This window comes from Excalfactoria chinensis, chromosome Z, assembly GCF_039878825.1.
Source record: "Excalfactoria chinensis isolate bCotChi1 chromosome Z, bCotChi1.hap2, whole genome shotgun sequence".
NCBI lineage: Eukaryota > Metazoa > Chordata > Aves > Galliformes > Phasianidae > Excalfactoria > Excalfactoria chinensis.
The window spans coordinates 18,236,242-18,524,529 of record NC_092857.1 but is presented as its reverse complement, the minus strand read 5'-3'; the positions used below and the strand labels follow the sequence as shown (position 1 = coordinate 18,524,529).

Sequence of the window (288,288 nt, the reverse complement as noted above, 5' to 3'; positions counted from 1 at the left end):
TCATTCCAATTCCTTGTTGTAGCACATGCAGGGCCTGAACAAGCTACTAGTTGCACTAATTTGAAAGAAGGATCACATGCTGTTGTCTTTGTATGAAGAAAACAATGGTCTGTATGTAGAAAATGACCGGTGCCGGTCAACATGAGTCACCATGGTGGAAAGATGAGAACAAGAAAAACCAAGATGGCATTTAAGCTGAACAAGTCTCTGTATTCATGCATGTCATAAAATATCTCTAAACACCATGAGGGTAGGAGGTCAGAGATGAAAAGGGGAAAATGAGGAAAGGCTGAGTAACCTGGGTCTCTTCAGCCTGGGGAAAAGAAAACTGAAGGGAAATGTGATTAATGTTAATAAATATCTAATTGGAGGTGGAAAGCAAATGTGTGAGGCCAGGTTCTTCTCAGTGCTGCATAGCAACAGGACAAGGAGTAATGACCTAAAACTTGAACTCAGGAAGTTAAATACAAATGTGCAGAAGAACTTCTGTACTGTAAGCATGACAGAGTACTGGAATGAGTTGCCCAGAGTGGTTGTGGAGTTGTCTTCTATGGAGATACTAAAGATCCATCTGGATGCCTGCCTGTGTGACCTACTGCAGGGTACCTGCTTTAGCAGAGGGTTTAGACTTGATCTCTTGAAGTCCCTTCCAGCTCCTGCAGTTCTGTGATTTTGTGTGATTCTATAAAACCTAGCAAAGGAAGCTAGAAGGTTCTTAAAGCCAGAGCTCCTTGAATAAGTACAAGAAAAATTACTAGGCATTAAAGTGTTGGTCAAGAGATGACAGCATTAATATAATCAGACACAAGAAAGACTTAGATGTGTACTGAAACAGTTAGAATTATGATATTAAAACAATATATATATATATATTTTAACTTTCTCCTGCAAGGAATTCTGTTTAACAAGGCAGTTTAAAGACAGTTTGTAAGAAAGCTGGAGACTTTATGGATTCCAAATATGTTTCAATATTTATCATTCAAAAACTTGAAAAACACCGCTGTAGATAAAAATAGTGAATACTGCTACACTTTGCAGTGCAATTACTCTGGAAATTCAATACTGGAATACACAGAAAAAGCAGACAGCTATGATGAATGTTGATGAAGATTGGACAATGAAGAAAATAGCACACCTGATCTAGATCTTTGGCTTAAAGTGTTTTCTTAAATTGTTAAATTTGATGTGTTCAGAAACTCATTTCCAGAAGTTAAAAATAGAAATCTTGCCTGTTAGTAGCTTTTTAATTCAAATTGGGTACTTCAGAATAAATATTGCCAGCTCATTTAGGACTCATTTAGGAGTCATTCTGTTAAAGTGTAAATAAACCAGCAGCAGTGAAAGAGCCCTTTCAAAGGACAGCTTTTTATTCTAATTAAATTCCATGATGATTCTAAAATTAGAGTCAGATTCTAGAATCCAAAAACAGTTAGGAAAATGTACTTAAAATACTAGGCATGCTCCACCAGCATTGTAAAATAACGTAAAGAGACAAACATCTTAATTTGAGCCAAATCCTCTTGACATTCACTTCTGTGTCCTCTTCCTTTCTGTGACTTGATACTTGACGTATGAAGTCATTCTGAGATGGACTGAAGGGAATGGCATTGTGTGTGCCAGAGTCCCAGAGCTCTTTGAATTAATGCTGCTCTGTATTTCCACAAGGAACAAGCACATTCACTTTACATTTATTGAGAATAGACTCTGGGAAGAAATTATTTCTTCCTTATAAGGAGCATTGTGTTAGAATATCTGCTGGGACAGTTTAGCTTACTACTAACTTCCTTGGGATAAGAGCATCACTGTTACAAGTAAAATGATAACGTGCAAGTGACTTCTTAAAATGAAACATGTTGAACTGATTTACAAGGTTCAGAGTTTCAAAGTCTCTGAACAGAGAAATAAGAATGTCTCATCTTTCTTTCACAGTTTTAACTTGCTCGCATCTGCTCACAAGTCAAAAGCACTCTGGGTCTGTTGTTTCAGAATTCACGGACACTCTGAGTAAAACCAATGTTACTCCTCACAGCTTTTGAAAACTATATTTCTAATGGATTATGTTTTTCTAATACGTAGTAAAAGTGAATTTATTTGGGGAAAACAAACAAACAAACAAAAAAACCCACAATCTTTAAAATAACTTCCTTCTAGGTATTCTTTCTCCTTGTTGCAAATACATATTCTTAATTGCAGTAAAGTATCTCTGTAAAGAAGATAATAATAATAATAATAATAATAATAATAATAATAACAATAACAATAATAATAATAATAATAAAATACATTCCTCAAAGCTTTAAACTCTCCTGGTCAGACATTCTCCTTCAAAAATATGATAGGCCAATTCAGAAGTTAATCAGTTGCAGAATGCCACCAGTCAGTCTACTGTCATATATAGGAACACTTCCACACATACAGTGTATGACAGTGAAGTACTGCTTTGTTATGCTGGTGGTCCAAATGGGAGCATCTTTGCAGTGCTTCTTGTGAATAAGATCCTTCACAAACAAACTTTTTATTTTTTTATCCAGCTTCCTCTCTTTAAATTTCACTTGAAGCTTGTGTGCGTTAAGACAAAATAGCTACCGTGCTGTGGCAGGAAATTTATTAATTATTCGGTAAAGATTCTTCCTGAAGAAAGGCATGCAAGCCTCAATCCACTAATGTTGGAAGAAAAGGTTTTGCTTACCCAGATGTTTACCTGTGGCAAAGGAAGAGAAATAACGCATACTAAAGATTCTCATAAGTGCACTTTCCAAGCTGCTTAGTGCTGTTAGGATGGCTCCAAAGTAGAAAAAAAATTAGAAGTCTCTGCCTCCCATCTCAAGAATTCTGAGTCTGTGTTCATTTGTGATGCTGATGGAGCTGAATGCAGAAGTATTTAGCTTAAATGTGCCAAAAACTAGAAATGGAATGTTCCTACAGGAGCTGCAGTTCCTGCCTCTGTGCAGGTGTGGTGCTTGTTCTCAGCACCCTGGCTGTGTTGCCGCCTGCTTGTCTCCACCAACATAGACAAGAAGTGTGGCAAGAAGACAGTGTAGTTACCTGTTCAGCTGTTACTTCTGATATTTGCCAGTCCCCTGTGACGTTCTATGCCTTTGTGGACTGTTACTGTGCACCCACATAAAGCATGGAGGCAGGGACAGTCAGAGATAACCAAGCAACACTTAACTGGTTCCTGTTTAAACAACTGGCATTCTTTTAAAAAGCTTGGTTACGATGTCTGCTTCCTCTGACTCTGTCACCAGTGATTGCATTTAGCGAGCTGGAGAAACTTTTTGCTAACAGTCCATTTAAACTTTGCTTACTGACTGTTAACCTCTGAATCTACTAATGTTTAAAAAACACTACAGACTTTCCTCTGCCTCTGAGTAGGACTGAAACTTCCTGTTGGGATTTACAGACTATTTTATTTTTCTTGATTTGTATTAGAGGCAAACTTTTAAGGGAGCACTCTAAATATGAGGACATTTATATGACTGAGACACCCTCCACAATCAGAGACTGAGACTTTTAATGTGGCAGAAAATTTATGCTGTCCCATGCAGTATAAAAATTCAGTGTGAGAGTATAACAATCTTCAGAGTTGCTTTTTTTGTTTGTTTGATTTTCAGATATTATATTCTACATATATCTATATAGTAGTATTTGGCGTCAATTCCACTCTTAAGCAAAGTGACATCTAAAGGTGATGGTACTTCTGAAGGTTCAGTTGATCTAAGAAAAAATTTATAGTTGGGCCAGGGCTTTAAAAAGCATTTGAAGTTTTGTAGCCCAAGTGCTCACTAGCCTTATGTGTGTTTGTTTTATTGCACTTTCCTGCAAAGACGAGTTACTGAGCTGTGGAATGTTCCATCCATTTAAAGCAATCCATTTGCTGAGTTAAACACAGCTTACCAATGTGTTTTTAGAGTGATTCTGATATGATTTCACTTTTCCTTTATACAAACTATACGTACTTTCTAGCATATTTGCCTGTTTTTAAACCTCTTCAATACTTCATAGCTACCCATGACTGCACTTTGGTATTGACAGTTCTCATATCTTGAAGTTCTCTTTTCTGATAAACACCCCATAAACATTCCATCCACTTACCTTCCTTATTCTTAGGCTTCCTGCTCAGCAGTCTTGGAAATTGTACCAGAGCTTAATATCTCAAGCTAAGTTTTGTAGTCAAATTCAGAAGATAGAGATTAAGATGAGCTGCAAGATGTGTCTCCACTTGGAATGACAGTGATACAGTGTACCCATTTATTTCCAGAAAATCAGTGCTTTGAGCTTCTTCCATACAGATTGTTAGGAGTGGCAAGAATTTGCCTGTTTTAACTACTGAGAAGGAAGGAACCCCTTGATACTTAGTATGTGTCTGTTCAGCTTTACTTCAGGAAGTCAGGATGAACTCACAGAATAATTCTCTTATTGCTAGACACTGTCCTCTGCTGGGCTGTATGTGGAGTCCTTCAGAAGGATTAGATACAGCATAGTCAGTAGCGTGGTTCAGATCCTATAGGAGACACATTGTCGGGCTGACTGCAGGCTTAGGCAGATGTCTCCACCAGTCATCCTGCGGATGTTGTGATCCTTGAACAGAGTGGTAAAAATCTGCTGCCTATGTAAAACACACTTTTTGTGTGTGTTTCCCAAAAATAAACAAATTAATTAATTAATTAAAAGGGTCTTTTGGGCAGGGACAGGAGCCACTGAGTTTATCCACTGTGGTGAAGCTCTGACTCTATTTTTGGTGCTCCTGTGAGGAGCAAGGAGTTGGACTGTATGAACCTTTTACTCCCTCCTGACTCAGGATATTCTGTGATTCTCCATACCTGCTTACCCAAACTGAGAAGAAAGAAGACCCACTCCAGTACCCTGAGTCAGAACTGCTTCCCAGTTAGTAATTTTAATGTGTGTTTTGTCAGAGCTTTATTTGCAGACAACACAAAAATCAGCTTCTATTTCTGTAGTCCCATAGTTCTCAACAAGCAGAAAAGATTGACAGATTCTGTTCAGTTTTCATTTTGCTCAGGACAGCAGCACAGGAAACAAAGCTCTCCATGCTCACACTTGGATAACCAGTCCTGAGCTGGTTTGCAGCCTACTCTGGAGCTTTCAATTTATCTTCATAAGCACAAGAAATTTGATTTTCATTGTTTTTGTTTTTGTTTTTGTTTTTTTTTTTAACCAAAAGTTTACTTTTACAGTTGAATGGCTAGATAACTTTTCTTTTTAAAGAATATATGAACATGAGGATGGAGTGGAAGAACCGAGGAAGAGAAGGGCAGAACTAGTGCGAGTAAGTGCTGAAGGGTGATCCAGTTTATGTAAACCCTGTCTGCTGCCAGCTCCACCCTCTAAATGGCACTCACTGCCAGGGAAATTGAATCCACCCTGAACTGATTCTAACATCAGGAAAATCCTCCTAAAATAGCTCTGGGCCTTACAAAAGTTGCAGTTTCCTCTCCCAGTAATTGATGCTGTGGTGACAACCTCCATCTGGTACTCATGAGTTGCAGTCACCACATCTGTTAAAGGGTAGAAGGCAACTTTTTCCCTTTGCTCAGTCTCCTGCCTTGTCTGCAGAGATGGTCCAAGGAGTGAAAAATCATTTGCTAAGTCTGAGTATTTGTTGAAAGGGGTAGTGTGATGGTGTCCTCTATAGTGGCAACTTGGAAGTGAATCTGCAACCCACTTTGACTTGGATTTTTAAGAAGTGTAAATGAAGAACAACTTCAAGAGTAACTGGCGATTTGTCTCAGTTGCATTATTGCCACCGAATGTGAGTTTATTTCATCCTGTTTACTAAATGGGAAGTATAACCATGGCAACATTCATGACATGCTCTATATGAATCTGCCAACACAGGAGTGAAATTAGAAGACAATCATTTGAAAGTGGACAAGAACTCAAAAAGCAGAAATAAAAAACAACCTGAGGTGAATGGAAATGTGGAGGGGAATATGGAAGGAACTTTCTAGGTCAGTGTTAGTGCTCTGCAGTCCCAGGTATAAACTGCTGATAAACACAGACTAATAACTAATTCCTGTAGGTGTTTCCTGATGTAATACTTTTGCAGATGTCTTTTAAATGGAAAATTCTTGGACTTAGTAACAAAGTGCTTCTTCACATCTCTCCACTTGTTTTGTAAGGAACAGGGTCAGCGTAACAACACATTTCTGGATGAGAGTGATACAAACTATTGCAATAACCCTGTGCAAAGGTATTTCCCTGCTTTTGCCTGTGCTTTTACTTGAGGCTACCTTCCTCATTTTTGGTTAAGTTAGTCCCCCCCCACCCCCTTTTTTTTTTTTTTTTTTTTTTTTGTGCATCTACCACATAGCAGGAAAATCATGTTTCTGTAAATAAGCCTTGCAAGCCATTCAGAAGGTGTGTAGGAGAACGTAGAAATTCTTGAGCTGATTTTTTGAAAGATGGTTAGATTTTAATCTGACTCTGCCCTTTCAATAGATGCTCGGAACAGTGACTGCTTTTTATTGCCTCAGCACACCATCTTGGGATAACACATCAGCCAGCCTGATGGAACATTTTATGTAGAGTTACTACTTTCCATGAGTCAGTGCTGTAAAAGGCAATTACGTCTGCAAAGAACACTGCATCATTCAAGTCCCTTGCTGCCCTCATGACTAGAAGCAGTACATTCAGGGTGGGTTATGTTAGTCCTAAGAATTATACCAATCTACAGAAATGATGGAACTGTTGCTATTAAAAGACGAGAGACCAAAGAATTAAACATTTCTTCACACATGGGTAAAAACTGTTACTTTACCACTTTGAAGTTAAGAAAAAACACATCCTATTCCAGTAGTAGTAGCCATCAGAGCTAGCTTTAAAGTATCGCATTCAGCTAACTTGAATTCATTATCTGTATTAAAACTGACTGAGCAACAATCTGGATTGTTGTTTAGTATAACTGAAACTGGGAAAGATGATCTAGAGGGCTTGACAAAGTGAAGGGTACAGGTAGTAAATGTGAAAAATAGGACAACCCAGATCAGTCATCAGCCTAGGACATATTTAATCAAAAAATACTTAACTCAGTATGATCAGTATTATCAGTTTGATCAATAAATAATTAAAAGAAATCAGTAGAACTAATGGGTAATATGTGTACTGTAAATATGTACAAAAATAGATCTGACAATAGTTTTATTATAAAACACAATAAGAAATACAGCATTTGGGTAACAGTACTGCTTACTTAGATTTTAGACTTCTAGACATTTTAACTCACTACTGCATAATAACTTCTATATGTTTAGTTAACTTATTCATTATGACCCATTTAGTAATAGAACATTGGTAAAGTAACAACTGAAAATAAGTGGGGGATTCTGAGTGAGCATATTAGGGTTATTTTAGAATTTGGTTTGGATCTTGTGTTATTTATATTTGTGTTTGTTTTAAATGGCATCAGAGTCTATACAGAATTAATAACCATAGCTTATAGATGATCCAAAAAGTTTGCAGATGTAATGTGCAACAAAAAATAAGTCTATTATGTGGTCCAGATGACTTTTCTTAATAAGTTGGGTGTGAGCAGACAAGTGTTTCATGGGTAACTATTAAGTAATGCATTTGTGAACAGTGAAAGCACACTATCCTTTTTACCTATCTTTCTGTTTAGTCTACTAATCACATGCCAGAGCTCAGGAAGGTACAGAGCAGAACTCAGATTTGGGACTATTGCAGATGACACCAAATTGGCTGGGAGTGTGGATCTGCTTGGTGGTAGCGAGGCCCTACAGAGGGATCTGGACAGGCTGGAGAGCTGAGCTGAAGCCAATGGGATGAGGTTCAACAAGACCAAATGCCGGGTGCTGCACTTTGGCTACAACAACCCCGGGCAACGCTATAGGCTTGGGGTGGAGTGGCTGGAAGACTGCGTAGAGGAAATAGACCTGGGGGTGTTGGTCAGTGCTTAGCTGAACATGAGCCGACAGTGTGCCCAGGTGGCCAAGAAGGCCAATGGCATCCTGGCCTGCATCAGAAACAGTGCTGCCAGCAGAAGCCAAGAGGTGATTGTTCTCCTGTACTCAGCACTGGTGAGACCGCACCTCGAGTACTGTGTCCAGTTTTGGGCCCCTCACTGCAAGAAAGACATTCAGACCCTGGAATGTGTTCAGAGGAAGGCAAAAAAGCTGGTGAGGGGTCTGGAGCACAGGCCACATGAGGAGAGGCTGAGGGAGCTGGGAATGTTCAGCCTGGAGAAGAGTAGGCTCAGGGGAGACCTTATTGCTGTCTATAACTTCCTGAAGGGAGGTTGTAGTGAGCTGGGGGTCGGCCTCTCCTCTCGTGTCATTAGTGATAGGACCAGAGGGAATGGTTTCAAGCTACGGCAGGGGAGATTCAGGCTGGATGTTAGGAAGTATTACTTCTCAGAAAGGGTGGTCAGGCACTGGAATGGACTGCCCAGGGAGGTGGTGGAGTCACCAACCCTTGGGGTGTTCAAGGAAAGACTGGGTGTTGTGTTGAGGGACACAGTTTAGTGGGAGCTATTAGTAATAGGTGAATGGTTGGACTGGATGATCTTTTAGGTCTTTTTCAACCTTGGTGATTCTATGATTCTAAGGCTAGCTGAGCAAGGGGTTTTCAAAATACAGTTTCCTAGAAAACACAGCATTTTGCTTTATGGAAGTATAAGGTTTCACATTCTTTGAGCCTCATGGCAATGATCATCTCTAAAACATGGCTGTGTTGCACACCTGAACAACTTTAATATGTCATGTTAGAAGGATGCCCCAGTGTTCCCTTATTATAGGCTAAATATACTTTAGAATTTTGAGACAGTCTTTTAAAATATATGTTTACACTATAGATGTTTCTATTACTCTGTCTTGCTTAGCTTTTCATGTGTATGTGTTTGCCATCATTCAATACTACACTGTCATCTAATCACCATTAAGTTTTCAGACCATGCTTTTACCCTGCATAGGCAATACTTATGTCTGAAGATCTTTTACCTCTCTAACTAGGCCAGCTTGTGCAAAAGAGCCTTAAAAGCAACAGTTCTCTCTCACACATATACACATACAGAAAAAGGAAATAAAAGGAAAAAGAAAAAAAAAAAAATATTTGTTCTGTGCACTCATTCTTCTTTTTCTCCCTCAGATTCACTCTTGCCACTGCAAAAGCCCAACAGAATTGTCCCAGATGATTTCTCAACAAGTCTATTGGTACAGCTGTATCAAGGGAATAAAACCATGCCTGCAGATAGTTCCCATGGTCTTATTGTCATTATGGCAAAGTTAGTGATGCCATTTCCTTCATCTTCAGAAAAAAATGTGTTTTGCCGGATCTCAGTAGAACTGAAAATAGTGGTTGGAATTTTTCCTCTGTTAATATGTTATTATTTGGGGATTTGGAGAGGAAATGAAAAAGTGCAGAGGGATTTATCAAGGAAGGTAACAATGAATTAACTCCTCAATTTATTTATTTTGTGGAAAAAAGCCTCGTGTAGTTCTTGGCTACAGAGAAAATCTCCATGGAGTACAATAGCAATACTAGTTCTGTGTTTAACACGGAAATCATTTTTATTCAAGTTTGCTTTGTCCAGCAGTTTAGGATTCAAGAAGACTGCTGGTAGGCAAAAAATGTTGAGAGAAGAACCAGAAAAATCATTGATTCATAAGACATAGGATGAGTGATGCAAGGAGGTTCTTCTGTTTGGTTTGTCAAACAGGAAATTGTGTTGTCTGAGGTCCAAACATATCTGCAGTGAGATAGGAGCTTAATGACATGATATGATCCAGTTGTTGGTGTTGAGACTGAACAAAGTCAGAATAGAACTGAGTTGTACAATATTCCATAAATAATGGGCAGATAACTTCTGGGACCATTTGATGGGAATTTTAATGGGTTCTCTGTCTCTACTAGTTCAAGTTTCAAGAGAGGTCTTTCTTAAAAGATAGGCTCTAACTGAGCTGAAAAGTAGTTCAGGGAATCTCAGGGACCTCTATGACTAAACAGATCAGCCTCAGGTGATCTAGCCTTACCTCTGGTAGGGACCAAGGTGGTTTTGCTTCTTCCTTCAGGTCTTCTGTGGGCTCTCTCTCTTGCTTCCATTTTTTGCCTATTAATGCTAACTGTTGTATTGTAGCATCAATGCACTGCAGAAGCTTTATGCAAAAGCATAATTGCCTAAATGGTACAGCCTTGAAAGAAATGCAATCTGCTGAAAACCTGTCCAAAACAGAACAACAGTAGGGAACAACCAGCTACACGTGGAATTTTAATATTCCCCTTTCTTGCTTATTCCCATTTCTGAGCAATAACCTTATGAACTAGCTGTTCATCTATGTTACTATATAAGCTTGCAGCTATACACAGAAGTTGGAATACAGTTTTGGATTAACAATCCTAGTGCCAACTGTTGTATTCCTGCATGAATTTGAATGCACCAAGGATATGTTCATATGAACACTTGATCTTTTGCTTCTCCTTAACTCACAGCTTATGTTTGGGCTCATGTAAAGTGATATACGGTCCTAAAGAAAAATATAGAAAAGTAATCAGCAACATTATCTTATCAATATTTACAGCAAACCAATTCCCTCTTTGCACGGAGAAAACTTAAATTATGTCTTTGCCTGGCTGAAAACTTCCTTTATGCAAGTAGTAAAAAAAATTTCAAAGATCCCTTACAATAGTTACTTCAGTTTTCTTGCAGCTTGAGGCAAAACCACATTGGCAGAAAGACAATGTCCTATCTCTGATGGCTCTGAAGCCTCCCTGAACCTGACCTGAATATGAACTTATACAAAAGGGACCTCTGTGCAGTGACAAGAACTTGAAAACAAAAAATAATTATGTAAGAAATTCAAAATAAGTTGGGGGATCATGTTTGAATGAGATCAGCATTCAGAGTCATTCCTTAACAAGATCTGGATGCTTGCATCCCTGCTGCCATGTTTTTTCCTTCACATTCATCTGAATTCTTTATTGAGCTTCCTTCAAGGTGAAACCTTATACCTGACAGCAGTCCTTACCAGCCTTCTGGTGCAAAGTTTGCCTTGGTATCCTGTGTGCAAGTCTCCAAAACCCTTGAAATACTCTGATACTGATGAGAAAGGGCTGTGTTTAAAAATAGAAATTAAAAATATATATATATTTTAAAAATCCCTGTGTTTTTCTATGTCATGCTGCAGAAATTAATAAACTAAATTATTATGAAAGTCAGTGGAAAGAAGTAGGAGAAGAATATCCTTACTGTCATGAAGAGAGCTAAAACTGGTTGCCTTATCATTGCAGCACTGACCATCAGGCAGCTGCACTAATTGCTGACCCTGCTATCTGTAGCTCCATGGCTTAGCATCTCTTCAGGTGAAATAAGTTTTTGACTAAGCTTCCAAACGGTTTTATTTTAAAACTGAGGAGATTCTTTATACATTTTTAGGAGTAGTTTTTCACATTTAAGTCCTCATCAGATGGGAGGTTACATCTCCAGTGATGGTCTAGATTCTCATCTGGTGTAAATTATCATAGTTCTCATCAACTTCAATGGACTTGATAATTTATAACATCTGCAGCTGAAAATCCTATAAATGAAAAGCAGATGCTATTTTAACCGTTCTGAAAAATGATAAGTGCCTAGTTTGTGTCTACTTATCTTAATACCTGTTACTCACTGCCAGCAGTCCACCACTAACTAGATAGTTGAAATCCGGTGTCTGAGTAACTGGGACTGTGACTTGTGCTTTCTCAAAAATTGAACTTGAACAAACTATTAAAGTCCTTGACAGCAACTTTGCGTGGAGACCTGAAAGCCATCATCCCCTTAGCAAAGCCTTTGAATTTGTTTCTGCTAGAAGCTAGTATCTTCATACTTACCATGAATACTATGTATAATTATATATTACATTTTAAATCAGCCATCCAGCTTTTTCACTCTGAAGTGATTTTTATTTCATTTATTTCATTTTTATCTCTGTCTTCATCTTTAAGCCACATAGACATTAGTTGATGTTTACTGTCTAATTGAACTTGTACAAGTAATTCGAGATCGCATGAACCTCAACTATCAGTATCAAGAATATGGTAAGAATTTGTAAAATGTTTCACAGAAAGCATAGTCTCAGACCAGAATGTGATACTGTAATGTGCCTACCGCAGCATGTCTGAAGAAAGCATTTATTCGTTATTCATGTGTTGATATTACTGGAGTATGTTAGGCAGTTTTGTTTATAAGAGCTATATGAAACACTTTCATTACATTAAAATTTGCATACAATTGTACTTTTTTGATTAATAAAAAGAGTATACAGAGATAAACAACACATTTTTATAAACTGCATTCAGGCCTGGCTCAGGTATATTCCATGACTGCTCCCCACTGGGGACATCTTTATTGAAAGACAGAAGTTTCTGACCATCCGTGAAAGAATACAGCTGTTTTATGTTTTCACTGGGCTTGTCTTTAGGTTGGTGACAATATTCCCCAGACTTCTCTTGTGCTTCCTCTTCTTTCTCCACACCCCCCTCCCCCCCCCCCCCCCCCCCCCTTTTCTTTTACCTGCTGTTTGACTGCTGTCTTAATTTGGGTGAGTCCATCTTGCTACAGAGGGACAATGTCCTCTACCTATCTCAAACTATGGCTGATTTATGGCTCTTACTTGTCTTTCTTGTCTTCTGTATACGCAAAGAAAAATGGAAAAATACATATGTATGCACTGAGAATGTGTATATATATATAACTATTGATACTTAAAGGAAATAATCAGAAATACAGTCATTTTTACCTCTAGGGTATAAGGTTAATCTGTGAGTATAATATTTTGCTTATGCAGCCTGTATGTTTGAGTTTAGCTTTACTAAATTCTGAAAATGACTATTTATTCTGCGTCTGCTTCAAGATATGCTGCTTACAGTGCTATCATGGATAGGTAATATATTATTTGTTGGACACAAATATGGAAACATTTATAATTACTTGACATGCTGACAAATTTATTTGAATTCATTTGTGCCTACTCAAGGTGTTGTATGCAAAACCTTAATTAAAGCTGTTTGATTTTGAATTTGCTAAAACAAATGGCATCTTTTGGTAGGAAGGAGTTTAGATAATAAAATATAAGATGCAGGATGTTCAACTTCTTCTTGGTCTAGCCAAATATTACCCCAGTCCTGAGTTTTGAGTTGGTTTCAGAGCCCTGATAGTAAGGGTAAAAAAAAGAGAACAAGAAGGATAAACAGGAAAATGAATACATTTATACATGTACTGGATACTTCTGATATAATCATTTGGAAGCTTGAAATGACTCCTGAGTCCAGCTGTGCGTGCAAAAATTAATACAATGCCATTCTAAATTTTGTGCATAGGAAGTATATCAGGAATAAGACAATTAATATGTCCTACTCTACAGTTGTACTATACGTCACTCCACAGTGAATTAACTTGTGTTATGAGCACCAACACTTGTTCCCTTCCTGCTCAAGTCACGCCAGCAGGGGATATTCATAGTCCTGAAAAAACACAGGCAAAGTTTCTTCTGAGTGACAGCTCGGCAAAAAGGAATCACGATGCAGATCTCAGCTTGGCAGCTGGGGAGGAAAGTGCTTATATTTTATGAGATGTCCAGAGGCAGAGAAGGAGGACAGGGTGAGCTCCTCCCACAAAGCTGATTTTGCAGCTTCTCCTTTCTTTTTTTTTACAGTGTCTAAACTGGGATGTAATCAATTGCTTCTTGTTCAGCTGTTCCCATCAACAGTGTTTTGAAAACTTCACCCAAAATATTTTGCTAAGCTGAGCTAGTAGCATTTCCCACTCAGCTGTGAGAGATTTTAAAGAACTAGGAATAATCAAAGTCACAGCCTTTGCTGTTTTTGTGATCCTCTTTATTCCTGCTCTAGGATAGCCCATTTAATCCTGAGCTTGCATACAATGTTTATTTGTTCAATGTCAGGCATATTCACCACTGCCTTTGGAGCAACTATATGTAGTGACCAGAATAACACCAACTGGCTTGGTGACGTCAGCTGCCTCAGGAAGGGGATAGAGATGCATGCAGATTATTGTCTCTCCTAGTCTAAGAATCTCTAATATCAACTTTATATGTCCCTAGTGTTTTCCTCTAAGATTCCAGACCCAGCAGGTCTGAAAAATCTGTGTACATCCTGCCAGCCTCAACAACATGTGGGCACCAGGCAGCAAGAGCTGCATCCTGATAAGAGGAAGGAAAATAAACCCACTTTCAGAAGGCCATAGCAGCTGTAGTATCTCTGTAAAGCTTACTGCTGTATTACCAAGCAAAGCAGGTAGTGAAATGCCTTTTTTATCCTCAATACTTGCTGCTACCAACAGTGCATATTGTACAACTCCAAATGTTGTCACTACAATTAAGGACAAAACATGAAGTGGAAGCTACCTTCTGATAAGAAGCAAACATTCAGCAAGAATTTGATGTTATAGGAAAATAGATTTCTGAGAAAAAAATTTTGCTTAAAGAAGGTATTTGTCCTTATTTAGCAATATATGGGACAGAATGTGCTATAGGTGAATAGTATATATACCTATCCAGAACCAGACACAGCACAGGAAAACGCAAACAACCTCCTGATAAGGCAAACACATCCATTGGATTGTGACAGGTTTATTACAGCAGCATGGACATTCATTCACAACAAGAGTATTCACAGCTTCTTCTTACATGGGAGTGAGTGAGCTCATCACTCATTAAGGTTCAAACATTGTGGAAATCCTACTTAAGCAAAAGTAGAAGAGAACCTCTTGTGAGTGAACAACTCCTAAAATCTTTCTTTTCTATGGAGAACATTTCCATTGATAAGTTTTCTGTTTGTTATCTTTGTGGTTTCGCCATGCATTTTATTCTTCTTGGATTACAAAACAGTAAACAGAAGAAGTTCATCTTTTCCCCTTTTTATATGCTTTGTCCTGTATTAAAATATATGTTGTATCTTGGCTCTACCTTCCTCTAAATATTCAAGTTTTCTGTCTCCTGTGCAAGCAGCAGACACTAATGACTTTCATAAGCTCTGTACTTCTATTAGTCTTCCTTCATCTTGGTAGGTACTGTTTTTCACCTTTTTTTCTTTCCTGTTTTGAGTCAGCTCAGAAAAAAAAGAGTAACTAAAGCCTCCCTCACAATATGTGATCACACCTGCTCTTATCCAGATAGACGGCACTTTTCATTAAGTTTTATCTGACTTTAAGCAAGTGCAATTAAAGGCCATAAGCACGAGAAATAAAGCTGAATTTATATCTACACTGTTTTTTAAATTAATCTTTAATAAAATTTTAATTAATTTAGCAATTTAAAGTATGTTCTCAATTATTGAAATAATCTGTGTGAAACTAACAGAATATCCAAGTATATTAAGGACATTAACGTTGTTTTAATTGTTAAATATTTTCGATTATAAGTTATTTAGTTAACACGTTCTAAGAATATAAGGGCTGACTGATACTGATAACCGCTTTTTTTTTCCTGGAAGTACAACAGATTTGCGTGCACGTATCAGTTTGTGTACTTGTACCCCTTGCTAACATTTAGCAATGCATATATGTACATCTGAATCAGTATAATAACATAACACATTTTGAAGAGGTAACAATATTTAATTCAAATTTAAATGCTTGTTTTGAATAAGCAGTTATGATATGGTGCTGTATCAGTCAGCCTAACAACAAAGGCCAGTATGCTGATGAATTATGGATGCTATCTGCATTTTTTGCCTGCTGATAATTGACAGGTATTATGGCACCTTCTACAAACTTCCTGTAATTATATGCCACGTATCAAACACCGACGTATGTGCAATGGTCCTCCCCACACACACGCGCACAAGATGTTTTTATGTTTTATTTAAAGCTTAAGCATTTTAAAATCCTCTACTTCTCTCGCTCAGGTTTCCATGCTGTATTGCCACTCAGCCCATTTGACAATCTTAAATTAACAGCACTTCTTCGGTGTGCATTTGTTCCATCCTTTTTATTTGTCAAAAAAAAAACAAAAAAAAAAAAAAACAAAACAAAAAACAAAAAGCAACAAGCCAATAGCAAAGAAAATTTACCATGTAATTATTTAAAAGAGAGTATGAGCAGTTTGAATACTTGTAGTGAAACTGATGTCTTCATTGCTAATACCAAGTTCCTGTCCTTAATGACAAATGTGTTTTAGCTGGTATGTGCCGCTCAGTAACAGCTCTTTTAAAAATGGTGTTTTAGCAGAACTAATGAAATAGCTGCTTCCTGCTTGGTGGTATGCATTTAATTCAGACTCCACCATAACCAGAATACATTAATTGGGTAGATGATCAACTAGTCTCATTAGATGCAATGCTTACTGATTCAATTCAACCATTACAGGTTATTGTAATACATGATTCAGAACTACTTTTCTTTTAATTCAGTGTTCTGTTCCTTGGAAGGAAATTAATCTTGCTTAAGATTACTTTAATAAGCCTCTAATAATAAAGCTATGATTAAAGAGGATTATTTTAGTTACCTGTAAGAGCTTTTTACTTGTATTTTTATTTGTAATATTACATATTACTTAAATATGTATTTTAATGTAAAAACCTACCTTCAGTAAAGCCCGGTGTTCGTAAAGCAGCAGCACTAGTGTATACTGCAGAAGAGTTCCTCGCTCTCATTGCATCCATGAAGATATTTTCTACCAGAGAAAGTGCATGGAACAAAACACTTTCAGAAAGCAATTATGCACAAAGAAAATTAGGTAAATATCTCTTTCATTCCCATTAATTTAGACTTTGTGTGTCATCTTCTTTAGAACACGATGTTTATATTCTTATCCTTGACTATGTTGGCTTTGAGGTTACTAGTGAAGCAATAAACAGTTTTTCACTGAATTAAAGTTTCTGATTAAACATACTTGTGAAGTATCCTTCATTAAAAACAAACAAACAAACAAAAGTCCAAAACTCCTAACCTTTCAGAATGCAATACATTAGAACTGTGGTAGAAGGTGACAGCCTGTAAGCAGTCAGGGATGCCAAAGGAAATGTATGAGAGCTGCTCCAAAGGTAATGCATCCTATTTTATTATTTTGGTCCACAACATCAGAGGAGGGTGCTGGTGGTACGGCAGTAGAGGACAAACCTTCCCACCAGTATTCTATTACATTTTGGCAGCGGAGGGGCAATCGGACAGAATGGCATCCGACAGGGCAGTGCACACGAAGCAAGGGTGTGTCACTGAATTCCTCCACGTAGAAATAGTGGCACCAGCTGACATACACTGACACTTGCTGTACACTGATGGAAACCAGAAAGGGGATGTGAGCACAGTGAGGCAGTGGGTGGTGCTTTTCAGCAGTGACAGTGTGTCTCCTTCTCTGGTGCAGATTTTGACAAGTGTACATGCAGGCTCTTGTATACCACTGGAGAAAATGCACAGTTAATGGTGGTGGTTGTATTAATTGTAATTAATTGTAAGTGTTTTGTAGCTGAGAATTTGCTCTATAAAAATAAATAAATAAATAAATAAATAAAATTGTGTTCTTTATATTCGTTGTAGTTTCCATTTCTTTTGGAGCAATCCAAATAATATATGGCTGCCAGCTAGCAACAGCCCTGCTTCCTACTGAATCAAAGTCAGAATTTCTGGAAGGGGAAAAATAAGAGTAGTTTTACTGTAAGGCTTGATTTTGGTAAAGATATCTAGATGCAGGACTTGGTTGGCTTGACAGTTCTAACATGATGAACATAGATAAATAAGACATACACACACACACAAACCCAACCATATTGCAAATCTTTTAGCAATTGTCAAATGCTTATATGAACTATTATCAGTGACCATATGCAAATTCAATTTGCAAAGACTTTGCATCTAGTCAAAGTCAAATTCCTAAGAAATCATGGAGACATTCTCCTTTCAGGCTGTGTGCAGACTTCTTCATTTCTACCCCAACTTTTAGGTCCTGATGCTGATTCTGCAGGAAAAACAAAAACAAAACATTTCCTGAATGTTTTATAGAGGTACCTTAAAGTAGGTAATTACAAAGATCTGTATACATGATTTAAATAGAAACAATCTGGCTCCCTTTCTCACTTTTATTTTCCATTGCCAACAACGCACCTGACACTTCTGAAGCAGGCTTTGTTTTCTAGATGCTGCTCATCCAGCAATCTGAAGTAGCAGTAATGTCTCCCAAAAGGCTATTGATTTCTGTGGGAGAAGCTCCCATGTTTGCTTCCAGTTATCTGAGCCACAGGAAGATCTTAGAAAAGTGAACAGGCCAAAGTGCTTTGGGGACACAAGACTTGTAGATGCAGCATCCCGAGGATATATAGGAACCTGTTTTAGAGAGGTTCATTGGCATCTCCATAGGCTGGCTTGCTTAGCCAACTAAAATGAAGGTTAGGCAAAGGTTGGATTGCTTTGGATAAAAGCAAAACAGGCATGCCTTCCACTTCTAAAGAATAATCAAACAAACATTCAAAACAAAACAGGCTCAGTGATTCCTTTTCATCTTAATGGTCTTTTCACCTGTCAGTCCGTTTAGCATTGTCTAATTTGTTTAGGGCTAAATAATACACCACTTTCCTCACAGAACTGGTATGAATTTAGGTAAGTAATCTTATGAAATTAACAAGACTACTCCTTTAATTAAGGAGTTCAGGATGGGACCGTGGCAAAGACCTTCTCTTCTTTGTGAATATTCACATCAAAAGTGCTTTCCTAACTGCTTATTACTATGTTAAAGTGGTATTATCTGATTTTTCTTGTGAGGATGGGCCATGTTGCCTCCTATTGGGACCTCACAGTCTTCAGCTCCCCATCTTTCCATTATAATGCAGTTAGAAGAGAATTTATTACATACTCAGGCATGTCACACCATGGGCATGGATGGGTGCTCTTCCAAGCATGTAGTAGAGGAAGACAAGCAAAGTTCTTATGAAAGCGGGCAAAAATTTGCCAGCACAGCCCATTGGCTTAAAGTAGCACCTGGAAAGGGAGCAGTATGGAGCACAGATGAGTCTTGAGTCTTCTGGTGGGCTGAGCAGGACCTGGCATCTATGTGGGCATCCCTTCTCTAGCCATAGGTCACTCTTGCTTATCCGCTGTGGGCTCACGCTGTTTCAGGCTTGTAAGTTGTTCACTGAAAAGAGATCACAATTCTGGACTGTAAGCTCTGCCTCTAAATCGAGCTTTCTCATGCAGTCAGCTGCAGCTGGAAAGAGTGCCTATCTGCTGTATGGGCTTATGCAGCAGAACACTCCCATTGCTGCCCTCTCAGCTGCAATCAGCTTCTGGCAGGACCTGCACCTATATCATTCTGTGGGTAGGCCTTCAAAGGGGGAACTGAAAACACACTGGCCTATACTTGCCCCTAGAGAGTAAGCACATCATTTCTGCTTATTTTGGCACCTGAGTCTACCAACAAAGAAGTCTCACTGTGGCAAAACAGGCTGTCATTCTGATAGAAGGCTGACTTGATTAATATAGTTGCAAAGCTTGTTTTGCAATTCAAACCTTGTCAAACCAAATCCAAGATGATTTTCCTGGATAAATCCAGTTACAATGTAAATACTGAATCAGAAGTCATTTTCAAAATTTATATCAAGCAATTCTATTAAAAAGAGTCTAAAAATCAGCTGTTGCCTATATCACCCTGCCAGCCCTTTGCCCTCCTGCAATGGCACTGTCTGGAGCGCAGCTGCACTCAGTAGAGGGGACTGGAGTCAGCCTGCATCTGAAACTGCCCAGCTGTGGGCTACCCTGCTCAGCTATACCCATAGCTGCTCTAGAGGGAGGAGGATTTGCCACCAGACAGTGTGTGATGGAAATGGGTATGTTATGTATCCTGCTTGTCATTCTGTGAGCTCTCTATTGGCTCTGCCTCTGTCGGATCAATCTGAGCATCAGCAAGATTTGCTCCTCACTGCTATGATTTTAGATTGTGCTAGTCATTCATTGTATGCTTCTATTTCATTTTAAAACAAAGAAACCAAACAAACACTTTCTATCTTTGAAAAATATCCGTAGGCAGGTGGTGGAAGTTTTCTCTGCATGTAAAACTGACAGACACACCATTGGCATTACTAATGCTGAGTTTTAAGACAAAACACCATATTTTTGGTAACAGCAGACTGTTTAATCAAATAAGGTATCAGCTGGCAACCTTGATATCTGTGGTAGCTTTGAGTCTGTGGAGTCTGATTTTCCAAAGAGCAGCACTCTGAGCTTTGTGTTATACTTTTCCCCAGTTAAAATAACAGGGGACCAGGATGGAGGCAGAGTCTCACCGCAGATGACAGCTGCAAAAGGCCCAACAGAAAGGACAGAGCTGGGCACAAGAGTGAGCTGGTGTTCCACGTAACAGGTAGAATAATTTTCAAGAAATTTTCATCTAAAAATAATGGTTATTTGATCCTGAATGTTTCACTGACATGTAACAGTTCCGACAACAGAAACAACACAGAAATGTGAGAGGCTTCTCCATGCCAAGGCAGGATTTGTGCTTCTGGCCATTGCGGGATCATCTCTCTCCTCTCAGTAATGGAAAGTACAATTTTACACTTTCTCTTTAAAACTGTTAGACGTTCCTCAGCTTCCTAAAAGGAGTGATCTGGTGCCAATATGGGAATAAAAGATGTTTTGAAAGTTGTTTTTCAGCCAGGCTACTGACAAGGCTGGGGACCTTCTGGCCTCCTCCAGCGCACATACCATTTCTCTGTCACATTTGTGGCGCTGTACTTCATTTTAACAAAACAAAGGCAAAATGAAACAAGCTCTCCATGCCCCAGAATGTTTCTACGCGCACTGATAGTCCTGGTCCTGATGATGCTTAGGCTAGGAATTTATGTATCACTATATTTCAAGGATGCATTTGAAGACTTTACATGTTACAGCTTCCTGAGTAATACAGACTGTACTTGTCCAGAGCTGTTTCTGCAGTACGTATTTTCAACACCCAATTACTACATACTTGCCTCAAGATAATTTGTGGAAATTTTCATGAGAACCGCATTAGCCCTGATTTCTACAAGATGTTATCAGGATCTAAACAAAAATGCATTAGAAAAACATACAGTATCTCTATGTCAATGTTGTGTATCGCTTCAAGTTTCACACCACGCACTAGCTCCACTGTTTTATTTCATTGTTATCTGTCATTAATAGAATGCCTTAAGACCAAGTAAATATGCAGAATCATGTAAAGTAATGGCAACATATCTTGGACATGAGAAGATTCAAAATTGGTTTCAATAAAGGTGTGGAGAAAAATATGTAATAAAGAACAGAAAATTACTGAAAGCATTGAATCAATTGCTGTATTTCTTAACTTTGGTATCAGTGGATTAGTGTCGCAGTTCTCTGAAGAGACAACACGGGAAACACTCTGTGCTTCATCGAAATATTTCAGGCTTATTATTACTTATAATGTTAGAAAGGGTGGAAGAGGGAAGGTGATTCTAACAATTGAAATGACTGAAAAGAAATGCTGTTGTGGAAAGGAGAACAGTGAGTGAGAACCCGCAAGTGAAATCAGTCTGCTTTCACTATTCAAGCCAGACAGAGGTGGGACACAGCACTACATTCAGAAGAAGGAGCAAAGCAAATTTAGCATCATTTTAGCACCCTTTTTAAAATCGGGAAAACCCACAGCACAGCGGCAGTGTTTAAGGATTAAGTTCAGTTTGGGTCGAAATAAGTGCGGCAAGCCCAGGTCAAGGGCTTTCCCCAGCAAGTACGAAAAGCTAAAGGTAGTGCAGAGGGAACAGCACTGCCAGCTGTGTAGCTGGCCAGTCCTGCAGCAGGGATGACTGAGGAGAAACCAGTACCAGTGGAAAGAAAAAGTGAGCAGAGGTGCTTGGGATGGTGTGTGTTCCCAAGGCCACACAGCACTGCGGGGCAGCTGTATGCTGCAGCCTGCCAGACAGTTGGGACTGATGCTGCTCCCTTCTGGTCACCTGTTTCATGAGTCCTGCAGCACAGGAGTTCATATAAAATTGTGTTTTATATTTATTCTTTAGAGACAAATGCTTATTTAATTTAAAAAAGAAAAGAAAACAAACAAACAAACAAGTTATATCACCCCAGAATTCATTTTCTTATTTCAGTACTTCCTACTTCACCTGCACTTGGGATCGGGTGCAATTGTCTTACATACTGTAAGAACTGTTTTCCACCAACACTGCAAATTAGTCAGAAAAGATAAAATGCCCAGTCTTAAGAGAAAAATAAATAAATAAATAAATAAATAAATAAATAAATAAATAAAATTTGAGTCTTCTTTAATAAACACATTGTTTAAATAGAGGTGCTCCAGCCTGAATCATAATAGCATAGATTCACTTCCAGTGGGTCACTTTAGCAACATTTCAGCAACAGGGTGTGGTCTAAATCAGCTTTATTTTCCTCTTTTTTCTAGAGAAGTTCTCTGAGTTGACAGTCCTGAGAAAGATCCACAGAACAGTAGACATCACGGTCTTACTAAGGCTTGGCTTTTAAACAGAAATATTTTAACACTATATTTCTCACTCATGATGTCACACTTTGTGAGTTCTGCTTTGCCAGGAGCATGGTGGGTGCAGAGCAGGGAGTCCAGAATGGATGGACATCTCATAAGGACCAAGCACAGGAGTGGTTCAGTCCTGTGCATGGAAACAACCATCTCTCTTCCAGCAATAAGATGAGGTTCTGTGTCTTCCCTCTGCAAAGCTGTCAGGATCAGCAGCTGCTTTCTCCCACACACTGCAGGTGGTCAGGGAACAACAAGAAGGGTCTCTTATCTCCTACAGAGAATTTTTGTGGCATTTTTGAGGTCCTTGCAAGCTGTGCAGTGTGTCATTAGAATAAGCAGTTACATTATTTTCCTAGTGTCATTTTTTTAAATTTTCATGAGAACAAATATCAGGGGCCACACTCATTGCAGCACTGGTTTATATTTGCACGGTTATTGCCTAAACAAATTACAAGGCATGAGTAAGCAGAAGAGGAACAGAGGACCTCCTCACCCAAATTAAAGTTTTCTAAGGTCAGTGTGAAGTATTCAACTGGTAGCTTTCCTTAGGACAGCTCTTGCTGACAGAACAACGAGACACTGAATTATTTGGCATTATCAGTTAGCTGAGGTCCCCGCATCACTGCCTGTGTCAGAGCACTTGAAGTAAAGCTGAAGCTGGCTGCATCTGTGACTGAAAATACCAACTCTCTCTGTCTACTGTTCCCTGCACACTCATCTCTACATCTGTGATGTTTGAATTCACAGCTTTCAGTTCCTAATGCTTATTACTATGAGAACAGAGGCAAGGAAACCTCTCAGACTACTGGTTTCTTAAGCAAAGATGGGAAGATATCCTAACTAAATACAAGGTAACCCAGATGACCCGTGTTACTGGGCAGGGAACAGAAGAGTTGAAAGGAGAGGTCTGGACAAGACAGGCTGAATCTATGCTGAAAGCTTCAGTTCTTCATGGCCACCTGGTCACAGTTGAATGCTGTGGTGGTAGTGGCAGGTCCACGTACAGCTGGAAATAGCTGCAGCTGGGGGACACTTCATAGAGTCAAAGAATCGTTAAGATCAGGAAAAGATCACTAAGATCATCCAGTCTAACCATCAGCTCATCACCACCATGCCCACTAAACCATGTCCATAAAGTGCCACAACTATACATTTCTTGGAAACCTCCAAAAACAAGTTAGTCCACCACCAACCCAGGCAGACTGTTCCAGAGCACTCTTTCTGAGAAGAAACACACCTTAATATCCAGTCCAAACCTCTCCTGGCACAGCTTGAGGCCATTCCCTTTCATCCTATTGCTAATAGGATAATTATGTGGGAGAAGAGGCTGACCTCCACCCCACCACAACCTCCCTTCAGGAAGTTGTAGAGGGCAATCCCAGCTCCCTCAGTCACTCTTCATAAAACTTGTGCTCCAGACCCTTCACAGTTTCACTGCCTTCCTCCAGTCATGCTCCTGGGCCTCCATGTCTTTTTTGTAAGGGGGGCCCAAAAGGACCTTAAAAAGCATGTCCAGCTTATTTCAGTCCCCATGTTTATGTCATCGTAAATCATGCTGGCCAGTACTAACTTGGCGTCACTGGTGATGGCAACAATATTCGTATGACAAAAAAGAGGCCTTGAATGAAGATTCCACATTTCTTCTCACAGTCTCTTCAGAATCATTTTCAGCAGCATTCTACCTGTTTGAGTGCACCATTTTACATCTCTCTAGAGCTGCATCAATAAAGACCTAATGCTCTGCCTCACCAAATGCCTCTCAGATATTGAAAAAACCTATAACATATATCACAAATAGTGAACTTCTAATGTTCTCTCTTGTCACCAGTTCACTCACTACATCCAGCATTAATCTCTCTCTTGATGCTGTTCTGTTACAAGGCTTAAGGTGTGTCTGCTGCTACTTCTCTGTGCAGGGATAGATTTAAAAAAAAAAAAAAAAAAAAAAAGAAAAGAAAAAAGAAAAAAAAAAGGAAATAAAGAAAGAAACTGAGAGGAGGAATAAGAGCTCTATGGTGAAAATAAGCACAGCCTGGGATGTAGGCAGAATCAGGAGCAGCGGATGTGTGTGATCAAGGTCACACCACAGAAGGTTACTTACACAACCCAGCTCACACCAAGATTCTTTGCACAATCAGCACCAAAGCTTTCACGGCTCTGTCCCAAATTTTGCACTTTATTTCATTTCTCAGTTCACTTTTTTTGTTGTCATTGCTGGATTTGGCAGTAAAACTTGAGGGTGGAATGGGGGAGCCCCAAGGAGCTGTGAGGTTGTCACAGGGAACAAGTGGCTAGAGTAGATGTGTGGATGAGGGTGAAGGCTGAGGAGCTGTGGGAGCTGGGAGGAAGAGGGAGAAACTGTGGCCAGGAAACAACAGCCAGGGGTCAGGAAGGAGAAGAAGGAGAGGTAACACCATGCAGGCAGATCCACAAATCATTTGGTCTCAGATGTGCCCTGACACCATCACTAAGATAAACAGAATGGTTCAGATGGCTGATTGCACTGCAAGGAGTGCCCAAGGTGCCCTTACCATATGGCGCATGCACTCCTAATGAAAGCCCAAGGCAGTATGCTATCAGTTCACTCCTGTAAAACACATGTTAATATGTACCCTGACATATTAATTTTGCATGCTGAAGTTGGAGAACTGAGAACTGGAGAACTTCCAGTATTTGCTCTATGGATCTCAACATTACTTTTACTTAATGAACACATACATTCAAATGCATCTGAGGAAAACTGAGGAAGACTACTACAAGGTGCTGAAAAAGTCACATTCTCAGTTTAGCAACCTGTGGTACAGCATGTTTTGCGGCAGTTTATTTCTCTGAGGCAGAAAACAAAAGGACCAGGGCCACTCATGTCTAATGCAGTCACCTCTGTCATCTCCAGCCAAAGGTTCTGACCTTGTCAGAGCACTCTTTAAGTTCCCCAACATGACCAGTCATGGGACTGAGGTATGGCAACCACCTGTTAGATCTTGTTTGTTTTCCAGCCAGTTCAGCTAAGGTTGCACCTGTAGAGCCCCCATGTCTTCATGGACCTTCTTCAGGTGCAGGATTATGCCTCTTTGCTTTTTGAGTGCACTGTTGTTCCGGTCTTTGTTTAACTCTCTGAGGACCATGATAGGTAGAGCACCTATAGCCCTCACAGACCAAAGTCTTGTAGGTGAAATGACTGATTGCACCACTTACAGATTAAAATTAAAAAAAATAATTAAAAAAAAAAAAAAAAGAAAAAAGAAAAGAAAAAGAAAAGGTTGAGAACAGGGTGATAAATGAAAAATGTGATTTCTGGGCTTCTGTTTGCTGCAGCTCTTTCAACTCTCACATACTTGTGCTAACTCTCCCAGACTAGTCATGGTGAACCATATAATCAAAGAATGGCCTAGGATGAAAAGGACTACAATTGAGTTTCAACCCCCCTGCTATGTGCAGGGTCACCAGCCACCAGACCAGGCTGCTCAGAGCCACATACAGCCTGGCCTTGAATGCCTCCAGGGACGGGACATTCAGGACACTGAGGGAGTGAATATTTGCTCTCCTTCATCAGGTGTTGCTCTTCTCTGCCCTCTTTAAAACACTCTCACCAATAGTTATTAGCAGTCTGCAGCTGGTGCCCTCACTGTATGGGCAAGAACGCTCTGTTACTCATTACCTTTGCAAGGCTATTTCAGCTCCTCAGCCTCCCTTTCTCAACATAAAATGGACATTTCAAGTTGTACTGAAAATGAGGGAGAGTTTGTAGGATGGAATACAAGCATATTGCAGCATTCTCTGACCGGCCACAGCCAGGGCTCTCTTGGCAGACTGTTAGTGATGTGTGTTGCCTTGCCCAAGAAGCAGCAAAGAAAAAAAATGCTTAGAGAAGAAATTATCTAGTGGCAGTATTTTTCTACCATCTCTCAGGAACATGAAACTCTGCCCACGTAGTTAAGAAAACTATGGTACATTCATTTTTATTCTAGTCCTAATTCTCATGCTTGCCTATTTTATCTGTTAAAAATAATTATGACTACACCTTCTGTTCACCAACATATTTATTTTATCAAACCTGTTTTTCTTGTTACAATAGCATGTGATCTATCAACTATTTAATACAATTAAGGAGAAAAAAAAAAAAAAAAAAAGTAACTCTGCAAGTAGCACTGTGCCCACATTCCAAGGCTGTGATAATATCACAAGTCATGAGAGCTTTGCCCTTTGAGTGAGAATCATTTTGTCAGATTGACTGGGTGTGGGTGCCTTTGGGTTAAAAACAAGTTTTGGGTTTTTGCAGGGTTTATCGGACATGGCTCTCAATTCCCCTACCTGTGCTTTTAGGATAGTCAGGAAGCTTCTGAGTGCCAAGTGCTGCATCTAAACATGTGACTAATTACACCAGAGTCCAGCAGTGGTATTGCTGATAGGAAGGATGAGTTCTGAAAATGAACATTTCCAGGATCGCCTCAGCATGTGCATATTGACAGCCTGATGGTATTTAAGCTGCTTATTCCAAAACTTTATTCTTGAAGTTCCCTTATTAGGTGACTTGAATTGACTGTAGCTCATCCCATTAAATATCTCCTTTCTGCTTTCCAGTACCATTTGGAACAAGAAATTCTGACATTCAAGGTGCAGCTCTCCTGACTTCCAGTACTCTCGGATTCCCAAAATAACTGTACATTCCAAACAACTTTTAAGTCCCTTACATATCTGTGGTTGGATTAAAAGAAACATCTTAGTGGTTTTATCTCTGCTGAATGCATTCAGAATGGTACTTGTTTAATAATTTCAAGGTTTATCATTTCTGTTGTTTAAATTTATGAGGCCTTAGCTAAGGTTGTGCTTTAAAAGTACAGAATGCTTTGGTGTTCTTGTCTCTTTTCCTTCCCAGACTTTGCATGCCAGATATTTTTGTCTGCTTTTCCTGCCGGCTACTGAATGCCAACTACCTTATTGCTGTGGCAGAGAATATGCCCCATCTGTCACAAGCATTTTTTTAACAGAGCCTAAGCTGAGTGTTGAGCAAAGCCATGCCTTATGTAGAGAAGTATTAATTATTCTTCTGTCTGTGGAAGAAGGGAGTAGGTCCTGGATGAGGAGGACAGAGTTGTCAGGAAGATAGCTGGAGGGAATCAGAATATATCATTACCTAAGGGAGTGGTACCCTCAGTGTTCATCTACTTTAATTCTCTCACCAGACACATCAAATGACAGTGCTGTAGGGCTTAAAAAAATTGGGGCAAAGCTGGGGCAGCGGGTGGCTGATAATGACAGCCTGTCTAAATGTCTGAGTGGCAGACAAGTGGAGGGAGAAGTTTGTGGTATGGGTGATATTGTATTTGTTTTTTTATCTACTTTCTTTCCAGAGCACAGTTTGGAAGTTTGTTAAGCTGGCTACTTCTACATAAGATTCACGATTCCTTCCTTCCTTCCTTCCTTCCTTCCTTCCTTCCTTCCTTCCTTCCTTCCTTCCTTCCTTCCTTCCTTCCTTCCTTCCTTCCTTCCTTCCTTCCTTCCTTCCTTCCTTCCTTCCTTCCTTCCTTCCTTCCTTCCTTCCTTCCTTCCTTCCTTCCCTTCCTTCCCTTCCTTCCCTTCCTTCCCTTCCTTCCCTTCCTTCCCTTCCTTCCCTTCCTTCCCTTCCTTCCCTTCCTTCCCTTCCTTCTCTTTGCAAAGAAAATTCAAATTTTGGCAATCTCAGCTTGCCTACAACTGATAGCTATTGCGTGGAGCACAAGGATGAATGACCTGACTGACTCTTGCACTACTGGTGGAAACAAGAAGCTGCTGCAGCCAGATTTCTCTCTACATCTCCTGCGGAGGACTCAAGTTATATATATTATATATTATATATATATATGGAACTACTTGGGGCAAACAACGAGCCCTCCAGGAGGAGACAGAGCTACAGTTCTTACTTTCCTACAATAAATAAATAAATAAATAAATAAATAAAAGCAGAGCATTGCATCATCTGGTGGAAGTACCTACTCCCTAGGAAGAGCTGCCAAGCATTCCTCTAGCTCACTGAGGTCTTCATGGCATGTGTGGAGCTGGCACTGCAGCCAGGAGCAGCCCATTAAACCCTCTGACCTCCATGAGACCAAGCTGCCATTCCCTGAGCCCTCCAGGACAGCAGCTTGTCTGCTGGGCCCAGACCTGCTGTTACAGGCAGCCAGCAACGAGAGGCTGTGGGGCAGCCTTGTGACCATCGGGAAACAACTGATCCACAAGTCACAAACATCCATTTATAGACCATGAAGGGAAACAGGCCCTTCCAGGGGTACATTGAAGTTGTTTGTGGCAGACTGAAGAGTGCATTCAGAGTAGACGCCTCATCTATCCTAGCTCACTCTCCAAACTAGAGAGGAAGACCAGTGACTGGTCTATAATCCTCAAGAGGCAGAAGTCAGGAGAGGTGAGTTTCACACAGCACATATAATAATAAATGTGGACTATGACTTTCAGGTACTATCCCTTATATGTTCTTCCACAAAGGAAATGCTGTTGATTATTTATTTATTTATTTATTTATTTATTTATTTATTTATTTATTGTTAGCATTTATCTGAAGCCAAGTATATATTTAGTAGCAAAACAGGTCAAACCAGCTATTATAGATCTGCCCATTGATCAGTAGCAGTTTTGTTACACATAGGACTATTAATGTACCATTGCCATCCTGTGCCAGGGAGCATTTTAATCAAAGTTTATCACAGATATCACAGAGCCCATGACATCCTAGAGGGAGACTGTCAAAGGCTTTTCTCTCCCACACCCTGTTGTTTAAACAGCCAGCAAAGGATCGCTCATATGTAAAGAGGGCTGCCTTTATATACACATGATGTATAGTATAGGCTGTCTGAATTCATTCTCTGCTTCATATTACCAAATGGTAGTTAGCAAGTAATTCTTTGCCAGCAAACTGTTACTAAATGCTCACAGCCAGTAGTCCTAATTTTTGCTCTCTTGGCTGCAGGTCATGAGGCAGTGCATCTATACCCCGAACAGATGCAAGAACACATAGCAAGTGAGATCTGCATTTCTGTCCTGGTCTAGGACCACACTGAACTAATATCGTGCAAGTCCTAAAAGCAAAGCAAACCATCTTCCCTATATAAAATCTTCTTTCCCTTTGTACAAACTTAATATAAAATAAAGATACATTAATTAGACACAGAGGGGAGTACAAGAAAAATGGCGGTAATGGGCAGCTTGTTAGGTAGTACACATTGCTTATCTGTAGCTTGATGTATTCAGGCCTCTGCTAGTGTCATGGGAGAAAAGATTAGGATGGAGACAAGCTGGCATTCTGCAAAGGTTTCCAACAGGGTCGCCAGTAACAGAGCAACATGGACTTTCTCAAAGCCAGACACAAAGTTATCCTTTAGGGAAAGAAGACATTTCAGCAGAGCTATTCCAAAATGGCATATTTTGTATCCAGAGTAGGACTTCCATATCTCAGTAAAGGATAGAGTTTGACAAATACCCTTGACTCCCTGGCAATGCTATGGCCCAACTGGGGCACTGCCCTCTCAGCTGCCTTCCACAGACCTCGCTCCGTGGTGCCAAATTTCCAGCATACCCATGGATCAGATTTAAATGTTAGAAATGCCATTAGGTGCCTACAGCACAGGAACTGTGACCTTCAGCATTATAATATCCAAGCCTCTTTGGCTATAATCCAAAGACGCTGAAGGGCCCTACAGAAAGACAAATGGAGAGGCTGTTCACAGACAGTTCAGCTAGCTATAGGACACCCTCTTTCTAGGCATATACACAGACTGGAAGAAGCAGTCCTTGAGAGCAGCCCCGCAGAGAAAGATCTGGGGGTCCTGGTGGACTGGAAAACTTAACACGAGCCAGCAGTGTGCTCTTGCAGCTTGGAAAGCAAATGGTATCCTGAGCTCTATCAGAAGAGGAGTGGTCAACAGAGACAAGGAGGTGATTGTCCCTCTCTACTCTGCTTTTGTGAGACCCGGTCTGGAGTACCGTGTCCAGGTCTGGAGCCCCCAATACAAGAAAGACAGGGAGCTGTTGGAGAGGGTCAAGGGGAGGACCACAAAGATGATCAGAGGGCTGGAGCACCTCCCCTACAAAGACAGACTGCGGGAGCTGGGCTTGTTCAGTCTGAAGAAAAGAAGGCTGTGGGGTGACCTCATTGCAGCCTTCCAGTACCTAAAGGGAGCCTATAAACAGGAGGGGAGTCAACTCTTTACAAGGGTAAATAACAGCAGGACAAGGGGAAATGGTTTTAAGTTGAAGGAGGGAAGATATAGGTTGGATATCGGGGAAATTCTTTACCAAGAGAGTGCTGAGGTGCTGGAACAGCCTGCCCAGACAGGCTATGGATGCCCCCTCCCCTGGTGGTGGCCAGGTTGGATGAGGTCCCAGGCCAGGTTGGAGGTTGGTGGCCCTGCCTGTGGCAGGGGGGCCAGAGCTTCAAGATCCTTGTGGTCCCTTCCAGCCTGGGCGATTCTGTGATTCTGTGATAGCCTGCCTCAGACTCTGCTCTGCCAGTTTCCACTCTGAAGCTCACTGGGCACTACATTTGCCCATTTCTAAGGAAGAGCAAAAAGACTCCAGTTTTACCACAAGACCCATAGGGGCTACAACTAAGAGCAAGGGCCAAATCTCTACTGAATTCAAGCACACTACACTGCTGAGTTCAGTGGACCCTGAATGACCTCACAGGAGATCACCACTGAAACAGTACAGCTGAGGTTTGAAAAGGAAAAGCATTAGGAACAGTCTGACTGCCTTCCATGAGCCTGTTCTTGTAGCAGGATGGGGAGAGCTACAGTTCTTCCCCCCTACCTCACTATCCAAACCTGCTCACCTCAGTTCTGTGGCTTGCTGGTGCTGGTAGCTGTAACTGGAGGAGTGGCAGCAATATGCTAGGGGCTCACAAAGAGCAAGGGAGCTTTCAAAAGACTTGGTGCAGGTGTTCATTTGCTTCAGGTGTAGCTTAACATCCAGTTGTAGCAGTAATAAGCATGAAAATAACTGTTAGCAAACAAAGAGTCTGCAAACATCTCTTTCACATTTAAGCAAACATTTGTACATCTCTCTGCTCCCTTTCCCATGTCCCTAGGGGTGCACTGCAGTAACATCTAGATACTACTTATTTGCTTATTTATTTACATACTTACATTTCTGTCCCACAGGGGTCCATTTTGCCCTACTGAAGGCAAAAGCCAGGAAAATGGTTGTGCTAAAAATATAACTAGCACATCACCCACAGAGAAGGAAGGAGTCTAATGTAAAGCTACTCTGTTCTGTCCTTTATTCCCAAATAGAGAGCTGCTTTTAAATCAAGCAAACCAATTACACAACCACAGTAGCTGAAGGCAAACTATATTATAAGCTTCTAAAACAGGAAAATATGTTTTCAAGGGTGTTATCCCCTTGTACATCCCATGCATTAGTGCAGGTCCTGGATAAGCTTGATTTTTGAGGACTCTGAGGATTCTGGAGACATATGAGTGGCTGCTGGCTCTTGCCACAGTGGGAGTGATATCCTCTGCTTCAGCCTAGCATACGGTAAAGGTGGTTCTTAATCAGCCTCTGCCTCTGTGCGGCTGCACCTAGGGCTGCCGCTTGAGGACAGAATATGATGCATTTTTCCTGGCCTCATTCTTCATGAAGGACTTCCAAATTGCTAGTCCCTTCTGCCTTCTGTCTTTGCAGCTATAGGAAACACTTACTTATTCCAGCAATTAACAAAATGCATGCTTAGAGCATTCCTATCTGCCTCTGTCATTTCACTTTTCACTGCCAAAATGTGCAGAGCCAATCCTATCTGTTAGAAAGGGAGTGTTCAAGAATTCATAAAAACATATGATTTTCAGAAGTGATAGACCCAAGAGCCAGTGGAACAAAGTCTGCAAGATCAGAACTTCTTTGGAGCGCATGTGCTAAATTTTTCAGGAATGGGAAAGCTCTGCTTTATCCTGTTGTTCCTCAGTCTGTGCAGAACAATCATCCCACACTGATGCACATCATACGCAAAGAACTATTTCTGGCTGAGGGGACCAGGAACTATATTGTTTTCATTGGTCCTAGACCTGAATACAAAAGGCTTCAATTATTATTCATATTCTGAGCAGTAGCAAGTACATAATCTGCATTCTAAAGATGGATTGGCGTGTATTTATTCCGCTTCTGCAGCAGAGGTGCAGGCACTCAGCCCTGTGCTGTGAAGTGCTCCCTGCTCCCTCCCAGCTTTTTCAGGGCTGAACAGGGTGGAGAACAGAAATAATTTAAATCTTTCTCCCTCCTTTTCCTGCTGTACCATACAGACTGAGAGACAAGTCCCTTCATTTTCTGAAGGACTTCAATGAAAAGACGATTCATTCACTGGCTGTTGGCTCTCAGCCCTGCATTTGGTCATTCATTAGAGCCAAACTCTTCCCCTGGGCACAGGCTAACATAGTTGCACAATGGCTTCAGTGGCCATCCTGCCTACCGAGCTGAGAGCACAATCCAGCTGTTAAAGCCAACACAAATCCTGATGCTAAGTCTTTCCTTTGTTCTTTGTTATCTCTGAACGAATTTCAGCCTCCCTTGCAGCTGTTATTTTTATCCAACAATAACAACACTTTTGTGGTCTTAACAAAAAACTAAAATCTGCCAAAAACTTCTGCTTAAAATAGCACTGTGAAGGGTTTAAAGTTACATTTCTTTTGCATTACAGCTTTTTTTTAAATTTTATTTTAACTCCATGGGATGCCCTTCAGTGTGCCGATACAGGTAGCTGCATTACCATGCATAACATGCTTTTAAAATCTACTCTCCAACTACCAGCAGACAAATCATAACTCGAAGAGCACAAGACCTAATTCCTTTCCCAGCGTTGGGGAATATTTACTGTGCAAGTCTTCCTATTGAATTCAGTAAAATTCTTTGTGGAATAACGTACCATTTGGGGTTAGAGAGAGCACTAATTTCTAAACCTTCATAGCAGCAGTGTCTTTGTATCCATAACCATACAGAAAATCTGGTACATTGCCTAGGATAATGCCAACAACAAAGAAATTTAAACAAATTAGCAAACATACATGCCAGCAAAATTTCCCTCATGATTAACTGCATGCTTCTACATTTAAATGAGCAACAAATTATATATGGACTCTGGGGTAAATCTTTCTCAGACATAACAACTTTTATCTCCTTATTTAACGCTTACAAAGTTTTAATGGAACAACTGATTTTTTAAAAATATGCACCAGATAAAGATCTGCTTACATGCTCTACTCTTCAAAGATGCTTACAGTATTCTTAGGATTTTGTTTTCTGAAGATTTCCCTTAGTTGCACATGCACACACATGCACACACATGCACACACATGCACATACATGCACACTTGGACTCATGATATTGTAGAATGGCTTGTTCTAGGGCACCACCATGCATTTGATCTGTTACTCTTGGCTCACTGACATGGCATTTTTGGTTGCTGATGATCTGTGCTGGTGATGAAGGGGAAGATCATTACTCTTATCTAGATGATGTATCATGAGGAGCCTGTGATCCTTTTGCCTAGGTAGTCATCCATATGCCCTATCTTGGAGGTGTACTTTCCAATCTAGAATGTTTCAGGGAACTGGAAGATATCGACTATGGTTTTAATGGTGAGAATAATCCCAAGTTTTTTCTCTTTCTGAAAAAGAGAACTCTTGGAACAATATTAAGCCTATATATATAGGTTTATATATAGAGAACACAACACTTTGTGCTGGAAACATATTGACAAAACCAGGAACTCTCAAAAAATTCTTGCAGGACATCATAGAAAAAGAAAGTAGCAATTACTACAGAGTTGAAATGTCTTTACATTAAAAATAAGATCACTTTGTGGGTGTAGCCTACTTTCTGGGCTTCTAAATCTGCCCTGCCTCTTTCCTTTCTGTCACCTGGACTGCCATCTATTCAAGACACGAAGAATACGCATTATGATAGGATGAACTCTATTCATAGTAATTAACATTGAAATAGAAAGGTGCTGCCAAAGGGGGAAGTTTTCTCACTAGGATGTGTCTTTAACAGGAGTTGTATGTTTCCTTGCAGGAGACCTATTGCCCTGGGAATGGCAGGACGTAAGTGCAACCCTGTTCTCTGGGTTCTCTGTACTAAACCTCAGGTGCAGGAGACAGGAAGATCTGCTGCCCTGGGCTCCATAGCTTGCATCCTGGCAATGGAGCATCTACCACATGGGATGGAGACATAAAAGCAAAGACTGTGTGTGAATAACCCAAGTGCCAGTGCAAAATTGGTTCAATAAAGGCAGGAATCCTCTCAGCTCAGCTGGTTCTACTACAAGCAAGGCACTCCCTTCAAACCAGCTGTCTTGGCTCTCTCCCTATTGTCAGTGATGAGAAGCAGACACTGGTGGGTGACTTGTCATCTCTCTTATGAGTTCATGACCCAGGATAACATCTCTTACTGCCTGAAACTCCTAATCTCTTTCTATTGATGGTAGATGGAAGCTAGATGGTAAAATCCTTGTGTCTAGTTTCTGTCTTTATATGGCTCAAATACACAGAAAGAATCCCACAGAATAAATTTTGCATAGAGACAGGTTACAGTCTTAACATCTTTTCCCTTACAGATATTTTGGCAGCTCCCAATGAGAATACTAGCACAGCCACAGTGGTGAAAGCATCCATGAGAATGTTGAAGGAAAACACCTCTTTTTGGATATCAGTTACATAAACTTGCTACAGGAAGTTGTTGGTAACATGATGCGGAAAATGATAGTGGTCTTCAGAGCCTGATCTATACCTACATTCCCTGTCACTATCCAAAGGCCATTGTGCTGCTTGGAAAAGCAGCAAGCTGTTTTTGCCACACTACATGAAAGGGAAGGATGAAAGCTCTCCATCTAGCTACAGAAATTAACATTCTTCATTAATGGAGTGTATGGCAACACAACAGACACCACACATTTGCCAAAGAATTCATTACAGCGGATTACTGTAGTGTGAATTGTATTGCTATATAATGAACCCTTTGTTAGGTGTAAACTGTGCATCCCTACATGAGAAGTTTGATCAGACATTTCATAGTTTTAGATTTTCATATCACTTTTTTTCTTGAGAAGATTGTAGTACAGATATAAACACTGCCTTTGTTTCAAATGAAGCCTCAAATCAACTAACCATATGAGAGACATACTGCCTCCATGCCATCACTATGTAGAAGTTGTGCTGTAAGAGAATTCCTAGTGAAGCTCTTTTTGCATACACTAGCCACTTTTTCTTCCCGGATGTATCTATTAACCTGGTTATGCTCTTCCACAGTCGGCAAAATAATTCCATCTTTTCCCTGAGATGCAGTGGAGACCAGGACCTGCTGGCTGTGGCATTAGCCTCCCGACTACCTGTTCTAGCAAGTCCCTCACCATTAAGTAGTTTTTATATAGAACAAACTACACTGCAGAGAGGGGGAGGTGATGTTCCAGTCAAAGCTTCAGCACTTATTTAAGGCCCCTTTGTGCTATTGTTTAGGAGATTTAAAGGATAAACAGGCGTGCTAAGCCTGTAACTGCGGGTGACTAGGAAGGATGGAGAGACACAGGAGACTGGGGGCGGGGGCTGGTAGGGCTGGCGTTATTGAGATGTTCATACACAGCGCAGGCACAGGATTAATCCCATGGTGGGACAGGGATCTCCCCATAGCCATAATTGTAACTTCATAACCATAGAGAGGGTGCAGAACTATCCTACAAGAGGTGCTCGGTCAGCGCCTAGCCTACAAAGTCCTCTCCAGAGAACATAATTCTATTCTGCTGTGTAATCTCAATCTGCAGTATAAATGCAAAGGGAACGATTTAGTGGAAATGGGTCTTCACATAAGTATATTTGAGGGTATGATTCACTTTTAATAAACCATTGGTATAATCACTGATAAGAAACAAAAACCGGCATCTGGTTACCCCACAGTTTCAGAGAAGTTATAATCAGAACAAGAGAGGTTATTTGGAGAGCTTTGAAGAATCTTTCCCATTCCAGAATCAGATCTCTTGCTAATATCTTAGTTCCCCCTCTGAATAATAATGCTGAAGTTTTATTAGTTAATCAATAAGACGTGATACAGGGTATGGTTATCATAAGATAATCATACCCTGGAGCATTTTAGGCACAATCCTTATGCCTCTAATCAGATTGGGGTGAGATTATCTTTTGGTAACCACACCCTTGAGGACTGGCTCATTTCTATTATGAGAAAATTTTATGGTTGGGGAAAATGTGTATTTCTGCTGCAGAAAAATGAAAATGGTAGCTTAGAATTAGCAGCTATTTCTCTCAAACTGAAAAATTAGATTTTCTTTCAGAATGCTCCAGTGGAACTCCTCGCTCTCTATGCTATTTTAAGGCAAAAAATTTCAATGCAGGTGACAAGTTTGGGAGTCTTAACCTACCATATGCATGCATATATATATGTATCTATATATATTTACATACATTAGAGACACACAGGAAAAAAATATACACTGCAAAGTTTGCTGTAGAGATGAGAAACAAAGAAAGACATTGCCTTATTTTTTCCTCTAGCAACAACAAAAAAGGGTGGCAGATTAGGTGTCATTTATGATGTCGTACGTGCTACATGTCAGATCTCTGATTACACACTTTAGAATCCTATCTGCAATTAATTTCAGCCTACAGTTTACTAAGAGGAAATTGCAATGTTGATATTTAAAAAACTAAAAAAAATAAAAAACAAATAATAAATGGAAAAACAACAACAGCAACAACAACAACAGAGCATTAAACTGAACCAGGAAATGACCTTTTAGAAATTATAGTGATTACAAGTAGAATTCACACTTGGGTGTGTAAGTTGAAAATGTACAGTTAAATTCTATTTATATAAAAGTCTATTTATGTAAAGTCAGTACAGACAGACATTTTTGGAGTGCTGTGTATGACTGTTTGTAAGAACCTTCCATTCTTCATGCTGGTCAGGATTTTTATAACTCTTGCCTGTGACTTGTAGATACATGTGTTTTTTTTTCTTCCACGAAATGAATGAAACTGTTTTTCATATGGATTTTTCTTGCTGTTTCCTTTAGTACAAACACCTTTCCCACCTCTTCTTCCCAACATTATTTTTAGTCAGAGCTTCTATGCCGTCCAGCTGAGCTGTGAGCCTGCGTGTGATTTCTATCCTATCTCATGGTTAGTCGCGTTCATGTAAGTGGAGGGAACTGCACAGAAGTTGTAATGGCTCAGATTGCTCTGTGCCTTTGCCCTGAACGCACCCACGAGCAGAGCAAAGATCAAAAGCTGTGACTGGCTTAACATTTAGACAGTGAAGCATGGGTTCATGTGGTTGGGGCATGCATTAACAATATAACTGTGACCAGCCTTGTATGATGCCCTTAAGGGTCCAAACTATGAGAGCTTGAGTCACGCAGCTGAATATCACAGCTGTAATTTCTGTGCCTGCTATTGCAACAGTGTCCAGCAGGGGGGCATGTGTGTGAAGCACAGCCAACACAGTATGTATCAAGATGGCGTTCCCTCTGTCTCTCAAACTCCCAATGGCTTTGGATGAAGTTTGGCCTCTGTTTAATGCTCCAAGAACTTCTATTTGCATGGTGATTAAAAAAAAGCCAAATCAAACAAAACAACCTTCTTGATGGTTTGCATCAGCTGCTGTTTATTGTGTGAAGTAATGGTTTTATGTGTCCATGGTGATAATCAGTTAACCACAGCTGTTCCAAAGCCCACCAAACCCAATGGGAATCTTTCTACTGCATCCAAGTGAAGAACTGTAACACCTAAAGCTTTAGGTGTTAAGAGGAGGTACCATGGAAGATCAGCTCACCCTGAGGAAAAGCCAAGGTGGAAAAGCAGGCTCATGAATTGCACCATATGTATGAGTTACTCTGCTAGGATGCTCCCCACAGCTTTGTAACTTACACTGGGGACAATGTGCTGCCATGGGCTGTGCATGGCCCAGGATCCTCAGTCTGCTCTGGCTTCTCCATTTCAGTCTCTACTTATCCCTGAAGGAGAAACTCTTAAAACTCATCATATGGTTACTCTGTTCCAACAATATTCCTGGGCTTGTATTACGCTGGCTGCTGGTTTTGTAAGTGGAGGTGCCAAAATCTTGTCTATGTGTCATCCAATTATCTAAGTAATCTTGGACTTTAAAATCAAAGATGTCAAGGGACTTGTCTTTGACAAGCATGCTGAATTTGCATTTGGCTTTCATTAGCCCTCCTTCTTGTATTTATTATTATTACAGCATGAATCTGCCTGTTCAACTATTTATAGTTGCTTGCTGACTGTAACACCAGAAAAACTGAAATTAGTGTGCATTTGTTTTCCAGAATTGTTGTTGCTTTTTTTTATCCTAGGTGGCATATACTGTAAAAGCCTTTTATTATGGCAAATTATATAGAAGAGATCCTGCCTACTAGTGTGGCATGTATGATGCCAGAGAAATTTTGTGACTGATAACTATTTAATAGCCTCTGCACCATTTATTGGGTGTCCGACTTCTTAACAGCAGGGTAAGCATGCCAAATAGAATTACACTAACACTTAACCTTTTTTGTTTTTTTTTAAAGTCACCAATGGCTTTAAAAGTAAATTAGAAATGAGAGTTTTCAGAAATATTTCCCAAATTATTTGTGTCTCCTCAAGAATAAAGCTAAACCAGCTTTGTGAACAGCACAACAGCTGTATTTCCTAATTCATCTCAACACGATAAGTATGAAATATAGACATTAGAGTTGTGTATTATCACACTGGGTAGGAATTATTCTGTTACAGTAGTACAGTTACTTCAATATTTAGTTACACCAAACATATTTTGTGCACATACCAACAAAAGAATTCTTGGGAACTTTGATTTATAAAAAAATATTCTGAAAGTTTTTGATGCCACTAAAAACTGATTTGGAATGCATAGATGAATTTCTAGGGCAGAAACATGATTGTTTCTCTGCAAAATAGCTTACTTCCAACACGTAAGAGGGAGAAGGAGGAAAAAACAAACAAACAGAAAACGGTTCTGTAAGCAAAAGAATACCTGTGAGTACAAGCTCTTTTGCTTTTAGAACTAACGTGTGTTTTGTATAAGCTCAAAGGTACCATGAAGATTTAACTACCAAAAATCTTACAGGATCCGCAAGAGAAAGGTCTGCCAAAACAAGCTTATTGCACATTCATAGTGTTAGAGTCTTACTGGACTTTGCACCCTCACAATGTAATATACTGATTAAATGTGAGTGAGAGGAAAATAAACCATGTTTGTAAACGCTACAGTGCATTTATCAGAGTCAATTTCTGATCTGTTATATTGGCTATTGAGATTTGAAGATTTTCCACTGAAATAATACAGTGCAGCATCCCTCAAACTCATTTTTGTCTATTTGATATATGGTGTGTAAACATGAGAAAATAAAGAAAAAAGTACAATCTTTGGGAGTAAAACTATTACTTTGTCCTTAAGTATCTTTCTGAATATGCTGGCAGCCTATCCTGGATGTTCCTTACTTATTCTTGCATGAAAACTTCATTATAATGTACCTGTCTCTCTTAAGCAATAAACACTAGTTGATTTCTTCTTCACTAACAGCCATTTGCAGTGTAAAAGTAGATTCCTCTTTCCTTCTATGCTCTCAGTAAACATCAAACAATCGTGTTATTTGCCGTGACAACTTGTCCTCAGAGTGCAGCATTTTCAACATGATATTGCATTTTTATGGAATTTCCCTCTTCAAGGAAGAATATTCATTTTCATTTCAGGATGAGGCTCTCTTCTAGAAATTTGTTGTTTCTCATTAACCATTATCGGTGACACTGTGTTTGTGGTATTGCAATGGTCATTCATACATCTCAAAGGATAAAAACTCGTGTACTTTCCTTGTTGTGATTGCATAAGAAGTAATGGAAGATCATGCTTATTGGATGACATGAACAACCCCCTTCCTTCAGGCGTGTACCATGAATCCAGAGTAACACTGGCAACAAGACAGAATTCAAGGTAACATGGAATCAAACTGTGGAGAAGCAAAATGTGTGATATATTACAGTGGCCAGTATTTGTCAGTGCTGGTAAAATAAAATATTTCATTAAGTTTTTGTTCTGTGGTATTTTATTTTTAAATGATACACTTAAAAATATAAAGATCTTCTGTGACTGCTATTGTTAAAGGTAGGGAGGAACTTCTGGAGGCCCTTCAGCTCATGCCCCCTGTCCAAGCAAGGTCTGCCACAGCAGGCCGCCCAGGACCTCATCCAGTTGGGTTTTCAATATATTCACAGATAGAGACTCTACGGCCTCTCTGGGCAGCCCATTTCAGAGTTGGAAATGTAAGAACGTTAAGAAATGTTTTCTCATTTCCAGATAGAATTTCATACGCATCCATTGCTTCTTGTCCTTTCTGAGGGTACTAATGAGAAGAGCACGGCTTCTTCACTTCTTCCCTTTGAGTATTTAGATATATTAGAAAGATCTCCCCTATTCACTGGGAAAGAGAAAGATGTGTAAAACATCCAAGATCTGTCCCTACAGAAAGCACCACATCATCACTTTTTGCCATCTGCAACTATCTGATCAGCAACGTGAATTTAGTGATAACAATTCTCTGACATTGTGGAAGTACAAGTTTCTCTAGAGCTGTACTGTTCTACCAGCACTTCCCTAAGTTTATTCCTTCGGAAAGGAAAGGTGTGATAGTTTAGCTTTCAGTTAGGCATACTATGAGAGCAGACATGTGCTTCTACCATAAAGATTTCCATCCTTTTACCAGAACACATCCAGATGGAGTCATTCACTTTTTTCTTTCCCTAGCTAACTTGATTGCAAAGCTTACTGTTGCAGTTTTCATAATGTGCTTTATTTCTCACTTTCAAAAGCACTTTCAGAGCACAGAGGTGCACCATGAACTACAGAAAGGGCTGCATGTAAATGTGATGATGTTGGTCTGTCTCAATATCCAGTCATTCCTGAAAGCCGCTCTGTGTAGCCAGTCAATAGCAACTGACAATGGCTTCTAATTTATTAGTTGATTAGAGACACAGGTTTATTAAGAACCGAACAAGACAAACACTCTTTCATTTCAAAGCCATGCTACTTAAAGGTGAGCATTTATCAGCTCCTGCTGCAGTCACTTCTTTTTCTGACAATACAGGAAACCTGTATTACAGAGAAAATTCTGACCCAGATGGACAAAGTCATCTAAAATACAAAATCTCTGAGACTCAACTCTAAAATGGCAGCAGGAGGGCAGTGTGACAAAATGACCTCTGGCGTGGAAGTTCCTATGAAACAAAGGGGTGTGATCAAATTCCTCCGTGTGGAAGAAACAACATCCACGGGCATTCATCAGCACTTACTGAACATTCATGGACACCAAACAATAAATGTGAGCACAGTGAGGAGGTGTGTGGTATATTTCTGCAGTGGCAGCGCTGACATGAAAGACAAGCCATGTTCCAGTCTGCAATATGCAGTGTCACACCACAAAATGAAGAGTTCCTCAGTCATCTCATCTGCATGAATCAATGGACTCTGACCAGAGATCTGTTGGCAGAGATGAATATTGGCTTCAGAGCATTGCAAATTGCTGTGGCAGCACTGGAGTATCATGACATTGCAGCCAGGTAGGTCCCACCAATGCTCATACAGGAACAGAAAGAACACAATATGCAAGACTGTAAGCACCTATTGAACCAACAAGGAGGTGAAGGTGGCTGCTTCCTAGATCCCGTTATTTACAGATGTCAAGATGCAATGTCACCACTATAAGCAGAGTGAACGCAGCCGTGCATGGAGTGGTGACATGAATTCCCCATCAAAGAAAATGTTTAATTAGCATCCTGCAGCAAGTAAAGTGACGTGTGTTATCTTTTAGGATGGGGGAGGGGTGATCCTTCTGGATTTCCTGGGACCTGGACAAACTACCAACTCTAACCACCACTTCATGATGTTGGCTGAATGGCAGGCTGGAACTTCCAGCGACAGGACAGAGAAGACAACCTTTCTTTTGCAACATCGTTACACCTGTCCCCATACCAGTTTGAACACCATGTAAAACGCTGCTGATCTTGGCTGGGCTGTCCTAACACACCCACCACATGTTTGGGTTCAGTGCCTTTTGACTTCTACCTGTTCAAGCTGGTGAAAGACGGACTGCCTGGGCAAAGCCTTGCTAGCAAAGATGCCATCACAGCAGCTGTGAAAAAGTGGGTCACCTCTACTGGTGCAGATTGTTTTGAGTGAAGCATGAAGACTCTTGTTCATTGCTGCAAAAGAGAATTTGCATAGTTAATGGCAGTGGCTATGTTGGAAAGTAGTGTTTTGTAGCTTGAAAGATTTGCTCTGTCAAGTAGTATTATTGTGTTCGTTGTAGTTTTGATGGAAAAATAAAATCAGGAGATATTGCTTTCATTGTATTTTAGAAGCTTTCTACTGAAGATTTTGTTTAGCTAGATACCTTCTGTGCAGAGAGATAAATCAGAGTGATTGGTTTCTCCAAAACAAATAATTTGACTGGAATGCAAACTTGGCCCCCAGAGAGGGGACAGTGAGGAACATTTTTTTCCCACCTTGATGTTTTCTTCAGGCTGGATTTTTCTTCTAGATTAGATGCAGCTTAGCACTTTTCACATGGTTGCAAAGATTTAACAGGAAGATGTCACTTTTTTTCCCCATTAGGTCATTTACTGCCTGATGGAGAAATACGTAGTTAACTCTGGATTCTACTGAAATTTCTTTCCCATAGTCCTCCCCAGTGCGTGAAATCCTGATCTACCAAACCTAGTGGCAAAGCTGAGCTGAGTTTAATTGGGAGAATTTTGCTCAGTCTCTCTTAAACACTTTATGGCAGACATCCAATATCCTAGTATAAACTCTACATGTGCACACTTAGCAACTTGTTAACAACCTAATGGTTTTGCTCTCAGAGGAGCTTATCACGTGTTAATCACTACATCAAGACCAGTAAAATCACACCATAAGTATTAAAATATTGTATTTTAAACCTGTAAAAAGTGTCTTTGTCCCAGAGAAACAGACATAAAGCTAGCAACATGAGAAATGTAAGGGAAAATTCCATTTCTGGCATTCCTCAGTACTGCCAGTGTTTACCCACTACCAGGACTGGTGTAATTGTCTAAAGATCCAGAGCTGCTTTTGCTGTTGTTTTCTTATCATGACCATCTATTGTATATTTCCCACAAAATTCAAAACAAAACAAAAACGGAACACAGTGAATCTGGAAGAGAACTACAACTCTTACAAAAAAGGATGGGCTGCCAGTTCAGATGTTGTAAGCTCTGCTGATTTCATCTCCATTTGCAGCTGCTTCCACAGGGACTACATCAGGCTCTTTCACAGCAGAAAACTGTTACCTAATGGCAGCAGCCATGGCTCACAAGCAATGTGAACAGATGAGCCTTAGTCCACAAAATCCTGAATTGAAGTGAACCCCCAGCTCCCTGATGAGGCAGAAAGAAAGAGAACTTGCTGACATCAGCCACAGAAGATGCAAACAAACTGACCTTTGCTTTAAAAATGTTATTCAATAACATGTAGTTTAATCACGGATGTGCATACTTTGTCCCTGAAACCTCATTTTAAACACAACTGTTATCCTCAAAGCTATTTTTAGACCACCTAACATTGGTTTATTTGCATACCAGCAAAAGTATGGCACTCCAAGATGTGAAGTGTCACTCCAGAATCTTAGCACCTAAGGCTGGTTATTCATGTATGCCAGCTGATGAGGAATCAGTTACTTTTAATGAAATCCTATCGTGTCACATTTTATAACTGAAAATCCTCAGGAAAGGCAAATACTTTCTTCTAAAACTTACTTTCCACTCTTCTCTTTGAAGTGCTGGAGTTTCAGATGCCAGTAGTGCATTGTGTTCCATTTGGGTGGTGTGCAAAGTTTACCCCTCATCTCATCAGTGGATGGTCTTGAGGAACCAAAACCAGAAGAAGTGTATGTCCAAGAATGCAAAATCTCATTTGAGGCTAACAAATGACCTGCATTAGCCAGATGACCCATAGAAGTCACTCAGATACTCAGGCCTATCTACACATGTTTTCCTGATGTTGGACTCTAAGCAGAACACTGTTGCCTACAGGATATCTTGGAGGCTGCTCCCATCTCTTCTGCTTGCTACTGCTTGCATCCCCCAGCAGATCTATCTATGGATTTGAGCAATCAAAATCAGACTTTGGCATGCTTGCAGTGGTTTAAATCCCCATCTTTGATGCCAACATTTATCCATGCAGTGTCTACTTCATAAATGAAGTTTAGGGCCTGAGCATCCTGTAAGCACTATACAAACAATGTCTGCTTCCATCAGACCTGGCAAGCAGTGCACGAGCACCACAGAGTACAGGAACTTGAAGAGTGAACTGTAAGCCTTGCTCAGTAAAGCATCAGTAAAGGATCTCCAATCACACTTCACTGAAGACAGAATGAGATCTTTTGCAAAATCCATCTGCATTGGCTGCCCTATTCAGATCCCATTCCTGGTGACACAGGTAGTCATTTATCCAACATAATGGTTAGAGCACACATCTGGAGTGAGAAATCCAGGTTTAGATCCCTCTTCAGCCTCACTGTATTCAAGTCCAGCAATCTCTCTTCAAAGAAGACAGTTAAGATGCCCAGGCCATGGTCTGTGAAGCTGACATCAGCAAAGAAGCCAGATTTACTGGGCAGCGGAACGCTGAATGAGGGTCATGATTCTGTGGTGCTTGGCAGAAGCTCAGATCTTCTCCTGAAGAATAAGTCAGAATAGACTCTGTGATTCTCCTCCTGTTGGTATTACCAAATATGTTTGGAGGAGAAGGAGTGAAACAAACATAAAAGCAGTGTTAGTGTTCCCTTTAAGGCTCACAATACTCACAGTATTTTCACTGTACAAGCATGCTTCTTCATAATTATTATCCCTTCATCATCAAAGTAACCCTAAGTAGGTGATCTATCAGAGGAATTTGTAGCTGACCAGATAGTCTGATCACTTCCATCTTTCAGTGTCTGGGATATGTGTGTCACATTTACAGACTTGGTTCTGCCTAGTTTCATGCCAGAAGGTGTATAAAATGCACACACAAAGAATCAATCATGCTGTAAAAGGGAATAAGAGTTAAAGGATTCCGGGGGAGCAATGGTAGAGGTAATATTAATGAGCTCTGTAGGTTCTGTTGTTGTTCTAGTAAAGCACAAAGACAATGTGCTAGCTCTAAGTCAACTTAGCAACACCGAACAGTACAAACATGAAACAAGAGTGATGGGTCTTTGCTGAGCAGCACAGGAGAAGAACTTCCTGACAGGAAGGAATTTTAAAGATGCAATCAGTGGAGATACAGAAGAGTGCAATGGACAGAGCAAGTAGGAATGGGAGGAGGTATGGGAGGTAAGGGAGAGAGGTTACATCCTCTGCAGTCTCATATCTGTGTCTCTGAGCTTAAGCACTCAGGGCAAAAGGGAGGAATTCAGGTTCTTAGGAATACACTGAGGATAAAAGCCTGGAGATTTATGATAAGTAAATTATTGTGGTTTAATTAAATGCTTCTGAAGGCCATACTTTTACCCTTTACACTGTTAATGAAACACCAGGTGCAAATAATTTTAGGGACAGAATGAGTCACAAGGTATGTGGGAGATGGCAGAGTCTAGCAGGAGCATTGCTGCACAGAGCACGTGGCTGAGAGGCAGGAGGCAGCCGTGCTATTTCAGACTGTGCCACTGGCTAATTTCTTAACTGAGTGAATCACAAGGGCTCCAAGATTCAAAAACAGCTTCTAATTCCAGATGCTTTGCCTTCGACACTGAGTCTGTCTTTTCAAAAGTACTGGACACCTGCAGTTCTCCTTGCAGTCAGATGGGATATTCTCCAGATGAAGTCATAAATATCTGAAGCTAAGCCCTGAATGACTAAGAGTGAGGTTTCATGTCATGGCAAAACTGATCCGTCAGTGGGTGCTGCCCTGCTCCTACCTCATGCTCCCACAGCTGCTGTTCCTTCTCTTGCACTGGGTCTGACCTCACAGATCCAGGGGCCTAAAGTGGCAGCACTAATCTTCTGGATTAGCTCCTGGAGTCACCCTCCCTTGTGACCATACAAGCACTAGAGGGGTGCAGAAGCACCTCAATACAGTACAGAGGGGAAGGAATTCCCTCTGAGATAGTCAAATTTAAGGGATAATTTTTAACATTCATTTCTTAACCTCACCATTGGATTGTTTCAGTTTTATCCTTTGTAAAAGAACAGGTTAGACTACAAGTGAGGGACTACACTGACAAGAATGTCCATGAGGAAGAAGCAGACTGAAAGCAACAACATATAAGCACAAATTCTAACTAGAACATTCTTATCCTCATGGTTCTTCCTCAGCCTTGTCCACTGTATTCTTCCCACGTCATTCTCATCTCTGTGCTAATACTGTAGATCACATGTATTTGTTTCAGCTGAATTTTGGTTGAAATATGCCCTCTGAACAGCACTTTCAGTCAGGCCTGTATGCCAAAGCCAGGCCTATTGCTTTTAGTTTCACACCTACCGTGCTGCTGCTCTTCAGTCAGTGCCTCTTGTAAGAGCCTGACAAGACACTGCCTTCAGCTCAGCAGCCAGGAGGAAGGGACTTGCAGCAGATAGCTGCTGTCTGACGGTGCCCCTCCACAACGGCCAGCCTTTAAGAGGAATTCCTCTTTCAGAAACTCATCTGGTGAAACCCTGGCTGTACTGCGCAAGGCAGAACGCAGAGGGATTTATGCCACTTGTGTGCAGGAAACCAAGATTTCAGTCATGGTCTGCACATAGTTGCAGCACACTGATGCTCAGAATTTTCAGGCTTACCCATGAAGTTATTGTTTGCTCCTGATTTAAGGTTGCGCCGCACCGTTGCAGTTGTAGACCATCCAGTATATCCCCATGACAGCCCCCACTGAGGCTGTTACATCAGGTACCAAAGCCATGTTTAGTGGTACTAGGTTCTGAAAGTTATGGTGGACTTGTGTTTGCTGTACATTATAGTTTCAAAGACAACCCAGAGAAGAGCCAAAGCACTGAGCCACACTTATCAGCAGCTAACCAGAAGAAATCCACAAGTACTTTCCATGTGAGTGATAATGGCAATAGTGATCATCAGTACAGTCACATTACTTTCCTTCCTAATATAACAACTATAAGCAGTCATATTGATTGAAATGCAAATTAAACAAATAATCAAAAGCAACTGTGTTGTGGTTATATTTCCATAACCTATCAGTAGCTTGCTAATAGGGATGAAACATGGGCCCTTCTCACAAAAACATACCGATATCTCAAATGTGTATTTCATGCATAAGTGATAATGCATGGTCTGTTATTAAAGATTAATATCTAGATATTATTCTGAAAATTGACAACTGAAGTGCAGTCACATCAGGGCATCATTAAGACAATCCAGCTGAGGGAGGTCACATCAGTGGTCTGTGTTGAGTGCAATATGCTGAGTAAGAGTGACTTGTATCTGCCACACACATCCAGAACTGTTCCTTACCCAAAACAATGCAGAGAAATTAAATATCCATAGTGGTAGGACCACTGGCACAGAAAAAAAATCAGCTTTCTATAGGCATTCTGCACAGAAAGATGGCAGGAATGTACTGTGAAATGTTAGCCCATAAATAGAAATGCAGTGTGTTATAAAATAAACATGTAGGAAAAAAGAAAAAAACCTTATCAGGTTGTCCTCTTTGTTCACTGCTGTGATTTCAATCGTATTTCTGTGCATGCAAAGTACGGTATAAACAGAATAACAAATCTCAGTGAGGGATTTTTGTGGTGCTTCTGTTAAATAAGCCTGTACAAAAAAGCTATATGCAATACTTCTATTAAAACCAGTTTGCAACTGGATTATTACACATTAGCAGTGAAACAGAAATCACTTAATAGTTGAAATATACACCTTGTCATATAGAAGCTGAGATCATCCCTTTGGCTAAATTTTGAACACCTAATTTTATAATTCCTCAGCCATTAACTCAGCACTCAGAAATGTCACTCTGTGGACAAAGAACCAGGTTCTCATACGCTCACTTCTTTTTACTGCCACATTAGGTAAGATGACTCGAAGTTCAATGCATACAGCGAAGATCTAATTTTATTCTGGTGTAAGAAAACTGGGGAAACAAACAAACATACAAACAAACAAAACAAAACAAAAGCCCAGTATTTTTCTTCTTCCTGATGACTAAGCAGCAGATACATGGCATATCAACCAAAACAGGTCATAGCCTAATGCCAGAGGTGAGAGCCGCCCCCAAGCAGTCCAAATGTACCCACCCCAAGAGGAGGTCCACAACATTCCAAAGATTTATCTATATGAGTACCAAACAGAATTAAAATGAAATCAGCTATTTTCAATGCCAGAGAAAAAATGTGGTTTTATTATATATGGTCTATACAGAGCAGGAACAAAAATTGCGCATAGCAACACGTCCCTGGGCTGTGCCAAGGATATTCTGAAGTAAATTCCTGGCCTCCACGAAGACTTAAGCACTGCAGAAATACTGCAAAAGCATTGCACTGCATACAGAAATGCTTCCTTCGTGTGGGGCATAGCAGCTCCTCCTTATAGGCCCTGAACCCATGCACTCCCTTGGTTTTAGAAAGGAGGCTGAGAACGTGTAAGACATGAGACTCTGAGATTGATTCTCAAAATCACTGCAAGATTTGCAATTAATTTGTGTCTTTTGGCTGTTGCAGTGCTCACTTCTAACACGAAGTATTTCACAAATGATGCAAACACACTTGCTGCGCAGTAAGTATGAGGAAAGTGAGATGAATCCAAGGCAAGGCTGTGCTGTGCATTCCACTTGGCAGCTATGGGTCATTCAGCATGCCTGCAATTCTCCTGCGTAGGTCAGAACAGCACAAACACAGCGCACTGCGCAGGAGGCCTGAGAGGGCCTGCATAATGGCAGTGGGACTCACAGAGGAGCGGTGCTCCTAGAGGAAGAATAATAAGAAAAGAAAATTGACAGGCACCCTGATGTTCTTTTAGCTGGTAAAGGTCTTTCCATGTGCTTTACTTCATGGGTATGTATGAGAGCACAAAATCCCACCTCCTCATCATATGACTCCAAGGAGATTCTGTTGCCAGGATGCTGCAACATTCTCTACCTAATTTTATTGTTATGTGGGACAGCACTGACCTGAGAGACCAGAATATTCTCCTTTATGTTATCTGCAGTAGCTCAAATCCATATAGACATTTATAAACAGCAAATTGTGATTAATAAAACTGTTTATATTAGAAAATAACTAAGGTAATTATTTTTCTACCATAAATTTTTGCTTTCCTTATTGGTATTTTTTTCCATAGCCAAACGGATTAAACAAGCACGCATGTTAAAAACTGCCTCGTTCTTTTCTGCCAGATGATCTCAATACAAATGCTTTTAATTTCCAGATGTAATGAAAAGATCCTCTTGTGTATTTATAAAGGCTCTCCTGGATGTTTCTTTCAGGTTTATAAATTGCCTTCAAAGCTGCTTAGGCAACACCAAGTGGTTCGTGACACAGCCCAGTAAGCACAGTGTCATCTTGGAAAGTGGCAAGGAAAGAAAATATCAAAATCTATACTAAACCACAAGATGCAGGAACACGAAACTGCGTTCACTTCTAAGGCAGTGTTTTTTGCTAAACATTTATGTGGTGTGAAAAGCAAGCCTAGTCTGAAAACTGTAGGGAGAAATTTCATTTTACGTTGGAGGAAAAATGTGTTCTAAAAGCCATTCTTTTTACTCTGAGGGTCTGCACAGCAAGAGAAGGAGGGAGGAGGTACATACACTTGGAATTAACTGAACTGTGAGTAGATGTTTATGGATGATCTGCTCATTTCCCTTTACCAGTACTGCAGACACGACTGGGCATTTCATATTTACATTTTATCCTGTCAGAAACTCATGGTCTGAGTGTAGTCAGAGATATCACACCCTTCACTGGCACTTCTTTCCAGATGCTGTAATGAGGGTATTAGAACCAGCTGTAGCAGGGAGGCAATATGAGTCTTTTAACAATATGTGTCAAAGAGACACAGCTCAGTTAGAAGCAGAGAATAAATAAATAAATCAGCATATGATGCAGAGGGAAGAGCCTGTGTAAAGCCATCCAGAAATGGAATCTGGTTCAGGATGGGGATGGGACTGCACTAGAGACAGAGAAGTTCTGTGTTTCAGGAAGCAGGCTCCTTAGCTCATTCTATTCCTTCTTAGCTGGAGCAGCACTGTGCCAGCAGTTCTGTATTCATGCAGACAGAACGCTTAACACTGTTCTCAGTGTAAAGGAATGGATGGAGTCAATCTCCCAGGGCAAAGCTATTTCCAAGCATAGCACCAAAATGAAAGTGATCCTTCCTCAGATTATATGCTGAAGTGAAAAAGGAAAAATGTTGTGGACTCCTGCTTGAGCAGTCTTCTCTGACCTCCAGAACATTGCAGATAGCACTTTCCATTTACTTGGAAGTACTAAAAAATGAAGCAGGTGCCAGGCAGAGTCCACTACAATGAGAAATTCCAGAAGCTTTTCACTCTGGGTTAGATGAGAGGTTTGGTGGGTGAGACTACAACCCAGCTCTGTCCCACAGAGTGCCAACTGCTGGAGTCACATCTTGAGGATGTGCCCTAACTTTGAGCAATGGCTCATGGGCCACCATTTGAAAACCTTTCTTCACATCAGAGTGGCTCTGTATTGCTACTTGCCATCTAAGAGGGTGGTATTTTATCTCAAAGAAGCACTGGACAGAGAAGACCTGATGCAGTTTCACTGTATGGCAGACAGATATTATGACTGTGTTATGAATGATATACCTTGATAATACCAGCCAAGTAAAAGACCCTGTGAGGTGTCTGGGACCCTGGAATTTGCTTCCCTCTTTGGTCTACTGGTTCCTGGATTTTTAAACATTCCTGGCATGCTACACAGCCCCTCTTATCTTGCAGGCGCTCGAAGAGGACATGGATGAGAAATGGGAGGACTAGACAAATGAAGAACAAGGAGGAGTTTCATTAGATGAGTCCCTGCAGTGTCTTTATTTTTTGTGGGAGAATATGTAAATAGGATCCTCCATAGCAGGAAATTCTGATGAACTGTCCTATTCTGAAGAGCTGTAGGCTGTCAGCATGCTAAATGCTGAAAGGTGATTAGTGCCATGAGTCATCATACATGTCTTTCTCTTGTTCCACCACAAAAACGATATGAAGAAACCATGAGGTATAATGGAGTCCCAAATAACCACACTTACTAAATAATACACAGACATGCAAGATATGGCTGGGGGCATAGTACTGCTCTGTCTGGCTTCTGGCAGCTTCTGTAAACAAAGAGGGTGCTATTAAAGCTTCACAAGTGATTTAAAGAGACACTAACATGTCTTTGTACACTAAAAAATCAAATTGGTGCTGCAGAAATCAAATCAGTACATAAAAAGAAGTAAGTTCAGGCTGTAAAAAGAAAGCATTCCACTGTGTTGTCCCTTATTTTGTTGCAAGAAAAAGGAAAATGCAATGGTTGTAGTAATTCTGGCCAATACAATAACATTCTTAAACACTACAAATCACAAGTGAGGAAGGTTCACACTAAAATCTCATTCATGCTCAAATAATGCTGAAGTGGTCAGAGAACTAAATGGGACAGAGCTTTATCTAGTTTCAGCAGCCCGTGGGGTCATTTAATGCATTGTATTCATGCTTGAACTGCTAAAACAACCAAGCAATAAATAATTATATTAAAATGTCCCCCCAAACTAAAATCAAGACAATAAAAATAAACCTTAACATAAATGCAACAATCCTAGCTACACAGAAAGCACATCCATATTATGGCCTCTTTATATCACTCGTAATACACGGACACTACAGCAGGCATAAGTGTAGGTATAATAAGGCCTATTTCAAAGAAGTCTTAGTTTAACTGAGAATCATGTTTCTAGAATAAAATTCCCTCTCTTGTTACTTTCTGCACAGACACTAAACTTATACTTCAAGCATTTAAAAAGGATGATGCTTTTAAAGATACCAGTAACAGAATTATTGTTGTTTCTTGATATCACATGGCTGTGCAGTACATATCCCCAGATTCAGGGCAGCACACTACAGGATGTGTGCGTTTGTATGTACGTATGGGTACAGATACATATGGAGATACATGTATGAGTGGCTTATTACAGACTGCAATGAAGTTCATTTCTGGCTGCACCTCCAAAATAAATCTGAAGTTTCCTATCTTGTGCATAATAAAAGCAGTGCTTCAACAACGAATTATCACATGCTGCTCTGTAGGATCCTTTTTAAAGAGTTTCCCATTATAAGAGAAGCAGATCCACAGAGATGCCCTGCTAAGTTAAAGCCAGAACAGGCATGAGAGAGGAGTGCAACCAAGAACAAAGTGTCACTTATCTACAAGAGAATGTTTCACAAATGGTGAGAAAAGTGACGTGTTCTATTGCAGAAAGTAAACTCCATAATCTCACGCTCTTTTCCATACTGACTGAACACATTATGGAATGGCCAATGTTGCAAAGAACAAAAGGAGAGACAAGAGAAAATTATTTTAAAGTGAGCATCAAGCTGACTCCTTTTCATAGTTAATCATTATGTGTAGATTTACATTTACTTTATTGTGTTAAAAAACTTTTTTATGCATTCTCAACTAAGGGTTAAAGATGGCAACAGCAGCAGCAGTAAACATGCAGCACAGTAGGAGAAATAGTGTTTAAGAAGAATCCTTGTGAGGAACTTTTGCACAGACAAGAACTGACAGAAAGTCATAGTTATGGTAAAAGTTGGCTAGAGAGAACTGACTGGAATGAGGACTGAAGATTCCTGAGAAAACAGAGCTGTCTGGGTGTGGCTCATCAGCACTTCTCATGGACGATGTGTGCGGTGTAAATGAAGAAGCTGTACTTAGAGTGTGCCCAAACATCACATTTCTGATTTCTCTCCAAAGTGTCAGTAGCCTGCAAGGCCCCCACTTGGTCACAGAGTGAAGACATTTAACATACACGTTTGTTTCCAGACATAATTCATGGGAGATCTATAAATTATTATAAGCATTTCCTACAAAAGGAGCAACTTACCTGCCTGTGCCAGCCCAATCCTCTGCTATGTAAAAACTGTTTGCTACTTATATGGCTCTGCCATGGAGGATAAAGAGAGCAAAGAATAACTCAGAACATCTCCTCCCCAGTCAGCCATCATTAAGGGATATAACCTGAATCCCTGTTACAGGGGACCTATATAACTGTTATGTGCTTTTGGACAAAAATACAGTGCAAAGGGGAAATCCTCTCACTTGTTTTCCCTTGCTTTGTTATGTGCTGCTATTTCAACTTCTGAGCTTACTAGGCAGAGGCACATTGTCAAGAACTTGGTTAATGTGAAAGTTCAGTGTAACCTCTCAACAAATAGGAAAACCCATCCTCCTCTACCTTCAACGTTTTCTTCTGCAAATTCTACAGAGAAGTAAAAACTAGCAGCAGCTTTCAAACAATCAATTCAGCAACCGCCTTCACTAGACTAAATTTAAGCAATTGCTTTTGGGATAAAAAGTTGGCGTTCTGCATCTCACTGTCATTTCTATGAGTTTGATTCCCCTTCCAGTCATGTCAATGGGAAATTCATTACCAGCATCAACAGGACTGCAGTAGTTGACAAACCATGAACAGCCTTCATCTGACAAAGGCATCCAATCTCTGTTCTCTCCACTGCTGAAGTGGGCAGTCCATTTATTGGGATGGTTTGTGGTTTGCTTTTCTCCATTCTAAAAGGGAAAGAGCACAATTTCCAGCGGCAATGTTTGAGCAAATAAATAAGCACAAGTACAGTCTAATTAAAATTTGAAGCTGACTACAAACACAAATGTCTGGTCCAAAGTGTTTTAAGAAAGAAAATGAGGGTCCCTGACTTTCTTCAACAAGAAAAAGACCGTGTTGTTCAAGATATGTAAGCTTGTTCTATTATTTTATAAGTACATGCATGGACATATTAGGCCATAAACAAGATTCTTCTCCAGATGTAGATTATAAATATTTACTGAACATTTCAACTATTCCTGAATGAATTACCTTCTTAGAATAGAACATAATCAGAACTCCTAAGTATCTGTAACACTACAGACTGTAAGGTGGTCATTCAGCCTATTACCTCTCTACAGATTCCAGCTTTTGATTTGCAAATTAAATAATGTTTAGTTTCTCTTTTCTTTGTATTTGTTTCTGAAATAGCTGCCTTAATTTTCTCTCTGCATGGGCTTTTGTACTGTATCATCTGCTTCTTGATTCTGCGATTTTGAGTTTCTGGGGCATCTAGTAAGATGTTGCTGAAGAGCTTACTATAAGCACTTCTTCTGCTCTTTTTGGTTAGTTGTTTAACCTTTAGGAATTCACAGCATCCTGGGGAAGACATGAAGCACAGATTAAGGAACACACATCCTGTCTAATATCTTTATTGATGATCTGGATGATGGGACTGAGGGCACCCTCAGTAAGTCTGCAGATGACACCAAGCTGGGGGGAAGTGTCAATCTGCCTGGGGGTAGGAAAGCCCTACAGAGTGATCTGGGCAGGCTGAATCATTGTGCTGAGGCCAGCTGCATGAGCATCAATAAGACCAAGAGCTGGATCCTGCACTTTGATCACAATAACCCCACACATCACTACAGGCTTGGGGCAGAGTGACTGAAAGACTGTGCAGAGGAAAAAGACTTGGGGGAGTTGAACAGTTCATGGCTGGTTTAGTGGGTGACATGAACAGATGGCCTTAGAGGCCTTCTCCAGCTTTCAAGATTCCATGTTTCTATGCATTGTTTTTTTTTAAAACAAAATAAATGCTGTAAGCAAAGGAAATTGGAGAAAAAAGAGCTTTTATTGCAAGAAAAAAGTCATAGGCGACAACAATTAATGTTGAAAAATAAAATAAGATATTTCCTAGTAGAACTGATTAATCTTTAAAATCTGTCTTGTTTAATCTTTATTAATAATCTTGACTTAAAAGAATGTCATTGGCAAAGTTGGAATACTTAACCCCTGTAGAGGAGAATACTAACATTATACGGGAAGAAGCAGGTTCTACTAAATAGAGTCTAATCAATCAAGACCAAGAGTGAGTGACTGAAAACCAAAAACTGATGCAGAAGTGCAGGGAGAATTCTACTTGAATGAGTATGAAGTATAGAGCTTCTCTTGCCCATAGAAACCAAAAATATCCAGAAAAAGCAAGCAACTGTGCAACTACACTGAAGCTGGGAATGGAAAGCCAAGGATAAAAAAAAGAGTTCAGAAGGACTCTTACTGGGTGGAGAATGGGGAAAACAGGAATTTCATGATATTCCACAAAGAGAAATGCAAAGTCACATTCCTGAGGATTATTAATAACATGTACTTGTTGAGGGCAGACTGGCTCAAAAAGCAGTTTTGCAGTGAAAGACCTAAGGGTCATGGTGACCATCAGCATGACCAAGAGCAAGCAATGTGTCCTTGCAGCAAACGTATGTGGCAGCATCTTGAGCTGCATTAGGGAAAGTATAACTAAGCAGGTCAAGAGAGGTGATCTTGCCCCTTTACTCAGCTCTAGTGAAAACACATCTGAAAGGCTGTTTCCAGTTTTGGGTTCCCCATGACAAGTCTCAGCTAACCCTAAGCACAGAATTGACGTACTGGAGACAGACCAATGAAGGGCAGCAAAGAGGATAAAGAGACTGAAGCATTTTTATAAAAGGAGAGAGTGAAAGAACTGGAATTGTTTAGGCTGGAGAGAAGAAGGCACTCATGGATCTTACCAGTAAGTATAAATGTCTGAAAGAGGATGGAGTGGGTATCAAAGAAGACAGAACAAGACTCTTTCCCAGGCGTGCACAAAGAAAAGTCCAGAGGTAATGAACACGAACTGAAAATCAGGGAATTCTATTTTAATATAAGAAAATGCTTATTTACTATGGGGGAGAATACTGAACAAGAGAAGCTGTGGAGTCTCCATTCTTAGAGATAGCCAAAACCCACATAAATGTAACCTTTGGTGCCCTGCTTAAGGAGAGCCTTGCTCAAGACTGAGTATGTGATGTCTAGAGGTTCATTCTGACCTCAACTATTCTGTGATTCTAGGAAAATAGAGGGCAATGGTGGTGTAAGAAAAAATGTTTACAAGCTTACCATGGATACATTTGGCTCAGAATACAGGGATTCTGCACAAACCCTCCAACAGGAAAAACAGCTTGGAGATTAAATTTGTTAAAAGATGTGATGCAGTTTCTTACAATAGCTCGTAACAAGATCATTCCATTCAAAAAACACCTTCCAGCCTTAGCTTCCAAAAACAGGGGCTTTAGAGCATGAAGTACATAGCATCATTTTAGACATCTTGATCTAGTCACAGTCAATCTAAATCAAGAAGTTTCTTCCCCTAAAAATTTGCCAGCATTAGTACATATGTAGTTGCTCCATAATCCAGATAAAACTAGTTTCTTAACCACGCTTTAAACAGAGCTTATCTTAAAAATGTTCTAGTAGATGTTTTTAAACAAAATATTTTGAGCAGTGTATAAATACAGGTAGAGTTGGAAAGCGGCCCCTAACACTACAGCTTTGGCTGGTGAAACTGGAGACTATTGCTAAGGGCAGAACAGCCTGTCTGACTATACACAACATTACAGATGTGTATCTTAGTTCCTGTTCCAGAAATTAAAGCAAATCCAACTCAGATTAAATAGGCATGCTGTTAGTTTATCAGGCTTTCTTAGGGTTCCAGGTACAACTTTTCTCCAGGGATCTGTCTGCCTAAGGCTCAAGCTCAACATTGGCTTCCAGCATCTGTGTGGCCTCAAATCAGAGAGCTGTGTAGAAAGAGCAATATATGACAAAGCTGTGGTAAGTGGGTTCCTGTTTACTGTCACAGAGCTGCTCAGGCTGTCGCTCTCAGTCTCTGACTGAACTCTGTTGCAAGAATGACAACACATGGTCTTCTACCTTCCTGATTCTGAATGATCTTGACCTGCTTACTTGAGTTCTGACTGATCTTCAATCTGTCTCATTACTGTAAGCTTGCTTGGTGACCTGAACTGTTGACTGAACCTCAGTACTATCACCAAGCCTACTCTGCTCTTCTTTCTCATGTGTTGTGGCTCTGCATCCTTGCTGGCGAGGTCGTGATCCTTCCTGCCTCGATGTGGCTCTTGGTTTCTGGCTCACCTTCCCTTGCTAAGTAGCCTTCTTCCTGCCAAGCAGGATTATGAACCTTCAGAGGGTGAAAAAGAAATTTCTGACCTAATTCTGTGGGTAGAACTCTTAAAAAGGCATGCATACAAGAAGGATCATTTCCACCTTTAAAAATATATCTGATCTCTTCTACAAAGGCTTTCAGCTACTGAAGGAAAAGAGAGTCAGAGAGAGAGATTGAATCCACTGCTGCTGTATGCCTCAGAATGAAGAAACTGCTAGGGAGAATCCTACAAGGATTTTCCTGTAGGGATGAAACATCCTGACAGCAGTTTTCACTTATGATGGGAGCTCAAGAGTCTGACCTATGCTAGCTGAAACACCAAGCTGCTCCTCAAACAAATCAGATGCATCTTATTGTATCTGGTGATAACCTAATTTACACAGTTGTAGTTTTTTCTACTAACTGATGCTGAGCTATCTAGATTGACATGCATGTCATTAATGACTTGATTTAAATACACATTTATATGTTTGGAAAAACTGACCAGTGCAGTTATGATAAAGGAAGATCCAAGTGAGTGAGGTAGCACAGTTGCAAGGCTATTTCTGAGAATACAGTTTCCTACAATTTGAGAAAGGAAAGTGAAACACTTTTTTACTTGATCTGATAGCGATAGGACAAGAGGAAGTGGTTTTATACTAAAAGGAGAAAGATTTGTGTTAGACATTAGGAAGAAATTCTTAACTCAGAGAGTGGCAAGGTGCTGGATCAGGCTGCCCAGAGAAGCTGCGGATGCCCCATCCCTGGAGGTGGTCAAGGCCAGGCTGCATGGAGCTCTGGGCAGCCTCAGCTGGTGGGTGGCATCAGAACTAGATGGTCTTCAAGGTCCTTTCCAACCCAAACTGGCTTCTTTTTGGAGCTCCTTATGACAAAAAAGAAAGTTGGAATAGTTACCTGGTAATACCTCATTTATTTTTTAAGGTAAATGCCATCAAAGACCTATTGTGTGGTATTTCAAAAGCTCAGACCAGCCCTTCTGTTTCAAAAAAGGGTCAGTACTAAGACTTTATAGCTGTATGATTCTATGAGTCTGTAGAACTATGCATTCCATTAAGGCATCACTTGTAATGACAATAACCTCTTTCCATATGAGACAGAACAGAAGGCAGCCAGAAGTGCTGGCTGCCTTTCAGATACCAGTGGCCTGTACATATACTACTCCTGTAACCTGATACAGAAATGGGCACTATTTACTGGTAACGAAGATTTATACAGCTTCATTAATACACACAGAGCTCTCAATGTTTTATGAAGTGTTTCTAAACGCCCACAAAAAAACTGATGCTGTGATTTTTCAGACAGAAAACAGAAGCCAGGTAGCACACAGGAAAATACATATAAACATATAGTATATAGGTCTGGCTTCCCAAGGAGGAAGTAGGACGTAGATTATTTAAGAAAGCAATTCAGACGCACTGTTGTATATGCTATAGTGACACTGAAATATTACTTTTACAATGGATCAGCTGGAATCCTGGTAAAACAGAAATCAAAAATCACTGGAGCTGTGAAAGGGAAATTTCATTTAGGAAAATGTGGTTCACTTGAACCAGAATTTAGCAAGGACACTAAAACAGCTGTGAGAAATTCCTGGGCTATGTGATGACCACTTCAGAACAATTAAGTATTACTGAGTACAATTATCACTATTGTCAGTGTCAGGACCTCATTTTTATACCATGTGCAGAGCACAGTGACTCCAGTAAAGAGGTTCTTGCAGTCACTGTCCTTGGACATTTCCTCGATTCCAACAAGGAACAGTGTGACACTTAGAGAAGCAGTTGCAGCGCTCACTGAAGCAGTATCATTACTTCCTACTGTTGTTAGAATGAACCCTTAAAACACTAACTACGCTCAGCTCTTTTATGAGATCTCATAGATGAGGTGAAAGTATGGCTCTGGTTCTCTACTTCTTTTTAGTACATAAACGGTACCCCAAATTTCTTACCTTAGTATGTACATCCATTATGTCCCAAAAAGAACTTCACTTAAGACTTACAGGTCAGCCAGTTTCCTTTTCTCACCCATGGAAGTCACAAAACGGACATTCTGGAGTGGCAATTTCTTATCTACTAGAAACACCCATTTATAGAAAGTTTTTGTAATAGAAAAGAGGTTAATGCCACCAATAAAAGAACGAATATTTAGAATCAGATCCCCGCTCCACAAATTTGAAGAAGTTGTGTTTAGATCCATTACTTTCATATGGTTTTAGAAGATGCATAACTAAATATTAAATTCTGGCTTCCACAAAAAACAAGGAAATCCCGAATTTGAATACTAAAGGTGAAAGTTATAGCAGAATTGCTTATTTTCTTCAAAAATCTTCAAAATATTTTAAGAATGTGGATAAATACCAACGCCAATTTAAACACAAGGACATGGATTTGATTCTCGGAAAGGCATGCTGTTTAGTCTGTAATCCTCGCACTTCACTTCGACATTTAACTGAGGTGCTTGTATTAGGAACGTTATGCTCAACCCTCAGTGCCCTCTAGAGTCCGTGAAAGGAAACAGAATCACGGAAACACGGAATCACGGAACTGCAGGGATAGGAAAAGGCCTCTGGAGACCACCTAGACCAACCCTCTGCAAAAGCAGGTTCCCTGCAGCAGGTTGCAGAGGAAAGTGTCTAGGTGAGTTCTGGATATCCCTAGAGAAGGAGACTCCACAGCCTCTCCAGGCAGCTCCTCCCAGTGCTCTGTCACCCTCAAAGTGAACATGTTCCTCCATATGCTCATATGGAACTTCCTACATTCCAGCTTGTGCTCCTTTGACCTAGCACTGGGTACCTCTGCAGAGAGCCTTGTCCCATCCATTTGACTCCTTTAGGCATCTATAAGCACTGATATGATTCCTCCCTCGGCTTTCCCTTCTCCAGGCTTAACAGCTCCAGTTCTTTCAACCTTTTCTTATATGAGAGATATTCATCCCCTCATCATCTTTCTAGCCGTCTGTTGGACTCCTTCTAGGAGATCCTCATCTTTCTTGAGCTGTGGATTCCAGAACTGGACAGAGTGCTCCAGAAGTGGCCTCACCGGGGCAGAGAAGAGGGGGAGGATCACCTCCCTCAACCTGATAACCACACTCTTTTTAATGCACCCCAGAATCCCATTGGCCTTCTTGGTCACCAGGGCACACTGCTGGCTCATGGCCAACCTGTGGTCCATGAGGACACCCAGGTTCTTCTCTGCAGAGCTCCTTTCCAGCACATCAGCCTCTAACTTGTATTGACGTAGGCTGTTATTCCTCCCCAGGTGTAGGACACTACACTTGCTCTTGTTGAACTTCATAAGATTTCTCTCCACCCTACTCTTCAGACTGTCTAGGTTTTACTGAATGGCAGCACAGCATCACATCTTCTGCATCAGCCACTCTTTTCAGCTCTGTATAATCAGCAGACTTGCTGGAGATGCATTCTGTCCCTTCATCAAGGTCACTGATGAAGATGTTGAATAAGACCAGATCCAGTACTCCAGGGAGCTCTGCTGGCTACAGGCCTACAGCTAGACCCCATGCCACTGATCACAGACATCTGAGCTCTGCCAGTCAATCATTTCTCAGTCCTCCTTACCGTCCACTCATCTATCCCCCCCAAAAAAAAAGCTTTGCTGAATTCAAAGTACACATTTACTGCTCTCCCCATCATCTACCAGCCAGACATTCCACCATGGAAAGTTACCAGATTGGCCAAGCATGATTTGATTCACCAGTCCTGGTAACCTACCAATTGCTTGAATATAGACACAGATAGATGTGCACTTTTTTTTCTGATACCAAAGTGTGCACGCGCTGCTTAGCCCATATGTCATGCACTGCCCTACACATTTCTCACCATCACAAGCACACACTATCAGAACAGTTCATAAGGATGACTGGAGGAGAATTAAGCAGACCGAAAGCCACGAGTTTGACTTCTTTCATCCTGAACACTCTGGCCTTGCTGTGCTGAATGGCAACCAGACTGCAAACGCAGGGGGTTGCTCGTGCAGTTCACAGAATTGAGATGTACTGCAGATCCACTTAAACTTAAAACCCCAGTGTTTTTAAATACCAATTTGTAGCAGAGAAAGAATCCTTAATCCCCAGTGACACAAAGGATCTTTGTTGGCTCAAGTAAAGCTATGTAAAGCAGGCTGCTATTGGCTGGCTCATACTGCAGATGCATCACGCATGGTCAAAAATAAAAAGAAAACAAAGTGCCAATAAAGCTTTCACAGCCCTGAGATTTTACAAGATGAGGGAAAATGCAGTAGGTTTAATTTTCAGAACGCTTCTAAAATCACCACCGTGTCACGGCACAAATTTCCACCTGGCTCTTCCAGTAAGAGGAACATCCAGCAAGTGGGATACAGAGCATCCAGGAAATTACTGAGTACACATAAACGTTATTGGAGAATTCATGCTGTATGTAAGGGGGAAAAAAAAACAACCAGCTTCCAGGAGCCATTGTAACCTCCGAATTTACCACTGATAAAAGCATAGTTAGAAGTTACATTGTGTGAAACACTTAGCAGCTTCCTTATATAGAAGCATTCTGGATCACTGATGCATGTCAACACATCCAGTGAAGCAAATACTTTTACTCAACACTTGTCTTCACCACACACACTCAGCACACGCAGGCTTCTTCAGAGGCTGCTGGCACGGGAAATGCTTTGCTTTCATGCAAGTAACTCTCCCATTTCCTATGCCAGTATTACACTCTGAGCACATTTCTCTACATTGAGTCTAACTTTATTACTTGGGGATTCGCAGGTGGATTTTTAGAGCAACAACATCCCAATTCCTCCACCCGTTTCCCCTTTGAAAGTGTGACAAAGGACAGTGAAGCTCCTCCACTCCACCACACTGCCATGAAACTGCATTTACTCTAACTTCAATGCTGTACAGATACGTATAAAAACGTTAAAAAATAACTAGTGGTTGATGGTTCACAAAGTATCTGTGTGATACTTTGATGCTACATCTGCAGCTGCTGGCACTGAGGTCATGTAGTTACCGATGCACTTAATCCCCTCCTAACTGAGGCTCCCCCTTGTCCTGGATATCGGGAATGACCCCAAGTGAAACACTGGATCCTTCAGTACAAACCACCAAACCACGTGTGGCAAATCACGCTTTAGATGTTGTGACCTTACACCAGCGCATCCTTTCCCGCTCCTTCCAAAGGTCTCCAATTTTCTCACTTACAACTGAGCTACAGAATTAAAAAGTGCTTGGCTTAACGAGCACACCAGCACACAGACAGAAATTAACAGAAATGGTCACTTAAAGGTACCCTAGAAGAGGTGTTAAAGAAACGGCAGATTTACAAAGCAAGCAATCAGACGCCAAAACTACAGTGAACATCAACACACACTTCATGAGGTTTTGTAAAGCATTCCAGCGGAGCGCCGGCGGCCGTGCGGCTGTGCTGTAAGAACTCGGCCCTGTTTGGCTGCTAGGAGCACGCTCAGACCGCAGGCGGAGCCCTCCCCGCCGACCCTTTTCCTTTCACGGATCTCTCAATCAGTGATACCTGCGGCTTCTCTGCTGCTCCGCCGATGCGAGTGGCCGGCAGCTGCAGCAGCGGTTGACGTGAGCAGGACATGCAGGAAAGGTCACGTTATAAAGTCTTTTTTTTCTCAGGAAAGGACATTAAGAAAAAAACCTCCTTTTTGTTTCTTTCCCGACACAACAAATCAGGCGCTTTCCCTTCAGTCACAGAAAGGGACCCAACGCAGCGGGTCAGGGCTGACCCCACGGCTCGGGCTGCCCAGGGACACCCAGCCTGGCCTTGAGCAGCTTCTCTGGGCAGCTGTGTCAGTGCCCTGCTGCCCTCTGAGTAAAGAGCTTCTTCCTCACAGCTCACCCAAACCTCCTCTCTTTTCATTTAAAGCCATTCCCCCTTGTCCTCTCACTACCAGACCATGCAAAAAGCTGATCCCACTCCTGCCCATGAGCTCCTTGTATGTACTGAAAGGATAACAATACTAATACAACTCCTCTGCTCCAACAAGCTTAGGGAGTCAAGCAGGGGGCCATACCGGAGAGTTCTAAAGCCATGGACGTGACCGCACGCACAGGGGTAAACTTATCAGGAGCCGCCAGGCGGGCACTGCAGGCAGGTTCTGGGTAGCTGACCGTAGAAAGTAACGCATCGGGTACTGCTGCATTTAAAGCACGCCAGATTGGCAGACCTCTGCCAACAGTTCTCTACTTCGGCAAAGCCCGTTTTAATTTGCCTGGCCTTCTCTCCTTCGAGCAAAGCGTTCGCGGAAGGAAAGCACGCCTAGAAAACCAAAGCGCCGCTGCGCTGTTTGCTTTTATGCTGCAGGTCGGCAGCCCCGCACCGAGCCGGCAGCCCCGCCGCCCGAAGCAGCGGCTCCCACTACGCGGCCCTGCGCGCCCCGTCACTGCGTGCGCCGGCAGAGGGCGGAGCCGCCGGCAGCGCCGCTCTGGGCAGCCGCAGCGCGGGGCGGGGCGCCGGTCCGCTTCCTGCTTCCTGCTTCCTGCTTCCGCTCGGTAGCGCGGCGCGCCGCGGGGTAGCGGTACCGCGGGGCGGGGGGCTGGCCGGGGCAGGAGGCGCCGGCGGGAGGAAAGGCGAGAGGCGGCGCGGTTCTCCCCGCCCGCGATGCCGCCCCGCTGCCGCCGCCCGCTCCCCGGGCAGGGCTCCCCGAGTCGGGCGGCGCGCTGCCGGGGCCGGGCGGCGCCGGGCGCCTCTCCCTCACGGGCTGTGTGTTCTCTCCGCAGGGACCTCGGTGCCGCCCGTCCGTCGCTTGTCGCGCCCGCGGCGCCGCCCTCCCGTTGGTGCAGGTGAGATGTGGGGTGGGGGAGGGAGGAGGCCTTGGGGCATGGCCGGGCCGCGTGTCTGTGCCTGGCCGGCGGCCTCGGGCTGAGAACCCTCCGTAGTGAGACCCGAACCGTTATTCCCCGTTCTTGTTCTGAAAAAACGGTGCTTTTTCCTCTGCGTTTCAAGGTCTGCTGCAAAAAACGACTCGTTTTTTGTAAGCATCGTAAAGGTAGGGGCAGCTCTTCACTCTGCGGATGGGGCTGGGGGCGTGCAGTCTGGTGAAGGGGAGGCTCAGGGCAGTCCTTATTGCTCTACACCGCTGGAAAATTGTGTCGAGGTGGGGGTTCGGCCTCTTCTCCCATCTAACAGTGATAGGACGAGAGCTGGTGGCCTCCAGTTGCACCAGGTCGTGTATCAAGAAGAGTTTCTTAGAACAGTGAGGTATTGACACAGGTGCCCTGGGAGCTGTGAAGTCACTTCACTCCTTGGAGGTGATCAGGAGCTGTGTAGATGCGGCAGTGAGGGACGTGCTCAGTAGGCATCGTGATGATCTTACTATTTTTTCCAGCCTTTATGATTCTGTCATTTATATTATAGCTGTGTACTATGCAATGCTCAACTCCTAGAAAAAACAAACCCACAAGTAATGAAAAACAGCGGTAAAACAGTAGTGTGAGTGTGGGTGGGCACTTCAGGTTTTCTGAATACTCAGACTTCTTTCTTTTTCTACAGTGTTTCCCCCATAAGAAAGCGGCTGAAATGTTTGACGTGAAGGCCTGGGCTGTGTACATTGTGGAATGGGCTGCCAAGGACCCCTATGGCTTCCTCACTACAGTGATCCTGGTCCTGACGCCCCTGTTCATAATCAGCGCAGCGCTTTCGTGGAAGCTTGCGAAAATGATTGAGACCAGGGAGCGAGAGCAGAAGAAGAAACGGAAACGCCAGGAGAACATTGTAAAGGCCAAACGAGCAAAGAAGGATTAAGTGGGCAAGAAAGGCCTTCCTTGGGCAGAGAATTCACTTTATTAATGAAGCACTGCTGTACATTTTCTGTTGTAACCATCCTTTGATACTTGATGCTGTTGTTTCTTGAATTATGAAATCTTAACTTCTCGAGAGTATTTTTTTCTGCTGAAATCATCTGTGTTAGAAGTTACCCCGGTGACAGTCACTTTCATCTCCTGCTTTTGTTTCTGTGCAGACTGCTTCTCTAAATTTGCATGTTGTATTTAAAAATGAAATAGTTGGGAGCATTAGGGGCGTATCTTTTTCCTTAGCTGAGCTGTGACTCAAAAAGAGTCAAATTATGGGGATAATGTAAATGACTCCTTAATGCTATGACCTTTGGTTTCATAGTGTAGCTCACCCTTCTCCATTGCAGCAGTAGTTCATGTTGTGCTTACATGTATTTGCAGTTCCTGGCTAAACTGGATTACAGGTTCTGGTACACTTGCAGCAGAGCTGTGGAGCATCTGGCTTCTGAGCTTCTTGTTTGCTGTTGTGTTTTACTGATACACTTTCAAGGCATGCAGTGCCTATGGCTGTGCAGTTCATTCACTGCATGCCCATCAGGTCTGCAGCAGCTCAGCTGGTTGGGCTTGTCTGCACCATGAACCAAGTTGACTTCTCTTGTTTCCTCTACAGTGCACCCATCAGCAGTCTTCAAATTCAGCCCAAACTCTATGAAACTGATTGCTTGTCGTCAGTATGTTCATTTGTCCGAGGCTACTCGTGTTCTGCAGAGTATGCTGTTGGTTTTCCCTAATTATCGCCTGAATGTCCATCTTTAACTTGTTTGTCTGCAAAAGCATTTTTGCCTCAAAGAATAGCCATAAGTGGGATCAGATGAAAGGCCCAGGTGGCCTCAAGTTTTGTCTTTTGTGACCTGTAGCCATGGGAGACTACCCAAGTAGGATATGCACGCTGGTGACAGGAGTTCTTCCTACTTGCTAGCCCTCCAGCTACCTGCACTTTAGGACTTTCTGAGTGTAGGTGGTATCATTTTGCTCCGACACCCCTTGAAGATCTGCTGCACTCCAGGTTACAAAACGCTGGCGTAGCAGAAAAAGTCCAAGTGAGGTTTCTGTTGTAAATATGCCAAAATTTTTTAACCTTAATTCCAATTCATCTTTTTCTAACAAATGATTAATTTTTCACAGCCTGACTTTTATCAGCCTAATTCTGAAGAGTCTGTGGAAGTCATCAGGTTTTCAGACTTGGCATATTTCTAAATGGCAGCATGGAGCTGTGCTTTCTATCATCTAGTCCATCATACGGTTAAAAGTAAAATCTTAAGATAATGTCCCATTCAGCAGAGACCTAAGGAGCTGGCTGATAGCAGCAGGATAAGGGGGAAGGTTTACTGAAATGACTTGAAGTAAATATGAAGTACTTACCTGCAACCAGTTACCTGGTGACCATCTTTCAGTTCTGTTGGTCAGAATAGCAAGCATTGTTGGAATGATGTTTTGACACTTCATGCTACATGAGATTAAATCACTACTCTTGGAAATGTTGTCAGATGTGTATGTATTCCACCTTTGATACCTAGACAGTTTAAGATGCATACCTACATGGTTTAAAATAAATTTGATACTTTTTCAAAATATACTTTTAAAAAAAATGGTGTGACTTTTAATTTGACTTTAAAGTTCTCAAACATTTCTAAGCATGTAAAAATTAGTTTTTGGGGTAGATAACAGGAATAATCTCCCAGAACCACTTAGGTATTTTTTATTGGCCTTACTCAGCGATTACAACTTCTATTAAAATAGTGATAAACAGTTTAATTTGGACTGAATCTGTCCCATGCCACATTTACTGTTGGTAGCAACTCAAACGTTATTCAAATACTTCAATTCCTTTATTAAAATCACAAGAACGTCTGAAATTACTGCAGTATCACAGTGATTCCTGCTAGTGAAATGAACTTTTCTGTCCAACTATCAGAAGCTTGAAACCAGCATGCTGGTACAGCCACGGGAAATAACAGGAATTAAGAACTAATTTTAACACCCGTGTTTGAGAATATAATGTATGTGCACTAATTAACTGAAGTCTACTACATCAAAAACAATGTTAAAGGCGAACCCATCTTCAAGAAAAAAAGCAATTTAGATTCATTTGAGAAAATTACCTAGAATACTTACCTTCAATGATTTAATGAACAACAGGAAAGAAAAGCCTGAAAATGAACTTCCTCAGCAACACATTTTGTTTTCCACTGAATTCAAACGTTTTGTAGTAGTTTGGCACAATTAAGCCTCTCTAAACAATTTTGCAAAAATAAGTGAAACTTGGATTGAATACCACTTTATTGCACACTCACTATATATAACACCTGTTTATGTTGCCTATTAAAGCATTTATCCAACGGCAATAACTGTACATTAAAACTGGTTATTTCTTTTCACTACTGCCACTTCCTGGAGGCATCCAGGAACCCGGCTGAAAGGTACTTGCAGTGCTTGTTGGGTCTTGGGATGGCTCTTTCTTTCCATAGTAGGGAGCTGATGCGTGGCCTTTAACCTGAGTATGAACTGGTTCAGCAACAAGTCCCTCCTTGTATTCCTTGCTCTGAAGGAGCTTATCCTTTTCCAACACATCTTTGACTTTCTGTTTCATTTCTTGTCTGTAATTCTCATTCTTAAGAATCTCCTAAAGACAAATTAGAAAGATAATTACATAAAACAGAATGAAATTCAATGCATGACGCTGGAAAGGAACATTTTAAATGGCCACTGCTTTTCTAAATTTTATTATCCAAGCTTTCAAGTGTGTAGATAAAATAAAACTAAACAAAATTTATTGTTTTTCTACAATCAATTTCAAGTTCTAAGATCAACCAAGTTCAAGTTCTAAGATCATCCATTGCCACCTACCAACTTCAGCCCCAGTGCTAATGTGTTGATTTGTTGAAGCAAAACTATACAGCGAAGTCCCAGTCTCACTATTCTGTTATATCAAAAAGGGAAAGTAATTCACCAGTCCTCAACAAATGCTCTGAAAATAAATTACCCTTAACACTGTCTCCTATGTAGGACCTACTACTAAATAGCCATTTATCATTGGTGTTTCTTTCTGTAACTCACTAGGCCTATGACTTAAGGTACCTGTCACAGGCGCAGTTTTGGGAAACACAGATGAACAACTGTCTCCTAGTATATAAGCCCAGACCAAAGCCAAAAAGGAGTAAAATAACTTTAAGGAATTAGGACAGACCTGAAATTACAGAGATGAGACTAGTAACTCAGGAGAAAAACAAATCAACCAATTCTATACTAGCATAAAGAAAACAAAGACATGGAACTGCCTGAGGTAAACCCTGCCCCAGTGATCCAGAAGACAGCTCTGCATGGCCAACACACCTTCAGCTGTTGACTTCTTGGCCAACCAAGGCCAACTGGGCATTGCAGGGTGGATACCAGGTGCACCAGTACTTAGGCTGGCTGTATGTTAACTCTACCTATCTACCTGGCACATTAGCTAAAATAAACGCAGTGCCTTCATAAACACTGTAAAATTGCACCTACAGCCCTTGCACAGGTAAAAGAAATCCAGATTAAAGTGATGTAGTGGAGAAGCTTATCTCCTCACTTTGATCAGCTGAAGCCACTACCCTATCTGATACGTGACCCTACTGCAGAGCCAAAAAAGCTTCCATGATATGTTCAGAGAAGGCTTGTACAACTTGCTGTTTCAACATTATAGAACTGTACGAAAGCATGGTTGGGTACAGGTTAAAGCTGGAAATCCACTAATAAAGCTGACCCTGTGAACTGCAATTTGGCTGATTGAACTTGAAGCAAGTGTAATTACTGGCCCATCCACAAGAATAACAGAAAAATACAGGTGCTTCAGGGATACAAAGAACTCCCAAAGTAAACACAAAGAAAACAGCCATGGAAAATACAGATGTTTGTCTTTTATCTCTTACCATACGCTTCCATACAGAAGGCTGATTTGTACATTCTGCCAACAAACCTTGCCTATGCTCTTGTTATGGCAGATAGCTGAGAGGAATATCAGAAAACAGCAGAAATGTGAAACGAATTTTTATACTTTGAATTCAAAGGCAATTTAATTGTAACCGATGCCATTTAATAAGGAAGCTTAGAACTGTGATATAGGGAGAAAAACTCTGTACAGCTTTCTACAAGTTGCAAGTATGGTAAAGCTAGGGAGAAAACAGACCAGTGCATTTCCTTCTCCAGCTTTTAGGAACTGCATTAAACTGTATGACACTGAAAAAAGTTGAGAGAGAAAGTATAAGCAACATTTAAAACCACAGAATCACAGAATCATTAAGGCTGGGAAAGAGTTCTAAGATCACTCACTGCAACCATCCACCTACCACCAATGTTGCCCACTAAGCCATGCTCCTTAGTACCTCACCTCCAGGTTTCTCGAACACCTTCAGGGATGGTGACTCCTCCACCACCCTGGCCAACTCACTCCAGCTCCTGACCACTCTTTTGTAAAGAAATATTTCCTAATACCCAGCCTGAAACTCCCCCGGCACAACTTAAGGCTATTCTTCTCATTCTGTCACTAGTTACGAAGGAGAAGAGGCCAATCCCCTTGGCACAACCTCCCTTCAGGTAGTTGTAGAGAGCTATAAGGTCTTCACTGAGCCTCTTCCAGAGTAAACAATCCCAGCTCCCTCAGACACTCCTCACAGGCTCATGTTCAGATTAGCAATGACCAACACCCTCTCCACAGTCTTCCATCCACTCTGCCCAAGCCTGTAGCACTGCCTGGGGTTGTCATGACAGAAGTGCCGGATCCAGCATTTGGTCTTGATGAAGCTCATACAACTGGCCTCAGCCCAGTTCAGATCCTTCTAAAGGGCTTTTGTTCCCCCCAGCAGATCAACACTTTTTCCCAGCTTGGTGTAATCTGCAAAGCTACTGAGGGTACACTCAATCCCCTCATTCATAAAGACATTAAACAGAGTGGGCGCCAATACTAGCCCCTTGGGAACACTCATGACTAGTCACCAGCTGGATGTAACTCCATTCACCACCACTCTCTGGGCCTGGCCATCCATTCTGTCCTTTACCCAGCAACTAAGTCATAGTTTGCCTGCCTCATGATGGCTTCCAGCTTCTTCTGTTGATTACCCATGCTGTGTGTCTTGGTGTAGATGCAATTCAACTGAGCTATCTGTCTCAGTCCCAGTCTCTGTCTCAGCACTGTTCCTGCAGGCTCATCTCTAGTGACCCTCATTTTATTCCCTTCCTCCTTCATAAGGTGGAGGAACATATGAACATATGTATTAGATACCTATATGGCAGTATTTATAGAAACCTTATTACAGACAAATGAAAAATCAATATTTTTCTTAGTCCTTAACATATCTACAAGATTTTCTTGAAGAAATTATTATTATTATTATTAAGGGAATACCAAAGTAGACCTACATGGAGTTTTAAACAGCTGTTCTTCATGCAGAAACCAATTTCTTCCACGTATTCTGATGTCTTACTAGCAGTAAAAGCTACATGAACAAAGAAAAAAAAACAAAGACTGCTCATGGAAGGAGTGCAGTCCAGGACATGTGGCTAGCTCCCAAGTGCACTGCTGTAGGAGAGACCATACCATGTTTCATGCCGCTGGCATGTGACCTTGCTCTGTCTGTTTCAGCTGTTACATCTCAGTGAGCTAATGAGGGATCTTCAGCAATATACACTTCTCATGAAAACTCTTGCAAGCTGTATTTTTGCTCAGCTTAACTCACTTAACTCCAGCAGATGAGATGTACTGCTAATTATTCTCTGCTATTTGGAAATTACGATCCCTAGTGAGGAGAAAAATTCAGAAAACTGACTCCACCAAGAGGACCTTCAGTGGCTATTGGGCTGTACACAGAAAACCTGCTTTGTAGACTGAATGTTTGAAGTGGACCATTCTTTCACTCTTACTGGATCTCATATTGCTCTTGCTTTACCCCTTCTGAATGAAAAAAGAGCCTTACAGAATGAATAAAATTAGTTTACCTTGGTAGGAAAACACTACAAATACAAACGGGGTTTCTCTTTAATTGCTTATTCCCACACCTGGGGTCTCACTCTGTAGTTATCAGTCCTTGCACAGTAGCTCTTGCAGGCAAATGCCTCTACTCCACCCTTTCAGTGCTGCACCCTGAACTCCACAATCTGAGGAACTCCTCCTCCCCTTCCTGTTCCTGCCTGTATTGCTCTAAGTCTTTGAGTTGTCAATAGGTTATAGTGCTATTTGCCTCCTGTAAGCCATTTTCAATCTGAAAGCAAAGGACAATGCTGACTTCCGAGCAGCTGTCTCTAAGGATGCAGGTGGTCAGACACACAGTACCAATGTGATAATATACAGAGGATTTTTTTTTTTTTTAAAGGCTACTTTAACAGACTGTTACCAGCTTGGTTTTGTTCTATTCAGATGATTTTCTAAAGACACTACACCCAGACCCACAGATACAAGGGCTTAATGTATTACTAATTTTAAGCAAAGATGTCACAGTTCATTTCAGATGGGTTTGTGTATTGAGTAAATGAAAAATAGCTTATGTTGTTTTAGAATTTGTTCCAACTTTCTAAGTTATCTTAATGATATACTTTGATTTCATTCGATTTCATTAGGGTTAGCTTGCTACTATTTGGTGCTAGAACTGAGAAATATCTGGACAGATTAATGCCATCCAAACTAAAGAGAAACCAGAGAACATTCACATTTTAGTGCCTAGTTCAAATATTTTGTTTAATCACAAGTGAACTCTAATTCTGACCTCTTAAAAACACATATCTAAAGGTAGCAGGAATACTTCTTAGAATAAAAACTTTAAAAACAACAAGCTGAAAGGAAGAAATCTGTTTCGAAACATTGGTACTCAAAAGGTTGAATGTGAGACAACTCAAAGTATCAGAAATTTTCTTTATTGACAAAATAATCAGAAGTCCAGCAAAGCGCTAGCTGTTATGTCAAATCATTCATTTTGCACTACTGACAAACAGGGTCACAAAACTCCCTTTTCCAGTTTCACAAGGTAAATAGGCAAGATGAGATAACAGGCTGTTACATCATATTTCAAGACCAGGAGGCTTGACTTCCCTCACTGCTGGGAAGCACTGCATGTTCTGACGTGGAGCATGTCTTGCTAACTCAACAACTGAGCATAAGCACAGCAGGACCAGGCTGGGAATAGCAAATGATGTGGTCAATGGAGGGCTGTGTCAGTGTATGGCAGACACAGAAGAGCAGTTTGAACTAGGAAAGCTTATCTTTATTGTTAAAATACTGATTTAAATCAAACACTGAACCAGGTGACAGGTAATTTTTTATAGAATGTACTTGCTAAATATCTGTGTTTAATCAACAACCAGCATTTGTCAAATCGATCTAGGATTTGCTTTATTTAGCTGTTTTGTTTTTTGCTTTGTTTCCTCAAATCTTTGTCCAGTTGCAATATTAAGCTACGGGCTACGTTCCGTACATCTGATATTATATTTTTTAGAAGGATATACCCCATGTAATTCAAAAGTAAACTGATCCAAATTTTCTCTGTTGGATACATCACAATTTATTACATCTTTCATTGTCTAGGCTTCGCAGAATGGCTTTTTTGACCTTTGAATGTATATCACATAAACTATCCAAATTACTGATTTTAATCAGTGAACAGCACAGAAGTTGCATTCCACAATCACTCACTGTGTGTTAGATCAATATACTATTTACCAAGATATGTACAATCATGCTTTACAAAGAATCCTAGATTTAGTTTTAAATGCAGTTCAGTAGACGCTCCTGATTTACTTTTATAACATAATCCAGATTTCTGAACAAAATCGAACACTTGTCCAAGACAGCTAAAACTGTACAGAAGCAGCAAAAATCACAAACTAGCCCAGAATAAAGGGCAGCATACAGCCTTGGTGCCTACAAAGCAAAGCTGTAGCTGAAGTCTCAGTTTTGTCCCTGCTTTCCCCTTGCTTTATATATGGTGTAATCTGTACCAGCCCTTGTCTTGGTACACTTTACTTCTCTGTCCTAGCCCATTCAGCTGTGCTGACAGTGAGCTGGAAGAGAGTGCCAATGCCCCATGCAGTCCCACCCACACAGACAGCAGCAAATTGTCAGCAGCTCCCTCTCTCCATTACTTTGGATATGCAGCACAGGGAAAGAGAAAGTAAAGAGACCTTGATCCCTCAGTCTCCCATGAAGGCTGGTGCTCACCTCTGTTTCAGACTTGATGACAAAGTAGATGAGAGGAAAAAGTCTAAAAGATAACAGCTGCTTCAGTCTCTTTGTCACAGTGACTTCTCCGAACGCTCTTTTTTATTCAGACTCTTGTAGCTCAGTTCCGTATTGTCAAGTTTTAACGCCCTCTCAAACTGAGTAATAATCCTTCCTGAAAAGATGCACAATTTACTATGCAAAATGCTATTCAGTTTTTCAGTAGGTACTCATGTGCCAGTCGTGGACTATCACAGTGGCAGGTCCAGAGAAGAACTCCATGTCAGTTTCCCTAGCATTGTCACAAGAAGTTTCTCTGGTACTTCAAGATTGTCTGTAGGTTCTCTCCTGTCCTCATTCTATCAGAAAGTCAGAAGCACAGCTGAGTTACTCAGGTACCCCCAAGACATTATCAGAAATAGTGCACAGCCACAAGGTTTGTTACAGGGAAAAAAAAAAAAGGGTTTACATTTCCAAATGCATTAAATTAACTGAAAAACGTTTGTGTTTCAGTTTAATAGAACCTGCCAATCTGATGTCCACTGAGATAAGAAATATTAAGCTTGTAAGTCACGAATAAAAAAAGCTTAAAAAATACATTAGATACTGGATATTTTTAAGGTTTGCTGCATCCTTAAAAATGTGCCCCTTAGTTCCTTAACTCCAGGCTTTGAAGCTGAGGATTCAATGTGTTTGAATTGATTCAATTCAGTACAAGATATCTAAGCTAATTTTAATGATATTACTCTCACTACCTATATTAGGAAGGACTTGGCTATGTGTTAAATAGAATTGATCATATAAAGATGAGTGACAAAGAGCACCTCTCTATCAAGATAGGCACCAAAAATGAAGCTTATACTAAGTATCTTACGCATTCAGCATCTCAGGATCTGCACCAACATAAGCTACCACTTATTTAATTACCCTTTTAATATCTCAAACTTTAAATAAATGGCCAATAATGAGTGCAAGAGATGTAGAATTCTTGTGAATGTCATGAAAACTGCTCTATCAACGAAGTCTTAAGAAGTTCTTGACAGCAGAACTTTGCTTGGAATTCATGAAGGTACATAAAAAGCCAGATCACTCTAACTGGTAATAGACTGTTCAACATCTCTTAAATGTGGGGAGTTCCAGTTTGGTGAATGGAACAGCAACAGGAGACCAAAAAAGTGTCCTCAGGAGAAGGATTTCCCCCTTACCTTTCAGGAGCATTTTTTTTTCCTTTGCAACTGAAACTTGAAAAATATGAAACACTAAGATTCCGTGTTTTATGCCAGAAGTGAAATCTATAGTCAGAAGAAAAAATGGTGTCATGAGTTTGCCATGCTGACCAATGTAAAAAAGGACAACTCACAGTCACCCTCACTTCAGCGACTGACATATGTATGATTCTGAACCACATCTCCTTGGCCTACAAATTTCACTGGTTCCCAGGAGGTGGTCACCGGTGCTGACGATGCTGCGATACAGCAAGATGTGTTCAGCTGATCTGTGAAGCTTTGCTATATTTCCCAAGTTTTATCATAGATCTCATCAGGAGATCTAATAGTCTGAGCATTTTGACAACCTCTATCACCCACAGCTGAGAGCTGATTAAAAGACAAATAAGTAAGGAAAAAAAAAATCCAAAAACCAACCCACCACAAAATACTACATGGGGATAGTAAGCAAATAGATCACAGAAGTGGAACAGGAATTTTAATGAAGCTTAACATAAAGCTCAAGATACAATATAAATTAAAAAAAAAAAAAAAAAAAAAAAAAAAAAAAAAAAAAGGAGCAGGCTAAAAGAAAAGACAATTATAAAAAAAAAGCGAATTGTAATGTTGTTCTGCGGTGTTACAACATGACGTTGAGAGTAAAATGTCATTCAGGCACAAAACAGAAACAGTCTAGTCCCAAGAGAAATATGTAAAAGAACAACATTTTTTATACATAGATTCAAAAAGAAACACGGTTAAAAATATTCCCTGGTTCCACAGCTGCCAAACAGCAGTTTAACATATCAGCATTACTGTCAAAACGGGAATACAATACACAACAGCTGCCCACAAATTTTGTGTACCTAAAGCACTAAAGCCAACCAGTTCTACACACCAGACCAAACTGTATTTCGTATGTGCTTCGCCAGTACCTTCACAATTACGTTGTGATAAAATAGTCTCAAATCAAGGTAGGAAAGAAGAACATGCATGTCACCCCACACTAATACAGAAAAAAAAAAAAAATAGGCTTATCACATTTATAAAGTGATTGCAAATTTTTAGCAAGAATTTTTAACGTATGTATACTTAAACTAGCTTCCCTTATGCAGGACAAAAACAAACCCAAACATACCCAAAACAATCCAACTCAAGAGATTTTTTGAAAGAAAAGGTAACTGCTATTCAAACTGTGGGCATCATATTTCTGCTCTGATAAAGTCGATGCACTGTCCTGCAGGTAAAATACCTAACTGCTAAATAGTTTTCAGATCATGAAACTGAAGGGATAAGCAGTTCTGTTAACTCTGTAACACTACTCCCAGTAGTCTTTCAACCTCTGTTGATAGTTTTTTTTCTGGAAGGTAATATTCCGAACATTACTGATCCACAGCTTTCACCTGTAGAGACTCCCTTTGGGAACATAATCAACAGTCCTGGTGCCAGAAGGAGCTTTATTATACAAATTCTAAAACCAGGGCTGCCCATGTTCTCTGGAGTAGGTTCATCTCAGCACGATTACAACAGTTTGTCTCTTGGAAATGGCAGCATAAAAGGCATGAAACACCTCATGCCTTCAAGTATCACATGATGTTACACTTTCAACAACAAAACTTTTATGAATATAGCATATATGGGACATGGCTACTTAAAAGAGCAGTCTAAGCTTTGATGGAATGCTTACTGAGGTTTCCCTTCTGCACAAAAATTTAGCTTGAGGAGGGAGGGAAAAAAAGTCTGTGGGTTTTCTTTTTAGGAGTATGAATTCCTTTCTGAGGATAAATTTAACATTTTCTTCCATTTGTGCATGTAGTATAGCCCTATGCAACCTCAAAGGCAAAGGGTGAAAAAAGGCACGAACAGTTGAAAAGCTGTAAGTTGCATGGGATCTGTGGCTTGTAAGCATCATATGAAAAGCTCATCCTAATGTACAGGTAGGCAGAACAACATTTCACAGTCTGTGCATTTCAGAAGACCCAAGTGACTGATTCTTTGGTCAGAGCATGCCAGCACAGCTTCAATGAATTCAAAGCAATTATTTCTATTGATGAAAGTCAAGTTTACATCCCTCTGGCTGTCAGTTTGAATCTTCTGTAGTAACCCAGGCTCTATGTACTTAATCATTCCTAGCAGACATTTAGCAACTTAAAATGCAAGTCCAGGGCAAGAAGTGGAAATGTGTGCATATGTATGCATATACAGATCAGAAGCTGAATTCACTCTACAAAGTCATTAGCCTTAAAGGATAGGATATTTTGCTTCTTTACATAGATTGCAAAATCACAGAATCACAGGATGACCCGGGTTGGAATGGCCACCAAACTTCCACGTTTACCAGATCAGGTTGCCCAGGGCCCCATCCAACCTGGCCTTGAACACCTCCAGGGACGGGGCATCCACAACCCTCGTGGGCAGCCTGTTCCAGGACCTAACCACTCTCCTAGTAAAGAACTTCCCCCTAACATCCAACCTAAATCTACCCTCTTTCAACTTAAAACCATTTCCCCTAGTCCTGGTATTATTGGCCCTTTCAAAGAGTTTACTCCCCTCCTGTTTATAGGTTCCCTTCAGGTACTGAAAGGCTGTAGTGAGCTCACCCCGCAGCCTTCCTTTCTCCAGGCTGAACAAGCCCAGCTCCCTCAGCCTGTCTTTGTAAGGAAGGTGCTCCAGCCCCCTGATCATCTTTGTAGCCCTCCTCTGGACCCTTTCCAACAGCTCCATGTCCTTCTTGTACTGAGGGCTCCACACCTGGACACAGTACTCCAGATGGGGCCTCACAAGAGCAGAGTAAAGAGGGAGAATCACTTCCCTATCCCTGCTTACCACCCCTCTCCTGATGGAGCCCAGGATCCCATTTGCCTTCCAAGCTGCAAGAGCGCACTGCTGGCTCATGTTAAGTTTCTCATCCATCAGGACCCCCAGGTCCTTCTCTGCGGAGCTGCTCTCAAGGATCACTCCTCCCAGTCTGTACAGGTGCCTGGGGTTCTTCCGGCCCAAGTGCAAAACCTTGCACTTTGCTGTGTTGAACCTCATTAGATTCACCTGAGCCCACCTTTCAAGTCTGTCAAGGTCCCTCTGAATGGCATCCCTTCCTTCATGTCAACCGCACCACTTATCTCGGTGACATCAGCAAACTTGATGAGGGTGCACTCGATTCCATCATCAGTCATTGATAAAGATGTTAAAGAACACCGATCCCAAGACAGACCCTTGGGGGACACTGCTCATTACCGGCCTCCACCTGGACATAGAGCCATTGACCACCACCCTCTCCGGCCTTTCAACCAATGTCTTATCCATCGAGTCGTCCACCCATCAAATCCACATCCCTCCAATTTGGAGATGAGGATGTGGTGGGGGACCATGTCAAAAGCCTTCTTTGTTCCACTAGAAACCACCACATGGCTGCAACTCCCCCATCTCAGTACTATACAATGCTAATGCAATCTGTTTGCTTGTACTGATAAAAATGCTAGCAACTGGAACTGAATGCTGCATTTCAATGTTGGCTACCTTGAAAAAAAGTTTGTACTAATACACAGAGGACTTGCCCTAAAAATTCACAGCAGTAATTTGAGAATTGATCTAATTAAAAAAACAACAACAACAACAACAAAAAACCTCTTGAATCACTATGACTATCTTAAAGATTCTAATTTCAAGGAAATAAAAGAAACAAAGAATGTTGGAGGTTTTATTTCCATGTATTTCCATGATCACGGATCAGATCTTAATGTTATTTCTTAAATTAGGCAAGCAACACACTAACTTCTCTCCCCAGAGTAAGTTACCAGACAAATAAGGACAAATAAGTCCACTGTAAAATAATTACTGTGGTTCTAACTGCCACAATTGAAAATCTAAAGATGATTCATCTCTTACCTCAATGGAGGGTGGATCCTTTCTTTTTTTTCTTATCCAAGCTGCAAAATAAAAATCAAGTGGATTATTTCCAAGATCACAGATAGTATTACAACTCAAAGCGATATTGACTTTGTAACAGAAAGCAAACATTTATATAAAGATTTGCCGCAACGTGGCAAGCCAATATAGCATTTCCCAAAGTATCAAGTCCCAACATGTTATGTCCTATCAGCCGTCACAGAAAAAAGAAAAAAAACACGTTCCTGTTATGAGAGCTTGAGCACAGCTTACACACTACCTAGAATGCCAGAACAGGACTTAAGGCCCAGTCTTTTGTTAAGCTTGCTATGCAAAAAAGCAGTTTCACCCTGAGAAAACAACACAGTAACTGCTGAAAAGTATGAAAAGCTTTAGACTACTTTGAAGAAAAATGACCCCTGTATATGCCTCAGGCACCATTAAAGTTTGAAACCTTCTTATAGACATTAGGGCTGACTACAGTTCTTTCATGGGGTGTAAAATATAGACCTAAACTTGCATAAGCTCTGTCTGCTCAGTTGCAGATAGGCTACAAGGTTTTACCTGTTGCATCAAGGGCGAGGTAGGATAACAGAGGGAAAGAAGGGATGCTCCCTCAATCTCAGCAAATTCATGTTAGAAAGGACAGCAGTAGAATTACAGCTGTGACAGTGTTGGTTGTCCTGTGATTTTGGTTTCTCATCATGAACTATAATCAATAGCTGTACGTCTGTTCCTACCACAAGCTGCCTGTCAGTGAAGAGCTGACTGGAAGCAGCAATCCAGGGGGATTCCACTGCAGACAAAGAAGTGGCACCATGTCCAATCTTGCTTCATTCATCCACCTCTTAGAGAAATTGTTAGACAAACAAATTCTCTGACTGTGAACAGGTCAATATGCATCTCTCTTCCAAAGTACCACTACTGAACTGCAATGTTTTATCAAAACTGCTGAATCTACAGAATTGCTAGGTGCCAGTTAGTATATTTTGTAGACATTTTAATTTTTTACCCACTTCTACTTTTCAGATGAATGAGCAGAAGCATACAAACAGCAGTGTGCAGGACAAACGTTAGGAAAGCAGACGAAAGGCAAAGGATAATTGTTACCTTGCTTGAAAATTAGAACAAAAATGGCATTTTTATTATCACACATACACCATATTCCTGGTCATTCCTTTCAGAAATGCTATTTGGAAGGGATTATTTTGAATTTTAATCTTCCATTTCCACTGGATTTTGAGGAGAACTGAAATAAGACAAGCAGCAAGTCCAAAGCACAAACAGCTGCATGGAGCCACAATTTCACCTGACTACTGAAAATGCAATTACGCATACAATGAACCACTAACACTATTCTGCTTCAGCAACATGATGAAACTGATTTTAAGGAGGAGTAGCTTAAAATTAATGCAAGAATGGAATTAAAACAGGAAAAATGTCATTACACAGCTTAGAAATCAGCCTTCATGGCAAAGCCATTAGCTCTAATTCAAGGTTATAGAGTAAAAAAAAATAAATCTTCGATTACATGAAGCGTCTGTTGTTTGTTTCTTGACAATTTCTGAAACACCTTTTCTTAAAATGGTCATGCATATGCTTATGAATATCAACACCTGTCAACTCTTCCTAGTAGTCTTTTGGTCCTAACAAAGATAAGATCCAAATATGCAACTGGGGGGAACTGTCTTGAGTACTGAATAGCAACATCAAATTTTTTACAAAAGTTTTATGGTAATAGAAAGCAAACCGGCCCATTACAATAATCCAAAGCATTATGTAACTTGTTTTCATTCATTAATATATCACAGTCAGTACAAACACTCAAAAACAACCAAACCGTCTTCTATTTATTTCTCCTACTATTATCCAAATATACAATTATCAACATGTATCCATTTAAATTCACAAATAACACATACAGTTACCATGCTCTCCCACAATATACAGTTATCATCTCCCCCACAACATCCCCATGGAGAAGCTGGCTCTGCCCATGGTTTGGATGGGCATACACTTCATTGGGTGAAGCACTGGCCGGATGGCTGGGTCCAAAGAGTTGTGGTCAAAGGAGTCAAAGCCAGTTGGTAACCAGGCACGAGCAGTGTCCCCCAGTGCTTGGAACAACGTCACTTTTACTTAACATCTTTATTAGTGATCTTTATGAGGTGACTGAGTGCATCCTCTGTAAGTTTGCAGTCAACACCAAGTTGGAATGGAGTGTTGATCTGCCTGAGGGGAGAAAGGCACTACAGAGGGACCTGGATAGACTGGATCAATGAGGCAAGGCAAACAAGTTTCAACAGGGCCAACTGCTGGGTCCTGCATGTTGGTCACAGCAACCCCACACAACCCTACAGGCTTGGGGAGGAGTGGCTGGAAAGCTGCCTGACAAAAAGGGACCTTGGTGTGCTGACGGACAGTCTGCTGAATATGAGCCAACAGTGCACCCAGGTGGCCAAGGAGGCCAATGGCATCCTGGCTTGTATAAGGAATGGTGTGGTGAGCAGGACTAGGGATGTCATCCTGTCCCTGTACTCAGCATTGGTGAGGCCTCACCTTGAGTGTTCAGTTTTGGGCACCTCAATACAGAAAGGACACTGAGATTCTGGAGCAGGTCCAAAGGAGGGCAACAAGTATTGTGAAGGTCTTGGAGAATACACCTTTCAAGGAGCAACTGAAGGAACTGGGGCTGTTTAGTCCAGGGAGGAGGAGGCGGAGGGGAGACCTTATTGCTCTCTTCCAATATCTGAAAGGTGCTTACAGTGAAAGCTCCACTGGTGACAGGATGAGGGGAAACGGCCTCAAGTTGTGCCAGGGCAAGTTCAGGTTGGATGTCAGGACAAACTTCTTCACAGAAAGGGATGTTAAGCACTGGAACAGGCTCCCCAGGGAGGTGGTTGAGTCATCATCCCTGAACGTGCTTAAAAACCACTTGGATGTGGTGCTCAGAGATACCATTTAGCAGAGGGTTGTAAGAGTTAGGGTACTATGGTTAGGTTGTGGTTGGACTTGATGATCTTGAAGGTCTTTTCCAACCTGAGCAATTCTATCATTCTATGATTCTGTTTTTCCTCTCCATCTATAAAAAGCACTAGAATACATGCAATATAGGAGCTATCAGCTTTAACACGTCAGGATTACAAACTTTGTTCATTTAAGTCCACATAAAAATTGCTGGCACAAATAATGGAAACCATTTTCCAATTTACTACAGGTAATTTCACTTTACCATTCAAATTACCATTCACTGTATCTCTAATGAAATGCATCAGAAAATCATTATTTAATGAAAAATTTATTCACTGCTGTGTAACTGAGAGGGACGTATAACAAAATGTACTAGAATCTTTTCTTAAGACTAGAATCTCTTCTTAGTCATAAGATGAGCCTAGCTTTAATATACAATATTTCCTCTGCAAAAATCCATTTCAGAAACATTTTACATAAAGCACAGACCAAGATACAAGATTAAAAGCAGAGAAATTTTCATTTGAACTCAGTGCATTCGCTCTATTTTACTTCAGTCTCAAATAGTTTTGTCAATACTTCAAAAGCAACACATTTTTCTAATTCTAATTTTAATTTTATTATTATTATTATTTTTAGATCACACATCTGACAACTCTTCAGGGGGAAGAACAGGAGGAATTTAATATACTTAATCCCAATGGTTTTCAGGTGAAAATATTTTGAACATCCTATCTCTGATTCCCGAACTGTCAGCCAAAATGCTTCAAAATGGCTAAAGCAGCAAAGTTTACATGTACATATTGACTGCAACCAAAACATGCTTGTCTGTCATCCAGGCCCTCCAAAGCTTTAGTAAAATGAATTGATTGCCTCCATTTCCAACTAATTATGGTGGTGCTTTTAATTTATCTGGATGGCATTTCCTGCCTTCTGCATGCATTGTAATGCCACTTCTGTCTAAAAGGAATTTTGCAAGATATCTGGATGTTTTGTACCTTAAGACCCTTGTGTTCTTTCACTAGCACTCATTTGCATTCTTATTAGTATGCACAGGATTTTCACTGAACTTCAAGACTCCTACTGGCACATAAGGCACTGTAATGAATGCAAAAGTGAGCATTCAAATTAAGACTACCATTAATCACTGAATGTTACCAAGAAAAAAAACAAAAGACAAGGAGTAGATGAGCTTTATTGCTGCATGAAGCATGCAATCTCAGGAATCACTGTAGGCATGTAAAATTGCCGATCTCCTCTTGGGAGCACTACTGACATGTCCTGAGGAGGTAAATTACGTATTCTATGGCAGGTCAACATTTGGAATTAACATTACAGAAAGGTTATCTGTTGGCTACATCCATATTGCCTAGGGAAAGGAAAAGCATACTTCTTTACCTTGTCCTAAAATACAAGAGGCAAAGCAAAAATACATAATCTTCAAATTGTGTGCAGGGATTAGAATTATTAGAACAACTTAGGTTGAAGAGGCCTTAACAATCATCCAATGTCAACCCTCCCTGCCATAGGCAGGGCTACGCCCCACCAGCTCAGGCTGCCCAGGGCCCCATCAAACCTGTCCTTGAACCCTTCCAGTGATGTGGCATCCAAAGTTCCTCTGGGCAGCTGTGCCATTGTCTCACCACCTCCCATGTAAAAAAATTCTAACATCTACCCTCATTCTTCCCTCTCTTAGTAGGTGCACAATACTGGTTCATGTACAGCTTTTCATTCACCAGGACCCTGAAGACCTTCTCTGCAGGATTACTTTCTAAATTCAAAACTACAGTGTAGAAAGTGTACAGTCAGTTAATGCTAAAGAGAATACAAGGAATTACAATTCTATGTTTACAATATGGAGTAAGTTTCAGTTCAACATAAGCCTTAACGGACATTCAAGCCTTTTGTAATATCCACGGGTCTGATTAAATTCAGAAATGTAATCCTGAAGACGACTTTAAAAATAGTATCTTTAAGAGAAAAACTCTGAGAAAACCTCTCAGCCCTATACTCAGTAAACCTCCAGGACTAACATTCAAACATCCTCTCCTAAGTCTGAGAAACAGCCTGCACAGACTGAGCCTGCAATCTGGTACATCTACTTGCTTTATAGCTTCCTACTCGGCCTCAACCTATTTAATGTTTGTAACTTGATAAACAGAGCTACAAAATCAGCCCCTTAGTTTACTAGTTGTACAGGCAGTATGTCTTAGAAATACAATGAGATTTATCCTGGACCCCCTTCAAATTTCAACTCAGGCTCTCACAGTCCCTGAGCATGACTGATTTCATACAAGTTTTTGGCCCTTAAATATTTCCAGGGACAGTACTTTTGTTCATATAGATTACAAGACTTTTTTATAGCCATACAGCATGAAGTAAGGAAATGACTGGCTTTACATGACATGGTCACAGTGGATTAGCTACAAGTGACAAAGCTGTGCCTGGCAGAACCAAGCACAGGTGAAAGCAGCTCTCTAGAAAAATAAAAAAAAGGAGTGGAAACAAAGCAGTACAGATTTTAGCACAATTCTTCAAGACTGAGAGGGCTGGAAAAGAGAATGCTAGTGCTTAAAGTGTGGGCAAAACTGAAGCAGAGACATTGTAAATGTCAGAGCACTCGCATGCTATTTGGAGAGAAGGCTCCTGGAGAAGTAAGAATGTGCCTGGCAGAGAGGACTCAGAAAACAATATTCATCCTCACCCCCCTCACCCCCCCCAAAAAAAAAAATTAAAAAAAATTAAAGAATAAAGAGAGAACTAGATAATAAGATAATAATAAGAAATATTATAGAGACTTATTATTATATATATAATCTTATACTAATCTTTTAGTATTCAGAGGAAACATTAAGTGCTTCAGAGATCCTCCTGAGCAGCCTTAGAATATTTGCTGGAATGATCAGTGTACACAACAGCATGAACTATTAAGTGAACACCCACAAGAAGAATGCACTGGGAATTTTTCAAATGTCTGGATAGAAGATAGCAGACTGAAAGTGAAGCACAGACCTTGAGAGCCTGGGAAGAATCACATTTCCCCTTTCCTCTTAAAGAGAAAAACTAAAAGGATAGAGTTACAAAAAGCCTTCACCAAAGTGCATCTGAAACCTGAGTTAAACTATCCCCACTCAGTTGCCTGGCTTCTATAGTGTTACTTGAACTCTATAATCTTTCCATAGGATCATAGAATGGCGTGTGTTGGAAGGGACCTCAAGAACCATCAAGGTCCAACTCCCCTGCTGCATGCAGGGCCACCAACCTCTAGACCTAATACTAGACCAGGCTGCCCATTTCTTACTCAGAATTTTTTTCATTTTACAGGAGGCAGGAAAGAAGTAGAGAGCATTCCACATCACTAATTCACATCCCAATAAGTAGCAAACACACCAGAAGTTCCTGAACAGCTTGTTCATATACAGAATTAGTATTAGTTTTGGCTACTGAAAATTACTTTAAGTTTCCGAAAAACTCTTTATGATGATTAAATTGACAATGAACAAAAACTAAAAAATTGGTTAGCTCTTTTTTTTTTTTAAAAAAAATTATTTTTTGAGGAATTCCTGTGTTTCAAGTTTCCTTGATTATACTGAGTTTGTAAATCATACTTAACATTACTCCTGAGTAAAAGGAACAACATACAATCCTGCTTTCCTTTTTCTCTTCCAAAGGCTACTCAGTTAAGCCTGAGGAATTTCTCTAGCTTCTCCAAATTTGTCTAAAGTTTTGGGACATAGAATGAAAACTGTCATTCAAACAAAACAAACCAAAAAACATTCATTGTTTTACAGGCTCTCCAACTCCCTACAAGACTGTGAAAGGAAGAGTACTAGAAGTCAGATACTATCATTAAATTAATGAAAAAAAAAAAAGCCCCATCACTGTGCCACCAATAATTGACCTGACCTGCAAACTGACACCACAGTAAAGGCATAATTGGCAAGTTTAACACAGTTTTGGTTATTCTATCAGATCCCCCTCAAGTACAAATATTTTCACATTTAATAGGAGAAAGCCATAATCAGGCAGATTTCATTTCCCTTTTTACTACATACTGACTTCCTAAACACTATTTATCCTTATTTGTAAAGGAGTCCCTTTAAGAACTCATATCTAAGCAATTATAAAAAAGTAACTCGAAATGAAAGAGACTGCCTATTCACACTGTAAGGCATTCCACTAAAAAAATTAATCCAAATTCAGTGACAAAATTATCTTGAAATAAAACCAAAATATTTGAGATTTACCTTCCCATTCTGTTGGAAAGTCACCCATCTCATACTCGTATGCTTGCCGATTTACTGCTTCTACAAACCTTCTTTCAGGTTTAATTTGTCCTACAACAAAAGAGAGAAAAGGAAAAAGAAATAGTTATATATATACATACATACAATGTTTAAATTGCTGATTATGTTACCATTTTGAAAGAACACAAATGTAATGATGCCTGAAAGATAAGAAATGAAGGATTTGAATAGCAAGAAAATGATTACCACCAAGATACCTATTTGAGATGCTATCTATTTCAGTAACTTCATCATAAGTTTGTATGTTTTACCACCCACTTGGATTATTAATGGCCCAAACTGTCTACCTCATTTTACCTCAAGTCTGATACTCCTTCAGAAAACACTTTTCTAAGGACCTGTCAATTAAACCTGCTTTTCCCTTCATTCAGATATTTTCCACATACACATTTGCTGTTAAGGGTTCAGAAACTTGGAAATGCTTAGAGGCAAAAAAAAAAAAATAGCAAAGAGTTCACTGGTGAGCTCTGCCAAGTGTTCAAGCCACATCAGTCCCATTGGTGCCAACAGCTCTGAGCACGAGTCTCTCCACATGCATAACAACTAATAGTTTACTGGATTAAAAAATGAAAAACATTAAGATCACTCTGATAGGAAATATTCAATACATAAAAAGAGGAGCCACCGTGGAGAACCTGGATCTACATCCCCCTCAGATTCTGCAACAGCCAAAATGGAAAAACTAAGGTTTAATTGGTGATACAGAACACAACAGATACACTGCCTGAAGAATACATAGTGACCATTTAAGATTTTTAAAAATATATGTAGAATTGTTTAATCACTGCAGCCTTCACTTTTTAAAGTCCTAGAATCTTTATAAACTAGTAGATATTAGAAAATATTCCCCAGCCTCTTTGAGTCAGACCCACGAGGCTGCTACAATTTGACATCCTGAGGAAACACCAAAATAAATACCCACCTAAAACATTTTTTTTTCCCCCACATTGAGAGGTAGTCATTGCAATTTATTCATCTCTACATACTATTTTTCATTGTTAAGTTCAGCAAAACAGTAAGAACTTCCATAGATTTTGCTGATCCTGTATGAGTCTAGAAATTAGCACTGTTATTCATTACTGTAAAGTCACCACATTTTACTGCAAACACAGGACCGTTTAAACAATTGCTGCTCTGGGCAGCCTGGTCTAGTGGTTGGTGACACTGCACATAGCAAGGAGGTTGAAACCAGATGATCTTTGAGGTCCCTTTCAACCCAGACCATTGTATGATTCTGATTCCAGTTTCTTACAGATACAAGAACAGTGAGATTAAACTAACACAAACAAACATAAAGGAGTGTATTTTTCCATCTCCTAACACAAACTGTGATTGATGCTGTATCAAGGATATGAGGATTCACATCCTCAAGTGAAGTGCATTCTTAACTAATCTGCTTTTCTTCACATTGTTCTGAAAGCCTTCATTAGACACGCAAAAAAAATCCATTTCCCACAATTAGATTACATGGTAAAGCCAAAGTCAGAAAATTATTTCCCAAACAGGTTATTTTGAAGAATAATTGCAGAGAGACATAAACTTCATCAGTACTACTGTGCAATTGTAAAGCACTTATGACATTGATTAATTTAGAACTGTTGGTTGTCTTGTCCCCCAAGTTTCTTTCGTTAAACCTCCACTAGCAAGCAATTTATGTAGGCTTTTTCATACAAGATCAGACCGAAGCCTCTTTAGATTTAATAAAAATCTTTGACAGTTGAGAGAACTATAGAATTTTTTGTTGCTGTTGGTTTTGTTTTTGAGTAAACAGTTGTGGTCATTGCTACTGCAGCTCAAGAAACTTCACTGGTAAGCATATACATAGGAGGCAATTACAAAAAGCAACATAAGAACCACTATTTACCATTAGTATTTCAAGTTTTGTGAGCTTGGATTTTATAAAAAAACAAAAAATGCAAGGAATAACAGCCAAAAATTCATTAAAAAAAAAATTACTTCAGTAAGAATTTGAGAATTAGGAATACTTGCATAGGGTGATGAGATACAGCATCACCTACACAGAACTCTTTAGCGTCTTGTCACCTCTTAGGAATTACAAAAGATCAAGAAGTGGCAACTATGTAGATGCCATCACTGTTCTTGAGAATAAAGGTCACCTTAGAAATAGGGACACAGACAAAACATAATATCTGTGCCTCTGTATTCAACATGGATGATGACTTCCGGGACACCAGATGGCCTGTGGTGGAAAACCATGACTGAAGGAATGATTAACTCCCAGGCAACCCCAAACTAGCGTGAGATTTGCCACTCTACCCAGATGCATTTAAATCCATGGGACTGGCCAATGTCATAGCAAGACTTCTCTCAATTATTTTTGAGTTAATTAGGGAATCTGAAGAGGTCCCAGTTGAATGGAAAACTGGGAGACCTTGTTCCAGTTTTCAAGAAGGGCAAGAAAGAAGACTGACAATCACAGGTCTGGCAGTCTCACTTCAGTGTCTAGGAAACTTATGGAGAAAATTATGCTAGGAGTTATTGAAAACCAGCTGAAAGACAATGCGGTCATTGGTCACAGGCAGCACATTCATGAAGGGAAGGTCCTGTTTAATTAACTTTATTTCCTTTTACAACAAGGTCATTCATCTAGTTGACCAAAGGATGCCAACTGATACTATCATTTTGGATTTCAGTAAAGCTTTTGTCTTTCTGGACAAAATGTCTAGCATGCAGCTAGACAAAAACATAATGCAATAGTTATATGAGGGTGGCAGCCCCAAACAGATAATATACCATTACAAAAAAATCTCTGTTTTGTAAATTAATCTACAATAAACATATTGGAAGCATGCAATATCACAATCCTTTTTCCAACAAAGGTGCAAATAAAGCTAGTACAAACACCACTTCTTGAATAGCTGGTGGATGCCTGGTGCTCTGGCATGTAGAAGCTTACTCCCAACTGGTCTTTTAGTTTGTTTTGGTCTATCAGATTCAAGAAACTGTTTTCTACCAATTACTGCCAAAATGTGAAATAATAATAATAATAATCCAGGAATGAAGTACCACATATTTTCTGTAAATGTATGAAAAACCTATTTAAAACAGGGTTTTAGAATGTATAAAAGTGAATTTAGCAAGTAGTTATGAAATGGCACAGTAACTTGTATTTCATAAATAAAAAGAATGCATGAAGATAAACAAAAATGCAGTCATGCAGGGAAGAGAAATGGCAAATGACAGCAAGGGTATGAGTTGTAAGTGAAAAGAAAGTTACAGCTGTGGAGAACATCAATTAAACAATAAGACCCAACAAAGCAGTGTTACATTCTGGTTTGAATGATGAATTATGTTTCAATTATACATCATTCACAAACTCTCATTTGCCATCTTTTTCTTTTTTTTTAAACAGTATAAATGGAATTATTACAGTTGGCTGCACTAAAGGAGCTAATGCTATATTTTTTTTTAATAAGTTTTTAAAAATTTTACAGAAGGATTACAGGTTTGAGATTTGCCAAGAACATTCAGTAATATACAAGGCCTGAACCCAGTTACAGTTAATATTATGCACTGTACTTGAAGGATTAGAGAATAGTAGTATGCTATTTTGTTTGCTTTCCACTGCAGAGCATGTAGAAGTAAAAACAAGAGCACAACTTCTGAAATAAAGGGTAAGGGTTATATGTTATTTATTATATCATGAAAGTTATTAAATTATGCTTCACAGCTGTGTTTGCACTATCTGGTATAGCTCAAGACAGAATATTTGAGAGCAGACAAAAGCAATCAATTAAGCCCACTATCCAGTCAGGAAAAAAAAACAAAGATGCAGATACATCAATATACCACAAAAAATAAACTTGCACTATGGTAAAGTACCTGCAAAGCAACTACACAACTCTTATCAGCATCTCAGCTAGATGCAAACAGAGTTCCTAACATTTAAGACAGGAGACAGACTCCACCTAAGCACACCAACATGGCTCTGAAGTTGGTGGTGTGGTCCGTAATTTATTTATTTTTTAACAGGCCCTATCTTTAAACATTGATGTCAACCTGACACATGCTGAATGTGACTATTTTGTTTAAAACAACAACAACAAACCTCTCTCTCTTCTCATCCAGTAGGTGAAGTAACATTCTTCAGGTATTGCCACGTGCTTCAAAATAACAAAATAAATGCACATAGGAGCTTAATTATCATTGTTCACATTTGGATATATTTCCATATCTTTTGGTACTTCAAGTCAATAGTATACAAAACAATATATATATATATATATACACACACATATATATAATATATATATTTAAATCACCAAAAGTAAAAAAATCTTTACTTGGTTAGAGACATAAGAAAAGCAAGTGTTTCCAAGTGTTACCATTTTGGCACATTTTTTTCCTTTTCTATTTTTTTTTTTTCTTTTAAATGAGATCAAATAATACTTCCTAAAAAGTACAATCACTTAGTGTAGTAAGACTGATAACAAAGAAGCCTTCAAAAGCTTAAAAAATCTGCCTGAATTAACTCTTACTGCATACTGCTAACTACTTTTTAACCCCTGCTTCAGAAGTTTGTGTCTCTATGCTGACTGGCCTGTGAACACCCACTACTGAACGTGTTTTCCAATAATGCTCATACAGAAGGGAAACAAAACAAATCACAAGAACATTTTAGCTGATCTTGGTCAGACAAAAGTGGTGCAGGCAGTGAAGAAGGAAAAAAACTTTCATAAAAACAAGGTACTGCAACGACGTCCCTTTATTTAGAACACCACAAGAAAGGAGTGGAACAGGGAAAATCTAACCAAAAACCAGAGAATGTTTTCACATGAGTCAACCCAGGAATTCATCTCCTCAAATTTGGGAGTTTCCATGGTCATGTGGCATGTTAGTAAAATAAATGTGCACAAAAAAGCACCATGCAATCCTCTCTGGTTAGTTTTTCTGCTTTCCCAGTTTGACTCACTAAATAAAAGCAAATACAGAGGTTCATGAACTTTCAAAGTATGCAAATACCTAACCAAGTACCTACTCAAAGGTGTGCCTTGTGATTTTCAAATATTTTGCTGTTATTGAATGCTAAAGTAGTAATTGCAACAACTGAAGCCACTAAGTATATGTAGAAGCTTCTACTTGAGAGCATTTATGTTGATGCCAATGAAAAAAACAATGAGATCGAATTGCAAACTTTATACTCACATGGCTGCTAAAAACCTTTACAGAAGCACTTGACAGTTCAGGACCTTTTCAGATACTTTTCAAAGACTCCTAATTTCTTAAACTGTATTTTAATTTTCACAAGACTAAAAATACAATTGTGTTATTACACTTCCCTAACTTAATATCTAAAATGTAAATTCATAGAAATGATGATGTTCATAGAGATTCTTACTAAGGCAAAGTTATCAAATTAATCTCATTAAAATTCCAACACACTCCTTTCTGATTTGAGAAGATAAGATATGTGACTCTCATGTCTTTATACTGAAATGCCACTTAACACTTATATTCTTAAATATCTCAACAGGCTAAGAAGCTGTAATGCTGTTATGGCTACACACAACCTGTGTTTCAACATACTAAAGCATAATTCTGCAGTGAAACAAGAGAAACGACGTAGCTCTTGAGGAGAGCAAGTGAAAAATCACCTTCTCAGCATGTTCAAGTGAGACATGGCATGCAAGAAGCACTGAATAAAGCTTGAAGATGCTTTAAATCAACTAATATATAAAAGAAACAAACAAAAAAAAAACAACAAACACATACAACCTTCCCGTAAAAAGTCGTACAGTATCATAAGACTCTCCAGGCCACATCCTGACTTGCATTTGTCAAGAAATGACATCAGTTACAAAAACTCCTTTATTGGTTTCTAGAACATTCACATGTCTACTGATCTCAGAATTATTTTTGTTGACACTGCTTAGCTTGCAAGACATGATGAAACTGCAGCAAACACTATGAGGAAAATGATTCTGAATACAACTTGGTGGGTATAGCTACCTCACTGTGCACTGGAAGTTAAATGTGCAGTACTCAATGCACTGAGATGAAAAATGAATACTTCAACATTCACCTCTGATGTAGTCCTTAAAAGCACAAGTATTTTGAAACACAGATACTAAGGAAGTTGTATTCCCTCAAAGATGATGATAATTATGATAATGTTTCTACTAAAAAGGAGATACTTCAACATTTAAAAATTTTGCCCACTCATCTGCTTCAATGGAAACACAAAGGGAAAGCAAGACAAAAATTCATTTACAATAGATATGTCTGTTCAATTATATTATGACATGTGTCTCAACACCATCTCTTACTAATTGTTTTGACAACCTCATCCTGTATTTGTGAATGCAAACTTCCTTTTTTAAAAGACCAACGTAATGAGACTTCTTACTCAAAAAGAAATACAGGTCTTGCATAGCCTCTCATACACCTAAGTATGTGCCTACGAATGTGATGGAGCAAATGCATGTTGAAGAGATGAGATTTTCACCCCTAACAGAGATGATCTACTTCTGCACATTCTGTTAGCATTCATTCTCAATCCTGGGAATTTATTATAAAACCAAATTGCCTATGTGACACCTTCTGTAATTACCAGTAGGAGTCTTATTTTTCCGCTTAAGGACACTTTTTGATTTGTAGCAGAATTTTACATATCATACAGATTAGTAAATGTATATTTAAGTATCAAATTCAGACACTTTTAGTTCAAATCAATTAAACTAAGATATAATTTCCTTCTGGCTGCCTGTATTTTTCTTTAATCTTGGTCAGTGCAGGACCTTATTACAAGTAATTTGCTACTATAAGGCTAAGGAAAAAAAATGCTAGCCTCACAATTTCTGTCATTTTTCCCTCACTTCCCCTGCAGGCTGCTATTGTTGATGGCCTTTATGGAAATATAAATTCAATCAGCAGCTGCAAATTTCATGAGACGTCCATCTTCATGCTGAATTTCCAGTTGAGTGTCAAAACAATCTGTGGATTTCTTCCTGATGAAGCATACTTTGAATTGTAAATTTCTGCAATTTTCTCATGTTAGAATTTGAGCTGCACTAAAATAGAGACAGCCCAGATATGGAGCCTACAAGCTAGAGACAGGTCATTTTTCTTCTCATTTTCACTGTCATTGAAAGGGTTAAATAATAACCCATGTTAAGTGGTTTGTTTAAAAAAACCTTTTACATAAAAAAATTATATCACTTTTTCTATTCCTTTTAGTTAGAGAATAAAATATATATAATATATAAAATATATATTTTATAAAATATATAAAATAGGAAGGCCTTCAGTGTATTCCAAAGGCTTCTCAAATCAGCCGTGAACTCTATTCATTTTTGAGTATTTTGCATTCATATATTTATATATATATTTTGCATACATATTCTATGATTACATGATTACAATTAAATGAATTAAATAACCCAGCAATATAGACATATATGATAATACTCAAGCTTAAGTGCTTAACATAAGGTAACACTTAAAATATAGGCACATTTTCAATAACGGTGCAAACATCAAGCCAGCTATGACAGTGTCACTGTCAGAATCAAGAATAAACAATATCTCACTGTACTTAGAATCCTCTCTTTCCCTCTCTCCTTCTGAGGCAGCTTTGAGTCACAGAATCACCAAGTTAGGAAAAGATCTCCAAGATCATCCAGCCCAACCACCCACTCACCACCACTAAACTATCTTCCTTAGGACCACGTCTACATTGCACTCATGGACAGCAACTTAACCACCTCTCTAGACAGCCCATTCCAGCACAAGACTGCTCTTTTGAAGATGAACTTTTTCCTAACATCCAATCTGAACCTCACGTGCTGCAACTTCAGACCATTCCCTCTCATCACTAGTTAAGCAGGAGAAGAGGCAGACCTCCACCTCGCTACAATGTCCTCCAGGTAGCAAACTCCTATAGTAAATGCTAATTCTGTCTGCAGACAGAAATGTATTCTAGTTCTTTCCACTCAGACACAGCTTCCAAACATGTAAGTCTCTGTGGCTATCCATCTTCACTCACTTCTCCAGAGTACACGTATTTTTTCTAAATTCTAAAACAGTATCTGAAAGCTTCTAAAGCATCATGAACCATCTACAGGTCTTCCTGAAAGTAACTTACATACGTGAGAAACATTTGGTCATCCTACTGACAACTATTGGTAGGCTTCTTTAGTCACAACTTAAAAGTTTTCATTCCTATTCTGAATGTGTTACTATTCCTCACTACTGAGAGGTACCCGAATTATAATGTAGAACTATTTCTTTTCAATCTGAAAAGTATCAAGAGATACCAGGAGGTATGCAAGAAAACAAGCAAGAAAAATCAACAGATCATCATATCTAAAATTGACAGCATGAAGTGTTTCGGAGATAAAAAATATTTTGGGTTGAACATCTCTTCAGGGTTAAGGCTCTCCATAATCTCTATGGCAAGTACAGTTCTGTTCTCTTCCTCTCTCTGATCAGATTGCTTTAAGTAGCAGTTATAAATTGACTGTACCCTAATATCCTATCACTGCCCAACATTTAAGCTACCACTGAAAATTACTTTTCATTATCTCTAAAACACTTATTTCTAACTATAACCATCACAAAAGAAAATCTCTGATTCAAGTCTTTGTCTTCTGTCACCTCATTTCCAACATACAACTAGTCTTTCATGACACTTATTCTAAAAATATGTCAACAATACTACACTCAAAACAAACAACAGACAAATCATAAATCTTTCTTGCTGTGGATACATTTCTCTCTCGTGCTACTTCATTGACTTTCAGCTTTTTCTGCTGCGTCAGCATTCTGAACAGCAAGATGAGCTAGAAAGCTGTAGTGCTAACTGAACAGGATTTGTGGGAATTCTTCTAACGGCTGCTCTCAGATACACAGCTCCAAGCCTAAAGCACTGCCTGGAGTTGCGACCAAAGCACAGAACCCAGCCCTTGGTCTTGCATTTAGTATTTGGTAGAATGGGAAACAGAAAAAGCTTTCTACAAATTATGAAACCACAATAAGGAAGAAAAAATTGTTTGAGATTTCCTAACTCCATTAATACTCCAAGAAAGATATACAGGCACAGTAAACAGGGCTGGAAGAAACAATGAGCAGAACTTATCACTCCATCTGCACTGCATGGAAGAATGTCAGTGTAACAGCACAGAGGTCTATAATCCACTTAGCAGCCTGTATAAATCCACACCTGATCAATACAGAACAAATGACCTGGCAACTGTAACTTTAGCATTATGTGATTCCTAACAATGTTTCATTTAAACAGTTCAGTAAATCTATTCTGCCTACACAGCCAGGAAACCAGCCTGCGAAGCTATGACTAGTTCCAGGACTTGCCTTCCAACTGAGGAATAACAGAAACGTTTCAAAGAAAAGAAAGCAAGGATTATTTCCACACCCAACAGCGCATGAATTTGCACTGTATGCATCAACACAGAACAAAGCATTGCAGAGAATTTGCCTTTGGATTCCCCTGTACACAATTATAATAATGAATTTAATTTCTTCTGGTTCATGATTCAATTACAATCAATTCCCCAAATATCTTTATTCATCTGCATTAGTACTTCAAGTTGTGCCATCCCTTACCATTGCAGAAAGATCTCCTTCATGAAGTCTCTGCTCCAAGGTTAATGCATCTACAATGATCCTGGAACAAATGAGGAAGGGAACACAATCCCTTTCATCTCAAAAGAGGCCAGAACATGCAAGTAGGTGTATTTTAATCAACAGCTCCTTTATTTCAAGTATCAGGTAGTGTAGCTTTGTGAAAGCATTTCTACAATGCTCATGTTTAAAGATAAGCAAGCAAGCTGTAGAAGTTTTCTACAAGCCAGGGACTAATGAATGTATTCTGCTTGCATGGCAAGTACATGAATGTTTGAAAGCAGAGCCTGAAATGATCAATTAACACACACTTAAACATTTTAAAATTCCCAAACTCTTAAGCCAGAGCAATCCCAATACACTTTTTCAAGTTGGGTATGATTTTTTGAAGTGTTTTGAGAGAAAAACAAAAATTCACAATAACCATTTTTCCATCAGAAGATTTGACAAACACGAGCAAAGAAAAAGAAAATGAGTACCTTGCAAATATCACTTTCACAAGCAGGCCAAAATGGACAGTGCAACCCTCAATTTTTAGAATCATTTCAAGGTGAACATGGACTAGCAAGCAGTTCAGCTAACATTTGAGCTAGAACTACTACTCAAAGTAGCAACCTATCTCGTTCTCACCATTTTGTTATTGTTTTTTGCTCCCTTGCATTTAAGCGCTAGTACTGTCCATGCCATTAACCACAGCGGGTGATTACTCCTCCTTACAAAAGGAAGTGTCCTGCTTAGACTAAAGAAGGACCCAGTACCAGCCCGCACAAGTGTTTGTAGCAAAAGTGGGAGAGGCCAAGATAAAAAGGCAAGCATGGGCAGACCCATCCAGGGCCATTTCAATCTGTTTTTTGTTTGACATATACTTTTTGTCTGCTAGCCCTCTTTGGAGATTCGCCGTACCATGCAAATAAACTAACCATTTCCTCACAAAATCACATTTATTTTTGGAAATTTCAGAATCCAGCATTTCTATCATATCACTCAAATAAAACAGAACCCATGTATTTGAGAAAAAAAGTCCCACGGTTTTTTGTTTGTTTTGTTTTAAAATCAGGTGTAGTAAAAGAGACAACATGTCAGCTTGGCCCTAATCAAGTCCTTGTTCATTAACTAATATTTCCTAACTACAAATAGAGATACGTATTACTTCCAATTTTGAAGGTCTTATTACCATAACTGAAATTTTAACATCAGGACAAACTTTTTTTTTTTTTTTCTTCTCAAATATTACTCCATTTGAAGTTTAAAGTATTTTTTAAATTTTTAAATATTTTAAACACACACACTGCTATTGTAAGCTGTATCTTCCAAATTCTTTGCTTCTTAAAAATAAATAAATAAATTCTTAATGTTTGTTCAAATGAGCAAAAGAAGCATTTCTTTAACACCTTTCTGCTGAATGGATTTGTTTGAACTAACTGCCCAGAGTTTCACCATAAGCCACAGATTTTGCTACTCAATCCAATTCCTGTCCAATTCCTAATCTAATTTGGTACTTTAAAGGCCTATATTAAAAAACACAAAAAGCTTATTGTACAAAGCAGAAATCAAACCTAACTCCTTACACCTTTACCATTTTTCAGAAGAAACAAAGAATGTTGCAGTGGCTTACAGAGTATGTCAGCCTCCCTCAGCTCCCTTTATTTCACTTCTATTTTACTGCAGCTCAACTGCACTCTTGCCCTACTTTTTGCCCTTTTTATTATATCTACTACTTTTTGAAAGATAATACAGACTATTCACATTTTAAGTGTTTTAATATTCTTCCTAATCTTACTTCACAGTAGTAAACTATATTCTAAAGAAAGACTACCAGTTAAACTACCAGCAAGAGTGGGCACCAAAAATTTTCACGAGACAATCAAAATTAACAAAGCATTTGGGCAATAAATATTCGCTTGACTACTCAAATTCACACAATTGAGCAGAAATTTGTTAAACAGAGATGTTAGTAAAACATTTCCTGTCGTAGCTAAATACACGTCAAGTCTCTGCTGCACATTACACTTGCTCTGTAGCTTACTAATATAATTCTAAACCCTAGACCTCTATACAGATCATGTTTACTATGCATTCATATTTCTGCAGTCACTAAGCTCCAAAGATGAAGTGAGGGCAAGGCTGCTAACGGTTTCAAAGGAAAGCAACGAAAGCCATCAGACAGCTGCTTATTCCTGCCACTCTGGATTTACAACAGGCTCACCTGCACTAATCTACAATAGAATAACGTATTGGGGAGTCATGCTACTTTTAATTATATGGTTAGGAAAAGACAGCAGACATAAGTCAGTATATGTACCCTCTGGTTATTTTAACACTTAGAAAGGATACATCTAAACAAGCAGGTACATAACAACCATCTAAATGACTGTTCTGAAACATATTCTTCACAGCGACCATAAGGGCTGTTGTCCACCATCCTGCAGGTGGCTGCTGTTTAAGTCAATGTGATTGACAAAACCGTCTGAGATTGTTCCAGTTATTCAAAATGTTTTTACACATGCAAAAATAAACAGAAAAAGTTAGTAAAAATATATTTTATTTTACCTTGTGTTCATTTCTTAATTTTGGCCACCAAACAGACCTCAAAAAATATAAATAATAATAAAAAAAAAGAAGACAGGACCAACAAGACCAAACAAAAATAACAACACACACAGAGCATGAGTGAATACAGGCTCTCAAACCACCACCTGAACAATTAAAAGAAACAAACAAACCAAACAAACAGCATACAAAACTTAAAGCTGGCAGGCAAAATCAACATGGTCAGCATCTTTGTACAGTATCAGTGTACACACTGAAGATCATAGCCAGGCACGGCAACAGACAACAACCAAGTTGCACTGCACATGCCTATGATTACTTATTGCTATTTGTGGTTTTAAAGTTGGAAAGCTGAACATACCATGACTGTTGTCAACTCACTTCTGGAAGCTAAAGGAAAAAAATATATCACTGCACTCAAACACTGTTTTTCAAATATTAATGCTTTTATAATCTACAGCAAGCTCTTCGCAGTGTAATTGCTTTGCTACATAACATACAAGGCATACAGAAAAGCTGTTCTGTCATTCCAGAATTACTCGTCTCAAAGCTGGCAGTCTGCAAGGCAAGTTTAAATTCTGTATAAATACACATACAATTATTTTAGAGCTCAGATTCCCTTACCTACGTAAGGAAAAGGAAAGCTCAATTTCATGAGCTCTGATTAGGAGCTGATTCTAAAACTGTGTTGCCACCATCTGGACAAACCTGAACCTGCCAGCTACTACTGGATGTTATAATACAAATACTGCCAAAAAAGGAAATACTTTCTCAGCATTTCATTTTAGTATTCAAAATAATTAAGTCCTTCAACATTCGGTAACAAAAGTCATTAATCAAAATTCAAAAAGCTGAATTTATTTACCTGAAAATTAGACATCTCTAACTAAAACATATATGTAAGCTTTCCACTAACACTTAAAAAGCAGTTTGAACTTGTTTGTTTTTTTTTTAAATACACACCAATAATCTGTATAATTATCTACAATGCTTTATAATCACTGTACACATGCTTCATACCATCAGAATCTGTTTCTGCTTCTTCCTTGGGTTTCATTTTTGTTAGCAAGGAAGGTAATTGTCAAATGGAAAGTCTTAGCTTTAACCTCAGAAGATAAGCTTTAGAAGGATGTTTTCCTTCCCCAAAGCATTACAAGAATGTTTCAACCTAGTCTTCTGCAAATCATATTTTATATACTGTGGTATTTTACAACAAATTTTGAAAGACGGTAGAAATTCTGCTCTATACTTCTGATGCACAGGAAGGTATCAGACTACGTAAAACAGATCAATCAGAATTTCTTTAATCCCAACAGAATAGCGTTTTTATTCATTAAAAAGATGCATATGTTTCTATTAAAGACAAGCTACATAGTTCCCATAATTAATAACAATCTTCTCCTTAAACAGATTCTCCCTTATTTGCACATTTCTGGCTTGTTGTGATAAGTAATTTCCCAGATAAATATTTATTTACATGAATGCAAGCAGGCATTCCACATGAAAAGGTTTTCCACAGAAACTCTGCCACTTCTGTCTCACAATATTGACAAAAATACTGAGAAACGTGTCTTTCACACCAGCTTCAATCTTAAAGCTCAGATCGTACCATAGGCTCAGGCAACATGTGCCCCTTAATGCAAAAGTACTCTAAACCACACTAATTATTTCGTATTTCTGTGGGCAGAACCGTTCTCTTCTTCAGAGTCCTTCCTCAGTACTGAAGCTAATTTTTTTTTCTTTTTCAACTTTTCTATCTCTAGCATTGCCTTCTGCTACTGAATCTACTAACTCCTCATTCTTCCAGTTTAGAGATTTTCGACACTTATATCTTTCACAGGAATTAACACAACCAGCCTCAAAACTGCTCAGTCGTACGTTTTCCTTACTTGCCATTCCAAACTGTCAAGTGTTTCTCAGTTCATTCTGGAAAACTAAGAAGCTCTCTTCATGCATGTATTTTTGCCATTACTTTCAGACCTTTACAAAGCAGTGCAAATAGCTGACAAAATTAGAACCTTTGCATGCCACTGAAGGCTGGAAATACAGTGAGTCCCTGTATTACGAATACATTCAAGTTACTAAAAATAATATAATAACCTAAGTATTCAAATACTGCCAAAATTAGGAATGCAAGACATTTAACTGGAAACGGGTAGAGGCTGTCCCCATGTAAACTGACTACATCCTGTTTTTGACTGAGACATCTCAGATTTTAGGATACTCGTGAGACTCCACCAACAGCAGTGACTCGATTCAAGGCGCTTGTTTCTATTTATCACATGTTGATTTGGATCTCAAAGTAGATCACGTATACAAACTGTTGCTATTGTTTTGGTCAGTTTTTTTTAAATTATTATTATTCGTTTGTTTTGCTGTTTGTTTTAATGATGGAATCCTCCCTTTTGAAACACTTCAAAACCCAACAAGATACTGGGTACCAAGACAGTATGGTGGCCAAGTGTGCATCATTTACACTTCTTCCCCATCCCAACCTTCCCCTTGCAAACTTTGAACTACATGTACTGCAGACATTTAGTTCTGGGAAGCAGACAGAATTTAATAAGAAGCAAACTCTGAATCATGCATTGGAAAACTTCAGGATAACTCAAAACTGACCACAAAGACCCACTGATCTGCTTGGCTTGCTCCTTACTAATGCAGAAAAGGCCCCAGCATCCAAGGGACCTGTAGAACCAGGACTGAGTATAGAAGAGAACAACTGAAAGACACAGGACATCAATCATTTGCATCACAAGTTCCATGTAATTCTATCCTAACCTTCATCAAAGATCAGCACAGACCAAAAGAAAACTGGCAGACACCTTCTGCTCAGAACACATGAAGAGACTGATACTGTCCACATACTCTATTCTTGCCCACAGATGAAGTTAGAATCCCTTTGTCAGTGTGAAAAAAAGGCAAGCCCCAGGTCTGGGTCTTGAGAAAAGGCAGCAGCTGCCTGTTTTGCATGCTTTCAAGAGCTTATTTGATCAGGTGCAGCACAAAGACAGAGGGAAATTCAGAAATGACAACAGTAGTTCAACAGACCCACACTGTAACACTTATATCACTAATATAAACACAGTGTTCAAGAGTCTTTAAAAGATATATGAAATGCTGATTTCAGCAGCTTCAGCCAGGCTTGGAATCACCAAGTCTGTAAGGGCCAGCCCTCATTGCTCAATCTAACCTCTCAAGAATTATGCTCATTATTTCTGCAGTCTATTTTAGAAAAAAGTCATAAACTCAAAGCACACCACTCATGACCGATTCTTAGAACCACTGCCACTCTTAGGTAAACTTAAAAACTTCTCACAATACGCTCCCGTGAAGGTCAGTAACTACATCCTATCTTCCTTTGCTCTTACTGGTACTGCGATCACGATAAAGTTCTAGTTGTCCCACTCTAATAGTAACCCAGAGGAACCACACACAGCCGTCAAAAACACGCTCAGGCCGGGACACAGCGAAAGAACCTGAGGGGAGACCCCGTGCCTACCTGTGCCGGTCTGGTACTGAGGCACGCGGTAGTACTTGTTGCCGAACTGGTCGGTGCCCACCAGCTCCTTCTGTGGTCCCAGAAGCCGCAGGCGCAGGGCCCGCAGCGCCTGCCAGGTGCGGCCCATCCCGGTAGGGCGCAGCGGGCGACCCCCAACCTACAGGCAGCCCCGCACGTGACCAACCCGCAGGCACCAATCACGTGATCCTCCGTGATCCTCCCGCTACTCCGCCAGCTCCTCCCGCTCAGTGCCGGGCATGCCAGCAACGCCGCTCGCGATTGGCGGAAGCCTTCCTACCTCCAGCCAATCCCGGACAGCACGGGCCCAAGATGGCGGAGCGGTGTCAAGTGGAGGCGCCGTTCTACCATGTTGGGGTTTATTTCGGCTCGTCAGGCCGGGCTCGACGATCCCTTGCGGCTGCGCCGGGCTGAGTCCACCCGCAGGTAGCGGCGTCTGGGGGGAAAAAGACTGAGGCGGAGCTGCGTGGGGCGGACCCGCAGCGGCTGCTTCACGCTTGGGGGCTGGCCTGGGGCGGGGCCCGTGGCCATCCTCTCTTCCGCGTGAGCCGAGGGCCGGGCTCTGCCCCACCGCGAGGGGGGCGATCCGGGCTGCAGCAGGCGGCAGTCCTCCGGTCTGACCTGGTGCCCGGCAGAGGCTGTCCGGTGCGCGCTGTTACTCATCTGGGAAGGGTTCGATAAGATTTTTGTTTGTAGTTGGGAATTGCCCTGGGGCAAGCGGGTGAGCTGTGTGTGACTGGGTTGAATGCAGACGGTGATAAGGTGCAACGCAGTGTCACTGCCTGTTCTGCCTTACTGGACTCGGGCTGTTTCCAGTGACGTGTGACTATGCCGTGCTTAATGTAAAGGCGAGACCCAGGTGGTGCTTGGGCTCATGCATCAGCTCCACCACGATCTTCCCAAAACTACACCTGTTAGTTGCTGACAAAAGAACTGGATGTGGGATTATTGTTATGTTTTTAAAAGCTTTTCTGGAAAGCGGTGACTGAAGAGAGGAGCTTATTGGTGCAGTTGTCAAAAACAATGACGTGATGATATTTGGTCATTATTAAGGAATCAGTTTTGCAGCTGTTCCTCAAGGTAAATGAGGTAAAGCCAGTCTCTGTGCAGTTGCTCACAGGACTGCATTTATCAGCTGAAGTGACTTGTGTTGGATCCACAAACCAAGGCTGCCACTTGTTTACCTGTGTGATTGCCTTCAGTTGGGATTTTGTGGCTGTATAAAGAAAGAATCTATCATACAAGTAGACTATAAATAAAATATGCAGTTTATAGTTGTAATTGGTGAAATTGCACTAATTCGGGAAGCCCATTTCTGGTTTACATTTTATCAAAATAGGTACTTTATGTCCCTTCAGCTTCTGAGTAGCAATGAATGTTGAGAAAGAGGCAAAGTGGGCACCGTTCGTATCACTGAAAAAAACAAGAACCTAACATTTTTCCCTCCTACGCATTTTTATTTTGAATTAATAGGAATCATGCATCATCTTCAGAAGATTTGGAACTACGTTTCAAGTCATGTGCTTTAAAACATGAATTTAAGGCAACATATTGCTTTACCAAAGTTCAGTCTTGAGCTCAGGAATGTTAAGTATCTTGTGAATATGAAAATGTTCACATAATTCTATATATTTTGAACTAGCTTGAGTGACTTATATGCTTTTGAAGCATGTCTGTATATACTGCTGGGCATTCTGCCTCAGGCTTCTCACAGAATACCATCACATGGTATTAGGTTTTTGTTTTGTTTTGTTGTTTTTTTGTTGTGATCATCACAAGATCAAGAAACTATTGGAAGCTTCACTGTGTAGATAGTGTAGTTTTTTACTTAATAGTTCAGAAAGCATAACACACAGTGGTAGCAAAAGAAAATACAGTGATTTATTAAACTAAATAAATTTGTCCACTAGGTGTCTGTAGTTCCAAGTAGGAGTGATGGTACATGATGGAGCTTGCAAGTAACTAATATTTGTCACAAAGGTGACAGATACTTCTTAATGCTTACCCTATCTGTGCTTTTTCAAACTACTTTCTTGTTTTGATGCTTCGTGTGTTGACCTCAAATGCAGCTTTGATATTCCTTTGAGCCTGTCTTACATATTTTCTTGCCTCTTACCTTCCAACGATGCCGGTGCTTTTCTGGTTGATTTTTAATCTTGTTTTGTGTCTCTGTTAGTTTACTTTGCAAGAATGATTAGATGGGGTGTTAGATGCACTGAGGGAGGATGAAACCATGCTTTACACTGTATAGAGTTACGTAGTGATATCTTAAAAATTCGTTGTTCATATTTTTAATCATAGTTTTCTATTCATTTTTCTTATTTTTTTTTTTCCAGGGTTCTAAGTTTAGAATTAAATAAAGATAGAGATGTGGAAAGAATACATGGCAGTGGTATTAACACCCTTGATATTGAGCCTGTTGAGGGAAGATAGTAAGTATATCCTTAAGTCTGGCAAAAATCACTTATCTATGTCTTGGCCATCATTTTATAGCCAAATCCTTAATTATATTTAGCAGGTTGAGATCTTACCCATGTGTTTTGTTTATACTTTCAGCATGTTATCAGGTGGCTCAGATGGTGTTATTGTTCTTTATGACCTTGAAAATTTGAGTGGAAAACCAAATTACACATGTAAAGCACTTTGTTCAGTGGGAAGGTAAGTACTCAAAGAAAAAACTATTAAAAGTTTATATTGATATCCATTGTAAGACTAGCACCAAATTAACAGATTAATATCCATGCTTATGTGTATTATAAATAGTGGCAGAAATATTTGGTGATGGCTAGCATTACAGATCATGTTTCTGGCATAAAAACTGTAAAACTTTGCAGAGATGTATGTCATTTGCTACAAAGTAAAAGTTACTTGTTATATCTGTGCAATGAATATTTATTAATATCGTTTGAGCAGGTCTCTGGCAGTTTGAAAGTTAAAATGATGAGTATTAAAGGTGTTTATATAGAAATTAAAGTAGAAAGCTTTGCATGTCTGTCGATCTCACAGAAAGTCAGAGTTAGGACTCCAGTCTCATATCTTAATGTTAGAAAAGAAAAATAAATCTTCCATGTCAGAATTCTTCACCTTTGGGGCAGTCATTTTCTGTCTGCTGTGAAAATATTCCTTGCATTCCTGTATGTGTTTGTATATATATATGTATATATACACCTATAATTATATGTATCTTTAAATAATTATATGTTTAAACAAAGGATAAATGATTCTGCATATTTGTTCAGCAGATAGAAAGGAAACAAAATCTAAGGTTTGTAGTTGTTGGTTTTATTTTCATTCTCTCTGTTACTGGCTTCACAGTTGCTTATTTTAAGTTCACCAGGTTAACACCACATTGTCTAGTTACAGTACTAATTAATACACAACTTTTTAGGAACATTTGAATGAGGACAGATGTGTTACTGGCAAAAATGGGACATATTTTTCTGAAGACCCGAGGTACTACCATGCTGGTTGAAAAAATCAGTTTAAAGACTCATAACCTTTATTGCTTTGTGATACCCTTCCTGCAGATAGTGTGGATTTGTCCATTACTGGCTTTAAGTCCTCCAGCAAAAACTGTTTTTAATTTGTGCTTAGTTTTTCTATTAGGCTGGGACTTTATCTAAGGGAAACAATGACATATGTCCAACTTTGGAAAAGATTAGTACCTACATTTTCACCTTGTTTTTTCCTAGCCTTTAAGTTATTTGAGGTTTACGAACTTAATGAGTGATGTCAACAAGCACAGAACACATCTATAACAGTAAGAGCCTCAGATTGGTATGATGGGCAATAAGAAGAATAAAAAAAAGGTTAATAGAATATGAATAAAAACAGGTGCATAGGAGCATAATCTGCTACACTTACTAACTGTTGTGTCTGGGATTACTTGAACAAAATAACTTAAAATTGTAGTTAAGAGCTAGAAATGAGTGTCTATTCCTGAACCTAAAAACGAATGTGAATTCTGAAGCAGACACAGAAGACCAAAGAAACGTATGCTGCCAACACACAGTATAAGAAAAATGATAAATCTGTGCTAAAATTGTGCTTTGTTTCCTTATCGGTCTAGTCCGTTGAATCACTCCATACTTTAAAATTCTATCTCAGTATGGCTAGCTGGGGGTCTGTATATGGGTCAGTGTTTGTTTATATAGATCCGTTTTTTATTTCTCATCAGTTGTACGGAAGACTAAATTATAGCAGTAAAATCTTATTTTGTGCTGGGCAATGTTCTGAATGATGTTGCTGTTATTGCTTAAAGTTACTGTAGTATGGTTAATTCCTTAAATTATTATTGTACTTTATTCCAAGTATTTGTCTAGTTTCCTGGTATGTTTTAAGTATTTCTATGGCTAATTAGCTACATATATAGCTTCAGATTATCCATGCAGACTTCCTGACATTATAAATGATTTTCTAATTACCAGAAATTAGAAATACTTTTGTTCTGATTGTTTCTTATCTTTAAAACACAGGATAATGACATGCTGTAAGGATTTGTCTATGATCCAGGTTTGCAGGGCACAAGGCAACTCTGGTCTGGAAATTGCTTTCAGAAAAAGTTCTTGTTACATGTTCTGTGAGGATATTTCTGAGTGGATTCTGACCTGGGATAGCTGAGGGTCCAATAGATTAAACCATTAGAGAAGGTGATTCCTTAGCAATATAGCAATATACCTAATGCTTCTTACATAGATTTGAAATGGCAGTTTTCTAAATTTTTACCTTCTTGTTCAGACTCAGCACACCAACCTTTACTTGGCTTCATATGATTCATGCTGTCATTTGGCAAAACCTGACATTTAAGAGTAAACTAAATTTACCAGCTTCTTGATAATGTAGCTGATGCTTCTGTAGATCTTCTCTATTTGAAAGCTGTTCAGGATGAGTGAATATCAGTGACTTTACTGTGCATATAATTCATTCTGTATTTTTTTACATTAAAAAGGTTGGGATTTCCTCACTAGTGGGGAAAAACTGCATATAAAACAAATTAGCAAAAATATGCAGCTCTGAGAGAAGTGGAATGGCACATGGCCAATACTAAGCCCATCTTGACCAAAAGTGATTCCTGCGGAGCCACTCAAGAGAAAATGATGAATAAATGATTTTGGTACAGTACTGAACACAGTCCAGTTTTGTACACTTGTATTTACTGCATGAAGGTAGTTAGCTCAATTAATCTAGTTTTTAGGACAGTGAACTGGGATATTTCTGCATGGATTTGTACAAATGACTCTACAGGAGTTAAATTTACACAGAGTTGGGCTTGATTTCTTGGCATTAGAGGTACTGAAGATTGCTCCCCTGTTGAATAGGTGCTCAATGTCAGGATATGCTAAGCATTGTGGCAAAGTAACTGGCAGTTACAGTTACACTTAGAAATAACCAAGGAGAAGTTATTAAACTCAGTAGTTGCTCAGTAGTTATTAGTATTGTCGCTGTTGGCTTTAGGCTTGCTTTTTTTAAAGATGTAACATATCTTCTGTGCTTTCTAGCAACCCAAGTAAACAGGATTAGCTAAGGTGTAGTGCCAGATCTATGCAGAAGATCTGGATCAGTATTTACACAATGATTCCCTTGCAATAGTTATAATTTTGGAGGCCAGGAGGCTTGAAAGAACAATGCAAAGATAAGAATAGTAGTGAAGAAATCCTGTGAGCTCTTCACTAGCTCAAGATGGAGCCAGTTGGACTGCCTTAGTATGTATGCGGTGTCTGGCTGGGGTGGAGTTATTTCTCTTCATAGTAGCTTGCGTGGTGCTGTATTTTGAATTTGTGTCCTAAAGAATGGTGTTAATACACCAGTATCTTAGCTGTTTTTGAACAGTATTTAAGGTCATCATGATTTTCACCGTTTTTCACTCTGACCCCTCAGTAAATAGGCTGGGGATAGACAATAGGTTGGGAGGGAGCACAGCCCAAATGTTTGTTCTGAATTACCCAAGGAGATATTCCATGCCATACAGTGCCATATGAACTTGGTAAGGGGAAGGTGGTGAGTGGAGCGGGGGAAAGATAAGTTTTCAAGGGCTTGCTATGGCTTTGGAACTGGCTGGAATGCAGTCAGTTGGTGATGAGCAGTTGCTTTTATTATATTTATTTATTTATTTTATGATGATTGTTCTGTGTAGTTGGTTATTTCCCTTTGATTTATTAAACTGCCTTAATCTCAGCCAGTACATTTTCTCAGTTCTCTCTCCCATCCCACCTGGAGGGACAGAATGATTGAAGAAGAAGCTGTGGTGGAGTTTTTCTGCCTACCAGTGTTAACTGACAGCATGATGATTCTGAATCTGGGAGAGCGGTATTGGGCCCTCAAGCTGAATCCATGTGGATCCGACTCACATGCATGTGGCCTAGCAGATATACAGAGCTGCCTGTAGCATTTAGAGTCTGGTTGAATTGTGTCATGGAGCTGTAAAGGTTGGCTCTGGTGTCCATTCTTCCCAGTGGTATCCATATATTATTATTTATGCTACCTTTTATTACTGTATACAGTTGAATTGAGTGTTTCATTTAGAAATGCAAAAAAGAAAGAAACAAAAAAACCTCTCATTAACTCAGCTTACTGCTGTCTGGTAGCTTCAGTTAGTTGAAATTCCGGTAATTGTGTAGTTGTAATTATTAGACAGTTATGGACTTTATGAACTGTTCATGTGATTGTATATTTCAGAGGGTCTGGTTCTAAAACAGTGAGATTCCACAAATGTAAATGGTTTTGTAGTGTTAGATCTTAATTTTAAGCATTATAACTTTAAGCATAAGAATTGAAAAATTGCAAAAGATACTACTGTCTTTTGTGTCCCAGATTCAGAGTCTTACCTTGTGTGACATTCTATAAATACTGTATTTTAAGGGGTAAATGATTAATGCTTTCCTGAAATAAGGGGTCTGTGAAGTAATTTACTTTGATTGTTTGGAAATCGAGGTTCCAGAATAACCAGTTCATCTTGGAAACTAAGAATAATTAAGACAAACAAACAAAAAAACCCAGCTGCTTATTCAAGTTGTTGCTGAATATCAAGACGATTATAAGCCAATTATCAAGACATTAACCCTTGAAACCCTTTGATTTTAGGAGCCATCCTGATGCGCATAAATTCAGTGTGGAGACAGTACAGTGGTATCCTCATGATACTGGCATGTTTACATCGAGCTCATTTGATAAAACCCTGAAAATATGGGATACTAATACTTTACAAGTAAGTATTTTGCTTCTTAGACTTTTTTAACACGTCATTTATTCCACATGTGCAGCTCACCCTGAGCCAGACAGAACTGGGCATTTTGAAGGACAAAAACAAGCCAGTTGTGAGAACAGCAGTAGTGTGGCATTGGTGTGCACCTGTCTGTATCAGGGGACCTGATTGCCTGAACTATATGGGAGCTTGGAGCTCTTAGGACAGTTCCTTTCTGCTTTTGCTATGAGCAGGGATGTAGCTAGTTTATTTTATAGTACATAAATTATTTATTTGTCCAGTAAGAACTCTCTGAAGCTCTTAGTCATTCTTACAAATTGTGTTCTTTTCTCTGTTTGTTTTGTTTGAGTTTTGTTTGTTTGAGTTGAGCTGCGTAGGAACTGTACTGTGCAGCAGAGCTAATTATTTTTGTTAACTATGATGTAAATAATGTGTTAGAAGGGCTAGTCTTCTTGACATTTGAATTAAAGAGGACAAAGTGTCAGAGCAGTAGTCAAATGAGATTGTAGAAAACATGCTGGGTTACTATATCCACAGTTCTGTTGTTCTGACCCCTATGAACACTCTTTCTCATAGTGAATTGCTGGTAAATGAGGGAAACCAGTGAGAAAATGTTAGCTGATGTAACTAACTTAATTAAAGTTAACAGATTTTGCAGGCTTTTAGGCTTTTCAGACTCACTGCTCTTAGCATCTGACTGCTGAGTTATGCATTTACTGTTTCCAGTGTGCATATATGTTAATGAATTTACACTGATGGTATGTGAATGTTGTTTCAATGCATGGTGAAAGAATTAAAAATAAATAAATAAATCTGTCATCCTAGAAGCATGGTATACTATAACTTTTGATCTCTTTTTATGAGATAAGAAGCTGTGTTTGCAATCACTAGATCTTCTCTTAAATGGAAAGTTCTGTTCTTATTTCAGGCATCTCTTAGCGTCATATAGAAAACACAGTGTTTGTGTGAAGATTACTGATCTACTTGTTCTTCCACAGAATACATACAACTTAGAAAAGAAAATAACTTCACTCTACAGAGTATTTTAGACTGGGATGACAAAGCAGTTGTACCAGGAAGTCACTGTACTGATTATTAAAGCCAGTGGGTCCAATATTTTTAACACTGATAAGGCAGCTCATCTGTGGGTCTGGGCTTTTTTGTTTTCTATGTTGTTGTTCGTTTTATATATCATTATAGACCTGTGTAGATACACAGATTACTGTCCAGCACGAAACTTAGCACATCAGGTTTGTGAGCTGACAGTGAGCTAGGTTTAGGCTAAGCTCACTTTTTTGCCGACTTTGTATTTGTGCTGCAACTTTCTTGGTTGCTCTCTTGTAATCTTTGATAATCCTTACACCATTTCCAATGGTGTTTTCTGGTGAGCTTCTTTGGGTTTTCTTGTGGGTCACGTCTCAGCACTGGTGTAGTTGTCTACTGTTGTAAGCAGACTTGTTGACTTTGCAGTGTTTGTGTGATCAGCTTTCTAACCAAGTGAGTTATTGTTAGTGTGCAAATAGGAATATTTGTATTAGTTTTATTTGTAACCATCACTTGAAAAAATAATAATGAAGATGTACATTCTGATTATGTATTTATACTCTGATTAATTTGATCTTTTTATCATTAGCCTGCAGATGTGTTTCAATTTGAGGGAACAGTCTATAGCCATCACATGTCTCCAGTTGCTACAAAACATTGTTTAATAGCAGGTATGTGGGTGTTAGAAGAATTTCATTACGTATTTAGGCAATCATACCAAAAAGCAAATAATACTCAAATTTCTTGTTTCCCTCCTGCCCTTCTTACATAATTTCAATCTTCATTAAAAAGACTTATTATCAGTTGTTTGGATGATATTCATGAGAGTATCATATTTAGTCTAATCAAATAATGCATAATTTCATTCACATCCTAGATGAAAATTCCTAGCTAGATTACCTGTATGTACTTGAGTGACATCTGAGAATTGTCGTGTCACAGAATCAATCACACACAGCATCGCAGAATTGTAGGAGTTGGAAGGGATCTCTGGAGGCAGTGTAGTCTAACCTCCCCCACTAAGGCAGGTTCCCTAGAATAGGTTATGCAGGAAAGCATCTATAGAATCATAGAATCACCAAGTTTGGAAAAGACCTTCAAGATCATCCAGTCCAACCATCCACCCACTGCCAATGTTTCCCCGCTAAACTGTATTCCTTAGTACCTCATCTGCATGTTTATTTAACATCTCCAGGAACAGTGACTCAACCACGTCCCTGGGCAGCCTGTTCCACCACCTGTCCACACTTGAAATTTTTTCTAATATACAACCCGAACCCCGAACCTTCTCTCATGCAGCTTGAGGCCCTTCCCTCTCATCCTATCACTAGTTAGGCTGGAGAAGAGGCTGGCACAACCTCCTTTCTACATCCAACCTGTTCAGACCCCTCTGAAGGGCCTTCCCACCTCCAGGCACATTGAGTCTCCCATTTTTGTGTCATCTGCAAACTTGGTGAGGGTGCAGACAATCCCATCACTCAGGTCTGCAGTGTAAGTGGTGATGTGCTTACATTGTATTGCACAGTATTGCTTACAATTGCAGGATGTTACTATGATTAGCCAAAAATATTTAAAGAAAAGATCATATTTTTAATTCTCAAGATACTTTAGTCTTATTTGCCCCTAGTTCCTACTTTTTGTTATAGGGTAAATTTACTTGAAAATGTAATTTTGTTGCAGAGTTTGTTGCTTTCACCAGATGAACAGTTATGCAGCTGACATTTTTCTTCTGTTTCTTTGTCATTGCTAAGATTGGGTTGTTGTTCTTTCAAATGATGGTTGTGTTGAGGGGTTTTTTGTTTTGTTTTGTTTTGTTTTCAGCTGTCTTTGTTTCTCTTGTTTACAGTTGGTACCAAAAGCCCCAAAGTACAGCTCTGTGACTTGAAGTCTGGATCCTGTTCTCACATTCTGCAGGGTACTTTTTAGTCTGAGACATAAAATGCTAAACAATAACTACTTTGAGTAAACCAGGCCCTATAAAGAAACACTATATACAATGTATTCTTTGTAAGTAATATGACTAATGTATTTAGTGTCAGTTGTGAAAGTTCCACAGTGTTAAAGATTCTTCTGGGTGTTAGTCCTAGTGCTAATGAATTGGAGAACACAAACGTTAATGAGCAGTTACTACAGATGTTGGGATATTTTCATGATCTAATCAATAGTAATTACTGTTTATTACATGGTTAAGTATTGATCTCATTTTTGTGTTTATGTAAATTCAGTTCTGGAGGAGGGTGTTTTTTGAATTTGTGTGTATTTAATAAGAAAAATCTTCTGTTTTTACCATAATAACCTGTGAAGGTTGTTGCGTGGATTTATTTATTTTTTTAGTAATTATTTTTAGAGGTTTCTCTGTAGAAAGCAAGATAGCAATATTTTTAGAATAATCATTTTTAATTCTTTGCACTGACTTAATTCAGTAAGCAGTAGGATTTTATTATTCTGTAACCCATTAGTTTTTGCACTTAGGAAAACATATTAAGGGCAAATTTTGCTAGTGTTCACTGTTTGGAAATGAATATGACATATGACCAGGTAATGGAAAGGCAATTATTGTATAAGAAACACTGTAGATCACCTATCTATAAACTGCATAACAGGAATGTATTTATATGACTTAGTCTTTTTTGCATCAATGTGTTTCTGTTATTACATGAGGTATGGTTACAGTCCTTGCCTTTATGTTTACCAAGACTTCCTATTTTCTAAATTTGTTTAATGTTTTTTATGTACATGCATATGTACATGTACATGTATTTATGTTGCTTCAAAAGTAATGTTTCCTATATATTTATTTGGCAAGCACAACAGATAGTAAGAACACAATAACACTGTTTAATAGCATGAATTTTCAGCTACAAAATACTTTTTCAGCATAGTCACCACCGTTAGTTCTACATTTTTGCTAGTGATGAACAAGAACATGCGTGACATGCTTATAAAAACATGTGTGGTCATTTGGAGCTTGGCATGTCTTCCTTGTTGCTGTTATCACTGTCTCACATGCACCACCCACTGGCTCATTTTGTCCATATCCATCTGTTTGGTCTCCATAAATGTTCAGCTAGCGTCGATGAATATCAGTGGGTTTTCCACATGGAAAAGGACCTGAGACCCACACCTTTTGCTTCATGTGCACTTCTGTGTTAGATACCATTTTGTCAGACTGCCCCTCTACTGCTGTTTGTTGCACAGCAACAAAATGTAATGGAATACTGGTGGGAAGGTTCAGCGTATACTGCCAAACTACCAACAACTGTCTGCCGCTGGCATTGTGAGCCAATGTCATAAAATAGGTGGCATTACTTTTGGAGCAGCCCTTATATATACTTACTCGTGTGTGTATGTGTAAGTATATATATTGTTACTGCTAACTTGCATTGGGCGTATCACTGCTAAGATCACATTTATTTTAGCATCTTAATATATTGAATGTGATAAGGGGGAATATAGCTGAAATTTGTAAGCTGAGTATTTGAGAGTAAGCTGAATAATGGTTTGCTATTAAGGAATTAGGATAAACATTTTTTAAAACATTTATAAAAGACTTGCTGATGAACTGCTGTAGATAGTTTTGTTTTGTTTTGTTTTTTGCAGTTCCACATGAACAAGGCATAGAAAGAGAAATAACCTCTCTCAAAACCTTTTGTTTTCACAATATCCAAATTTATATTACAATCTAGAAATTTTGGATTATTGTTCTGGATTGCTGTGTCCTGCAGAATTAAGTGTTTACATGATTTTTATATGTGTTTAAGCGTTTTCTTATATTATTATGTAAGCCTTCTTGTGCTGTTCCTAGGTCACAGGCAAGAAGTACTGGCAGTATCTTGGTCCCCACGTCATGAATATGTTTTGGCAACAGCAAGGTACAGATATTGTTATGTGAAATAAAAACAATGGGAAAATTTAATGTATTTACTGTACCTGTATTTTACATTTCACGTGTGTTTTGGAAGTTAATCTTTATTGTATGTGTCATTTTTGTAGCTCTTCAGTCTGCTTTATGAGGACAAGAGCTATTCAAATGGTGCTTATTTTATAGGAGGATGATAAAGAATTCGGAAATACTGATAGCATTTAAAATTAAAGGCAAATTATGGAGGTGCTTCTTACCATTCATAAGTGTGTATATTGCTAATCTGTTATAACCAAGTCAGATACGTTTGACTCAAAACATCCTTGTTAATCATATTCAATTATGTCAAAAAGCACCAGTAGCTTAGCTCACGTAGTTTGCAGCAATAATTCAGACAGTATGCATTGGATGCCACTTTTTTCACTTGAGTAATTTGCAGTGTCAAACTTTGACTTTCCCTGTAGCTTTTGAAATTTTTGGCTTTTCGTTATGTGACAATTCTCAATTTCTTAAGTGGCAAGCTTTTGGGAAGTTTTTTAACAGTGCAGCTTCATTTCAGAAAATGAAAAATTGTTGTCTTTCACAGAAATAGTAGCAAATTGATCTTTATTGATTACTGGTTTGTTGAAGTCTCTTGAAACAGTTTGCCTCATAGTAATGTAATTGTCAACTCCATCTACCTGTGTTACTATTTTGGTTTTATGGTAATTGCATGGTTACCATGATTCTCATAGTTCTGTTTCTACTTCGTAACTCAGTACTTTAGCTGGACTGCTATTTCCTGATAACATAATGTTGTCTCATTCTGCCAAGGCAAATATCAGTAAGAACTGACAACTTTGAGGTAAAGAAAATGCAGGGTGGGAAAATTGACTCCCCATGGAAAAAAAATAAAAATAAATAAAAAAAAAATCTAGGCTGATCTTATTTCATCAGATGATCTGCTTCCCAAGACAATTGTATATTTGCTTATGATTGCATCAGAGAGGGAAAATAGGTGTTTGATTTTTATGTGGTTTGCAGGTGAAAAGTTATGTTTCTCTATATGGTGATAAGCACTTTCAATAGTTCTGTCATGAGACTGGAACAGTCATGGGAGAGATGTCTTCTGGATATTTGTGTTCCCTTCAATGCTGGTCATTAGAGAAGATGATGATAAATGCTTTTGTGCTCATTAGAATTGACTTGAAAAGATTTACCAATGGAAAGTACATTATCAAAGACTGTGACAGTAGGCTTTTATAGTAAGGAAGGTCTGGATAAGCTCTTGCCAAGAACAGTTCAATGACCTACTTGCATTTCATTGCTCACTTTATGGCAAACACAAGCCTCGGTGTTATCTCTATTTATGGTCTCATCTGTTTGTAGCAAAGTGTCTGCATATTCAGTTGAGATTTCAATTGGAAATAAGCAGAATCAATAGCAGTAGCAAAGGTGAGCACAAAAGAATGAACTAGTTAGCTTTGTCAGGTGCAGAACAGGTATGGAATAATGTCATTTGTGGTTGTTTTTGTTTTTGTCAGTTAGTACATTTTTAGTATATACTGTTAATATATTGATCTAACTTGAGAATGCATAGGAAAAAAGCATGTTGTATTTCAATTAGAAGATTGCTTATGTAAGGAGAAGTTTGAGTATACTGTCCAACTTTGGATAAAGGAGATACAGATGTCTGGGGTAAAAACTGACCTGTGTTGCTGTCTGGGGATGGGTTGGTTGTTTGTTTTAGTTCTAAAGTATTGTTCATTTGCTGAGAAATATCCAAATCATCTAAATGCATTTAAATGGGTGCATGAGAATTGGCCTTTTATATGAGTCTACCTCGTATCTATGCTTGGGAGTCTTATAGTATGCATGAAGTGCTCAAATCAAGGTGCCATGCAAAGTGCACTGCCTGCAGTGCTGCTTTTTAAATGCACACAGCTCGAATCAAGTACCAGCAACTGTCGTAGGTTTTGTGGCTGGTGAAGATTTAACATGAGTGTGTGGCTTGGGAACCAGAATGAACTGCAGCAGCCTGTGCCTTGGTCTTTTCCTCCTTATGCCACTGGTAACGTAGACAATCAGAGTTCTGGCAGAAGCCAGCTGCTCCTAGGCAACCATTATAGATAATGCTAAAACCTGTAGCTACAATTTAATCAATAGAATTATTAGCAAGTTTATTCCTAGTTTGCACATATATATGCAAAGGTGTTATATTGTATACAAAGATTCACTCTTCGCATAGATGCCTTGAGTGTACCAGATGTAATTATTAATTCATGTGAGCAAAAATCTGAAGTCTATCCTTTAGCAAAATTGAGTGTGACTGTATGATGAGTAGATCAGAATAGTTATTGGACCACTGTAAGTGCCAGGTGGGTTGGCTAAAGGCAGTTATTGACTTGAGTGGAAGTAATTTTCCTAATGCATATGTTAGTACAAGTTTGTTTTTCTTAGTGCTGACAGTAAAGTAAAATTATGGGATGTGAGGAGAGCATCTGGATGTCTGACTACACTTGATCAACACAATGGAGAAAAGTCCAAAGCATCTTCTGAGGCAGGTAATACAGAATATAACTGATTGTAATTCATGTCTAACTGGAAGCTTTCTCTTATTCAATGAATGTGTTGAATACCAAGGCTAACAAGGACAGTTGTGATCACCCATTTATTACCTACTGCATAACACAGGCTATTCAATATTTTTTCAGATACATCTCTGAAAGAGATTTTGCTTGTGGTCAGAACACTTTCGTCGAGAAATCTCTTTGACAACAGCACTGTGTCTGTTCTGATTGTTTGAGCTAAACAGTTGCTTCTGTCACTGCTTTAAGAAATACATAGTAATGTGGAATTAAATCAGGGTGTAAACTTGTGGTTCTAAAAGCAGATAGATTTTATTTTTTTTTTTCCCTAATCCTAAATAAAGTTGTGTCTGAAGTGTGTACTGCTGTACAGTGCAGAAATACCTTATCTCACAGAGCTTATTTGTGTGCTGTGGTAGAATGGAGATGGATTTTGGCTCTTTATCCTTCTTTAAAATGTACAGTTTTATCAGGTAAAATCTGTGAAATTTGTTTCTATTAAGCTATATGCAGTATGTGCAATGAGCTGTTGTATATGTCAGATTTCTACAATTGTTTTTCTTTTAAAATAAGTAATCCAAGGAGAGTCGTGCTTTCATAAACCAAGAGTTAAATTATTAATTTATTTATACATTATTGTTTAAGCAGTTTCTTTAAGTCCTGTACACCTAAATAAAAGTGTGTGTACAAAATCTGAACAAATTCTTTTTCCTGACAGTAAACACAGCTCACAATGGGAGAGTTAATGGTTTGTGCTACACAAGTGATGGTCTTCATCTGTTGACTGTTGGTACAGATGATCGAATGAGACTCTGGAACAGCTCCACTGGAGAAAATACGTTGGTAAGTTATCAAGAATCTCCAGCTAGGTTTTGCTTTGATCTAAAAGATTACTTCTAACTTTTGTAGTTGTCATTGCAACTACTTTAGCTGTTTATTTGTTGTCCTAAGGGATATTAATCCTATTTGGTGCTTTCTGAGCCTTTTTATTTTATTTTTATTTTTTACTAAAAAAAAGAATATGAAGAAGCCAGGATCTATTTAACAATTAAGTATATTAACTGTAAGTTCTTCAAACAGTAAAGAAAATCATGATGTGCACTGACTACTGGTATAGAGTTTTTTAAACTGTTAGTCATCATTGAGGCATAGACATCTGTCCTGTAAAAAGTACAGCGTTTCACTGATTCACTTCCTGACTTTCTTCTAACTCTCCTATATTTTTTGAATCTCTCTTGTGGAGTTCTTTAACAGTGTCAAAATTTTCTGTCCCTTTACATGTGCATTGAAACCAAACAGGAAAAAAAAACCATCCTTTTTTCCACTAAAATCCTTTCGATAGCCTGTTTTGCTTTGTTTGAGTTTTGTTAATGATGAGGTTGGGTTTTGGTTTTTTTGTTTTGTTTTTAAATGGAGAACAGAAAATTAAAACTAGAAAGAAATCTGTTTCCTGTATTTATTCTGAAAGAAAGAAATAGCAGGTAGTTCAGTTTGCATGGGATTTTAGCTAGTCATGTTGATGTGCTCTGTCATTGCTATTAGGAAATAAAGAAAATTTATCTCTGCCCTAAAAATCTTTTACTTTGGCTGCTTAGTTACAGAACATGGCAAAAAGTATTCCCTATAGACATTTAAATGAAAACACTTATGTATCTACTGCCATGTTCCCCATATTTGCCAGATTGTTCTCAACACTTAATATACAAACGTCTTTCTGTCTTCAAATCGCCATCACCAAAGATTATACAGTTTGTTCGCTCTTCTACCACCAGCTGGATCACTGTTTTTTGTTTTTCTGTGCCTGTTAGTACATTGACTTGTTTCATAGGCTCTTCTGCTTCCTTTTTTATTTGACATCAAGTAGCATGATCATGCTATTTAAGTCCAGATTTGATTCAATTATCCTGTGATTGATATTGTCTAGATTACTGTATTTTTGCACACCACCCAGGGATGTTCTCGAATTAATGTTAAGGCACCAACAAACAAGTGTGAATCATCAAATGGCATGGATTAGAAGGGACCTTAAAGACCATCATGCTTCAAACCCACTGCCATGAGCAGAGTTGACACTCACAAGATCAGGCTACCCAGGCTCCCATCTAACCTGACCTTGAACATCTGTGGGGATGATACATCCACAGCTTCTTTGGGCAACCTGTTCCAATGCCTCTTCACTCTCAGTGTAAAGAATTTCACCCTAATACCTAATCTAAATCTCCTTTCTTTTTGTTTAAAGCTGTTACTCCTTGTCGTATCGCTAACAGACCACATAAAAAGTAAGTCTTGATTTTTTTCTATAAGCTCCATTTAAATACTGAAAGGCCTTCTCCAGGCTAAACAAGCTTAGCTCCCTTGGCCTTATTTATAGGAGAGGTGATCCAGCCCTTTGATCATCTTCATGGCTCTCCTCTGGACTCACTTCAGCAGTTCCACACAGATGCAGCACCTTGCAATTACTGAACTTCATTAAGTTCACATGGGCCTGCTTTTAAGCTTGTCTAGGTCCCTTTGGATGGTATCCCTTCTTTTTATTTTATCATCTCCATCACTCACTTGAGTGTCCTCTGCAAGTCTGCTGAGAGTGCACTCAATCCTGCTGTTTATGTCATTGATTAAGATGTTGAAGACGCTGGTCCCAAAACAGACCTCTGGGGGGAAATGCCTCTCATTACCTGCTTCTACCTGGACGTTTATCTGTTGACCATAGCACCCTACTTTCAGCCATCCAACAAATTCTTTATCTACTGAATAATCCAGTCTTTAAATCCTCATCTCTCTAATAAAGAGATAAAGCTGTGGTGAAGGCCCTCCAAAAGTCTGGGAATATGACATCAGTTGGTTTCCCCTTGTCTATGAATGCTACCACTCCAAGAAGGCTGCTGGATTGGTCAGACAGGCTGTGCCCTTGGTGAAGCTGTGCTGGCGGTCTCAGATTACCTCTGAGTCTTACATGTGCCTTAATATAGCTTCCAGGAGAATCTATTTGATCTTCCAGAGGTGAGACTCGCTGGTCTTTAGTATGCAGGTTATTTCTCCTCCTAGTCCATTTAATCTCCTTTTTTTTTTTTTTTTTTTTTTTTTTTTTTTTTTTTTTTTTTCCTGTTTTTGCTAATACCACCTTTCCTCTTTTCCTTGGCTGGCTAAAGAAACATGTAAAGAAGCCTGCTCTAAAAGCTGATGATTTGATGATTATATTGAGACCGTGGCCACCCTGGGGGAAAGTGTACACACAAAAAAAATTAGCAGCATCCTTTTTTCCCCACTTTATCTTAACCAAACAGGAGCATTTACATGATAGATATCCAAACATTTTTTTCCCCAGCCTTCACTCTTCTCTTTTCTAGTATGTGTCTGTGTTATGACTAGTGAGATGGCTTGGGAATTGTTGCTACAGCTGACGTGCTGTGAAAAGGGGTATTAATTACTCTTCATCAGCAAAGTAATGTGTTTACCAACAGTATCTTTACAAAATGAGCAATAGTATCAACAAAGGACATACAGTAAGCCGCACATCACATGAAAATATTCACTCAATAGAAAACGAAAATCAGCTTAACCTGTGTGCTAATAAAGCTGTCTTTTTGTACACCTTTTTATGATGAGAGATTTTTTCTAGACTTGTTTAATGTTTCTTATGTAAGCACTATTTGCTATAATCATACTGCAACTGTAGCACAAGCACTTTTTGCCTGGCGTATCCTGAATGATCCTTGTATTTACCTCAGACTTTTTGATAGAAAGCAGTCAACATGGCCTGATGTTGAGGAAATACTTATGCTTTAGAATATTTGTGTAGCTTTTCAGATATACATTTCAGCTGATTGTCAAAATATTTCACGCTGCATTTTTTGTTGTTTTTTTTTTTAATTATATACCAAGAAAATGGAGAGCTTTATGAGAACCCAGAGATCCTTACTAATGCACATATGAGCAGGTCTTAGTTTTTTAGCAGAAATTAAGAGTGTAGGATTATATTATCTAAAAACAAAATACTTTGTAGTACAATTTACATAAAGTCTTGAAAATACTGGTACTTTTATTAGACTACTTTTAAATAACGAAAATTTGTGAATTTCAGTCATTCATATCTGACTTCTTCTTCGTGTGTGTATATATATGTGTACTATATGTACGTTTTGCCAGAATTAAAATTCTTAGTTTTAAAGAAGTTTATTCAGATCTAAGCTATACAGTTACAGGGGCTTCACACTGATAGTTACCTGAGCTCCACCAGACAGTTTTCTACTCTTGCTCCTCAAAAGAGGCAAAAATACAGTCAGAAAAAGCTCATGTGCTGTGATAAGGATGGGGATATCACTCACCAGTTGCCATCATGGGTACAACTCAGTCAGCACGGGGAGATTACTGTAACTTACTGTCTATTGCTAATAGTAGGAAAGGAGAACTAAAAGCAAACTGATGAAAACACCTTCTTCATCCACTCTCTTATTCCTCCTTCCTGAGCAGTGCAATGAGCCCATAGTGCTTCATGTCTGTGACTCCTTTATGGCCACTTTCTGCTCACTCTTTCCTTGGGGTCCGTCCCTTGGGCTGCAGCTCTCCAAGCAGTGCTCCAGCATGGCCCCGTACCACAGGCCCACTCTTAAGGAACTGCTTCAGCACTGACCTTGTGGGCAGTCACTTTCACAGCCCTCCTACTCCATCACAGGCTGTTCCCAACAGGCTGCAGCTCTGGCCCAGAGGGTGTGGTAATTGCTGTGGTATTGGAATATACACCAGAAATGGGGTACTTACAGTGTGAAGAGTTAGTATTATCTCAGAATCATAGAATGGCCTGGGTTGAAAAGGGCCTCAGAGATCATCTAGTTTCAACCTTCCTGCTGTGTGCATGGTCACCAGCCACCTGACCAGGCTGCCTAGAGCCACATCCAGCCTGGCCTTGAATGCCTCCAGGGATGGGGCATCCATAACTTCCTTGGGCAACCTGTTCCAGTGAGTCACCACCCTCTGTGTGAAAAACTTCCTTCTGTTTATTAACCTAAACTTCTCCTATCTTAGTTTAATACTATTCCCCCTAGTTCTGTCCTTATTAAGTATAATTCTGACATGGATACATCACCAGTTCTCTTTATCATTCCTCTTAAAATTGTGAATGAAATGCTGTGAAAGCCTGCACTCACTGTGGATGGCAGGAGACATTGTTACCTCTTCTTTCTGTTCCTATTTGAAAACTAGTATTTAGAAATGAGGAACTTATATCTTTTCACCTGTGCGTGGCATATTTTAGGAACTCAGAAGGAAAACACAATTGTCATATCTTATGGTAGGTTCTTAAAGCTGTAAATGTTAAATTTACATTTGATGGAACCTAAGAAAACACAGTATATGTGCTATTTATAATTGTGTACCATTGTTTAAGTTTAATAGTATGCATATAGGACAGAAAACAAGAACACTGGATCATTTAGGAGAATGTTTAAGGAGGTAATTCCTGAGCCAGTTCTAGTTTTGGTGATGGTCTGGCTACTTGGTGTAGATCTGGCATATAACCTTTGCAGATTCTGCCTCCAAGAGCTGAATTTCTGATTTATAGTTATTATTATGGAGAGTATGGAGATTTATGAACAGGAATAAGTGATTCTCTTGATACATACCAATAACTGCAAATCTCAAGAGATGTGTTAGCATCAGTTAGCTTACTTTGTGAATTTTACCAGATTAATGAAGAAATAAAATTGTGCTATTTATATAATTTATTTCCTGTCTTTTTAGTTAAGAACTAACAACATAAACTTTTATTTTACAGGTGAACTATGGCAAAGTCAGTAATGAAAGTAGAAAAGGACTCAAATTCAGCGTATCCTGTGGCTGTAGTCCAGAGTTTGCCTTTGTCCCATATAAAAGTACCATTGCTGTTTATACTATTTTCTCAGGAGAACTGATAACTATGCTTCGAGGTCATTATAATACTGTTGACTGCTGTGTATTTCAACCTAACTTTCAGGTAAGTAAAGTATTGATGACAACACTGAAGTATTTAAGCGGGAAATTTTTTACTAAGAATGTGATGAGGTCCTGGCAGAGCTGCCCAGAGAAGCTGTGGATGCCACATCCCTGGGGGTGTTCAGCGCCAGGTTGGATGGAGCCCTGGGCAGCCTGAGCTGATGGGTGGCCATGCTGTCCATAGTACAGGGTTTTGAACTCAATGATCTTTAAGGTAGCTTCCAACCAAAGCTGTTCTATGATTACCAAACTATATGCATAAAAAGAGATTTTTTTCAGGGAAATACTTTAATCAAAGAGCTTGACAGAACAGATAGTTCTGTGGCCTGTGTGCCAAGTGAAATAAGTTTAGTAAAATTCTTCTGATATTGCTTTGTATGTTGGGTTCCTTCAGCTACTCATTTCCTTTCACACAGGTTACGTCTCAGTATACCTAGAATAGTTTTTGTCGTTGTATGAATCATTTGTATTAAGGCTTTTTCCTGCCTTCTGTAAGAGTGAAGATGGCGTTTGCGTTTCTTTGAAACAGCTAAGAATAATCACAGTAAGAAAGAATAGACCTTCTTGTAGTGCACTGAAATGAAATGCGTTAGCATTGCTTGTACTACTGAGCACCCTCTCAAGTACATGGCTGGAATAATCTTGTTCAAATACCTATAGCTATAACCATCACTGGATCTATAAACAGTTTAGATGAACATGCTGAGAACATGATGATCTTACTAAATTAATCCGAGCATGTTTCACCTCAGAAATTACAAGGATTTGTGGCTTCAGCAGACTTTGTTCCTTGCACGCTTTTCCTTTCCTGCTATATTATTCCCTCGTTATTAAAGACTTAGGAGTCCCAAAGCCTAATTTGTTATATGATATTTTACAACAAATTGTCCTCATGGTTTATGCTGGTGTGGCACGCACAGTACAGAGATAGCGTAGATAGCATAGAAGTCTGTCATATACTTGCCTTCACGTGTTGAAGACAGCATCTTATGTTCCAGCTCCTCCTTTCTAGTCTGAGGTTTCTAAAACAACCAGTAGAAATATTTGAGTCAGAAAAAGCAATTGTTAAATTTTTGTGTCTCATTTAGAGGTGAAAAGCGTAGCTGGTGACCAACACCTTTCTTGCTTTTTAGCACATCTGAAATTGGTGTTCACGGTGCAGTTTCTACAGTTTCCACCTATTACTGGTTCTGTCTTTGTTAGCATTTTCTTCATATTAATATTCTTTCAAGCTTTTTTGCTATCTTTAAACCTTTCGGATGATTTTTTCATACCCACCGCTAAGTCTGATCTTCAGATTTTCTTAATATTTTTTTCTGTTTTAAATTTCTCATTGATATTACTAGTTGTCAGTCCTTTTCTTTCTTTCTATTATCTGTGTTTTAATCACTATCCTTGTTGCAACTCTTAACTGGCATAGGCACTAAAAGGAACTTCTACTTTACACCAGTTTTGTTTCTGAGGTGAGAAGTGTCTTCTGTTTCTTCAGAACCATGTAAAAAATGTGATTCCAGATACCCGTGCAGCTGTTTGGAATCCAGTGGTGTTACTCTTTGTCTGTTCTTATTAGATCCAAATTAATTAGCAGGTTTGTGTTTGAGATACCATGCGGAGCTGTCTCCACAGAGTGGTATGAGATTTAGTTAATGTATATATATATCCCTTTTGAGATCTTGGGAATAGAGCCATAAAATCCATATTATTGTTGGCCTAAATTTTTCTTACGTAAATCTCTCTGTGAAGTTAATAAGATGTTAGTCTGCTTGAGTAATAAGAACTTCAAAATTTGGCTTATTAAAAGAGCCATTAATCTTATAAGAGTTAGGTAATTTCAAGGGTGGTGTGGAAAAGGAAGTACTCATTGTGAAATCTTTAAGATGCTGTTTACTGTTGAATTGAATATACTGGATATCATTGTGTGACGTTAACTGCTTAAAATAATCTACGTAAACAAACAAGACCTACGTTTTCCTTTCAAAAAAAGAAATGAAATTAACCCCCACACACAAATAACATGTCATAAAATATTAGCCACACCTCAGAAGGTGGTGTTGTTTGAAATTAGAGCTATTTCTATTTTGCAGGAAATGCCAATGACACTAGCAAAGGAATTTGGCAAATATAGTTGTAAGCAACACATAAATATTACTAAAATTTAGGTTAGGTCTTACCTACTATCTTTGTCTGAAAGCATAATATATAAATATTATACTATACTGCAACATAAACAATTCAGGAGCCTTACCCATTGTGTCTTCTTTTGACTGGCTTTTCATATGAGTCACCATTTCAGGCTGTAATAATTGTAAATGTTAGTCCAGTGGAGTGTATTAACTGAAGATCTTGCAATCCCAGGATAAACAAAATGGAACAAATATTAGTGGAAGTGGAAGTGGAAGTGTGCTGATGTCCCCATTACATTCCTGAGAAGGAGGAATTTGGGGTTGTGAGGAGTTGCTTGTTTTAAAGCTCAAATGATAGTCTGCATCCTGCCAGTGACAGGACGCTTGAGTAGAGTACTGCTGACAGGATGAAGTGTGGTTTGAAGGTTTGACCGATGCCTTGGTGTAATTTAGATCTGTCATCTTCTTTTAAGTGAGATAATTAGAATGTTTATCTGTCATAGAACTATAAACTCTAATCTTGCCTGTCTTTTACGCATGAGTAACTGGGAGCAGTTTTATGGTAGTAGGGAGCTTATGAAAAAAGGTGGACTGACCTTTTACGTAGATAGGATAAGGAGAAATGGCTTTAAACTAAAAGAGTGGAGATGTAGATTAGATATTTGGAGTAATTTCTTTGCTCAGTGAAGCACTGGCAGCTTCCTAGAGGAGCTGTGGGTGCCCCATCCCTGGAGGTGTTCAAGGCAAGGTTGGATGGGGCCCTGGGTAGCCTGAGCTGTTGGGGAGGAGCCCTTCCCCTTGCAGGGAGCTGGAACTTGGGTGAGCTTTAAGGTTTCTTCCAACCCGAGTTCTTTGATACTTTGAGAAGTGTATCAGTTCACTTGAAGAAGATTACCCACTGAAGTGGGCATCTTTTAAGCGCCTATTATGCATTAAGTTTCTGCACCATCAGTGTATTTCATGTGGTTCTAGAATTACATATACATAATACAGACAGAGACTTTCTGCAAAGGCTGATCAGTAATAATTCATTGAACTTACATTGAATCAATTTATTATAATTATGCATATATGCACAGTTACCAGTTTAAGTCAGCAAATTTAAAGGCTTTTATACTGTCATCTTGAGTATGTCTCACTTGTCTCACTTGTGCAGTTTAAACACATGGGCAGAATTTGAGTGTTGTCGGATATTTCATATAAGAGGCAGGAGTATGTTTCAAGATTTAAGGCATATGAGAGTATCTTCATATTTGTTCATTTGGAAAAGGGAAGTATTACTATTGCAAAATTTACTGTGAAGTTTGTGCATTATTTCTCATTAACAAAATATCCTCAGTTTAAAATGGCAGTTATTTCCTTAATAACTGACTAAGAAAATGAAACTGTTAACTGCTCGGTGCTGAGGCTGTTGGTTCCATGTGTTTGCAGGATACCTTGCACAATGGAATCTCAGTTCTTAGTCATTACCATAATAAATAAGGCTATTTATATTAAAAATAATAAATCAGTCTTTCTGATCTCTGTCTCCCCAGCAGGACACACGTTTCAAATTGTTCTTTATTTGTTCTTTTCCTTTACCCCAGGCATACTAAAACTGTGTTTACTTAATATTTCTTTACTCCATACTTGGGATCTCCTCTAACATGTGTCTGAGTAGAGATGATTTTGGCCTGATTCATATTTTTTAATTAAACTTTTTTTTTTCCCTTTTTCTTTCTTCCATCTCCACTGACAACCTTATAAGCTTTCTGATTTTTAAAATACGTTTCTCTTCAGGACACATGAAAGAGGGAAGAAGAAAAGTGCTTTTAGGCAATAAAGTGTACTTACACATGGGCAGTAGTATTTTGCTGAGTAGTCTGGGGAAAATGCATAAGGATTCTTTTTGTTTAGCATATTTTTTAAAGATACTATTTATCAAGGTTATATTATAAACTAGAAATAATGCATTTCTCTGCACTTAAAAATGAATATTTCATGCACTTTTTTCCCCAGCATCATTCACTTCCCAGTATATTTGTATATGAGTAATTTTTACTTGCTTTCTTTAAGGAACTTTATAGTGGTAGCAAAGATTGCAATATCCTTGCCTGGATACCAGCTCTTCGAGAGCCAGTTGTTGATGATGTTTCAGAGAAGGTAATTAGTATTTTATCAATTTGAACTATGCTTTTTATGTCTGTTATACTTGGGTGGGAAATAGTTACATATGAAATAATTGTTCTATTATCAGACTTTTCACCAGCTGCTGATTTAGAGGAGAATCACTTATTGTTTCAGTACAGTCTACTAGTTGCTGTGAGGTTTTGAGAGAGGGCTTTTTCATTTACAGTCACGTATAACCGTTTTGTAGACTTCTGGCTTCACATTGCATTAAAAGTAGTACTTGTCATTTGATTATCAGTCTTACAATTTCCACTTCAGGTTCCTCACTTTCACACCAAATATTTTTGATGCAGAAATGTTATAATTAAAACAAACAAACAAAAATATAGTCTAAACAAACAAACTTTAAACTGAAGGAAGACATTTGGGCTGTTCCAGAGAAGATTCATAAATAACAATGTTTTCCAAGAAAGTATGCTTTTCCTCTTAAGTATTAGAGCTGGACCATAAAAATTATAGTGAACAGTTTGAGGTGGGGAGAAAATTCCAGATTTTGAGGAACTGAAACAGAATCAGAGACTGGCAAACAGTACTTGTGTTAAAGAAATCAAGACTTTGCTGTGTCTTTTTTTGCTCATTTTGCTACATTTTTGCTCACAGCACAGAAGAAATCCAGACTGAAAATTTCTGAGATGTTTCGTTTGGGGGAATGATCCGAGCTAAAGCAGTTTTATAATGTTTGCTTCATTTAGAAGCGTGGCTTATTTCAAAACAATCCTATATTTGGGCACCTCAGCACAGGAAAGACATGGAAGTACTGGAGCAAGTCCAGAGAAGGGCAACAAGGCTCGTGAAGGGCTTGGAGAATCAGCCCTAGGAGGGGAGGCTAAGGAAGCTGGGGCTGTTTAGTCTGGGGAAAAGGAGGCTGAGGGGAGACCTTATCGCCCTCTTCCAGTACCTGAAAGGTTCTTACAGTGAGAGTGGGGCAGGTCTCTTCTCACTAGTGACATGTGACAGGACGAGGGGAAATGGCCTCAAGTTGCGCTAGGGCAAGTTTAGGCTGGATATTAGGAAGAACTTCTTTACAGAAAGGGTGGTTAGGTACTGGAATAGGCTCCCCAGGGAGGTGGTTGAATCGCCATCCCTGGATGTGTTTAAGAGCCATTTGGATGTGGTGCTCAGGGATATGATTTAGCAGAGGGTGTTTAGAGTTAGGGCGCTGGTTAGGCTGCGGTTGGACTTGATCTTCAAGGTCTTTTCCAACCTGGGTAATTCTATGATTCTATACATTTTAGCAGATTTGTAGAAGTAGCTTCAGAAGTTGGATAACCTACAGCCAAAATGTGCTCAAGAGAGATGAAAAATTATTGCTTTAGCTAACAATTTTTGCTGTGAGTGAATTGTTTTTTTTCTTTATGCAAAACAAAACAGCAAAACAACAACAAAGCACCGCTTGCTCAGCTGCGGCTGTAACTGCTGCTTGAAGTTTGACATTATGGTGGTATGTTCTTAAACTGCAGCTGCTGTTTGCCTCTGAAAGAAGCAGTTCTGCTCCCTACCTCTCTGACACTAGTCACTGCTATTACTCACATGTTATAACAGACATTGAATTTCCTCTACGGCCAAAATCAGAACCCTGGATGGAAATAAACAAGGAAAACTGTTTTACCTAGAGTCAGGACTATGAGTCAGTGCAACGCATGGCTGCACAAACTCTCAAGCTGAAGTGAGAACCAGTTATTAGATATAAACAGAGGCCAAAATTACTTGAGTCTATACTGCTAGGTTATGCTAGGCCAGTGAATTTCTGACTTAAAAACTAGTGACACAAAACAAACACAGTAATATCTATATGTCATAATTTAAATTCAGATATATGTTAATTTTCAGTGCTCCAGATCTTTTGGCTGAAGTGGAAATTAAACAGAGTGCTGTTTCTTCTTCTAGTTTGTCTTGTCTCTATTGTCTTGTCTCTAATCAGCAGAATGGCCAAAGAAGTGTTCTACGAAATCCATTACCCATGAGAGAGACAAGATAGTCTGCAGATAGATAACAATTTAAGAAGTGCCTTTAGCACTGAACTTACTTGATTTGATTTTTAATTAATCCAACCACTGAGAAAATTTTTATTTTCTTTAGACTCTCCGTCGGCAGCACATAAATCCAGCATATGAAGATGCGTGGAGCAGCAGTGGTGACGAAGACTGAATTTCAATTATATGGTGATGCAAAATTGACATTCAAGCGCTGCATTCAAGGACTTTATCTGCAGAAGTGGATATTGGTAGATTTATTGTGACGGGATTCCTGATACTGTTATGTTAAAGCGGAGTCAGAAACAAGATTCTTTCCTGTCTTTATTCTTCACGGTTACCTTTACATCTAAAGATTTAGGTTTTACACCTATCTTTTAAATACTTTCCTTTATCCGTTGGTCTTCTTTATTCAGAATTGAAAAACTGATAAAGGAAAGTTAAAATCCCTTGGGACCAGTTAGCATTACATTGTTTCTAGTATCACTGATATCATAGACAGGTAATCCCTTCATTTCAGAGGGATGGTACAGAGGATGTTGCCTTAAGGACTAGCTCAGGGATATGTCTTTTACAACATCTAGATGGAGGAAATGGGGTCCATTTTCAACTGCTCGTGTACTTTGGGAGCTAACAGAATTTTGTGCTGTTTATTTAAATTTTATCAGTTTTGCAAAAGTTTATCTATAAACGCAGCATTCAGTTCAGAAAGAGACATAGCTGGGACCATTAATTCAAGTATTCGTATGGTGACCCCATCACTACTGTCCTAATCTATACTGTAAAATTAAGAACAGGGACTAGGTTTTCATTAGAGTTTTTATTGCTGCTGTTAAGAGGTTTTTAAGATCAGCCTTCTACAGATAACTCTCACATCCCTAGCCAAAGTGGAGAATTCCTGGACAGAGACAGACATTATGTACAGTGCAAGGCAAATGAAGGATCACACTTTCAAGGTAGGCACAAGAAAACTTAGTCCTTCAAAACTGCTTTCTTCTGACTTTGCAGTCCTAAAGCTGGTCTATTTGGAAAGGAGTTGTGTGGAATCACAGCATAATCACCAGCTGGGGAGCTTGAGTTAGAAAAGACAGGCGTGCAGTTTATTCAGGAAAAAGAAAGCCTTTCCAAACCAGAGGTAATGGTAGGACAACAAACTCAGATGGAAGGAAAAAAAATGTTGTATATATAAATGAAAGAAAATAAGATAATTTCTTTATAATGTGTATTGTTATTGTGATTATTGTGCATATTATAATTAATTCACCGTCCTTTTGCATTTTATGTTTATACAAGGTAACAGCTGGTCAATTTCTGTATCAGTCTAGAAGCCAGCAGTGTAGAATAACTTAAAGTGAGGAGTGCCCATGTCAGGGAAGTGTTATAACTAAACAAGTTTGATACATGCTGTGAGTTTGCTGGTGGAGACACAAAATTTACCTTGCCCTATTAAATCAATAAGTGGAAAACATCCCAGTGTTGCAGATTAAGTCAAAGGACTATGCCACCACTTTCTGAGACTAGATTGAATTTTCTACTTCTTAAGAAAATGGTCATTTCTATTACAGTGGTGGCAGTTCCATCTAAGAGCAGAAATTCTAGGGAACATATTTGAAGCAAAATTGCATGTTTTGATTTTTCCTTTAAAAAATATGTTCTATTAAAGTGACCTTTTTGTGTGTTACAGTCATGCTTGTAATTTACATATGTCAAATGCAGTTCATGTATTTGGTATTTGGATTCTGAAATGTTGCTCAGTACATCATAGCAGAGCTAGTTAGCAAAGAATAAATTCATTATTTTTTCAATGAGTTTTCTGTTGTCTGTAACATGACCATGGATTATGTTGAATGAAGAAAATAAATAGCTCACAAAAATGCATACTCAACCAAACAAGCAAGAAGACAGGCCTGTGGTGATGTTGTAATGGTGTATAGAGTGGGAGAGATACAGAAATCTGAATTTATTTAAGAAGGTAAACTGTAAAGCAAAACCCATAAATGAGTGTTGTATTGTATTTTGTTGCTACTTGTTTTTTGTTTTTGAACGGCCTTTCTCTCTCCAAGTTCCCTTTCATAAGCTTGCAGTTTCTTTAGGTTTGTTTTTTTCTCATAAGGTGTTCAGGTGCAAACATGACAAGCCTGGTAAGGAAGCTGCCATACCCTGTTCTAGAAGTATTGTGCTGCTGGTGCAGCAAGAGAGTGCAGAAGTGCTCTGCTGTTCCCCACTGTTGCGACAACTACAGCCAGCAACAGGCTTGATGAGCAAAGCTGCTTTCCTCACTCACAATTATACAATTCTGTTAGAAGATGAGAACAATCAGAAATCTTCTAGCCTTCCTTTTAGGACCAGTAGCTCCATTATCAGCACCAAAAAACATTTCTTGCACCTAATATGGTATAATGCAGTTGTCCTACTGTGGACAACTGTCTATTTTTCCCTTTGACTACAGTCTGAAAAACACATCTGTTTGATTTTTCTTGCTTCCTACTCCTCACTTTCCTGTGCTTTGAGTGAACAGTTGTTGAGATTGGAAGGGATTCTGACTATCACCTGTATCACTACTTAGAAGCCTCCAGCTGGACTTCTGGCCACTAGTAGAAAGCCTCTGGTCATGGCATTCCACCTGTTCTGCAGTCTGATCTCACAGTCTTCTTACCTAGTCTGCCCTTTGTCAGCTTGCTTGTAAGGGTGCTTTGAAAGAGTGTCAGAAGCCTTACTGAAGTCAAGGTAAATGTAACCAACTGCTCCCCCTCATCTTCTAAGTTAGATGTCATCATAGGAGGCTGGAAGGCTGGTCAGTCATGATGTCCCCATCATATACCTATGCTGACTGCTCTCAAACACTTTCTTCTTGTTCTTGTGTCTGGAAATGGCTTCCAGGGCTATTTAGAATACATTAACAGGAATGGAGCTGAGGTTGACTGGCCTGTATTCTCTTTGCCCTTCCTGAAGACAGGGGTGACCTTCCAGTTCTCAGAAACCTCCCTAGCTTCTCATGACCTTTCCAAGATAACTGGGATTGTCTTTGCAAGAATATCAGCCAGCTCCTTCAGCAGCAGTGGGTGCAACCAGTCGATCACCATGGGCTTGTGTAAGCATTCCCTAACTAGTTCTTTTTGTTGCAGACTTGATTTATTTCACGGACGAGATTGCTAAATGCCAGTCTGACCAGTGAATACAGTGCTGCCAAAGAAGTGCTTTGTACCACTTTACCATGTCCTTTGTCTGCATTTCATCTGCCCGCGTTTTCAAGGGCCCACACTTTCCCTAATCTCCCTTTTGCTGCTAATGTACCTGTAAAAGGTTTTCTTTACATTCATGTTCATCACCAGATTTAATTCCAGATGAGTTTTGGTTTCTGACCCATCCATGCATGCTCAGACTGGTTTGTTTTTATTAAATATTCTCCCATGCTCCCACATCTTGCATGCTGCCTTTTTGCATTTTGAGTTTTGTTAGGTTCTTGTTTTTCAACTATGCAGATATCCTTTCACCTTTGCTGGATTTTCTGCAAGAAACAGTGCTTGAACTTGGAGGAGGTGATCCTTGAAAACAAACCATCTCTCCTGCATTCTTCTCACTCCTGGGCCAAACACCATGAGATTATTCCTAATAAAATCTTGAGTAGGGACCTATTTAAAAATGTGGAAATTCTCCATAGGAAATAGGTGGTTCTCCCACAGTACTTAGTATTGGTGCAGCCTCGCTGTGAATATTGGATGCAGTTTTGGGCTTCACAATGTAGAAAGGTTATGGTCCTTGAATGTGTCTAAAGGGGGACAACAAAGCGGGTGACGAAGCTTGAAGCCATGTCTTGCAAGGAAAGGTTGAGGGCACTCGGGTGGTCCGGTCTGGAGGAGGCTGGGGTGACTTCACTGCTTCCTGCAGCTCCCTGAGGAGGAGTGGCAAAGGGAGGTGCCTGACTCTGCTGCTGGGAACCAAGGGCAGGACAGGAATGGCACAGAGCTGCCAGGGGAGGGTCAGGCAAGGTATTAGGAAACATCTCTGTGCTGTGGGGTGTCAGATCCTGGCACTGATGGCTGCACAGAGAGGTGGCTGAGCCCTGTGCTGTCAGTGCTTAAGAGGCATTGGGTATTACCCTCAGTAATGTGCTGTAAGCTCTTTAGCCCTGAGGTGGTCAGGCAGCTGGACTCAGTGTAGATCTCTTCCAACTGTTCTGTTCCATTCTATTCAACTCCGTTCCGTTCTATCCTCTTACGCTCTTGCAGGGTTTATTTTCATATTGTTGCAGTATAACTTTTTGCATCATACCAGTTTTGCATAAGCTGTGCCATGAATACAATATGAGATTCAGCTCAGGAAGAGGTGGGCTGGGGATTATCTGCCCAAGTATTTCTCTACTCACATTCCTATCAGGCTAATGTTTGAAGTTGTCCCAGACAGCTAAAAATAGGATTATTATTATTTTATTTTATTTTTTTGCCTCAGGTTTATTACTCCTATTAAGAGTTATTATCTTCTGCATAGGAATCTTCCCAAATTATCTTCTGCCATCAGTTGATGATATTCTCACTCTTAACTGTTGTCCACTAGTGGAAGGAGAGGTGTTTCTGGTGAAGGAAATGAGAAGCATCTCTGTCTCATCAGGGCAAGAATCCGGACCCATTCTGCAGACCTTCCATGTAATGACAGTAGCTGATAGGTTATACTAGCTTCCAGGTTTTTAAATGGCTCACCACTATGCAGCATCTCAAACATCACTTTCTGTGAATATTCTGCTGGAATTTCTATGAAAGGATTCTAGATGTAGTGAATTTATTATTTGTTTTCCAGATTTTTTTTAGTGCTGACTAAATCTGAATTTCTCCCTTTCTGATAAATACTTTGTTTCCATGCTAATGTCTTTTTGTGCTATTTGAGCTCTTTCAGAGTCAGAAACGCAGGAAGTGTAGGCTGAGTTGTACTTCTTGTGTCAACCAGAAAAAACACCAAACATCTTAAGATCCATCCAGGCGTTAGAAAGAGCGCTGTTTTCGTGTTGAAATGAAGTCATGCACTTAAGAGGCAGCTAGCTGATATCTGAATGCTAAGTTCCTATTAAAAACAGTGAGAAAGTTCAGAGTTTGAAGAGAGTCTGAGCTGAGCTGGAGAGCACTCCATCACAGTAGTGAGTGCTGGGACTGAGCAGTCAAACCGTGTTAGAACACATACAGAAATGTTTGCATCCTGTAAGGCCATTCCAGGAATTTACTATTGCTTCTGGGACTTGCTTTGCCTGCCAAGGAAGTTGAGAAGAGTTTTATTTCAGTTTGATACAGGAGGTACAGAAGCGGGGAAAAAAACATTTTTTCTCACAAGAGATCAAAGAACTTAGTTTCCCTTTTAGCCTAGGAAAACAATGGAGGTGGGAGCCAGTCTGAGCCGGCTGAGTATAAGAAAAGGCTCCTTCAGCCTGAGTGAAAGCTGAGCTCTGCAGAGGCAGTCAGGTAAGTCTCCTTGATTATTCATGTCTAGATTATGATGCTTGCAAAGAGTCGGGCATCGAGACAAAGATGGTTAACTCTCAAATACTAGGGAAAAACAAACAAACACAAAACAGGTAAACACTACTGCCCTTCCCCACACCTCTATGCCCAGTATATATATATACACTCTTATACGTGTGCTCACAAGAGAAGGTGTAGGGATTTTGCTGTTTGGCTTTACAATCAAGCCAGGTTTCTACTGCGCAAGGCACCTTTTTTTCTAGTGATGAATAAGTTCCTCGCGTATTCAGCCAGCACTAAGACCCCTGACATCACAAAGCTGAAGAATTATTAAATCTGGGAACATTAACAGAACTGTCTTTTCCCCCTTATGTTCAACTTTGTGTTAGAGTCCTTATCCTACCTTATATAGCAATATGTATGTGTTTTATATATATATATGTATATATATGTGGTGTATATATATATATATATAGAATATAAATGCCACTTCTCTGGAACTATAGGAGAAAAGTTCTTGCTTGTTACCTAATTTTTAACACAGTTAAATATCTGCATACAGCTGGGAATTGTAAGCTCCTTGCTGAATACTGGGCTAGGTTCTGTCATGATGAATCACTGCATCACAGATTTGTGGAACGACAGGGGTTGAACTCTTATCACCAAACCCAACCTCCTGCTAAAACCCTATAGTAGGTTGCACAGGAAAGTGTTCAGGCAGGTTTTGGGTATTCCCAGAGGAGAATCCAAAACTGCTCCTGGCAGTTTCTTCCAGTGCTCTGTTGCTCGCGGAACAAAAGCCTTTTTCTTGTGTTCTGATGGAACTTCCTGCATCCCAGTTTGTGCTCATTGCCCCTTGTCCAGTTCCTCTGCACCACTGAAAAGAGCCTGACCCCATTCACCTGACTCCTGCCCTTTAGGTCTTTGTACGGATTGATAAGATCTCTCCTCAGACTTCTCTTCCCCAGTCTGAACAGCCTTTCTTCACATGGGAGATGCTCCAGGCCCCTCACTGTCTTTGTGGCCCTCCACTGGACGCTCTCCAGAAGTTCCGTATCTCTATTGAGCCCAGAACAATGAACGTGTAAGCTGAGCATTAGTACCAGTAAAGTTTGAAATAGTCCAGTAATGGGCTTATTGGTTAAGACATGGAAAATGTCCTGCTATATACTTCTAACATGAAACACACAGGAACTAACATGGTTATAGTAGTCCATGAAGAGAGCGAGTCTGAGTATTTGCTGTATTCATGGCCCCTTAGATGTGTGCTGAGGTTTTGACATTTAAAAGACATTCTTCAAGGCAATGTATTGGTTTCAGTGGAGAGCAGCTAAATGCTTGTTACATCCAAATAATCAAAAACATGTAAAACATATCATTGAAGTCCTTTGGTGTGCTCAAAGATGAGTTATGTAATGGACGTGCCTTCTTCCCTCCTCCCCTTGTTTTTGTTTTCTTTTAGTCTATTTTATGAAGATAATGGGAATGGAGGATAAATAGGCATGACTTAGTGACCAGGCATTCAGGCAGGTGCATAACTGCTACCTGCAGCTTCATCCCTTCAAACCGTATCCATGTGCCATATGGTCAGCTATACCTGCCAGCCTACATGCCTGCCCAGATGACAGCTGGCCAATGCCATCTACAATGCTGGCAGTGCACAGACACCCCTAGCTAGGCCAAATTTCACTAAGCTTAGGAGATAAGAATAAATGTTTGAGACAGTAAAAGAAGAGCTTTCTATTTACATATGAAACATCTTTTTAATTGCATAGGCACACAGAGTTAATTGTTCTTAGTCTTCATTTTGTTACCATATGATTTAAAGTTAAGGAAGAAGAAGAAAATGGATATTTTGGGTTACGCATTATCTTTGTGCTAAATGAATACGTCCAGAATTCTGGAAGAGCTGAGGCTGACAAGGCCCTCCAGGTTCATCTGGCCCAACTCCTGTTCCAGCTGGAACACTCACAGCCCACATCCAGGTGGCTTCTGGACGTCTCCAAGGAGGAGACCCCATAACCTCTACAGTCAGCCTGTGCCAGTGCTCCATTACCTGCACAGCACAAAAGTGCTCCTGGTGCTCAGAGGGAACCTCCTGTGTTCCAGTTTATGCTCACTGCCTCTTGTCTTGGCACTAGGCACCACTGACAGAGCTCGACTCTGTCCTTTCTCTTGGAAACCACAACCTGCCTTCAGGTATTTATGGACGTAGAGATTCCTCCTAAGCCTCCTTTTCTCCAGTGTGAACAGCCCCAGTTCTCACAGATTCTCCTCGCAGGAGAGTGTTCCTGTCCCAGTGCACTCCAAACTATACAAATATGCACTTTTCTCTGTGGGACTGAACAGCAAAGGTGATCCCAAAAAGGTTTTATAGTAAACTTCCTCATGCCAAATTGGAGATTAACATCAACTGTTTAAATCAGTCCAACCAGTTATTTTTACAGACATTATTTGTAATACACAGTAACATGTTTAAGCATGACTGGGGTAATCAACTCAGCAACAGTAATATGCCTTTGTAGCATTCAGAATAGAGAAAGGCAGGGGGTGGAGTGAAAGGGGGCTGTTAGACTGTTTTCAGTGGCGGTCTTAAAGGACACAAAGCATTTTACTTTTCTATGGACTGCAAAGCATTTATTTGACAGGGTATTTGTGTTGTACCAGTTATAGGTCTCAGCGGCCTTGTTTTGCATCAGTTGTAATAAGACTTCTAAGGCAAAAGTCTCAGCCTCCAGTGGCATCACTAAGATATTCTAAAACAGTTTGTCATCAGATTTTCAGAAAAGTTAGATTCAAAAAGTGGAATCGTAATAGATGAAGGAAGATGTTACATTCCGGTTGGAAATCGCTGGGAAGAGCAGACTCACTTTGGTAGCCAGCCAGTTCCATTTGTATTTAAAACTTGAAGTTGACTCATAATCCTCTCTGCTCGTAGCTCAGGGTGGCCTCTGAAGGAACCGTAGCTATTACTGCTTGCCCACAGTGCGTAACTTTCATCCACAAAAATGCATCTCAGTCTGCATGGCGAAACTTTAATCTGTTGCTGCTATTTTAAGACAGAGGAGCTTAAAAAAAGAGAGAGTGAGACAAAGGCCAAGATAAATGGGAATCCTTCCTTCCAGCGCAGTGTAGGCATTTTCTGCTGGCAGCAGCACTACCCAGACATGTTAACTCTGCCTCTCATGAGCAGCCCGACCCATGTACCCCACACAGTGCTGCACAGCTCACCTGTGTGGAGCTCTGTGCTGCAGGGCTGGGCTGCTTGCCTTGCTACTGTGTTAGCATGCTTCTTTCGTGCTCTCTGTCAAAACAGCAGAATGAGCACAGCTGTGGGGAGCCCATGTTTGTTGTAATTAAGGATACACCAAAGAGGAGGTGTAAGGTAAGAATCCTGAGTTCCCATGTTTTCTGGCACTCAGCAGGGAGTGTCTTGAATTGCTCAACAGATAATTACTGTTGCTATCACCTCCTACACTGTTCTGTAACTCCTAAGGAAATCAGCTGATTGTGATTCTCATGCTAGCAAACATGAAAAAAAAAAAAAAAAAAAAAAAAAAAAGGTTTTGGACTCCATAAAACAAATGTGAACGAAGCTCCTTATTTTTGCCCATCACTAATGCTTCTGGGTGGACTACACGACTCAGAGAACACACCTTTCCACCTGGAGCATGCATTATTTGCCCCCTGAATTGAAGTGCAGCATCTCAAGTCCCCATGCAGCCTGTGGTTTTACAGGGCAGCTGTGCACCTGTAGACTCCACCATGCAGAACTTATGCACACCTCCTGTGGGAACTGGACCCATTTGGCACCCACTCAAAGTGTTCTGCACATTCTTGGAGTGGTGCACAAATTGTTTCCCTGGGAAAAAAAAACCAACAAACCTGCATCTCTCAAGTTGCACGGAGCTCTGCCATCTGAATGCTATTCATCATTGTTTATAAGGAAAGTTTCCAGAACGTTTAATTGTTTTGCACACAGCTACTATACCTGAGGGCCTCAGTGAATGTGTGAGACAGCTGCTTCATCCTGTTCTGCCACTGCAGATACCTATTAAAGTTCAGGTTGACTAATGAAGTATATCAAAGCAATTTAAATAGCACTCTGCGATGGGCTGCTCTGTAAAATGCAGACAACTGTGAGACATGCAGGCCTCTGGGATACAGGAGCTGTGCTCAGAACTGCCTGTCCCAGATTACAGGTTTCATAGGCTTGCCCTGCGTACCCTAAGTATGTGTCAGGTGATCCTGATGGCATGTCGCATATCAGCAGGAAGGCTTATATGTTGCAGTAACCTTGAGAACTGTGCCAGCAGTTTCTTTTCTGCCAAAGAGAGGGAAATCTGAACAAGTCAAAGGATGGAAAGTGGTTCGGCATCCCACCAGAGAGCTCAAGAGCTGAGTTTGACAGACACAAGAAAGATGGAGTGAGAGGAGACAAGGGAGCTGTACCAGCTTGCAGAAGGGAAGGTAGAGCCCCAGAGCACATGGGGCGAGCACACCCAGCACCCCTGAGCACTAGCAGGGCCAGGCCTGCTGCTGGACCCTGCCCACAGGCCTCAGCGGGGTGAGGGTCTGGCTTGGGGCACCTGTGTGGGTGCGCACAGCTCTATTATTATCCCTCTGTCTCCACTGCCTCCCTGTAGGAGCTCATCTCAGGTCATTCCTGCTCTCTGTCTACAGCCTCCTCTCACCACTGCTTTAATCTGAACCTCCTTTCTGCTGCACACACACAGCTCCCAGAGTCAGGCTCAGTGCTGGCCCATCTGCACATTCAAACCCTCAACCTTCCACTCGCTGGATATTATTCACCAAGCTTTTTAGCTCAGAGCTAGTGGTTCCCTGCTTTGAAGATATCGCCCACCTTTCCAGGCAGCCTCTATGACATCCTTCCCCACTCCAGGTGCTCAGGCTGCGTTCATTCGTTCACATGTGCTTAGCTCTGACAGCCATTTGGCCATGTGAGAGCTGAACTGCACCCACAGGATGAAGCAGATGGGAGGAGAGTTCATTAGCTTTTTCGTAACCCTGCATTAACATATACAAGCAGTTTCCAGAATAACATTAGCTGCTTTTTAACTCACTTGGATTCAGTGCAATACTCTTCAATGAAGAAATAGATCATTAGTTCCCACACCTGCAGTTTTGTTTGTTAAGTCACTAGAAAATAGTTGTCCTGAAACCTGACATTTACATACTATTTTTGTTTTATGATTGTCCCGTTTTCATTATTTTTTTCTCCAGCCACCTACAGCTTCTTAAAATCTCACTCTCATTGAGAAAAATTATCATGCAAAAGCTCTAAGCCTAGTTTATCTAAAAGAGGATTAGTTAAACAGAAGTGTGATTGAAGTGTTGTAGATAACCAGAAGCATTACTCACTGCCATAATAACGTATTTCCCAATTCTATAACCTCGCACAACATAGAACTGTTGCCACCTTTGTTCTTTATCCAGGTTTGTAGATGTATCTCCATAATCTTTCTTTACTCAACTTCACATATCTGCCTTTCCTCCAGTCATTTTCTAAATCCCATTTTGCCTTAAGATTTGGCCACTCTGATTGGAGTTACACAATTTCTTTTAACATGTTCTCCTTGTCAGGAGAACTGCCTTGTCCTCCCTTCAGCATAGTGAAGACCAGCAGCCTCCATGGCACAGAGCTGTAAGCTCTGCTCCATTCAGCATTGAGATGTCACCTCTTTTTGCCTCCATCACTATTCATCATGGCTGGTCTAATCTTTTTTTGGTACATGCTCAGTGTTGATTAACTTTTATTCCCTAATCACCCTTCCAGGTGACTTCCTCCTCACTTACTACCGTGTCTGTCGCCTATTTAATGAAAGGTGTCACAAGTTTTAAGATAGTTCCTGTGCTGAGATCTAGCTAACTGCTGTTTACAGAGCTTTTTGTGTCCTTTTTAACCTTTGATTTTATTCTACCACAATGTCACTTCCCCTGTAAATCACTTTTTTCTTGCTTCAGCTCTATTCTTGATTCTGACCTAGCCTGTGCAAGTAGTCTTTGCTCACTTGCTCTTTCAGCAAATATCTCCACCCTTTTTATGACCTTACTCCTAGCTAGTCTACCTAGGTTATAGTTTCTCATTCTTATCAGATCTCAAGACCCACTTCTGTCGTTGGGTCCTTAGAAAATGAGTCAGACATTTGTTTTTGGTTACCTTTTAAATATTCATGAGACATTTCTGCACTGTGCTCTGAGCTGCATCACAGGCTCTCACACCATCCTGGATATCCAAAACCCTCATTAACCTAAACATGGGGAACTGACTGCAGCTGACAAGCATCATGCCTTGTTTCTCCTGCGTGACCACACCATCCACACTCTTCTCCTGTCTGAAAGTTTTTACCCATTTGTTATATCAGGACTCATATCTTCTCAGCCCAAACCGTGAGTAAATGTATTAATGATTTAATATAGTGGACAAATTTTCATCTCGTTTTTCTGGTAAATCTAAGTAGAATTCGATCCCATCCATGGATGTATTCTAGGCTCAACAGCAAGGAAACAGAAAGGATATCTACAGAGAACTTGCACTTCATTCCTCGACAGAGATGTCTAATGTTATTAAAAGCAGTTTGAAGAAAATGATAGCTGTCCCAGACCTGATAAAATCTGAGCACATGGTGCACAACGCAGCTGAGAAGATGTCTCTGATGGGACTCTGTAGAAATCTGTGGATGCATAGATGTTCCCTAGCAGCCTGATCTGAGGGTAGCAACCCTGCCAATGGTATGGGGTTGGTACTCAGTGGTCTTTAATGTCCCTTCCAACTAAGCCATTCTATGATTCTATGATTCCACGATCCCAGATGCAACCTACATTATACCACCTTCTACAGGACACCAATTCAGGGTCAGGGTGGGCAAGGCCAGGTAGAGCCAGCAGGAGCCCAGTTCCACCCCCTCCATCAGCCTCTGGAATCAGCAACACTCAGTCTCCTTGAGGGTGAGCAGCACAGGGCAGGCTGAGCAGGCACAGGAATGTCCTGGCAGCTTGGGTGAGGGAGTTCAAAGCAGTTTAAATTAGCCTTACTGCACCTCAGGTGGCAAGGTGGAAAGCTTTTGTGCAGGACTGCATTGCGTCTTTAGTTTCCATGCTCAAAAATCCTGCCATGTCTTGACAGAGTCTTTAAAAAAAAATCCAAAACAGTATAATGGAAAGAATTTGTATGGAAATTATCATGCTTTGTCTGCTCTTTCTTTCTTTCTTTCTTTCTTTCTTTCTTTCTTTCTTTCTTTCTTTCTTTCTTTCTTTCTTTCTTTCTTTCTTTCTTTCTTTCTTTCTTTCTTTCTTTCTTTCTTTCTTTCTTTCTTTCTTTCTTTCTTTCTTTCTTTCTTTCTTTCTTTCTTTCTTTCTTTCTTTCTTTCTTTCTTTCTTTCTTTCTTTCTTTCTTTCTTTCTTTCTTTCTTTCTTTCTTTCTTTCTTTCTTTCTTTCTTTCTTTCTTTCTTTCCTATTTTTTCTTTCTTTCTTTCTCTGTCTAATCCATTATGCTTTGAAATTTTCAGCCCATTCTCAGCCTCACCACCTTTGCAATCCGGTGGGGCTGGCAGGGAAATAAGGTGCTTTTTTAGGAGCTCTAATCTAAAAGCCTTTTAACTGTTAAAGATTAACCATTAAAGCATTTATGGAAAAGCACACATTTTCCTGACACTTGACTCTTGCCTGCCACATTCTGTAACTTGGCTATTGGTAATACTTCAGTAGCCCACTCACATTTAGCAGACTGACAGGGAGATGAGCTCTAATCTGATGCTGAATATTCATAAAAGCAGGGTAAAGTGATTTTCCTGACTGAGGAGGAACAAAGCCTCTGACCACTAACAATCTTGTGTGTAATGCTGTTTTTTCAGGGGTGCAGTTTTGTTGAAGATCTGTATTTCTGTGATGCTTTCTGTTGAGCTCCTTGAGAGCAGCCTGATGCTGCAGAGTAGGGGAGGAGGGCTGCTCATGTGCCTGTACATGTAGGAAAATAGATGAATGCAGTGAATCAGGCCCAAGTGAGGAAGTTCAAGCAAAACAATAGCTTTTTAAGGAGAACAAAGGATTTATCTGTCTGGAAAAGTAATGCTCTGAAATGATCTTTTTGGACATAATATGCTTCAGATAAGAAAAGCCAGTGTTGAGGCACTGGTAGCGGTTAGAATCATGGAGTTATCTGTTGTAACAGACCTTCAAGATCCCCAAGTCCAGGCACCATCCTGACTTACTGGGTCCCACCACTAAACCATGTCCCTCAGCGCCATGTCTGCATGCCTCTTAGTACCTCCAATAATGCAGACTCCACCTTTTCTCTAGGCACCCTGTTCCTTGGCCACCCTTGAGCATTTGAATCCTTCCTAATGTCCAATCTACATCTCCACTGATTCATCTTGAGACCATGAGACATGTCAATGTTCATATTGAGTATGAGGGGCCAAATAAGATCTAGATGTTCAGAACTTCAGAAATTCAACTGGATTCTCTTGCAAAATTGACAGATACTGGGACCTTTCCTTTATACCTGCTGATCAAAAGTAGGTCTGAGGCCAGCAAAAGCAAAAAATCCTGCACAACATTTTGCTTTGTGCTTCTCTAGTGCTACTGAGACATTCGCTTCCATCTCCATAAAGTCACAATAGAAATCATTTCTCCTGAAATACCTAAACCCCTTCTAAAGAAAGAACATGGGATAGGCTGGACTGCAAGATCAATTTGCCATCAGGAATTTCAGAGGAATTTCAAGTGGCCCTTCAATTTCTGCCTCAGAAAAAAAGCAATTATTTCTGTAAATCACCTGAATCTTCTAGCAGAAGCAAAGAGCTGGGACAAGAACTAACCAAACCGACGACGAGACAGTGCTGGGAAGGGAGCAACATTGTTTTCTCTTTATTAATTTCTAATCATTATTTTATTTTTGTATTATTATTTACTAATTGGTAGTATGCAGGATGGTTTACTTCAGTATTCTCTGCCTTTATCAGGATCTTAGAGGGATTACAGAGCATGTCCTAACAAAGAGACCTAACTCCTGCACAGCTTCATGTATGGAAAAGTTGACACCAGAAGCAGCTAAGGTGCTTGGGGGTAACCACTGTTTGCTTATCTTGAGTACTTGTCAAAGAGACAAGCTGCCTTAAAAAGGGAGAACAGTAATCACAGTAATTTAGAACTTCCTCTGTGTCACAGTGACATTATATCTGCAGAGAGAGAGATTTCAGCTACCTTCATACGTATGAGCTTGTGCAGCTTTTGGAACTTTTCATATAAGTAGAACTCATTACAAGCTACAAAGTCTGAGATCAAGCTGAGGGCAGCTTAGAAGCCTGAGATGTCTCTGAAAATCCTGTTGTAAATTCAGATTTTCTGTTCTGTTTCCTGTCTCAGCGAAAGCGGGCACAATAAAAACAGTAACAGCTTACTTCATTCACAGTAAAACCTCAGGATATGAGGAGAAAGCTTCATTGTATTCTCTAGAAATACTCATAAACCACATTAGAATGACAAGGTTTAATTTAAAGGTTCTCTGCTGTCCATTGGCCAAGCTTTGACGAGAAACTAAAAGATCATAAAAGTCATCCAAAGTTCCCTACCTCTGGAAGTCACCTTTGTATATGTGTGTGACATCACACGCACAGAGAAAACAGTACCTCAGCTACAGAACTGGGCTAAGAGTGTGGATATTGCAAACTTCCCTGAAAATTTTAAAATCTGAATTTTTATCCAGCTGAAGAACGTTGTCTTACGTATTACTCCAAGGTAGCATGCTGTTGACTAATGCAGGAGTGACATGTTCCCTGCACCACAAAAAGTAAAAACTAAAAATGTGTAAGCTTCTTATTAAAACTCTCAAGGTTTTTTGTTGTTGTTGTTGTTGGCTTTTTTTGTTGTTGTTTTTTTCCATAGACTCAACATGCTGTAAAGGGTTGCATTAATCTCTGTTTGAGCTGTTCTTGTAACTCATCATTTTGCCTGTGGCTGCACTAGAGTGAGCGTTAAGGCATGTCAAAATGGGTGGAGATTTGAAAACAAGTCCTCTTAAAAGGATTTTTTCTCAGCTCCTACCTACACATAAGAGTTAGATAATGCTCTGTCATCTGATAACAAGCCACATTCCCACTTCCACCTGTTACTCTTGACCTATTTTAATACTTGCCCCAACACTGAAGAAACTGCAGAAGAGGAAGAATATCAGCTCCTTCTATTAGGTGATTGCTATTGTCCAGCCTGTCCCCAGATGCAATTGTTGAGGGTGATGGAACATTTCTCTCCTTGGAAGAGTGTCAGTAACGCCACAGCATCCCCAGCCTTAACAGCATTCCCTGCTGCACTTCAGGTCCCCCACTGATACAGCTACACAACTAGTATTGCAGCTAAAATAGGAAGACTGGGACCTTTATTATTATTATTATTATTATTATTATTAATTACTATTATTTAGAAATTATCATTTGTATCACGCAGTGCAGACTAAAAGTTTCACTTCTTTCTCCTGCCTTCCTTTCACACTGCCCTCAGGCTCCTCTGCAGAGGATTCCAGGTTTCAAGGCGGATTCTCCAAGGCAGAATGAGTTTCTCAAGTCATATTTCTACTCCTATCGTTGAGCCTTGCCTCGAGCCCTGCTGTTTAATACCTCCGCTGCACTTCTCTGAATGCAAGAAGGAGGCAGTTTTCTCTCCAAAAACAGTTTTGCAACTGTTGGCAGCAATGTTTTTTCTGGTTATTAATATAGTGGTTTTGAGCACTTCGGGAAAAGAGCACTTAGTGCATCTCTGTAAGCATGCCCCATCTGACAATCTGTGGCATCTTCTAGTATTGTTTTCCTAAAAGATCGCTCCATGGAAGAAGTTGCCTTGAAGATCAGTGACAGTTATGGGAGCAGAAATGCATCTGTGTCAGGCTATTAATTTTGAATTATCTACTTGTCTATCATGTGGTCCACCAGATTTTTCCATGAGGTACTAATAAAGCCAGGCCAGCAAAATGCTCAAAATGAGACGGTACTCAGTCCAGCAACAGCCTGAGCAGTTGCTGGATTAGCTAGGGGTCAGTTCCTCTCATCTCTCCTCCACTTCTGTCATGATGCCAAACAAGCACAGACAGCTTTGTCAGCCTTTGCCATCATAAGTGTGCTTGATGTGCCCTAGAAGAAACTTCAGTTACTTGCTCTGCACCTGCTTTTGCTGTGGTTTCATACTGCTTACACTTGAGTTGGCACTAATATAAGGAGTTCAGGAGTGTGAAGTCTTTTAGAAGGAGATCTTTAATGAATAGGGGAAAGCATGTACTGTCTTGGTGTGTTGTGGTGGTTGTCTTGGTTCTGGCTGGGATAGAGTTAATTTTCTTCACAGATGCTCATGTTGTGCTTTGTTTTGGACTGAGGATGAAAATAATGGTGATAACATGTCTGACACAGGGGGACTGAAGTGATAACTCATACTTCACGGTGTCATGCTCAACAATAAAAGCTGGTGAAAACACGGAGGAAGGGGGATATTCAGAATGAATATGTCTTCATGAGAAACCACTATGTGTGATGAGCCCTGCTTTACTGGGAGTGGCTGAACACCTGCCTGCCCATGGGAAATAGCCTTGCTTTGCTTGTGAAAGCAGCTTTTGCTTTGCCTAGTAAGCTGTCATTACCTCAGCCCACGAGTTCTTGCACTTTTACCTTTCTGATTCTCTCCTCTATTACATCTGGGAAGAATAAGTGAGTGACTGAGGGGTGCTGAACTGCAAAGCAGGCACTACCTGTAAAAATATCATATTAGACTGTAAAGGCTGGAGAAGAAAGGTGTACAATGAGTAATTATTTGAATAAAATTCTGCTATAATCTAAGATCATCTGCCTTTCTCATTGAGGAAATGATGGTGACATATATATGTGTCCATCAGGAGTGTGGATAAAGGATCAGACTTGTTTGGAGAGAACAAAGAATAGGCTTCTGTAAGTGAATGGAACCTAACAAATGCAGCCTATCTATCTGCACATGCAATTTTATTTTCAGTTTGTTTTGTTATGGTCTTAAAGCTCATACTGCAGGCTATTTAGTTGGACCAGGGAGGTTTAGATCAGACATCAGTACAAATTTCTTCATGGAAAAGGCTGCCAGGCATTGGAACAGGCTGTGCGGGTGGTGCAGCCCCCATCACTAGAGATGTATAAGAGATATTTGGATATGGTACTGTGGGACATGGTTTAGTGATGGGACTCAGTAGGTCAGGCTGATGGTTGAACTTGGTGATCTTTTCCAACCTGGATGATTCTATGAGTCTTTCTACTACAAACTGGAGGAAGGATAAAAGATATGAAAGAGAGGGGTTGGAAGAAAGGAGGAGAGTACATCCTTTCATAAAATAAAGACATCAAGCGTCCACAATCCTGCATGTAGGAGCATAATCATGAAAGATGTCATTAATACCGTTTCCAAATATTTCTAGAAAAATACACGTATAAGCGAAGATTGGGCTTTGCTTTGTTTGGGTGGTGTTTTTCCAGCTGTTCTTTTGTCTTAATTTCAGTTGCTTAATTTATGGTAGTAAAGGTGTGAGAGACCACAGAAGAGGTGTAATTAGATATGTAACATAATACAGATTTCTATGTGTTGACTCCTGTTACCTGACCAGAATCAGCAGTTTCCCAGAGACCCATGTGGTATAACTGACTGCAATCTAATGGTATGAGATGCAAGTGTCACACAAAGAAAACACTGATTGCTAACTAGGTTATGAGATTCGGTTTTTGGGAATTACTGTTTCCACAGGTATTACATGGCCAGTGAAAGCTCCATTTCAAAAACAGCGTTGTTTATTTGTGTAACCTAGATATGAGAATGTCGCAGAAACTATGAAGACTCCTCTACTGTGCAACAAGACCAGACACTGAAGTTCTCGATATTTGTTTCTTCTGAATTAACTGGAAGCCCTTTATTAGGAAATCAGTGGTAGTGGCTTTAACACATTACAAACATATCTTGCCTATGGCTTCCTTTCTGCACGAATTGGAAAACATGAAGGCTGTTTTTCCATGGCTCATCTTCCCACTAGCAGTGAATGGGCACCTTCAGCTTCAGAATAATGTACTAATCTGTGGCCTATGTACCCAGCACAGGTAACAATACTGTGGTGAGGAGAATAGGGATGAGGATAGCCTTTGTCTGAAATCAACAGGACCTCCAGCCAGGGGAAGGTACAGAGTGTTCACAGAATCGGCTGAATATTTCTTTCTGTCTTTATTATCCATTTCTCTGATTTTGTTTTCTTGTTCTTCCTTCCAACCTTCTGTCTACAAAACAATTTATCAAAAAAGGAAAAAGCCATTTTCTGCAGTGCATTTTTAATGACATTACTCCAACCAAGCCTTAGTTTTGGAGAATAATTTCATGGTCTGACTTTATTGTCGCTTTGCACCCTGTTAGTACCTGTCAAGGCCAACAGACTGAGGGTTTGTTGCAACGAATTCTAAAGCTCCCTTCTCCTGTCCTTTGTTTTTGTTCTTATCTCTGAGACTGGCAGAGAAATGAAAGGGAAGCTGCTCTGCCACTAGTAAAGCTCTGCCACTTAGCAGCAGTTGTGCGTGAACACTGCAGGAGAAATATGAGGACAGAAAAAATAAATGGTTGGTTACTGGAGGTGAACTTTTATTGGCTCCCCCAAATGCACTGTGGATGTCCACTGCTCATGTTGTTCCTCAGCTTCCTGATGTCTCCTGAGCCTTGGGTTTCTGAACATAGCACAAATAGGGGCTCTGGCCCAAAGGTCGCTCTTCTTGCTGCTGAATCCAGGTGCACATCTGCGTAATGCACATGTGACTCAGCAAAATGCCTGGAAACAGGCAAAATCAGTTGGAGCTTCTGTAAAGACACCAAATGACAAAAGGAATGTTCATCAGCAACATTCCTGCCTCTGTTGTTCAGGGATCACAGCAGACCACCAGCTTCTGGAGCATGGTCTGTTGGCCAAGATGCCCACAGAGGTGTAGCTCCTTGCACATCCCTGTGTTATCATGTTCTGCTTCGACATGGGTGAAGAAGCTTTCCCTTTCATCTTCAGATAAAACGCAAACCAGCAATTACCCAAATTCATTCCTGGCAATGATTTTGCTCTTGTGCTTGCAGAAAGGGATGTGTACAACATGGCATGCCACAACCATGCGCAAAGCTAGATCCTCACCAGCACCAAGAGCATCTCTAGGCTGGCCTGTTTTATATTCATGTTGCCTTGTTAACTCACTTGCTTTTTACAGCATAACATAAACCTTAAATCAGGTAAAAATCCTCACTGATTGCTCTAATTTGGGGCACAGTCCATACTAGCAAGCACTTCATTATTGATCTTCCTAGCACTCTTCTGGTATATTTCTAGGAAGAGAGGCTTAAGTTGCTCTGGGGAAGATTCAGGTTGGGCATCAATTTGTTCTCAGAAAGAGCATTGAGGCATTGGAATAGGCTGCACAAGGAAATGGTGGTGTCACTGTCCCTTGAGGTGCTTCAGAAATACATAACTGTAGCACTGAGGGACATGGTAGTGGGCATGGCAATGTTGGGAGGATGGTTGGACTAGGTGATCTTAGTGGTCTTTTCCAATATTAAAGATTCAGTGATTTTGTGATTCCAACGTGGTGTTCCTGCACATACAACTTTGGCCAGTCAAAGCCTATTAAGCACAGGACAGGTTACCACTCCCCTCTTTGTTGAGGGTTTTTGTTTGTTTTTATAGTATGTGTTAGATTCTGACATCTGTCGTGGAGCACTGCTCTCCAAAACGAAGTTATTTTTGCTGATGTGTTTACACTCCCAGCACAGGGCTGGAACTGTAATTATGGCACAGCATTGTTGCCAAATACAAACCCTGACATCCTACAGGTTACCCAGACATCCCTTTAATTTACTCTATGTTATCTTCTATGGAATAAAACATTTGCTGCCATCACTCAGTGGATACCCATTCTAGGCAATGGTCATTTAAATTTCCATGTCCGTATATTTTTAAATTGTAGGTTTTATTATGCTGTTAGTGAGATTGGTTCTTTTTTAACATACTGTTATCAGCAATGGGACAGATCAAAAGGAAAAAGTCAGGTGATGTAACATCATGATATTTGGGAATAGGCTGGCTAAGCATGTTGGCTGTTTTTCTCACTAGGTTTGTTAAGGCGGTTTTCTTTGTCTCTTTTAGTTAATGACTATAATGATGTAATACACTTTTTGAAGGCAGTTGAATTCTCCTTCCTGGTATGGACTGCATGGAGAACAACCCGCATGTAAGTGATACACTCTGGGAAGGTGTGTCACTAGCAGTTTTCATTTGAGAACCATAGAAGAACTAGATTTTATATAATACAGGTATGTCTGTATCATTGTACGTGTGTTTTTAAAGATATAGCTTATTATTTATGTGTGTATAAGGGTATATATATTATATTATGGACACAAACACACATCATATATTCATATATTATATGTGTATATAACTGTACATATACTATATCCACATTATAAATATTTCAAATGTATAGTTATCATGCAAGTGTATATATATATATTAATATATGCATATTTTTAATGTGCATGTATATAAATAAAGCCATGACACTGCCTTTATTAAATGTTATTAAGCTAATTTTTCATACTCATGATCACGGCTTCTGCTTTTGCCCCAGCCATTTTTTGCCTTATTTTTAGAGCAGCTTCCTTCAACCTTGTTTAGCACCAATATCAGATGCACAGAACAGCGTTCCATGGCAATGACCTAATGACTTTATTACTGTTACTTCAGATGGGGAACTTCACCTGTAAACTCACCTGTATGAATAGATTTGGGAAGAATTTGTAAAACAGGTAAATCCCCGTTGCAGTACCTCAGCAGCTCTGCAGTTGGCACAAACTTCTGTATTCACTTTGTGCAACTCCTCAGCAGATGTCCATGGAGAGATAAGGACATGGGGATATCTCCTTGCCCAGTGCATATGCAGGACACTGCCTTCCTCTCACCACGCATCATGGTGAATGTGCAGGGACCCCATGGAGGATCAGCTGCTCCATCAGGGTTACCATCAGCATTGCACATTTCTGCGGTAATCAGAACCTGAAAGTGCAAACAAACGAGGGTACCTTTGTTGCCAGTGCCACAGGCACACCCAGCAAGGCCTGAGCTTGCTGCAGCTGCTTAACACTGGTTGTGGCAGCAGAGCCTCACTGAGATGTAAAGGAAAGCAGTGCTGGGTTGCGTCTGCTCTGTGAGATTGGTATGCAGATAGCTGCCAGTGCTCGCTGGGTGACTCCCGGTCTGCTTACAGCATGCAGCCTCAGCAGGTTCCCAGTACTGAGGGTGCCTTGGCGAGCAGCTCCTACCTGCATTCTGCTGCTGGCTTCTTGCTTAGTATGGCCCCGGATAGCGTCCACCTCTGAAAGCTTTTTGAGGCATGGCCTCACCCAGAGCAGGGAAATACCCAAGACCTTTTGGAGAGGCAGCAAAGCAAGGAAAGTGTGGGCCAACTGTACAGTATCAGGCATGGTTTGCCACACGGTGCAGAGCAGAGAGCACCTGGTGACACCCCATGCTGCTCCAGTGCAATCCTCCTCTCCTCACTCCTGAGTGATGAATGCAGGGGGGGCTCAAAATGCTGTTTGACCTGGCTGCTGAGAAAGCTGAGCTGCTGCAAGCTACCTCTCCTACAATTTCAGTGTGCCCGACCTCCTACATGCCTGGTTTTCCTCCTGTGCAGGGCACAGCTGCCTCCTCCTGCTGTATGTCCCCACTATATACAGCTGGGCGTTAATCATTTACCTGCTGCCTGCGTGCTGGCCATTACTGCTGTCCCATCCACCCAACGCATGGCTCTACCTTTGCTCCCCAAGCACGCTGAAGGCTAGGCTGTGTTCTCCCTTGGAGGGGCTCTAAAGGGAGAAGCAGTGGCAGCTGTTGCTGACACTGTTGACATCAGATGTGTTGGAGTTGCCAGCTTGCATCTGGCAATTGTCACCAACACTTTTTTTCCTCACTAATGACTTGAAATGCCTTCTGCATGGAAGTCTCCAGGTGACCTACTTACTTTTATTGTTATGTTTCACGGTGCCCCATTTTGTCTTAGCCAGTGCAGCCCTATCAGGCATGGGAAAACACAACACATGGATATTACAACACATGCACAATATTAGTGGCTTGCTGAGCTGTATGGCTGCATCCCTTGGACAAGTCAGGACTTAGGAGGTGTGAGGCTCCCTGCCTGAGCAGGGATACGCTGATTCCTACTGTCTGCTTGTTGTTCTTCTTGGCTGATATCTTGCAAAAAATGCTTTGAACAAAGAAATCAAATAAAGTTTCCAGCTTCTGAACATTAAAGGGTGGAGGGAGGAATGGGATTGTTTAATTCTGTTTTGTGATTTTCCTGTCCTAAGCGAGACAAGTGGTATTGCTCAATGGACTGTCAGATTTCTACATAACCCTTATGGCCAAACCCAATAATCTCATTACGGTGCCTTCCCAAAAGTGCCAGGATTTCCTCACTCAGCATAATCGCAAAGGCAGCATGAAGTAAAACCCAATCTCATAGCCTCCTCCCTGCTGATCTCCATCCTAATCAGCTGCTTGGTGATCTGAGTTTCTATAGGTTCTGTTATGAGCTGTGTTTCTCCATCTCCATCTCCCCACCTGCTTTCCAGCTCCTCCGGCATCTCTATACTCACAACACACAGCTTTCTGCGCTGCCTTCTGCCACCTGTCTCTGCATTTGAGCTCCTCGGTGACACCAGGACAGCGTCACTTACACACCACATAGTTCACACCACCAGCCCACACACCCTCTTCTGCATACTGTAAAATGCATTTGGACATTTTCTTCAATTTTGCCCTCAAACCCTCTCACTGTTCCTTGGTTTCAGACCCCAGCTAACACCTCCTTGCTGATAATTAAAAGCGTCGTTTGTGGCTTTCTGTGTGCTGAAGTGACAGAAAGACCAAAGGAGCACCCACTTACACCTCGGGAATCTCCCGTCGCCCCCATTTTGCCCTTTACACCTGTAGATGGGGTCACTGGGAGCTTCATCTTCATTCAAAATGACTTCTGCGAGAGACCTGTGATACCCACAGTCCTAAGGGGATGAAAGCGTGACCTGAAGCGCTGAGCTAAAGCCGAGCAGTTTAGCTTTATTTCATTCTCTTTATTGTTATGCAAGGAACAACTCATTCTACCAGGTTTTGCCTTCCGCGACCCTCGTCTCGCCGCTCCGTGAGCACAAAGGAACCGCGCAGCCACCGTGACTCACGAACACCAGCTCTCCGAGGAAGGCTCTCACACCGCGGCGACGCTCCGACAGAACAGCCCCGTTTATCTCCCCCGGCCCGCACGACCTGCCCGCCCCGGCCCGGGGGCGGCGGGCGCTGACTCAGTGCCGCGCCACGGGAGGGAGCGCGGGGCGTGCCCTGTGGGCGTGCCCGGCTGGGGGCGTGCCCATCCGCGCGCCCTGTCGGGGGCGGCCGCGCGCGCCCCGCAGTTATTGCCCGGCGCGGTGGGGACAGGTGTGACTGCGCGCTGCCGCGTGAGCGCCGCCGGGCTGCGGGAGGTGCGTGCGGGACCCCTGGGTTCCACTCTGGGGACGGGACGGGACGGGACGGGTTGGGTTGGGTTGGGTTGGGTTGGGTTGGGTTGTGTTCCCGGGTGGCTTCCGCGACCTCTGCCACGAGTTCGCGGCTGTGCGGTTCCCCCTCCTATTTCCAGTATCCGTCATCGCTCCGCGGCCGCTCTAGGCCCCCAAGCCCCGCTTCCTCTCAACATGCGGATGTCCCCGCGGTGCCCTCTGCCGCCGCGGCGCCCCCCGCAGCGCTCATCCCCTGGCCGCGGTCCTCTCCCCATCGTTCAGCTCCGATCCCCGCGCGGAGGGGCCGTCCGTCCGGCGAGGAGGCGCGGGATGCCGGGGTGCTGCGGGCGTTCTTAACGGAGGCGCCTTTTCCCAGCCCCCGGAAAGAAGAGTGGTCGCGCACACCGAGAGGTGGAGGGCTGCAGGTGCTGGCGGCGGCGGGGAGAGGCGTGGCACACGTGGTGGAGATCTTCGAAGGCAGCGCTGCAGGGTGCTGTCTCGCATGGGGCCGTCGGGCGGGTTGGGCGCTCTTTGGGCACCGCCGCCTCCCTCCCGTCTTGCCCGCCGGCGCGGCTCGAGCTGTGTGCGGGACGGTGCTGGGCGAGCGGCGGGGTACGACCCCGTTAGGGCCCGGAGGATGCCCTGCGAGCGGGGAGCTGCGGGTCGGCTCCGACCGATCGCTTTGAGTGTGCGGCACATGGAGAGAGGTTGTTTCACGCTGTCGGAACAGATCGGAAACTCTTTCCCTTGCCCGTTGCTCCCCCAGACGTAGTGCGGCTTTGTCTGCGGGCTGCCCCGTGCGAAGGTTTTGGGCGAGTTTCTGCGCCGCGGGCAACGCGGGGCTGGGGGCACAGCCCGACTGTGGGGGGCCGCGTGGGAGCGGAGCTCGTGGCTGCGCCTCTCCCGGAGGTAGCGCAGCGCTGGGGGAACCTGGGCGGGCTCGAGCCGAGTCTTCCTTGTCGGCAGCTCTGTCGCTGGTGCGGGAAGTAGCGCAGCTTTCCTTGCAGCGCGTCAGTCAACTTTCAGTTAAGTAGCGTGTAGGAGCGGCGGGAGGCAGGCTGTGCTGCAGGAAGCGATATTCATGGAATGTGCTGCGGAGAGACGCCGCGGCGTTAGTCAAGGAAAATGCACGCCGCGTAGGATTTGACTAGTTACAGGGAGAGCTCTCTGCGTATCGTGAAATACCAGCTAATTGCGCGCTGCCGAAAGAACTAATCAGGTACGTTTCTGTATCCTGACGTGACTCGGCTGCCTTTGCTGGCTGTGCCGTGCCCTTCCTGGCATTGTTTCTCCCTGCCGCAGTAAACCGGAAAACTGTGAAACTTTTTTTTCTTTTTCTTTTTTTCTTTTTTCTTTTTTTCCCCCCCTCTCTTTACCTTGTACTTTTGCTCTTACTCCTGATTTAAGGCTTCTTCTCTTATCTCTGCCGCCCGCCTGGCTGCTGAGCCTGATCTGTGGCACAGCAGTGCCTGCGCGGGGCTCCCACGGCTGCTACAGGGTGGGAGTGATGTCGGAAGCATTGAGTTGCTTCCCGGACCGTGTGCGGCCAGGAAGTGCTCTGTCTCTCAGCTGCTTTTGACCTGGTTGTCTTTCCTCTAGTCACAGTGGGCGATGCACTCAGGTGTGCTTCAGTCTCTGACCCCCCTGCCCAACTCCACGCAAAGCTTGAGGACTGGCAGATCTGCTTGCCTTTTCCTCCTCTGCCATTTGTTGATGCTTTCAGTGGCAGCTCCGAGTGTTAAGGAGGGAGCAAACCTGTGCTTGGGAACTCAGTGCTGGGGTACTTACTGAAATATTGGAACAAACCCACTGACAGTACATCTTGTGTTTTACTCTTCTTTCAATGTAGCTCTTTTTAAGGGGGAGAAAATGGAAGCTAAAGGGGCACACGGTGCAGGCTGATTTTCTAGAGTGTTTCATGTGTCTGCTTTCCAGAAGTTTGGAAGTTTGCAGTTACAGGTGATGTGGCAGATAAGAATTTTTCTGACCTTCTAAGACTGAAGTAAAATCCCAGAAGTAATTGTTTCAGCTGAGACTAAGTGTGAGTTCACCCTGATGATAGAAACCAGAGCAGCTCAGGTATTTTTTTAATGCCTTTGGTTTCTGTGTCTAATGCTGAATATTGAACAGGAAATGTGGAGCAGTGTTTTTCTTTGCTATCATAATGTAGTAAAATGCCCTCTGTGTGCTTGTTATGTTTTGTTTTTTTTTTTTCCCTTTGGTGTGTCTCTCCGTACTTGAACTCTGTTTGCTTATGATGGTTACACAAAATGTTTCTTTTCTTAGGAACTTGGGATGTTGAGTAAGACCTATACGCAGGTAATGGACAGTGGGAGAAGAATGCTAAATTCAGAGCAGCACAGGTGTGCACAGAGGTTGTGTTGTTACCTTGGTGCTCTATGAGGATGGCAGGACCCGAGTTCTTGCTCTGACATCAGCTGGCACGCAGCTGACCTCTGGGACTGCCCCTTGCACAGCCTGCCAGCCCAGAGCACACTGGGTGCCGTCGCAGAGTAGCACAGATGTCAGAAGGAGGCTGAATTCAGGTGGCAGCATATAAGTGCAGTGAGTCACCGTGTTTGCCAGGAGCAATGGTATTTGGATTGCCCCCCTCCTCTGTGCAAGGGCTGTGTCACCGCTGTCAGAGCTGTGGTTGCTGACTCCCCTCACTTGATCCCACCTCTGCCTGTTGCAGTTTCACAACACTTCTCCTGTCCGTTGTCAGTGCTGTTCCTGTTGCTGTGGTTGGGTGCTGGGTGTGGGCCAGTGCCCTCCTGGATGAAGATGCTCTTTCTTAACTTTTCCTGTGAGTTGTCTGTCAACCCCCTGCCCCCTCACCCCACATCCCCCCTTGCATTTCACAGTCAGCTTCTACGAGGCCACAAAAGGTTGTATCAGCAAGGGGCTGTGTTGGAGTAGTGGGATGAATAATGTGGGGGGGAGGGGGGCAATTGATGTTGATTAAGATGACATTAGTCCCATTAAAGGGGCTCTCCCAATTGCAAACTTATTCTGTAAACAACTTGCTGGTTTTCTTGTCATGTCTTTGTGAGTTCCTGTGTGGTGTGTGTGTGTTGAACTGTATCGTGAAGTCTTTGCAATTTGCATTATGTTTTGTATAGATACTGTGCCTTGCCCACTGGGACCTGTGTCTGGAGTCTCTATTCAAACTACTTTTTTTCCCTCGTTTTAAAGAATAACATCACCAAATGTCTATGAATATGAATGTAAGTTTGTATTGTGCACTTTAAAAATGCGTGCAAACAAATGGTTGCCAATAAGTGCAAAATGCTGGTAACTTCTTACGGGCACCTCCTGAATGGGACTTTAGGAGAGCCCTGCTGTTCCAGGGACTGTATTTTGGATTTATAAATATGTCTGAGTTAAAAACAGAGCTTGCTAAGGATAACTTCATTCCTTCTATTATTTGTCTCCTAACAAAAGAAGGGTACAGCTCCTGCTGGAGCCTGAAACACAGATATCATTTTGTTGATGTGGAGATAATTTGCATTCTATCATCAGTCCTGAAATGATTTAAAACAAAGTCACAGTGACCTGATTCAGTGTCTCTCTGTATGCCTGTATGGTATGGGAATGTTTCATGTTAGTGTTTTAATTTTTTTTTTCTTTTTAATTTTAATTTATTTTGATTGCAATTTGTCTGAGAAGTTGAAAAATTGAGAAGTGTTGGTAGTGACTGAAGCTGCTGTTTTGTGATCCGTGCTGAGCAGAGTGCAAGGTGAGTGGAAGGGAGGAACTTCTTGGTCTAGAGCTGTGGTTGCTGATGGAGAAGAAAATATCTCTTATAGGGGAAAAAATCATCTTTGCAGTGAAAAACAATATGTTTTAATATATCAGGCTTTTTTTTTTTTTCTGGTCAGGATTTAATAGGCAATATTTTCATTTTCTTGTCTTTTGGTAAATTGTTTTTGGTCTTAATTAAAGTTATTGGCTGAACCTTTGAGAGTATCACGGTTTATAGGTCAGGTGTGCCTGTTCCTTCTGTTAAACAAATACTGTGGTATTTGCCATATGGTGTTATGAACAGATAGGGACGGACTAGCGCAGAAGAGTCTGTAACCTGGTCAGAGTAGTAGCTGGTAACGCAGCCTTTTACTGTACAGGTGAAAATCACTTAATTTTGGATATATATATTTCAGTTGAATAGTGTGTTTTACAATGTTTACACTTATATCATCGTTCTATAAAGCCTGTTCTGTTTGCTTAGATGTGTAGTTGGAAATATCTGAATTGAATTATATTCTTTAATCGCTTCTGTAGTCAGAGTTCTGTGGCTTGTCTTCTCTGTACTGAAATAAAAGGCTCATTCTTGAGACTTTTAGCTGTACAGAATGGGTCTGACAGGCATAATTAAATTACTGTAATGTACTTAGGAAGTGCCCTATCCTCCTTCATCTGTTGTGACCAAGATGTATGGAAGAAGCTTGCGTACAAAAGCCAGAAGGCTAATGCAGCAAGCTTAACGTCAGGTTTGAAATTAAAGCTTTAGAAAAACTATTTTTGAGCCCTGTTCCATGGGGCATTATTGCAGATGCTAATTTCTTCCATCATTTGTACTAGTACTGCAACTCCAGCAATATCGTTTCATTAGTGCTTCTGTACTTAGATTACAGGAGTCTACTCACGGGTTGTTTTTTTTTCCATGAAAAAGTAATAAAACTGTGAAGGAAGGCTGTAAGTCACTTTATGGATAGTTCTGGTGCTCAGGAAATCTCATTTCAGTTCTAACCATGACCCGGGCATTTTGGAGAGGGAGAAAGTTGGGGAGTGCAGAAGTTCTAAGCTGTTGGGACTCTCGTTGTCATCTTTCAGGGAGTCCTTTGAATGTCCGAAGTGTTACGGAATAGGAAATCCGCCAGCTGAGTTTCACATTATCTTGAAACAGCTCCCCAAAAAACGGCACAGTCGGTTGCTCTGAGACGGGCTTATCTGAAGGTTGCAGAAGCAAGCTTCCTGAACACTGGTTGGGAAATGCTCAGATCTGGTTTGATCTGGGCAGATCTGTTGAAATGAGGCCGCTAATGTATTTTAGAACTGAACAGCTCATATGCCCCATTTGACCTGCATTTTAAGTTATTGAATGGGAAACTACCTTGGGATCTGTGGAAATTGTGCTCCTTGGTATGCTTGCTTGTATCCTTGTAGAGTGTACTTGCATGTCATCACTTGCCTTCATCCCAGGTACCAGAGCATTGGACAAAATGTAATTGAATTGAGACAGGCTTCTGTGATAGGAAAGGGAGCTGCTCTTATAGATGGCGGCATTATGTGACCTTGATACATCTGTTGAATCAAGGGCAGAGAGAAGAGGTCCAGACAGTGGACAAGCATCTCAATGTGTGGATGTTGTCATCTGGGTGAACCTGCAGCTGGATCACATGTATTGAAGACACGAGTGTGGGTGAAAGCAGATTCCTTGGTTTGATTGTGAACAGTGGGATCCTCTGGAGGGGAGGTAGAAACGTGTGAGAAAAGTGGCTGCCTGCTAGGAGGATGATGGTATTGCTCTAGGTTCAGATAGTGGTATGTGGCCTGGTAGTTTTGGATAGTACCTGGAATATGGAGCTTGCACCAACACTTTAGTTTTGTTCATTGCCTTGCTATGCTGACAGGTGGGAAAAGAGACACTTTTTCTTTAGTGACTGAACACTCCTGGAAGAGAAAAAAAACCAAACATTCTGACCTGTACTGCAGAGCACTGAGACATTCATACAAAGAAGGCCATCTCAGACTTCTTTTGCTAACTGAAGTGCACAGATAGATATAAGCTTAATCTTTCTTTGATTTGGAGACTTTCCAGTTTTATTCTCCTTCCCTGATGTTGCATGCTGAGTGCTTCTCGTGTACTGTTATATGGGAACATCAGCATTAGGCTGAGTGCTCTGCTTCTTGCCAACCTTCTGCACTGAAAGTATTATTATCTCCTGCGTTGTTCTAATGTGGCACACTGGCTGCCTAATGTACTTTGTTGATGGGATTATTTATTTATTTATTTGGCTATTTGTATTTGGCAATCTTTCAGGAGCAGAAATGGGAGAAATAAGTGCAGTTGATATGAACTGGTTGATCCCTTCACACTGTTTAGCTCAGCTTATCTATATTAAATTGCAATCACGTCTTGCAGTCCTGGGTGGTCTCCTGGTGCCTGGGAACTGCTGTGGTTGTGGAAAATTATGATAGAAGATGGAAAGTATTCAATGGTTCTCTCAGGTGGAATTCTGCTTCACAGAATACCTGTGATAAGCCTGTCTGCTAATGTGGTGCGTTTCATCCCGTTCTTCTGTGAAGGTGTTATTCAGCGTTAAGCTACTTTAAAGAAGATCTAACCTGCGCAGTACAGCTTTATGTACTCTTTCTGAGCTTCCTGACAGTGCAAAATACTGACAATGTTTTAGCATTCTGGTTAGCACAGGAGCTGAGATCTTAGTAACAAGATCTTGGGCAGATGTCAACCTTAACAACTGTGTCATGTCATTAATATATTTTGCCCATAACACTGGCATCCACTTGGCACTTGGTATTATGCAAACTGCTGCATATTTTTTGCTTAGAAGGGAAAACAAAGAGCTGATAACCTTTTAAACATCAATTTTTATTTAAAAAAATAAACTCATTTAAAAATGTTTTGACTCTTCTTTGCAAAAGAAGCCAGGCAATATTTTTAGCTGGTAGAGAATTTTATTTCCATGTGAGTTTTTGAGGGTAGGTTGTCATCTGGCTGCTGTCCCGCATGATATTGCTTTGCCCTTGGAGCAGCCTTTTTCTTTTGTTTCCATAGGCCTTTGACTACTCTGAGTCACCTGGATCAGATGTTTCCTCTCTGTAATGCTTGTAGGCAGCTGTGAGTGTCCCATCTGTTTATTGACTCCTGACCAACCAGGCTTTTGTGGGCATCCGAAGGGTTCCTGACACCCTTACGGCCCTCTGGAGGGTATCTGCAGAGCAAGTGGAAAGGAGTGTTTCTGGAATTCCTGTTAATGCCAGATTAAAGTGGAGGTGCATCCTTCCTTGTGTTCACAATGTTTTCAACCTCTGGAAAACTGGATCATCCTGCAAGGGGTGCAGTCATCTCAAAAGGGGACACTGTAGAAAGCTACTCATCAAGCTGTACTCTAAGCAGCACCCAAGGCTTCTTGGGTGGAACACAAGGACAACCAAATTTGAAACATAATCAAGTAGGGATTTGTAATATACTGACTTTGGTCTTTTCATGCCCAGACTTGAAGTATAAGCACAGTGCAGTCTTGACCGTGTCTGTCTTGACTGGGGATGAGTCTGCAGGGTCACTTTCTCCATCTGTCCTTAATGTTTGGGCATCTTTTCACCTTCTCTATCCTTCTGTGGTTCCTACCTTGAGGATAGAATGCCACTGGTGATGGCTGGGAAACATCTGGCTTTTTCTTAAGGTGTTTCAATCTCATGTCAATTTCTGAAACTCTTTCACTTCTGCAGTAATTCTGGTCAAGTGTGAGACTATTCCTTCTTTTTTTCCAGGTGGGGATGTTCTTTGGGATGCAGGAGAAAAGCTAGGCCTTAGGAGAAGTTAGAATTTTACTCTTGCATTCATGTCTCTTATTTTGTTGTTCTGGCCAACAGGCCCGAATCTCGAAGTGATGGTACAGAATATGTTTGTGGGTTGGCTGACACTAAATCTACCGAGTGGATTTTTACAGATTAACATGACCTTTTGCCATGCTGAAGAATGTTGGTTTTAAAATACAAACAAAGCAGAACACCTTTAATTGCATGTTCCTCAGTGATTTGGGACCTCCAACTGTGTCTCTATAAATCTTCAGCTCTCGACTGGAAAGGTTTAGGATGTGGCTGTATAGTTACTTCCTGGAATGCTTTAGGGAGTACATCGTATCACCTGTTCCAAGATTGAGCTTGTGAGCAGCAGCTTTTTCTAATGACAATGGACTTCCTCTTTCTGATAGTTTAGTTTCAAAATGTGCTGAGCACGGACTTCCTTTAAAACAAGTCATCTCACTGCTGCCCTTGCCATCTCCCTTCGAAGTTCAGCAGCCTGTGTTGCTCTCCCCAGAGCTGATCACTGCACAGCGTGCATCACGGCCGAAAGTTGTGGACACAGCTGGCCCCAGTTTTCTTTTGGAAGAGCCTCCTAGGGAGGATGCAGTTGCCAATGTTTACAGTGTGCAACAGCATGTCCGTTACGCTGGATGGTGGGTGGGTGGGTGGGGAGGGTGTCAGTTCTGGGTCAACTGCCCTTAAAATTTATGGCTGCTTAATGCAATGCAAGTAATGTTGGAGTAGATGGAATGCATTATTTTGCTATTGAGAGTATCAGCCCAGGCTGGGGAGGCTGAGCAAGTGCAAGGCAGTGGGAAACAATGGTGAAGGAAATTAGCCCATGTCAGCATGAGCAAGTAGTGTGGGAGCAGCTCAGCTCTCGTAAATTGCTGCATTAAACAGTGAGCAAAATAAGATGTCACAACTCCACACCGGTGTTATCAGTGTTCCTGCTTACTCACATTCTGAACCCAGCAATATTGCAGCTGTTGTAATAAAAGTTCCGTAAAATGACATTGACCTTGCATCATGGTTTCTGGGGTGACAGTATCTGAGCTTTCAGTTGCTGTAATCTTGCTGTAGGCAAGAAACGATTGTAGGAAAATCCTTCTTCCTTCAGTACTGATGAATATGCCACACTTCATTTGTTCACCTTTTTTTAAGGTTATTATTATTTTTTTTTTTTAAGGTGAATGTTACATCCTTACGGTAACTGTGTTTATTTGTGTATATTTATGTGTTTGTCTCTACATTAAACTGTGCTTTGCTGAGTTGTCATGTTAAATGACATTACAGTCTTCCTCTCTACTGCAGGAGGAAATCTGAAGTCTGGTTTTTCCATTTATACTTAATCATTGTTGAATAGCTACGGGTATGTTGTCATTGATTATTTGTTTAAAAAAAAAAATGTTACTGAAACTTGTCTACTTTTATTTTCCATTGTCAATAGCTAGATCAGCAAGATGCTTCCTGTGTAACAAGTCTTGTTCCTACTTGTCTTAAGGGGTCTTCTCTGGAAACCATAGCCTAGCTCTTCGTCTCTTTATTTCTTTTTGTTCAGGTTCCATGGATTGCCCCCACAGTGACTATTTAATGACAATTTATTGATGCTGCTTTTCTGCCAAATGAGTGGACACAAACTAAGTTGTTTATCAGTTCCTGGTAGCAAACTATTTATGTTTTAATTAATTAGACATATGAGATCCTCATATACAGTTCCCCTCTTGACTGTTAATGAGGAGGTAATGTGTTGCAGCTACAGTTTACAGTTGAAGAAAGGGGATGGTCTCACTCTTATCGCACTTCATATTTGCACGAGTAACTTCAATCAGGCAGGTATGAGGGATGCTTCAAAAGTAATGCCTCCTATTTCATTATGTTGGTTTGTGATGTCAGAGGTGGATGTTGGTGGTATGGCAGTAGAGTTTGAACCTTCCTGCCAATATTCCCTTACATTCTGCTGTCATGTGACAGATGGTGCCTGACAAGGAAGTGCATATGAAGCAAAGGTGTGTCGTTGGACTCCTCCATGTGAAGAAAATGGCATCCATTGACATTCATTGATGCTTGCTGAACATTGATGGAGACCAAACAGTGGATATGAGCACAGGGAGAGGTGGGTTGTGCATTTCAGCAGTGATGACAGTGGGTCACCTCAGATGGTTCTGATTGTTACATGCACAGCATGCAGACTCTTTTTCATCACTGATGAAAATGCACAGCTAGTGGTGGTGGCTGTGTTGATAAAGAGTGTTTTGTAGCTGAGAACTCGCTGCATCAAACAGTGTAATTATGCTCTTTGTATCTGTTGTAGTTTCCATGGAAGCAAGTAGGAGGCATTACTTTCGGAGCAAGCTACGTAGATTTAGAGCAGTGGAAATCATAACAGGAGTCAGTTCTAAGCAGGTTCAAGAATGTTGCAGATTCAAGAATGAGGCAGACTTTGTGTACGAGTATTAGAGTAGAAATAGGGAGAATCTTAGATGGATCGTAAATCCGATGTTAGAGGAATCTGTTCTGCTTGTGTCCCACCTGTTCTCAGAACTGTTATGGATATGCTCTACCTGCATCCTGTGTGTTTTGCACTGGGAGGCCTGCATGGTAGAAAGATTAAAAAGTGTCTTACCAAAGTATTCAAGAAAACCTCTAGTTTGCACTCAAAACGAGCTACTTTTGTCATCAGCATGATGGGATATTAATGCTGTATTGTGGACACATCCATAAATTACATTCATGCTTAGTCTTCTAAAATGGGAGCCTTTAATGACATCAGATGTCTTTGGTCCTTTTCATTTTATTTAGTTAGCACTTCCTCCTCCCCCTACCTTCTCAGAGCTCATGTACAAATTATTTCTTAAATTACTTCTTATACAAGCAAGGAAACCCCAAAAACCTTAAAAAACAAACAAACAAAAACAACAACAAAACCCCAAAACAAATCTTGTCACTTAAATATCACTCTTTATCCTTCTAGATCATATAGACTTTACAGTAGAAGGAAGAAGTCCAGATGGGTATGAGCTCTACATGCTCACTTGTAGAGGGATGAATGGGTGGCATAGGGTGCATGTGAATGTGACTGTGCTGTTGAGCATAGTAGATTGCATTGCCACTCTTGTTCAGTGAAAGCCTGTTGAAAGTGACTTAAGCCAACTGATCTGATCTTAAAACAAAAACACCGCGGAAGGTTTTCTGGTTACATAAATAAGAAGGAGGAAAAAGGAGGTGTTGTTAAGTCCTTTGGATAAAGAGGAGATTAACTGGAATCAGATCTGTCCCAAATACTAAATGAATACTTTGCCAGAGGTTTTCGACAGGAGTAATGGTGTATCAGTAACTAATGGAAATGAGGTTTCATTGCTACAAATATTACATCATAAGTGAATCTTATTTTGACTTCCAGGTGAAAGTTGTCACGCAATGTGCCATAAGGCTTGCTGTGCTGGCAGCAATGTGTGGCTTTGGGAGCTGGTATCACCAGCTGGAATGAAACATGTGGGAGCCAAGGAGCTCCTGTAGGCTGGGTGCAGAGTGGCCTGCAGCAGCAGGTGAAGAGACAAATGAGACTAGCTGATGGCAGGTGTCTGACCTGCACGTGCTCAAATAAAGACAGGGGAGCACTGATAACAGCTTCTATGTCAAGGTGCTGTTCTCCCTTATGTCTTTGCCTTTCTCTGAAACATTAGGAATGTAATGAAGGGGGAGGGTAGCAGGGGGGTGGAAAGAGACAGTGCTGTTTCTGGTGGTTGTTTGCAAGTGGAACTGGAAATCTTCTTGGGGACCAGCCCAGTCTCTCATCCTTGAGATAAACTGGTGATTGAATTCAGACTTGCAGAGAAGCTTCCTTCCAGGCTAGGTTTGCAGGGACTGTTTGGACTTGATGGGCCTTTCTATGGGATTAGTTCCTAGGATTGCTTACAATTGCATTGATGTTATCCTTAGCCTTTTGCTACCAGCTCATAACACAGTGTAGTTTGTGTGGCTTTAGTTCTTGTCTTGTGAAGCATCCCTTGTGCATGTGATGGACAGACTGAGGGCTTGCTGGAGTGATGTGTTTTCTTGAATGAATATATAACACAATTGTTTATGGTTATGCAGGACTGGGCATGATGATCTTGTGCCCGCCCTATGTGATTTCACCATCAGCTTAAGCATCTATGATAAGGCTGCTTATCCCACTTTTCCACCTTCCTGTGACATCCCAATTCATGTGTCTCTCTGCTTCCCTTGCATGAGCTTCCTTTGGTGCAGCCACTGCTTTACCCAAAAGATGGAGATTCCAGTTGGGTTGCTGAGCTGCAGTGCTTTATCCTGCAGCTGCCTGAGAACCAGATGCATCAGCAGGGATGCTGTGGGACTACATGATGGAGTTGCTGGTAGTTGGATGGTAGTGCACAGAGAGAAGGATGATAGTTTAATACCAGCTGAAAGCTGGGCACAAAATGGAGCTGTCTGTGTCCATTATGAGTCTTCAGCCTTGACTGAAGTCTGCAGTATCAGTTAACAACTTTTAAGTGGGTGTGGGAAGGAATACAGATTGTCTTTATTTTATCAGGATGGGAAATCCACCTGGCTGGCAGAAAACCGATATGAAGCATTATTGAAATAGAGTGTTTTCACTAGTTCTGCTGCTTATAGGCTACTTTGTTCATGTAGGTAAATGACAGATTTGATGGTAGTTTAAAAAGCAAAGCTTTAAGTACAGACATACCATATGAATAATGCAATAAAGGTGACAACAGAGGTTAAGTATTAGATTTCTTATTGACTTCTGCCAGACTGGGATTTTACAGGCATGTGTTCTAATAGAACTTCTAAACCTCTTTCTTTGTTTTTTAAGATGTCTCCATTCTTTGTAAGGGGATTTACACTTACTCTGAAATCTGGTATTCCATTCCTGATGCCTACTGCTAAACATACTCAGAGAGGTGGCTGATGTACTCATCAGATATATATATGTACTCATCTGATATATATATATATATATATAAATGGAGTGGCTTCAGAGATAGAGCTTGAAATTTAATGAGGCTAACAACTAATGCATCTCAATACTAAACCACTCCCCCCAAAAAACAAACAAACAAAAAAAACACAGAATGCTAAGGAGGATGTAGCCAGCTTACCTGTGAGACGGGCCTTTCAAAAAGTGGGCAGTGTAGTTGAGGGAGGGTGTAAAGGATTGGGAAGGTCACAGAAACTTCTCTCCGGGAAATCTGTTATGCCAGGAGATATCCAACTTCATTGCAGAACGTAGGTGAGTAATCAATCTAACGTAATAGCTATTCTGTATTTGTTTGCAGTGTGGCATAAGGGAGTAATGTAGTTAAAATAACTGCGTTTACGTAACCATGCGCCCTTGGGAAATAGGAAGGGCAGAGCTGATGTTCTCCAGGTAGCGCAAAAGATACGATCTGTGAAACTTTCTCAATTTAATTACCATGTGAACTTCAAGAGCAGAATTAACAATTGTATATTAAATGATTCTGAAACATTGAAGTTTCATAACTGTGACTGAATATGTCAGCTAGTATTACTGTCATTTCTTAAGATGCTGTTGTGAAATCAGACCTGTGTGGATCAGTGCTCTCCCATGTTCCTGCAGGGTCTGTGGGGTGGGAGGGGACTCTGCCATCATTACCTGCTGGACGTGTCAGAGGGGTGACATTCCAGAAAAAGTGCTTCTAGCATCTGCCTTGGGTGGAAGTTACGACAGCAAAGTACAAACTTTAGTGGGGTATTTCCTATCTTGCTGAGAGATGCCTATAAAAGTAAGACCCTCCCTGCCAGCGTCTGTAAAGGTATGACAAGGAGGAATGGTTTTAAACTAAAAGAGAGGAGGTTAAAGCTTAATGGTAGAATACAATTTTTTTTCTTGGTATCAAGATTTGCTTTTAAGTAGTAAAAGTATATTTTAATATTAAGAAGTCTGTAGGGGGAATAAATAAGTGCAAGGAATGGCAAATATCTCTCATGTGGGTTAAGCTGAAGAATGCTAGAAGCTTGTTGTTCTCATTTAAAATTAAAGAATGTTTGAGGCATACCAGTAATTCCCGTTAGAGGAAACAGTTTGGTTTTTTTTTGGACTAACAGAACTTGAGCACTTCCAGCAACTTAATGCCTACTGCTTGTCATTATGGGGTGTTCTGAAATGGTTGCTGCGGCATTTCTGCACGTTCTTGGCTGGCTTAAATTACCTTATTATGTACCTCCTCTCCAGTAGGAGAAGTCAGATTTGAAATCCCTTCTGCAAAACTGTATGCCTTAATTCAGCTGCAGCTATTTCAGCTGTCTGCTGAGCCACGGGGAACTGGAGAGCAACAAATGGCATTGCTCTTTTGATGCAGCCTGTTCCATCATTTGTTTCACTTACGCCCCATCTTTATAATGATGAGGCATATTTATTTAAAGGTCTCTGCAAAAATGATATTAGTCCAGCTGGCTTGAACCGCAGCGCACAGGATGAATTCCATTGCTATTTTAAAATATATCTATCTATATAAAAAGCACTCATTTCTAAGAGCTGAGTACCTTCACAATGAGTTCACAGATGATTTCATTTGTTTTCTAGAGCTTCAGAGGACTGCATGCATGTTCTTAAAAACTTTTCAGTCAGCAAACTGGACTTGAATTGCTGGATTTTTAAAACAAATGACAACAAAACAAAAAATAACAAAAACAAAATCCACTTTCTGATACATCATTCAAAATAACGGAATTCTGAAAATTAGTCCATTACTATCACTAATTTTGAGAAAGTTCACTCCAGTCTAGGCTATCTTTAAAAGAAAGTCCCCTGCTGCTAGCATGTTGTAGTTGCTTCCTGTAATGTTGTAAGCAGGAGGTGGATCATTGGAAATAGAAGTGCTGATGTGCTGATTCTGCAGGTATGCTGTGTTATGTGGTATATGAACCACATGTATGTCAAACTAACTGAACTGTGACTAAATGAATGCTTAATGTGTGAGTGGGTTCATAGCGTGAAGAGCTAAATCTGTGTATTTAAGAAATGGTTTTCTTTGCCCCCAGGTCTTTGTCCCTTCAGGCCAAATACTTTCAGTTTCATGTTTAAAGGATAAGTTCTGCAGGCTTTGAAAGTGGCAAACACTGGAATGAGACGTGTGCCAGAGCTTCATTGGGTTTCTTCCTATTGACATAAATGTACTGTGAAAAATCAGCCTTTCAGAATTGTTTTTTATTGAACTGCAGTCTAATTATTTCTCTTTCGTGTGGCTACGTGTTTTGTTTTTTTTGGGTATTCTTAAAACAAACATGCAAGAAAAATAACAGCAAAAGGCCTTGCTGTGCTATTTCCCAGTATGTATGAGCTTGTGTGTGAAGTGTAAGGTGACAAGACAAAATGTGCCTCCCAGTGTAAGTGTAATTAATTGCTCATAGAAGTGGATATACAAAGGAGAAGTAGGTGGTTAGTTCAGAAAACAAATAGAATAGTAAAATGCTTTGAAAATAAACTAGTAGTGTTGTGCGTGAGAGTTGATTTTCAATCTTTTAGCTGTAACAAAGTTATGAGCAGCATTGTCTTCCTCACAGACATTATTCCTGCTCTCACAATACCTTGTTGTGTCTTTTTGTTCTTTTCTTACTTGCAGATGCAGAGTAATTTTCTTAGCGTCTGCAAGGCAGAGCTAAGGTGAGGTGGGCTGCTCTGGCTGCTGCACCCTTGTCTTCTGTCTGGCAGCTAAGCTGAAAATGTTCCAGAATAAGTTCAGCAGTGGCTCCAGAAAACAGAAACAAAACTTGGAAGGCTGAGGGCCTTTGTTGTATCAGTTCCTGTGAAATGTTTTTAGGGAAGAAGAGCTGTGAGTGCTGGGGTGGGAGAAGTAGGGTAAGTGTTTATGCAACAGTGTGGAAAGAGAGCATTTTTGTCTGCTGCGTTTTTACCATGAGCAGAAGCAGGGGATTAGAAGTAGTCCGGTTCTAGATAAAAAGTTTGTATTTGGTGTCAGTGGCCAGCTGGCATCAGAGTTGCTGTTTAAACACTGACAGCACGTTTATCTGATTCTTAATACAAATCTGAAGTGGTGTTGACATGTCGAATGGATAAATGCAAAGAGTTGTACATTGGTGAGATTGCAGTTGCAGGTTTAAAGGTTTCAGCCATGAGGAGGAGGAAAAGTTTATCAACACTACCAAGTGTAGTAAGTGGCAGTCTGTTCTGAGCCAGCATCCACACAGTTCCTGGACTTTTGAGAGTATGTTTGGAGGCAGTTGATTCCTCATTTAGTGTAGGACTTGGTCAGCATATAGAACTGGCCAGTCTGAGCTTCATTTAGATCATCACCGGGTTGACAGGAGGAAGACTGAATGGCAGTGAATTCAATGAGCTATTGCTCTACATTGAAGTGCTGATTAAATGTTATGTGGTAATCTGTGTTCAGTGAATATATATATATATATATATATATATTACTGAAATACTGAGCTGTTCTATAGGTTTTGGTAGAGTTATCTTGAACAGGGTGTCTTGTGTCAAGGCATATCAAACATATTGTCTGATTTAGTCTTGACTGGATATTCTAAGGTGATTGAAATAGGAAGAATTCTGTACTGTTAGGCTAACTTACTGTAATCAATCTATTTAATAATTACTAATAAAGCACTGATTTTCAACACTTTCCCCCAACACAAGTTAACCGTCAGCCAAGTTGCTTGGTTGTCACTGTTGTATAGTCTGAAATACCTTGTGTTCAAGGCTGGGTTGTGTTTACATAGTTTCATTGTCATCCGTACTTGGGTCTATGGAGGAAGATGACAGGGATATTCATAATTTGCCAAAAAGATGAGGGTCATTGAAATTTATAATAGAAAAGGAAGGAGATATTTCCTGTTTTTTGCTAATTTTGCCAGCACCTTTATAAACACAGTTTTGTAACACGATGGTGCCTTTTGTAGAAAACATTACAATAATTGTGTAAGAATGGACATAGGCTTCTTTCATGTTGAGTTTTGTTACAAGCATGTATGGGCCTATGTCTGCTCATTGAACTCCAGTGTGACTGTACTGGTGTGGGGGAGTAAAAATAATTGCTGTGGATTTATGGGCACAGCTATTGCTGAAGGATGTATGGATAGTGGCTTATTAGTTATGCTGAATGCCCTTGATCACAGTTAGTGTGAAATTCCTGGAGCAAGACACCACTGGATTTAAAAGTAAAAATAATTAAAAAGAAGAAAAAAAAAACAAAAATGGGTTCTTCAGAAATCTTGATGTGTTCATCTTAGCTGTGCAGATTGTTGTCTATTTGCTGCCTTAAATGTAAAAGTGGGCGGAAAGGGAAGTTTGTGCTTAATTTGAAAATAAAAAAAGGAATATTTGATCCACTAGGAATTGAAGGTTATAGTGTCCATGTTTGTGAACTGCACTTAGGATTGCATGTTAGTAACTTAAGGCAATCAAATTAATCCATGTTGGTAGAAATTAGCTATTGTGTACTTGCATACTGGAAGTGATCAGGCTATTTCTGATTTTAGTAAAGCTTTGAATTACAGGGAATGTTTAGAACTGTCTCAGCAGTGCACTGTACCGCTGGGCATGAGGTGGAGAGACTTAATGTAAAGAGTTCAGAACAGCATAATAGCAAAAACAAAAGTTCTGTGAAGTGAGCGTTGCAGCTGTGTGGGGGATTATTCTCTACTTTTTAGTGGCTGTGTATATGTCTGATTTTGTTGTGCTTTAGGGAGTAATTTTGCGTTTATGTAGCACATTATGTTGTGTGATGATTGCTTAGGAATAAGAACCATCTTCATTTTGACTTATTTGATGAACGATGATAGGCTTGCTGGATCATTGTTGACTTTTCTGATACCCACAAAAATAGTTTTACGATATCAGTAAAGTGGAAGATATAAAATGATAATTACTACTTCAGCATGATAGCTGTGAAGAAGAGTCACACTGAAGATGGTTTGCTTAGCAACTTGAATTTCTATGGCACTGTCTAAATCAGGGTAGTATGGGGCATGTGAAGATGGTCAGCATAAAGGCAGTGATGTTTTGCTAGGAAATGATGATGCCGGAAGATGGTGGTTCTGGAAGATGTCAACAGAGGGAACAATTTCTGAACAAGAGAGGATGATTTCAGGTGTATAGACACAGAGCAGAAGTGTAAGCAGGAAAAAATGAGTAGCAAAAATGAGAGTTGGTAAGAGCTAGATCAGGTGAACCGTAATGAAGGCAGGCTCGCCAGTTGTGTTTTGGGATGAAGGGTGTGCTTTGGGGTGATTGAATATTACGGAATTCCAGAGAATGTGAAATGCTTTTAGAACTAGAGATAAGGAGGAAATTATTTTATAGGCTTGCTATGGTGTGGCATCATAGAATGGCTTGGGTTGGAAGGGACCTCAAAAATCATCAAACCCCAACCCCACCTTGCTGCAGGCAGGGCTGCCAACCTCCACACTTAATATTAGACCAGGCTGCCCAGGGTCCCATCCAGCCAAGCTTTGAAAATGAGAGGACAAATGAGAAGACAGTAGGGAGATCTGAGGAGTGAGCAGGGAGATGTTACACCATCCAGGGGGGTAGAACTGGCTCTCAAAAGCTGCAATGGACTTAGACTGGAGGAGGCTGAGATTGGAGGCCAGAACAAAGGAGATGGTTATCAAGTTGTGTTGCAGCCTGGGCTAAGAGTTGAATGTTGTGTGAAGGTTATGCTGACGTGCTGAAAGTGACACTGAGTGGGAGTAGGAGTGACACCTTTCAGATGTGCTGGGATTAAAAAAATAAGTTTTCTGGGGGAAATGAGCTCAGGTAGGGGATGGCAGGTATTTGATTTTTGGAGTGAAAATCAGTATCCATACAAATGTTCTTTGTTTTATATGTGTGGATGGTGCTGTGTGCAAGCTGGATGTGCTGGAAATTTCTTTGAGTTAATTCTATTGCCAGTGGTACTATAATGCTTCATAATGCTGTTGTAGAAAGAGTTGATTCACAAGAGTGTGATTTGCATGCTAATTATAATGTAGTTGATTACTGTATTTAAAACCAGTGTGCAGACATTGGAGTCTCTTCTCCCTCCCGTCTCAGAAACCCTCTTTAGCCAGGAAATGAAACTTTCCAATAGTAAGTGTTGCAATGAGGAACCTCATCACATTGCCAGTGACCACTTCATCACATTATCATTACTTCTAAAGGAGATGGCAATAAAAGCAAGCTGTGCAGCTGCTCTTTATTTATATTTTCCCCTTCACTGTAATGGTTAACCACAGTGTGGTTTCTTGAGATAACGCTTTTTGGCGTGGAAGCACCTTGTTCAGTATGCAGAGATTATGGAATCATATTGTTGTGTGTAACAGCTCAGATAGACGTTGGCATCAAGTATAGTGCAATGTAGCCAGCTAATAATACTCCCTAATCTGTATTTCTTGTGTGGTGCTCTGCTAACCTATTTTTTTTGTTTGTTTCCATTCTGTTTGCTGAAAATATTTTCCAAAACGTTTTACTGGGCTTTGTTTTATTAATTACAGAAATCCATATTTATGTTTTTTTTCCCTGCAGGCAACATCATAAAATCTTAATCAGGTGAAAATGGCCCTTAGCAATCTGACCTCAAAGGCTGTGCTGCTGTATGATGAATGGATCAAAGATGCTGGTGAGTCATTTAAATCTAAAAGTTAACTTTGAATAATTTTGAAGTTCAGCATGTAGATACTGTGGGTGTGCTGATACCAGCTTCTAGTAGTTTTATCTTCCTATACTTGTTTCATAGATTTGTCAGGATGGTTACTGACATTTTTATCTATAAAGAATAAATTAGTTTTTGAGTTTAAAAAAAAAAAAAAAAGGGGGGGGGGGGAGGAGGGGAACAAAACTTGGCTAATTTAAAGCTATAATCACAGACTTAACGAAGTGCCAGCAGTGATTACTCTTTAGGGGTTTCTGGTTTGCTTAAGTATAAATTCTAGGTGTTTTTTTTTTTTAATGCCACTGAATGCAAAGCTCTAACTTTTTCACTACCAAACAATGGTAGGTTATTGATAGTGCAAGTGTGTGATGTTATTGTATTTTGTCTTTGCAAAATACGAGCCCTGATAAGGTACAGTATATTCAAATTAGCCTCAGAGTAATTCACTCTCACAACCCTATTTTAAAGATTAGTCTCTTGATGCACCAAATATGAGAATATTAAACATGCTTTGCTTTAGCATAATGTTATTGTTCCTCATTGGGGTAGCTGTGTAGTAAATGGCATTAGCTGATTCTCAGGGAGACTTGAGAAGCAGTGAAGGTTTGAATACTTATATTTTTCCAGTATGACTTCCAGTATAGCTAGGAACCATCTGTCTTGTTCAGTAGCACCACAGCTTGCCTACAAACAGGGAGTTTTAGCATGGTGAAGTGGATTGAGATGGGTGACAGAGCACTTCTGCTGCACTGTCTGTAACGTCACAATTTGAGTTTCTCATCTCTCTGCCTATTAGTGCTTGTATTTGACATCTCACAGTATATTATGGTTTCTTCAGAACCTAACTGGGAATGTTTTGATAGTACCAATGTGAGGGGTGGATGCAGAAGAGTAATCAGTTGTGAAGAGCAAGTGATTCTCTTGCAGTGCTATGCATGCAAATGTATTCTGTAATGAAGCTTCCTGATTGTGGAGAAATGTCTCTTTTAGCTGGGACTTGGTGAAGAATTGCAAATATGTACAGTAGGATGAAGATGAAGTTTAAAAGGGATGGCAACGTGTGGGAGGAGACTGCAGTAATTGAAGTCTGTATGTGGTATCTGGAGAGGAACTTGTAATATTTTTACTGTTTGGAAGCTTGTAATATGAAATGGTGTGTTAAGTGGTACTGTGGAAGTGGTGACATGCCGGGACTTGTTAGGCACAAGCTATGAATACCAACTGATGGGATGGAATGTTTTCTAACTTTGAAATCCCCGTGTTATTACCTCTAACAACATAACACTTGAGGATCTTTAAAAGTGGAGCTACTCCCTGTCTGTACCTTGAACTTGTGAGACAAGGTTTGTACTTTTCCAGGGGATGGTAGCCTCATTTGCAAATGCAGCCTCAGTAGTCTGCTTGTGCATTGCCTTCCTATGCTACCTTCTGAGACACATCAGTGTATGAAAATGCTGGCTTTTCACGGGGGAGAGCTGTAGACTGAAAAGAACATTAATCGTGATTCCATGTGTTTTCCTCATTGTGTGCTGTGAAGAACTGATGACTTATGAGGAGCTGCTGAGAGAACTGGGAAGTTTAGTCAGAAGATGAAGCCAGGGGGAGACTTTACTGTTCTCTATAATGCCTGAAAGGTGCTTGCAGTGAGGAGGGTGTTGGTCCCTTTCCTCAGGTGTCAAGAGGAACAGAGGGGAATGGCCTCAAGTTACATCAGGGGAGGTTTAGATTGGATGTCAGGAAGAACTTTATGGAGAGGGTGGTTGTGCACTGGAATGGCCTGCCCAGGGAAGTGATGGAGTCCTCATCAATGGAGGCTTTTAAGAGACATGTGGGCTTAGCACTATGGGGACATAATTTAGCAGTGGGATCCAGTAGGTCAGGCTGCTGTTTGGACTTGGTGATTTTAAAGGTGTCTTCCAACCTACATGATTCTGCGATGCAGGAAGAAGCGCAGAATCCAGCAGGTGCTAACTCTTGTTATCCAGTTGGAATAGATTTGAGGCAAATGGTGTCTGAATCTTGATCAATGAAAGTAAAACCTATGCCATTAAGAATTAAATACTTTTCAGTAGCCTTTTTAGGATTTAATGAGTACAAGAAAGATCTGATTTCTTTTATTCTTCTAGATCCGAGATTGGAAGGCTGGCCACTCATGTCTTCACCTTTTCCAACAACCTTTATCATTGGAACCTACATCTATTTTGTCACTTCACTGGGACCCAAGCTCATGGAAAATAAAAAACCTTTTGAACTCAGGCAGATAATGGCATTTTATAACTTTAGTGTGGTAATACTTTCCTTGTATATGACTTATGAAGTAAGTACTGCTTTTATTTGCAACATAGTTATATATTTCTTGTCTCTAGGAGAGTAACTGATACCTAGAAAGACAGTAAAATGTTTTACATGCCACTATATAAAATTTACAGATTGAAAAATTCTTGCAATTTATTTGATTTCCATTGGCTGTTGTAGCAGGTAGAGATCTGTCTGTTTTTCTTAGTCTGATGTAAATGTTTCTGTCCAGTGCCACAGTCAGCAATGATGTTTCATTGCGATATAGAATATGTTTACTAAGGAATAATCTTCCCTTAGGTCTGCCTTTTGAATTACAAATGCTAACACTATCTAGTGTTGGGTTCATCGTGTTCTAAAATTATTGTTTTTTTTCTTTTAAAAAAGGATCTTTGAAAGAGATGGATGGTTTTTCAGGGAAGGAGCATGGAGATTTTGCTGTACTTTATAGCTCAAGCAAGTAGTAGACTTTTAAGAGAACAAAGCCTGATGCTGTATAGAGCTAGTGTTGGTTGACCAAAAGGTCCTTAAGAATGAATAGTATAGACTATGTAGAAACTTTAATCTAGAACCAGATTTTTAAACCTTAAGATAGATATCTGATTACGGTTTTATTTATTTTTAATGAAAAGCCTGGTGAAACATCATTATGCTAGAAACTAACACTGATGCTTTTTACATACAAATCTGTTCATGTGGTTGTATGGTTTGTCAAATTATTGATGAAAAGGTGGCAGGTAATCCTGCCAAGCTGGCAATGATTCTGCTAGATCAATTGCAAAAATTTCACCATGAGTTACAGTGAAAAGCCTGATATTTCTTTTACCAACACTTTAACAACAGTGCAGCAGTAGTTACGTGACGCAATGGCTGTTGTTCTGAATGCTGTAAATGTTGGGGCAAGATGCAGATGTTTGTTTTTTTTCTTTTTGTTTTGGAAAGCATCAAATGTCTGTTCATGGTTTGGTGATAATCTTGATTATAAGGCCTCAAACTTAAATAAAATGAAGTTAGTAGTAGGCACAGAATTTTAACATAGCATTCAATTAATCTGCTGTCAAGATTCGTATTTGAAAATATCATGAAAGGATGCATAGATGCAGTATGACAGGCTGAATCTCTGCTATTGTCTGACCCTCAGCAAAAAGCTGATTCTTTCCCTCTTTGGATCCAAGCCATTTTGTGGGTGTTAAAGTATTATGCTGTGTTGGTGTTCTAAATCTTGCTTTATTTAAACAACTGATTCTTTAGGAAGTTAACACATCAATTGCAGTTGTAGACTAAATCATTTCATCTGTTACAGAGCTGAACCTCATATCATGCATAAGAGGATTATGATGAGAAGTATTTTTTTAAACTGATACAAGATACAGTAGTCTCAGCGGCTGGCAGGAGAGTGAGCAAGTGCGATATTAATGATGTGTTTCTTGTCTTGAGTTCTAATGCAGTCCAAGATAAATGATCGAATGATTGAGAGAAATTACTTGTGATACATGCAGGCCTGCCTTGGACACCTGCTTTTGACTGTAAAAATGCTAGCTTCTAACCCACTATGTCAGTGAAAGGTAATTGAATCAGGCAATTAACTAAGCAAGATTTTAGGAACTAGGGTACAGAAACTGCAGTGTATATTGATTTGTTCCTTCTCATTATAGGTAGTAAGCTATATGTCTCAGCTGTACTTATTTTCTTGAGTAGTAAGATTTTTGGCTGTGATAACAACTTCCAAAAACTTTGAAAACGTTGTTTTTGTGGACTGATTTATACAATCAGTTGTTTAGCAAGCATGTGTTTTGAGATGTTGTTTCTCCTCCTGTTAGTAATGATGTGAGATAATGGGTGTAGAAAGAAGCTTCTTGTCAGTAGGTGTGGTCCTAGAATTATGAATTTGTTAATCTTGCAGCAGCAAATGGTAGCTAGCCCACACAGAGGTAGGTTTCTGACAAGCTTGCTGATCCAGACATTGTTTTGTCCTCTTGCTTAGTTATTGCAAAAGTAATCTGACATGAATTATTTTTTCCATAAGACACAATGTAAACCTATGCTCTTATTTTATTTGCTCCAGTTTCTTATGTCAGGGTGGGCAACTGGCTACTCATTCCGATGTGATATTGTTGACTACTCGAGGTCACCTACAGCCTTAAGAGTAAGTTGCCAAATGCAAGGCCAAATTGTTATGCTACTCTGACTTTATTTTTGGATTTTATTTTTTTTTTCCAAACAACCAAATGCATTGCTTTGGAGTAGAGTGCCCTGAAGGATATTGCCTTCCTGGGGTTATATTGTGGGTTGGTTGTTAGGGATATGGTCAATACATTTGTTGTCTTCTTCCTTTTCATCCTTAGATAATTTTAAAATGAAATAATTTTTAAGAAAAAAATTGAAGCAAAGCCACAAAGCAAACTGGGCATCACCAAGACACTGTTTTCTTATGTTTTCCTGTTTTCCTTTCATACACTTAATGCCATTTCTTGGCTTTATTTATGATTATTAGAATTTAACAGTGCTTTTCACTTTGCAGATGGTACGAGCTTGTTGGCTATACTACTTTTCCAAGTTCATTGAATTATTAGACACTGTAAGTATCTGTAGCCTAATAAATGATGCATTGATGCTTCCTTTTCTCAGTAAAAAAACTGCTGCTGTTGGGGCTGAAGGCATAAATTGCTTTTTCATTCATTGACTGCGACCTTCATTACTGGAATACCATGAAAGTGTTAACCTGTACTTTCTTTCATCATATTCTCCAGTTATGCTGTCATTCCTTGACTACCCAGGAAAGAGCTAGTTACAAAATGTACTTCTCAAAAATTCAGAAGCCCTCGTAGCTTGGCTGCTTATCAGCTGATTACACTAACCCACTGTGCTGTAGCAATGATTGCCTCAACACAGTGGATTAAACATGGTGTCGATGTTGAAATATTTTGCATGTCATCTTCAAAAATTTATTACGGAATATTTACATCAACAGCACTGAATACAGCATAAGTTGCTACACCTGCCTTCTCTAAATTCCTTTTTGTGCTTGCGTGGTTGTGACCAGAGATTTATGTAGTAGTAGACCTGTACTCTAAACTGTTTAGTAGAAAACCTGAGCTGCAGTGTGTTAAAGCACAGTGCAGACCTTGGTCACCACTACCAGCTGTCTGCCTTCCCTTCTTTTTGAAGGGTTGGTGAAGTTGTTCTCAAGACAACTTCTGGATGCTGGAGTCAGCAGTGGTTTCTTTGTCTTACGGTGTTGGGTGCAACAGTGATGATTCATGGGCTGACTCACAAGTAGCTTGGATGTTCTGTACCCTGCAAGCAAAGTCAGCCAGCTGACTTTCATCTACCAACAGTCATTTTCGAACTCTCGTACTGACTGGGACAAATGGAATGGTAATGAAAACGACAGGAATGCCAAAACTGGAAAAGCCTGAATGGCTTAGTTCTCTTTAATAATCTTGTTAAGATTGCTGCTTTTTAATTAGACCTGGGTTTGGGGGGGAAAAAAAATAAAAAATAATTTTAAAAAAATTTAAAAAATTAAACTATTTGTATTATTTGAATCCACCCAATCAAGCAATCAAGTACCTATTTCTCAGCAGTCTTTTTTTGTTGCTGTTGAAAAAGTGATTTCTTAGCTGTATGTAAGTCAACCGTTTCCAAATATTTTTCCTGGCATGCCAGTCTAAGTTTCTTTGTTTCTTTTCTTGCTATCTGATACCATCTTTCTTGTGATCTGACTTCCTACAGTTTTCTTGCTGTTACACCTTAATACGTATCCTAGTGTTTGACCTTTTAAATGCAGCCCATCAATGTCTATTAAAAATGCCTGCATATATTACCAATGTTTCCTTTTTCCAACAGTAGCTAATTGGGTGTTCAAAATCAAGTGCTCTTTATCTAACTTACTTCTCTTGCTTCTATCTATTTCTGGTCCCTCAGTTCATTTTCTCAAATGTCTTTTCTCTCACACTTGTAGTTCAGGGCACTTAAAACATCTGATGCTTATAGATAACTTATCAGTCCAAGCAAGTCCATCTCACACTGTCCACTGCACTTAGAACGTAGCTCAGCCTTTGACACTTGCTTTCGAAGCTTACTCTTGGCTATTGAGATTCCATAGGTGGATTTTAATACTAGTTTAATTTCATTTGAAAATTAATCAGGCATGTCCAGAGCATCAGGTTTCCCACCTTCTCCTGAAACTGCAACAGTGAAGCATTTTTAAATGTATAGTAGGGAGCAACCAGCACTGACACATACAGTTTTCTGTAAGTATGTTGGGCTTGAATATCTTCCATAACATTCTGCTTGTTAAAATCTGTTTCAGATATTTTTTGTGCTGCGTAAGAAAAACAACCAAGTTACATTCCTGCATGTCTTTCATCATTCCATCATGCCATGGACCTGGTGGTTTGGAGTCAAATTTGCTGCAGGTAGCAGAGAGACAGTTTAACTTTTAAGTATCTTCAAATATCTTCTAGTAGCAAAATTTAAACAAGCTAGACAAATATTTAAAGAACAGATTAAAAAACTCTTGGAAACATTAGTCTTTTAACATTTGTATGCCTTCAAGATCTTTGATCTGAGATCACTATACATGGCAACTATGTAAATGGGACAGTACTCATTTTTATTAGACATCTTTTTGTTTAGTGTTGAGGGGAGAAAGTGCAGAGGAGAGAGAGCTGAGCAAAGGGCACAATTATGTAAAAAAGAGGTGTGACTGACATTAAAAGTGGTAGGGAAGAAGTATAAGAGAACTCAGCATTACTTGGAAGACATTAGTCCCTTGGCATGTAAGAGCTGAATCAGAGGGTAGTACTGTGTTCTTGTCATCCTTAGCATTTTTATTTTTACTGTTGTTAGGTAGCATAACTGAGGCCTATTTACATTGAATGCTTTAGCTTTCATGAAAGTATAGAGTTTAATTATTACAGAAGCTTAGGCTATGCTTGTATTTCAACTGAACTGATTATTTATTTTGTCTTCTTTAGATTGCCTCTCCATGTGCACACTACAAGATTAGTGTGCATCACTAATAAATAAAGAATGCCATGGGAATAGCCTGGTAGTTGCATAATAGAGAAATACATACTCCTTTAGCAGTACATTTGTAGGAGGGTGTGGGGTTGGGCTTTTTTTTTTCAAGCAATATATATATATATATATATTTTTTTTGTACATGTTTCTCATGTTTCTTTACTCATGTTTTCTGATGTACATTTTTTTTTCCCCTCCCAGAAAAAAAACAGTGTCGAAGTTACAAATATAACTATGCTGATAACATCTGTTATGTTAGTTCTTGTTTTATGAGTGTGAAAACCAGCTGCAAAAGCAGTCCAGGCGATTTACACAGAGGTCTTCTGAACAAGCTCTGTGTGCATGTCTTCCTTGCGTATAGGAAGAATATAATTCTATTGCATTTGCTGAATTTCTGTTATTAGGAAGCTTAGTTGCATCTTTTTCAAATGCTGATAAACAACTGGAATTTAAATTAATAAGGAAATTGTAATTAGTTTCTTCAGCCATAAAACTTAGTATGTCTATAGAGCTGCAAAGAATCGCAGCAACTAACAGTCTCTCCTCTTCAACTTTGAAAAGTTCCCATTTATAAGTGATTTTCTGCCTTTTATCTGGACGTTGGATCATTATACCAGATACAGGATTCTGATCTTGCATCAGATTCAAGTTTCCCATGTGATAATTTCAGCAATACTTTTGGCAAACTGTGCAAGGCCTCTTTTCACCTCAGCTCAGTCATGAAGAGCTGTGTTTATTTTTATTCTATTGCTAATCTTTATATTAATCTTTTTAAATATTGTTCTATTTAACAGTTTGTTTACTTTTTTTTTTTTTTTTCCAAGAATTTCAGTCCTGATGATGATCATCTTGTATTCAATTTCATCACTGTTTTGTCCTTTCTGACTTTTTAAATTTTTTTTTTTAAATTATTTTTATTTTTTCCTCTGATGTGATATGAACAGAAAACACTTGAAGTACTGCATACATCTATGGTGGTGTTTTTTGGACCTTGTTTTTGTACTGCTGTTTTTTCCCCTCTGCTTTAGCTATTTATTTTTTCTTTAGCATATTCACTGTGCAGGCCAAGAAAAGTATGTCCTTTTGGACTGCAAGAACACTCAAATTATTTTTGAAAAACACAAATAGCGTAGTTTCAAAGACAGCTTGCAATCACAGCTGGAGCAGCTATGATCTGTCAAGCTGGAGGTAGTGTGAGCTACTAAAATCACATAATAAAACTTATTTTTAGGTGAAGTGACTTTTAATGGCAAATTGGCTTTTGGATACAAACGTTTCTCACCAAGTGTCTTCTCTTCATGATGTTTTGCGCCCTTCCTGATGGCTCAACATTTTCATGTTCACAATTCTCTTAATAGTACCTTGCCGCTTCTTAATTTGTATTACAAAATTTATTTAATTGTTTAAAATAAAATTACCTTTGCCAAGTCATCTAAATCCTTTGTTGATCCGATGGAAAAAGAAACATTTCCTCACGTGCTTTATGAAATGTTTTTATATTCCCAGTTACAGTCATGAGTTTGCCCCAGAGAGTATTTGTAACTTGGCCTTAAATTTCATTTTCACTGTATGTGTGTTTTTGAGATGGAACATGGATTTGTGAGGCCTTCATTCACATCATGATTCCAGAAATGTGCTGTCTGAAACTGTGATTCCTTCCCTGGAAATTTCTGTTGGGGATTTATTACTTATCCTCCAAAGCTTTGTGAAGTTCATAATATAGGTGTAACGCAGGTGGGACAGTGCTTACACCAACTGCTTTTCACATATATGTTTCACTTCACGATGTTAGTGATTTTCATTTTAATCAAGGTAATTAGATCACCACAGCTTTACTGGTGTTTTGAAACAGCTTGGATAAACTTTGTGATGAGATACCTCAGAATTGGTGTCAGCCCTATTCTGGTCAAATACTTGGAGACTTAATCAATGTCTACATGCTTCTATAGGCTTTGTGGTGTTTTTCCTTTCTTTTGTTGCAAACTACTGAGACCTGAGATGTCCTTTTTAGTACACGATGCAATTCTGCTACCCTATTTTGTTTTTCTACAGGTGGCTTAGGAACATTTCACGCTTTGTTGAACTGCATTGTACATGTTATCATGTACACTTACTATGGAATCTGTTCTTTGGGACCAGCCTATCATAAATACTTGTGGTGGAAGAAGTACATGACGACTATCCAGCTTGTGAGTAGTTTTCCATTTGACTTGAAAATCTCTCAGAAAGCTGACTGTGGCTGGTGCAGACAATGCAATATATTTATGCCTTTTATATTCATGTAAATAGCATACAGTTGGTCTAGTGGCTGAATTTTCAAAATTCTGAGCTAATTCAAAATTAATTTAGCTTCGGGCTAAACAATTACTGCCTGCAAGCACACCTCTGTGTAACTGGGAATGATTTAGTTTGAATATTTATAAGTTATTTAGAGACCTTTTGTCTTGGCAGTATTACCTGTGGATTATTAACTTGGCGGTCATGTGGAAACTTTCTTTTAGCTCTCCGTTAAATTCTCTTTTGGAATCTGCAGCCTTTTGTGTCACATGACAATATGTGGTCATAGCTGGAGGAAAACTTATGTTCACAAATCCTAATGTGTTTTTTGTTTATCTGGCCAGATTTTCTGGAGGAATGTCCCATTTGTTACTGGTCTGTGTCAAATTACTAATTTCTGAGTTGGCCAGCCTGGACTCCTTTTCCTGTAGTGTGGGTTTCACAGTGCTGAGTGTAATTAATATTGTCCTGGCACTTCTGTCTTTACTTTCAATGCAGTAACAATTGGGGAACATCTAATGCTACATCTCAGTATCTGTAAAAGCCCCCAATATTTTATGGATGTAAGTTATGCTAAATCTTTTTTAAATGTCAGTAGAAAGTTTATCTTTTAAGCTAAAGTATTGATTTTCTTTCTTTCTGTTTTTTCCCCAGGTTCAATTTATTATGATTACAGCCCATATAGGACAAATCTATATCATGGATGATTGTCCATACCAGTATCCAATTTTCATGTTTATTATTTGGCTATATGGCTCTATGTTCTTAGTCTTGTTTCTCCACTTCTGGTACCATGCCTACACAAAGGGACAGAGACTACCAAAGATGACAAGAAATGGCATCAACAAAGATCAGTGAAAACAAACAAACAAACTCTTGCCTACAAAAAGAAAGAAAAGGAAAAAAAGTATATGTCATAGTAAAAACTTGCACTACTTGACAATCAAGATAATAGGGTGCACACACTACACTCTGTATATTTTGTATGTTTTCTTCCAAAGCAGACCTTGTATTTTTGCCATAAGTTATTTGGGTTTCAGAATTTGGGATGTAAAAGAGAACAGTGTGGATTTGATTAAAAATAAATAGTGAGGGGAGGAGAAAGGCATTTTTTTTTTTTTTTCCCCAACAACTTGCTCATGTCTTCCCTGCAAGAAATGAATAGATAGGTGATATCTATCTAGAAGATGCAGGAAAATAAATGTATTTTATGAGAAAATTAAAATGTGTATGACAAGTACAAAGTACTTTGAACATTAAGGGAAAAGTTACTTCACCTTAGTGGTTACAAGTTGTTGAGACACTTAGCTGCATTTTGTTAAAGAAATTGGTAAATATCATCCTTGAATCTAAAGCATATTATGAGTATAGCTAATACATAAGAATGTGCTTACAAGCTATATTACTTTGAAGAAAGGAAAGTATATTAATCTGTTAAAATATGGCACTTAATTTGAAAAGAGATTTTTGGATATACATTCTTTTACTGAGGATTCATTTCATGTAGGAAACTTGTACTCATTTAAACATTATTCAGGATGTAAGAAAACTACTAATACGGGGATTATCTAAACTGTCTTGCAGTGTAATGATCAAAACAAGCTACTGATTTATTCACCATAGTATTATCATATTCTTATTAATCACTGTGTCTAGGCATATATTTTGATATAGGTAGGCTACACTGTGTAGGGAGGAGGGAATCCTGTAATCCAGTAATAAAAATCTTAGTCCTCAAATAAGTTTTAAGGAAACTGATTTTTGATTGAAACCTGAATGTCAGCAACGATGATTGTAATATGCTGTATTTTCTCCCATTCTCATTATCTATAGAAATACCTCCCCCGGAAGTCTTTCTGGTGTTTTGTTACTATTTTTTGTTACTACTGTTCGTGCATAACATCTCAAGGTTAAAGTTTCTGTATTAACAGGACTGGTTACCTTGTCTCTGTTCCCTCAGACTGGGAAAACAGATTGTGAGCCATTTTCTGAATTCCTGATTGAAGGGCAGGCAGAGGTGGTAGGACATGCCTTCAGTCCAGATGTGGGATTGACTGGTATGGTGTTTTCCATAACTAGGCAGGTTGTTAGTTCCGCACGTACACAGAAATTAAAAGGACATTCCTACTTGTATTCAAGGTGCATTTGTAGTGTGTGAGTTCATTAAAGAAATGGCTCATGCAACAGGCCTGTAAGTGAGGAGGTGGACATGTTTAAATTAGTGTTACCTTTAAATGTACTGTTTTCTATTATGATCACTGCTAACAAAAAATAAGCTTGTGATTTTTAATTTGTTTTTTCTTTGTTCTGTATCTGATCTGTGGAATTTTCAAATACACAAAACATTGGTGCAGGTTTTAATTGCCTCCCTGTTGTACAATTCCAGGAAAATAAGTTTTGTAACCTATATACTTTTATGGGGATAGCAACATTGATGTACCGTTAATGCGAAAAGAGTTTATCTTGGACATATGTTGCAAATAATTTCTTACAAAATTGCCTATGAGTCTTCTTTATAAAACAAATAAAAATAATTTATATTTTACATTTCCACGACTTTTTTTCTGCAACTATCAATTCTCATGGCAGATTAGAGTTAGATTAGGATTTGGTGGTGTGTGTTGTATATCATGACCTTCATTTAGGTGCTTAATCCTGGAATCCTTAGTGCTGAGTTTCATCTCCCTGGCAGAACATGGAGAGAGATTTTGCACAGAGCTCTTACCAGCCAGGGTGCTGAGTGGGGAAACACCATCACTGACACCAAGTCTCAAACCATGCCAGACTGTATATGTGCCCTTGGCCTCCAAACTAGGGAGGTTATCTCCTCAGAACTGGGACCTAGTGTTGTATAAGTGTGTTAAATAAGTACCGATGGAGAAAGAGTTCTTTGTAGTTTTCTAGGTAACTCCAGTTCTTGCGGAACTCGTAGGTCTGGCTGCCCATTTTGCTCCCACCCCAGTGATACAGGTGCATAAACATGCAGGGATCATAACCAGTTGGAAGTTTTACCAGAAGAAAGAGATGACGCACACAGTTGCAGTTTAAGTGGAATGTGGCCTACATCTGGCTGTGAGGGGCTGCATGCTGTTTTGTTGGTCTGCAGTGTAGAACAGCACCTGATTCTTCCCACACACTGAAGCTGCGATGATGCATGGTCAAAACGAAGCTCAAAACCGAGCGTCTCTAGATTCCTGTAAGGAGCCAGGGAAATCTCCCAAGTCCAGCAGTTGCGCAGCAGCCAACAGCCTCTGCAGCCAGTTGCTGGGGATTAAGAATTAATTAAGCAGGAGATGCTGATCAATCCATGGGCTGTCTGCAAGGGCCACTTTGGAGTCCCGCATGCATTTCCTTGCAGACTGTTTTTGTTCCTGTGTGTTGTATGGGAATTCTATCTGAAGTTGCACTCAGAACAGTTATCCTGAGTGCTTCATTCCAGCCTGCACACGGACAGTTATCTTTTTTTCCTACCTGACAATTCTCTGTCATTGTATGGTAGACCTGAGTGCTACTGGAGCCATTTCATGAACATGAGATGGTAATGAGGGGACAAGGGTTGGGACTGTGTCCCCTGTAGACTTATAGCAAGAGAGACACAAATATCGCTACCGACTCCTGAAGAATTGAGACTACATATATTATTACTATTTGTTTTCTGTGAATTTGTGATGTTACTGTGGTGATTCACCGTCCTTTGCACAGGCAGCTGTCAATCCACCTTTGCTGGTGTTTGCTTTCCAGCCTCAAACCTTGCCCTTCTCCCAGACCATTCACTGCTCTGCCCCAGCAGGAAGCACAGGCAACGAGTACTTAATGCTCATTATAAAAATTTAGCAATCTACCTTCTGGGTAGATTACCCCCCCGCCATTATCCCACCTCCCTCCGCCCGGACTGCTGGGAGGAGAGAGCCGCGGCCCGCCCCGTTCCGAAAGCGTAGTGCCGGGGGCGGGACAGGTATTCCCTCCGCCAATCAAAAACGGCGACGGGCCCATCACGTGCTGTGGTTGGCGCCCAATGGGCGAGGGCGACGCCTCGCGGGCTCTGATTCAAACGGTCGGCGGGCGCGGCGCGTGCGGCTGCTGGTTTCCGTGGAGACGGGGAGGCCTGGCCGCGGCCATGGAGCCAGGGCTCGTCGGGCCCGGGCCGTACCGCGCCACCCGGCTGGTGAGTGAATGCCGGCTGGGGTGCTCCTCTCCCTCTTGGGGCCCAGTGTACCCTTAGCTAGTCCTGGTGGGGAGCTTCTTCCTTACGGCGGTTCTGTAGACCTGAGTCTTTGAGGGCCGAGTGCTGCTGCTCTGGGCCTCGGCCTGTCCGGGCAGCCGTTTCCCGGCGGCCGGGACCTGAGGCGCGCTCAGGTGCGAGCCATCCAGGTGCTGCGTTACCTGAGGTGAGTCCGTGCCGAGCCGAGGGGCGGTCGAGCTTCCCCCTGAAGCCGCTGAGCCGTCAGGAGCGGAGGGCTGTGGGTATCCTGTCTGCCACACTCGTGTGCCTGTTCTCGCATCTCAAATGTTTAAATGGCAGTCTCGGGTTTCGGTGTTTCGTTGTGCATGTTGCACGGGTGAGAGAAATCTAACCCAATCTCTTCAGACTTGCATGAACGCTGAACTGATTCCATGTAACCAAAGCATTTCCCGTGGAAGAATTCCCGTAACAGTTTGATTTGTGTCTCCTTCCTAGTGGAATGAGATAATCGAACTCTTCCGTGCTGGAATGCCTCTACGGAAGCATCGATGCCGCTTCAAAAGCTATGAGCGTTGCTTCAAAGCTTCAGAGGCAGTGGACTGTTTGCACGAACTGCTTGGCTCTAACCAAAACTTTGGCCCAGAGGTGACTCGCAGTCAAACGGTTAAGCTGCTTAAAAAATTCCTGAAAAATCACGTTATTGAAGATATTAAAGGAAGATGGGGCAAAGAGGACTTTCAAGATGATGGCCATTTGTATAGGTAAAGCTATGTATCATAACTGTGGAAAACATAAGTTTTGTTAAAACATTAATAGCTTTTATATACCCGTTTTACAGATATTTCTGAAAAATTCTGTTGCAGAGGTATCAGTGTGCCTTTTCTCCTTTCCTTCCTGTTAAAAGCACTTTTTCTCCTAGTGTTGTCAAGTGGCAGGGCTTAATGCTTGATTTTATTTTTTTTAAAATATATTTTTAGAATAACTTTTTACTTGATTTCAAGCTACAAATAGAAATGAAGTATTTTTTAGATTTTACAAGGCAGCAGGGTCTTTATGTTGCTCTACTTAGAGGACCTCAGGCTTGTCCGTAGCTGAAAGTGTATTGAAAAGTGGTGATGAAAGTAGGTATGATGTTGAGCATCCAGCTTCAATTCTCTTCTGACCCCACCCCCAATTGCCTTGGGTGATGTTTCCATTCCTTCTCAGAGAATGGAGGCTGTTTGAATTCAAGTATTGTCTGTAACAACACTTTTCTTTACACCCTGGATCATCAATAGATATATCCACTAGTTAAGGAAGTCTCCTGAAAGTAAGAAATTCTTACTTACATCAAGGATAATTGTTTGTTTATCCTTGCTCAACCTCTTGTACTTTGTTAACAGAGATAAGCAATTCTATTTGAGTTAAAAGCTTAGCATCTTTGGAGAGGTTATTTCACCTCTTGTGGCATCAGTTAAGGCTTGGGTATCAAGAAGTTGTCGGTTCTGAATTCCTATGTTCTTTATTGTCCTGTTGTCCTGTTTAATATTATAAAGGTAAACATTATCTTGAGCATGAATTTGTAACTTACATTGTGATGAAATGGAAGCAGTAATAATACATTTCTGCTTGTGAGTCTTTCTCATAAGGCTTTTTTTTTTTTTTTTTTTTTTTGTATTTTTATTTTTGTTTTTCCATGGAAAATATTAAGTAATCATTACAAGTGTAATGTTGAATTTCCACTTGATATGAAGTTAGTTTTTTCAGTTTGCTGTATAATCTTTCATGGTCTCTAAACTGATGGTTTTTTTGGCTGTCTAAGCCATACCTCTATGCTCCAAGTGCTGCTTTCCACTACTCCTCATTTTATCTATTAACTTCTCAATGCAGAGGGAGGGGGGCTTTTGGAGAGACAGGAGAAGATGAGCGGGGAGAGTGGAAGATGCATGTTTTACAAAATACTTTTGAAGAACTTTGGAGTGCTTGCACTAAAGCAACGTTGGGTGTAGAAATTGTAGCACAGAATTTTAATGTTTATTTCCTTTTTCTTCCACACTTATAGGGTGCTGATAATCGTTAGTTTTCTGGCCTGCCTTTTTCTCACATATTTACTGTCCTGGCAGCTCCCTCTGGTGGACTTAACAATTTTAGGTACATGACTTACAATGCTAATATAAATTGAAACACAAGTAGCTTTTACTTCCATTGATAATACTCTGGAAATCTTGACTTGCTTCATATCTTACCTATAAATGTCCATGTTATTGGACTGTAAGTGCAACTGTATACTCTGATGCAGAGTTGTCACTGGAAACCAAGGCAGTTAGATATTTCCTTAATTTTTTGTATGATTGTGGTACTTCTATTAATTCTGTAGAGTATGTAAAACATGTGCTGTCAAGTGTTGTTTTGTCTGAAAATGTTAATTAATTGTGAGTATGAAAAATAGTATGCTTTTTGCAAAAGAGTGATGCCTGCCTCTGTGAATCCTGACCTAATAGTTCAGTGTAGTCTAAAACAATAAATGACGTATTCCAGTTTTTGAACCTTTCAGGATTTATGCTTCTTGGAATCTGAGCAACTGTATTAAAAGGGCATATGCACTACTAGTATAGAATCATAGGATCTTTTCAATTGGAAGGGACCCCTAAAGGGTCAACAAGTCCAGCTCCCTGCAATGAACAGGGACACCTACAGCTAGATCAGGTTGCTCAGAACCTGGTTGAACTGGACTGTGATCTTTGCCAGGGGTGAGGCTTCTACCATCTCTCTGGGCAACCTGTTCTAGTGCCGCACCACTCTTATTTAAAATACGAACAAACAAAAAACTACCACCAACAACAAAAAGCCCTTCTTCCTTATATTCAATCTAAATGTCCCTTTTTTTTTAGTGTAGAAACCATTTCCTCTTGTCCCATCGCAACAGACCCTGCTGAAGAGTCTCCTTTCTTCTTAAAGCTCCGCTCTAAAAACAAAGTCTGCAATCAGGTCACCTTGCATCCTTTTCTTCTCTAAGCAGAGCAGTTCCAGCTCATTCAGCCTGTCCTCGTAGGAGAGGTATTTCATCTTTTGGATTATTTTTGTGGCCCTCCTCTGAATGTGCTCCAACAGCTCCGTGCTTCTGTACTGAGGACTCCTCATCTGGATGCAGTACTCCAGGTGAGATCTCACCAGTGCAGAGCAGAGGGGGGCAGGATCACCTACCTCACCCTGCTGGCCATGCTTATTTTGATGCAGCCTGGGATATGATTAGCTTCCTGGGCTGTGAGAGCACATGTCCATCTTAACATCCACCAATACTTCCAAGACCTTTTTGGCAGGGCTATGCTTTGTCCCTCACTTTGTACTGGCAGTGGGAGTTGCTGTGAGCTGGGTACAAGACCTTGTACTTGGCTTTGCTGGACCTTGTGAAGTTCACCTGGATCTGCTGCTTTAGTCTACCTAGGTCTCTGAATAACACCCTATTCCTCAGGCATGTCAGTTGCAACACACAGCTTGTTGCTGTCCCCAGACTTGCTGGGCTTGCATTCAGTCCCACTTTTGGTGTAGCTGATGAAGGTTTCCTCGTTCAGACATGACTGTCTCATGTCTTCCTTTTCCCTAACTTCATCAACCTGGGGATGAAGAGCTCTTGAGAGCTAAGGAAAAGTTCCTTAAATATCTTTCAGCTCTGCTCCACAATCTTGTCCTTGTGTGCTGTTTCTATTGCGGTTTTGTTATCTAGCTCCCTGAAGAGCTGGAATTTGGCTTTCCTAATGTTAAGCTTCCTGATTTTACTCTCTGCCTATCCAGTATCCCTTGAGAGTGTGTGAACTCCACCACTGCATTATCACTGCAGTTCAGGTAGTCTCCAATTGTGTTGGTGAGCAACAGGTCCAGTACTGCATCCTGCTGGTTGGACTATCTATTACTTTGCTCAGGAAGTTACCCTTGATGCAATTCAGGAGCCCCCTGGACTGCCTGCAGCTCACTGTGCTACTTTTCCAGCAGTTGTCAGGGTTGTTAAGTCTCTCAGCAAGGTGAGAGCCTGTGATTGTGATGTCTCCTGTAGCTGGGTAAAGGTTTCATCAACAGGCTCTGCTTAATCAGGTGTCCTACAACAGACACCAATCACAAGGCTTCTTTTGTTGCCTCTGTCTCTCACCTCCACGTGGGCTTTTAACTTCCTCATGGCTGTTTTTCAGGAACAACTCTCCATGCTCTACTTGTTCCTTGTTGTAGGGGAAAATGCCTCCTCCCTTCCGTCTTCACCTATCCTCTCTGAACAGCTTGCAGCTGTCAATAGCCACATTCCAGTCATGGGAATCCTCCCACCAGGTTTCAGTGATGGCAACTATGTAGTTGTTTTCCAGTAGTGTGGTTGCTTCCATCTCATGTTTGTTTCCCAAGCTGCATGTGTTGGTGTGGAGGCACTTATTTCATCTGGGAAGCTGGCCTTGCTGTCTTCTTGCAGGATAACTTCTTAATTAACTTTAAGTGATTGCCTTCAGTCTCCCTGCTGCCTTGAAATGTCTGGGAATTCATCCGTGACATTTGTTACACCACTGATTATATGTTAATTGACACAAAAACGTATCTTTACTACCTGCTTGTCTAAGCTGTTAAAACTGGTGCTGTTTGTAAAAAAAAAAAACAATGTAAATCTTGACATACTAACTTTGGAATGCTCCTCAGTTTCAATTTAACTCTTGGGTTATTTTTGTTCACAAAACAAGCTTTTCATTGTCTGTCCAAAAGTTTGACTATCTGAATCTTGCTGTAATGCTATCACAGAATTATCTCTATCTATCTGATATACTGATTAAAAAAAAAAAAAAAGATAAAACCATGACATGTTATTTGAAAAGAGGGGAATGCACCTACTTTTTCTGGTTTCAAGAACTCCTTTACTGGTTGGATTGAGAATCAGGAAATTGACAAATTTAGATGTTAGAATGAGCTGGAAGGGAAATAGGAAACAACTGAGAATATAGTAAAACAAAAGAAAAATAAGATGTTTAACCCAATAAAACTAGAACATAAAATTAATATGAAAGCTAATTAGATGTGGAATTGAAAAGATAGGCTAAAATTTTAGAGAATTTGAGCAATTTTTGAGCATGAGGGGCTTTCTGGGAGTGATATCTAGTCGTGTACAAATTCTTGTTGCTCAGACACAGCTATTGACTGTCCTTCATATGCTCATAAAGGGGATGAGAAAGGTAGAAGCAATTTCTTGGAGCATCAGGAATCTTAGCATCTAAGAACTGGGAGTGTGGGTAAAGGAGATTTGATCTGAGCCAGACTGATGGAAGATTATCATCAAACAGATTTCTTTCTAATGTGCTGCCATTGATTTCTTTATATGTACTTCTAGCTAGGTGAGGATTGTTTGTTTTCCAATACCTACAAGGTCTAGCTTAGGGTTTATTTCTGCCAGTTTCTTCAAGGCACTTCTTGAAATGCCTTAAAAGGGGAAAGAGTTTCCTTTATAACAAGCTGGAAAAAAGACTCCAAAACTGCAAGATGAGATCTTCGCATAGAAAGCGTGTAGACAAAAATAATACAGTAATGTGGAGAGGACGTTATGCAGTCACTGACTTGTGTGCATGCTAATTAAATGCAACTGTTAGTCATGTGACTTAATTATGTATCTTTGCTTTAGGAGATGCATGCTAGCAGTTGCATACATGGGGAAAAACATACCTACAGCTTTCTCAGCAGAAGCACCATCTTCTAGAGAAGAAAAGCCAGGTGGCGCTCCTTGAGATACATGAGAGTATCAAGAACATCCACCCAAGGCTTTCAGTTACATCATAGGATATACAAAGGACTTAAGCTGTTCTGGAACATCTTATGAAGGCCAAATGATACATCCTAGAATGTTTGACCTTTTACTTAACACCTAACGTCAGTCAACTAATGTGCTTCGTGAATGTCCAGGGCTTTTGCTGTACTTATGCATGTGAAGGCTTGCATAGTTTTCCTTTGGTAAATATGGAATAGTGTGAAGTTCAGAAGTTTTAAAAGTGTTTTCCAATTATAGATTTCCTCCATCCTCACCACTGAAGCCATATCCAAAGAAACCTTCATATGGAAAGGAAGTCATTAAATTTCCAGATTGGAATGATCCAAAGGCTGTCACTTCCCAAGAACACATTCCTGTGAAATCAATCGTGATGGTAAGATATCCAGTTACTTTCTCCAGACCTATACACATTTGGAAAGCAAGATTCAGTCAGGAATTCTTCACTGTGCCACAGATTACTTGGTTAGAGAATTAAATGTAAAATACTTTTAAGCGTGTGGAGCAAAGTTAATCTTAATGATTTGCTGAAGATTTTGGCTCTGGGTATTCTTTCTGTTACAGACTGTATTGTACTTAGCATCCTAATTTCAGCATGGATGTATTTGCCAGTATATTTGCATCTCATTGTACTCTATTTACAATGACACATTTCTTACCATATATGACAGAAAAGTTATTGTTGCTTACAACATAACTTCTATCCAGGCTCTTCATGTTGCAGAACATGCATAATATACTCCCTTGTTATATACTGTAAAGTTGCTGGTTATTACATTTATTTTTCTACAAGGAGTACATTGTGGTGAAGAAGAACTTGTCCTCCTTCTGTTGCTATGCTTGGTGAGCTTAGAGAATCATCCTGCTCTGTGCTCACCTGGATTGATCCAGCTTTTATAAAGTTGGGGAAAAAATACAGCTTTTATTATTAAAAAAAAATTCTGTCTCTTATCTCCAGTTTTATATTGTAAAAGCCCAGGCCTTTCGAGTTTCCTTTGTTCTAAATCTTTCCTTCAGTTTAAATTGTGTTCTCATCCTTTTTATATACTGATGGGACTTCTGTTAGAATTTTAGCCTTTTTATTAATGCTGTTCAGTGCAGAACTTTTGCTTTGGATTTCTTGGTGAATGATAGTCTGTTTGGAAAAGCAGTTCCTACTGTTCTGCTGAACATCAAGAGAATCTGAACAAACAGCTATTCCACATTTCTAATGCATTTATTTACATGAATATCAAATGTTCTTTTCATGTATAGCAGGCTCTGGGGGAGGCACAGTCCTTAGAACTGCAATAGTAGTTGAAAGATGTATAAGGAGGAAAGAAAAGGTAGTACAAAAGGCATGTAAAAATAGAGTATTTTAGTTTTAATACATTACAGTTTCTAGCTGTCTGCTTTAAACTTCCATCCAAGCATCCTGCCCTGGAAAATATTATCAAAGATCTGTTTATGTACAATTGTCTCAGATGTGCCAATATGCAGTCTGGCATAACTGAAAAACATGTTCATTGACAGCTTTGGTTAATAACTTGAAGCAAATGATGCAAAGGAAGAGAGTGGTGGGTTGTTTGTTTGTTTGTTTTTAAGGCTAGCTGCCTTTAAAAAAAATGTTGTAGCTTCTATTGGAAGGGTGAAGTGGACAGGTAACTTAAGGTGGTTTAACCAAAGCTTAAATTGCTGCAGCATCAGATAGAGCACTTATTGGCTATGTGTGGATTGATAGACATGGATCTGGGCAGTGAAATACTGGCGTGGAAAGTCAGATATTAATTGCAGAGGATTTTTTTTTAAATTTTAAACTAACTCCAGTCTAGTGTCATGAAGTGACAGCTGCTGGAGTGATTGGGTGCATTCCTGAAGTGCATTTCATGGTTTAGGTGACCACAAGGAATGCTGTTAATGTGATCTAGGACTGCTGTGGTACAAATCATTGCACAGTAACTGGGAATGATACAGAACTTTGCTTTAGTACACTGTGAACACAACCTGCATTGTACGTGCACACATCAGCATGCTGATAACAATTTTCAAGTACCAAACTGGGATGTGAAGACTGAGTAAAGGATAATAGTCACATAAACTTGTATTCTCACTTTACTTCTCTTTTATAATGGTAAATTAGATATGGTGGATGTCCGTATCTGTAACTGTGTGCTTTCTTTTTATTGCTGTTTTTAACTTGCTAAGGAGTACAACATATAGTGAACAAGAACAAAGGGAAGTTTTTATCTCATCTAAAAATTTTCCAATAATTTTTCCATGAACAATTTTTTGGTCTTAGAAAGGTAGTTGATATGAACTGGTTTTGGTCATGAACAAGATATGAACCGTGTAGTAGATCACTGACTTGTGAATTTTAGTGGCTTCCCACATCATTTTTCAGCTCTGGAGATGTTAAATAACAGAAAAAAATATGCTGTGCATATGAAAGCTAAAAATTCTTACGTCTTGGATATTTAGCTAGATTTTAAGACATCTTAAAACTTTTGCATGTACCACAAATGTGTTACACTGTTTAGTATTTGAAAAATCACTTGTTAATGAGCAGTGCTGCTTTCTTTTTCCTGATTTTAGAATTCTGAAATGTGGTACAAGCGTCACAGTATAGCTATAGGGGAAGTACCGGCGTGCAAACTTGTTTTCCGCAGAGAGTTAACACAAGAAAATATAGAAGAGATATGGAAATCAATGACTTTGTCACGGTGAGTGTGCATGTTAGTAGTCTGCTGGCAGAGTAAAACTGCATAGTAGTCAACAATCTTATCTGTTTTCCCTGTCAGTGTTCCTAGCTTCATCTGCTCACCTTTCAGTGTTGCCATAGGAGCAATACTAACTATCCTGCAAAATCAGCAGATCAAGTTCACAAGAAAACTTCAGTTCTTTTTGACTTTTCTTTTTTCTCTTGTACGATATAAATCCTTCTATTGTGTTGGGCCTTGTTTTGTTTAATCACATTTTTCCTCATTCTTTCTCTTTTCCTGTTATGAAATTGAAGAACTCATGTGGAAGTATGATACAACTAAGCCTTAGCAAGTAGAAAACTTAATATAAGGGAAGAAATAGCTATGTCCAGAAGGCTTTGAGAAATTCCTTATATTTTTCATAAGGAATATCCTATGCAAAGCCAAGTACCTTATTTTAGAGCATTTTTTTGTCCTGCAAAAATATGCTTTAGATAATTTAACATTATGATTTCTTTTCATCTAAACTTGGCTTACTATCTTTATGGAATAATCTTGATCTAGTGCAGTGTAGCATAGGAATTTGTATGATGAGAGAGTAGTGTCAATCTGCTCTAATCCTCCTTTGCATGCTTATGACTTAAACAATAAATATAAAGGGTCTTTTTCAGAACTGTATCTGTCCTAATGCTATGTATTTACTTGCAAATTAGATGATGTATTTGTGGTGTTTTATATGTTTTCGCAGACTACAAAAAGTCTTGGGTTTGGATTGCCTGGAAGAAGTGATAGATACAAAGCTTGTGAATTCAAAGCATATTGTCCAAAATGCATACAATGTCAATAAGCAAGGCATTGTCACTTTAGAAGACAAATCAAGTGAGTATTTTAGAAGTTCTTGTTTAACTTCTTGTATTGTAGTTTATTATTTTTAAAAAAGAAAAGCAACGTTAACTGATCTGTAGAAACACACAGTAACTTCACACTTGTATAACCACATTACACTAGAATTTTTATGGAATGTACTATTGTTGTGCACCCCAACAGCAAGAATCAGTGTTCTTTTTTCCATACTTACATTTTAGTATCCCTGCTTCAGCGCATGTATTAAGTATACACGAGAAAGCTTTGGCAGCAAGAAGGATGCTGGGATGTCCTCTGTAGGAAGAGCCCAGCAGCTGCCCCATGTCAGAGCAGAGCCAGCACCAGCTGGCTCCAAAAAAGACCCAATGATAGCTAAGCTGATCCAGTGAATGATCCTGTGAGAGCACATTTAAGAAAGGGGGAAAAATGCTGCACAGCTGCAGGTGGGAAAGAGGGAGTGAGAAGAGAAATGGGAGAAATGACACAGACACCAAGCTTAGTGTAAGAGGAGGGCAGAGTCCAGTAGGCAATCCAGGCACAGAGTGTATCTCCACTTGCATTCTGTGGATGAGTCCATGGCGCAGCAGTAGATGTGGCCTGAAGGATGCTGCTGTTCATGGAATGCCTTTGTTGGAGCAGGCCCTGTGCTGGAGCCACAGAGAATACTTGAACATTTAACTCCTGAAGGGTGGGTGCTGTGATATTGACTCACATTGGAGCAGTTATTAGAGAAATGGAGCCTGTGGGAAGTCCACACAAAACCACATCTAGGTATTGGGTGTCCCATTCTAGATGACTGGGAAGTGGAGGGGTGTTTGTAGTTTGCTTTCAGTTTCACTGTTTTAGTTTATTATTGTCAATAGGCAATACATATTGGTTTCCCTTATGTTGAGTTTGTTTTGTCTGTAACAGTGCTTGGTGAGTGATCAGTCCCATCTCAACTTGCAAATTTTTTTAATCGTATTTTAACCCCCTGGGAGACTGAGAGGGAATGAGAACTGTGTGGTGAAGCTTAGCCTACTAACTAGTGTGAAACCATCACAGCAGTACTGAACAAAGGTGAAAGAACTGACGTTTTTCAGTTAAAACGGTAGGGATGTATTTCTTTTGAAGCTGCCTTGGTCAGAGTATCTGTAACTGGAGCATATATATGTGAGAAACGTGTAGTAAAAAAAAACAACAAGAAGGGACCAAAATAGGCACAGAAAGGCTTAGAACTGCTCACTTTTGCATTTTCAGTCTACAGTTTGAAAGAAGCACCATGTAAAATTGCTATTCTCACTAGGGAAACATTAACTACGATATGAGAGATTACTTAATATTGTAACAATGTTTTCCACAAGATCTGTAGAGAAGTGAAACATCAGGTAGGAATCTGATTTGGTTTATGAAAGTAACTACCTCTAGAGCATGCACATGTTCGTTCTCCAGTCAGTTGGAAGACTTCAGGATGTTGCCTTTTTTTCAGAAATGTCAGAACTGAACATACGAATGCTTTTCATCATCTTCAGTACAAAATAACCATTTTGTATAGTCACAACTCCTTTACAAAAAATTGAATAAGTTTGGTTAAATTTTACAAGGCAGAGTAAGAATTTACTATCCATTAAGCTGCAAGTGTTGTAACTGGTTAATACTGAAGCACCGAATATACTATAAATGTAATCTTACAGAAATTACTTGTTTGTACATTAAGTAATTTGGTGTTTTTCTTTCAGTCTACTTTATGAGAGGAACATCTTTAAGAATTTTTAGTTCACTATAATCTTAGAATTTGTTGTAAAAGAATAAAAAAAAAAGACAAAAAAAGAACAGAAAAAATGTCTGAGTTATTCTTTTCATTTATTTATTTATTTATTTATTTATTTTTTAATTTTCCCTTGCGCAGAGGACTTACCTCACTGGATATTGTCAGCAATGAAATGCCTAGCAAATTGTAAGTAAACATGGAATAAAACCTAAAACCTCACTTAAGAAAAAAAAAATCATCTAAATTGACTTGACCAACTGCATCAACATTTCACCGAATACCAGCGGTATTCATAGCCTGTATTTTTCCTTATTATGGCTTTGAAAACAATGTTGAAAAAGATCAATCAGTCAGCATATGTTCTCCTGCCACTGCAGTTTCTTAAGGTTAAGTTATTTATGTTTTTCCCTCAATTATGTTTGTTTTCACTGAATCTGTTGGAAATATAAACAAAATGTTTTTAATAATGTATCTAACCTTCTTTCCTGCATGAATTTGCACTTATGTTGGCTGGAACAGCAAACACTGATCAAGTTGATTAGCTGCAAATTAACTTTTTCTCTATTTTTTTTGTTTTTATAGGGCCCATCTGCTCGGATTTAAAGCAGCCTACATATTCAGGATTTGAAAGAGATGTCTTCAAAACAATAGTGGACTACTTTGGCCAGATGGAAGAGCCACTTCTTACATTTAATTTTTTTGATGTTTTTGTTAGTGTGTTAGGTAAGTGGTATAGGATGTAACAAGAAAGGTATTCCTCGTGCTTTAAAGAAATAGTAGTTTAATTTTTAGCTATAGTTTTTAAAGTGTTGACAAAAACAAATTAACTTACCACACAGGTATAGATAGCGATTCCAGAGACTGAAATTATAGAGATTGAAAATATGAAAACTTAGTAGGAAAAAAAAATAAATTCTGGGTTTAATAGTAAACATGCTTTGCGGCATGATGTTTTTTGAACTCTTTAGTTAAAAGATGCAACATTGCATTTTATAATTTTTGGAACTTAAGAAAGATTTCAGAACAATTACATTCAATAATTGCTAAGGCTGTATAACTGTTCTTCAGCTAGTAAAGGGACCTATCAGTTACTGACATTTTTTAGGAATTTAGTATTTTTCTACTTTGTCAGTATGTAGTTCACTGTCTTGCTTCAAACTGAATAAAATTCCGTTGTTGAATTTTTCTTCTGAGGCAACAAGTGTTCTTGACAATATCTTTAAATCCTTCCTACCCTTTTGTTCTTTTTTTTTTTTTTTTTTGCTTTTCTATTGTATTTAGTATCTTTCAGGACTGAGTTTTATTTCACAGTATTTCAGATGTAAAAATGAGATTGAGGTTTTCATATCAACACTTATGTGCAAGTGAAAAGAAACTGTGCACTGTTTCAAATAAGTGTGAAAAGAAGTCACTCACTTCACAAAAAATGATGTATTCCATATGGAATTTTTCCTTAAAACAAAATTGCTTATATACAACAAGTCATGAGAGCGTAGGCTTTTAAGAACTACTTTGTTTTCAATTTTCCTACTTTGCCAATTTGCTTAAAAATACCCTCAGTATATGTTTTAGAATGCCGGATCTTTCTAGGTTTACCTAGACAGCCTACTCTGGACACCAGTTTACAGGCATTAAATTGTCTAAAAAGCTGCACTTGGCTGTAATGGAATGTCTTGGGATACTTGATATAGGTACCTTCAATTACTTAAGTAAGGATGAGAGTGGTTGGACTAGAGTATTCCCAGGTGTTTTTTCCTCACTGTTTTACTTTTTTTTATGATTCAATGATTAGTTTTCCTATTTAGCTAGTTTAAGAAGTTTAGAAAAACAACTCATGTTCCTGTTGTGATGCCTGACTCTCCTTTTTGTACACAAAAAATAGTTCTTACTAGCAGTAAGAAAGCAAATAAGGGACATAACTATGCACATGCAAATGACCTGGGGAATAAATGAGGAATTAATTGTGTATGCCTGTAGGTCTAGGATCTTATTGGTATCACAGATGGGATGGCATAGGTTCTTTAAGAACAACATATAGGTGAAGTAAAGTCACTTTCTGGTCAGTGACCAGATGGAGCATGGAGCTCTGCCTGGGAGTAGATGAGGAACAGATGACTTTATGGATTAAAGGAGGGAAAGGACAGGTCACATGACAGTGATCTGCTGTAGGCTGTCTGAATAGGAGGAATATGTGTATGTGGCCTTCTACTCAGATAAGAGAAGTTTCACTTTCACAAGGCTTGTTCCTGGGAGGGCCTTTGGGCACCATGATATCTATTGGAGGGAAAACACAGAAGGACATAAATAATCTTGAAGATTCCTGAAACAAATGTATCATGACTTCCTTATCCATAGGATAGAAAAGCAAATGAGGAAATGTACTATGTAATTCATGAGCAAGAAGGGAACTGTGAGGAATGTGAAGGTCCAGGGAAGTCTTGGCTGCAGTGACCTTGAAATGGTGGAATGGAATCAGAAAGGTTCACAACAAGCTTTCAACCCCAGGAGAGCAGACTTTAGCATCTTTTTAGCAGAGTGGGATAAAGCCCAAGAAGGAAGAAGGCACATTCAAAGATCACCATCAAGCTCAGGAGCAATGTAGCTCAGCACAGAGAAAGTGACAAAAATATCAGGAATATTGCATGAATGAATAAGGAACTCCTGGCCTAACTGAAACACAAAGAGAAAACCTACAGATGATACAAGTCAGGACAGATAAACTGAGAAGAATACAGTTCCTTCCCAGAAAAGGAATCTGGGGAGGTGGATTCTTAAGATATTTAAAATATTTGTGGAAATATATAATTGAGCAATGTTTCTACGTTTCTTGATTTATTTTTTTTTTTTTTTTAATGATAAACCAGGTCTGCTGCAAAAACACAGCGAGGCTATAGAAGCTCTTCAAATATCTTGCCTCCTGCTGCCTCCAGAAAATCGGAGAAAACTACAGCTGTTGGTGAGAATGATGGCAAGAATTAGCTTTAACAAGGATTTGCCACCTCTTTCTGAATCAGTGAGGACCAGAGTCTTGGTATGTAGAAGGTAGAAGATCTCACAAGCCTTTCGGAGTAGGACAGATAAGATTCTTACTGGAGAGCATATGTAAAATAGGCTTGCTTATTTGTTGTATAGTTTTTGTATTCCTACTGTGCAAACACAACTCTGAATTTGAACAAGTTGCTTTTGAACTTGTGAGCAAATTCAGAGCTTGCTCAGGACTTGAAGGTTTCCCCCATCTTAAATTGAAGTCACAACTTATTTTTTTCTACACAGGCCTAAATAGACCGACTATTGAGTGGGAGAAAAAAACCCAGAATAATAGAAGATGGGTCTCTGTTCTTTGTCATTGCAAAAAGTGTGAGAGAAACAGACTGCCTGATTCAATTACAGTTAAAAATATGTATCTGAATTTTGGTCTACCCGTTTTTAGAAATGAGAAAAGCAAATCTTGCCAGATTATTTCAGTGCTCATTTTTGTTCTTCGCTTAATTACAGAAACATTCTACTCTACATGTCATTTTTATTCGTATTTTGACAAGCCCCTGATTTATGCTAATATCATTTTTGTAGGGCTATTTATATATTTATCACTGTTTTCAATGACATGTTATCACAGTCATATTTGTATTGTTTTTGTTAGGTGAAATTTAGCTATTCCAGTTGACTATTTCTTTTTGTTAACATTCAAGTTCTCTGCAAGGACTAGAGCATTGGAAAGCTCAGCTCTACAGCCATTCCATAAAAATCCTAGGATGTCTGTATCTAAATTTGTTGCACAGCAATGAAGATTTTAATTAACTATGAATGATATTTTATTAAAGTAATTAAATTTTTGACTGATACTTTTAATCTAACTATAAATTATATATGTTTTACAAAAATAACATAAAGTAGTTATAAGATAAATGTTATCTTTTTGAAGTGAGTCCTATACAATCCAAGTACTTTGTATTAAGTTTTGTTTCAGCTGTGTAATCTACAACACAAAGCAGAAAACCTTGTTTTCTCCCTGTGCTAGAGATGTTAATAGTGACTGGTACACAGCTAAAAAACTTGTAGTCTCGTTTCAAGTGTTCAATTACATGTAGTGAGCTGACCTGATATTTTATTTGAAGGATTAGAAAGTAATGGAATTATTTTTTCCTTCTGCCATTTGACTTATATTCAATTGTTGTGTTGTTTTTAAAAGCTTTGAAACATTTATGCCCTATTTGACTGGAAAGACCGAGTGGAAAGGCTTGTTTGTGGAGGTTCTGAAAGTAAATGAAGTGTAGCCATTCTATGCCTTAGTCAGCATTAGATTGCTTGAAACAAGAGCCATCTTCAGTCCATTCAGTGTCACGGTACACAATGCTCTTCCATTTTTTTTTTAATGATGCTTTGAAAGTAAGGTGAGTATTTTGTTGTTAAGGGATCTTTTAGGAAAGATTTTAATACAGACTATTTTTTCTCTATAAATAGAAAAATAAACATTCTTTTTTTTCCTCAGATGGTTCAAGCATTTTCCCGTTGTATTCTCTGCTCTAAGGATGAAATGGACTTGGATGAACTGCTTGCTGCTAAGCTAGTATCTTTCCTGATGGACAATTATCAGGAGATATTAAGTGTTCCATCCTCCTTAAAATCTTCTATAGAGGAACATGTTGTACATGTCCAAAGAGTTCAGGTAGGTGTCTAGTGGGAAAAAAATACCTCGTGTCACTCTGCTTCAGTAGCAAAACCATGCTTTCTGTTCCTGAGTTTGACAAATCTTAGACCTTGGTCTGTCTCTGCTAGCATATTGAAAGCTAATTTTTTCAGCTACTGATATTCCATCATAACTATCTGAAATGAAACTAAATAAATCTTGGATGGCTTAGAGACAAATATGTTCCCATCTTGGTCAAAGTCATCTTTTCCAGGAATGGGGTCACAGTGTTTTAGAGGCATCCATATGTACTCAACCTTTTCATAACTTTATTTCCTTTTTCCAATATTGTATTTTTCATTTTTAGTTCAACATTTACTGATTTCCACTGAAGTACTTAGTCATTTCTTTTTCCAAGAATTGCATAAGCTTTGTTTGTTTCATGCTTCTTGACTTACTAGAACTTCACTCTATTTGTGCAAGAGGTAGGAGGTAGAATTTACAGTTTTATCTCTTTTCCTGTTGAATGACTTTGAGTAACATTTAATGATTTTAATGACATAGTAGTCAACTTGGTGAAGTTGTGTGGTTTTTGTTTTTTTTTTTTCAAATTTGTTGCAGATAACAACTTTTCTTTTTATTCTTTCTTCAGATAAAATACGCTGGAGCTGACACTGATGCAGTTTTTCCTGCTCCATCATTTTGCCATCAAATCAGCACAGATGAATTTGAATACCAAAGGGCAACTGGCTCTCAGGAACCACTGGTGGCTTTATTGGAAGAAATTGCAATGAATAAAGAAATATCTATGAAAGACAAGAAGAAGAAGCTTAAACAAGTAAGTAAAATTTTCTCTGGTATTTATTTAATTATTAAAAGCTATATCAGTTTTTACATGTATGGCCCACTAAGAAAATAATGACTCTTAAAGCAGTAGATAATATTGGTCATTTATAACTTTATAATGGTGGATAAGCCATACTGGAAAACATCACTTAGTTTTCTATACAGAGATGTAGAGAGTGTTGGAAGAATTTTATTCCTCTGTTCATGGATATGACAATTCATATTTTAAAATGCCAAATATGAGTGAATTCATCACTTAAACTGATTTATTTTTCCAGTTTCAGAAATCTTACCCTGAAGTTTATAGAGTACGATTTCCTACCCCTGAAACTGAAGCAGTGCTATTTCCAGAAAAATCGAAACAGAAGCAACCACTTCTGATGTGGGCTTTAAGAAAGCCTTTTCAACCATTTCACAGGACCAGAAGCTTTCGGATGTAAAGAGTTTGTATGTAATACATCAAACTGATTTTCAATGGATCTTACACAAAAGGAGTTTGAGCAGCGTGTAATTTGCTCAGAAAAAATACTGAAGACTGTAGAGAAAATCTAAAGTGAAGCATTGAGGGCACAGAAATGTGAACCAATATCAGTATTTTTATAAATCATAATTTTTTTTAATGTCTTTTTTGTAGTTTTTAAAAGCAAGATGATTAACTTGCATTGGGGATAAGGCACACTTGCTGTAATTGACCATCATTTCAAGGTCAAAACTTGTGTGCAATGTACTGTTAGTTAATCAAGAGCATTTTTTCCTATTGTATAAACTAGGCCATTTGTTCATGAGTAGCTTGAGTATTTCTTAATCTGTAAGTGCATGAACAAGTATGTGACACTGGATTTTGTTTTCCTGTTGTGTGACCTGTTCTTATATAAAATATACTTCATAAAACTGTAAAAACTCATTCTTAACTTTGATTCTGATGATGCATTACAATTGTTGAAGAAACATTTCTTTCTTTAGTATAGACTCAGTCTTTCAAGCAATCTGGACTTAAAAGCCTTTTCCAAAAGTGGTTATGAAACAGTGCTGTATAAAATGGAATGCCTGTCCTCAGGAACCCATTTTATCAGGAAAATTTGAAGCCTTGCATTTCTTCTGGAAATACAAATACTGACTTGATTTTGAAGTATTGAGTACCTTTAATTATTTTGTTTGTTTTGCATTATGTAAACTATTGTACATGTAACTTGACTGGAGGAATAACTTGATTCTGGCAACATTTTTGATCTATTAAAGCACTGTTTGCAGACTTTTACTGGTGTAGTACTGGTGGTACTTTATTTTATCAATTAGCATTTTAAAGAACAGTTTTTCATATTTCATTGAATGTTGACGTCTGTGCAGGAAGGGAAGGCAGCAGGTATCTCAACCAGTTTGTCTGAGATTCTAATAAACAACATGCTGACTCATCTGCAACACTGAATTTGCTAACCCCCTAACATGTCAATAAGCTTGAAGATCTATGTTGTGAGGCTGTTGGTTTAATAGACTGGAATATTTCTCAGGTATTGTGCTTTTTATGAGCAGTATATATTTTCATGGTCTGTCTTCAGCCTTTCACTTCTTATCAGTAATTGTTGCTTAAGTAAACGTGGTGCTAAAGGTACACTTCTCAAATATTAAGAACATATTAAAATTAATATTAAAGTAGTCTGAGGCCACTTAACTTTTCTACTAGGTCTCTGGTGGTGATGTGTCCTCTCACTTTTGTCATAGTATTCTGCGTATTCTTATGTACATTCAGACTGATTACTCATAATATAAACAGTTGCTTGCAGCAGTGATCTAGAAAGTGTAAGAGCTAATAAGGCTAGTATTTTTCATAGAAATGAGGAAACCCACCTGAACTCACCTCTGACATCTGTTCTTAACTGCAGAGGAGAGGTTGAATTCCATCTATTAGGCACTGAAAATGATATCATTACTTATATATGAGCCTTCTAGCGTCACATTGAATTGTTTCCTCAGTTTCTTTTGTTCATGTAGCCAGTTTTTAACAGCAGTTTGTATTTACTCGTTAGTTTCTAGTAGTAGATGAAGACACAGTGTTCCCGTGGGTCAATTACAGTCATGTTTCAAATAATTCTTTTTTGTCTGCAATAAAAACAAACCAAGCAAATCCATTTACTGACAATTCCCTACTCTGCCAAAAAACGCTGTCACAAAAAATTCTCCAAAACCTCAGGGGGGCTATAGGAAGAGAACTGAAGCTGAAATCATAGTGTTGCAAGACTGAATTTTAACTGTTGTCTCATCTTTAAGGAAGTCAAAAACTATCTTGGAAATAGAGGATATTTGGCTATAGCTGCTATTACAGCTCTTCCCTGTCTCATAACTGAACAATTGCGCACATTCAAAGCAAATATGGTATCCTTTCAGAATGGAGGCTGGAAAAAGAAGATTGCTAGAAAAATAGTATAGAGAAGAGTGTGGTCTTGGTAAAGAATAAAAACATTTCTGTATTCCTAACATGTAATCAACAGAAACCTCAGTTTACTTATTAACTTTCTCAGGAATTTAACTTCTCTATGAATACTGCGTAGTGTCTTGATATTGCCAGAAACAATGGACAAACTTGAATCAGTTGGGCTTTGTTTCCTGTGAACTGTGATATTCCTCTGCTTATGCAAGTAGTTGTTACTGAAGGCGTTAACTAAATTAAGAGTTAGCTGACATTGTTTTTAAACACAGCAGGTGTAAAACTCAATGGAGGTAGACAAGTGATATCTTAGGTATCTACCTTCAAGCTCATATGTAAGCAGAAGCTATTTCTCAACATCGTGGTCTAAATTTAACTTCTTACTACTGAAGTTTCTATTACAATGCCATTATTTGTAGCTCTTGGGATTTTTGGAAAAGAACCAGAAACTTTTAGTAGAAATTTCTGTGATTTTGTCTTGTGTGTGTATGTTAATACCAAATAAGTAATAACATATGACTCTAATTGCAAACCCTTGCAGAAGGGTGGAAAACCTGGTGCAGAATTTTAATGGGAAAAAAGTGATGCAAAATAATATAGCTAATTATTATTCAGTACATTGTTTTTATTTTCTCATTTAATGTACACTTTCATGGTAAACATCATTTTGTTAGTGATGAAGTTTATAACTGTATTTCAAATTGTGCTTTAGTTTTTAACCCTGAAACTTTTGCCATGGGGGTGAGATAGCTGTATGGTATGTTTAGGTAAACTAATGATGTACTTAGCTTATATGTAACATGTATGGTTGAAAATTGTGTCTATATTAGGCTTTTTATGGTGTTACTTTTAGTGGATCTGACAGAATATAGGCATTAGTCAGTAATGGTTGAGTGATTAAGTACTGCATAAATGTAAGTACAAGGGCACTGTATCTGATGGAGATGAATTTTATGGATTTTTCCAGAAATTCTGTACTGCATTTTCCTGTCAACATTTCCACTGAGGATGTGAAAATGGATATTTAAAACAAAACCATGACTGTTGGTATCATTAGGTCACCTTCTCGGTTTTCAGAATACTCAGTAATAATCAAGACATAAAAAAGGAACTGTGCAGGTTAAAAATGAATTCAAACATGGCCACATAAAAACTTACATCAAAGAGCGGGGAAAGTAGGTCATTTCGAAAAGGAAAGAGAGAAGGAAAGACTGTGCTCTGGAAAACTACAGTTCTAAGAGTTTCCTCCTACAGTGAACAAGGCTTCCCAATATTATGCTGAGGCAGAGGGCTAATGTGATTCTTGAAGGTCTAAATTGGAGGTGGTTACATAAAATCAGCTGACTCATCTCTTGTGTGACCTCTGTGTTCAGTACTCAGTGACTTACACTGAAACATTGCAGGATTTGCAGATTTTTATAAAACTATAGATGATGGAATGTGAGAATTCAAAATTACAATCCTTAAACTCAGAGTTTGCATTACTTCAGTCTTTTCATTTAGGAGAAACAAGAACAGGAAGTCACTTGATTAGCTCGTGGAAGTACATTTACATAAAGAAGTACTTATTTTGGTAAGCAATAACGATGTGAGTTGAGATGGGAGTATTACGCTGTAGTTGGAAGATGGAGCTGGATATGTTTAAATATAGAGGTTTTTTTTTTTCTTAATGTCGTTGGTGATGGGAATGTAGTAAATTTTATCTTTTTTTGATGTCTTCAGAAGCGTCTTTTTTTCTGGTGGATATTTGGATGTTTGCTGAAACCAAGGTCACTGAGCTCAGAGCAGAGTGAGCAGAGAAGCAGCATGATGACTTGAGGTATAGGAGACTGGACAAAATCTCAGTCTGCACGCTCTGGATTTTAACAAAAGTTGCCCATCTGTTCGTATTGATTGGCTTCACTAAGATATTTGATATTCTGTAGGTGATGTGAAAGACTTACTTGTCATTTCTCTGTGGATTTATTAATGTTATTTAAAGCAACTAAAGAAAATAGGATCTTTAACTTTTTTCTTTTATATTCTTTTTCTTTTTGCAGACAAAATTAATGAATATAGGCAAAGTGGGATTGCTTCCTATATTGTGATGGTACAGCTGCATCTGGGGATAATGAAAACCTAACACTCTGGTCAGGGAGGGTGAGGTATGTCTATATGTACCGCAGATGTTCTGCCTGGGAATTAGAGAGAGGATAGGATCCATTGAAATATGATCTGATGGCTGGTATGAATTCTAGTAAGAGAATAGTTGCTTTGTTAGCTACATAAGCATTCTAAAACTTATGTCTTAGTCTTGTATTTTTCAGCCTGGAATTATGTGGTGCTGAATTGATCAAGTTCACATCTAGGAAATGCAGGAATACATCCAAAACAACTGGAACTGTTTCTTGTCTTAGCACTAACATAAAATTGTCTATAGCTAGTTCTTGTGAATGTTTTTTTTTTCTATGATTATGGTTTGAAATCACTGCAAGGCTCTCTAAAGCTAATAATGACTGTGAGAGAAGCAGTGTTTCCTGAGCTTGCCTGCTGAAGAGAGGAAGGACTGACCTTGGCACTTCTAGACAGACTCTGAAGGTGAATAAAAGGCATAATGTAATATATTCGCATGTTTGCAAATTCATTTATGTTTCCTTGTCTAACTTAAGAGCCTTAAGCGCTTATTTGCACAAGGATCTGGCCTTGTGCATAACTGAGATATGCTATGTGATTTCAAATCTGATGTGCGGCACTAGTTTATAAATTTGATCTCACCAAAAGCAGTTGTTCTATTCTTAAACTGATTTTGCATTGAGACAGTGGTGAGATAATGAGTAGTGGGTTTATCAGTTTCTCATCTACTACAATGGCATTCAGAATATTATCTTTATTGTTCCAAGAAACTGTGTGCTGTAAATGGCCTTTAGATGCTGGCATATATGCAAAGTATTTTGGGATCCAGTGAAAAATTCTTTCCTTTTCTTCTGCTTGTTAACCATTTAGAGTTACTAACCTTTAGATGCTTGGTAATGTATGACCCAGCAGAGGTCAGCCTTGTGACATTTTTCAAGGCACATGATCACAGAAAAGGAGTAAAGTTCTTTTTGAAGCCTTTGAAATTTTATTTTATAAAATATATTTCTGCTAATTAGAGTTGGGTAATATTGTGTTGAAGATAGGTGTGACTTCTTAAATACCACAGTGTCACTTCTCTCTACGTAGTAGGATTGTTTATTGTATTGTAAAATCTTTGCCTTGTTTGAACACAATTTTCTGTGCAATAATAACCAGCCCTCTAGTAGTTCTATCCACTTAGACAGTAGATGTGAATATGCAATAATAACACTGTCAAATCTTCTACTGAGTCTTCTGCCACGCTGCTTGCATGGGTGACTAAAGGATGACACTTGAAACTGAGAAGATACTGCCTTTTTCATTCAGCCAGTTTGTTTTCCAAACTTCACAAAGTCATTTCACTCCCTTACTGTTAGTTTGTTTTTCCGTCTCTGAAACAGGAGACTGCAAATACTGTGAATATGTCTTTTGAACATTAAGAAGACTGAGCTGAGAACAATATTCTGAGGTTTTGGAGTAGATAATAGAAATATATTTTGTGCCTCTTTTCAGCTGCAGGGCTTCAAGGCAAAAATCCCCCTCAGAAACAGAGACTGCTTTTTAATGCTTTCTATTTTTCCCCCTGATGTTATTTATTTATTTATTTATATTTCCCTTCAAGGAGGCAAAATCAGCTTGAAGCAACAGCAGCTATTAAGTTTATCTTTTGCAAAAGATGATTACAAACCACCCAAAACAAACAAACAAACAAACAAAAAGACAAACAAAAAACCCTAAACCTGGCAGCCAGAGGACATAATCTTATAAAAATATCCTATTGGACAAATAAGAATTTTGTTGAAATTGAAGTTTTCCTGAAATCAAAGCGTTTTACTCGTATTCTGTTAAGGAAATGTAGCAACATGCCCTTTTTGTACGTGTTAGTGAGGACAACTTAATGTTTATTATTTGCTCGAGAATAGGAAAGCCAAGATCTTAAAGTGAAGAACCCTCTTTATTGTTTATGAGCAGCAATGTAGGATGTTGCTGTTGTTCCTGTCCACTCATTCCATGGAAATGAAACAGTATTGGATGCCTTGGGTAGTATTCGCTTATGTAATTAGGCTCTAACCTAATGGAAATATATTGTTAATGTGCATGAGTAACTACCATTATATGGTACTTTCCAGCTCTTGAGTACTTCTTGACTCTACTGTCTTAAGAATCTTTCATTTGAAAGCCTATTTTGACCTCAGTGCATCAGATTTCCCAGGCACTTTGTTATGTAGAAAATGTAGATTTGTAAACAACTATTTTATTCAATTTAGTAAGTCTTTCTTAAGCACAGAAAAACAAAAGTAGGTGCAAAAAAAAAAAAAAAAAAAAAAAAAAAGGTGCTCTGTATTGAATCAGCTTGGGTCGGTGTGTGCTAAAATTAATAAATCAAACTGAATGTAGACTATCTTAAATGGAAAATCACTGGGATGTTTGCACTGTGCTATGCACCACTCCTGCATTTGAGAGGACAGCACAGAAAAGCCTGATCTGATTTTGCCAGAGAAGCTTGCATTTCAAGATCTCAGACAGGTACTCAGTTCAAATACCCTCTTCAAATGTTAGACAGGTGCACCTGTTGGTTTACTTCATGAATAAACTTATTTCAGACTAGTAATTTGGTTGAATTCATGGGTTCTTCTGGGATGTTCTATACAAACCTTCTCATATGTCTTCAACTGATGTAAAAGTTTTTACCCAGTATGTACTACCCCTGAAATCCTAAACATCGAGATTAAACAGGAATAATCAATCAATTTCTGTCCTTTCAAACTAGGGATGGTAGATTATGAAGCAGACAGAAAAAATGAAAATGAAAACCAAAAAACAACACAATAAATTCTGTGAAGATTTATTTTCTCCTTTTCCCAAGTAGGGGTGAAGAGAGGCTTACATAGCTTCAGAAAATGCAGAAATGTATAAACCTGCATGGAAAAAGTTATACTGTGCGCACTTATGTGAGAGACAGTAAATATTCATTCTGCTCTGACTGGAAGAATATGATATATAACTAGTATGCATTTGAAATTTTATAAAAGCTCTGTATTTTTATTTTTTATTTACCAAAACAAACAAACAAACAAAAAACAACCCAAAAAACAAATTACTAGGTAAATAGAATGGACTAGACAAATTAGGGCTAAATTCCTCTGAAATCTCTGAACAGGATCATCTGGGAAACAGCCATGTGAGTTACTTTAATTAAGGCCTACAGAACAGGCAACTAAGAAGATTTTTTCTTGTTTAAGAGTCAGAAAGGCCTAAATTTCCATAGCTCAACATCCTTTCAAAGAAGGGAGTCAAGATTTGAGCTGGGCACCTTATTTTACTACCTGATTTCCTGAGCTGTTCTGAATGTATCATTGGTCTTGTGTTTGAACACAAAATATTTGCAAAATATTAAGTGATATGAAATAACTAGTTGTTTATTGTAAAGAAGATATTCATTTATCCCGTAAGGCATCTAAAACCATAAATTCATTTTTTAATAAGTTTTGATTGTTGTAGTAGTTTCCTGTAGGCAGGAAATAGAGTCAAGACAGCGAGAAAGTTTTGTAGCCTTCAGTGCTAAATTCGCAAGGAAAGGCAAGAATAAACGTGGTCTATAACTTGAGAAGAGGTTTTCTTATCTAGAAAGCTTTATTTCATCCAACTTTTAAAACATTTTGTTTTGAAAAACACTGCAGGATTGAAACACTCTTATTACCTGTCTTCCATTAGGAAAACACTTTTGTTTGGACACTTCAGTCCCTGTTGGAATAAAATATTTTTAGGTATAAAATCAATTCTGTAATATTGTCACAAAATATTACATATTTTTTTTTCCTACTTCAAGATTTGGTTGGAAGTCAAACTTTCCACATCAGACCAGATTCAATACCAAATATTGCAATCCTTTTTTTTCTTTCTTTCTTTATTATTTACCAGGTTTTGTCAATAATTTCTCAGATTCCTGATGGTGAACTCAATTGTTGCTTCAGAGCTGAAAGTGAAATTCAGATTCAAAGATGGAGAGTGATTAAGTAAGCTTTGCAGGCGTATTATGTTGTAAGACAAAGTTGTTATATGTAATTTCAGACAAATAAAGGATAAATCCCAACTTGATCACTTTTATTACTACTTTCATGGAAAGAAGCTTGTAGTGTATCTTAAAAGCCTGCCAGTAGCCATTGTGTACTCTGATTTCTGGCCTACTCAGAAGTCTTTGGTCTCGTGCCCTACCTCAGAACTGTTATTAGTGCCAGCATAGCACAAAGCTGTGACTGTTCTCATCCTAGATGTTTGGGATAGGCATAGATCACTCTGAAAGAAATGCCTCCCTTTTACTTCCATGGAACTTACAAAAGATACAGAGAGGACGGTAACAGAAAGAGGAAAATTCTTTTGCTATAAAATACTATTTTTCAACATTGATGACACTATTGGCTATGCATTTTTTACTTGCAATGAACAGCAGCCTGCATGCTGCACTTGTAAAAAGTCCATGTGGCTGTCTGGAATTTGGTTTGTCTTTCATCAGTGCTGAAATGCATCATCCACTGCCTCTCTGTGCTCACATCCACTGCTTGGTCTCCATCAATGTTCAACAAGCATCAGTGAATGCCAGTTGGTGCAATTTTTTCCATGTAGAGGAATTCAGCTTTGCTTCATTCCCACTTCCATGTCAGATCTCATTTTGTCAGACTGCCCTTATGCTACCATCTATCACACAGAATCAAAGCGTAATAGAATATTGGTGGAAAGGTTCAACAACCACCTCTGATACTGTGGGCCAACATAACAGAATAGGAAGCATTACTTTTAGGGGGGAACATTAGGTCTTAGGAAACACATAATCAGAAGTTTTTGAGGAACATGTGAACCTGAATACAGTTTTACAGAGTATTGAGAGGTGCATTATTTTGACACATTTACTTGCATCGATGTTAGTAGAACAGCTGTAAACATGTGTTTAAAGAACAGAAGATAAAAAATGAGGAGTTCCTGCTTCTATCAAATAGTATTATGCCGAGTGATAACCTTAAAAATGTACCCAGGGAAAATGAAAAGCTTGAAAAGCAGTCATGTAAGCTAGTTTTTCTTTCCTGATTATCAATATTTATCTATGAAAAGGTGGCTACGACAAACATGTATTTTCTTCAGGATAAGTATGGGGAAAACAGCTTGGCACAGAAACCAGAGAGGTACACAGCCAAGAAATGACAATCACAGGAGGTTCAGAAAGTAATTTAAAAAAAGAGGATAAGTATATTCTCTCGCTGTTCAAATAGGAAGCATTAAATAGTCAAAAAGACAGAAGAGACATCTATTTGAATGTGTTTGAATGATGAATCAAACTGCAGGTCAAAGACAGAGACAAGTTACCCTGACAGCACGGGGATAAACTACTCCAAGAAGACACTGACATGGTAAAAACTTAAATTTTCTTGCCATTTATAGGCATTAAATGGATAAGAAAATGGCATATACATGTTGTTAGCATTCACTCTGGTGTATGATTGAGGAATTTTTGAACATACTTTGTTCTATTTATAAAGTCCACTGCCATCCAGCCTGGATAAATGAATAGCCTAATGCCTGTGGGGTATGTTGTTTTGATTATGACACTGCAGCATGTCATGGGCTTATCAGGAGACAATGGCCACCATGGTCAGCACTGAAAATTGTCTTGATAGCTAGGCAGAAGTGTGCTTAAGTTACTCCTATAATGCCATTCTAAAATCTTAGCACAAAGTAGAGTCTGTTTTGAGATAAGCATTAAGCAAACTTGAGAATTAATGCCATACGCATTCAGATCTCATCTCCATCAGATGGAGAAGGAATTGTATACTGTGAATAATCCCACTTTATGAAAGGTGGTTTTATTTATATACTTGTCGTCCAAAATATTTGCTTTCAGTGGCAAAGGCTTTTCTCTCTCTCTCTACATATATATAAAACTACTTTTATTCAGGGAAGAACAGCCACTATTAATACAAGATTCTGCCAGTTAATTTTCTATGGCAATGAAAACATTAAGCAGGAAAATGTCACAGCCTTCAGATTCCTGTATCTTTTGTCTTTGTTTTAGCACACTCAGAATATCATCTTTTTTGAGCATATTTTTCTGATCTATCAAATATCATTTAGATGTGCTCTGTTACCAAAATAAGGACCAGATTTTCCATGTGAACCCTATAAGTCTAGCTCTTGTGAGAGAAGCCTGTTCTCCAGTAGCAGTCGTGACTGTACTTGTAGTTACATACAAAAGTAGCATGACTTCATTACTGTTAGCCTGAAACACTACAGAGGAGAAGGATGCCAGTCTGGCAAAACAAGAAATGTTGATCTGTAGTGTGTAGAACAATTACAGGATGTTGCAAAGAGCAGGTGGATTAAGAAAGGTGAGCCATGATATAAGACATTGTTTAGACAAAATCTGTGCAGTGATGTTATTGGAATGAGATGGAACCTTCTCTGGCTATCAAGATGCCTACTGGATCCATGAATGCATGCATTAATATGGTGCCATTCAGATTTATGCACACACACAAAAAAATAATAATAAAAAAGAACAACAGAAATTAAGGTAACGCAAAAAAGTGTAAACAAAAGGATTCAGTAATGAGTCTAGGCTTAATCTGATACTCACTTTGGAAAATTACACTAAGAGAAGACTTAGGAACTAGAAATGGTTGCATTTAATAGACAGGAATTTTACAAGGGAAAAGAAAAACCCCTCCTTTGTACTTTCCATAGACCAGTTTAAAGACTTGTAGTTGTCTGAGTTGTTTTCCATTGAGAACATTTTTCTGTCTTCATTAAAATGAAATATAAACCCATGGGAGGAAAAAGATGTTCCACAGTTCTCTGAGAAAAAATGTTGAAAGCTTGTGTGTGCTCAGGAGTCAGGAGAGGATCTTCCAGACAGCTTTTTAGAAGACTGTTAATTTGCAATAAGCAGTAACAAAACCATGGTGTTCTTGTATTCAGAAAACTCCTTTCAAGTTCACTGGAAGAGAGCAATAGAAATACCAGTGAGCAGCTTTAGGAGCAAAGACAAAACTGTGAATGGTTCTGTATTGTCTCTTAGAATGAGAGGCATATCTCTACTATTGCATCCATGCTTTGATCTCACCAGTGGCACAGTCATCAAGAATATTTGTAGCCTTGTTAGTTTTTCCTGTGCAGTGTGTTCCAGACAATATTTTTTCCATATACATGCTTGCTTCAAACTAATGTGCTGTAGTTTTGATTGTGGTTAACTGCAATGGGTTTGCAAGAAAGAGACTAATCAGTGAAATTCTACATCTGTAATGCCTCCGTGGGCTGAGATACTCTTTTATCTCAGTCCCTGATAAACAAAGGACTGTCTAGTAGTACTGATATCTCTTTAGATTGCCTCAAAAACTTAACAGCTGTTAATGTAATCTTAGGGTTATTTATTTAGTGAATCTTAATGTTTAGTACGTTTATTTTTTGATTATATCCTTGGTTGGTAACAAGTAGCAGGTTAAATTAGAATCTTCATCATTATTTGCATATCTGCTCATGTTTGTCTATTGGTGTCTATGGAGAGCATGCTGATGGGCTTATTTTGTTGTTAGCGCATAGAGCTTCAAAAATATGGAGACCAGATACTCCAGCAGTGCAGACAGCACAAAGCACTTTCCTGATATCTAATCAATTGCATTATAGTTCAAAAAGTTTTAAGGTGTTCAGACCTCTAATTGTAACTGATGATTACAGATGAAAAAGAAAAAAATATATATGCAGATATATATAAATGAATCCCTGGCTGACATTCTGTTGCAGGGAACATGAGGAAGATGTTATTTACAGTTAGGAGTTCACACTATATTGTAACAGGATTATTATCATTATTTTTTAATGGAAAAAGTATCACTAGAATGGTCTGCAAATGTATAATAAATTGTACATTTTCTGTACATATACTTCAGTACTTCTTTCATTTTTCTAAAGCACGCTGCATTAACATTAGCGTAATCTGTTAGTGTTGTACTTCCCTTTTTTTTCTTAAGCAAACCCTCCTGCACCTACTCTTTCCCTCTCAGACTGTGATGTTGCTTCTATCAGTGAGTCAGTTTCACCATCTGTGCTCTGAAGGAGAATGATAGAAGCTTGTGATGTCTGGTGCAGTTCTAGTTTCTTTGATGCATCTGGAACAGATTATGTTTGGTATTCCCTTTTGCTCTGTCTTCTTCCATTATGGTACCTTTGAAGATACTATACTGTATCTAGAAAGCCTGGAGACAGGGCTAGGGAAAATACTATGCTGCACTGCAAGCTGTTGTTATGCTGCAGGAAGTTCGTCATAGGTATTACCCCAGATAGTAAAGAACAATGTTTTTATCTAATGCGTATTACTAGTAAGGCTTGAAAATCTTCATGTTAATCATCCTTTGGATTTCCACTGAGAAATTAGTTTTCCTCTGCTTGGAGCGGTTGCCATGAATCTTACTAAATTGGCACAATGCTACAAGCTGCAATCACCTCTTCAGGGCTGCCAACACTCCAATACGTGACAAGATTGCCAATTAGCCACACCTCTTGAAAAGCACAAGGACATACTTCCAGTTTCTATTTTCCACTATAATTCTTTGAGTTAGTAGGTGAACTTTGCACCCAAGCCTTAGATTCAGTAAGGTCTGAACTTATTCAAGCTTAATACTCAGGCATCATAAATTATACCAGGTGCAGCTATTCAGTATCAACTCTTGTGTGCCCCATGACTTTCCTCACAAGGCTACCGTTCATTTGTCAGCCCATGAATACACTGGCTCCCCAGTCTTAAAAGCCAAGAACATCTTTACTGTTGTGACTGCAACTTCTGAATTATTTCATCCTTCCTGTTCCTTCCTTTCCTGTAAAGACAGCAACTGTATTTCATGATAGCTGTTTCCTAACTGTTGTCTTGTTTAGCTCTTTTTTTTTGGCAAGCAGCCTTATAAATCCCAACAAACTGTCATAGAAAAGATCTCTCATGATTGTGGAGTTTCAGGTTCTATGATTTCAACATTAGTGCCTTGTCCAAAATCTCTCAGAGTTCTTTGAGCAGAAAAATCAAAAATAACTTTTTTTCTGGTGTTATATAAGTATTGTGAATTTTCATTTCCTGTACTTAATTGTCACAGCTTCCTATTGGAAGCATCTTTTAATTTACTGCTACAGGTAGAACTGGTTTCCCTAACAAAAGATCTGCATAACATTAAGATGGATTTAAAAGCTTGCTCTGTCAGTATGAAGAGAGAAATGTTATTAGTAGAAACCTCATTCGATAAAACACAGCTAACAAAAGCAACTAGAAAATGAATTCAGACAAAGAAGGAATCGAAATTAGGAGCAATTATTTATTATACTAGAAGAATATAAAAATGACTTACAAAGGTCCCGCATTTTCAGTCAGAATCTTAAAATGAGCATTGAATAGTATCTGAAAAGTCTGTAAACTTACTGTCTTCAGTCCTGAAACTCATCTTACTTAGAAGGTGGTTTACAATTCTCTTCATTTAAAGTGAGAAATGTTTCACTTTACCCAATGTAATGACTTCTATACAGGACTATCATCTTGTAGCATTTTGCATGGATCATTAGCAATCAAAGATCCAGTATGAGAGATATTCCATATTAGGCTCATTAGACTCTGCAGTAATCGATACATAGATAAGAATACTTGATGTAAGCATTTATAAGCTTTCTTACAAAGTTTTTGGGTAATCATTTGCAGAGAATGTGTTTTTACTTATGAAAAGGAGTAAGTAGCTCTTTGTTTAGACCACCTACAGTATTAATCCCTTCATTACCAGTTTCCCAGAATCTCTATCCAACACATACTCTCACATAGGATTTGTAAGGCAAGACAAGTTTGAGCTATTAAATCCATTTGAGGGCAAAAACATAGCAGGACCAGAAAGGTGGTACAAGCTCATTGTTAGCCCTGGGAGAATGAAGGACTCCTTTGTGCTGATGTTTGCTGGCATTAAGGTGAGGTGCAGGAAACTCTGTACCTGGAAGGGTACGGTTCAGCTACTGACAAAAGCTACTTTGTAAGGGTTTCTTTCTTTCTTTCTTTTATTTTAATTTTCTTTATTGTTTTTTTTTTTTTTTTTCCCCTCAATAGCTCTTTGAACTCCATCATTTGTATTATGAAAACAGGAACTATGCAAGAATGTGACTAGTGCCAGATCCACACTAGTTAAAAACTGCTTGATAGTCAAACAAACACATTTTAAAGGTCAGTTGGCTGAAATACGGACTGACCAGCTTTTTTATTTTTTTGGCCAAGTAACTCGAGCTGTTTATTTATTTATTTTAAGAGGAAAAGAGTTAGTGCTGTTCCATTGCAACACCTGAGAAGGTTAGAGTATTAATTTCAAGTAAATACCCAGAAGAAGATTAAATATTGCTGCTCCTGTGTACATTTGGGGTTTTTTGTTTTCTTTTTTTTTTTAAAGAGAATCGGTAACGCTAATGAGAAACTCAATGCTAAGTATCATATGTATTTTGGATTTGTTTGGGTTTTTTTTGAGATGGAAAGTATGCCTTTTGTTTTCCTAAGAAGAGCTTCTGTGATTTCTTTGTATCGCTTTTTATAGACGTGTTTTTCAGTTCTTCTGAACACTTTAGCAGTCCTTTCCCATTTCCTATCTATGCTGTACCTGCTTGGACATGAGATGAACAGAATTGAGGAGATGAGTAAACATAACATCAACAACATTTTCAGTTCTTACTCTCTTACTCCAAAACCAACTTAACATTCTTTCTGACGCTTGACAGCTTACAGTTCTTGCCAATTACTTCTCTTACAGTGTTAGCTTTTTACTATGCACAGGTGTGACCACGAGCTTTTTTGGTTCATGACAATTTGAGCGTGTGAATGTAGCTGGCATAGTAACCTACTGTTCTCCACAGGGATGAGGTGATCTTGCTAACTTTCCATGCGGGGAAAATAAACTGGGACATCTCTGTGGCTGTTCTGCAGGTCTACACCTGTAGCTTGTAGTGTACTGCATGGACAACGTGAGCCTGAGTGAAGTGTGAACCATTTTAACTCTTAACATGACATTCATCAGACTACTTGAATCCTCTTTTTATTGTTATGTGTGTGTGTGACAGTTTATTTACAGACAAACATGAAAAACTTAATCTGGCTTGCAATACTGTTTTGGTGCTGTGGAAATACAGCATTCTTAGAAACACACCTCAGTGAATTAATTTTCTTTTATGGGAGAGTGTGTTTCTTAACCACCCTTAATATTTTTTTATTTTAAATATATGGCTTCGATGGAAACTGGCTGTTAAGGCTATCTATTTGTCACTTCTTGGCTATTCGAACAAATCTGCATGACACATGAAACTGCTTAGAATTCTAGAACCTGCAATTTTTCTCTGTGATACTAAACTTCTATAATCTGATTCTTCTCTTATATTTTTCCACTCCAGCCCTCCCCACCGTCCTTCTTCCCCAGAATCTAGATTCTGTTTGCTAGTGGTGTAACTAAAAGACCCCAGACTCTATATGCAGCCTGATGCATATAGTGAACGTAAATAATCCTCTAGCTGTTTGCAAGTGGTGTGCTATATCTGCACTAATGTATGCAGGTTGATGGAAAGAAAGAAAGAAAGATGAATAAATAATTACCAGATGACAAAAATCCATTTCTTAGGAGCAATTTGAACCTGTTTGATTTGTAGATCCAAAAATATGAATGCCTGAAAACAGGAAAAAAATACTGCTTGGGCTTTCGAACTCATGCTCCAAATTTCAGTAGCTTTAATTGTTGTAGATACTGAGTAAAAAGTGTTATGAATTCCGCATTTAATTTAAGTGTTTATTTTGAGTAGTCAGGCTAGGAAGAACTCTTACTTTTTTATGTAGTCACAGAGATACTGTAGATATTGTAGCTGAAGTGCTTGAGGTACTGCCCAGGGGAAGCTGGGTGCCATTCCACATACTGTACTCATTTATTTTTAAGGAAACTGTAGTAATGCTCTTCTGTTTTCTCTTGTTATGATATAAACAAGCCATAGAAAGATGTTTTATCACTTTGGTGATTACTTGAATTGATGTTTTAGTAGAACATGATAACATTAATAAAACAGTATGAATATTTCTGCTCATTTTAAGATAGAAATTACAGTGACTTTTAGTATTTCTGTGTCTGTGTGGTTGTAGCACAGTGGTGTCTCTCTTAGGAGGGAAGAATAGGAAACAGTCTTTTGTAGCAAGACCCTAAGGCTGTTTTTCAGCTCATGTGCATAATCTTCCCCCTTTGTTGCTTTATATAGTTCTTCAGAAACTTTTCTTCACTTAAAGACCACTTTAGCTTACTTTGCAGCTACACAGTGGGTCTGATTTCAGCTGATCACTTCTCCACATTCACTGACTAAATAGCTATATGTAAATGACATATGCAGGACTCTGTGGAGCTGTTTTTAAATCTTAGATGCTTGATTTGACTCTGAAATGTATTTTCTGCCTAGAAATCAGGCCATTATACTTTTCCAATACAGTATTTATTGGTTTCATCCTCTGCAGTTCTTTAGATATGAATCATGTTGAAAGGACTGCCCCATTATGAAATCATTTTAAAAATACATATATTGGTATCATGATAATACATGAATATATTTTTAATTTTCTCCAGCTGTAACAATACAGCAAGCAAACATGACATGATTAAATTCAGATACCTACTTTTGTCTTGTACTGGTGTTCCAGTGTTTTTGATCACTTTGATCTGCTTCACAGATCTGGCACAGCTTAATGAAAAGCAGTCTCAAAGGAATTTCTCAAGCACTTTTATTGCATGAAGCTAAAAGATGTGCGTGAGGAAATTGTACCAATTGCAAAAGTGTCATCATTTTCTTGAGGAACAAAAACAATTTAAGCATGTTACCCACAGGAGAGAACTTGCAATGGAGAGATGCCGTATAAAAAATGTCAGCTGGTTATGCCTTCTTAAAGAGTAAAACATTATTTAAGTGACAATTTGTTCTTAAAAACCACCTTAGTTTTTAATGAATGTGTGTGAGTTTTTAGTGTTTTCATAAATTATTTTAGTTTCCATCATCTCAACCTGTTTACTCTTTACATTCCAGTAACAGACTCTAAACTAGTAATTCTTTCATTCGTCCCACCCTGTTAAAGTCAAACCATTGTTCATTTAATGCCTGCTGCCAAAGGGCTTATCGTGCACATGGATGTGAAATGGGGTTAAATGTTTAGCAGTAGATTTGGACAATAGGCTCCCTTCCTGCTAAAGCTTTAGGTTTAATGAAGGGCCTGATTACACAGGTGCCCTGAAGAATAATTTCTCCCACTCAACAGGTGCTTCAAAGCAAAGGTCAATTTCTCATTGCATGTGACAATAAAACAAAACTGGTCATTACTCTGTGTCTCAAATGGCATGAACAAATTTCATTTCGAACACTGAGGTAAGTAAATCTCAGAGAATATAGACCTTTTTTAGGAGTTTAGCAAATGCAATATCTCTCAGAACGAAGAATACTGGAGCCAAGAGCTAATAACTATTGATAACTTCAATAACACTTACAAACAAAACTGTGCACATGATTTGTTGAGAAGACAGGTAGAACAAGGAAGATAATTATTATGTCCACTGCCTTCCCTGCCAGAACAACTTTTGCTAATAGGAAAAAAAATAATAATAAAAATACTGGAAATTAGTAACTACTAGAAGATCAGATTCAGCAACAGTATTGACAACATGATGTAGTTTTTAAGTGACTTAACAAATGTCAGCTTAAAAACGAGCAAACCAAACAGAATAAAAGAAATTACTGAAAGTAATCGTCATTTGAACTGGAAAAGTCCTTGCATCCATGTTTCATATTTTTTGTCTTCTATTGCAGAAAAAAACCTTTCAGTCATACAGTGCAACAAGAGGTTTTTCCATTATTACAGTACATTAGAAGGAGCTTGAGGCTACCTGCCTCTGCAGTGATATGGAAAAGAAGACTGACCAGGGCAAGGAACATTTCCAGTCCTGCAAAGAGTAAGTCCAAGTATAAGAAGTGACAGTTCTCTGACAGGTAGGGCTCTTGCTGACACTATGGGATATATAGCAACTTATTATAAATGTAACATTTTTATACCAGTGTAGAAATTGGTATTGTAGCCATACAGAGAATACTGGAAGGGTTTCCGTATAAGCAATGATTAAATAGACTAGGAATATAAAGCCTGGAGAAAATGTGATGGATGGTAAAACTAATGTCTTGAATGTAATGAGAGAAAAAAATGGAGAACAGTTATCTGTTGTATTTTCTCATTAAAAATGTTCATGTGGACATAGAGAAGGTTTTGAGTTTGGAAATAAGGATGCGTTTTTTACAGGCTGTATTGTTGAGCTGTGGATTTCTTTCTAGCAAGTTCCTACCAATACTGAAGGCTTATGCAGGTTGAAAAAGTGACTGGAGAAATTAATGGAAGAAAATAATTAGCTGGGAGTTGTTATAAAAAAAGGTGCCAACTTTGTCACAGTATGTTGCCAATATGAGTCTCACTGAAGTTTGCAGTTGCATTCTGGAGAGGTGCTTTTTATGCATTTGCTCTTTGATTTTCATCCTCTGCTTGTCAGTGTGAGATGGTCCTAGAACTTGGTGATGCTTAGATTTGTGTGGCCATTCCTAACCATGTGGTTGCCCGTTGCTGGTGATGTTTCAGTGCAGCATGATGATATTTATGATTTTTTTCTGACTCATGAAGACAGAAAGGTATGGTCCCTGTTTGGAAAAGAGGAAAGAATACATGAAACATTCAAGCGCCCACTTGAAATTATTTGTATTCCATCAAGATTTGAAAACCTTTGAACATGAAAAGCTGTGAACAGCCTGTGTCTAGGAGGTGCAGTACTTATTGTGTTACTAGTTGCAATAGACTGTGACATTAAAAAAGGGAGAACTGGACAGAAATGTGACTCAGACAATAGCTCATCTTCTGGGCTATTGCTGGTATGAGCAAAGAAATGGAGAATAGAGGGTGAGAGGAAGATCCCGCACAGTTTTCCCTGTTTCAGCTTTATAAAAGTTCATTATGGTCTACAGATGACACTGACAGTGCTGATAGTTCTTGAAAAACTATTTCGTGTTCATAAAACTATTTCAGTTGGCATTTTGCAATCAGAAATGTGACCATCTCTGCTCTAACTTGGTTGCTTAACATTTCCACCAGAAAGAAGAGTCTTCCTCTTAAATCTCTTGCACCTTTGTTCGCAACAGTTTGAGAAAAAGAATACCAGAGCTGAAAGGACTGTCTTGTTCAGGGCTTTTTTTTTTTTTTTTTTTTTTTTTTTTTTTTTTTTTTCTACTGGGTGAAATCCTTCCCAGGTCTGGCTGAGCTATCCAAAGTATTAAATTGCAATTTTTTAATTTTTTTTTATTTTTTTTTTCCCTGAGAAGAAAGAAAATGGCAATGTGCTAAAATAGCTGCACATATGAACTCAGCTGGGCTCACACTGCTGCTGCCAGAGTGACAGCTGCTGCTTTGCTAAGAACATCTGAGACTGCCAGAGGGGGTGAGAGGAAAGATCGTGGCAGGAGTCCAGCCCCACACAGATCCATCACTACCATTAAACTTATAGGGCTCCCCAAAAAAGGTAAAGTGTAGGCTCTAGTTCCCACCCCCCTCCCTCCTTTCTCCTTTTCCTCTGTTTTAACTTTAATTTTCTTCCCAGCTGCCTTGTGTTTCTCCCTTTCCCAGTGACTTAGTGGGGGTCTCACAAAGTGCTTTTATTTTTTCTGCTGTTAATATCACTCTGCTTGGATCTCTTGACTAACAGAACCTCTGGGAATTACACTAGGTAGGAAACATGTTTATTCTTTCCAATTCTGTTTTGTACCTGATTCTATTTATAGGAGACCAAGTTCCAATAAATACTTAGAACATTTCTATTTTTCCTAAATGGAAGCAGCAAAAGAAGGGCCTGATGTTCCCAAGTCAGATGGAGAGAGAGGTAATGGGAGGATCCATGTCTTCAACACTCATTCTCGTTCACTGTGGGCCAGTGCTTGGCTACAGTGATCCACACCAAGATCATGGGCTTGTCAGTAATGTATTTAAATGGTAACTATGGTGCTGTGGTTTGTCTGTTCTGTAGGCCAACATGTATCATTCTCCCCCCATGACACCTAAAGTTTAGAATGGTAGATATCATTCATATATATATATGAAAAAAAAAATATATATATATATTTTTTTTCCTCAGTATTCACCTGTGTCACCATTTCCTTCCTCTGGGAAAGCCGCCTCCACAGATCCTCTGCAAAATATTATAGCGGTTATGAAATGTAGTACTCTTAAGTTGGAAATGCCTTGTTTTATAGTTAGTTTCTGACACAGTTGCTATCTATTCTCAAAGAACAGTAAACTGTCTTTCTGCTGTGACTGAATGCATCAATTCTGTCTGCAACTATAGAGCCAGCATTTTAAAATCTCTAATTCTTGAGAGTTTTTTTTTTTTTTTTTTTTTTTTTTTTTTTTCTGTTTTGCTTTGTTTACTTGATTGCTTTTATTAATACAATCAGATTTTTCTAGGAAGGAAACTGAGAGCTTTTTAAGACTTACCCAACTTTAGGGAAAGGTTTATTGATTGGATTTTGAATGCACTGAGTTTTCTAGCTGCTGAACTTCTGGGCTTCTTTTTAGCTTATCTGGCATGTGTCTTAAGCATCAGGATTGTAATTGTTTTAAAGATTTTATTTCTTAAGATCTCATTATCCCTGACCAGATGCCAGTAGTTCCTATGGAGAAAAGGTACACCTTATGAAAACCTCTTCTCCAGATCAAGGAGTCCCTCTTTCCACTATTCACCTGTGTGTCTTACTCCTCTGGGAGAGAGAAGATGTACAAGTAAAAGCATTTTTGATAAGTTTGCCACCTATAATCCTCTCCCCTGGAACAAGCTTCCTGTGTATGTATCTTTTTTTACTGAAACTCCTACCATCTTGCTCTGTTTCTGGAATAATTATAATGCATTTCTCTTTTCATCGACCAGCCAGTGTGGGTAGACTGATTTCCCCTGGCTTCAGCCATTCCTTAGTCTGAATGTGACTCTTTTTTCTAGAGGACCAATGAGATTTAGTAATTCTCCCTCATTACTACTCTAGGAAGTAGGCAATATGACTTTGCGTAAGTTGATAGTGCAGATGTAGGATGCTCAGTCATACCATAGCAGCTTAAGTAACTTCACAGTCTCACAGGTAGTTCATAAGCTGCAACTCACTGCAGTAATAATGATGGAAATGAACGTCTTGTGGCTTTAATTGGAATGAGACATACAAGAAATGGATTCCATTCCATTGTCAGTGGTCTTGGGAAAGTTGCTCGATATTGTTTATCCCTTGGCAAGGGATGGGAAACAAAGAGCAATTCTATACTTCCATGTTTATTAATAAGAGTTATAAAGAGGTTTTCTTTCTTTGCATACAAAATGAATCTCAGATCTGTGTCAAAGTTTTGACATTGTAAGTAGATAAAAGATGATAATAAGAAAACCTCACCCTCTTCTCTTTTTCTTCTCTTTGTTTTTGTGGTAATAGTGGTTGTATTTTTCACTGAGCATCCAATATCCCAAATATCTCAAAATCTGGGATACTGGGCTGAATTAATTTGTAGCCTGACCAGATGCAAGAGTTCTATTAAAAAAAAAAAAAAAAAAAAAAAAAAAAAAATCTGTTAGATAGGTATTCTAACAGCTGAAAAAAAATAAATAAATTAACTAAATATCAAAGTGCTTTAGAAGTTTGTTGGTGTCTTGAAGCATCTCCATCAGCTCAGTACAAGTAATTCCATGTCATACAGAATAATGGTATACAAGCTTACCTACAAAGGTTGCCCTGAAAGCAATGCCTTTATTTATCTACATGGAAAATGCAATAGATACAAACATCACAATAACACCACTTGATAGAGAAAATTCTCAGCTACACAACACTCTTTCAGCACAGTCACCACCATTAGCTATGCATTTATCCAGCAATGAACAATAGCCTGCATGCCACACTTCTAATAATCTGCACTAATGTAGGTGAACCGTTGTTTCACAGCTGCTACAATGGCATCGTTGCTAGAAAAATGTTGCCCACGCAGTCCATCTTTCATCAGCCTGATAGATAGAAGTCAGAAGGCACTGAATCTGGACTATGCAGCGGGTGTGGTAGAACAGTCCAGCTAAGACTGTCAGTGTGCTTGATGGTTTTCAGCTGGTATGGGAACAGTTGTTGCCATGTTGCAAGATTTGTCTTGTTGTCTTCTCTGACCTGACTCTGGGAGTTCCAGTCTTCAGCTCAGCCAATGTCACAATCAATGTCACAATCTAGTCCAACTGTCCTCCCTTTACCATACCTACAGAAAACCCCTAAACCATATCTCCTAGCTCCTCATCCAGATGCCTCTTGAACACTGCCAGGGACAGTGACTCCACAACCTCCCTGGGCATCCATTCTAGTGCCTGACCACTCTGAGAGAAAAAGTTCCTTCTTATGTTCAGTCTAAACCTCATCTGATACAAGTTCTGGCCATTTCCTCAGGTCCTGTTTGTTGCGTGGGAGAAGAGGCCAACCCCCTTCTCCTCACCTCCCTTCAGGAAGTTGTAGAGTGCAATGAGGTCTCCCCTGAGTCTCCTCCAGGCTAAACAATCCCAGCTCCCTGAGCTGCTCCTCATAAGACTTGTGCTCCAGACCCCTCACCAGTTTTGTTGCCCTTCTCTGGACACATTCCAGGGCTCCTCACTGCAAGAAAGACATTGGTGTCTTGTAGTGAGGAGCCCAAAACTGAACACAATACTCAAGATGCGGCCTCGCCAGAGCTGAGTATGGGGGGATGATCACCTCCCTGCTCCTGCTGGCCACACTATTTCTAGTGCAGTCCAGGATGCTTTTGGCCTTCTTGGACACCTGAGCACACTGTCGGCTCATGTTCAGCCAAGCATCAACCATCACTCCCAATGTAGTTGTCAGGGTTGATAGTTTGTCCAAACTCCAGGAAGTCCAGAAGGATCACCTATTTCCCAACCCATATGACAGCACACATCACTTTACTTACTCAAGGCTGCATCTTGAGCTTTTTTTTCAATAGGAAATCCACATGTCACCACTCCGTGCACTCCTGTTTTGACTCTGGCTAATAGTGATGACAACGTCTTGTCAGTAGTAATGATATGATCCAGGAAACTGTCACCTTCAGCCTTGTATGGGCTCAGTAGGTTCTGACAAACTTGTCTATGATGTTCTCTCTGTTGCTGTCTGAACACTGTTGTGACCCACTGCTGCGCAGTGTGCAATATTCTGAAGTTGCATCATTTTTTCCAGTGCACTGAAACAGATATTCAGCTCCATTCATAGTTCCCTGGTCATAATCTGCCAATTAATGGTGGGACACTTTCTTCATTTTGTGGTGACAGCCATGCACAACCATCTAGAATATGGCATGTCCTTCACACCACTGTCACCACTGTTGGAGTGCTCTAATTTTCTCCTCATGGAGCAATGTAGTGGTACACCTTAACATCATACATGTTTCCACATCAGATGCCATTCTGCTAGACTGCCCCTCTGCTGCCCTCTGTCACATGGCAACAAAGAGTAATGGAATACTGGCAGGAAGCTTCAGCCCCTATGGCCAAACCACCATCATCCCCCTCTGAAACTGTGGGCCAATGTAGCAAAATAGGAGGCAGTAGTTTCAGAGCAACCCTTGTACTAAGGTCTGCAAACTGTACAGACATACAGCACTATTGTGCCCCCATGGTGAGATGATTAGCTAAGAAAACTCCTTGTGTTATTTCTGTACTGAAGCTGCCAGTTAACAGTGGATTTAATGGCGAAGTCAGTACTGACTGAGTTTGTCCATGTTTGTCTGAACTGCTAATACAAATGATTCCACGGGTTACTGAGTGATCGTGTGTACACAGGAATTTTTTCAAAAATATCTGCTCTGTGTATTCTCTGTTTCTTCTGCTTGTTTTGGTAGCTACACTGTAACCTTAACTAGAGGTTACTTTTGTTTACTGTAAGCATGAGGTTCAAATTCTTTTACATAATGTTTTACTAAATCATCACCATTACATGTTGGATGAAGTCCTTCTGCTTCTGACGTAGGCAGTGTATTCGTGGATCATATGTTCCATTCCTCGCATATTTTCCATGTTTATTGTGTGCTGTTCAAAAGATTTCCTCACAAAACTACCATATAGAGTACAATTATCTTTTATGGTCTAATATTTGTTGGCAATGCTACTATATGAAGTAAAATGAGCATCTGGAGACGTGAACAACTCTTGTTAAACTATTGTATGTCTGTTTATATCTCAAGTCACTGAAGACCCTCTTTCCCTAATACTGTCAGAGAAACATTATTCTTTATGAAACATTCTCTAGTGGATTATACCTGCTGATTAATCAGATGAGTAAACAGAATTTACTTTGTAAATTGGCTGTAATTTTCTGCCTTTATTGTTCTAAACTTCAATTTCCTATCCTGTCCTAGTGCATTTCCTTGCCATTATCAGAACTGGTTGTAATAGCAATGCGTATTTACTTCAATGTATTTTGTGAGTTTGAAAGGCAAGGGATGATTTTATAGTTACTCTTTATATATACTTCATGTTTATATAGCTAGTCTATACAGAGAAATAATAGCCAGTACTTCTGTATGAACTTCATGGATTGCAAGTAATCCTAGTAAAGCTAAACACAAATAGTTTCTGCAGGACCAAGCAAATACTGTGAATATTTCAGTTTCTGTATATCTGGTCATCTAATACACACTTACTACTGCAGAAATAGAGAAACACGAAACCCAAGAGATAAGCAGCACAATCCACACTGGGGTTGAAAGCTTGCTCAGAAAATTAAAATATTTTGGAACACAGTTTTGCAGTCTGGACAACCCAATTGCCACTGAAGTGAGTAGCCTTTTTTTCATGGGTTCTGACTTAGCGGAGGAGAAATGCAGACTCTGTTAGCACTTTCCTGTAGAGCCAACTGCCAGTGCCAAGCTGCCTCACTCATACCTAGGTGTGCTTGACTTTTCCAGTCAGTTAAATGTTCAGAGTCTACGGTGCCTGGATGATTCCACACATGAAAATAAGATTACCCTTCAGTCTGCCAGAAAGAATAACCTCCAGGCAGATAAGAGTGGAAGCTTCTACTTGATATGCTTTCCTTCTAGGATGTAAGCTGTAGTGCCTACAAGGCTTTCAACTAACAGGAGAATTTAGAATGCTGACAAAGATAAATGTTTTGTGAATGAACCATTAACTATCTTTTCCACCCTCCCCTTCCCCCTCCAAAAAAAAAAAAAAAAAAAAAAAAAGGCAACATAGAAAGCCTCACAAAAATTGGCGGAGGCACGCATAACTGCTAAGGCTGCTGACTTTCTGAGCAGATATGACACTGATATCTCTATAGCAGGCCCAGAAGCCCAATAAATCAGGGAGTTCTGACAGAGAGAAAGAATTATGCACAGAAATCTCCTATTATGGAGGTGAATAATTTAACAAGATAGGAAAAAATGAAATGTTGTGGATATGATATCTTAAGTACTGAAGGATTAACTTTACTGCCTTAGCTCATACATTCCAGTTTTTCAGTGGAATTTTTTCTTTAATGTGGATTTCATTTCAGTAAATTATTTGGTTACAAATGTAACTCCAATAAACTAGCAATGGGATGCTATCCAGAGTTATACAGTAAATAAGGGATCAGCACCAATTTATTTTAGTACTGCAGTGGATTTTGTTTTCAAAACACTGAATGTGGATGTCAGGTTGTACATCTCCTGCACTGGTGGAAACAGATGGAATTAATGCCTTTTGTGACCTTGAGAAGGGAAGCCAAAGATGTCACTCTCTGGAGGTATAAGTGAGAATGTGCTTTTGATTTCTTCACTGAGAGAACTAGAGCTAGTGCCTTTGATTTTGAATCTGCTAGAGCCATAAGAAAATCAAAAGGTTTAAGAGGGATGCTTTTGGCATTGAGGTGGGGAAAGCATTGCCCTTCCTACCTTCAGACCCTACCACAAACTTGGACGCTGTTGTGGGAGGACTGCAGAACTTATACCTAGGGTATGTACTGGAAAAGTAGAGCTGTTTGAGTTAGTATGCAAATGCATAGCATGTGTATGTGTATATAGATATGTTCACCTATCCCTTTGGTTAACAAATATGTTTCTTTGGTGGAAGCTGTTCCTCAGGCATTGTGAAAAGAAACCAGTCTATAATTGTTATATTTTGCTCTTGCTCTGGCACCAGAAAGGTGAAATTGAAATTTATAGTTTTTTTTGTTGTTGTTGTTTTTGGTTTTTTTTTTGGTTGGTTGGTTGGTTGATTGGTTTCTTTTTTGTGTGTTTTGTTGTTGCTGTTGGATTTTGTTTTAAATTGGAGACGAGGCTTGCAAAAGTGGTAATCTCAAGTTGAAAGTCTGAGAAGTCACTGTAGCTTCTAGTACTCGCAGCTTCAGGCTGGAGACAAGTTAACTAGTGTGTATGAACAACTGATGATTTTCTACCTATCCTGTTACTACAACTAGAATATTTTCAAATTTCTTGGTTCAGTTGATTAATATTACCCCCACTTTAAAATATATTTTTCTGTAAACTACCTTTTCTACTTACTCCATGTGCTCTTCTTTGGAGGTGGGTGCTCCAGAGTCCCTCTGGAATTGAATCTTTGCAGAAAGCTTTTCCTTTTAACAATTACTTGGAAATCACTTTGAATGTTTGCTTCATTAGTTAATTGCTAAATTTCACCTTGTTGGAGTTTGGTTTTTGTACGGTAATTTTTCATCAAGAGCAGTTGGAAAGAATATAATGCTGAAATGGCTCATGATTATTATATATAGTGATAGGCTGGAGACCTGGGGAGGAGACTGCTTAGTTATGCAAAAAGACCTTATTCATGAGATTAAAGGCTTCAGTTTCTCTAATTCGAGTAATGACGCCCAGCAGGACAAGGTGGTCCAGATGGTCATCTCGGCTACTAACTGTTTTCTGAGTAAATACCTAAAGCAGCAAAATACCCATAGAAGCTGTCAAATATGGGTGTTGTGACTGTAAAGAGTAGAGTGAATTTTATAAAAGATGCATTGCCAAGTAAACTTCTGAAACTGTTGTAAAGCATGGATTCCAAGAGGAAAGAGAAGTGGGGAGAAATTTGAAGAATAACTGTATGCAGAAAGAAAAGATAACAACAAACCCAACAAACATGAGTAACTTGTGTACTTTCAAAATTCATACATTTGTTTTACTTCAATATTACTAGGATTTCTGCATATACAGTCTAACAGCTCTTTTCAATAAACGTAAGTTTTCCTTGTGTTAAAAAAATGTCTCATGCTTCATTAAGAGTAAATAGAAATTTGTCAACTTGGAGAATTCAGTGGACTCACGTACAGGAAGATTATTCTTCAAGGCCAAAATCTGATTCTCATCTTGTCAGATCCTTATGGACTTTTTCTTAGGTGAAACACAAATTTTATTTTAGAATTTCTATAGGATTGGAATTAAAAATGTTTCATGTCAATTTGAAACACTTGAAAGAAGTTACTTAGTAGAAAATGTCTCTTGTGTGTGTTTGCTTCAAACTGGTCAAGCCTACATTTCAAAAGCATGGAATTTCCCAAGAAGGACAACTTGGGTTTCATATGCTTCAGTGTGTAAATCCTGTTCTGTCCTAGAAACGCTCATTAAAGTGTTTCTTTATTTAATTATTTTTGAAGACATGTTCTTGTTCCTTTCCTTATCTCGATGGAAAATAATGGTACTTTAAGTCTGAAACCCTGCATTACTTTGAAATATAATGGATCATACAGATGGCTTTTTGGTAAAGGCTGCTCATTAATGCACTGAGCAGCCACCTGTGGTCAGAAAAGAAAAAAAAAATCTCACTCTAATCAGATTTTATGGAAGGGCTTTTCACGTTTAGCAGTAACATTACATTTAAATTAAGAGCAGGAGAGCACTGGAACAATTGCATAGGAAATATAAATCCGGCCTGCATATGTTTCTGCTAACAATGTGTAAGAAAAAATAAAAATAAAAATCTCCTCCAAAGGAGGGCAGTTCTCTTCTGAAATGTTTTATCTGATACCAAAGTATTTGAATATAATTCTAGGTATCTGAACACAATGGAAGATATGCCTGTTGATTGAAATTTATCCTGTTTATTTCGATTGTGGAGCTGTGATTTTCCTTTTCCCTCCTTGTTTCATGTTTCCTTCTCTACACAGAAAGCAATCCCAGATAAGCAGATTAATACGTGGGATAGCTCCTCTTTATTGTTCTGTGCCGCACTTCCAGCTTTTCGTAGCCAGTTGGACTTGTTAGGAGGAGCTAACCGATTGGTTGTTTCCTGGGCTCCGTTTCATAAATTATAGCCAGCATGCATGAGCATGATTCCTACAGTTGCAGTAATCCAGAGGCCTGTCAGTTCCTGACTTCATGCGTGTTTATTCCTACTTGTTTTATAATATTGCCCTGGAATTTCCTGTCTTAGATAGTTTGCTATTGCATCTTCAGGACTCTGTGAGTAATTTTGACTTTTTCAAGTTCAATAATTATATACTGTAAACAAGAATGCTTGTGTTTAGAATGCAGTTCATTAGCAACTAAGATTTGCACTTCTGTGCTGTATCAGCTCATGTACAGTTATCTTTGCAGCTTTTCTCTTGCTAGGGTTAACATTGTTTCACCATGTTGCATGTGGTCAGTGCAGTTGGGGTTCATTCATTTCTGAAACGGGCTGTGTTTGTTCCTCATAGTATTTGTGCTTCTACAGTAAAATACAGTGATGCTGCATTACAGCTTGCTTGTGCCTAATCAAGGAGTATGGTGTGTTTTATGCTTTTGTACTGTTTGTACACTGTATACTAGCAATTGTGGTTGAGCTATTGAAGGAATGCACAAAATTCCCGGTGTACTCTATTATAAAGAACAAACACTTCCCTCCTCCCCCCACCCCCCTTCTCCCCCCCTCCCCCCCCCATCTTCTCTACATAAGAGCAGAGATAAAAAAAAACAAAACAGTGAAACAGAAATAAATAAACAGTAAAGCAGTGGTGTTAACATCTGGTATTTTAAACAACTATATAGCTTAATTAGCCACCCCCCCCTTCTTTTTTTCTTTTTCATGTGGTGCTGTAGTGCTTTTCTTAAGCGGTATGGGTTATTTCTGTAGTAAGCTGAATGCCAGCATGTTAGAGTTCACACATTTAAAAACAGAATCTCCTCACAGTGAATTAGAAACCAGTGGGAAATGCTGTACGAGATCTGCAGTTTAATCTGATGGAGTTATCACAGTGACTCCCTAGTTGGTTTCCTGTGTGACTGGGGCTTAAGACAATGGAGCGGTAGATTGAAATCAGAAACTAGAAAGCTACCAATCTAGTGCTCTACACCTCTCGTGTAAATGCTGCGAGGTCATATCCACTGCTATAAATGCGTTAGTTCACCTAAAGGACTTTCCACGCTGCTTGTTTTTTCTACTGGAAACATCATTTCATTGTGCGGTGCAATAAAGCTAGCATTTGTGGGTAAATAGCTTAGGTTCTGCTAGGAACTGCATACTTTCTGCTGGCAGGACAGCAGCCTTCGTTATTTCTTATCAGCTTTCCTTCTTGAAGCTGTAACTTTTCAGTATTTCAGTTGGATTTGTGTGAGCAGATAAGTTTAAAACAGCAGAAGTTCTTCAGAGAGCTGACTCGCTCAGTGTAGTGAGTGTGATAGCTTCCAGGGGTGTAAAATGATTTTGCAAAACTTCTGTAAAGTCCTTTTTGTAAGCAAACCTTGCTCTTCTGTAAGAGAAGAATAAGAATGCAGTATTGGCAATTCAGTTATCCCTTATTGTAAAATTCTAATTTCACATAGTGTTTGGTTACATTTTAGTTAACTCTTGAGTTTATGATTGCTATTGAAGTAGAACAGTTTTGTATTGGTAGCCTTATGCTTATTGATCTGTTTGTAAGGAAGATGTGTGTATATTTCTTCAAAAGGTCAGTCACACTGTTCTGCAGCAAACGCAGTGTTGATGTTTGCTCATCTTGCATTGCAATGCTGAGAATACAGCAGACCACAGAATGAAAGTCAATTCTGTAGTGACACCGTTGAAAGTACTAATGTTGGATGTGGCTCAGCAAAACAAACTAATTGCTCTGAATCACTTTATGAAGTTGAACAAAAAAAGTGTTTTGCTCACACTGGTAATATTTGTGATAACTTCTGTCAGCTTTACCTTAATGGTTGGGTATAGTAAATAGCTATACTGCTTATATATGTACTACAGAACCTAAAGCATAGTGAAATTCATTTTACTGGGAACGTGTGCAAATAGTGAGCTGAAGAATAATTGTAAAAACTGCTCTTTCAATGAGTATTTCTGAAATAAGAAATCATAAGATGTGAAAAGTTTGTTTTAGCATTGTTACTCAATGACATATGCAAAACCTGGACAATGTGGTGGTATGGGCTGAACAGTCAAGTCGCGTGTCACTTCTCCTTTAAATGAATGTTATTTGTTTAATCTAGTCGTGTTATTTAAGTCTGAATAGGGCTACACTACATGAGGTCAACAAAAATGAGATACACTAACTTATGGAAAAAATCCATTAATTTTTAAAGTTAGTTTTTTAAGGCAATATGCGTGCTGAGATGTCAAAAGGGGTGGCATGGAAAATTGAGTACATGGAGCTGAGTACATGCACTGTTTCAGTACCAGACCTTTACTGATACAGAATTCTCTAGGTAAGATTTGAAATCTAACATACTGCAAGCAGTGCCTACAGGCTGGATCAAAGCCCTTTTGTGCTGGATGCTGTTCAAACAAGTAGTAAAAGGCAGTCCCTGCCCTTACGAGATTATAAACCAAACAGGATGGTAGGCACAGGATGGAAGTACGCACGGTTTAAACATAACCTTGGGCAAGTCATGGCAGGTCAGCAGCTCAAGGAGGAATGAAATCCTGAAATACATCTGCTCAGTGCCATTGTATTTGACATATAAAGAAAAAGAAGTGGGGCATTGGTGTTCCACATTAGGGCATCCGCTCGACCCTAGAAGCAGCATGGATATGTTGTAAGAAATGTAATCAACTCTTTTTTCAGGACTAAGGCAGAATTTGCATGCAATGAATCTTGTACCACTTAATGTATATTTGTTCTCCTAATTCTGAGTCTGGTGCCTGCTGGACTATACATGCTTCTCTTGCGGGAAACTTTGTCCCCTGATTTGTTAAGTATGCATTTCCAGTATTTTACGCCCAGTTTAGGGAGCCCAGAGAAATGTGTTTTTCAGAACTCTTCAAAAAGTTTTTCCCAGTTGCTTAGTAGAGAGTCTCAGATTTGTGTTCTTGTTTAGGATGTGCCAGAAACTTTTCTGTATAAATTCAAGGTAAAAATACTCATGTTATAGCTTGTATATAACCACTAACCTGAGCCCTACTGACTGAATGCAAGGTAAGGATGAAAAAATGGTTTCTTATGTTATTTGGAAGAGCTTGTGAAAAGAACTAAAGTCCCCTTTAAGCTGAAGTTTGCTGTGATGCTGTTCTATTGAGTTATCAGTGTAAGCTCACGTGTCCATTCCAGAAAGATGATTTATGCAAAATCTCCAATGTGCTTTGGAAAATTCTTCCGTAAACATTTAGCTTACGAATTTTCAGAACTGTCTGCTCAGTCCAGCACACAAAGAATCCTGCTTTGTGTCTGTGTTAGGGGCTCCTGATGGCAGTTAACTGTAAACCATTTGCAGCCAGTAAAACGTTTTTTTCCATTTGTGCTTCACTGTGCCAGATGTCAGCCCTGGGAAGAAGTTTTCATCCCCAAACTGAAAGCAGACAAACAACAAACAGGCAAACAAAACCACCTCCTTCTTCTTCCAAAAAAGATGTGCCCATCTTTGGCACTGCCCTTCATGCAGACAACTGTCAAAAGCAGTCCTACAAAACCACATAACGGTGCAAGCCCTGCTTAGCAGGGCACTTAGCATGGGCCCTTGCTTCTGCCAGTAACTCATGGCAGTGCTGGGAATTAAGCACAGGTTCAAACATGTAGAAGACCTGCAAGGGTATTCCACTACTTTTGCAATGTAATTACTTGAATTACAGCAGCAAGTAACTTAGAGAACATCATTGCTTTATCTTGGAAATCTTCTTGTGCACCTTGGTTTTACAAATTCAAAATGTTTTGGCTTCATGGAATAATGTATCAAAACGATTGGGTTGTTGTGGTTTTAAGTTACCATCTATCTTTCACACAAAACATAAAGGGCTAATAACAAGAAATTCAGAGTTCATACACACAAAAAAATGAACTTTGCCTAAAGTGAACTGAATTTTTACTTCTCTCTCTCTCTCTCTTTTTTTTTTTTTTTTTTACAATTTACATTCCTAAATTAGTTCTGTGCAATGTAAAGATTATATCAGAGTTTGAAAATAAATAGCTGAAGACAAATATATATATAAATTCTTTTCAAATGAGAGAAGTGTTGCTTTCTTCCTTGCTGATTGTTAGGAGTTAAAACAGCCTTGGAAAAAGAATGTAACAACATCAGAACAATAACACATTATATCCTCTTAAGACAGCATAGATGTATCTGTGATGTATGTGTTCTGGCAGAGCAATCATCAGATTCAAAGCTGTTGAGTTTGTAGAGAGAGGAGGGGAGAGGAGAAGAAAATCTGCAGGGAAAAAAAAAATAAAGTTCCAATTTTATTTGGCAATAGGAGGAAATCAAAGGAAAGAAGTGGGAATGTTGAAGCTAAAATTATCTGTTCAAATGAGTATCTTCAAAGCATCTTGAAAATAGTGTTTTATACTTTTAAACAAAGCATGTGACACAGCTTAGCCCTGAGGGGAGAAGAAAAATCTTCAGGTAGCATTATTAATGAGGCAGCTATGGCATGCTTGTGTAATGTTGTTGCTACCTTGACTTTCTGAGAAAGGTAATATGATGAGTGACTTAAAAGTTGTAAGTGTTGTCATTCATATCAGGTGAGCATTTATGTTTGTGTACATTAAGGAAAAGACTCCAGCAAAAACAGTGCAGGTTGTTTGAATGTATCCACAGTCTCAGGGTCAATCATAGGATTGCTTTGGTTTCCTTTTGTACATCTGAAGAAGTTATAATCTGTTCCTGTGTGCCTGAGTGAAAGTAAGTGCTGCCGCACAAAGGAGAATACAGATGCGTTTGGCTTTTCAGGCAGTAACACATTCTCTCCCCAAGTAACAGAGATGCTGGCTGCTGTGCAGAGAACTCACTGTTCCTTCAGGGTCTCGCTGGAACTTGCTGTTCTCTGTATTAGAAACGATACTGTCTTCTGCATTAAAAAGTCTGCTGAGAGACTTTACCTGCCTCAGTGACTCAGAGATCCAGCAAAGCTCACGTCTGTATTAGCCTGGGATTTGAGTTAAAGCACACACACAGTCCGTTAGCTTTTTTTGATGCATCATATCCTATATATGATCTCATGTCTCTCTCCAGTGCTGCTAAGCCCATGCAGACCAAAAATGTTCTTGAATTTTCATCATGAGAGGTTCTCAGTGAAGGCTGTATAATGTATGGGCCCCGCCAGGGTCAAATCTAAAATCACTCCAGTTCAGTAATAGGTTTGGAAAGATGATAAAAGGAGAGAAATAGCAATGTGTGTCTCAGTATTATCTGTATTCTTTCTGCTTGATGTGTGTTTGGAAGTTGCCAGAGGGAAAGTTAAAATGTGAAGTGGAGGATGAGAAGTAAGATGACTTCATGGCCTCTGACAGAAAAGGTTCCAGATGGAGATGCTGTAGGTCCTGCAGAGTTGCTGGACAGTTTGCTGCATAAACTGAGCTGGCAGAGCCTGAAAGAAGCTTTATACCTTATGCCTCTGCCTAAAGCTTTATATCTTTCTACCGTTTTTGTTTGTTTGTTTGTTTTTAAATTGCAATTGATCACTGTATGTAGATATCTGAGACAAGAGGAGGGAGGAAAACAGTTGCTCTTACTATTCAAGATTTTCAGTCTGTGACTCAAGAAGCTCATCACAATAGTTGTACTTCCCTTTTGCTTATTCTGTCTTAGACTATTTAAAGTATAGGCCTTCGCTTAATATCAATCTCCCTAGCATCATCATTTCTATAGCATAAAAATAAGTGGATTTTTGCTTGTATTATTTATAATGATATACCCTCAAAACAAAGTTTTGAGTTGTGTGTGTGTTGTATGTATATAAAAATACACAGGTACAGATAAAAATCTTACTTTTTTGCTAATTTTATGTGCTGTTTTTAAATTGTAGATGTAAGATTTCATTCAATTTGCATCATAATGCTTTTTGTATTAGTGTTTAAAATGAATATTAAGCAAAATGTAAATGTAGTCTTTCTATTTTTTGTCTTGCTATGAAGAGATTTGATCCTTCTTAAGCAGTTTGAGGTTTGGATTTTGGTGGTAAGGGTTGAAGATTCATTGATTTACAGGCAACAAGTCTGTATTAATTTCTATCCTTATGCCTCTTCTTACCTGCCCCCTGAGTAAAGCAATACAGAAGAGGAACTAAATTTGTATAAAAATGCTTTTTCTACTTTCTTTGGTCTGTGATACATATGTGGATACATACTGCTGTGGTGAGGTGACCCTTATGTGTATAAATAATCACCACACAGAGAAAAGCTATAAAATCCAAATAAGATGTGTAACCACTCTTAAATTAAATCAAGGGCTGGATTTTTAATCTTTCTACTTTTCAGAGTCTGAATGCTCTATACAGCTTTTGGACTCAACTCACATGAAGGCCTGAACATCTGTGGCTCATCCACTTAAACAGATGGCAAGATCTGTGATGTCCCAGGCATTTGCGGCATCTGGCACAAATGTGTTTTTACATCCACCTATGTTTGACCATTAAAAAGCTTGGCCTTGTTCCAGACTTTTGGTATATAACATTTCTATCTGCAAGTTATGTTTGAACTTGAGGGACATAAAATCTGTTATTTGCCTCTGTTATCTCCATATCGATGTTTTCTATAAAGACATTTAATTATGAAGAGAGGGGTATTTGTTAATTACTGACCCGTTTTATGGTAGATTCCCATATAATAGATATAGCACAGCATGTGTGTATACAGTAAAACAATTAAGTGAGATGTGAAAAGATCAGCTATTGATAAGCCATGCACTTAATTAAAATGAAAAGGTATTGGATCATCAACCTGGTGTTCTGCTAATCAGCACTGTGGATTTTTTATTTAAATGCAATTCTCCCTTTGCAAAGCCTGTTGCTCTGAACAGTCTCCTGATTGCAAAACAGAGTTTGAGAACATAAACCTCAGTCATTACAGCCATTTCCTGAAGCCTTCTCACAGAAATAACACTGAAGTTAATTTTGAAAACATTCACATTCAGTCTGCTGGTCTTGTGCTGAGCTGTGGGAATGCTGTTATGTAGGATAACCCACAGGAAGAGAGTGATACTATTGGCATTTCCCAAAAAGTGCAATGCAGACTGAGCAAGTGCCAGTCTTCTAGAAATATTTCTGTGCAAGAAGAATAATGTCAGAGAGCATTTTAAATCATTCGTTTAGGTAGCACTATAAAATAGCTTTATCAGTGTAATGGGTTTATGGGGCCTTCTATTCCAGGTTGTAATAGGAAAAAAAATAGCAATATCAGAAATGGAGGGGAAAGGCATTTTTCTGTAGAACTGTTTGCAATGGTTGTTGGTGGTGTGAGGATAAGAGTCTGGAAAAATATATGCTACAACACTTTCAGAATCCATTAATTGAAAAGCCGGGAAATGTCTTCCTCACTTAAGAATGCATTTAGCAATTGTACTGAGATTTGAAGGCAATGCTTTATGTCTTGAAGTCTTGGTTTTTCTGGAGACGTTGCACTGGCTTCTTTCTGAAATGCTACACTTACATGCTGTTTCTAATGGGAAAAACCTGCTTATTTTGGATATCATTTTCCTCTAGCTTCAGCTACCAACTTTAATTCAATCTCTTAGTAAGTTTCATTTCAACTTAAGAGCAAAATATCACCTTCCAACTCTGTTACTAATGTGTGATAAAATCATTATAAATACTTTACAGTCATGGCTAAGATACTAAGGTTTTTAATATAATCCCTGGTCTCAGATAGTCTTGATCCGTCTCAACTATGTGGAGCATTACTTTTAAATTCCTCTCTTCATTTGAAGATTTTCATCCTCAGAATGTTTTCATGGCTCATCACAGTTGCCACCTTCAGAGATATTAAGCAATTTACCACGTGTGTTGTGCAAGCGTTAAGATGGCCTGTTCTGGAAAAAAACACCCTTATTTCCTTCGAAGTTTATTCTCCCTAAATCTCTTTCTTCATGACTTTTTGTATCAAAATTCACTGCAAGGTGGCCACTAGAAGTTATAAATGTGCTTTTCTGATAGCAAGCAAAGTTGGTGGTGTTAGTGGGATTGATTTATATATCTATTTACTTATTTATTATTTGAAATGGAGCTGTTTGCAAGGCTGTTGTGTCAGAATTCTTAACGAAACAGGGATGAAGTATGCTCTGGACTTGCAGCACCAATCTTACTCAGCTTTGGGTTCTATAGCCTTAAAATATTATTCAGGCTTTTAGTAGGGCAAAAATGTATGTATAAATACATATTTATATATGCTATTATTTATTCATGGGAATACATACACATGCATACTTCCCCCTCTGCATCTCTTGAAGAGAGCATGCAAGATAATGTTGAAATTATGCTTTCTTGCAGAAAATCTCCTGAAGGTGAAATTTCCATAGTATGAAATGTGATGCGTCCACTGTTCTCTGGAGTCTGGCAGGAGCATACAGCAGCAGTATTTGAGGGTATGAAGCCAAGGAGAAGGGAGGCAAATTTGGTGAATCCTTGTTGGATCTTCCTGCTGGGAATGACCCTTGAGGAGTACCTCTATTTCTGTTGTCCCTAGCCATCATGCTAGCTGACAGTACTGTTCCTTCAAATGTATTTGCAGTTTCTTTCCGGCTTTCAGGCATACAAATCTGCCCACTGCATCTGTCTTTTCACCTTACAGAGCATTATTTTTTTTTCCCAAGTAACTTCTCAGCCTTCTTCCACACCAACTGACCAGCTTCCTGATCATCTCTCTGCTTGTTCAGGGGGGCAGGTTCTCACCAACTTACAGCATTCTGTTTGCCTAATGAAGGGCAGTTTCCCATGAAAAACCTTTTGGGTATGAGGAATTCCTCTTCCTGACATAGGGATTGTGCTTTACTTCTTGCGGAATGCGTGCTGCTTGCAGCATCTGTTGTGGGCCTGGTACAGGGCTTTGTATCCATAGTTTTGGATGTGGTCCATCACTAAGTGACCCTGGGTGTGTACCTGGACTATCTTCCCTTTCCTACTTCAGTTGTATTGCTATGTAAGCAACACCAAAAGATTTGAGAAAACTTCTTAAAAAACCTCAGTGGAGGCTTTTCCATGGGAAGCTGTGTCTAGGCACACTGAGGTGTTTTTGCTGTATGAAAAGACAGCTCAAGGAAAAGACACAGAATATTTTGAAATGTACAAGAAATTAATTTCAGTGGAAGTATGTGCTTGAATTTAGGCAATAATAAAACACCTTGTAGTGTTCTGTTAAAAATGCTTTTTGAAGTCAGTGAAAGGTATGAAAAATGTAACTTTTCCTCTACTTTGTAGTTTTTATTATTTTTATAATAGTAAAAAAGCTTGCTAGTGTTTATTGTTCATCAGGTTAACTCATTGGCAGCTTAACAGGCCACATTTTTTTTTTCAAGCACTCTATTTGCTTATATTTTTATTCATTTGCTTTACACCCCAGAATGTCCGACATTAGTCTATCCAATACTACACATGTATTTTAATCTGAATATAGTTTCAGCCTTTCTGGGAGGAAATATTTTATCGTGTTGAAGAGTAAAAGGTGGTTCATCGAAATGAAGGGCAAAGATAGTTTACAGAAGCAAACATGCGGAGGCTGCTAAAAGAACAGGGATGGCAACAAGCTGGGATTAGGACAATGTGGAGGGTGGAGGATATAAAGATAAGTGTTTTGAGAACAGCTCCAGGACATTTAGTGAGTAAGTGATAGGATGTCCACAAGGCAAGTTAGAACTGGTTTGGGGTCTACCCCTCCCACAGGGTCAGAAGTTTGCAGCAAGGAAGGCTACAAGCCTTCACGAGGAAGATGATGAGCCTTCATCCCATGACCATCAGGAGGAGACCCCCACTGCTCACGATGCATGCGCAAGGGGGAGGGACTGTGTGCTGAGGGGTTCTTGGAAATATCATGAGTATGTATATGAAATCTGGGAAAATCATTGATTGTGTATTAGTTTGGCCTATATCTGTACCAAACTTTTGCCCTACAGTTTGCCAGTTAGCAGGAGCAGTCCCCCTTGCATCCAGTGTGTGTGCACTGCTGAAATAAACATACCTGCTCTATTTCTCTTGGGATATAGAGTTTGATTTCCACATGTCAATTTGGCACCACAGATGGGCTGCCCTCTGTTCAGCTGTAGGACCGGCTGAGAGTGGGGATGCCTTTGGTACACGATGAGATTTCTTGGAAGGACTCCCCTTCCTCAACCGATCACTGCAGGAACAGACAAAGACCATCCATCAGTGGACTAGGTATGTGTACAGAAAAGGGAAACTTGTAAGTTGTGAGGAGGCATCCTATGCAGAGTATGAAGGAGCACATATGCTCACCCCCTTGGGGAGCCTGAGATCATGGGTTGGGTTGCCAGGTGGGGTGGGAAGGCTCCTTTGGGGAGCTCCCACAAAGGGCACCTGTAAGTTGTATGTGAGGAAAAGAGTAATAGCTTTCCCTTAGGTGACTGGTAATAGGATGGACCTAGGTCCGTCCCTCCTACGGGATAGGATATAGTGGGTATCCTGTCAAATAATAATGTTAGTTCTCCTGACCTTAATAGTGGGAGCTATTTGTTGTGTGGTCATTATTACCATTTGTTGCATGTATTTGGTACTGTGTTTTTAAATTATTGTTAATCAAAACATTCAAAATACCATCTTGAATTCAGATTTCAATTAAGCAGGCATTGTGTGTGATTGCAAGTGTGTGTTTTGAATACTTGAGATGTGGCATAGCTGCAGGGCAAATGCGGAGTATAATGATTATTGTTGTCTGACTGTCTCTCTTTATGTTTTGTATGGATTTATAAATGGGAATGGTTAACCCATAGAGGGTTGCCCATTCCATTCGGGAAATGAGTGTCAACCCGTTTATGTACTATTGTGTTCTGCTTGTGAGGAGGTGTGAGGGAGGTGGGTCAGTGCTGGTTCTGTGGTGAAGTATTTATAACCAAATGATACAGATTTTTGGGGGAAAGTTATACAGTATTAAAGGTGCTTGTGGGAACTGAAGGACTGTATTGTTTGATTTGTAGGTTTTGAAGGGAACGGGACAAACAGTTTTGATGGTATAAGGAACTGTAATTTTCAGTGGGTTATGGGAGTATAACTGAGGGTATATGGAAGTGTAAATGAGGGTACAAATAGTGGAAGAGTGTTCAAAAGAAAAAGGGTTAAAGAGAAAATGAGTTTATCTGCACTAGCATGAGAGCTACACCTCCCCTCCACCCTGGACTGTTCCCCCACAAGCAGAGCTCTCAGAGTGAGAGATTGAGCCAGGGTCAGAGACTGCTGCTGTGAACAGCACTGCTTGCAAAGGGGGAGGTGGAGAGGATGGGACACTGAAAGTGAGAGTAGCCCTCATCTGCAGAGATCTAGAAAATCCGAAATCTCAGTGTTAGCACTGGACGCCTCTGGAGAGAAGGAGGTGAAACTGAAATATGATGTTAGTAGTTTATGTAATGATGAGAGTTTGGAAAGTGAACAAGTTTGGGACACAGGCTGAGGAAAGCAAAGATGAACAAGGTATAGCAGGGATGACAGGATCAAAGAGGGGTGAGAGACATGAAACAAAAAAAAAACAAAAAAACCACAAAACTGACTGGAAACAGAGATAGTAAGGAAATTGTGAATAACAGCAATTGTTAGAGTTGCAGCGCTAGAGCAGGGCTATAAGACCCAGAGGTTCCCTCAGAAAAACGTAGTGGGAAGGCTGGAAGAGCCTGTGGAGGGCTCCACCCCCACTGGACCAAAAGCAGTGTGCAAACTGCAGGAAAAGGGAGATTGGTAGAGAAATCCTACCAAGTTGAATGAGAGGGAACCATCTCTGATTGCAAAAGCTGAATGATGGGAATTTGGGAAGTTTACCCTGGAAGATCCACTGGTTAAATTGCAGCTAGGGGAGCAGGATAAAGAGGTTTATTTTCTGGTGGATACAGGTGCCTCTTAACCATAGATGATTTTGTAACAGTAGTAGGAGCCTGACAAGAAAAAGCTTGTTTTGGGGGATCAATTAAATATAGGATGAGAAAACAAGTAGAAGTACATAAATATTTGTACATGCTAGGTTCGCTAAAGCCATTACTCTGGCAAGGCATATTAGAACAAATGGATGCAGAGTTTAAATTCAATAAAACTGGAGCTAAGGGTCAAACGGTATTAGCTGATTGAAAACTGTAGGTTTTCCTTTAACACAAACTAGGAAAAACAATTTTGTACCCCCAAAAGTTACAGAAATCTTAAATAAGGTGCTCTTATTAGTGGAGGTATAAGGGATACCTGGCAGAGCCAAAAATGAAGCCTCAAATAGAAGTTAAGTTAAAAGCAAGAACTAGCCCAGTCAGGGTAAAGCAGTGCCCTTTGAGGATATGTGACTGCAGAAGGATAAAAGAAATAATAGGTAACTTTTTGAAGTTTGGATTACTAATTGAATGTGAATCCAAATGCAGTACTCCAATTTTGCCAATTTTTGCCAATTTTTGGACATCAAGTGCTATAGTTTGGTACAAGGTGTGAGGGCAAGTAATAGAATTGTTGATTGCGTACACTCAGTGGCAGCAAATCCATGCACTTTATTAACTAAGTTAAGGAAGGAGTAGGTGGAGTTTTCCTTCTGGATTTGAAGGATGTATTTTCTGCCTGGTTTGGCCAAAGGAAGCCTAAGGTTATTTGCCTTTGAATAGGAAAACCCTAATATGGGGAGAAGAGACTCAGTTAACCTGGACAGTGTTACCCAGAGTTGTGAGATAAGTTTAATGATGTTTGAGAACTGGTCTGAGACCTGAGTTCCTCCATCCCTGGGTGGATCTCTACTTCAGTGCATGGATGCCACAGCAACAGAAGAGGACTGTGTGCAATGGACTGTAAGTTTTCTGAGTTTCTTGGTTTAAATGATTATCAGGTTTTTCAACAGAAAGCACAAATAATTCAGCAGCAAGTGACATATTTGGGATATGAGATTACAGATGGACTTTGAACCTTAAGGACTGCCAGGAAAGAAGCCATCTGCCAAACCCCTGAGCTGCAAACTGCCAAGGAACTCCATACGTTCCCAGGAATTACAGGATGGTGCCAACTGTGGATACACAGCTACAGCTCTAAACAGCTTGATGAAGTGAGTAAGGGAAGGCCAGGGCTCCTGAGGGCAGTGGCTGCAGTAGTGCTCATTATTCAAGAAGCCTGTAAATCTATGCTGGGCCAAAGGATAACAGATTTAATATCTCTTTCAGTGTTTACTGCATTGGAGGTAAAAGTTGAGGGGGGGGGAGGGGGGAACATTGTCTCTCACCCCAAAGACTCCTGAAATAGCAGGTCATCCTGGTAGAGTAGGATGATGTAGGAATAATTGTAACTAATATTGTCAATCCAGTATCTTTCCTCAGTGAAACTCCTGGAGAACCAATATTTCATGACTTGCACCCGGTGTTATGTGCACATCGCTGAAGTAAACAGTAAACATAGCTGCTCTATATCTCTCGGGCTATAGAGTTTGATTTCCTCACATCAGTGTTGCTTCACGGAAGGAGCTGATATTCATATAAAGTCAAAAGTCCAAAATTTGGATCAATAGTTCCTTAGGAAATCTGAAGTAACATACTGATGTTGCTTCAGGGAGTTAATCCATGTGCAGACATTCTGTGAAGAGAAAATAGAGAAAATTGTTTCTAGCTAGTAAAATGTACAATACCGGTATATCATATACACTGCACGTACAGTAAACTATTCTTGTGACTGGGTGGAATAATTCTAGCCCTGGAACTACAATGAAAACTTAGAGGTGCTGCTTTGAGTGTGAAGTTTTACTGACACATGAACCAAATGTTTTAGTGTGCTATACTCTGTGATGATTAGTTTCACTAATGGCTGAATTAAGACAGTTGAATTGAGAAGCAAATCATATCATTGTGATAGAATGACAACTTATCATAATATATTGGTTTTATCATTGTTCCTATTTTTTCCCACCTAGTTGCTACTTAAATTCATTTTCTCATCATTCAGATATGTACGTCATCAGCTGTCAAACAGTAATTTTGGAATTCAGTTACTCAGTTTTATTTATAAAAGTCAGTGAAATAGCTTATATAAGACCATGCAAATCATCAGGTTGCAAATAACCTATTTTAAAAGCACAATGGTAGAAGCATTTACAGTATTAATCCCTTCATGAAACGATTTTTAAACCTGATTATTTTGAAAGCCCTGAATATGAACAAAGCCATGGGCAGGCTTGACACCGTGCTCAGTTCTAAAAGTCAAGAAACAATGATGTTTTACATTTGCTGTGCACCTAGTACCTGATTTCAATTCTAATCTCTGAAACTAAAGTGAAGATCACAGAAAACATGCAGCTGCAGGAAGACTTTAGGGCTACTGCTGCCAGTTACTACTCTGCAGATCACTCTATAAAGGAAAAGGAACAGTCTTAGGCAACAGTTTCAGATACATTTTCTGCCTGCTCTGCAGAATCATGAGTTTAACTTCATGTTTTTTTAAGAGGATTTTAATCTGCTGATTACATCTGTCTGTGTGTCCATGTCTCTCCTCTTCCTGTACTTCGTTCTAGTCCTCACCTTTGACAATTTCTCCTGCATTTCCTTTTGTCAGTTTATCATAGATTTTTCTCTCTTCTCATTAGCCATATTGATTTTAATTCCTACTTTCCTCTGTTATCCCATCCTTCCCATCACTTCTCCATGTCAATCTTTATCTCTTCTTTCCAGGCACTTTGACTCCCTGATGTATTGCCATAGCTCCCTGTGTTTCAGTACTTGCCATGACTCAAAATCATGATCAATCTTGAGGAAAGTCTTGCTGGTTAAAAATACCCACACCTACTCTGTATTTGGGATATCAGTCCACTACAACTCCCTTGTTGTAGGCACGTCAACTGCATATTCTTCTCAGTCTTGGCATGCTCCAGCGCAGCGTAGATGTCATGTCTGCACAGGCTGAAATAAGATAGAAGATTGATCAGTTAGTCTAAGTCTGAAAACTCAGCTGCAGGACCTGGTACCTATGGTGCACATGACAAATAGTTCATTATTTTTTTCCTTTCACCCAGGTGTTCTATTATTTGCAAATATTTACAGGGCTAACTGAAAGCACATATCTGGTATTTTTAATTTATCCAGGTTTTCCTTTCATTGCATTCTGATGATTCACTAAACTCTGCAGCTGTGTCCCAAGAATTCAGTTTGAAATAACAATTAGTTAAATCATAGGTGTCCAACGTCTTGGCATTCCTGGGCCATGTTGACAGAAGAGGAATTGTCTTGGGCCACATATAAAGTATGTAACTTAGTTAATGAAGATATATAAAAAGGAGAGCAATAAAAACTTAAAAGTAGTGGGATATTTGTTTTTGTGAAACTAATGCATCATTCTGGTATGATGGCAGCAGTTGAAGCTCTCAGTGAGTTCTCAAGGTATATGCCAGAGATTTTTGATGAAATTTTATGCTTAGCTTTGTCCTTGAAACGACTTGTCCACAAATGTAGGTACTGCCAAAATGTGCTGATGTGAGTGAGGCATGACTGTGAAGTAAGGGTTATTTCTCTCTGGTGAGACAAAGCTTATAGAAGTCTGGTAAAGAGATGTAATCAGACATTTGAGTTGAATATCTGATTGTAACTTTACACATTTCTTTTGAAAATTTGCATGCAATGCATTGATAATGGAGCTGCAAACGTACAAAAAAAAAAAATAATAAAATTCAGGAATCTTGAAACCTATCCTCAAATTCTTTTGTCAGATCAGAAAGGACAGCTACATATTTTTCACTGTTCACATAACTGTGTTTAGCCAGTGTATCAAAATGCATGAAATAATTTGCCATGGCTTAGAATCAGAAATCAAATAAATCATGGAATTACTCAGATTGGAAAAGACCTTCAAGATCATCATGTCCAAACACAACCTAACAATACTACCCTAACTCTAACAACCCTCTGCTAAATCATGCCCCTGAGCACCACATCCAAATGGTTTTTAAGCACATTCAGGGATTGTTGACTCAACCACCTCCCTGGGCAGCCTATTCCAGTGCTTAACAGCCCTTTCTGTGAAGAATTTCTTCCTGATATTCAACCTAAACCTCCTCTGGTGCAACTTGAGGCCACTTCCCCTCATCCTGTCACCTGTCACTTCTCTCACTGCAATCTCCTTTCAGGTATTAGAAGAGAGCAGTAAGGTCTCCCATCAGTGTCTTCTTCCCCAGACTAAACAGCCCCAGTTCCTTCAGTCTCTCCTCATAGGGCATATTCTCCAAACCCTTCACAAGCCTTGTTGCCCTTCTCTGGACCTGCTCCAGCACCTCAGTGTCCTTTCTGTACTGAGGTGCCCAAAACTGAACACAGTACTCATGATCACAGTACCAATGCTGATTACAGTGGCAGGATCTCTTTCCTAGTACCTTTTTGTCAGGTAGCTTTCCAGCTGCTTCTCCCCAAGCCCGTAGGTTTGTCTGGGGTTGCTGTGACCGAAATACAGGACCCAACACTTGGCCCTATTGAAACTTTTAGTTTACCTTGGCCCACTGATCCAGTCTATTCAGGTCCCTCTGTAGTGCCTTTCTGCCCTCCATCAGATTGACACTTCCCTCCCAGCCTGAGCCAGTACAGCCCTGATTTCAGCTCAGACTGCGCCGATCACACACTGATGTTAGGTTCTGTGGGAGATAGCTGTACACCACAGGCTGGGGACAGCTGCTCATCAAAGCACAGCACTGCCATGATGGCATGAGCCGCATGTGACCTGCAGGTTGGACATGCCTGTGTTTAGGGAAATGGCAAAATTTATCAGCAACTGGAAATGGATTAACATGGGAAGAGCAGTAAAGGAATTTTATCTAAGGGTTTTGTAGCCTGAGGACTGTTAACAGCTCTTATCCTGTGAGCCTTGTACTATGTTTCCATGAGGATGATAAGACATGTGTTGTGCGCTTCAAAAAGCTTTGGGAGGGGAAGCCCCTAGCATCAAAGATGTGGTGGGACTAGGCTTTATGGCAGCCAGTTTCATGGTAATTAAATGATGGCCTTGGTGGCAGTACTTTCTGCTTTGCTTTCTCTTGTAGATGGGAGTTGTTTTACACAGTTGCCCCTAAACAAGCACAGGTGTTTGCTGTAGTCTGACAAAGCACAGCTGAGTACAAGCATTAGCTTGGCTTGAGCTACAGCTGACCATCTGGACCCTGAATTTCTAAAGGATTCTTTCCAAATCAGGCTTAGTGTTGCTCTCTGCTTCATAGTCATCTGGTTTTAATTCCATTTCTTGGGAAATATGTTGCTGATATGTACAGGGCAGATTCTGTACAAAGAGCAATATTTTGCCCTTAATATAGAGCTATTTTAGAGCACTCTATTTATTTATGTATTTATCAATCTAGTTCAAATAAAAACGTGGTTCTCCCAACTCCAGTGTGCATTAAAAAGCATTTTTCAAAGCTTTGCAAAAGCCTTTAAGCAGAAATGGAAGCTTTAAATTCAGGATTAGGGCATTAATTTCTCACACCAAATTTCTTAAGGCAGTTGTGTAAATCTTGTAAGTGCCACCAATTTTGTATTTGTTAAAAAAAATACAAAAAGATAAATCCAAGGTAATACTTTCTATTTCCTGCTTCACTGTACCGTGTGGATGGTAAGTGATAACAGAATAGAATAATTTGGTTAAAACAAGACAGACTTACAAAATTATCTCCCTAGATCCAGTCTCTCCTCTCCAGAGTGAAGTCAGGAATGAATCTTCATCTTGAAATGTATCTCAGAGCTGTCTAAAAATATTTTAAAGAGCACAGAGTTCTCTCAATTGCTTGAGAGAATACCTATTTTGTTGAACATCCGTCTAATACTTGTGACACTATGAACTTGTACATGCACCATAAAATCAGGAAAAAATATTATATTTTTATTAACATTTATTGTATCCTTTTATAGTAGATAAAATTACAGGTTGAGTTTGGAAGGGACCTCCGGGGATCAACACCCACATCAAGCAGGGTCACCTAGAGCAGATGGATCAGGTGCATGCCCGATCAGCAATCTCCAATAATGTTTCTGAAATCTTATTTTACTTCTCTATTTTTCTATTATCAGTATATTTCCCCAACTTAAACTTTTAGGAAAGTACCTGTTACCCTGTATTTGGTGGGGATATAATTCCTCTAGTGGGAAGATATCTTTCCCATTGATTTTTCCCTAAAAACAACTTGTGTTCCTTAAATGAAATAGGGACAAAAGTTCTAAGGCTATGAGTTATAGTAAAGTTTGATAATTCTTTTAGAAATAAGTTTTTTTGGGAAAAAAAATACGATTGTCTCTGGGCTAACTCAGTTATAGACACTGAAACCTGAGGTAGCACTATGCCAACAAACTATGATAATTTACAATAAATAACAAGGATGTCCTGACTCTAGCCAGCAAAAACTGGGGCAAACAGGAAAGAAAAACAACATGTATCTGAGTTTATCCCCAAACAGTTTGCAGAATAAAGGTTATTATCATTAGTATGCATCTCTAGAATGAACAGGCTCACTCTTTGTTGACTGAAAGATAAAACCTCTGCAGATCTTTGTATGTATTTCTATAGTAAAAATACACATTGCCATATTGAGAAGAATGTAGTGGTAAATACTTGGATATTTACCTATGGTGGAGTACTGCCTACCCTACTTTGTTCTTTACTTTTGTTGTTCTTCCTTTATTGAATGTTTATATACTGCACAGCTGCTGGCATTTGTAACTTTGAAATTAATCTCTGTATGCCCTTTGTCCAGATATTACACTGCACTGAAGGGAGGAATGTGTAGAATAAGTCTTTTCAAAAACAGTAGATAAAGTACATATATTAAAATGTTGTATATATGATTTCATTAAAAGTTGTAAGCATTTAGAAACTGCTTTAGACTGAAATGGGAAGTCAAGTGATGGACTTTGCTGACCGAAATAGCCTTCTTCAGTGATGAGGAGAACTCAAGTGACAGTAATAAGTTACAGTCCTGCAGGAATATCTCACATCATAAGCTACTCTTTTTAAAGGCTAAGATAAATCTGTAAATACTTGGCATTGGTTGTATCTGAGCTGAGTTTTGTCAGAAGATTTTGTGAGACACGTTTCTTAAACAAGAGCTCACATCCCTACCTACTAAGTGCATGTATTGGCTCCACGGAGTGCCATCATGATAAAATACAGGATGTATTTTGTGCTTAGTGGGCTGATGTCCCAATTAATAAAACAGCTGCAGTGAATGCAGTCTGTCCAGATCTCCCTCTGCAGATACTTCCTGCGCTACAGAATCATATAAGATGGAAAAGACCAGATCAAGCATGGTGACTCAGTTTTCCTGCACATGGCATATAATGGTACTGAAGATGACCTGCTCCATGACCTTCTCTGGCATCAGGGTCAGACTGACAGATGGGTAATTCCCAAGACCCTGCTCTCTGCCCTTCTCATAGATGAGCATCATATTTGCTAACCTCCAGTCTACTGAGTCCTTACTGCTAGTCCATGATTGTTGGTAAATGATTGAAAGTGTCTAGGTGAGCACTTCTGCCAGCTACCCCAGTACCCTTTTTTGGATCCCATCTGACTCTGTAAGATCAGTGTTTGTACATTTCTCCTTGCATTAAAAGAGTTTCATTGTGCTAGACTCTTTTTGTCTAGGCTTTGTGCAGTATCTCCATCTCTTCAACACAGAGCAAAACCCTGTACCAGACACAATACTCCAGCAGGCCTGGCATCCCCAGCACTGAGCAGAAGAGAAGAATCCCCTGTCTCAGTCTCCTAATGCAGCATTCTTTGCCACAGGCTCACACTGCTGGTTCATGTTCCACTTGATGTCTCCCAGGACCACCAGGGGCTTTTCTGCAGACCTAAGTGGGATCAGCTGCAGAAACAAAGTGGGGAGAGCCTTGCAGGCTGCACAGGTCACTGTCTCCAGAGGTGGGGTAGTCTTTGTGGACTATAAGAGCATTTAGTGATGGGCAGTTGTTATGAGGAAACACTGCTCAGAGGCTTGTGGAAATGTGTGAGGTTCCCCATAGGCTTTCCTGGGGAAGGTGGGAGCATGGAAAGCTGGATGAGGAAGGAAGCAAGGGGTGCAAGGAGCTCACTTTTCTCTCTGTCGGAATCTCAGAGAGCTCCATGGAGTGCCATGGTGGTAATAGAAAGGATTCCCTTTGTGCTTAGATGGCTGATATGCTCCTTGATAAGACAGTCATAATGACTGGTGGTCCAGATTGGCTGAAGATGAGCAGTTGGACAACAGGGTCCATGTAGAGGCTGCCCGCAGGCTCAGACTGATTCTTTAACACTTATTTATCTGTCATTTATTGTAGTCCTTAACCTGCTGAGTATTTCTAAGTTGAAAAGGTAGATTTGGCTAAATAACTCTGGGTTTCCAAGAGAAGAACATTGTTATGTTGGATATTAGGAAAAGTTTTGTCTCAGAAAGAGTAAAAAACAGTGAGGTATTGGAAGAGGCTGCACAGAGAAGTGGTGGAGTCACTGTCCCTGGAGGTGTTCAAGAAATGTGGAGATGTGGCATATGGTCAGTGAGGAACACAGTCTGTGGGCATGGTGGTAGGTGATGCATCAATGGTTATACTAGATGACCTGGGCTGTAGCTCTGGCAGGGGGGTATGCGCCACCTACCCTGGTCATGACAAGTGCCTCCACTCAGACAGAGCTTCTAAAGGAAGAAGCATCTTGCTGACCATGCTCTCTGGGAACTGTTCAGACCTTACTCCCAGAGCAGAGGCAAATGGCAAACACTCCTGTGTAAGATGTGCCCAGGTGGAGGACCTCTGCAACAGCTGACTGACCTGCAGGAAAACAGTCAAAAGGATGTGTGATATCAGGGAGGCAGAGAGAGAGTCAGCCAGATTCACATGCAGCCTGCACTGAATAGACAGTCTGGGGCCAAACAGCCCCAAACTCCCCTGCTGGAATATCCAGCTGGAGAGGAAACAAACAGTGATGAGAAATGCCAAATTGCTGTGAGAAAGACTAACAAGAGGAAAAAGACTGCTTTGAAGGCTGAGGTGCCTCTGCAGAACCACTTCACAGCTCTCCAGGATGAAAAGGAAAAAGAAACAATAACAAGTAAGTTGTCTGAACTGAGTAAGGCAGTCAGACCTTCCCAATGCATAACAACTACTGCAACTAAGAAAAAGCAGTAGGTGATAGTGGTGGGAAATTATCTTTTGAGGGGTACAGAAGCATCCATTTGTTGTCCTTACCCAGGATCTAGAGAGATCTGCTGCTTTCCTGGGTCCCCTATCAAGGGTGTGACAGAGAGGCTGCCAGACCTTGTACGTCCCACAGACTACTACACCCCGCTGCTGTTTCCCATAGGCACCAGTGACACAACTGTCAGTAATCTGAAGAATATCAGAGGCACTAGAAAGAGCTGGGAGCAGCAGTGAAGAACCTGGGATAACAGTAATCTTCTTATCAGTCCTCCAGGTTAGGGAAATGGGGAAGGAAAGGTCTGACTGAATTGAGAAAATCAGTAAGGGTTAAGGGAGTGGTGCTGTTGTGAACAGGGCTTTGGCTACTTATATCACGAAACTAATTCTGAGAAATCTGGTCTTCTGGGGGATGATGGGGTTAATCTGGGAAGACCATCTTTGTCAACAAGCTTTCCAAATTTGATCAGGATGGCTAAAGCGATAGAATGGCTGGGGGTCAGGATCCTGAAATCTTTGCACTTTGAGGCTGATGGCGCTAATGGGTGCCCTGGGTCTGGAGCTGGATCACAGGACAGTAAGACAGCACCTGAGGCATGGGATAAGGGAACTCTAATTGGTAAATCAGCCTCAATGGGAGCTCAACTTGAGTACCAGTACACCAGTGTGCAGAGCACGGGGAACAAGCATGAGGAGCTGCAGGCATGTGCATGCCTATGGGTCTATGATGTCATTGGCATCATGAGACATCATGGGATGACTCGCACAACTGCAATAGATGGTATAAAGTCTCGGTATAGTCTGCAATAGATGGTATAAAGGAAAGGGAGAAGGGGAGGGGGGTGTTGCCATCTGTATCAGTGACCACCTAGAGTCCATGGAGCTCCACCTGACAATAGACAAGGAGCTGATAAAGAGCTAATGGGTTAGGGTGAAAGGGAAGACAGGGGAAGAAGACTTTATAGTGGGGGTCTGCTACAGGCAACCTGATCAGGAAGACCAAGTGAATGAGGCCCTCTATAAACAGATAGAAACAGCTTCACATTCACAAAACATGGTCCTCATGGGAGACTTCATCCATGCTTGGAGGGTTGTAGGGACATTACTGAAGTGCAACAGAAATCGAAGAGGCTCCTGGAATGAGTTGATGATAACTTCCTCTTCCAAGCAGTACAGGAATCCACAAGAAAAGGTGCTATGCTTGAACTTGTCCTCACCAGTGAGGAAGAGCTGGTGACTAACGTAAAGCTTGGGGACAGCCTCAGCTGTACTTGCCAAAAAATGGTGGAGTTCAAAATTGTTAGGGTGTCAAAGAGGATATAAAGTATACAGCAAGCTTGCTACTCTGGACTTCAAGAGCGCAGACTTTGAACTCTCCAGGGAAATGCTTGGCAAGGTGATGTGGGAAAAAGCCCTGGAGGAAAGAGGGGCCTGAAAGAGCTGGTCAATATTCAAGGACCATCTCCTCCAAGCCCAGAAGTAGTGCATCCCAACAAGAAAGGCAGGCAAGAATAGCAGTGGATCAACTAGGAACTCCTGGACTAGCTCAAAAAGAAAGCCTATAGGGAGTGGAAGCAGGAACAGGTTATCTGAGAGTACTACACAGAAACTGTCAAGGCAGCCAGGGATCAGGTTAGGAAAGCTAAAACTCAGACAGAATTAATTCTAACTAGGGACATTAAGAGAAACATGAAGACATTCTAGAGGTATATCAGTGGTAAAAAGAAGGTCAGGGGGGATGTGGGCCCTTTCTGGAAGGAAACTGGAGACATAGTCACAGGGAATACAGAGAAACCTGAGGTGTTAATGACTTCTTTGCTGCAGTCTTCACTGGCAAGGGCTCTAGCCACACCACCCAAGTTGCAGGAAGCAATGGTAAGAACTGGGAGAAGGCAGATCTCCCTGTTGTAAGTGAAGATGAGCTTTGAGACCACCTAAAAGACTTGAAGGTGGAGGAATCCATGGGACCTAACAAAATCTATCCTTGGGTTCTGAGGGAACTCAAGAATGAACTTGCCAAGCCACTATCCATCTGCTGAAGTACCCTGATTGGAAAAGCGGAAACATAGCCCTCTATTTTCAAGAACAGGAAAAAAAAAAAAAAAAAAGATCCAGGACACTATGAGCCAGCAGGCCAGTCATTCTCTCCTCTGTACCTAGCAAGATCATGGATCAGATGGATTTTGACCAGCACCAAGAAGCCTTTTTCTGCTGGGCAGCTTTCAAACTGATATTCCCCTAGCCTGCACCACTGCATGGAGCTGTTACAACTGGGGAGCAGTTCCTGGCTTTTAGCTGGTTGAATGCCACACAGCGGAGTACAGCCCATCAGCGTAGCTTATTCATATCCCTCTGCAGATAACACTTCTTTTCAACTTGATGTTGTCTTTGGATTTATTGAGGAGCACTCAGTTGTTCCACAGCTTGTTCATCTACGCAATAAATGTTTCCCAGTGTTCAGAGAAAACCTTTCTCTCTAGTGTTTCATTGTGCCCACTTTACTCTTCACCCAGAATCACTGCAATCAACCTTTACTGGGTGGCTCTTAGGCTTTCCTTCTATGATGAAGAGATATACTCCATCATCTTATTTACCTTTGCTGAACTCTTTCCAGGAGTTCTGTTAGGTTACTTTTGAAGTTATATGACAGAGGTTTTTTAAGTCTTTTTTTTTTTTTTTTTTTTTTTTAATACATATTTGTATTTTTGAAACTGCAAACAATTAGTAAAAGAAGACAAATCCAAATTTGCCCTCATCAACTAATAAGCAGATTTTGAAAATGAATGAATTGTAATATTTAAGTAAATGGTTTGAATAATGTGACTAATATTATAGTACTATGAGCTTTTTTATCTTTCTCTTTTTTTGTCTGTGATTGTAATTGGAAATATACATTCTTCTTTTGTCATCCCTCCCATTCTTCACCATCAAGTTTTCAGGAAAGTATTCATCTTTGAATGCCAGAAATAGACCACCAGCTGTTTTTATTAAAGTCCTGTATAGTGTCATAACCTACAGAACGTAATAAAGAAGAATGTAATACTGTGCTCCTATGCAGCTCTCAAAGCATATTGTGAGTTTTCGTGAAGTGTGAAACTTTCTCAGCTGGTATTTATTTAGCAGTGGAAGCACTTGTAGAAATGAAGTTAGTGTCAAGCAGAACTGAAAATTATTGGAGCCTTTTCCTTACTATAGCAGGCTTCATGGAGAAATTCATATAAAGTTTGTTTACAGGGTCTTCCTTTAAACACTTCTCCATATTTCATTGCGTAAATATTTATAAGTACATCATTTAGATTTTTTAGCTATAGCTCACAATGTTCACCAACTTTTTTTTTTTTTTTTTTTTTTTTTTTTTTTTTTTTTTTTTCCCACATCACCCCCTCCATTTTCTTCTTAGCTGCTTAAAATCAGGCTGTATTTTTGTCTGGTGTTCATCTGAGGCCCTCTGTCACTGACTGTGATTATTTGGGTAAAAGAGAGAAGTAGAGATTTGACTTTTTCTGTTAGGGGGATAGTTCTGAAAATTATAGGAGTCTATGGTCTGGGAGACACCTACCTGAGAAGGATGTTCTGGTTTCTGAGGTCACTTGTTGTTAATGAAATGCAGCAAAAGTGAGATAACTCTGAAGAAAGCTCATAGTATTTAATGAATATCTCATTAAGGATAGTAGCTACTCTAGAGAGCTTGAACTTAAAATTGTCCAACAGTAGATTTTACTGCCAGGTGCAGGGCAGTAGGTCATGCAGGTCCTGGTGAACACAGCAAATGATGTAATTATGCTAATCAAACTACCATAGTACTCTTGGAGCTCTAAGCAATTCTTCATCTATGCATGGATTCTTCACTTAGTATGAGGAAAATTCTGAATTCACTCAAGTGTTCTCAGGACTAATTACTTTTTTTTTTTTTTTCCCCCTACTTCTGCCTTCTACTTAAAATGCACCAAGGAGAAGAAAAAGCACTCAGAGAATTTGCTTCCCACAATTACCCCTAATTTCTTCATCTTTACAAGGACTGTCTAAATATTTAGACTTGTGTTTTGATTATTGCTGTTCCCCTAACTCCTTCTTTCATGCAACATGCCTGGAATTCCTTGGTGAATTTCCTGATTTCTTGTGAGAAATTCAACAGCACCAGATTTCCTGTGAAGAAGTAATCCAGAGGGCTGCTGAAAAAGGGGCATGGAGTGGTGTGACAGGGAAGTACCACAGAATCAACAGTATGAGGTATCTGCAGGGTCACTTCCAGCATGGGCAGACTTGCAAGGGAATGCCTGCATTTTGAAAAAAGCATATAAAGGAGAAGAGAGTAGTGGTCAGTATGGATTCATCAAAGGGAAATACTGTCTGACCAACCAGATGAGCTTCTATCATGAAGTGGGTAGCCTGAAGGATGAGAAGGGACCAATTGATACTGTCTTTCTGGACTTCAGGAAGGTCTTTGACACTATCTCACATAAGATCATCATATGGGATGGATGAGCAGACAGTAAGGGGGATCAAAAATTGCCCAAATGGCTGAACCTAGAGAATATTGTTCAATAGTGCAAAAAATAGTTAGTTGGAGGTCAGTGATGAGCAGAGTATTCCAGGAACTGGTACTGGGTCCAGTCTTGTTTAACATTTTCACTAATAATCTGGATGATGGGATTGAGTGCACCCTCAGTAAATTCACAGATAACAAGAAACGGCAGGGAATGGCTATCATACCAACAGACTGCACGGCCTTCCAGGGATGGGCTGGAGAGGTGGAATGACTGGAACCTTATGAAGTTCAACAAGAAGTGAAAAGTTGTGCACCCAGGGAGGCATCAGTATATGATGAGGGCTGCTCAGATGGAAAGCAGCTCTGCAGAAAAAGATGTAGGAGTTCTGGTAGACACTAAATTGAATAGCAGTCAGCAGTGTGTCGTAACTGCTAAAAACACTACTGGTATTTTTGACTGCATTAGGCAAAGTATCACCAGCAGATCAAGAGAGGTGATCATTCCCCTCTACTCAGCAATTCTGAGGCAACACCTGAAGCAATGTCCAATTCTGGGCTACCCAGTACAAGAGAGATGACATACTGGAAGGAGTCCAAAGGAGGGACACCAAGGTGATGAAGGGACAGGAGCACTTTTTACTATGATAGCCCAGGAGAGCTGGAACTGCACAGCCTGGAGAAGAGGAAGCTCAGGGGAATCTCATCAATGTTTATGAATACTGGAGAGTGCAAATAGGATGGAACAATGCTATTTTCAGTGGTGGCCAACACTAGGAAAGAGACAACAGGAACAAACTGGAGCACAGGAGATTGTCTCTAAACACTGGGAAGCACTTTCCTGTGCAAGTGACAGAGCATTAGAATAGGTCACCCTATGCTTTTGTGGAGGCTTCTTCCTTGGAGATCTTCAAAAGTCACCTGAATGTGGTCCTGGGCAACTTGCTCATGGTGTACCTGCTTGAGCAGGGGGTTGGAGAAATGACTTCTTGAAGCTTCTTCCAACCTTAACACCCCATGATTCTGTATGATCCTGTGATTTAGCTTTGATGGCAGCTCTTATACCACAGCTGAAAAGTGGGGGCTATGAGAAGTGTAAAATATGTTACCAGAGGGCAAAGAGTTAGTGCTGTAAGATGGAAAATGAAATAAATGCATTCTGTGGTGAGGACAGCTCATTAAAATGAAGAAAAGCCTTTTAGTGATGGCCATGTGCTAGGCAGTGTTTGGAAATCCTGTACTGAAAGGATAAAAAGCAATTGGCAGTGTCTGATGGAAATGTGATTATAGAGATGATTATTCTTTTCACTGAGAACTGAATGTGGTTTTCAGGCTTCTGTAAAATGGAACTTATATGACAGTAAGTCCAGAAAGGAGAGGAATATTCTTACTCTGTGAAAAGAATGGGATTGCTGCAAGTACACACAGAGGGACTGTGTTATGTGTACATTGTAAATGGTATAGGCATGTGCATTTGTGCTTCTTTTAATGCCCTCTCTAAAGACCGTGCAATAACATTTGTGGTAAATAGAGATGAGAACTATAGTCAGTTAGAGCTGAGTATAAGCCGAGTGGTATAGAATATCCAGTACAATACATTAAAGCTGGATGAGAGTATCCCTGAAGTTGAAATCCTCAAGAATAATAAAAAATCAAAGAATGACTCATAGATTGGTTTGGGTTGGAAGGAACCTTAAAAAGCATCTGTTCCCAACCTTCTGCCATGAGCAGGAACTCCTTCCACTAGATCAATTTGCCCAAAGCCCCATCCAACCTGGCCTTGATCACTTCTAGGACTGGGGAGTTCACAGTTTCTCTATTCCAGTGTCTCACAATCTTTATAGCAAAGAATTTCTAACTAATATCTAATCTTAACCTATCCCCCTTTAGTTTAAAACTATTGCCTGTTGTTTACTCACCACACTTCTGGCATAATCCCTTTTCAACATTCTTGTTGGCCCTTTTAAGTACTGAAAGGCCACTATAAGGTTTAACTGAAGCCTTATCTTTCTCCAAACTGAGCAACTCCAACTCCCTCAGCCTGTCTTTGTAGAAGAGGAGCTCCAGCCCTCTGATCATCCTTGTGGTCCTCCTCTAGACTCTGTCTAACAGCTCCATGTCTTTATGTTGAGTGTCTAGAGCTGAAAGCAGTACTCCAGATGGTATGAGAGCAGAGGGGGACAGTCACCTCCCTTGCCCTATTGGTCTGACTTCTTTTGATGCAGCCCAGGATAAGGTGGGCTTCCTGGGCTGCGAGCAGATATTGCTCACTTGTTTTGAGCTTCTCATCAACTAAGACCCCCAAATCCTTCTCCTCAGGGCTACTCTCCAACCAGTCTACACCCAGAATGCACTTGTGTCTTGGATTGCCCTGATACCTATGCAGGACCTTCCACATTTCACTTGTTGATCTATGTCAGATTAACACAAGCACAACCCTTAAATCTGTCAAGGTCCCTCTGGATGGCATCCATTCCCTTCAATATGTTGACCACACCAGACAGCTTGATGTCATTAGCAAATTTGCTCAGGGTGGACTCAATCCCATTGTCCATGTGGCTGACAAAAATGTTAAATAACATTTGTTAGAATTAAGTTCTGGAAAAGGCCAGTCATCATTGGTTTCCACCTTGACGCTGAGCCACTGATCTGGATATTAGGCTTTTTTGAATGTGACTTTTTAGCCTATTTCTTATCCACCAACAGTTCCACCTGTCCAATCCATGTCTCTTCCTTCTGGAGACAAGGATGTAGCATGGGACAGTGTCAAATGATTTGCACTAGTCTATGTAGATGACATCAGTTGCTATTCCTTTATCAACCAATGGTGTAACCTCATAGTAGAAAGTAAAAAACCAACCAACCAACCAAACAAAAAAACCTGCCAGGCACAAATTCTTAAGGATTCTAGCTTGTAAGGAGAAGCTGACAACCTGGGAAAAAATTTCAGAAAGCAGCAGTCAGTATGCAAGAAACTGAATTTCTAGAATAGAGAAAAGTTGCTGCACATACAACTTAGCCTTTAAAGAGCATGTCTGGAGGTAGGGTGTTTTGAAGCTGAGAGGTAATGACCCCTTTAAATATACTCATGATGTAAAACAGCTTTTATTTGTTTGCTTAGATTTCTTTCCTTTATTATTTTTTTTATTATTATTATTATTATTTTTTTTTCCTTCTTTGACCAAATCAGTATGAGAAAATTAGGGGAAGCAGTGAGTGAAAACAAAAATAGTCTCAAACTAATTGCAAGCTAGAAATCAAAGATGACTCATAAGCTAATGGAAGCTATTCAGTCGCCAGTTTCAACACTTTAAAAAAGGGATGTTGTTTGCACTAAAACATAGCTGTGGATTGTGTTGACCAAAAATGAGGATGAGGAGCTTTGAGCAGTAGGAATGTGTGTTCCTGTGTACGGTCTGTGTTCTCTGACTTCACGTTTCTGAGTTTAACTTCACTTCATCCAGGAAATTTTATTATGTATAGGGATGTCTGCCAAGATGTAGCCATGTAGGGTTAAACAAGAGAGCCTGGTGTATTAAACAGCTCAGGGAGAAGGGTTTGTACTCACTAGTGTTTCGTGTTGGTTTATTTTTGCAGCTGGGGACATTTTCTAAACTTGGCTTTAGCTAAATACCGAAAGACAACAAATACCTAATGGGCAGCAGCATAAGAAAATCGTAGGCTATTTTTGAGATACTTTATGATATCTGAAAATTAAAACTTTGTTTGGAATTTATGCTAATATTTTCTCTGAAAATCCCATTACTTACATATTTACAAAATTAGGTATATAGCTACATTTTAAATGATTTTATTTATTTATTTATTTTTTTATTTTTTTATTTTTTTACTGTAACAGGCATGATGTCTGTGTGTGTTATGAAAGGATGCACGAAAAGGTAGACAGAAAAGATACACTTAAATTGAAGATATTTATCTTCTTTCTCTTCCTAACAATTCAACGTTTTCTTGTGTCTTTCACAGGAAAAAGTCAGAAATGAATTAATAATGCCTCTTCAATGTGTCTGCCTTAGATGACATTGCTCACTGACTTTTTGTCATGAATATGAATAATGAATAAGAATGGTTAAGAGAAACCTGAAAAATTACAGAGGAATCATGAAAAATAGTTACATTGTTTTCTGTTCTATCTTTCACATTCTTTAACACTACTCTATGTAATTACAGTACTAAGATCAATAACAAAACAATTTCTAACATATAGATAGCAAAATCATTTTTAGTCATATGCCTTGCCTCACAGTAACTTAAAATTACTATTTCTCAAAGAATATTTTCATATTGTTTGTAACCAAGAATGACCAATATCACGAAAGGACAGAATGGGTCTTTCAGCCAGCAAAGCACAACCTTCTGTTGTCAGTAGAAAATTAAAAACAAAATTACGACGAAAAGTAACCTTTAAAAAATTAATTAAAGAAAGAAAAATGAGATCTTTCAGACTGGAACAGATCTAAATTTATGATGTGATGAAAAAGAAATAAAACTGTTAATTCATAAGATTATTTTCAGTTAAGATTGCATTGTAACTTGCAGGCAACTAATCCTGAGTGTCCTGTCTGTATAGGCATTTTATTAGTCCTAGGTTAACCAGCCAATCTGGGGTGCATAATGGCTAAATTATTTTCCTTTTTTAAGGAAAATATGCTTATTGTATGTTTTAAGCTTCCTGAGGTTATCTAGCAAAACATTTCATCCACTTCGTAACTTATCAGAGAATAAGAGAATAGTTTGGGTTGGAATTGACCTTAAAGATCATCTGTATCCAACTCTTCTGCCAAGGGCAGAGACACCTCTGCTACGTTCATCCAACCTAGCTTTTAACATCTCCAGGGATGGACATCCACAGCTTCTCTGAGCAATTTGTTCTAGTATTTCAGCATGCTCATAGTGAATAATTTCTTTGTAATACCTAATTGAAAAATACCCTCTTTTTGCTTAAGCCCTCAACCTCACTCTACGCTCCCTGATAAAGAGTCTGTCCCCATCTTTCCTGTAGGCCTCTTCTAGGTACTGGAAGGCTGCTACAGTGTCTCCCCAGGCACTTCTGAACAGAACAACCACAGCTCACTTTGTCTTAGTAGGGGAGGTGCAGAACCCCAAATTCTTCTTGTCAGGGCTGCTCTTATAACATTCTCTGCACAGCCTGTATTCATAAAATCATAAATCACATAGGATAGAAAAGATTCTTAAGACCATCAGGTCCAAACACTGCCTGACACAACCAAGACCAACACTAAACTGTCTTCCAAAGTGCCATATTCATGGTTCTCCAATGTCTCCACTCCCGTGTTCAGCATGCTGCAATACCTAAACAGCCTTTTTGTGAAGAAATTATTTACATTATCTAATCTAAAGCTCTCCTAAAGCAACTTAGGTATCTGAGATGAGTTCTTGTGAAAAGCAACTGCACTTCATGACTTCAGCCTGGTTTCTTTCTCTCCACACTTGGAATATAGAATCGTAGAATCGTTATAGTTGGAAAAGACTTCTAAGATCATTCAGTCCAACTGTCCGCCTACCACCAATCTAAAACATGTTCCTTAATAGCTCAGTGACACTTTCCTTGAACACCCCTCAGGGATGGTGACTCAATCACCTCCCTGGCCAGCTTATTCTATCTCTTGACCACTCTTTTGGAGATTTTTTTTCCTAACATCCAACCTGAATTTCCCCTGGTGCAACTTGAGGCACCTCTCATCCTAGTGCTAATTATCTGGGAGAAGAGTCCGACTCCCATCTCACCACAACCTCCCTTCAGGTACTTGGAGAGGGCAGTAAGATCTCCCTGAGCCTTCTCTTCTGCAGACTAAACAATCCCAGCCCTCAAACAATCCTCTTAAGACTTACGCTCCAGTCCCCTCGCAGCTTCATTGCCCTTTGCTCCAGGGCCTCAGTGTCTTTCCTGTTGTAAGGTACCAAAAACTGAGCACAGTACTTGAGGTGTGTTCTCACCAGTACTGAGTACAGAGGGATGACCACCTCTCTGCTCCTGCTGGCAATACTATTTCTGATACAAGCCAGGTTTCCATTGACTTTCTTGGCTTCCTGAGCACACTGCTAGCTCGTGTTCAGCTAAGTGTTGACCAATATCCCCTGGTCTGTTTCCTCTACAGTCTTCCAGCCACTCTGCCCCAAACCTCTAGCATAGCCTGTGATTTTTCTTGCCAAAGTGCAGGACTTAGTCTTTTTCAGCTTCATCCCATTGGTCTCAGCCCAGCAAGTCAAGCCTGTTCAGAACCCTCTAGATCCCTTCCTACCCCCAGGCAGATCAACACCTCCTGCCAACTTGGTGTCACCTGCAGACTTACTGAGGGGACACTCAATGCCCTCATCCAGATCATCAATAAAGATATTGAACAGGACAGGCCCCAGTACCAAAACCTGGAGAACACAACTTGTGAACAGTTTCCAGCTGGATTTACTTCCATTCACCAAGAACGCTCCTGAGCTCCAACCAGTATTGGTCTTCCCTTTACTTCCAAATATACTTGGGCCTGCAACTGGTAGACCAGCTAAAATGTTCCCTTCTGCTCTTGTGGAAATGCAATATGTCAACACCAAAAGGAAATTAGTTGTACTGAAATATGGTGACAAAGAGGTAAGTACCAGATAAGCACAGAAAATCATAAAGAGTAGAATGCAAAGTAGAAATGTAGAGTAGAAATCTGCATTTCTAACCTTAGATGCTAGCCAACTTTTCTCTCATGTCTGTTATCACTTTTTGTATCAGCAGTGTCCTTTCTTCACTGTAAAATGGATCATAAAATGATTCCAGATACTTTGTCACTGTGATGTTATTTTGATCTTACCAGTTCTCCAAAGAACAGTTTTAATGTTTACAACTTAAATACAAAACAGGTAGGGATTTTGTAATTTTCTGCCTGGAGTGCAGATTGTATGTGGCATTTACAGGAATCTGATAAGAATCAAGGGAGATATGGGATAGAAGACTGCTTTATTTAGAAGCTGTACATAAAAGGAAATGCCCTGAGAAACTTGCTTAGTTGGAGCAAGATTTGAAAAGGAAAACTTGTTATCTCATTAAAAAAAAGCAAACAAAAAACCTGAAACACATAAAAACTGATCATATGCACGTGCATACACTATATGGAAACAATATCTTTAGTAAAAAATCTCTCACAATCTCTATAGAAGAAACTGTACAAATTCTGTTTTGGCTTTAAACAGAATATTTTCAGAAGATTATGTGTTCAGTATTCGCATTTACAAATACAATTGTGAATAGCTTTGATTCCAATAGGGCATCATCCAATGGTGACTGGTGAAAACAGAATTTTTCTTTTTTATTTGAACTGATTAATGGGAAGTGGCCTGGGTCATGAGCATGTATACAAATGAAATCATGAAAATTCCCGCTTCAGTGTGGTGGTGTCTGGGGGACACTTCTCTCTTTTGAATCTTGTATTCTCTTACTCTAAGGTAGCCATAGTGGATACTGCTGACAGTGGAAGCTGTGCAGACACTGAGTTTGTCTTTCCAAAGAGACTGAAGAAAAGGCTACTTTTTGCTGTCTTTCTCCATGCAGAATGGCAGTTTCATTCTATTTCAACTAATTTCCAAAGCTTTCTACCACAGTGATAAAACAATCCCTGGGTGAATTTGGGCTGGGTCTGTATTGTCTGACCCCTCTTCATGAGCTGATTAGTTCTTGCCCTGGTAGGTAGAGTTCAGGCAGAGCTGCAGCCCTTTCTCAGAACATCGTTATCCATCTGTCTGGAAGGTTATGAGATTCATGAAGATGGTCACGATGTTCTTCCATCCACCCCCACAGCATCCACTGAGTAGCAAGAAGCTGTGAAGTTTGACAAATGATATAAATACATATCTTAAAGCAAAGCAGCTGTTCATCTCCCTCCTCCTGCCTCAATGTGCAGCTTTGGGAGTGCGGCATTCCCACTGCTAAATTCCCACACTTCAGTTTTCAGTATCCTGACCTGCAGCCCTTTATTCTACAAGTTAATTTTCTAGTGTTTGTTTTTTTTGGGGGGAAAAACTTCAGCTCATACCCTACTTCAGAGCAGATAAGAAGGGCTATCATTTCCATTTTCAGTGAGAGCAGGCAGGAGATGGACATGGAAAGCAAGCTGTAGTTCCTCAAAGCATTGTCATATGGTTAACATATTCTAGGCCAGCCATACACAAGCTGATCATGCATCCAGATCCTGTGAGTCACTGTAGCATACCAGTATGCATGTGTCTGCAAATATAAATTGGACTTTACTAGCATAGACCCTGTCCTCCAAACAAGTGTTTTTACCTGTTTTCAGAGCTGCTAGCACAGACTGATTACATGCCCCGCATTCCTGAAATCTGACTTAGAAAAGAAGTAACTATCTACCTGATCTGTCTATGAAACAGCATTCAGAAACAAGAGCTCTGAGGCTCTGGATATGCTACAGGACTCCATAGGGAGTTCTGGGCCACCCAGCACAAGAGAGACATGAAGCTGTTGTACCAGAGGAGCCACAAAGATGGTCAAAGGGCTGGAGCATCTCTCCTAGGAAGAAAAATTGAGGAAACTGTGTTTGTTCAGCTAGAGAAGAGAAGGCCTGGGGGAACTTTATTGTGGCCTTCCTCTCTTAGAAATGAGAGCTTGTGAAGAGAAGGGAGATAAACTTTTTAAATGGTCTGATAGTGATAGTGACAGTACAAGGAACAATGGCTTTAAACTGAAAAAGGGGAGATTTAGATTAGACATTGGTGAGTGGTATGGCATTGGCATATGCTGGCCAGAGAAGCTGTGAGTGCCCCAGATCCCTGCAGGCATTCAAGGCCAATTTAGGCAGCCTGATCGGGTAGGTGGCAGCCCTGCTCACAGCAGGAGCATTGGAACTAGATGATCTTTGAGTACTCTTCAAATGTAAGCCACTCTTTGACTCTATAGAATACATAAGAGGCTGTGATCTGCTTGGCCTTAAGCATGAAGCATCTTCCAAATTTTCCAGCGATCTGAACACATCCTTGTTTCTTTCCCTGCCTCTCAGTGGATATTCTCTTTATCCCTTCAGGGGCAAGCTATAGGAATCAAGTTGCATATGTTTTATCCTGATGTATTTATAAAGTAAATTTGCTTTCTTTAGAAAATATGGAGGATACATAGCTATTGGTAGTGGTCTGTATAGGTGTAGAAGTACAACATGGCTTTACTTTGAGATGGTGTAATTCATAAAAGGCATGTTTGAAATACTGCTGTGGAACACAGTGTACACAAGCTCAGTTCCATTACAGGATCTAGGCAGTACATTGAATAATTTATTTCTGGTCTTCTTCCTCTGTATACCGAGTGTTCCTAGGGATTTGGCTCCATGCTTTTTTTGCAAATTACTTCTCATAATTCTTGTCCAGGCTGCTCCTTTGAATTCTTCCTACATGCTGCCTCTCTTTTACATTTGTCTGTAGTCAAAACTTCTAGTTACTATGAATAGTATCTCTGTACCATAGCATAGCATAGTATACTATAACATATGATAGAATAGAACAGAATAGCATAGAATAGAATAGTTCATTTGGATGGGGCCTTCAAAGATTGCCCAGTCCAACTGCCTGACCATTTCAGGGCCAAACAAAACCTACAACACATTATGAGGGCATTGTTCAAATGCCTTTTGAACAGTCACAGGCATGGGGCATCAGTCACTTCATTAGGAAGCCTGCTCATGTTTTTGACCACCCTCACAGTGAAGAAATATATTCCAAGGCCCAACCTGACCCTTCCTTGTCAGCTTTGTGCTGTTCCTGTTCTGCTCTTGGCTCTCAGCAGCAGAGCCTGGCACCCCCATCTGCTTCCCCTCCTCAGGGAGCAGTGAGGTTGCCTCTCAATTTCTGCTTCTCTAGACTGGACCACCTGTGTTCCCTCAGGCTCTCCTCACAGGACATGTCTTCCAGCCCTGCTACCAGCTGCATTGCCTCCTCTAGATGTGATCAAGGACCTCAACTTTCTTTCTATATTGTGGGACCCAGAACTACACACAGTACTCAAGGTGAGACCCAGAACTGCATGCAATACTCAAGGCACCAATGCTTAGTACAGCATAAGAATCTCCTCTTTTGCCTGTCTTTGCTGTGTTAATGCACCCCCAAGATGCAGTTTGCCCCGTGACTGCCAGAGCACATTTCTAGCTCATGCTGAGCAGCTGGCACCAACTCCTCCAGGTCCCTTTCTGCTGTGCTGCTTCCCAGCTGCTCAGCTCCCATCTATGACTGTATACAGCATTGCTCTGTCTCAGGTGCAGCACTGAGAAAGAGCTTCTTGCTGCTGCTGATTGTCCAGTGCTTCAGTCTATCTAGATTCCTCCAGAGAGTCAAAAGCACCTCCCTCTTTAGTGTCTTCCTTCTAATATCAAAATAGGGCAGAACTGGTTTCACTGAGATTAGATCTATATTATACTTAAGGCCAGGACCATTTGTGTGCTGAATCTTCACCAGTTTCCTTATTTGGTGTAGCTATGCACAGCCTGTCATCCTTGTCTCCAGAGTTTTAGGAATGCTTCTGGAGAAATGCAATCTTGAGAAAAAGGAGAAGTTTATGAAAACAGTTTTATGAAGTCATCACTAATCATAGATGGTTGATTTGGTGTTCTAGGAAAGGATCATGTTGCCTTTTTCATTCTGACCTGTGGTCATGTCAAGGTTTCTTTGGAAGTAAACGTGGTTAAGGAATGGTGTTTAGAATCCTTCCTTCTCATTTCTGCTGTTTGTGAACGTAATATTAGATGTTTATTTCTTTTCCATTCTGTGGAGAGCAAGGGGAAATCCCTAATCCCTGCTGTAAAGGTTGTTCACAGGTAAGGGCGTAATATTTGCCATTTCTATAGGCAGAGCACCTTGGTACAATAAGAACTTCAACTGGATGGGATGTTGGTTTATATTTGTAGTCGTACAGTTGGAAAAATATCATGATCAATTCCAGAATCTAATGAAAACAATACATTTCAGCGTTTGTTGTGAAACAAAATTTGGAAACTCATTTCAGTTGGCATGAGATGTTTTGTTTTTGTTTTGATGGTAATTCTGTGTTCTCTGAAACTGAAACATTATTTTGGAACAGGAGATTGAAGTGTTCCTTGTTTTAAAGAGGTAAAAAAATTATTCAGCTACGTCAAAATGTTTTCTATCTATCTCCATAAGTGTCTTTTTGAAGCAAACTTAGTTTGAAATTAATATGTTTTTCCTGGATGAAATATCCCATTGGGATTTATTTAGCTGTCTTTAGCTACCTGGAGAAATGCCCACTTGCAGTTCATACTTGTTGTGTCTCTAGATGACAGATGTTTTCAGCTGTCCTTAAATTCAGGTTTGCATTCCTGTTTTTTGGTGCTGAGAATAATTTTTTTTTTTTTTTCCTTCAGTTTCAGATTTTGATGAAATTGTAAAATTGTATAATGTCCTTTCAACAGTTTTATCCAGCCAGGGCTGACTTACAGTGACCCTGGGTGGGGTGTCCTCTGCACAAAGCAGCCAAGCATCTGTCAAAGAAAGATGAAGATAACCACAGGCTCAGTGAATAACCAACTAATTTTCTGTACTGCTGCTGATAAAACCAGATGTTGAGAAACAAGATTGTCAGGGGTTTTCAGACATTTTGATAAAGTGCAGAATACAGCCCAGAAATGTCTGTACAGGCTGATGTCAAAGCAGGAAAAAAAGGCTTAGCTCCAAGCAGAAGACAAAAAGGTGGAGTTAATTCATTAATGAATTGCCCAGAAGTGGAGTTTGTAGTGAAATTCACTGTCTGAGCTTAGCATTTAAAGCACATTCTACAGTAACAAAGAAACAGGTACAACAGCAACTGGTCTGGAGAATTACTGTGCTTCTTGATTTTGAAGGCTCTTCATGGCAATATGCAGCAAGAAATGTGGGGAAAAAATTGTAAAAATTGAACTGGTAGTAGACATTTTAAAGATTCAGGGGGAAAAAACAGGAGGAATGGGAAGGTGTTTTAGAAAGGATGTTTTCTAATACACCTGTCATGATGTTAAGAGGTCTAGAAGAAGTATAATGATCTCATCATTGTGTTGCTGGCTGGAATGCTAGGCATGCAGGCCTCTCTGTTTCTGAATGATTGATTCTAATTCTTTTGATCAGCTGGAGTATCTCTAGTATATGATTCAATTTGCTGTAGGATAATGGTAGAAATAATAAATGTATCTATAAATATTTCTCATATTTAATTGAATTTGGAAATTAAGGACATGGCTCTTTAGAACTTTAAATTGGTGGTTTTAAAATGTAGCTGCAGATGTAACCTTCTAAATGTCTGCTCTGAAAATGCTTCATTACAGAACTGAAAGGAACATGCAGAGAAATGGCAGATGAAATTAATGCATATGAACAGTCACCCCCACACATACTGATTCCTCATTCTAATTTCACTTTTCCTATGGGCTGATGAGGTAGTTACTTTGTTTTGATGATCTTTGAAAGCTCATTAAGAACACTCATTAAGCTTCACAATATGCAGTGAAGTATAGATGCTGCTGCTGTTATATTCAGGGTACAGTTCAATAACCTTTTCAGACAACAACTTGGTGGCAATCAGGAGCAGTACCCCAGAGTCTGAGTTACCAAAATATGACACAGATAAAAACAAACATAGGGATGTTTTCTGTCAGGCTGATTTATTGCCTAGGCTGCCAAGGCTATCATATTTTAATATGCCAAGAGTTAAACTTCGTCACAAAGAGACTAGAAACCAATGGAATGAACTGCCCCTCCAGTTGTACTTGTGTAGATTGGTTAGCTTAGTATTCTTTCTCTTCCTGCTGATTCACTGATTCTTTCCCATTTTTTTAATACATTTATGCATTTAGTCTTTTATATCAAGGTGGTTTTTTAATTTATTTTTTATTTTTTATTTTTTAACCTGTGCTTTTTTCTGTGCCATTTCTTTCCTGGGATTACTCTGCTGCAGTGAAATCCTTCAGACACCTTGCTAATCTCTTCCCAGTCTTCCTGAATTTCCAGTAAGTTGTGCCATATCACTGCTGCCAGCCTCCTCAGAAACTCCTTGGGAGATCTGGAGTCTGTTGCATAGTACTGAAGATGTCTACCTCAGTATAAAATGATGCATTTCAGTGTATTAGAGCTCATAAAGTACTTGGGAAATAATGGGAGTTGTAGCTCACAAGCTTGCTTCAGGTCTTCTGAGGGATGAATTTTATACAGAATTCTGTTAGAGTGAATGTCCATACTTATCCCTACATTAAACTTTTGGAAAATAAACCTCCACACAGGAAAGTAGACTAGAAACTTCTGGAAAATATTAGCGGATGATTTTTATGTCCAGCTCCTCTTACCCACAAGAGACCCTTTCCTGTTTGCTTAATCTCATCTCCTGGTGTGCTTTTGCTTGCTCACTGGGCATCTGACTCTTTTTCCCATGACGCTCACTACTCTGCTGTAGGAAATTCCTCCTTTTTTTTTTTTTTTTTTTTTTTTTAATTTTATTCTGCATCAAAGATGGTTCCTGTTTCTGCTATTATTTCTCTGCACCAAACACCAAATATATTTAACAGCTATTTGCTTTTTCCCTTGCGCATGTAATTCTCTGACTCAGATTATTGATAAAAAAATAGATAACATTTTCTAAGCCATGTCTGGAATACTGTGTGCAGTCCTGAGCCTCCCATTTTGAAAGAAACCTGGAGAGACTGCAATGTAGGGCCACCAAGATGGTAAATACCAGAATACCTCTTCTATGAGGAGTGGCTGAGAGTAATGAGTCTTTCTAGCATAGAGAAGAGGAGGCTTGGGGAAATCTCACTCATGTCCATAAATACCTGAAGGAAGGGTGCAGAGAGGATGGAGCATTCCAATCCTAACCATTCTGTAACTCTGTGATAAAAATCCACCGTGGATGACTAATGAGAAAGCTGTGAAGTCCCTCAAAAGAATTTCTCTTTATATTGTCTGCTTTATCCACATCTGAAAGGTAGAACAAGCGTTTCTAAGGTTTTGAAGAGTCTGACCATGGGTGTTTGTGCACTCTAGCAACCTGATGACAAAGTCAGAACGCAAAAGTGTTTGGATGTGTTCTTTTCTAGCCTATAGGGCCTCAGGGGTAGGATGTTTGGTTGCTGTACTTGGGTTGGGCAAGGAAGAAGGAAGTTACCTCCTCCATTTGCAACTCTGTCTGAACACAACAGGGAATTGTTTAAAACAGGGATATGGCTGAGTCATATCTGACATCAGCAGGGCACATGCTCTGCAAAGAGCTGAGAGATTTCTAGCTCAACTGTGAGAAACTGCCCTTTCCGGTGTTAATGAGCAGAAGCCTAAAACATTGCTCAAGTTTTTATTACTGAGTTAGTCTTGCAGATCAGTTATTCTGTTAACTGAATTGAGTATATCAGTTGCTGAGGCTGGATTTCAGCTTTGGACCAGCAGTGCCCAGAGTCTAAGAGTGATCAAGTTGTCTAAAGAAGAAGATGTGGCAGACTGTGTCTTGAACTAACATACAAACAGAAGGTCACAGGAAATCTGTATCTGAAGGTATGAAGTATTTTCTTTAGCCTTAACCTGAATACCAGCCAAACAACTTGCATGAAGCTATTAAACATTATTTTGAATGTTACAAACATTATTAACCACTACAGTAAATAAAAGGTTTCTCTCTTCTAGTTAAGCAATGGATTAGGAAAAAAAAAATGATATTTGGATTTCTTTTCAAGCATAAAATTGATGTTTAATTGCTGCTATTTAATTCAATTTTAAATTTAGTGTAATCTGAATATAACTTTTTAGTTTCGAAGAAACTTTTTTTTTTTTTTTCCCATCAACCTCAGTGGTAGAGAGACTAACTTTTATTTTTATTTTTATTTTTATTTTTATTTTTATTTTTATTTTTATTTTTATTTTTATTTGTAGAAGAAAATATATAATTTTGGGTAGTCTGTGGCTTTTAAGATGAATGAAACATCATCACAGTAATTTAAATTAAAAAGGCATCAGGGAAAATGAAGGTTTTCCTCTATACAGAGATTTCAATATTCAAGGTGTTTATTATTTGGCAATACTCTTTCTTTTTTTCAACTTACGAACAATTCAGATGTTTACTGTTGGGTCAGTTCCACTTCAAACCAAATTATCCTGGTTGCTTGAATATTTGACTCATTTCTAGTTGTTAAATTGCATCTTTGCTTGACCTCTGCCTTGAGATGCGCATCCCTTAACACAGCATGTTACTGTCAAAGAAGATTTTGTTGCATCATGGAACATACTATTTATCAGAGCAGCTCTCATCATGACAAAAAGGCTTCTTCATCAAGATAAAGTACTACTTTAGTAGGCAGTTCAGATAACTGATCTCACCGAAATGCCTATAGCAGCAAAGGTCAAAAGCCTGTCTTTCTCTGCATCCCATCTCAGCTCTGGTCAAGAGTTTGAGAAGAGTATGAGCATAGAGCATCTATAGATTGTGCTTCTTTCTCCTAGCTGCAATTGCAGGTCTCTGGGACATGCCTCTATAGCAATGACAGGCATGGGATTTCCTGAAAGGGATGTGGTTTCCATGTGATTAGGAATTATGCAGGTCAAGTATTCATGTGAAAAATGTCTTGATATGAGCTACATCTTACTTACCTCTTTAACTGCAAGCACATCTTCTGCAGACAATGAATAAGCTATTTAATTTAATACTGAACAGTTTTAAAGAGAATTGTTTTCCCTCTTTCAGTTTGTTCAAAATCACAGAAACATGTAATATCTTAAGCTGCAAGGATCTCAAAGTTCATCTAGTTCCAAACCACTGCTTTGGCCAGGGCTGCCACCCACTAGCTCAGGCAGCCCAGAGCCCCATACCTGGCCTGGACGACCTCCAGGGATGGGACATCCACAGCTTCTCTGGGCAGACTGTGTCAGTGCCTCACCACCCTCTGAGTAAAGAGTTTCCTCCTAAATCTTATCCAAATATCCTCAATTTTAGTTTAAAGCCATTCCTCCTTGTCCTGTCACTGTAAGACCATGTAAAAAGTCAGTCTCCTTTCTCTTTACAAGCTCCTGTTTATAAGTACTGAAAGGCCTCAACGAGGTCTCCCGTGAGCCTTCTCTTCTCCAAGCTGAACAAGTCCAGCTTACTCATCCTGTCTTTGTAGGATAGGTGCTCCAGCCCCTGATGATCTTCATGACACTCGTCTTATGCTGTTCCAACAGCTCCATGTCTTTCTTGTGACAGGGGCCCCAGTCCTGGGAACAATACTCCAGGTAGAGTAGAGGGAGACAATGACCTCCCTCATCATCCTGGCTATCATTCTGTTTATGTAGCCTGGGATACTGCTGGCCTTCTGGGCTGCAAGCACATGCTGCTGACTCATATCCAGTTTTTTGTTCATAAGAACCCTTGTGTATTCTCCTCAGGGATGCTCTCAGTGAGCTCTTCTCCCAGTCTGTATGCATATTTGGGATTGTTCTGACCCAAGTGCAACACCTGCATTTTGCCTTTTTGAACCTCATTAGTTTCTCATGAGCCCACTTTTCAAGGTTGTCCAACCATTTGGATCACATCCTTCCCTTCTATGGTGTTAACTGCACCACTCAACTTGTCATCACCAGCAAATCTGCTGAGGATAAATTTATCCCACTGTGTATGTCATAGATAAAGATGTTAAAGAGCACCAGTCCCAGTACAGACCCATGGGGAACATTATCTATGGCCTGCATCCAACTGGTCATAGGTCTGTTGGCCATAACCCTTTGTCTGCAACTTTCCAATCAATTCTTTATCCACCAGATAGTCCAACCTTCATATCTGTATCTTTCCAATTTAGGGATGAGGATGTGGTGTGGAACCATGTCAAAGGCCTTGCACAAATCCAGGTAGATGACATCACTTAAGCTTACTCTGGTCACCAAAGCTGTCACTCCATTGTAGAAGGTCATCAGTTTGGTCAGACACAATCTGCCCTTGGTGAAGCCATTCTGGATGTCTTGGATCACCTCCTCATCATGCGCGTGTGTTAGCATAGCTTCCAGAAGGATCTGCTCCATGACTTTTCCACAAACAGATGTGAGGCTCACTGGATCATAGTTTCCTTTCTCCTTTTCTTTAAAATAGGAGTGATGTTTCCCTTTTTCCAGTCACTGGGAAGTTCACTTGACAGCTCTGAAATTTTAAATATGATGGAAAGTGACTTGGCAGCTACATCAGCCAGATCCCTCAGGACCATGGAATGCATGCTTTCTAACTCCGTAGACTTGTACACATTCAGCCTTCTGAGGCATCCTGACTTGAGGTGTACTCTTTCAGTGGAGAGACTTTGTTCTCCCATTCCCCACTTAGAGGAGGACATGGGAGGCATGGGAAAACTAACTTCCAATTAAGACTAAAACAAAAAACTTACTGAGTGCCTCAGCCTTCTCCTTATCTGCTGGATCCAGTTCCCACTTCTAATTTGACAGTAGAAGTACATTTTTTTTTTTTTTGGTATATTTTTTCTTATCAGTGTACCTATAGAATCTCTTCTTGCTATTTTTTACATCCCTCACCAAGTTTAGTTCTATCTGTGCTTTGACTTTCCCAGTCCTATCTATGCGTGTCTGAACAGCATTCCTATATTATTCCAAGCTCTCTTGTCCTTACTTCTACTGCCTGTACACTTCTTTCTTATCCTTCAGTTTGAAGTGCAAGTCCTTGCTCAGCCATGCTTGCTTCCTGCCTCTTCTGCTTGATTTTTTATTCTGGGGGTTGGAGAGCTCTTGAGATATTAGAAAGGTGCCCTTAAAGAGCTGCCATCTCTGTTCTGTTCGTCTGTCCCTAAGGACAGTTTCCCAGGAGACTGAACAAAGTTCACTCACCTGAGTTTCAGGGTTCTGACTCTGCCAAGCCCATCTTTCTCAAGACTACAAACTTGACCAGGGCATGGTCTTGGGCCTTGTTCCATTCAAATCAACCAGAACTACACATTTACACATTCTCAGTTTTTTTTGTTTTGTTTTGTTTTTGTTTTTGTTTTTTTAAAGTTGATTTTTATCCTAAGTGGGGACAGAAAGTTTATCTGCAGCAATTGCATGTTCTGAAACAAAATCACCTCTAAAGAAAGTCCTTAGCTATGCCCCATCTGGCTCTTGGAAATACATTAAAAAAAAGAAAAAAAAAAAAAGAAAAAAGAAACAAACAAACGAACAAAAAGATGGTAGTGATTTTTGAATAACCAATGCTGAGTTTCAAATAATAAATCAATAATTCTTGAGCAAGATTGAAGTCATTTTGTTCTTTGCTAGGCTGGTTTGTCAGAAATTGTTAGGAGGATTTATTTCCCTTTGGGACCATGACAATGCTGCCATGACAACAGTTGTTCACAAAGCAAGATTCATCTTGTGTTATGTAAAAGTATGGAGACTGTCTAGGATGTTGCTGAGTATTATATCTTTTTTTTTTTTTTTTTTTCCTTTTTCCTTTTTAGTAATTTAACATGGTGGGTGGATAATAATAAAGCAGTTTCAAAGCTTTCAGTTACCTATTTTGAGACTTTCTGCCCTAGATAGAGGCTTTATTGCAGTAAGGTCTAAGTTTAACACAATTTTTGTGAAGAAATAGCACATGGTAAGACCTTGGTAACCTATAGCAGCATTAGCAGAGATCCAGGTTATTTAAGTAGATTCATGTTTATGTGTGTGATCTTCACAGCTATTTATTTATTACTGAAGGTTACCTACTTTTACATTTGACACAAAAAGGGGGAACTAGCACAGATCACACCCTACTGAATGCTTGTTCTCAGACTGTACGACAAATAGATTCTGTTATTTCCTAGACGTTACATTGAGATTTTAGGAGTAAAAATCTTTTATCAGTTTATCAGTTTATCAGTTTGGAAAGCTTCAAAACAGTTCTCTTTTCTTTCTTCTTTTTTCTTTTTTCTTTTCTTCTTTTTTTTTTTTTTTTTAAAATTTTCTTTTTTCTTTTTTAAATTTGTGTTAGCCTGGATGAACAGTAATGTATATGCCATTCTTTGTCAATAGTTGTTTCCAACGTCTGTATTTCCTTTGAACTTTGAATCAGAATCCTTTCAAATTTTTAGTTCTCCTTTAGTGTGCTGAATATCTAAAAATCACAGAATTCTTTGACAACTTCAGTCTCTGAAATGTCCTCTTTTCTTGTTTCAGTTTTTCTTGTTTCTTTTTCAATTTCCTGCATTTGAAGACCTCAGCCTGTTTATACCCTTTCAAGGAAACCTTACTTCCCTCCCTTGTCCTTACAGGCAACTCAGAACAAAAGTGGTTTCATATAGCCCGTTTTCTCTTTTAATCTATTTTGTCCATCCTTATGGTAACCACTAGGAGCTATTCCTTACATCTTATAGAAATCTGTGGGCTCTGGTGATAGGCAGAAAAATTATGTATATCATAATGTTAGCATTCAGTATTGCACCAACTTCCTTACATCAACCAGATGTAATAACCTTTTTTGAGATAAGTTGCATGTAAAAATATTGCATTTCACTAATGTAGAAATGTTGATATGAAAGAGATATAACATTAAAAATATGACTTCTTCACAGAGGGTAGTGGAAATGCAGATTCTGATATTCTCTCCCTACTGACCAGCGATAGAACCTGAGGGAAAGGCATTAAGTTGTACAAGGGCAGGTTTGGGCTGGATATCAGGAAAAGGTTCTTGACTGGAGTGTGATCAGGCACCAGAACAGACTCCTCAAGGCAGAGGTCACATCATGATTTTCCCTGTGTTTTTTTCTAAAGTGCTTGTGATAACTATGTTTTGACTTTTACTTCCATGTACTGAAATCTTCCTTGTGCAAGGCAACTCTGATGGTAAATTAGTATGGCATCATCCATGATACAGATGTAGAATCATAGAATCATAGAATCACCAAGATTGAAAAACACCTCTGAGAAAGATCATCCAATCCATCTGTCCACCTACCACCAATATATTCCCACTAAACCATGTACAACATCTAAACATTTCTTGAACTTCTCCAGGGACCATGACTCAACCACCTCTCTGGGCAGCTCATTCCAGCACCTGACCACTCTTTTAGACAAAATATTTTTCCTAACATCCAACCTGAATTTCCTCTGGTGCTACTTGAGGCCATTCCCTCTCATCTTAGTGCTAATTATCTGGGAGAAGAGTCCGACTCCCATCTCACCACAACCTCCCTTTCAGGTACTTGGAGAGGGCAGTAAGGTCTCCCTGAGCCTTCCCTTCTGCAGACTAAACAATCCCAGCCCTCAACCAATTCTCTTAAGACTTAAGCTCCAGTCCCCTTGCAGCTTCATTGCCCTTTGCTGGACATGCTCCAAGGCCTCAATGTCTTTCTTGTTGTAAGGTACCCAAAACTGTGCACAATACTGGTGTGTTCTCACCAGTACTGAGTACAGAGGGATGACCACCTCTCTGCTCCTGCTGGCAATACTATTTCTGATACAAGCCAGGTTTCCATTGACTTTCTTGGCTTCCTGAGCACACTGCTAGCTCATGTTCAGCTGAGGATTGACCAACACCCCTTTTTTTTTCTTCCATGCATATTTCCAGCCACTGTAGCTTTGCTAGGGGTTGTTGTGATCAAAGTTCAGGATCAAGCACTCTGTCCTGATGTACTTCATACAGTTGGCCTCAGCCCAGCAAGCCAGCCTGTCACTTTTAGGTGTAAATGCTTCTAAACATGATAGATGAGAAAGACTTATTAATCTCTGGACATTTTATTAAAAATCTTTTAATTGTATGGATGATTTAAATCATGCTACTTTCATTACACACTTTATAGCAACAGATTTCATTATCAGCTCATGCTGAAAGGTATGTGCATAAGGGGTGCATTCACCACATCATATGTGTTGGGAAAGCATGTGCATTTTCTTTAACAGAAAAGAAAAGCTTATAAACTGCCAGAGGAAATGAACTTTTTTAATTCTCTAAGGTTCCAGATCACACTTCATTAAATATTTGAGTTTCTATGATGCTGCTTTCTATTGGATTTTGAAAGAGTAACACAAATGGCAGTACAGGGAGAGCCCAGGCTCTTGAGCTTGAGCTCCTCAACTTAATAGAACTTAATGGATGCAGCTTCAGTTCCACTGAATTAAGAAGTTTAACCAATAAATAAACTTTCCTAATGTAACAGGTTTCTCCTTTCGATGCTGGATTCTTAGCCATAATGTCTATGTTACACTGAATTTACTGTATGGTGCCTGCCAGTGGAGTCTGTTATTCCATTATGTGCATGTAAATAGCTATACAGCATTGCTATAGAAATTACTGTATTAGCATGGAAGATCTTTTCTTGTGCTGAATTTAGAGGTAGTTTTTAAGTACTCTTTCCTTTTTATGAAAAAAACCTTATTCCTTCTACATACATATTCCTGTTTTGCTTTGGAATGTCAGGATGATAACTGGGCAAAACAGCAGGAAAAAACAAAACCCAGGGCAACTCTGTTTTCAAAGAGGAGGAAAAGCAAACTAAAAGACTGATAATCAAACTAAGGCAATTTGCATGTACAAGTTAAAGGGAAAAAATACACATTGGTTATCAGGCATATAGCACAAGGTCAGCTGGGGTAGCCACCTTAAGTTTTCACAATTCTAGACATTCACAGGAGAAATACCTGCTCATGGATGGCTCCTGGACTACTTGCCAGGTGATTGCTTTTCTTCTCCTTTTCTGTCTTGTGTAAAAATGGTACACACTCCTGATAGCTTAATTCTGAGAGCCAAGGGTGAGGAGAAAATGACTACCTAAGAAATACAAAAATTCTAGATTAGTTGCTTGTTTATCACTAAAAGTTATTTAAAATATAATTCTTTTGGTCTAACATGATTGGTTGTGAAGGTTCTGGGGTTTAGATGAGCGCTGGTGGTCTGGAAATAAACAAGGCAGGCCTAGTACCAGCAAAGTGAAATAAATCATTCCTACAAGTACATTCAGCCTTAAGCATTCATTATCCCCCTTTCTCTTTCATCATTCTGTTGCTCGATGAAGAATTGTGTTAATTGTACTATTAAATCTGATAGCTTAATTTTATGGTTCGCAAATAAGTGAATGAAGAAAAAGCAAACATATTTCCATTTAAGGTACATTGTTCATCCTTGACTGAATGTAATGAAGTGGAAGCTAATCCCCTAAAAGAAAAACAAAATTGTATTTTGAGTCTGTGTTAGACTCAGTTTGTGTAGAATTTATGACCAAAGTGGAAAAACTCCAGCTACAAACTAGAAATGTTTTATGAGGTTTCATCTAGTTAATGATTCCATCAGCTTCTGAGGAAGGAAAAATCATATCTGCTCTTCACTTTCAGTGGTGCAAGTGTATAGGTCACTATTCCTTATATATCTTCAGTTTCAAACTCAGTGCAAAGAAATGGGTTATTCCATTTGATTCCAAAAGGTGCTTCTATGGAATCCATTAGGAACTCCAGGGACAAAAATAATCAATATTGCCATTTTTCCCCCTATTGTTTATTTCTCATATTACTTTTTATCCATTTGTGCTTTCTGTCCTTTCTCCGGTGTTAAAGGTGCTACCTGTTAGCTGTGAAAGTCTCTGTAAGCTTAAAGCTACACTAAGTGAAGACAGTACTCTCCATCTGATGATGGTCTGAAGGCAATGCTTACAAAAGTGTGTAAGAATGCATAAATAGAACAATGCTTTCTCTGACTTAGCCTCCCAGCTTCTCTGTGGCAATATGCATTGCAAATTAACCTTGTGGTTTGAATTCAAAATACCCTCTTTGTTTTGGGTTAATTACAGAAATGCCCAAATAACAAAGTAACAAAGAGCAGATTTTTCCAATTCTAAGTATGAAAACAAACCATCTCCACCTCTTTATAAACAAAAGCATTGCTGCTTTGCAGACACTCTGAGGAAGTCCTTCATATGTTGTGAATATATGTTTATTTAATATCATATTTCAGAAAGCCATTATCCTCTGGAGATCACAAGGTTTTCTAATAAAAATGAACAGTATACAGAATAACTCTTCCCAGGTGCTTTACATGGTTAGAGTTTGGAGTGAAATATGAACAAAAAGGCCTTTATTTTGCCTGAATAAAAAGAAAGTTATTTGTGAAGTCATACCTATTAAAATATTAAATTTCATGCTGATTACTTGGTATAAGAGTTCATTCTACTTTTATTAGCAAAGGATTTAGAATATAATTAAATGAGAAAATTTATGAGCTTTGTTATATGCATTTCTTAACAAGACTTGCAAGAAAACAGCTAATATGGATCCTGTATTTACACTTTATGAAACAATCTCTGGTCCAGACAGGTATAATACCAGCAATTGCTGAGATGTGCTGTTATAGCAGTATGCCTGTGGCATCTTGTCAGTAGAATGTAGTGTAATGGTCTTAACACACGTCCTAAAATAGTTTGCACAATATCATTATTGTGAAAAAAATAAAAAAATAAAAATTCTATTGTGGTCAGGAGCCCTTGTAACAAATACCTAAAGGTCTGATTTCCTCCTTAGGATTTTTTTTTTTTTTTTTTTTTTTTTTTTAATAATTGGCATAAAACTGGCATAAAACTGCCTTAAAATTGGTATATGTAGAGTTATTGTGCATGTTATTATTCATAGACCTTCCTATATCCTTTTCACTTGCTATTACTAGACATGATGCATGGTGTATCTAAGGCTTCTGATAAGCAAGCTTGCTCTTTCTGTAAACCTGAACTTTAAACCACAGTTTTTCAATGATCTTTGAATTCTTTTAACAATGAATTTGGATAGCTAAACTCATAAGAAGGTTTCAATACCCAATTTCTAAGTTCTTGTTTTTATTCTGCTTCTTGGAATGATATCTACTACTCTCAAGTCTTTGTCAAAGAAACAAGTATTAAAGGGCTTAGGATTTTATATAGGAGTTCAGTCCTTTGTTCACTGCCCTTGAATGAAGACCTGATGTTATTTGTGCCTTGTAGCTACCAGTGTTAACAACAAACAAGAGGATAAGGAACTGCTGCACCAAGGTGTGCTGCACATTGCTCAGAGGCCACCAAACAGCTTCTATGAGATAAGGAAAAAGGATGTGAAATCCTATGCAGAATTGGATGCTACTAAAGCCACAAAATATGAAACAAAATATATCAAAATATATGCATTAGAAAGAAAAAAGTAAAATTCCCCCCCCCCCCCCCCCCCCCCCCCCCGCCCCGAGAAACTAATAGTACAATTGCTTTAGGAATAAAAGTTATTTTTATACATGACAACATTTCATATTTATGGCTGTATTGCTATCACTTTATATATTCAAGCTGTTTTAGTATTTATGATATTTATGTGTTTTTATTATATCTTTATTTGAAAGCAATACATACAATTGCACTTTGGAATGACTGCAGAATGGAAAGAATAGCTTGTTTTCTGTGTCTCTTCACTTTCTTTCTGCTGCATGTGAATATAGTAAATTTCCTCAGGCAGCTGGTGGTTAATGTCATGACATGCATGAGAGAAATCAGCCCCAAACTGTAATAAATGCCTCAGCATTGGAGCTTTAAGTCTACTGATGTCCCTCTTCCTTATCAAACCTGACATTTGTCACAAAAATAAGTAAGCTGTAGGGCATAGTTTGCCTGAGGGAGAGGATGTAGAATAAGAAACTTGCATACGGCTGTGGTTTGTGATGAAGGTTTCCTCCTGCAGATGTAGGCTCTATCCCTCTTTACTTCTGGCTGGCATGAGCATTTCTTTATCAGCAGGTGTGGCTCAGTAATGTTGCTGACATGAACAGGAAGCTCTCCAAATGAGTGGCAAGCTTACTTGCATAAGAAATATTCAGAAAGAGGAAGACAAATTTTAGGCTTCTATTTCTAGTACGCCAGTGAGCGAGAAATCTTTCTGCTTCAGGAGAACTTCAGCAATTGCAATTACTGCTGTTATCTGGCAACTATGTTTTACCCTTGTAACTTTCCCTTACTTTTGAGAGGCTGCTTAAGCGGAGTTACCCTCTTGTCACTCATTGTAAATTCATGATTGCATGATTTTGTGGAAAAGACAGAGTCACACAAGGTTTTGTGCTGCTAGTACTTGCATCATGGAAGTGCTGTCAAGATCGTACTTTGATTTATGCATTGCTGTTGATAGCAGAGGATTAGGTTTCTTCCCTCTGAGGAGGCGTCTTTTTTTCCTGTAGAGAAAGCAAAGTTGTGCTATGACTCAGCAGGAAGGGAGAAATCTGTGACTTGATGATCATCTCCTCATGTAATTCCAATTTTGTGTGGATTTGACTTCATGATTTAACAAAACGTTAAGAAGGAAAAGGTGGTTTTCTATACTTAAGTCTATACATTTTCTACTGAGTAAAGAAGGATGCTGATTGAGAAACACAAGTGAAGTGCACTTGGTAGGCCCTTCAGCCTAGTATCTGATCTATTGCTCTTTTACAAATAATCTGTTGCAGATGCATGTAATTAGATTTTACAGAATGCCAAAATAACAGCTGTGACACAAGAACAATTGCAGGTAAGATGGCAATACATTAACAGGAGACGTTGCACTATATTTGATGAATTTTAGAATTATTTGACAGTCTGCATTTGGAGTCATTCAGGTGAGGTGGAATGAAATTGAGAGCATTTCTCAGATCATCAAAGGAGATTAGTTGCAGTAAAGTTATCCTTGCAAACGTGAATGGCACTTGTATTCCTAAGAGCTCTTGCGGCTTACATGAAGATTTCTTCTGCATCCCTGTTTTGAGGTTTACATGTATAAACAATTATTTTCTCTAATTGGTGGATTTTGTGCCATAATATAGAATAATGTATATAAAATAAGCTGACTTAGCATATCCAGGATTTCTCTGGTACACTTCTCCAATCTGTTGAATTGACATGCGGGAATCAAGCTCTATATCCCAAGAGATATAGAGCAGGTATGTTTATTTCAGCAGTGCGCACACGCCGGGTGCAAGGGGGATTGCTCCTCCTAACTTGCACACTGTAAGGCAAAAGTTTAGTACAGATATAGGCCGAACTAATACATAATCAATGATTTTCCTAGAATTTGTATACATATTCATGATATTTCCAAGAACCCCTCAGCACACAGTCCCTCCCCCTTGTGCATGCATCGTGAGCAGTGGGGGTCTCCTCCTGGTGGTCATGGGATGATGGCTCATCATCTTCCTTGTGAAGGCTTGTAGTCTTCCTTGCTGTAAACTTCTGACTCTGTGGGAGGGGTAGACCCCAAACCAGTTCTAACTTGCCTTGTGGACATCCTATCACTTACTCACTAAATGTCCTGGAGCTGTTCTCAAAACACTTATCTTTATATCCTCCACCCCCCACATTGTCCTAATCCCAGTTTGTTGCCATCCCTGTTCTTTTGGCAGCCTCTGCATGTTTGCTTCTGTAAACTATCTTTGCCCTTCATTTTGATGAACCACCTTTTACTCTTGAGAATGTCCTTGAGGTGACTTTCAATACTTATTAAAAATCTACATTCCTATCTTTTCTTGCTTCCTTTTCCCCCTGTCTTTCCACTATTTTTTTTCATGCTTCAAATGTGGTCTTACTAGCTTGTTGATTTTAGGCCTTATTTATCTGCTCAGTGCCCAATAATATTTATCTGTCAACTAGATTGAGAGTATTAAACATTGCTCATGAATACTGATTGCTAGTATGTTGTGTCAAGTGTCCTCTTGAATTTTACAGAACCTGTGGTTCTGTCACTGAATATTCATTGTGATAAGTTAGATATTTGCTGTTATCTTCAGCTTTTTGCCTCCAGTTAACATAAATATTTTGTTATAAGTAAAGGAACTATTTTATATTAATGCAATTATCAGGACTGTTTATTTCCAAAGTGTATGTAAATGTGTGCTGTTGAGGAATTTACAAAATAGAAAATGAGGTTAGTCTTTCTGGTATCTTAATGACAGTGCATGCTTATTCTGGCTACAATTATTTCTGATTGTTAGTACAAGAGGATATAAATCATGGAAAGGGTTGGAATCCTTTTAAAAATATTTAAATGCATTTAAATAGAAAGATAAAATGTGACTTTTCTGTTAACCAGTGTGTATGTCTGAAAATAATTTGCTCTGTCAGAATGTGTTAATATGTAATTACATCTTGCTTATGTAGTCTCTGGGGTGAACACGTTATATTTGTGTTGGAAGACAACTCCAAAATCTTATCATGCTCTAAATTAGAACAAACTATTTTGTTAAAATTCCAAAAGAACCCCAAAGGATTTTCAGTTCTGTTGTTGGAACTTGCAGAAGTAATTACGGGACAGTAGTGCTCATTCTGGAAGGTGCAATAATTATTTTTACCAGAAAAAAAAAGAAAAAAAGAAAAAAAGAAAAAAAGAAAAAAAGAAAAAAAGAAAAAAAGTTGCTTGTTTTAAAGCTACTGGGGTGAGGAGAACCTCAGGAGAAAAATAAAAAAGAAAGTGTGCTAGTTTCCTGGTAGCTAACAAAGAGTTGACAAAATCTGCAGACTACATGCTATTTTGGAAAGTAGATTTGTATTCTAGCATACAGTCCTTAGAAAATTATTGTTAACTTTTTAGCTTTCTTACGAGATTATTTCAGTAAGTCAATGTGAAGTATTTCACTTCTTGGAAAAGCCAGCAAAGTACAGAATAGCATGAATTCAGCCTCATTACTCTTCAACCCGAGGAAGCTGTCTTTCAGCCATTCTTAGCTGGGAAAATAGAGAAAGCACTGCATGAAATCAGAAAAGGGTATAACTTTGAGAAGAAATGGTATTGATTTAAAAAAAAAAAAAAAAAAAAAAAGAGTTCTACTAAAGAACATACCTTCTTGTTACCTGTTGTCCTGTACCATTTTGAAGTCATATTCACACTGAATGGCCTGTTCCAGGGCAAGTTTTGGCTGCGGATGAAAAACATTAAAAAGCAGCTTGCCTTAATTCTGGAACTGACAATCAAATGGGATTTATCTGCTATGCTTATCCCCTGACACACATGGCAAAGATAATGTATTTGTGGAATCTCTAGTTGCAGTATTTGAGACAAAAAGTATAAAATAATGCAACATAAGTTGAGAATGAGAAGGAACAATACCATTGCATGTTGCTGTTGTGCTTTAACTCCTGTCACATGTTAGTGAAATATGTGAAAACTCACCCTTATAAATTAAAGCCATTGAGGCACGCAGATGACTTTTTTTTTTTTTTTTTTTTTTTTTTTTTTTTTTTTTTTTGGCACAGAGAATATAAGATTTCTAAAAGACTGAAGAAGACAAACTACCACATGGCAGCCACAAACAGCTGTTGAAATAGCAGAGAACTTGAAACCATGAACATGTTTTTAATGGTTACAGCTTATGTAGGAAATGAGTATTATCCTTTCACATTCAGGTACTCAGCATGTGAATTCTGCCTCTTTGGCAAAAGAAATGCTACCTATTCTTAAATGATTCTTACAGGAAAAGACTTTTTCAGAATAAACTGCGTTCCCATTCTGCTGTTCTACTGAACCAAACAGAAAGATATTTGTGATTTTTCTTCTTGCACCTCTATGAACTTGCTTTTTTCTGCATTTCTCCTCTGTCAGGTTTGGGCTGAAATATGTCTCTTAATGACTGCAATATGCTGAACTTCTTAAACTTGAGTTATTACAATGACTGACAAAGGATCTTTGAATGCATGCAAAATCATTAAAATAAGGTGAATTGAAATATTTTAAGAGCAAGCAGCTATCTTCAAATAAAAAGTGCAGGAAATGAAGGGAAAATCTTGACAAATGCCACACACTTATTAAATGTCAACATTATAAATATGAAAGCAAAGCAGCTTTTCTGATATTTCTGAATAGTTAGAGTTGCCCAGCAAATGCTGGTCATTTTTCAAGTAAAACTTTAAAAAAGCTTGTTCTATAAAGACATTTCAGTAGCATTTTTAATGATTTTTTTTTTGATGGATGTAGAGTAATGAAAACTTTAAGCATTCATTTCTGAAACTGAAAATTTCTTGTTTTCTACCTGCTCTTTTTCCTCCTGTTTGTTTATGCCTTGTGTTTTCCAGTGACAAAATTAAAAACATAAGTGAAGAAAAACAGAAGCTGTGAACACAGTCATCTGGATTTTTTCCATCCTGAAGATGACTGAAAAGACATATAACTGGTCTAATGCTGCAATCCAGAAAAGGCATCTGTGTAGCACTGGTGAAGGAAAGTTGTTAGGAGCTGCATTCTTTCATTCTAGGCTTTCTCTTCTGAGTACTTTTGGATTCTTAGTTCTTCTCTTTTGTTAGTAATGCCAGTTGTCATTACTTTTTTACTGGGGAAGTCTTTAAGAGCTCAAATGATTGGAAAAAAAAAAAAACTAATTATCCTTGATATTGTATACATCTAGGAAGTGCATGAGATTGAAATGGATTCACTTTCTCACTTGGGCTTTTCAATAATTAGTTGTGGACATTGATGAATGTCTGATTAATTAACTGATGCATGGGGCTAATTCTTTCTTTGTGCCTGGAGGCTTATTTATTATTCTCTAGATATGCTGTTAATAAAGAACAGAATTTCACCAGTACACCCCATATTTTACAGGCCTCACATTATACATATGAAACACAATACTTGACCAGTGGTTAGGATGACTCCCTGCTGATGTTGTAGTTGGACCTGATATTTTTTTTTATTTTTTATTTTTTTAAAATTATTAAATATCATGTTATCTACTCATTTTTAAAGCCTTTGATTTCATTCCCCTCCCTGGCACCTTTCCTTTATCTTTTGTGAAGGAGAACCACTGTTCATGTTAACAGTCATCACTGGAAGCAAACATCCTTCCAGACCAGACATATGTGTAAGTCTATTTAAAAGCCAAATAAAAAACTTTTTGCATGTAAACTGAACTGTTGTTAAGAGAAAAAAAAAGTCCTCTCCAAGGAATGGGCATAAACAATCAAAAAGATGGAAGGAGGGTGATGTGCTTGCACAGAGGGATGTCTGTTCTGTTGGAATTTGTTTAGAAAAGAGCAGTGATCCATTCCTTCTTAGTGTCAAAATAGGTACTGTATGTATTTAGGATTATTCTCTGATAAGGAATCTAATGCCAATTCTCCAGACATCTGAAAAAAAGTAAATAGAACTCTCAGAAATGCTCAGCTGCCTTTTACAGCTGCCATCTCTGGAACTTACTTGGAATGAAGCAGAGGATGAGCTCTGCATGAGATGAGGTACAAATCTGTTATTGCTGATTTCTGTGGTGTACTACCCAACTAATGAAATTAAAGGTCCCTGTGCACATTCTGTATTACACAAATTGAGGTAGCCAAGAAAAATTATACACCTGATGAAGGTATTCTGAAATATCTCAATTGGTCTGGACTGTACAAATGCCTCGTAAGTGATTTCTGGCAAAGCTATAGGGAGGTTATGCTTAAATGGGTGGTACGGAATGACTGAAGGACTGTTAGCACCCTTTGTAAGCACAGATATTTGCTAAGTTGGATGTTGATTCATTAAATGTTAATAAACATTTAACATGGAAGGTCTAGTTGGGATCTGGCCAGTCAGCCTCACCTCCATCCCTTGAAAGCTAATGGAGCAACTCATTCTGGATGTCAAGATGTTCAGGAATAATTTGCATAGATTCACCAAGGGGAAATTATGTTTTATCAATCTGATATCCTTCTGTGATGGAATGACTGGCAGGGCAGGCAAATGGAGAGCAGTAGATGTCTACCTTAACTTCAGCAAGGCTTTCAACAGTGACTCCCATGATATCCTCTCAGGTAAGCTCAGGAAAAGAGGGTTAGATGAGTGGGCAGTGGCCTGAATTGGTAACTGTCTGACTGGCAGAGCTCAGAGGCTTTTATCAGTGGCAGACAGTCTAGTTGGAGCTCTGTAGCTAGTGATATCCCCAGAGGTCAGTTCAGGGTCTGGTCTTGTTCAGCTTGTTCATCAGTGTCCTGGATGAAGGCACAGAGTGAACCCTCATCATGTTTGCTGATGTTACAAAGCTGGGATGAATGGCTGGTACACCAGAAAGCTGTGCTGCTTTTCAGAGAGACTTGGACAAGCTGGAGAGTTGCACAGGGAGGCTTAACAAAGGCAAGTGCACAGCTCCCTTGTACCAGTACAGGTTAGAGGCTGACCCACTGAAAAGCTGCTCTGTGGAGAGGTATCTGGGTGTCCTGCTGCACAAGTTGGCCATGAGTCACACATATCACCCCTGTTTAGAGGAATGGCCTACTACTCCTGATGGCTCTAACTTTCAGCACAGAATCTTTCAAATTCAGTTAACCAGCTTATGTAAAGTTGTTAATGATTGTTTCATCTTCCCCATAGAAATAGGATGAACAAGTGGGGGCTTAAGAGGAAAAAAAAAAGGTTGATACATAAAATTTACTCCTCAGTGTAGTGACTCTCACAGACTCATTTGGGGTATGTTTTATTTGTGAAAGCTGTGCTTAATTAATAGTCATTTCTCTGCAACAGTCTAGCAATGCTGTTAACTGTTAACTATTTTCATGAATTTTCAATATACATTTGCAAGCATCAAGCCCTTAATGCTGTTTAAATTACTAGTTAAATGCATTTCCTTCTTTCTGAAGTGACAAGGAAAAAAAGATAGTGCCTCAGGGTACCTGTTTCTGACAAT

At 39.5% G+C, this 288,288-nt stretch overlaps 5 protein-coding genes across 11 annotated transcripts; 4 read left to right on the top strand and 1 right to left on the bottom strand.

Annotated features, from left to right (window-relative positions):
* Positions 1-64,148: 64,148 nt before the first annotated feature.
* Positions 64,149-67,877, top strand: SMIM15 (small integral membrane protein 15). Of its 4 annotated transcripts, none has more exons than XM_072359351.1 (3): positions 64,149-64,198; positions 64,427-64,489; positions 65,199-67,877. In XM_072359351.1, exon 3 carries the CDS (start codon positions 65,226-65,228, stop codon positions 65,448-65,450), a length of 225 nt encoding a protein of 74 aa, XP_072215452.1. In that variant the 5' UTR covers positions 64,149-64,198; positions 64,427-64,489; positions 65,199-65,225; the 3' UTR covers positions 65,451-67,877. The 4 variants fall into 4 exon arrangements, with proteins under 4 accessions (XP_072215452.1, XP_072215454.1, XP_072215455.1 ...); XM_072359353.1 differs by having other exon boundaries at positions 64,188-64,224; positions 65,199-67,076; XM_072359354.1 differs by having other exon boundaries at positions 64,191-64,218; positions 65,199-67,076.
* NDUFAF2 (NADH:ubiquinone oxidoreductase complex assembly factor 2) lies at positions 67,865-101,937 on the bottom strand. The gene is made up of 4 exons (XM_072359350.1): positions 101,696-101,937; positions 85,984-86,073; positions 78,767-78,807; positions 67,865-68,123 (listed from the first exon to the last, which is right to left on the bottom strand). The coding sequence occupies exons 1-4, from the start codon at positions 101,820-101,822 to the stop codon at positions 67,866-67,868; spliced, it is 516 nt and encodes a 171-aa protein (XP_072215451.1). The 5' UTR covers positions 101,823-101,937; the 3' UTR covers position 67,865.
* Positions 101,938-102,007: 70 nt separating this feature from the next.
* Positions 102,008-130,632, top strand: ERCC8 (ERCC excision repair 8, CSA ubiquitin ligase complex subunit). 2 transcript variants are annotated; one of them, XM_072359348.1, is made up of 12 exons: positions 102,008-102,139; positions 104,050-104,145; positions 104,270-104,371; positions 108,794-108,917; positions 110,548-110,629; positions 111,805-111,873; positions 113,764-113,830; positions 116,260-116,363; positions 117,106-117,230; positions 122,158-122,355; positions 126,533-126,619; positions 128,726-130,632. In XM_072359348.1, the coding sequence occupies exons 1-12, from the start codon at positions 102,063-102,065 to the stop codon at positions 128,792-128,794; spliced, it is 1,200 nt and encodes a 399-aa protein (XP_072215449.1). In that variant the 5' UTR covers positions 102,008-102,062; the 3' UTR covers positions 128,795-130,632. The 2 variants fall into 2 exon arrangements, with proteins under 2 accessions (XP_072215449.1, XP_072215450.1); XM_072359349.1 differs by lacking the exon at positions 102,008-102,139 and adding an exon at positions 102,297-102,358 and having other exon boundaries at positions 128,726-130,631.
* A 21,906-nt stretch (positions 130,633-152,538) lies between these two features.
* On the top strand, positions 152,539-183,986 carry ELOVL7 (ELOVL fatty acid elongase 7). Of its 3 annotated transcripts, none has more exons than XM_072359624.1 (8): positions 152,539-152,631; positions 171,716-171,809; positions 173,969-174,159; positions 176,203-176,283; positions 176,659-176,715; positions 178,453-178,558; positions 181,218-181,354; positions 182,097-183,986. In XM_072359624.1, exons 2-8 carry the CDS (start codon positions 171,746-171,748, stop codon positions 182,298-182,300), a joined length of 840 nt encoding a protein of 279 aa, XP_072215725.1. In that variant the 5' UTR covers positions 152,539-152,631; positions 171,716-171,745; the 3' UTR covers positions 182,301-183,986. The 3 variants fall into 3 exon arrangements, with proteins under 3 accessions (XP_072215725.1, XP_072215727.1, XP_072215726.1); XM_072359626.1 differs by lacking the exon at positions 152,539-152,631 and adding an exon at positions 153,045-153,136; XM_072359625.1 differs by lacking the exon at positions 152,539-152,631 and adding an exon at positions 153,589-153,865.
* Positions 183,987-185,502: 1,516 nt separating this feature from the next.
* On the top strand, positions 185,503-203,412 carry DEPDC1B (DEP domain containing 1B). Its single transcript, XM_072359915.1, has 11 exons — positions 185,503-185,607; positions 186,121-186,386; positions 191,630-191,765; positions 193,961-194,088; positions 194,816-194,946; positions 196,820-196,867; positions 197,264-197,404; positions 199,546-199,712; positions 201,171-201,347; positions 201,961-202,146; positions 202,433-203,412. The coding sequence occupies exons 1-11, from the start codon at positions 185,560-185,562 to the stop codon at positions 202,592-202,594; spliced, it is 1,590 nt and encodes a 529-aa protein (XP_072216016.1). The 5' UTR covers positions 185,503-185,559; the 3' UTR covers positions 202,595-203,412.
* The last annotated feature ends 84,876 nt before the right edge of the window (positions 203,413-288,288 follow it).

Coding starts and splice junctions, on each gene's coding strand:
- SMIM15 (XM_072359351.1), top strand. CDS start 65,226: ATGTTTGACGTGAAGGCCTGGGCTGTGTACATTGTGGAATGGGCTGCC.
- NDUFAF2 (XM_072359350.1), bottom strand. CDS start 101,822: ATGGGCCGCACCTGGCAGGCGCTGCGGGCCCTGCGCCTGCGGCTTCTG. Junction 78,808..85,983: donor CTTTCCAACAGAATGGGAAG/GTAAATCTCAAA, acceptor TTTATTTTGCAG/CTTGGATAAGAAAAAAAAGA. Junction 68,124..78,766: donor AGGATCCACCCTCCATTGAG/GTAAGAGATGAA, acceptor ATTTGTCTTTAG/GAGATTCTTAAGAATGAGAA.
- ERCC8 (XM_072359348.1), top strand. CDS start 102,063: ATGTTGGGGTTTATTTCGGCTCGTCAGGCCGGGCTCGACGATCCCTTG. Junction 102,140..104,049: donor CGGGCTGAGTCCACCCGCAG/GTAGCGGCGTCT, acceptor TTTTTTTTCCAG/GGTTCTAAGTTTAGAATTAA. Junction 116,364..117,105: donor CAAAGCATCTTCTGAGGCAG/GTAATACAGAAT, acceptor TTTTCCTGACAG/TAAACACAGCTCACAATGGG.
- ELOVL7 (XM_072359624.1), top strand. CDS start 171,746: ATGGCCCTTAGCAATCTGACCTCAAAGGCTGTGCTGCTGTATGATGAA. Junction 176,284..176,658: donor GGTCACCTACAGCCTTAAGA/GTAAGTTGCCAA, acceptor TTCACTTTGCAG/ATGGTACGAGCTTGTTGGCT. Junction 178,559..181,217: donor TGGAGTCAAATTTGCTGCAG/GTAGCAGAGAGA, acceptor GTTTTTCTACAG/GTGGCTTAGGAACATTTCAC.
- DEPDC1B (XM_072359915.1), top strand. CDS start 185,560: ATGGAGCCAGGGCTCGTCGGGCCCGGGCCGTACCGCGCCACCCGGCTG. Junction 186,387..191,629: donor GATGATGGCCATTTGTATAG/GTAAAGCTATGT, acceptor TTCCAATTATAG/ATTTCCTCCATCCTCACCAC. Junction 196,868..197,263: donor AATGAAATGCCTAGCAAATT/GTAAGTAAACAT, acceptor TTGTTTTTATAG/GGCCCATCTGCTCGGATTTA.